The 288,358-nt window shown below is 40.0% G+C and overlaps 5 protein-coding genes and 1 long non-coding RNA gene across 10 annotated transcripts; 3 read left to right on the top strand and 3 right to left on the bottom strand.

Moving 5' to 3' along the window:
* The first annotated feature begins 3,154 nt into the window (after positions 1-3,154).
* LOC139470969 (uncharacterized) lies at positions 3,155-4,031 on the top strand. Its single transcript, XR_011653808.1, has 2 exons — positions 3,155-3,248; positions 3,762-4,031. It is a non-coding gene; the product is annotated as an uncharacterized lncRNA (long non-coding RNA).
* A 4,659-nt stretch (positions 4,032-8,690) lies between these two features.
* LOC139470875 (uncharacterized) lies at positions 8,691-22,314 on the bottom strand. 4 transcript variants are annotated; one of them, XM_071253194.1, is made up of 8 exons: positions 22,267-22,314; positions 18,178-18,372; positions 17,295-17,664; positions 15,577-15,738; positions 13,885-14,056; positions 12,501-12,676; positions 9,973-10,059; positions 8,691-9,477 (listed from the first exon to the last, which is right to left on the bottom strand). In XM_071253194.1, the coding sequence occupies exons 2-8, from the start codon at positions 18,355-18,357 to the stop codon at positions 9,224-9,226; spliced, it is 1,401 nt and encodes a 466-aa protein (XP_071109295.1). In that variant the 5' UTR covers positions 18,358-18,372; positions 22,267-22,314; the 3' UTR covers positions 8,691-9,223. The 4 variants fall into 4 exon arrangements, with proteins under 4 accessions (XP_071109295.1, XP_071109294.1, XP_071109296.1 ...); XM_071253193.1 differs by lacking the exon at positions 22,267-22,314 and adding an exon at positions 21,727-21,880; XM_071253195.1 differs by lacking the exon at positions 22,267-22,314 and adding an exon at positions 21,731-21,880.
* Positions 22,315-25,423: 3,109 nt separating this feature from the next.
* On the bottom strand, positions 25,424-35,174 carry LOC139470871 (tumor necrosis factor receptor superfamily member 5-like). 2 transcript variants are annotated; one of them, XR_011653801.1, is made up of 8 exons: positions 34,355-35,174; positions 33,225-33,585; positions 32,753-32,914; positions 32,175-32,364; positions 31,746-31,876; positions 31,257-31,340; positions 26,224-26,367; positions 25,424-25,482 (listed from the first exon to the last, which is right to left on the bottom strand). XR_011653801.1 is itself a non-coding variant. In XM_071253190.1 (7 exons), the coding sequence occupies exons 1-7, from the start codon at positions 34,439-34,441 to the stop codon at positions 30,603-30,605; spliced, it is 1,281 nt and encodes a 426-aa protein (XP_071109291.1). In that variant the 5' UTR covers positions 34,442-35,170; the 3' UTR covers positions 29,140-30,602. The 2 variants fall into 2 exon arrangements, 1 of the variants encoding a protein (XP_071109291.1); XM_071253190.1 differs by lacking the exons at positions 25,424-25,482; positions 26,224-26,367 and adding an exon at positions 29,140-30,875 and having other exon boundaries at positions 31,264-31,340; positions 34,355-35,170.
* Positions 35,175-49,265: 14,091 nt separating this feature from the next.
* On the top strand, positions 49,266-211,829 carry LOC139471009 (uncharacterized). The gene is made up of 12 exons (XM_071253313.1): positions 49,266-49,347; positions 57,326-57,522; positions 195,401-195,561; positions 196,211-196,591; positions 198,090-198,426; positions 199,122-199,444; positions 199,802-200,094; positions 203,527-203,664; positions 204,909-205,007; positions 207,302-207,393; positions 209,857-209,995; positions 211,714-211,829. Exons 1-12 carry the CDS (start codon positions 49,266-49,268, stop codon positions 211,827-211,829), a joined length of 2,358 nt encoding a protein of 785 aa, XP_071109414.1.
* A 10,530-nt stretch (positions 211,830-222,359) lies between these two features.
* On the bottom strand, positions 222,360-235,595 carry LOC139470989 (uncharacterized). Its single transcript, XM_071253300.1, has 8 exons — positions 235,583-235,595; positions 229,806-229,943; positions 228,693-228,847; positions 227,106-228,300; positions 226,048-226,185; positions 225,307-225,405; positions 224,046-224,137; positions 222,360-222,662 (listed from the first exon to the last, which is right to left on the bottom strand). The coding sequence occupies exons 1-8, from the start codon at positions 235,593-235,595 to the stop codon at positions 222,360-222,362; spliced, it is 2,133 nt and encodes a 710-aa protein (XP_071109401.1).
* A 2,078-nt stretch (positions 235,596-237,673) lies between these two features.
* Positions 237,674-257,029, top strand: LOC139471008 (uncharacterized). Its single transcript, XM_071253312.1, has 10 exons — positions 237,674-237,842; positions 239,260-239,456; positions 240,684-240,871; positions 245,775-246,111; positions 246,511-246,833; positions 249,517-249,809; positions 251,874-252,011; positions 253,597-253,695; positions 255,884-255,975; positions 256,868-257,029. The coding sequence occupies exons 1-10, from the start codon at positions 237,674-237,676 to the stop codon at positions 257,027-257,029; spliced, it is 1,998 nt and encodes a 665-aa protein (XP_071109413.1).
* Positions 257,030-288,358: the final 31,329 nt, after the last annotated feature.

The following is a 288,358-nucleotide window of genomic DNA, read 5'->3' as shown; positions in this document are numbered from 1 at the left end:
GGTCTCAGACGTTTACCACTTCGGTGAAACCCACGAGCACGGGTATGGTGCTGACAAACCTAGAAACATAATCGGGACGAACCGGGATTCGAACCCACAAGCATAGGTTTCTGGCGTGCCCAAGGGACGCAACTCTGCACAGCGAATCGCGGCGCTTTACACGACTGGCCCATCCGTGCCCCCAGTAGCTACAGGGATGGCGTAATTCCTGCTAGGGTACCATGCTGGTAGAACAGGTATTGAAGGTCCCATTGGTACTAGTATGGTGGTCTAATTATAACTTTCGTAGCTGGACATCTATAACCCTGTTTATGTTGATTCGTCGTGTTGGAGACGTCATATTTGTATTGGTCTGTTACTAGTTCTAAATATAGTTGTTATACTGTTTAGTCAACAGGGTTCATTGCAGGATTCATGTTTCAAAGTTTATTTCAGAAGAAAGGCCATTGGCCCACGTACAATAAATTACAAAAATCAATTTTGAGACAGATATTCGTTTTGTCTAACAAATAGAGAGTTGAAAATAAACTTTGCACAATAAATCAACATCAGTTGCGTATTGCATGACACTAGAGAGTACAATTTTCTTAAACATGGGTTATGAGAATAATGTTTTGGGAAATATCTGTTTCTTAAATGCTTATAATATGGACATACTAACAAGAAATGGAACTCATCTTCAACAGCTTGCATGTCACAATAATTAGTCTTTGAGAATATTCCACACCACAGCGTAGCTCACCAAATCGTAACAGAACAATAATATGGCTATAAATTTGTTAAATAGAATTCAACGTTCAAATGTTACTTTAATTCTTTATAGAATATTCATGTACAACCTGTGATTCACGATATGGCTGAAAACTCACTCACTACCTCTAATATGTAGTGTGAGGTGTGTTGGTATGGAGAGTCTCTTTGGTATGTGGAGAAGGCATCCTGTGTTTTGATCCCATTTAGAATTAATACCTCTTTAAGTAAATCTTGAACTTTCATTTGCAGGTATTATGTAACATACTATATGAATGAATGCTGTTTTACGCCTCAAAGAAAAAAAACATTCCAGCAGTACATGTACCACGGCGTCCTGTAGCTGATGAATCCAGGGCCAGGAAATCTGAGAGCATGAGCTGAATCCACGCCGTAGTGGGACATTGTGACCAAACAATACTCAATTGACCACAATTTTCCCTATGCGGAAACTCGATGTGAATTAAACAATCATACATGTCTTTCTCAATGTAGCCGATTATTCTAGAAAATTATATGATATGAAATCGACAAACATTCATCGTTTCCTAAAAGCCATGAAGTAAATAATTTAATCACCAGGTTGCATATATTTCATGGCAACATGAGCATGGATCTTTACCTCTGACGTCACAACGCAGTCATAATATTCCGGGTATACAAATGTATCACTTAAGTGAAATTCACGACAGTGTTTGTAGACCGAGGACCATACATAATCGGTGCGGATACTGGATTGGCTACGGGACGCAATCCTGCATAGCAACTTGCTTACATGATTATATAGCAAATGATGGCGTTTTAGCTTTTTGTGCGACACATATTACCTTAAATGAGTGATAATGAGTGAGTGAGTGAGTTTGGTTTTACGCCGCTTTTAGCAATATTCCAGCAATATCACGACGGGGGACATTGTACCCATGTCGGGATTCGAGCCCGGGTCTTCGGCGAGACGAGCGAACGTTTTAACCACTAGGCTACCCGACCTCCCCTACCTTAAATGACAGTTCTTCGGTAAGGCTATGATGTTAAATATCAGACAAAAAGTGAATTTGTTCCATTTGTACCATCTGTTTTGAAGCAGTATCCCTCCGTGAGCATTCTAGGATAGAACTCTTCTCCCAGCAACCTATGCAGGTCGCAGAGGGAACATAATGGGCCAGGGAGTCAGGCTCAGTGACCTGGTTGAACGGGTCATCATAACCCGGCGGTGTGGATCGATGTTCATAATATCAATCACTTGTTTGTCTTGTCTATGCTGGATTATTTACAGGCCGCCGTCACATAAATGGAATATTGTTGAGTGCTGGGTTAAAAACCATTCCAGCAAAACTAAAACTGGGTGGTGGGTAGCGTAGCGGTTAAAGCGTTCTCTCGTCAAACTAAAGACATGTGTTCGATCCTCCACCTTGTGTGAAGCCCATTTTTCGTGTTACCCGTCCTGATATTGTTGGACTATTGCTAAAACTATACGTGCTTATCGGATATAATATGCATGTTCTGTGCCGCTCTTTGCAGTCAAGCTCCTCGCAGCGATAGCCCGTTCGCGGAGCTCTCCATACTATCGCTGCGACCAGTCAAAACTCCCCACTGTGATAGGTGGCCCCAACCATGCTTGAACTAACAACCCAATGACCGTTATGTTTACAAACAAATGACGACTGTCGTGACGCCGAATACACTTACCCCTGCTAAATTACTTTCTTTGTTTGTCAATTTGAATGTCTATTTCATTAAAACTATCATGTTATTGATATAGTAGGAATGTAAGGGAGAAGTTGGTTGAGAGTCCGTTAGTCTGAAATCTCGAAACAATCTGATTATTAAAACAACAAAGGAAATTAATCTGGAAAACATGGTCAGTAGTAAACCTTTTCAAAATAAAATATGATGGTATCCCCAAAGACATAAACAAAAGCATGAACGTTACGACATTTGGGGTTAGAGGCCAAATTTCAAGATTCTTGTAATGGCCGCGCCCACACTGATGGCAGCCAAGTTGCCGAGTGTGTAACGAAGGTGTCACGGCTGGGAAGGAACTTGTTTTATAGTAAATTGTGTGGACGAAGCTACATTCTAGCCTACTGTTCCAGATAAAAATGGACCAAATAACACCTTTCAAAGTACAGGGCTTCTTATCATGCTTATCTGGGACACTCCTTTACACGAGGGACCCTTCATAAACACTTACCTTCATATTACCTATTTCCTTTACATGAGAATATTAATAATCATATCTTCGGTCATTGATAAAGGGAAATGACAGTGGAGAGTAAACCATATTTTTGAATTTAGCCTATTTAGCCAATACTCTATACACATTCATGAACAGTTTGTAATGCGCAAATATGTTATTTTATTCTTGACACGACCCCTTGAAGGACTGAGACTATATTCTGGGAATACGTTCACATTAATGTGTCAACGGTCCCTGACAATGAAGGCTGTATTAGGACTTGTGGTCGTGTTGGTGCTGTGTGAGGCTTGTAACGGATCGGGTAAGCACTTCAAGGATTGTTGCGTGTTTCTGATAACTCACTGAACTCTTTTACTTAAGTTTTTGTTTGTCTGTTATTTAACGCCCCACTCAGCAATATCCCTGCAATTTGACGCTGGCCTGTCGAGGCTCGCTGACACGCTATCACCCAGGGAAACAAGCACGTGATCCAGGGGACCGAAGGGCCGGTCGGGTAGCCTAGTGGTTAAAGCGTTCGCTCGTCACGCCGAAAACCCGGGTTCGAATCCCGACATGGGTACAATGTGTGAAGCCCATTCCTGGTGTCCCCCGCCGTGATATTGCTGGAATATTGCTAAAAGCGGCGTAAAACCATTCTCACTCACTCAACTCTAAACCGGATGTCCCTGTGTAGTTTCACTGATGTTGCGCGCTAGACCACCACTTCAAGCTGACACGACGTCATATAATTGAAATACTGTTTAAACTCGGCGTCACATATCAACCAAGCCCCCAGTCAATCAATCACCATGTTGAACTTGTGTCTCATTCACAGTGATCCGTGAGACAACCTGCAGCGGGTTTGGCGGCTTCTGCGCTGATGCAACAAGGACTCTGTGCCGCTTCCTTGGCCCCCAGGGATCCTGCGCGGGGGATCTGATGGTCTGCTGCCTGAACCACCCAATTGACGTGGTCGGGCCCCTAGGAAAGTGAACATAAAAACAGTAACGGCTGAGTTTGTGTCAAAGCGTGTATTTCCAGCGTTTTCCTCAAATATGTTTTAATTTGATATAACAGCTATTAAAATATGTGTCTGTTTACCAAACTACAGTATACTGGTATATCATTTGTGATAATTTGTGTTTACACGTACGTGAATGTTGTAGTGAGGTGAGGTGAGGTGAGGTGAGGTTAGGTGAAATTGGGTTTAACGTCGCGTCCAAGATTATTACATTTATATAGCGACGTGCATGTGTGTGTGGCTGCTTGTACTAATACGGACTGATACCGATTTATAGTGCTAGCTCACCTAGATACCATGCCGCAGTTTAACATGGAACTCAGACACAGTATACTGACTCCGAGCCGACCAGTCCTTGTTTTAGCCCCTTAATGCCGAGCGCCGGACAGGGTAACAACAAGTACAATCTTTTAACGTCTTTTGGTATGACGCGGCTGGGGATCGAACCCCGGACCTTCCGCTATCCGGGTGGACGCTCTACCACTGGACCACGGAGGCGGTGAATGTTGTAGTTATAGTGAAACATTTTCAAATTGTACTCCTTCAATGATCATAATCGTCATCGTCTAATTGTAGCACACATGTAACGAACAACCGATACTTCGATGCAATTTCAATGATATGAGAACTTCGAGTTAACAAAGTCTCCATGTATAAGGTAATAAACACACGTATGGTTTTAAATGTGTGATTCACACAATACTCGGCTTCTCTGTCAGTCGAAAGAACCCTCACATGACCGCAAAACAGACGTTCATACGTTTAGAGATGGCTAGAAATGGCGTAACAGCTGTCTCTGCAGCAACGTCGTCGGGCAAACACACCATGGGTCCGACCGCCTCCGTGGTCTAGTGGTAGACAATCGGCTTCTCTCTCAGTCGAGAGAACCACGACTGACGTTCAAACATTTTTGCGTTTACATATCTTTCGAGAGAGACTGCTAGAAATGACGTAAAAGATGTCTGTAGAGCGACCTCGTCGGGCAAATCCTGGCGTATAACGTACGATGGGTCCACCACCCCGTTCCACAAAGCGATCTTAGCGCTACGATTGTAGTAAGTCAGTGTTAAAGAATCGGAGTTACGATCGACTTAGCGCTAAGATCACTTTGTTGAACGGGGTCGAGGGCATTCACCACAATAGGATGACGACAATACCCTGGTTAATCGAGGATGCTGAGTGTGTGGTTTTCACGATCAGTCTAGATACCACTGGAACCAAGATGACGAAAGCTACATCAACATGTTTGCATTGTACCCGTCATTCAATTTAAATTACATGTGAAATGTGTTTTCTGGAATGTGTATTTGCCGTTTTAAAAAGTGCATTGAACACCCAAGACACGATTAATGGAAGGAAGTGTCACTGCGGTTGTATTGATTTCCGATAGCATTCTCGGGGACTAAATATCCCTTCCAGAAACCTTTAATTGTGGATTCGAATCGCAGATTCGCCCATATTATGTTCCTAGGTTGGTCAGCACCATACCCATGCTCTGGGGGTAAACCAAATTGATAAACGTCAAAATACAGCAACACTGCGCGTTCATCCCACATAAAGCTGACACGCCAGAATACCGTTCAAAGTGGTGTTAAGCCAAGCTCACTCGCTCACTCGTGGGGAGACTTAATACAAACTGTGTATTATTTTCCACGCGCCGACATGTTGGGAGGGTCTGGATCGGCCTTCAGTATAATAATAATATAAGATGCGGTCCTAAAATCTCAAACTGTGGCATGTTTCTGTGTATCATCACGAAACATCACATGTCGTGATGGTAAAGCTACACATGCCGTAAGTATATCTGGGTTGTCCAGATCACTCAGCCGCAAAAGAAACGCAAGTTGTATATACAATGTGCACAATATTAAGAGCATAAAAGATATGTAGATAATATTAAGAAAATGATAACGGAGAAAACATTTGATAACAAATGGGTGTCGATTGTTTGATGACAACCAGCCGTGTTTTTTTTAAAATTCCTACGAATACAGGGTTCCCCCCCCCCCCCCCCCCCCCCCCCACACACACACACACAAACAGAAAAATGACAAGTGTTAGTCCAATCTCATTAAAATCAGATCTTAGTTCTCGCTATCGCTAAACAAAGATCTGAGGACATCCCATTACGGGTCACGTCAGACCGAATTTTGACCGACCAATGGAAGGACTGACAAGAAGTCGACATTAGCCAATCAGAAGGCAGCTTTCTCATGCTTTCCGGCACTAATTTCAAATTGGCGACTACGCTTCGAAACATATTTTGACAAATTCTCGATTAAAAATTTAAAACCTGAACAAAAGAACATTCTGGGATGGCAAATATATGGTCAAGATTGTATGGATTCAGTCGTTAAATCCATAGCTATCGTTCGGAATACCCAATGTTAAAGTTTTCGAGGTTGCATGTTTAGAAATCACATTCCGACTGTCACTTTCATGATCTGGTAAGCGACGTTCTGATTGGTCGGATGAAAGGTCGTTCTGACGTGACCCCTAATGGGATGTCCTCAGATCTTTTTTTAGCGGTAGCGAGAACTAAGATCTGATTTTAATGAGATTGGTGTCATAATCTATAGCGTGTGTGGCCACCGTTAGCTTGCGGACAGGCCGCACATTGCCGTCTCATTGAGTCGAGGAGTCGTTGGAGGAAAGCTTTAGGGATCCCGTTTCATTCCCGCACCTAAAAAGCTTCCAATTCCTGAAGAGTATGTGGCTGCCTTGCAGTCTGGAGACGTCGCTCAATTTCGTCCCGGACATGCTCAGTTGGTGCCATGTCCGGTGACAAAGACGGCCAGGGCATAAGAGAATGTTATTCACTCGGAGGAAGTGCATAGAGAACCGTGCTGTATGGGGACAAGCGTTGTCCTGCTGAATGACCTGTGGAGTTGAGGTTGACCCATGAAGAGAGGTCTGACGTGATTACGAAGAACATCATCCCTGTGCACAGCAGTCATACGCTGTCGAATCACATGTACAGGGTTCCTGTGATGGTAACTGAAGCCTCCCCACATCATGATGCTTCCTCCTCCCCACCGGTCGGCCTGTAAGACACAGCAGTCACACAGCGTAACACGCATTACGTTGACTCCACACTCGGCCATCGGCGTGAAACGTTTATAATTGATTCGTCTGTGAAGACTGTCACTTTTAACGTTGCCAACGCAGGTGCTGTTGGGCCCACTGCGGACGTTATCGGTGACGTTGAGTCAGTATGGCCCCGGCGTATGGACAACATTAGATTCCCGCCGCTCTTAGACGACGACGAACTTTGTCGGCTGACACGGGATGACGTGGATCTTAAATGGTTGCAGCTGTCGGTGTTGCTCGTCGCTGTCGGTCAGGCAGATGTGTCACCAGGATGTGGCGGTCATGCGCTGAAGTAGTGACCCTCGGTCGCCCAGAACAAGGCTGGTCTTGGACACTGCATGTCTGTTGATGCCTTGCGACCAATCTGGACGTGACAACCAAAGTGCCTCGCCACTGCAGTTGACGTTGATCAGGGACCCGTTTCACAAAGCTATCGTAGCGCTACGACTACCGTGACTCCTATACTTTAACATAGACTTACGACCGTCTTAGCGCTACAATCGCTTTGTGAAACGGGCCCCTGTAGCATCCCAATGCAATACCTCTCCGGGGTTCAGTTAATCGAACCATGTTTCCTGTCCTTTTTCAAAGCCGAGTGTGAAATGCCTGGTGTTTGCTTTATAAGGTAGGGGCGATCGGGTAGCCTAGTGGTTAAAGCGTTCGCTCGTCACGCCGAACACCCGGGTTCAATTCCCGACATGGGTACAATGTGTGAAGCCCATTTCTGGTGTCCCCCGCCGTGATATTGCTGGAATATTGCTAAAAGCGGCGCAAAACCATACTCACTCACTCTTTATAAGGTGGCTTATAAAGGATAAGACAATGGAAAAATGCACGCATTTTTGCATGTGATTTTCTCTGCACGTTCAAACAACGTCAAACAAGACGAAACGACTGCGTTCCTGCGACGTGCTCTAAATGAATGATGTAAATAGTGAACAGTGTTTCTTCAATGTGTCTCTTTACGTTTGTATACATTTCTTCTCACAAATTACTATTTTGTGCATTTCACAAATAAAACTTTACTTGCTTTTCTTTTGCGGTTAAGTGTATAAAAGCATAACATCTCAAATAAAGACAAACTGTGCGTTTTAAATAAATCGAACACAGAACATATAAGAACTTTAATTTATTCCACTGAATGCTTCGAGTTGAATTTAACAGAGTTAAACGTTCTTTGATGAAGACGGAGAACAACGATGCTACCGAATGTTATGAGACAGGAAACCGATAAAGTATCAGGGATGGTACAACCAGTGTGATTTGTCTCCGTGATGTCCTGAAGTTAGATCATCCGAAGATGGCAAACCTGCACATGGCATTCAGTCTTGAGTGAGTGAGTGAGTTGGCTTTTACGCCGCTTTTAACATTATTCCAGTTATATCGCGGCGTGTCAGCTTAATGTGGGAGGAAAGCCCGAAGCAGGTCTCAGACGTTTACCACTTCGGTGAAACCCATGAGCACAGGTATGGTGCTGACAAACCTAGAAACATAATCAGGGCGAACCGGGATTCGAACCCACAATCATAGGTTTCTGGCGTGCCCAAGGGACGCAACTCTACACAGCGAATCGCGGCGCCTTAGACGACTGGGCCACCCGTGTCCCCCATGCAGTCTTGAAATAATGACAGTGAAACGATGTCAAAATAATAGTAAGCGACTTGCATACGAAGAACAATGTACCAGCTCCACTTAAACATTAAGTATCGTTACATCCAAAGACGATTGAAAAAGGAGATGAAACGTTTGAAATATTTATCTTGGTTACGAAACGAGGGCTGAATCCTCAGCTTCCCTCGCTGTGTAACCACGTCTGGTTATTGGGTAGTGCATAACTATAGAGAAGAAGTGAAGAATGATATACTAAGCTTAATTATTGATTCAGCATCCAGACATGAGGTATTTTATGATGAATTTTTTTTTTTATCAATACATATTGAAGCGTCAATGACAGTGCATAACCAGCCTCGATCGTGCAACGAAACTGACTTTGGGCGTACAGGCAAGATTGCTATGCAAATTATGTCAATGGATCACTGAAAAGCAGTGGGGACACTGAATGTTCGCAAAAAGGATAACAATGATTTGTCCTACCTAAGCACACCGGTAGCATTAACCATACGTAAACGCACAATGCATGTGTACGTAACGAACGTAACAGATATGTACTGAATGGGTATCCAATGTCAATTATTCGGGGTTTTTTCGGAGTTTGTTTGGTCCAGCTTGAGTCCCCTGTCAAAGATTTTCTTCTGCATCACCTCGCATCCACCAATGGTCTGCAAGGAGCACAAAATACTCTCCACTGACATGATGGGCCAGTCATGGGCTTGTTTCCACTCCCGGAGAGCCGTATAGATCTGCTCCTGTACGTCATTCCTGATGTCGTCACAGATCTGATCACAGCGAGCGTCGATACATGATGCGTACTCCTCGTCACCTGAGTGTCACATGAACAAGACATAAAACCTATATTCACGAAAGGTAACAACATGTTTTCTGTAAACCAAAAACTTGGAGATGACAGTTGTGTGTTTACATGTACATGTACACTGTTTGAAGAAAACTTTATTGAAGTTAACATTAAAATGTTTCAGTCAGATGCGAAAGTTGACTGTTTGTTTGCTGCTTAACCGTCACGATATGGCTGGACTGTTGTCGATGTGACGTTAATTATTAACTCACTCACTTAAAGCTTAAAGCCGCCCTCGCCATTATTCCAGCTCCCTGAAGGCGGCCTGTAAATAATCGAATCATGACCAGACAATCCAGTGATCTACGCATTTGGGATAAGATAACATGCATCACCCAAATCAGCGAGCCTGACCACCCAATCCCGTCAGTCGCCTCTTACGACAAGCATGGTTGCTGAAGATAAAATCTACCTCGGATCCTCATAGTGTTAGGGTTATTTGAGCCGATGTTCTTTAATTACCTGGTAAGTTTCGCATGAACATTTTCCAGTTTCCTGTTAGATGTTTACACAGAACTGGGAAGATGTGTCCAGTCCATGAATCAGGGTCTGCAATTATGGAACATAGATCGATAAGTAAACTCAATCATGAACTTGAAACAGCGTCAAAGGTGAGCTCGAAGCAAAGATATTAATATTGTTTATTGCACGGAAGACCATTTTTCCAGAGACACGGTTACAATTCATAAGTATATATTAAAATACCGTTACTTCAATTTCTAATACAGAATAAACAGCAAGAAAGAAACAGTCAGGTGGGATAAATTGCACAATTTTCTGTCCTACTTCATTGTATATCGGGGGCGGTCGGGTAGCCTAGTGGTTAAAGCGTTCGCTCATCACGCCGAAGACCCGGGTTCGATTCCCGACATGGGTACAATGTGTGAAGCCCATTTCTTGTGTCCCCCGCCGTGATATCGCTGGAATATTGCTAAAAGCGGCGTAAAACATACTCACTCACTCACTCACTCATTGTTTATCGGTTAGGTATTTTATAGGCACTTATGTCCTAATATGACCACAGATACCGTCAGTAAGAACAAAATTATATAGGTCAACATTTTTGTTACATTGGCAGTAAAGACAAATACCTTTCATGTTACTTGTAAATTCTAACGCAATCGTTTCCATCTCATATGGAGGTTAGCCTTACTATGAAAGCGTTCGCTTGTCAGGCCGAAGACCCAGGTTCGATTCCCGACATGGGTACACTGTGTGAAGCCCATTTTTTTGTGTTCCGCCGTGATATTGCTGGAATATTGCTAAAAGCTGCGTAAAACCAAACTCACTCACACACGCCAACTTACATGCGGGCAAAGTCGAATGGTAATTATTGCGTACAAAGTGACGAGTCTGTCAAATAGGTATAAACGTCGCGCGCTACTGTTGCAGTATGTATGGATGGAGAAATATACCTATATATGCTTTAGGGCGACCTATATGTTTTAGGGCGACCTACACCTGGACAAATAGCACACGGACGAGTTAAATGAAGAAAAACACAGTGGTGTCAGATGCGGATTGTTCTTTGTTTAAAGACGTTGGATACCATTGTTCATACGCAAACCGAACGCGCATGTAACGGCGAGTATTTGTAATGCGGTTACGTCCCTTTGACTCGTGGCTAATTGTACTCATAGAAATGTATATTTGGGCAAGAGTTACCTCCCCTGATTCATTATTTTAGGGGTATGATGTGTTGATTGAAAATAATTTGAATATCCTCTGGTAACATGTTGTTTTTATTTTATACTTTTATTTTTCAATGAATAAACATTAGAAATAAGCCACAAATAAGTGAAAAATATCTTGATTTTGTAAAATGCTTTTTTGACTGATGAATCATTTTTGGGGGAAAATGTACTTTTTTTAAAGTCAAATGATGTGTGAAATTAAAAATGTTTTGACTTGAATTTTCATTTTTCTGTTTTGTGTCATATCAATACTGTAATATGTCTTTTTGTAAACACTCATTTAATAATCAAACTTTAAAATTGATTGGCAAAATGATTTTATTATCCGGTGCCTCTAGATGGCGCCACTCATTCAAAAAATGCCGTGGTGACTTGTTTTTTTTTATTGCGTAATTTGATTCAGGATATATTTTCCTACGAAATGATACCAAATATACCCATTTCTTGATTTTTTTTTGTTTTTTGTATGCAACCTCTTTAAGGACCAACTCTGCATTATCCAGCAATATGACGACGGTCTGTAAATAATCGAGTCTGGACCAGATAATCCAGTGGTTGACATCATGAGCATCTACATACGCAATTGCCATAAGATGACATGCATCAACCAAATCAGCGAGCCTGACCACCCAATCCCGTCAGTCGCCTCTAACGACTATCATGGCTTTTTGAAACCCAATTCTAACGGGACCTTTCTTGTGCGGGTCTATTATCTATATTCCGATAAGACTAGTTAGCTAAAGAAATAGTCTGGTATCTAATGACGCACGATCAACCAGATCACATATTGTAAAAATCGGATCCTAGTCGACCTGTACAAACGTTGGGATACTCTGACCCGATGTAGTGTGGGAGGAAGGCCCGAACTGAGCCAGGTCTTGATCCCTATATAGCTACCACTTTAGAGAAACCCAGGGCATATGGACATGTTTCTGACAACCCTAGACAAATTATCACAGCGAGTTTTGAATCGAACCCACGGTCATAGGTTCCTGTCACGCCAAAGGGACACAACAGCGACGACCTTGACGAGTGGGTTATGGAAGCCCTATATTCAGGCTTGAAGGGGACACAACTGCGGCGACCTTGACGAGTGGGTAATGGAAGCCCTATATTCAGGCTTGAACGGGACACAAAGGGACACAAGTGCGGCGACCTTGACGAGTGGGTAATGGAAGCCCTATATTCAGGCTTGAACGGGACACAAAAGGACACAACTGCGGCGACCTTGACGAGTGGGTAATGGAAGCCCTATATTCAGGCTTGAACGGGCGTCCAGATCATTGGCGGTGTTACCTTGAAGAGAGGTGAAGTAGATCTGTGTGCTGGCACTGACGACGCTGCTGTCACTGAGCGTCCTGGATCGCTGTCGTTTCACTAACGCCTTCTTCGCCTCCTCAGCCGTCACTGGCGGGGTGGACTGGGACGTCGCAGTCGCTGCCGGTGTCTTTACTACTAGCAGTGGAACGTTACTGAAAGCAAATAACAAGCATTGTAATTCTGATATCCCCACGTGTGTTTGTCGTATATTGCGTTATATTTGTAACTGTAAACACCGATCCATCCAGACCCATGACGTACCCATCACAAGCAGTCGGCAACTCTCATTTTTTCGATGCTACGTCTTTTTTGCAATTTGTGTGAGCTATATGACGGCGGTCTGTAAATAATCGAGTCTGGACCAGACAATCCAGTGATTAATATCATGAGCATCGAGCCACGCAATTGGGATACGTTGACATGCCCCAAACAGGTCACCGAGCCTGACGACCCGATCTCACAAGCGTAGTGGTTGGTAGACTAACATATAGTCTCTAAAATGAACATATCATACAGAAAATAAAAATCTAATAAAAAGGGAGCCCAGTGATTCTCTTCTGCAGTAATCTAGACTTGCCAAACATTATAGACTTGCATGGGCTGTAGTTGATATAAATGTATCAGGGTCTGTAAGACAGACTAGTTGGTTGGTTGGTTTCTTGTTTAACGCCGCACTCAGAAATATTCCAGCTATAGGACGGCGGTCTGAAAATAATCGAGTCTGGACCAGACAATCCAGTGATTGACATCATAAGCATAGATCTACGCAATTGGGATACGATGACATGCACCAAACAGGTCACCGAGACTGACTATCAGATCTTACAAGCGTAGTCGCCTTTAGGGCATTTATGGGTTGCTTAAGGCCTATTCTGACCCCGACCTTTAAGGGTGTAGGATACATGACACCCGTGAAGATCCGGGGTAGAATAGGTCTTCAGCAACCCATGCTTGCTGTAAAAGGTGACTATGCTTGTTGTAAGAGGCGACTAACGGGATCGGGTGGTCAGGCTCGCTGACTTGGTTGATGCATGTCATCGATCCCAATTGCGTGGATCGATGCTCATGATGTCAATCACTGGATTGTCTGGTCTAGACTCGATTATTTACAGACCGCCGTAAAAAAGCTGGAATATTGCTGAATACAGCGTTAAACAACAAACAAACAAACAAACGCTTCATTAACTTGGCCATGGAGAGATTATCATTTACTCATTAAAACATAACGGTGCTGAGGATTCTGATGTCATATAAACTGAAAAAAAACTGTGAATCCATTCTGCCGGCGCGGTATTCAGGGTGAGTGAGTATATTATGCAGCCTTTATCAATGTGCAGATATGCAAATGAAAGTGATTTACCTTTTGTCGGTCTGTACAATGGAGTCATCATTCTGTACGCGACATTTTCGTTTGAAGATCATGACCGCAATGAGTATGACGGAAGCGCCACACCCGAAGATACCAATCGCAAAGCTAAACAGTATCACATTGGTCGTGTCATCAGTTTCGTCTGGTAGGTCAACGCCGGTCTCTAAACAGAACACACAGCCTTTAAAGTCCCCGTTAGTCATATACTGTAGAGGAGGCAAGGGATGGCTAGGTCGTATTAGGCTCCGCGATTAACTATGCAGAGTTACGTCCCTTGGGTACGCCACAAATTTATTATCATGGGTTCGAATCCCGGCTCACCTATATTATGTTTCTAGGTTTGTGGGTTTCACCGAAGTGGTAAACGTCTAAGACCTGCATCACTTCGGGCTTTCCTCCCAAATTGAGCTGACACGCCGTAATAGAACTGGGGTACTGTTAAAAGCGGCGTTAAACCCAACTCACTGTACATTGTAAAGAAATGTTAGGGTCCTAACACATGAAATGGGCTAACATCACTACAAACCAAAAATATTCCTAAATTCTTTTCAGTGAGAGGTATAAACGTGGTTGGCAATCAATATAAGCCATAACAAGCAGTTTATGAAATATCAAACGCTAAACATATATTAAATAATATATCTATATTTAGAGACTTGCGTACAATAAATAACTTTATTAAGAAAATGCTGAAACCGAGATTACTTCAGCTACTACTGAACATTACAAATACGGCAATGGTTTCGCAGGGGAAATGTTCTATTCACGTATATTACCCTGTGTCTAACACTTTGTGTTGTTCTTGTGACGGTCTACGCGATATCGACCCTATTTTCAGGGAGCAGTTCAGACGTTTATGAAGCGTCGGATTTAAAACAAATATCCTAACATAATTAAGACGTCTTCAAACATTCATTGTAACCCATCTATCCATTTTCAGGGTAGAGATTTGACGATTCAAACTGGTATGTGTTGAAAGAAATGATGTCAGATGAAAGCAGGCAGAACTGATGATTCCCCCTACAAAAAGATTCAGGAATTATTTTTTTTACCTCACATCGAACTTATCCTCATTTATCCAGGGCAATCTCCATTCCATTATAATATACCCTGGCGAGGTGAGGTGAAATGGGGTTTAACGTCGCGTCCAAGATTATTGCACGTATATAGCATGTGTGTGTGTGTGTGTGTGTGTGTGTGTGTGTGTGTGGCTGCTTGTACTTGTCCTGACTGATGCCGATCTACAGTGTTAGCCCAATGAGATACCATGCCGCAGTTTAACATGAATAGCCCACTCAGACACAGTATACTGACTCCGAAGCGGCCAGTCCTTGTTTTAGCCCCTTAATGACGATCGCCAGGCAGGGCAACAACAAGTACCATCTTTTAACGTCTTTTGGTATGACGCGGCCGGGGATCGAACCCCGGTCTACCACTACCCCACGAAGGCGGTCAATATTCGCCACGTAACCATCTCAATCTGTCTTATCTCTGATAATTTCTCTCTTATTGTAATTTGATGGGAAGGCCTTGTAAAGCGTCATTTATTTTGAGTCGGGCTCAAATCAAGGTTAATGCAGCTTATATGGATGTCCGCTCTGCGGTACAGGGATCTATTTTGGACTGAGAATGCCGTGATCATAGCGTCAAGAAATTGTAACTACAAATTCCCTTTGTACATACCGTTTACTTGTTGAATTGTCGAGCAAACGACATCAGCCGTGACGTCACATGGCCGTAGAACTGTGGTGTTGCCACTGCACGAGCTACACGTGACACAGTTGTCTCCCTTGGCAAAGTGACCGGATCCACAGAAGCCGCACACCTGGTCGGCGAAGTCTGTACCTGGAGGTCAGAAAATAACAATTGATATGACGTCACTGTAGTGCATATGTTATCATTTTATCAATTAAAATTGCTTGGCTTGAACGACTGAATCTTCGGTCATTGTTCCATGTTCGTGTCCATAAGTGTGTGTTTTTCAATTTTATTCGTCCTTCGTTAAACTGAGCGAGTGAGTGAGTATGGTTTAACGCTGCTTACAACAGCTATAAGAAGCTGTGAACACTAGGTGAGGTGAGGTGAGGTGAAATTTGGTTTAACGTCGCGTCCAAGATTATTGCACTTATATAGCGACGTGCATGTACGTATGTATGTTTGTGTGGTAGCTTCTACTAGTCCGGACTGATGCCGATTTATAGTGCTAGCTCTCTGAGATACCATGCCGCAGTTTAACATGAATACCCCACTCAGACACAGTATACTGACTCCGAGCCGACCAGTCCTTATTTTAGCCCTTTAATGCCGAGCGCCAGACAGGGTAACAACAAGTACCATATCTTTTAACGTCTTTTGGATTGACGCGGTCGGGGATCGAAGCCCGAACCTTCCGCTCTCCGTGCAACGCTCTACCACTAGACCACGGAGGCGGTACGTGAACGCTTGGTGTGGGAAGAAATCTCGGAAAGTGACACAGGTTTACCGCTTTGGTGAAACCCACGAGCACACGGAATGGTGCTATCAAACCTAGAAACATCACCAGGGCGAATCTGACATACGAACGTAAGATGGAAGGTTTCTGGCACGTTGGTTGGTTGGTTTATTGTTTAGAGCCGCAGTCAGCAATATTCCAGCTTTTATGACTTCGGTCAGTAAATAATCGATTCTGGACCAGACAATCCAATGATTGATATCACGAGCATCGATCAACGCAATTGGGATCGATGACATGCTCAACCAAGTCAGCGAGTCTGACCTCCCGATCCCGTTAGTCGCCTCTAACAACAAACATAGTCGCCTTTTACGGCAAGAATGGACTTCTTAAGACATATTCTTGCGACAAGCCGAGTCGCCTTTTACGGAGGCGCACTCTACCCCGGATCTTCACGGGTTGTCTCTGGCATGTCCGAGAATCAACTTCCTAGGAGAGGAGGCTCAGTGTCAACATGTTCAGAATAAGGTACCATAAGGTACCATAAGGTACCTTCTAAGATACACGGGGATACTGTTAATCCGGGCAATAGTCGGATCAACGAGTGTCCCGATACACGAAGCATAGCTCTGGAGTAATAGCCTAATGTCCAGAAGTAATCGTCCCGAATACGGAGAGTCCAGATTAAGGAGGTCCGAACTGACGCGGTTTCACGTTATCAGAACAATTACCATTATACACCGGAAAAGGAAAATATACGACACAATACCGAAGATTTAATAATGTAACGTAAGTTCAAAAAAAAGATCTGGTTACGACTCCGAATTATACAAAAGACAAAATAAAGAGTATTACTGGTGCCCCAAACAAATGGAAAGTTAAAAAGTTTAGAAATTTAAAAAAAATGAAAATGGAAAATGGTATCTCTCATGTTTTAGATTTACTTGAATATGAATTAATTTATACAAACCATTCTTCACTACTATTTGACCGGGCGCACAAGGCGTGTAGGGGACACAGGTGCGAATCAGTAAATGGCCATACGCCAATCTCTCTTCATAGTACCCCTCCTTGCACTTGCAGGCTAGATCTTCAGTGGCCGAGCACCCCTTGACTTCAATCATATTGTCGTCGTGGAGACAGTGGGTGTGGCAGGGCTGACACCACCTGGCCCGGGTGTAGTGCGACTGGAAGTGGTCGGGTGGGCAGGACGCGCACTCTGAGAACTTGTCGTTACTTGTGCAGTGGTCAGTAAGAAAGGTTCCTGGCTTACACTTGAAACACGCGTGTCCATTGTGAAGATATGTTGTCGGGTGATCGCTGTCGTTGTCGGGAATTGGCTGGAATTTATGAATTTTAGAGTGAGTGAGTGAGTTAAGTTTAACGCTGCTCTTAACAGTATTCCAGTTATGTCACGGCGTGTACACTTAATGTGGGAGGAAAGCCCGAAGTGATACAGGTCTCAGACGTTTACCACTTCGGTGAAACCCACGAGCACAGGTATGGGGCTGATAAACCTAGCAACATAATCGGGGCGAACCGGGATTCGAACCCACAATCGTTGGCGTACCTAAGGGACGCAACACTGCACAGCGAATCGCGGCGCCTTAGACGACTGGGCCACCCGTGCCCCCGTGTCATCGATCCCAATTGCGTGAATCGATGCTCATGCTGTCAATCACTGGATTGTCTTGTCCAGACTCGATTATTTACAGAACGCCGTCATATAGCTTGAATATTATTGAATGCGGCGTTAAACAACAAACAAACAAACAAAAGGAACTGCTTACGTCCTTATTGAATTTTTGTGCATGTCATTTTGCAAATGAAATATAAACCGCGGCAGTACTCACAGGGGCCGAGGTCGTTGGGGTCTGACCCAGCACTATCAATAGCGCGTAGATCATGATAAAACCAACACGAGAGCTAGGGCACAGCGCCGACCATACTGCCGTGCCGTGCCCCGTGTGCTGTGTTGTGAGGAGCCCTGTGAACCTGACTGCCGCCGTTGTTAGTCCAGGGTCATACCACATCCATAGAGGGTTATGCTGAAATAGAACTTGTATACTTCAGCCTGTTGAATTGTTAGTAACTGAAACAGAACTAAATTTTATAAATGTTTCTGTGTATGTGTACGCGTGTCTTTGTGTTTGTGTGTGTGTGTGTGTGTGTTTGTGTGTGTGTGTGTGTGCCCGTGTGTGTGTGTGTGCCCGTGTACCTTTGAGTGTGTACGTGTGTGACTTTGTGTATGTCTGTGATTGTGTGTACATGTATGTGTGTCTTCGTGAGTGTTTTTGCGTGTGTCTTTGTATGTGTGTGTCTTTGCATATATGTGTGTCTATTGGTGTCTCTGCGTGTTTGTATGTATCGTTTGTGTGTGTGTGTGTGTGTGTGTATTTCAATGTGTGTTTGTGTTTGCCATTGTGTGTTTCTGTGTGTCTCTGCGTGTGTGTCTATTGTGTGAGTATACTTTTTTGTTTATCTTTCAATGTGAAAGAAAACATGCCACACAACTTCGCAGTATATCGTGAGAATGTGTGTCTTATAACATGGATAATACTGACATGAATCCATCTGCATGGTAATCCTGCTAAGTGGGTGAATTTTGGCGGCATCACTTTTGCAGCTATGGACGTGGGAATCAAATATATAAGCTGTATTTTGTATCCTCCCATCGATCCTTAATTACCGTCCCGATCAAATACTTTAAACAGATACGCAAACTGTTCCACTGCAAATAAAGCTCAATCACGATATCTTTGTCATATCTGAAATAACAGACAACATGTCAGTTCTAAATCAGTCTTCTAAATCAAAGGCATTTTAATAATATTTCTTATTTATTTTCTAAGACCCGTTATCTGAAAATGGGGATTCCAAAAACACATTAAAATACTATGGACGTGCTCAAAAACATACACACCAGATTTCGAAGACCAAATCAAGTTTCAGACCAACGGCATTGACACGTCTTATTGTAATCATCCTAGATATAATCTAACGTGTCTGTCCACAGTTGCAGCTCTAGAATCAGTTATCTACTAGCTGTGTGTTATCTAAGCCTGATGTCTCGACCGCCCGTACACGATAACATGTGAGTGACCTGATGTTTGTTTGTTTGTTTGTTTCTTTGTTGTTTAACGCCGCACCCAGCAATAACCCAGCTATATGACGGTGGTCTGTAATTAATCGAGTCTGGGCCAGACAAATCAGTGATTGACATCATGAGCATCGATCCACGCATTTGGGATACGATGACATGCATCAACCAAGTCAGCGAGCCTGACCACCCGATCCCCTTAGTCGCCTCCTACGACAAGCATAGTCACCTTTAACGGCAAGCATGGGTTACTGAAGACCTATTCTACCCCGGATCTTCACGGGTCGAGTGTCCTGGTGTCCAAACGTACGGACCGAGCGTTATTCATACATCTCCACTATCAGTGTATCACTTCAAACATGAGTAACAGATAATTTCAGCGCTGATAGACGCGTGACATCAGCTGTATGAGGATATTAAAAGAAATAAGGTGCGCTTGGTGGGGACAAAATACATCACACACACACACACCGCCCCCCACCCCCCCCCCGTCACTTGTGTCTTCAATAGAAAAAAAAAAATTATCCTACCTCTCTTCGCCTTTGACAAATTTTGTTTGTTGGTTTATTGTTTAACAACACACCGAGCAATATTCCAGCTATATGACGGCAGTCTCTAAATAATCGAGTCTTGACCAGACATTCCAGTGATTAACATCATGAGCATCGATCTACGCAATTGGGATACGATGACATGCATCAACCAACTCAGCAAGCCTGACCACCCGATCCCGTTTGTTGCCTTTTACGACTAGCATACCTCTGACAAATATGTGTCCGAGAAATATATATTTCGCCTAACATTTATATATTAAAAAATATATGAATCGCAGGTTTGAGACTTGCCACACAAACTTCAAGGGATAGCGGCGATATCACATAGATGTATAGATATTCATAAATATGACGTGCGGACGTGACATGGGTACAATTTGTGATCCCATATCGGGTGTTCTCTGTCTCCCGTCGTCAGTGCTGAAAGCAGCGTTATCAATACTCACTCTTACGTGTTCCCTGCAGGTAGAATAGGTCTTCAGCAACCCATGCTTGCCGTAAAAGGCGACTATGCTTGTCGTGGGAGGCGACTAACGGGATCGGGTGGTCAGGCTCGCTGACTTGGTTTGATGCATGTGATCGATCCCAATTGCGTGGATCGATGCTCATGATATTAATCACTGGATTGTCTGGTCCAGACTCGTTTATTTACAGACCGCCGTCATATAGCTGGAATATTGTGGAGTGCGTCGTTTAACAACAAACCAACCAACCAATCCCTGCAGAGCGCAGAGAAGGAAACTGAATGTCAGCTTGAATAATGTGCTGTGCGAACACCTGGTATCATCCCTAATTGATAGTGATTCATAAACACCTGTTCATGATACAGTCGGTATCGTAAATTGACTATGCTTTAGCAGAGATTTCGTAGCATTATTGAAATGCTTTCGTCATGTTTTCATTGTGATGAATTATTCATCTGTTTTAATGTTTAACTACAAAAGGCTATTCTTCATGTGCAACTGCTTGTTAGGAAACTCATTTGGCACATTGCCACCTACATCATCTAAAATGCGACATACAGTAAAATACGGTAATAACGAACATGCTTATAACGAACTGACGGATATAACGAACTAACTTTTTTGGTCCCGACTATTTGCTGTACGTATGCTGCATATATGCTTATAACGAACTACGGTTATAACGAACTAAAATTAGTAGTCCCTTTGAGTTCGTTATAACCGTACTTTACTGTATTGATAAATGAATTCAGGTCTCCTAATTATTTGTCAGTTTTTCTACTTATTTTTATTTCTTAAACTTCTAAAATGAAAATAAAACCGCATATTATAAGATATGATCAGTTGGGTTTTAATAATGCTACCTCCTTTCCCACATCATTTATTTTCAATATGACCACATACTTCTAGAAGAGAAACGGTCTATTTTAATTATCATTTAGTTGCACAGTGGCGACTGTGCTTGTTGTAAGAGGCGACTAGTGGAATCGGGTGGTCAGGCTCGCTGACTTGGTTGATGCATGTCATCGTATCCCAATCGCGTGGATCGATGCTCATAATGTCAATCACAGGATTGTCTGGTCCAGGCACAATTATTTACAGACTGCCGTCATATAAGTGGAATATTGCTGAGTGTGGCGTTAAACAACAAAGACAGAAGATGGACGGATGTAAATTTCGGTTTGGCGGATTCATAGAAGTAATAAACAAATACAAAGAAACCACAGACAGATTTCTACAAAGAATACATTCCTCTGAATAATTAAAACTAAAATAAAATCCTACCTACGCGCACCTGTAATCAGTAGACCGTCAGCGTTCATGTGTCCCGAATAAAAGTGCAGGCGGAAACTGATTCTGAAGCCGCGCCAGACTACAAGTTACAAAACATGTCTACACATGCCTTGTGTTCATTCGCCGGTGACACATATATAGCAGAGTCATCAGTCGAAATGGGCCACTTATATACATAACAGTTTAACGATGCTAATTATAAGTCAAATTCAACATCATTCTGAACTATGTCAAATGTACTGACGGTGTGAAACTGACCCTTCAGGTTTCAGGGGTGACAGCGATGCCACACCCACTTACCCGGGTGAAAGTGAAAGAGCAACGCCACTCCCTCACCTACCCGACAGACGTGTTACGAGACGACGGTATACATGTATATACATATATATAGCACTACTGAATTGAAATAACATCTTTATAAGCGTTAAACAACGGGGATGATGAAAAAATATCAACCTGGTATCCTATAATACAACATACAGCCATAATATATCAAATGATTTGGGTGGAGTATATCAACAGTACACTCACCTTAAAAGCTTGCCGGTGTGATAATACTATCCGCACAACTGCTTCTAATGAAACTATATATACATGCGTCGTGTCACGGACAATGAAGTATTGTGGAGTGTGGCACCTGTATAGTTTATTTATTTTTTGCTATCACATAACAATGTTCGAATAATGTTGATTGCAACTACATCTAACAATAATTCACATATTCACTTTCTTCAATATAAACAATAACAGATTGTTGTTACGGGATTGTTTATCTTTCATCAGCTCTATTTCTATGCGGGTGGCGTGAGCGAGATCTCATGCGCTTTTTCAGAACCGTTGCTAACGTGTTATTCTCAAACAAAAAGGCGAGGATGTGAATGAATGAGTGCGCTTTATAATGTATTATTTGTGTAACGTTATATTGATTCAGAGAGTTGTATTTACGTCGGTGAGAATAAACAATTTATCTATCGCCACATCAGGCTTTATATTTGTACATTGAACATTAATATCAAAGGGATATTCTGAGATTAATATTACGATTAATTAGGCCTAAGTTATCCAAAACTTTGTTTGAGAAATGATTTTGGGAATTGTATGATTGAATACCAGACATGAATGTGGCATGAATTCTGATTCACGATAACGTAGATAAATGGAATATAAAGCTTTGCAATATTGTCGACTAATGTCGGGGTAAAACTGCTTTTTTTAATAAATATATAATTGTCCAAATCGTGAAGTGTATCATGAATTGTTTTTGACATCAACAGTGTACTAAATATAGACACATGACAGGTATTCAGTAAATCATAATTGTTTTATACATACAATGAGTGAGTGAGTAAGTGAGTTGGTTTTAACGCCGCTTTTAACAGTATTACAGTTATATAAAGGCTTGTCAGCTTATTAGGGGAGGACAGCCCGAAGTGATGCAGGTCTCAGACGTTTACCACTTCGGGGAAACCCACGAGCACGGGTGGGGTGCTAACAAACCTAGAAAGAAAATCGGGGCGAACCGGGATTCGAACCCACAATCCTTTAGCTGTGTGACACAGGAACAGTACTAACAAAAGCAGGCTTATTATTTTATCATTTAATATTCCAAATATTCATCAAGTACATGGAAAATAATTTCTTTTATGGGCGCAAACACTCGCGCGCAAACGACACCTGCCACTGTCGGTGGGTGACCAAACACGCCTGTCACCATAGTAAAGCTACAATGGGATTAAGTCATGTCACTATGCCATCGATTTATCTTCAAGTCAAAGTGTAAACACAGTTTCTGTTTAACAGAATATGTGCCGTCTTTTCAGAACTATTGCCAACCATGTGCGGAAAAACTTCGTATCTTTGAAAATGCATTTCATGTTAATAGCAGTAGACCGAAACATGTATGTATGCCTGATTGTTTGTTGGCATTGTTAACAACGATCTGCTTTGGATAAAGTTCTGCAATGACGTTATTATTGTCGATCCACTCTCTGTTATGTCGTCATTAGTGTCCCACTTTCTGCTATGACGTCAAAATTGTCCATTTTTCTGTTATGGTGACATTATTGTCGACCCACTCTTTGCTATGACGTCATTAGTGTCCCATTTTCTGCTATGACGTCATTATTGCCCCTTTTCTGCCACGGTGTTATTATTGTCGAGCCACTGTCTGCTATGACGTCATTATTGTCCCACTTTCTACCATGACGTCATTATTGTCGATATTACCTCTTGGGTTTACTTCTAGCGAGTTTTGAACATTTATGTCTGATTTCCTTCTGTATATCCTCACAGTCGCCAATTTAGTGAAGTGTATAGAGGATGCTGTCCACTGAAACTGCTGGTCCATATTGGGACTCCGACCACCACTGTAGGACCTGATATACCTGCTCAGGGAAACCTTGGACATCCAGTTCCACCTGCTCGCACTTGTAGTGAACACTAGCATTGAAGTCAGTATCTCCTGAAACCATTTCAGAGGTAATTATACAAATGACCAAAAGACAGAACGTAATGCATTTGGGATCCCACGTGTCTGAGATTTCAAAATACACGTCTTGTCGTTCCACAAATGCTGGTAAAAAACTTCTGAATCAGGGTTTACTGTTAAATTAAATGTTCGGACGACATATTTTGAAGCACTGACCCAAAACATATCCGGTAATTAACTGAATTCCCAGATCCCAGTTTCATTGTACCTGGTTAATTCCGCATAAATGCTTTCCAGATGTGTGTCAGTGTTCGGGATAATATCAGAAATACTTCTTTTGTCGATGTGTTAGGATCTGAAAAGATGGAAATGATGAACATTAGATCAGGTTTCACTTTAGTGAGATGTCAGTTTAGATATTTGTATCTATATTCGCATGTTTCACAAGTTATGTGCTAGTTTGAACATGTTGAGGTTGTCACACATCACACTGTAACGGGGATCAGCATGTCGGGGAATTGTAATCAAGGTTCCCCCTGATCTGAACACTTGGGTGAGTGAGTGAATTAAGATCAGAATACATATTGGCATTTAAGCCATACTGTGACAAGTATATGAGGCTGTAAGCCATTTACAGTCAACCACACACACACACACACACACACACACACACACACACACACACACACACACACACACACACACACACACACACACACACACATATACATTCATAATAACGGCGTGTCAGCTTAGGGAGGAGGGAAAGCCCTAAGTGATGCAGGTCCTAGACACACAGGTACATGTACATACATTCATAATAACGGCGTGTCAGCTTAGGGAGGAGGGAAAGCCCTAAGTGATGCAGGTCCTAGACACACACACGTACATGTACATACATTCATAATAACAACGGCGTTTCAGCTTAGTGAGGTAGGAAGGCCCGAAGTGATGCAGGTCCTAGACGTTTACACCTTTGGCGAATCCCACGGGCACGGGTATGATGCTGATAGCGTTCGGGTTAACGCGTGTCCAGATAAACGAAGCTGGAATTCGAAAGCTCGATCACAGGTTTCTGGCACGCCCTTGGGACGCAACTCTGCACACGCTTTGTCGCGCCCCAGGCAAATAGACCACCCATGTCCCCGTAAATTATAGAGATAGTGTGTACAGAAAGATGAATGATGACGGGAGGCACACCTGCAAGTTCCGGGAACTGTGCATGATGACTTGTTGACGTGGAAGAAGATAACGATACTGGTCGAGGAGGAAGAAGCGGGAAAGATGTCGATGTGGCATCATGCTTGCCAGGGTCAGGGCTGAAGCATCAAGAATAAAACTGATTATTATTCTATTCATATTTCCAACAGTCAACAAACATCTAACCGAATAAATATATATGGTCTCTACAGTTAACTATTATTAAATCTGTCATAAGGATTTAGTAATTGTTACTTCATGATATCTGAACTTGTCGTCACCTTTCTGCATTGTGCCATAAAGTGATGGCGTGCTTCCTTCTCTTAAGGTAGGATACAAGAGACAACCCTGTCAGAACTATCACCATGACGACCCCCAATTAGCTGATAAACCCAACTCACTCGCTCACTCACTTGTTCTGAAACCGCATTACCGGGGTGTTCCAGAAGGGAGCTAACTCTGCTAGCCTAATCGAAAGTGCAAGGGGCCCACTTTCGAAACTAAAGACTCTTGCACTCGTGACCAACTCGTGTCATTCCGGGGCAAGCCGAATGACAGTTTACGAATGTAGGCTCTTGTAGAGAATATGTACTGTATGTACTAGGGTTGATTTGTAAGTTCTGAGCGTCACATAGGAGAAATAGCATAATAGTGAAATCTTTTGTTGTGAACATCACTTGATGTGGAGGTATATCAACAAAATCTTGTGTCAATTGTGTAACTTGTGTCACCGTAACAAGTCAATGAAATACGCAGGGGTCCTTTGAAAGAAAGACACACCTGTGGATTGTGCAGTGACATGAATCACTGATAATGCGGTGTCGCCTGTACGTAACTCGTGGGCGTTAGCAAATACTTACATTACAACAGGTAACATTGTCCCACACAATAAACAGCGCAACCAACACAGCATCAGCCTTTAAAAAGCTGATACTGAATATTTGAACAGGCTTCGTCATCCGTATTTTGTATTTGTTCAATGAGAGCATCAAGATCAACAGGGCCTGAAATCAGAGATACATACACGTCAGTATATTGAGTATGTTACAAGTGTGGAGCATGTCATGTATGTGTCCTTTCTTTCTTCAATAACTGTCGTCACCTGGTCACTAATCCTGTGTACATGAAGATAACATCAATCCTGACCATGCAGTGCTGAGTCACCATGTCATCGTGACCCGTGTTTGCTGACGTTTATTCTAACGTATACCGTCGTTGTCGTTATTATTAAACATGTCATGTATGTATCCCTTCTTTTTTCAATAACTGTTGTTGTTTCTCGTCACCTGGTCACTAATCCTGTATACATGAACATAACATCAACCCTGACCATGCAGTGGTGAGTCACCAGGTCATCGTGACCAATGTTTTCGGACGTATATTCTGACATACACCGTCGTTGTCGTTATTCTTAAACATGTCATGTCTGAAAGGAGAATGCGATTGTGCAAGAGTACGAAGAAATATGAAATATGAGAATACACATATGAAACATGATTACTGTATTGAATTCTATATAGTGCTTTGCTGGTTTGTTTATGAATACACAATGTCATTTAGGCTGCAGTCAGATGTTACAAATTTTATATTTTATAAGAAAGTGTTTTCCCAAATATAACATTTCTTATATTTGACCGCTTTCTAAATGGCGTTGTGTATTCATAGCTTTCGGCTATGGGATCAGTGCCAATTTACACTTGCCAGAGGGGTACACAAAGTTCGTGATCTAGACTACCAGTTGTCGGACTTTCATTTTGTTGAAGCCTATGTGGCTGGGGGGTTAGATTGCTGACTTTGTGTGCTGGTGATTAGGTGCCTCACTCTGGGAGTGTGGGTTCGAATCCAGGATGGGACTCAACCAAGAAAAGAACTAAAATCTGTACTAAGACAGTGTTATCCTAAATATAACATTTGTTTAAGTTTGGTTAATTACGCTTCTTTCAGTAGTATTTCACTGTAAATAATCGAGTCTGGACCAGACAAACCAGTGGTTGATACTATGAGCATCATCCGTCGGGATATGATGACGCGCGATCAACCAAGTCACTGAGTCTACCCTCCTAATCCAATCCCATTGAAAGTTTAAGCAAAGAACCGCCTATATATTGTAGTACTTGTACACATTGTCGCGTGATACGATGGCCTACTTTGATGTTTAAGGGAATAGATATAAAGGTTACACCTATCACAAGGTATGAGCTGGTCTATGCGTCAGTGGCTGAAAATACCCCATGTTAAAACGATTGTATGTATTTCAGCTGATCATGAGATATACAGGTGAAATCGTCCTGATACGCTGATGACCAAATTAACGAATCATTCCTATACTGTGACATAACAGAACTAAAAACGACATTCCCAGTAGTTATAGTTCAGAAGTCTGAGATTCCGGAATAAACGGTTCCGGACAATCGGTGTTTCACTGTACAAAAGATTAATACATATATCGACAGCTGTTCCATCATAGTTTATATTATTTTGTTATATTTCAGCGGTTTTGCAACGAGGCCATTACTAGATGCAATGTGAAATCTGAACGTGCACATTATATCGTTGTTTTAAAACTAGCATGTTATAAAATTAACACAAACATCCAATCTGATCAATCTATGGGTTAATACCCAAACTCTCACACATGTAATAACACGCTAAAAGCCCCACAATGAGTGCTTGAGTAAGTGTGGTTTTACGCCGCTTTTAGCAATATTCCAGCAATATCACGCCGGGGGACTCCAGAAATGGGCTTCACACATTGTATCCATGTCGGGAATCGAACCCGGTTCTTCGGCGTGACGAGCGAACGCTTTAACCACTAGGCTACCCGACCGCCCCCCTCCTACCCCACCCCACAATGAAATACTCTTTGATCACAGTACGACGCCTTCCATTAACTGCCTGACGAAGGAGGGCAGTTGGAAATATAGGGGCGTCTGCAAATCATAATGCCCTGAAAAGTAGCGTAACCGTTATTTTAGCTAACATGGATGTAATTTGTTATCAAATAAAAATAAACAACGTCATGTGACGTCACCTTTCCCTATTCCCATGACGTCACCTAACAACGGATGTGATAATGGCTTGTCATCAAGCAATATGAGGGCATTATCCAGTTACAGTGGCCCGCTCATTTCTGATACATGCGGGCGGTTTAATGATAATTCTATCCATTTTAGCCACAATTCACGATAACACGTGACAAGTCATAATACAGGAGGCACTTATTGTATCAGGGCTCCGTCAGGGGCACTTTACACGCTACACATCGCCACAATGAAATGTTCGACACAGTGTGATCACATGGGACATCACAAGGTCATATCTTCACACCATTACTGTTAGCGTCTTCCGTCAATGTCAGTTCACAGGTGTCATGTAAATGTATGTAGGTGAGATTCTTCTCCCCCCCCCCCTCCCCCCTCCACACACACTCTTCTTGACGTCATTGTTAAGTTGTTGACACATACTTTCTATAAATGATTATTACTTATGTGTACTTATGCGTAAGCAGTCTTCAATGGTTGGGTGTGCCTCTATCTATGGTCTGATAGCACTTATATTATTGTCCGCTGAATATATAGTGGTTAACGATTCAGGTTTCTTACAGATCCTTTGGTCCTGTAACTTTCGTTTAAAACCACACCTCAGCAATAGTTCAACTCTATGGACCAGACAAACCATTATTTGATATTTATCCTATTTGACGCACTAACACAAGTAGTTATATGTGGTATACAGCGTTGATGGATGGAACAACGTCAAACCATTACCATTTCTGTTCAATTGTTTATTAAAACACAAAATTGTGCAGAGGGTAAAACTGACAAAAAAGGTCCTATGATATGATATATGCATGGACATGGAGTGAATACGTACATAGTATAGTAGACCGCATTAATACGGACAGTTGACTTCCCGTGCAATAAACCAATGTTCGGATTAACGAATCATTGGTGCGAAGAAAAGCCACTTTAAATGTTTCCAGCATTAATCACATGGAAGACGAACACATTATGTACCTGTATAATGACTTGAACTGTGTAAAAAAGACCACAGTGTACACATAAAATGCCGCAAGTCGCACTGGAACCGCAAATATTAATAATATCTAAAATAACATCTTTGGTCATTTCTTGTAAATATATATATGAGTTACTGTGCAATAAACACAGACTCGCAGATTCAGGAACTGGTGAAGTTCTTATTACATATATATGTCCAGTTGGTAAAAACAAAGAACAAAGCTGAATCATAAATAGTCCATTCCTTTCACTGAAATGTGCTGAGATCCATGTATTCCTGTTGAGTCTGTGACTACATTATGAAGAACAGTTATGTTCAACATATGTCAATAAATATATAAATAAGCTATTGGTTGTCCTTTGGCTTTCCCAATAGGGCTGACATGTCACATGAAATAACATTAATATTATCCATGGCAACTGGTACCCTCATAACCATTCTGACATTGTGACAGCTACACATTCCACCGTAGTACCAGTCAAGAAACGGTTCTCTATATACTGAACACGAGTCACAGTTCTTTATCACAGAACTTAGGAATATATTGGATGTATCTCATTAAATAGCATTGTCCATGAGCACTCAGTCCCTGAGAGTCATTCTGGTATCGAAACATCCAAATATTCCATCACGGCACCAAACCACCAAGCGTTTATGAAGGCAGGAAATGGTTATCCAAATAATGAGCACAGGTCACTGTTTTTGATAACAGGAACTTTGGATATATTAGATGCGCCTCACAAAATAGTATTGTCCATTAGCACTCGTTCCGGCAAGTAACCACCATGTTCTCCATGTAATAAGTACTGAATTTTGGGACCTCCGTGGTGTAGAGGTAGAGCGCCCACCCGGAGAGCGGAAGGCCTGGGGTTTGATCTACGGCCGCTTCATACTAAAAGACGTTAAAGGATGGTACTTGTTGTTACCCTGTCTGGCGCTCGGCATCAAGAGGCTAAACAAGTAATCTCCAGTTCATCAAACGGTGACTTATGATAGAGCTCTCTGTTTCTGTTTTTTTGGCCAGTTCACAACACAGGGCTAAAACAAGGACTGGTCGGCTCGGAGTCAGTATACTGTGTCTGAGTGGGGTATTCATGTTCAACTGTGGCATGGTATCTCAGTGTGCTAGCGCTATAAATCAGCATCAGAAGGAACAGTGAATTTTGAGTCGTAATCCATACACTGCCGTATTTCACTGTTGGTAGTATTCTCCTGTACATCAAACGGTGACTTGTGATATAGCTCCCTGTTTCTGTTCTTTGGCCAGTTCACAACATAGGTCCCAAACATCCTTGTAGAGTTTGTCATCATGCTCAGTCACTTGTTCTATAGTATCAAGTATGCTGTCAATCTTAACATATTCTTCTTCATTGCACCGTGACCATTCTTCCAGAGCCTTGTGGATCTGTTCTCTTACATCTCCCTGTTCCTCCCACTGAATCTGCTCACATCGACTGGTTACATTCGATCTATACTCAGCATCCCCTGGAAGGTAATAAATAAGTACATAAAATATCTTATAACTGCCACGACAGGTGTTAAATAACATATTGGGGAACACAACACGGTATTAAACTACATACCTTATGAAAACCTCAAAGAAGCACATTGGCGGTCACAGTGGATGAGTTTCAAATGTCACCAGTGCTGTTCAGAATGGCCGTCTAGTTCTAACAAAGGCTCTACTCACTCACGGAAAATGTCTCTCCAATATGACCTTAATGCAAAACGGAAATGGTAACAGACTCCTGGCCGTGGAATACACAGCCCCTTTAATTGTACCGTCTACTTCATAGAGGAATGTTGCTGCCCACGGCGTTTATCAACCTTGAAACCTAAATCTATTTGTAGTGCAGGTTTAACGTTACTGTACCTGGAAGGTGCCTCATGAATCGTTTCCAATTCGTGAGTCTGCTGCACAGGAGGTCGAATACCCTCAGCTTCCACATGTCTGGATCTGCATTTGATAAAAGGATGGAATTATACATATGACAAAAACCTTATGTTTTATTCACATTATACTCCCAGGAGTACAAAACAGAATACATTTTGATTCACTAGTCTCTTTGAAATAGTTACAATATACACTACAGCTCACAGCCTCCGCCCTCATGATCGTGGTGGAGTTCCGGAACTGTACCGCGGAGTTTACGGTGTACGTTTTTGTTATAAGGGGGGTACGATTTGTGGAATAAACGCGGTACGGTTGCGGAATTAACGTATTGTTGAGCTGTGGTATTGCTAAAACATTACGGGTTAGTACTTGCGAGTAGTAATGTACATATACTTGATGCCCATGTTAACATCTACTTGTATACCTAATATATGCTCACTAAGAAAATAGAATGAGGTTTATCAATACCACTGAGATCGGGAAATGATGACACTGTTCTTGCGCTGATGGCACTGCTACCACTGAATGTTCTTTGTTTTTTCCTTGGTGGTTGAGTTGAACACGTGGAGTTGGATCTTTCAATTAGGGATTCAGTGACTCTAAAACCAAACAAATAAAAAACACTTATATATCCAGTCATACTGAAAGTCACACATATTCATCGAAACAAATCAGGCACATGTTCGTTTGTCAATGGAAAGTGAGTGAATGAATATTGTTATACAGGGCTCCAAAGCCGTACAGTTCTATGGCGACGACCCAAGAGCACATGCATTGATGGAAAACTGTTGCATCATCACGATAATGGTAAGCCTATTTGTTACATACAAATGTTTTACAATCAAAGCTACTGTTAAACATGTTGGTCCTAACTGGAAAGTGTATTTGATGTATTACCTTTCATTCAGTTCAATGCTGTAGATCCCCTTTTGACCTTTTCTTGCCATGACGTAACGTACTGCTAGAAGCACTGCCGCAGCAATGAGGGACAACAGAACGACTGGAACAACCACGACTACCACGCCTATATTGCCATCCTTCTTGTGGGTCGTTATTTCTGGGATTCCTGTAACTAATTCGGTCGTATCTGCAAACAAATGGAAAATAATCATATTTCATATCCTAAACAAATTATTTATGTAGTTCGATCTTCAAGTTGGGTGCAATACAACGTATGTGAAGCCAAGCACTTGTGTCCACCGACGGAATATTGCTAAAAGCGTCATGAAAAACACCTCGCTATTACTGAGTGTTTGTGTGTGTGTCTATGTGTGTGTGCGTGTCTGTGTGTGTGTCTGTCTGTGTGTGTGTGTGTGTGTGTCTGTGTGTGTGTGTGTGTGTGTGTGTGTGTGTGTGTGTGTGTGTGTGTGTGTGTGTGTGTGTGTGTGTGTGTGTGTGTGTGTGTGTGTGTGTGTTCTTAAGTTACATTACATGTGTACCAGTGTGTAAGAAAGAGAGTGTGTACCAGTTCCTACCATTTGTGTGATGATGATGACACAGGACATCAGAAGTTGCATTACAGGGTGTGAGCTGCGTTTTGTTCTCCCCACTACAGGAGCTGCATGTCCGACACTGTCCATCCCTGGAGAACTGACCCTCTGGACAATAACCACATTCAGTATCTGATGTTGATGTCCCTGGAACAGTAGAACATGAGAGAGAGGATTATTACTCTTGTCAATGAATATTGCGTTTCTCAAACAACTTTCATAAATCGCAATGTAACGTTCAAGAAATGTGTCAATCCTTATAAACGTTACATGTATAGTTACTTTTTTCATGTAGTATTATCAAACTTTCTTTCTCCTATTTTTGTCTTATTGTCCTGTGAAACAGAAAATAATACTTTAACTGTTACTCTATAATTAATAATTAATATATTGTTACTTATAAATCTCCATCATCTTTTTGTCATTGGTTGTAAACATTCAAGATAAATATTCTTACCGTTTTTTATGGTAACTTGTCCCTCGCGGCAGGAACTGTATTTTTTACATTTTTTTATATCGGAGAACACATTCACCACCTTTAAATAATACCCTTGTTTACACCGACACTTCAAATTATGGATGGAAGTACAACTCTCAAACACCTCCAATTTGTCGTCATGGAGACAGAATGTCTGGCAAGGGGAGCACGTTTCTGCCTGGCCGTAGTGAGACTGGAAGGTGCCAACAGGGCAGTCATTACACACAGAATATGTGAAGTCCCCAGTACAGTGCTTGTCCACGTATGTTCCAGGTGGACACTTGAAACAGGTAACTCCATCATGGGTGTAGGTTCCCAGGGTAGGGGTGTCTCTTATAACCTGTAATCAGAAGCATGTGCCTATATTACATGGTAGTTCTCTGTTTTTTGCACAACATATATTTCAGGACACCGTAAATAAGGAAACAATTGGTATTTTGCGTATACTTAGTTCAGAAATATCAAATGGTCGGCATTTTGAAAATTATAGTTTTGTGAGTGAGTTGGGTTAAACGCCAGTTTTAACAATATTCCAGTTATATATAGCTTAATGTGGGAGGAAAGCCCGAAGTGATGCAGGTCTCAGACGTTTACCACTTCGGTGAACCCACAAGCACGGGTATGGTGCTGACAAACCTAGAAACATAATCGGGGCAAACCGGGATTCGAACCCACAATCATAGGTTTCTGGCGTGTACAAGGGACGCAACTCTGCAAAGCGAATCGCGGCGCCTTAGACGACTGGGCCACCCGTGCCCCCTTTAGTTTTGTATGACAGAAGACTAGCAGTATATTCGACGTCACTTTTAACTGTTGTGTTTTCATTACTTATCCAAATGTATGACCAGAGAGCATATACATTAACATCTACACGAGGCAACCGTGTCCACTGGCCTATATAAAGTTTTCTTGGATCTTCTGCGTGACAAGCGAGCGCTTTAAACACTAAACTACCCGACCGCCCCTTAAATAATTATAATTAGGAACACTGTTTCTGATTCAAGTACAAAGTTTTCTGATATTACCCTACTCTATCAGGAAGTCAGAATTAAAGATAATGTTAAACATTATTGATTTAATGATTATTTCAATATATTTAACATACTTACTGCGGAGAAAGATGTTGTTGGCAAAACCGTCATCAAACAGAGGGCCGCTAGTAATCTCATTTCAAGGTAAAAATATGTCAACGTCATTGTCGCTGCTGTATCCCGAAGGAAATGAAATAGGTCTGTGTATACGTATTCTCCGTACAGAATCCCAAGTTACAACAGAATCACAGAATCCAAAGTTACAACAGAATCACAAATCCCAAGTTACAACAGAATCACAGAATCCCAAGTTACAACAAAATCACAGAATCCCAAGTTACAACAGAAGTTGTAATCACAGAAGTTGTAATCGCAGAAACATCATGTGTGTGATCAATCGATCACAGAAACACAACCTATATTAACAGTCATTCACAGAGACACAGAGACAAGGGCGATCACGTCCACGGCAGGTGAAGGTCGCAACATGAATCATACTCTATTTTCGTATCTCTCGAGTGATCCGTTCATGTAACTTTCCATTTCTGGTGTCCCCCGCGGTGATGTTGCTGGAACGTTGCTAAAGGCGGCGTAAAACCATACTCACTCACTCACACATGTAACTTTCACCACCATTTTGCCTTTTCCCTCTATGTGGAATCTGTTTAGGCTGTTAATCCAGTCTGATTATTCTCTAGCGATGACGCGTCACAGTTAACCTGCACGAACCATGTCCTTGTACAGATACTACCAACGTCTCAATACTTTAGAGTGTAAGCAATGTTGAGGGGGTAGACTTTTATCGGCAGGTACGTCGCTCGAATGACTGCGCAGTTCATGTTAAGAGCTATTCACAAGCGTGAAAGTCACGTGACGTATCCTTCGTACCCTCACGTGACACAAAGAAAATTCGCCATGACACGACTGTTTACCTGTCTGCGTTCAGTACATGTGTACAGCGTAACTTTTCTCGCTATCTATGTAGGCCATGTCGTCATTGTTATTTCACGTTCAGTGGCCATGGGTGCGCCGCATACCTTAACAAGTAACGATATCATTTACTGGCAATATAAAATCGGCATTAACCCGGAATAGTACGTACACATTAGCCACATTACACAGTGCAATAATTAGTGATTGGGAATGTCATGTGCAATTCACACCTAATGTATGAAAAATGGCTCATAAACAATTCTGTAAGTGACTTCACGCGCTCTTGTTTTCTTACCTTCGACACAAAGTTTCCGTTGACTGGCAAATCACAATGACGCGCCGCTTTGCCGCCATATTTTGTTTACACAACAGAAGGCCTACTCATTCATACAAAATCGTTCGTTTTTTTATTCCTTCCGAAACGTTCCGATTATGTCTGATTTCTACTGGTTACGTCATACACTGGCTCAGCGCTATTCTAACGATGGAGGGGGCACGGATGGCCCAGTCGTCTAAGGCGCCGCGATTCGCTGTGCAGAGTTGCGTCCCCTGGACACGCCAGAAACCTATGATTTTGGGTTCGAATCCCGGTTCGCCCCGATTATGTTTCTAGGTTTGTCAGCACTATACCCGTGCTTGTGGGTTTCACCGAAGTGGTAAACGTCTAAGACCCGCATCACTTCGGGCTTTCCTCCCGCATTAAGCTGACACGCTTATAACTGTAGTACTGTTAAAAGAGGCGTTAAACCCAACTCACTCACTCACTCTCACGATGGAATGTAGGTCGGGAGATACCGTATGTCCCTGTGTGTGAGTATAATTGCCATTTCGTGTGTTGTGCGCAGTCACAAATTACATATATCGCTTCAGGTGAACGATCAACAGATAACAAACTTGGTCAATGAAAATGTGAAATTTGCCTCAAAACATTACTAGACATGATGATTTACAAATGCAGTTATGTCTTGTTATGCTTCGAGTTGATTATTGTTTGAAGAGATTAAGATTACCAGGTGTTTTTGTCGTGGAATAAAACTAAGACGAAAATAATTCTTCTGGTGTTTCAGTGACATATTGACCAATAATATAAGTTATACAAATTCTGATGCAATGAAAGGACGAAATAGAATTATATAAAACTATTATTTTACCTGGAATAATATATTCTAATATCGTGTTAATTTTTTTGCAGCTTTTGCTATGTAAAACATGATATATGTCTGATAACACTTTCTCAGTAAAGTACAGATTCTCGTACTTTAGGGGTTGGACCCCGTCGAACCCACACTGCCAGATTCGAACCCACACTGCCAGAGTGAGGAACCTGATCGGCACCAACCAAAGTCAGCGGTGACTGGAGAAAGGTTCCTTAATATATGGCGGCGGTCTGTAAAAAAATCGAGTCTGGACAATACAATCCAGTGATTGACATCATGAGCATCGATCTAAGCAATTGGGATCGATGACATGTATCAACCAAGTCTGCGAGCCTGACCACCCGATCCCGTTAGTCGCCTTTTACGACAAGCATAGTCGCCCTATACGGCATGTGTGGGTTGCTGAAGACCTATTCTACCCCGGAATCTTCACGGGTATGTATGTGTGTGTATTTGTGTGTGTATGCACGTGAATGTATGTATGTATGTATGTATGTATGTATGTATGTATGTATGTATGTATGTATGTATGTGTGTTTTTGTGTATGTATGTGTGCGTGCGCGTCGCGTGTTTGTCTATCTATCATGTGTATGTATGTATTTGTGTGCGTATGCACTTGAGTGTTTGTATGTGTATGTGTGTATGTGTGTGTATTTGTGTGTATGTATGTGTGTGTGTGTGTATTTATAATGTGTGCGTAACGCGCGTGTGTGTGTGCACGTTGCGTGTTTGTGTATTTATGATGTGTGTGTGTGTGTGTGTGTGTGTGTGTGTGTGTGTGTGTGTGTGTGTGTGTGTGTGTGTGTGTGTGACGTGTGTAACGTGTGTGTAATGAATGAATGGGTTGAATTATGCAGGAGCAGAAATGAACCAGAGAGTTTTTTCCCATAATGTTTGTGGTGTTCTTGGTATAACACGTAGTGTGAGCAATCGACAGCAAGTAGGTCGGGTTGTCTGCCACTGTATGTTGGTGAACTGCGATATGAACATATGTCTAGATCTACATAGTGATTAAAATAAATGATAGGGTGTCTTGTCCCAGTTGGAAGGTAAGTAGGTAGGCATGTGTGTGCGAGGGGGATATTAATGTACGTTTTTTTAGAGGAACCATGTGTGTGTATTCATAGATTTTAACATATTTGACATTTGTATTAATTTTTAAATCCTAGAGAATACCCTTCGCGCTACAAGGAATTAAGGATTATCTGCCCCGAGTAAAATACCGGTACAGCTGCTTCAAATACAATGAATACAATGGAAGAATTGGCGTGGAAAATAAGTAGCCAATCAGAATTGAGCAAAATTATGTAATGCGGTGAAAATAACTTCAGTGATATCCATACCCCCATGTGTAATGTCACTTGTTATCTGACAAAAAGTCATTTAATTCATCGTCACCATCTTACAGATGATGTTGACTTTGAGGCGTAATAGGTGAGGGAGCAATTTTATAATCATTTTGGGATGGGGGTGTTGTGTTTGTTACAGGGGCCGAATATTGTTCTGCCATATCTTTAAGGCATTTATCTCAATCAAACAGCGGAAATACTTCTGGATCCGCCGCACAATCAAAATATTACTTTTTTCTCTTGGAACAGACATCTGTGTTATCAATACTTATGGGGCGACAGGTCTCAGTGTACAGTTTGTAAATCTGTAAGTATATTTTATCCGATTGAAAACATGCAGAATCTGATATCACCCCAATGCACACACTCACGCGCGCGTGCACACACACACACACATTACTGACCCGCCCTCTCTATAGATCAATATGATACAACGATTCATGTGTTCAGTGTCATGTGGCTAAACGTTTATACAATATTTGTTATGTGTATGTCATCGTAAATGGGAATGCATATATAAGTGTACATACAATAACTAACGTATCATATGTTATAAAGTACATACGCTATGTGGCTGTTTAAACGAGAAAGTCGATTAATTTCCATTGCCAGTCATATTTATGTACTCAACAACAAACATGAAAGAAGCATTGTTGATAATGGCTTGAAATCTAGGTGAATTTCGGATCCACACAGTTTCGGACCAGACCAGAGTCTACTTTCGGATCCAATGTAAATTACGGATACGTAACGGTCACTTGCCATCAACTTCTGTCGAAATCTCTAACGTGGAGGTGAAATCCGAGAAATGTAGTCTGTGGTTAAGAAAGCGTAGATTTCACCGTGACCAGTGTTAGACACCGAAATTAGACAAAACTCGAGGCCTTTCTCTCAACGCAAGGCGTGTACTGAGCCTGGTTCACAGCACATTCAATGTGAGATACATTTGTCGCGCTAAGGCAGCCATATCAGTAGTGCGACGCAAAGCAATCGGAAACTATTTGGAATCCAAGTCTGGCTAATCAATAAGTGTCAATAAAAGATTGTGAAGTACCGATACATCTAATATAACAATATTATTATTTAAAACAAAGTTACTTGAACAATGACAGCTGGATGGATGCAATCATTTTGCTGACACTCCAATAGTCCCATAGTTTTCCTTGAAAGGTTTAAGGGCATTCTGCTGGTAAGACCCGAGCATTCTGCCGGTATCGTGGGAACGATAGCGGAGTTTACCTCCGCAAAGAAGAGACTGTCTGAACAATGAGGTGACGTCATCAAAGGTTTATAAGGGCGAATCTGCGATGCGAATCGACAACAATCAAAGGTTTCTGGGAGGCATATGTAGTTTCCGAGAATGCTATCGGAAATCAATACAACCGCTGCGATACTTCCTTACATTATTCGTGGATCACACTGGGTGTACAATACACTTTTAAAAACGGCAAAGACACATTTCACTGAACACATTTCACATGTAATTTAAATTGATCGTGAACCCCACACACTCAGCATCCTCGATTAACCAGGGTATTGTCGTCATTCTATTGTGGTAAATGTCCTGGACCCATCGTACGTTATACGCCAGGATTTGCCCGACTAGGTCGCTCTACAGACATCTTTTACGTCATTTCTATCACTCTCTCGCGAGAGATGTGAAAACGCAAAAATGTTAGAACGTCAGTCGTGGTTCTCTCGACTGAGAGAGAAGCCGATTGTCTACCACTAGACCACGGAGGCGGTCAGACCCATGGTGTGTTTGCCCGACGAAGCTGCTGCAGAGACAGCTGTTACGCCATTTCTAGCCATCTCTAAACGTATAAACGTCTGTTTTGCGGTCATGTGACGGTTCTCTCGACTGACAGAGAAGCCTATTATTGTGTGAATCACACATTTAAAACCGTACGTGTGTTCATTACCTTATACATGGAGACTTTGTTAAGTTGAAGTTCTCATATCATTGAAAATGCATCGAGGTATCGGTTGTTCGATACATGTGTGCTACCAATAGACAATGACAAGTTTTACCATTGAAGGAGTTCGATTTGAAACTACTTCATTATTGCACGTGAAAAACAAAATATTACAAATTATCGAGATTAATTTTGATAAACACTCAATACACAGTATAGATTGAAGTTTAGTAAACAGACATATTTTTATAGCTGTTATACTTAATTAAAACATATTCGAGAAAAAACTTTGAAATTACACGGTTTGACACAAATTCAGCCGTTACTGTGTTTATGTTCACTTTCCTAGTGGCCCGACCACGTCAATTGGGTGGTTCAGGCAGCAGACCATCAGATCCCCCGCGCAGGATCCCTGGGGGCCAAGGAAGCGGCACAGAGTCCTTGTTGCATCAGCGCAGAAGCCGCCAAACCCGCTGCAGGTTGTCTCACGGATCACTGTGAATGAGACACAAGTTCAACATGGTGATTGACTGGGGGCTTGGTTGATATGTGACGCCGATTTTAAACAGTATTTCAATGATATGACGTCGTGTCAGCTTGAAGTGATGCAGATCTTAGACTTCGGTGAACACACGGTGTTGACAAACCTAGAAGCCTGAGTAGGAAACAACTAAGATTCGAACCAACAACTATAGGCTCTGGCACGCATCTTACGACCAAGACCAACCCAGTTTCTCCACGGGGCTCGATTACATCATTAGTGTAGCCTCGCAGGGACTCCTTTTTGGAGTTAGTCCCCAGCAACACATGCTTGTCTCCGTGGATCGGGTGGCCAGACTGCGTGATTTAAGGGATATCGTGTCAGCGAGCCCAGACTGCGTGAATGGTTGCTTACAATATCAATGACTGACTGGTTTGTCTGTCTTAGACAGTTTGTCTGTTTTACGTACAGGCCAGCGGCACATTGCTGAGTTCGGCGTTAAACAGCAAGCAAACAAAAACATCATTGAAAATTAGTTCAATGACACGTAACAATCTTTGAAATATAACCCAACCCTCGCCTTGCCCCTTGTCCTAATACAGCCTTCATTGTCAGGGACCGTTGACACATTAATGTGAAAGTATTCCCAGAATATAGTCTCAGTCCGGCCAGGGGTCGTGTCAAGGATGGTACGTAGCTGCAATAAAATAACACATTTGCACATTACAAACTGTTCATGAATGTGTACACGAGTATTTGCTAAATAGGCTAAACTCAAAAACATGGTTTACTCTCCACTGTCATTTCCCATTTTCTATGACCGAAGATATGATGATTAATATTGAATTTCTCAATAATTAATATTGAATTTCTCATTACGTCAAGGAAATAGGTAAGTATTTATAAAGGGTCCCTCGTGTAAAGAAGTGTCCCTGATATGCCTGATAAGAAGCCCTGTACTTTGAAAGGTGTGTTTTGGTCCTTTTATGGCGATTTTAATCTGGTTGGTTCTTGGTTGGTTTGTTGTTTAACGCCCAACTCAGCAATATTCCAGCTATATGACGGCGGTCTGTAAATAATCGAGTCTGGACCAGAAAATCCAGTGATTAATATCATGAGCAATTGGGATCGATGACATGCATCAACCAAGTCAGCGAGCCTGACCACCCGATCCCGTTAGTCACCTTTTACGACAAGCATAGTCGTCTTTTACGGAAAGCATGGGTTGCTGAAGACCTATTCTACCCCGGATCTTCACGGGTCTTTAATCTGGAACAATTAGCTAGAATGCAACTTCATCCAAACAATATATTAAACAGAAAGGTCGGCTAGGACAGAACATGCATGTTATTTCAGATAATTGTGTATGGTGTAATGCAGTTAGCGATAGTCCAAGTTGTCACGGCGGAGGACAGGAAAAATGGTCTTCACACAAGGTACTCAGGTGGAGGATCGAACCCACCGCCCACTTTTAGTTGTGCTTGTTTGTTGTTTTACCCAGCGACCGCCTCCGTGGTCTAGTGGTAGAGCGTCCGCCCGGATAACGGAAGGTCCGGGGTTCGATCCCCGGCTGCGTCATACCAAAAGACGTTAAAAGATGGTACTTGTTGTTACCCTGTTAAGGTGCTAAAACAAGGACTGGTCGGCTCGGAGTCAGTATACTGAGTCTGGGTGTGGTATTGATGTTAAACTGCGGCGTGGTATCTCAGTGAGCTAGCACTATAAATCGGCATCAGTCCGGACTAGTACAAGCAGCCACACAAACACACACACGTACAGGCAGGTCGCTATATAAGTGCAATAATCTTGGACGCGACGTTAAACCCCATTTCACCTCACCTCACCTCACCTCACCTCACCTCACCTCAGCTGTTTAACCCAGAACACAGCACTATTTCAGTTCTGTGACTGCGGTCTGTTAATAATCGAGCCTAGACGAGACAAACCAGTGATTGATATGATGAGCATCGATCCACACCGCCGAGTTATAATGACCCGTTCAACCAGGTCACTGAGTCTGACCCCCTGACCCATTACGTTCCCTCTGCGACCTGCATAGGTTGCTGGGAGACGAGTTCTATCCTGGAATGGTCACGGAGGGTCACTGCTTCAAAGGATATCGTAAAAGGGAAATAATTCACTTTTTGTCTGATATTTAACATTATATTCCTTGCCAAAGGTTCGTTCCAAATCAGTTGCAGAAATAACTCAGTCCTTTTGGCTAAGCAAGTGTATCGAATAATTGTAAAGATTCAATACCAGTATACCACAGTATTATTAATAATTGCGTTGCACTAATATTCGATCTACCTTATACGTATTATCAAACATAGTAATTATAAAAACGAGAATTTGTAAAATTTTATATCTATCTATCATCATATATCCGCAACCAAAATCTGGCAGTTAGCTCACTGCATCATTTGCAACTGTAATACTATTACACAAATAATATCAAACAAGTAAAGATTTCTGTACGTACATATGTATAATTATGCATGTTGTATATGTAATCCGTTTTGAACATTATCTTTTCAAAACTGTCGGGTTGGATGGGACACCGTCCTCAAAATCACGTCGCCACCGCCAATCAGTGGAAAGCCAATGGAGTCAGAAGTGAGACATCACCCAAAAGTTATAAATTATTTAGTTGCTTTTTAACCCTGTGCATGTATGTCAGCTCCGGGGACCAACAAAGAATCCTTGCGCCAGGACTGCCGTAAATCTATGTTAAACTATTGAGTTACGAGTGAGTGAGTGAGTATGGTTTTACGCCGCTTTTAGCAATATTCCAGCAATATCACGGCGGGGGACACCAGAAATGGGCTTCACACATTGTACCCATGTCGGGAATCGAACCCGGGGCTTTGGCGTGACGAGCGAACGCTTTAACCAGTAGACTACCCGACCGCCCCCTTGAGTCACGAACGTCCTGGTATGGAGCTTAGATCGCTTTGTGGAGCAGAACCTACGAGGTGAGATTCAGCTTACGTTTTGTGTCGTTGAGGACAGAACCAAAATTACTCACTGGTCTGATGCCGACCACTATCTCGTTTTACTATTCAGTGTTGATGAATGGAGAACATGACGGTAGAGTGTATAGTTTATTTATAAGTACAGGCATCATCATCATTATAAGATCGCTTTGTGGAGCAGAACCTACGAGGTGAGATTCAGCTTTAGTTCTGTATCGATGAGGACAGAACCAAAATTACTCATTGGTCAGATGCCGATTAATATCTCTTTTACTATTCAGTGTTGATGAATGGAGAACATGACGGCAGAGTGTATATTTTATTTATAGTACAGGCATCATCATCATTATTATAAACATGGCCTTCATGTTGATGAGAACTCGGCGGATGATGCGGATGATGCTTCTGAGATAAGCGGCTAGCCAATCATTATTCCAGGGCAGCAAGCAGCAAACGGTTCAGACCCACATATCTTGAAGTCCAGACCGGCACATCTGACCAGTCGACTGTCCACACAGTTCCCATTGAGTGCCTTACACGCATCTGTGTTCACGTCTGAAACATTATGGGATGTGAACATAAACTTCAGTTCCTTGGGTAATATTACTGAATGTGTCAGTACTTGTAGATTATTAACAATGTGATATGATTTAATAGTACAAAAGAAATATAATGAAATCGTATTTGAAAACACTGCCAAAAGTTCCAGTAAAATATTGCTCTGCAATGTTATATTTGACCTTTTTTAGAATTATACTCAAATGTCAAATCGCCAACCTGGATCTTTAATTTCTGGTCTTCTTACAGGAATGGCGTCCTTGTGAATCCGATTCTTTGGGATAAATTGTTAAATATAGTTTTCCATACATGACAGCGAATATCAAATTACTTACATGGGGTGGAAGTTGCAACCAGGCAAAAATACAGCGTCATACACATATACACAAGAACAGCTGCATGTGTGCTTGAAAACGCCATGCTTGTGTGAGTGTTATCTGAACTCTTATCTCACGATACACTCCCACATAAATCAGGTAATGTGCGACAATACAATGTATTTCAGTGTGATATAGTGTGAGAAGTATGTCACGTGTGCCATGATACATAGTGTAGAAGCGATAAATGTCCGATAAAGATGAAACTGTGCTATTGTCACCCGGTGAGATCCCGGTTAGAATAGATTTTCAGCAACCCATGAACCTTTGTCACACTTGGGATATGACATCTCATATACTCAGAAAGGGACATCTTGGTATGTAGGGTGTCAAATACCAACAAGGTATGCCAACAAGATCACCACTTCAAACGGTAATACGTCAAATTGTATGTATCTGTTAAACAAGACAAAGTCAATATTTCCCGAAGACATGTTTAATGCCAAATGTCCGTTGGCATATGCCACACAATGCCACCAAACAACATGTGACCATTATCAGTCAGATCACCCGTCACAATGACAGTGTCTGACCAAAACTCGAAAGTTAAACAAAATCACGAAAGAAATTTATTGTAATAAAATAAATCATGATCACACCCGCATTAGCGCGTGTGTGATCCACGTGATGCGATTACACCCTTGTACCGTTGTCTCATGCTCGAAGTGAGTGGATGGTTGCCGTTGCCAGATGGACGGGATGTCGTAAGAGGGCGATCTGCAGCTCGTTCTACACGTGTTCGATAAGGTTGTGGTCTGGTGACCGTGGTGGCCACTTCATGTGGATAATGGTCTCCTGCTCTATACAGTAGGCAGCAACGACCCTGGCACGAAGGGTTCGTGGTTATCGTTTATGAGGATGAAGTCCGATTGTACGAGCATACGGTCTCACGTACATAGCCTCCTCCTTAGAGGTCTTTTTCGGTTATGTTGGAATCCTGAATCTTTCTCCTTGTCTACGCCACATTCGGGCATGGCGATGTGTGAAGTCTAGACAGTATCTCGATTCATCAGTGAAGAGTACTTGGGCCCATTCCTGGTCTGTCCAATTGATGTCATCTTCAGCCCAGTCTAAAATCCCCTGTCTGTAATGTCAGGTCTGTAGGATGTGAATGCAGCCCTGCGTGAACATTGACCAGCCTTACGGAGACGATTTCCTGAGTAGAAGCTTTAACGCCACTGTCGTTCCGAAGGTCATTTCTGTGTGTGGTGGCAGTCACGAAGTAATTACGTCTTGCTGCCTTTAGGAGAAACCTGTCTTACCACAGTGTGTTGTAACGCTGCCGACCACAAGATCTCTGCGTTGGATGGTTATTGTATGTCATCAAAACTTGATCCGTAGTGTTATATGGCGGCTTTTTATTTTTTAACAGTGATCGTGTTGCATTGTTTCCGTTGAGATTCGATAGTCGCTCATTGTATTGTGTTTGTAAATTGATCAGTCGTCAGGAAGTTAATGTTTTAAGATGCTAGAGTGGGGTGTAAACTTCCGGTTCGGTATATCGCGGAAGGTGATAGTATGTTATGGAAACCTTTTTAATGTTCGTGTGCCGATGGACTAGCGAGGGAACAATCTGGAACTTCCCAGCTGCTTGGTAGGTTGTATATAAAGGTTCAATAGCATGTTTAAAGATCTCTCACGCATTTCATCACGCAAGACCAGCTTTTATGTCAGGATAGCTCATGATCCCCGATTCCCTGTCTTGCCCATCACGGAAGCCACTGTCGCCGCTGGGTTAATATATATAATTATCATTGACTTTTGCTAACACCACAGTATTTGCTACTGACCACTGCCATCATATTATTATACTGTCATTAAAAATGTACCACCACTCTATTGTGTACTGCCATTGTAATTGCTGTGCAGTAATCTGTGTTGATTTGTAAACCTAGTAAATTTTGTAATACATTTGTTGATTGTAAACCACTTGTTGGTAGTTTGTTGGTTTCACACTAAGTTTGTTTACGTTCAGATTTCTTGGTTAACATATTGTTTCAATTTGGGAATCGACACCTAACATTAGTAAACTGTGAGTAGTATACTATCCTGTGTAATTATACATGAATATACATAAACTCAACATGTATCAGTCCAGTTATTGATCTGTACGCATATCCAGGAAACGTTTTCACCATCTCGACAATGTTGTCACGTAGTATAGTTTGACTTTGGAAAACGTCACATTGTCTCTCTTTGCTGAAGAATTGGTCGAAATGTAACAATGTCGCCACTTTTTTGTGTGTGTGAAGACGAAACAATGCCCGTTCTAGGATTCAATGATGTGCCACGTGGTTTGGTGATTATAAACCCTCACTATTCCTAGCCTTGATCTTTAAAGAAGCTCATGAATTAAGTACATGGAATGATCAAATAATTTAACGTTACGGTATATTGCAGCGATCCACCCGACTGGTCATGATGGCATCAGCCAGGTCAAACACAGTAACCTAAGGTCCTCGTAGCTCGCCTCTAGGAGTGGACCAAGGTATTCTAGCAGTGGCTTTGGCAATTCCGGAAGTTATGGTGCGGGTGGTGGTAACTACGGAAGCAATGATAACAACTTCGGAGGAGGAGGCGGCGGAGGTGTTTGTCAAGGCAACGTCCTAAAATATGATATTCTGATTGATGTGAATACAGCATAACTGCACAACTTGTTCAGTCAATACATCAGCTTGTTTCTCCCAATACTGATCAGTCCTCTGGTGCGCCCTCAGAGTTGAATATAATCATCTAAACCTCTAACCTCTCGAACAAGAAAAAGGGGTATCCTGACAATCAACAGAAAATGTTCTCTGTATATTGTAAGGGATGTAAATGTGGTGTTCATAATAGATGTAGTTATTTTCATTTTCCCCTACTTTATTTTGAGAGTATACAAATAGGACCGTCGGTGACATGTTGTCTGCGATATTGCATCGGGATCCAAATTAATGAAAGTAGTGTATTGATCAATATTTCCTATCCTTTTCACTTTCACAAAAATGGTGGTGGTGCAGATGGTCCAGTAACATATGTCGCCGTAATTCACTGTTTACAGTAAACTACGGTTATAACGAACACGCTTATAACGAACTGACGGATATAACGAACTTACTTTTTAGTCCCGACTATTTGCTGTAGTTATGCTGTATATGTGCTTATAACGAACTACGGTTATAACGAAATAAAATAAGTAGTCCCTATGAGTTCGTTATAACCGTAGTTTACTGTATATCTATGTACGTGAGTTATAATCTCGGCTCGACCTTGTTAAGTCTTTGGGTTTGTCAGCTCCAATGTCTGTGCTAATGGATTTCACCACAGAGGTAAAAGCCTACAAACTATATGAAGCTATTATGTAAATTAAGATTGAAATAATATAACTGATGAACTGAAGGCGTGATAGTGCCTTGGTTACTTTATAAAGACAAAACATGAGCCACTAAGATAGTTCACTCTGTTTATTAATGTGTACGTGTGCCTTCATCCGAAGTATATGGAGAGTTATCATTTCACGAGGATCTGAAACAAAACAATAATGATCTCTTTGAAATCATGACAAATAGCAAAATATATAAAGTATTGATCATTATATGATCAATAGATTTCCAGTATATAGAGATGTTCCATTGGGAGCTTGATATCAATTGTCATAATTATCTTTCTATTAAACACATTTCAGTTATTGTTAGCCCAAGTAGGTATTTTGTATAAAGAAAAGAAACTAAAACCTTTTATTCATTAATCGCATCGAAGGATGAAAATAAGTGAGTGAGTGAGTTGGATTTAACGCCGCTTTTTACTGTATTTCAATTATATCGCGGCGTGTCGGCTTCATGTGGGAGGAAAGCTTGAAGTGATGCAGGTCTTAGACGTTTACCATTTGGTGAAACCCACAAGCACGGGCTTGGTGCTGACATACCTAGAAACATAATCGGGGCGAACCGTGATTCGAACCCACAATCATAGGTTTCTGGTGTGCCCAAGGGACGCAACTCTGCACAGCGATTCGCGGCACCTTAGATGATTGGGGAAAAATAAAACTGTAAATTTTATCATTGAAAGCCTTCAGGAATTATCATAAGTGAGGCTGTTACAGATAGATTATGCACCTATAGGTTAACCATGGTGTCCATGACGACGGTGACGTCTATGGCGATGGCGACGACATCGGCGATGACGATGAGCGCCCGTCATGTCAAATGCTAGCAAAGACCCTGGAAGAAAACGAAGCCAAAAATGAAAGAAATATCTGCGTGAGTAAAACTATTTCGTGAATTACTTATTTGCAATAAAAGTTAGTGATTGAGCAGGGTTTAAGCCGCTTTTAGCAATATTCCAGCAATATCACAGCGAGGGATACCAGAAATGGGCTTCACACATTGTACCCATGTCGGGAATCGATGCAATAAAAGAAGCAGATAAAGAGATCAAGATGTATGAACTGAGAGAAGCAAAAACTTCCACTTTTAATCTACCTTGAAAACTTACTCACCCAACAAAAGCACAACTAGCAGACAAGAGATCTTCATGATCGAAAGAGTAACCTGTGTTTGTTTGACTGAATGATAAGGTTGTGTTCTTTTGGCTGGAACGATGTATTATATACAAGTGAACTCGGAAGTTCATCAGGAAAATACTTGAATTGATTCCATTTTGGTTTTGCTAGTGATGGACTACTTGCTGTTTGTTGACACTAGCAACCACGTCAATGTTCACAGACGTGTCTCCCTTCTACCAGCAGCTAAAGGCGGCTGTTGCCTTGAGCGGTGTCGGTGTCGGTGTGATGATGTAGAGAGGTCACAGGACGCCGTCGGAGGCACTGATGCACAGCGTAGTGGTGTTCACATGGCGAGTACATGCTCAATAAACGTGGTTTGCAACATCAACAGTCGGCAGGCGTTATGAAAGGTATACACACGTTTACTTCCAGGCAGTTTTGTATATATATAAAGTGTTTGTGTGTATACCTTCACAACCTCGTCTTTTGTTCTATTAACGTTCAGGCAGCAGAATAGTTTCACAAGTACAGGATGAAGATATCTTACCTGATGGTACTTCTACTGCTGGGTGAGATTAACCGTAGTTATATCTGTATATCTGAAAAGACTGTAATCAACTTAAACCAAACGATGCAAGTCTTATCAACATCAAACAATGCAGCCATGAACTGTGAACTTAAGAAATCATGACTTTGTGTTCTTGATCTTTAAGGTTCCCTCTTAGCATTTGACATGACTGGGGCACATCGTCACCGGAGATGTCGTCGTCATCGCCACAGACGTCATCGTCGTCGTCACCACGGATGATCATCAATGGTGGTTCACTGAGCTCGTGTAGAGGTAGAGTACCCAAGGCATTGCCTGTGTTCTTAAGAGGAAGTTCTTCCTTTTATTTCTGTTAGATCAAACATCTTTAATCCTAAAGGGTGTATCATATACCCCACCTTGTCCACTGGTAGCGATGCTTCAAAGACATGTGGATGTTCATTGCCACACAATATTCCAGTTATATCACGGTGTGCCATCTTAATGTGGGAGGAAAGCCCGATGTGACGCAGGTCTTAGACGTTTACCTTTGGTGAAACCCACGAGCACGGGTGCGGTGCTGATAAACCTAGACACATAATCTAGACGAATCGGGATTCGAACCCACGATCAAGGGTTTCTGGCCTACCCAAGGGACGCAACTCTGTACAGTGATTTTCGACAACTTAGACGACTGGGCCCCAAACAATATGGGTGTCCTATTGTACTTATTCTCACAGTGATGTGTCCAGCTGGTAGGGCAATTTCATGGTTTATCATATGATTAATTCATATAATTATTATACAGTAACAAACATTGTAGGATGTGGTGTTTTATGAGCTATTCGTATTTGTCCATATGTGGCAGTAGGGTAGCCTAATGGTCAAAGCGTTAGCACACCACACTGGAGAACCGAGATCGATTCCCGACACTGGTACAATGTATAAAGCTCATTTCTGGTAAAACAAGACCAGAATACTCCAATATGATTCCACTCACTCACCGATATATCCTATATCTATATTTCTGTTTCAGAGCAATGATCTACACAGGAGCATACGAACATGTTCATGACCAAAAGGTTCTAATAAAACATCTGTACCAAACTTTATCTTGTCTCGATTTTTGCTAGTATTTTGGTATTGTCACGTCATTATTGAATCAAATCAAAATGAGAGAGTGAATAGAGGTTTTGTTGTGCCTTTAATATTAGAGTTGTATCTGAAGTGTGCCCGGGTACATCTTTCTTATGTAGAACAGGCAAAGGTTGAAGTCGCTGGGGAACGATGACACTGACATAAGCCAGGCCACATATACTCAATCAACTCATGCGGGATAAAGTCTACATGTACATGTCTTTCGCGGCAGTCAGCCATATGTAAATAATAGAGTTGGAGCAGGCAAACCAGTGGTTGATGTTATGCCAAAGGAGTACGATGGGACACAATGATCCAGCTCACACAACAAGGAAGAATGTGAGAGAGCTGGATTCTAAGCCCAATGGTTCAACTGTACTGTTAAACATGTGTTTAGATCCTAAAAACAAACCTAAGTGCCTTCCTTGTCCCACAACGTTCATGCGTTATGGGACCGCCTCCGTGGTCTAATGGTAGAGCGTCCGCCCGGAGAGCGGAAGGTCCGGGGTTCGATACCCAGCCGCGTCATACCAAAAGACGTTAAAAGATTGTTCTTGTTGTTACCATGTCTGGCGCTCGGCATTAAGGGGCTGAAACTGGTCGGCTCGGAGTCAGTATACTGTGTCTGAGTGTCCTAATTCATGTTAAACTGTGGCATGGTATCTCGGTGGGCTAGCACTATAAATCGGCATCAGTCCGGACAAGTACACGCAGCCACACACACAAACACACGTACATGCACGTCGCTATATAAGTGCAATAATCTTGGACGCGACGTTGAACCCCATTTCACCTCACCTGATGCATTATGGGTCATGTTTAGAGTTGTGTCTAACAATTAAGCCTGAAAACCCGTACCCCACCACGACCTTGATATTCACTGCAGGTAAGAGGGCGGTTTCTGTATGTACTTTTTATCAGCTGTAAATGGGAACAGAGAAGTTTAGGGGTAACCTTAAGAAAATGGGGGCATATCGTAGTATTGAAATACAGTAAACTAGGGCTATAACGAACACGCTTATAACTGACTGATATAACGAACTTACTTTTTGTCCATAAAATGTGCTGTTGTTATGCTGTATATATGCTTATAACGAACTACGGTTATAACAGACACAAATTACTTGTTCCTTTGAGTTCGTTTTAACCGTAGTTTACTGTATACATTCATTGTCAGGTTCAGTTATGACAGAAATGTTGTTAGTCGTACAGCAACAGCACATTTATGAACAAAACAATTTTTAAACCTTTCTCGTGATACGAACCTGCAACCTCTTGAGTTGAAGTTCTTCACTCTACCATCAGTGCAGCGGTGATTGTTGACGTCTCAAATGTCGCCACTATCTTAGCTTGGTCTATTTGTAAATAATTATGTTAATACTGTACCAGGTTCATTTTAATTACTGGTGGTATTTGTGATTGCAGTGCCTGCGAATCGTATTGCACATCTAATTTCAATATATCTTATTAATATTACACTCAATGCCCAATAATATGCAATTTATTTTTATTTAAATTCTAAACATATATATGGGGATGTGTCGTTAAGATCGTGTTCAGACTGTGGTAAGATAAGTTTATTAAATGTGTTTAAGACCCGTGAAGATGCGGGGTAGAATAGGTCCTCAGCGACCCATGCTTGCCGTAAAAGGCGACTAACGGGATCGGGTGGTCAGGCTCGCTGACTTGGTTGATGAATGTCATCGATTCCAATTGTGTGGATCGATACTCATGATATTAATCTCTGGATTATTTACAGACCGCCATCATATAGCTGGAATATTGCTGAGTGCGGCGTTAAATAACAAATCCACCAACCAACATGTGTTTAAACCCTGAGCGTGTTCAGATAGATACACTAAATGCGTATGCCGTATAGGATTTAAACCCATTCCTAACCAGGTTTAGATTACAACACGTGTTGTATGTGTTTAAATTCTAAAAACATGCTTTTCAGCGTGAATCACAACGTGTCAAATAATCTCAATGCACAAACAGTTATGTATATTAGGTAGTTGTAATTGTTTGGCGATGCTAATCCCCTATCATTGGTTAGTAAACGTCATGATTAATGTGAGCGGCAAAAATCGGGATGAAATGGAGCATTGGTTTAACTGTTTAACTGCTGACATCAAATCATTTATTGTTATTTAGACAGAGCACGCAGACATTAAACTTGTATGGATAGCAGTTTCTTTATTGTTTCTAACGACATTTCAGGACTAGTTGACCTTCATTAGGTGTAGACCGCCTCCGTGGTCTAGCGGTAGAGTGTCCGCCCGGAGTGCGGAAGATCCGGGGTTCGATCCCCGGCCGCGTCATACCAAAAGACGTTAAAAGATGGTACTTGTTGTTACCCTGTCTGGCGCTCGGCATTAAATGGCTAAAACAAGGACTTGTCGGCTCGGAGTCAGTACACTGTGTCTGAGTGGGGTATTCATGTTAAACTGCGGCATGGTATCTCAGTGTGCCAGCACTATAAATCGGCATCAGTCCGGACTAGTACAAGCAGCCACACATACACGTGCATGCACGTTGCTATATAAGTGCAATAATCTTGGACGCGACGTTAAACCCAATTTCACCTCACCTCATCATGATCAGGTGTAAGCGGGACCATTAGTCCGCTTTATGACTCCAGGCCCATCTCCATCTCTAAGCCTTGATAGACGCCCCTCGTTAATCCTCGTGTGTTTCCTATTAATAATCGTCCCACCAAGATAGGAAAATGGGACTTTTTTGCCCACTGGAAATGTCAAAGTTTAAAGATATAAAAAACATTGAAAAAAAATTATCAATTACAGTTAACTACGGTTATAACGAACCCTAAGTTTAGTTAGTTATAACCGTACCTCGTTATAAGCAACACATACAGCCTATTTACAGCAAATGTCTGGGACCCCCCAAAATTGGTAATATCCGTCAGTTCGTTATTATACTTTATGTCCAATTGGGGGCGGTCAGGTAGCCTAATGGTTAAAGCGTTCGCTCGTCACGCCGAAGAGCCGGATTCGATTCCCGACATGGGTACAATGTGTGAAGCCCATTTCTGGTGTCCCCCGCCGTGATATTGCTTGAATATTGCTAATGTTTTATTAACGATTAATTAAAGCCAAAATCAAAAAGTTAAAAACTGATTCAAGTAAGCAATGTTTATCGTAAAAGGCGATTGCAATGGACGGGTTGGTGAGGTTATAGATGTTTGCTTATGATTTCAGTGAATAGCTTCCCCGGTCCAGATTCGATTATTTTCCGACACATAGCTGCGATGTTTACAGTGTTGCTGGAATATTGCGTTTAGTGAGTGAGTGTGGTTTTACGCCGCTTTTAGCAATATTCCAGCAATATCATGGCGGGGGACACCAGAAATGGGCTTCACACATTGTACCCATGTCGGCAATCGAACCCGGGTTTTCGGCGTGACGAACGAACGCTTTAACCACTAGGCTACCCGACCGCCCAATATTGCGTTTAACAACATTCACTCACTTAAGCTTCTTTAGCTTCAGGCATGTTGATGATCTGATATCTTTTAAAAACCATCAAATAGCAAATTTCCTTGTACTGATTTGTCCGCCTGAACTAGAAATAAAGGGGACCGGTGAGACTTCCTCGTTTGTTTCACATATTTGATATAGATTAAGAAAACAAAATACTCCCTACAAGACAGTATGAAAAGGGGGATGATGTCAACTTTCGAATAGTCACCTTTCCCTTCATGTCGAGCAATATTTCAGCAGCTCTAGCCTGTGGTGTCTATATCTCACAACGTTTAAGGTACAATCGTGCATGCTCGGATCTGTCTACCAAGGCTTCAAAGAGCCTCATACGATTCTTCTTTAAAAGCTGTTTGATCAAGGTTACAAGATTCAAGTAAAACAAAGCTTTCAAAAAGTTTTAGCAAGTCATGTGGAGGGAATTACCAAGTTTAACGCATCAATAACAACACGATGTCCAATACAATACTCTATATTGACTTGTACCATATGTTACCGTTTTTTTGCAGGTGAACAATTGACTTGCCTTGCATGTGTTTGTGACGGTAACACTGGAGGGGCAGGATACGTTTTTCTCTTGAAGTTCGAAAATAGTGAAAGCCAATTGGACATAGTGAGTGAGTATTGTTTTACGACGCTTTTAGCAATATTCCAGCAATATCACGGCGGGGGTCACCAGAAATGGTCTTCACACATTGTATCCATGTCGGGAATCGAACCCGGGTCTTCGGCGTGACGAGCGAACGCTTTAACCACTAGGCTACCCCACCGCCCCTGGTGACACTAGTACCAACTGTGACAGGACATTGCTTCCTTAAACAACAACCACGCCACGAAGATAAAACACGAGGTACATTGACATTGAATTAAATAGATTTATTGAATGGCGTGTTCATCATACAGACGTAACATTATTTTCCTTCACAGATCTGAAACAAAATACAAAGTAATTTCTTATCTTAAGGATTTGTAAAAATATGGTCAAAGAACGCCTACTCATGTCTCGATTTTAAAAATTGATTGTGTCTTCACACTTCCCAACTAAAATATCCTCTTTGTTTTATCGCTGAATGGATACTAATATACGTTTTTAGGAAGGCTTCAACCCTAACAAAAACTCGTTGTAAGGATACACCTACATGTACTACTGTATTAATTACCGAAGAAAGATAAATTAACTGTAAATAAAAATTAGACGTACATATAAAATGTACCATAGCATATCTGTACACTATACACAACTATAGGTCAACCATGATGTCGATAACGACTGTGACGTCTGTGACGATGGCGACGACATCGGCGATGACGATGAGCATCAGTCAAGTCAAATGCCAACAATGATCCTGAAAGAAAAACAAAGTACATAATTTGTAGTTAGATCTGCAGGGTAGCGGTGTGCATTTAGGTAAAACGGTGAAAACAGCAATCTAGAGTGAAAATGGTTTTACGCCGCTTTTAGCAGCGGAGGACAATAGAAATGGGCTTCACACATTGTACCCATGTCGGGAATCGAACCCTGGTCTTCGGCGTGTCGAGCGAACGCTTTAACCACTAGGCTACCCGACCGCCCTATTTGGAGTTAGATCTCCAGGGTAGCGGTGTGCATCTTTTACGTAAAACGATGAAAACAACAATCAACTTGGTGTACTCACCCAACAAAAGCACCACTAACAGGGAAGATATCTTCATGTTGAGCAGAATAAAGCGTTGTTTGACTCAAGCTTCAGATTGGTGTGTTTAAGTTACCACCAAATACCATATATACCAGTGAACTCGGAAGTTTCTTAGAATATTATTTTTTGTGTCTTTTTATATCTTTTATTTGGGGATTCCTTGCTGTTTGTTGATACAAACGATCATGTTAATTTAGTCGGCATGTCTTTCGGAAACAAGCTGATCAGTGACAGTTGACGATGTCGGTGTGATGATGAAGATCAGGCACTGGGACGCTGTCGGTGTCGCTGATTCACAGCAGAGGTCACACCGCGGAGGTCACGTGTAGAGGATGTTAAAACAGCGTGGTTGCCAGCGTTAACAGGTAGTAAGTAGCCTTGGAAGGTATAGACACGAAAACGTTGGAAACAGCAGATGAACGCCGAATTGTATGGTTCGAACTCTTTATTTGATCCTGGTAAATCTATCAATTGCAATATGTTTTACCTGTGACAAGTCGAATTCAACGTATCAACCCGTGGCTTGTTTTAAAATTATTTTGTAGTCGCAAATGGCAAATGAAGTACAGATTTGTCATGTGGGAACCTATCCGATGTCAAAATCTAAATGCAAAGTTCCAACTGTCGAACATAACGGTGCTTACTAGCTTGGTCGCACGGTGCCGGGATAATGATAGTCAGACAAGTACTCCGTCATCTAGCTCAAGACAGAATATATACATAGTTGTGTCCCTTGGGCCTGCAAGGAACTGATGATGGCGGGTTCGAGTCAGATTTGCCATGACCATGTTTCTAGGTTTATCAAAACCATGCCTGTGCTCGGGGATTGCACCAAAGTGGTAAAAGTCTAAGACCTGCATCACTTCGGACATTCCTTCCACATGATTAAGCTGACACGCCGTGATATAACTGGAATACTGTTCCGAGCAGCTATAACACCCAACAAAAACATTCAAAACAGAATACTCACATATTTATAAAAAAAAAGAAACATGAAGTCATCCTCCCTGATAATACGAGTGAGCGGCTACTTTCCATAAATCTTTTGTTGTTATCTCACGATACAAACATTTTAACAATTGAGGAAACCAATAGCGGCCCCATAATACTGAAAACAACAGTGTTAATCAACCTCCTCAAGTCAAGCCATACACATATTAGATGTTATATGTTCACTATTGCCATTTCACCAGACGCCTGGAGCTCATCATCACCGAAGTAGTCGTCGCCATCATTACAAGCGTCTACGTCGTCATCGTCACCATTTGTAAATGAAGGATGACAAAAGCAACAACTGGAAAGGTACTGTACAGTCAGACGTCCGTGTGCAGCGATTGTTACATTCGAGTTCTGGTCAATTTCTAAGCCTGACTAACTTTCAACTATGGGCCATAACAAAGTGAACTAGTCAAAGTGGTACATTTTTGTATTAGTTCAGTGCAAGTGTATTTGGTCTGTAAAGGCCGTTTGTATATTACTGACAGCCAGTTGAACGTGATAGGGGTCCAAATGGACACATAAATGGAAAAGAACGAGTACCGAGCAATCAGCAAGTTCTTTACTTCAGAGAAAAGTACTCACCAAGCAATTGATGACCACATGTCACAACTGTCGCAAACATTGTGATAGGCAAAATACTATTAACGGTGCCTACTATGCTGATTTGCTGCTTGAGGGGGCACGGGTGGCCCAGTCGTCTAAGGTGCCGTGATTCGCTGTGCAAAGTTGCGTCCCTTGGGCACGTCAGAAACCTTTAATTGTGGGTTCGAATCCCGGTTCGCCCCAGTTATGTTTCTAGGTTTGTCAGCACCATACCCGTGCTCGTGGGTTTTACCGAAGTGGTAAATGTCTGAGACCTGCATCACTTCGGGCTTTCCCCCAAACCCAACTCACTCACTCACTCACTCACTCATCGCCTGAGAGATGCTATCAAAAAGATTCGACGTGGAATGCTGATTACTGGAGTTCTATTCTTCTTGACAGTGCCTCTTCTCACACCTCTCCACCCACAGAGGATGCTGAGCGACAATATTGGCTCGAAAAAGCACCCTCACCCTCCTTACTTCTCACCAAGTAATTTCCATCTGTTTCCTAAACTGAAGGAACACCTTCATGAAAAGCACTATAACGACAACGATGACATCAAAGCTGCCGTCAAGTGGTATTCCAGGTCGGCCTCAGTAAAATGCCTCCTGACTGGAATTGAAAAGTGTATTGAAAAGCAGGGAGATCATGTTGAAAAATAAAAGTTAAAAACGCTTCCACAATTGTTGGTTTTATTTGTTAGGCTTAGAACGTTTTGACCGGCCCTCGTACTTTGCACCCCGTGGCAAATCTGGGTTAGGAGATATCCCCATCAGGTTATGCTGATCGTAAGAGGCGGCCAAATGGATCGGGTGGTCATCTTCAGTGACTTGGTACCCCGACGGCTTGTATTTTTGGTGACATTATCAAATACTGGATTCTCTTGACCAAACTTGGTTATTTACAGGCCGCTGTTTGATAGCTGGAATATTGAGTACAACGTAAAACAACAAACAAACAAAACTAAAACAGGTTTCAAGTCAATCGGATAGGATGCTGTGGGAAATTATGTCACATAGAATTTGGCTTAAGACTCTGATGATGACATAAGCAGAAAACGATGTCGATGGTGTGCCGTGGTCGATCTCTTGCAGCTGCAGCTGCTCCTTCAAAGGCAACTTCTCTACACATTTTACACACCATCTACCACAATGTATCCAATTTCAATAACCCCTTTCTGAAGTTTGATGATGATGGTAATATTTGGAGATAATATCGCTTCCGGTTGACCAGATTTCGCATTCGGCGCATACCAAGTGGTGAGGTGAAATTGGGTTTAACGTCGCGTCCAAGATTATTGCACTTACGAGTTACGACGTGCATGCACGTCTGTGTGTGTGTGTGTTTGTGTGTGTGTGTGCGTGTGTGTGTGTGTACCAGTCCGGACTGATGCCGATTTATAGTGCTAGCTCACTGAGAAACCATGCCGCAGTTTAACATGAATACCCCACTCAGACACAGTATACTGACTCCGAGCCGACCAGACCTTGTTTTAGCCCCTTAATGCCGAGCGCCAGACAGGGTAACAACAGGAACCATCTTTTAACGTCTTTTGGTATGACGCGGCCGGGGATCGAACCCCGGACCTTCCACTCTCCGGGCGGACGCTGCGCATACCAAGAAACATTTAAATGAAATGATGAAACGTAAGTTCACTTGTATGGACAAATATAACTACAGAGAAGGTGTTTAGGGAAGTAAATGACGTAAACTAATAACACAAGAGTAATGGGGGAAATAGTGAAACAGGGACCTACGACGTTTACGCTGCCCCACCGTCCCGTAATAACTATGTAATGTCATTAGGTCAACCATTGGTCAGGGTGGCCTCACCCTGTTAGGATGCATGCATGGTTGATGGGTTTATCTGAATCCGAAATCCACGTTGATTAGGATCGTGATATATCCTCTGGGTACAAACCTTCCGTTATTTCCCTTCCATGTATCTAGTGGTAGAACGTCCGCCTGGGAAGCGAAAGGTCCTGGGTTCGATACCCCGTCGCGCCTTGCCAAAAGACGTTCACATATGGTTCTTGTTGTTACCCTGCCTGGCGCTCGGCAATCGGGGGGTAAAACAAGGGCTGGTCGGCTTGGGGTATACTCTGTCTGAGTGGGGTATTCATTTTAAACTGAGGCATGGTATTTTAGTTTGGATAGCTCTATAAATTTGGAATTAGTTCGGACTAGTACAAGCAGCCACACACACACACACACACACACACACACACACACACACACACACACTTCCAGGAACGTAACTATAAACGTGCAATAATCGTGGACGCGACGTTAAACCCCATTTCACCTCACCTCACCCTGCCATGTAAAGCTGAAATGGCTAAGACTGACAGACATGGAGAAAAATGAAGAGATTAAGTGAAACTGTGACAGTACCTAGTTTACTTAACATGAACCAATATGATCAAGACAAAACAGGATACGCTTAGATATGTTTTATTGAATATGTACATGTACATTAATCCGAAGTATATTTAGAGTTGTTTTCGGACGAAGACCTGAAACAAACAAAAAGAAATCTCTTATCTTTGAAATGATGTCAAAATCTGTCAATATTGAAAAAACAATATGAAAAATATGACTACCTTTTGTAATCCAATTAAAGATCTGCACAACTGGAAGTTAATAATAAAATGCCATGACTGGCATAGCTGACTTTCTGTTATACCCTTCTCAGTAATATACATTCGAATTAAACGCCAATGTAGATATTTTGTATTATGCTTTTAACTCTTCATGATAAATCGCATCGAAGGCGTGAACCAAACTGTAACGTTTATCTTCCAAAGTACTTACTGACATGTGAGGTGTTACACATGGAGTATGCACCTATAAGTCAACCATGGTGTCGATGACGACGGTGACGTCTGTGACGATGGCGACGACATCGGCGATGACGATGAGCGCCTGTCATGTCAAATGCCAACAAAGATCCTGGAAGAAAAATAACCCAATAGAAGAATTATTTTCCGAAGTAAAATGTATGTTGTTTTTTGAATGTACATTAATTACTTACAACAAAGGAGGGTTTATAACTCCACGAATCAGACATGTATTTTGCCTTGACAAATAAATTGAAGGACCAGATGAACCAGCACAATCTACTCGGACTACTCGCCCATCAAAAGTAGGAAACAATGTCACTTCAAGAAGATAAGAGATCCTCAAGTTTCAAGGGATTCAAATTTTAATTGTATTGTTTTTAATGTAACTACTAACTTCACTGGAACTACTCACCCAACAAAAGTACCACGAGCAGATACGAGATCTTCATGATGGAAAGAAAGAAGCGTCCAGGTTTGACTGAAGAGGGACTGACTGCAGACTTGCCCCTGAAGACCCTGATGGTGTTTCGCCTACCTTCTGGTCTTTTATATGCAAGTAAACTCGGAAGTTCATCAAGAAAAAAGATGTATGGATGCCCTCTTGGTTGTTATCTTGGGACTACTTGCTGTTTGTTGACACTAGCAACCACGTCAATGTTCACAGACGTGTCTCCCTTCTACCAGCAGCTAAAGGCGGCTGTTGCCGGTGTGGGTGTGATGATGTAGAGAGTCCACGGGACGCTGTCGGGGGCACTGATGCACAGCGTGCTGGTGAACACATAGAGAGTACCTGGTCAATAAACGTGGTTGTCAACATCAACAGTCGGCAGGTGTTATGAAAGGTATACACACGTATACTTCCAGGCAGTTTTGTATATATATATAAAGTGTTTGTGAGGACATAGTATACCTTCACAACCTCGTCATCTTATTTTATCAACGTTCAGGTAGCAGGCTAGTTTTAGAAGTAAAGGATGAAGATATCTTTCCTGATGGTACTTCTGCTGCTGGGTGAGTTAAGTCGGGAGTTAAATCTCGCATATTTGAACAGTCTGTAATTAACTCACTTCAGTCAAACGATGCAAGCATTATTAACAGCAAAGAATGTAACCATGAATTGTAATCTTAAGAAATCATGACTTTGTTTCTTAATATTTAAGGTTCCCTCTTAGCATTTGACATGACAGGAGCACATCGTCACCGGAGATGTCGTCGTCATCGTCATAGGCGTCGTCGTCACCACGGATGATTATCAATGATGGAAAACTGCCCTCGAGGTAGAGCACCAGAGGCATTTCTTATGCTTCGTATAATTTCTGTTACATATACCTCACTATTCTGAAATCCTAAAGGGCCATCATTTACGGAACCTTGTCCACTAGTATTAATGTATGAAATAAAAACGGATGTTCAAATCCACACAATATCGAGTTGTTACATGGGTCCCAGTAGTTGACCCCATGTGTCCTATTGTACTTAACCTCAATGATAACCTCCAGCTTGTAGGGCGATTACATGTCCAAATGTTCATCATGAATGGCTGATGATAGTTATTAGTTCAAATACGCACTTATTAAACATTATAGGACGTGCTGTTTAACGGTGATATTTTTGCATTTGTCCATGTAACTTATAGGTCGGTGGGGTAGCCTAATAGTCAGAGCATCAGTACACCACACTGGAGATCAGAGTTCGAGCCATTCCACTGGTACAATGCATAAAGCCCATCCTCGGTATCATATAGCCGGAGTTCGCGAATAAAATTCTGCGCACACACTAATGTATCCTATGTTTCTGTTTCAGAGGAATGATCTACACCAGAGCACCAATATGGAAATGAGAGAATGCTTTTAATAAATCATCTATAACAAATCCTATTGTGTGTTGATTTAACCAAGAGGCTGGTAAGGTCAGGTCGATATTGAATCAGTGAGTGAATAGAGTTTAATTTTAGGTATTTCAGAGAACAGGCAACAGCTGAAGACTTTGGGCATCGATATCACTCACATAAGCAACGTCACACCTTGTAACCACACGATTCCAATGCCAAAATATAAGTAAAAAAACGCTTCCACAATTGTTGGTTTTATTTGTTATGCTTCGGACTTTTTGACCGGCCCTCGTACATTGCACCCCGTGGCAAGTCTTGGTTAGGATATATCCCCATGAGGCCATGCTGATCGTAAGAGGCGGCCAAGTGGATCGGGTGGTCAGCTTCAGTGACTTGGTACCCCGACGGCTTGTGTTGTAGGTGACAATATCAACCACTGGATTGTCTTGACCAAACTCGGTTATTTACAGGCCTCTGTTTGATAGCTGGAATATTGTTTACAACGTAAAACAAGAAACAAACAAATCTAAATCTATCTGGGATATTGTAAGAAATTATGTCACATGGAATTAGGCTTAAGACTCAGATGATGACATGAGCAGAAAACAAAGTCGGCGATGGTGTGCCGTGGTCGATCACTTGCGACTGCAGCTGCTCCTTTAGAGGCAACCTCTACAAACATTCTATGCACCATCGACCCATCATCTACAATAATCTATCCAATTTCAATCACCCCTTTCTGAAGCTTTATGATGATGGTAATATTTGGAGATTTTACGATCGCTTCCGGTTGACCAGATTTCGCATTCGGCGCATACCAAGAGTGAGTGAGTGAGTGAGTTGGGTTTAACGCCGCTTTTAACAGTATTATAGTTATATCACGGCGTGTCAGCTTAATGTGGGAGAGAAGTGATGCAGGTCTCAGACGTTTACCACTTCGGTGAAACCCACGAGCACGGGTATGGTGCTGACAAACCTAGAAACATAATCGGGGCTAACCGGGATTCGAACCCACAATCATAGGTTTCTGGCGTGCCCAAGGGACGCAACCCTGCACAGCGAATCGCGGCGCCTTAGACGACTGGGCCACCCGTGCCCCCTCGCGCATACCAAGAAACATATAAATGAAATGATGAAACGTAAGTTCACTTGTATGGACAAATACAACTACAGAGAAGGTGTTTAGTGGAGTAAATGACGTAAACTAATAACACAAGAGTAATGAGGGAAATCGTGAAATAGGGACCTACGACGTTTACGCTGAGGTGACGTATCTGCATTGTTTTATTGTCTGGGGATGGTGTTGTGTTAGTTTTGTTAAATTCCACCATATAATTTGGATCTGATAAGGAAATCGGCTTGGTGGTAGTAGTTGGGTGATTCCGTGAGTAGTTGCGGAATTATAGTAGTAAATTGTCTCAGTTTACGAAGGAGATAGTTACGGTGTAGTATTTACTTACCTGCCATCTTGAAGCTCCTGTCACTATAGTCACAACACTCCGCTCAAAGCTACGGACATGAAGGAGGATCAATCCGTAAACAGAGGTACAGAAGTTTAATTTTATGTGGGGGCACGGGTGGCCCAGTCATCAAAGGCGCCGCGATTCGCTGTGCAGAGTTGCGTCCCTTGGGCACGCCAGAAACCAATGATTGTTGGTTCGAGTTCCGGTTCGCCCCGATTATGTTTCTAGGTTTGTCAGTACCATATCCGTGCACTTGGGTTTCACCGAAGTGGTAAACGTCTAAGATCTGCATCACTTGGGGCTTTCCTCCCACATTAAGCTGACACGCCCTGATATGACTGTAATACTGTTAAAAGCGGCGTCAACTCACTCACTCACTTAATTTGATGTATTCATGCAATACTGGTGAATAATTTGTTAAATGAAGGTCGTGCAGAAATTATTGTGAAAGATTGACTTAAATACAATATTTCTTTATAGCGTAGCATTAATATTGGCTGTTCTAATGTTGTTATTGGCAGCTCGAATGCATCTAAGATTTGCATCATTTAAGAAAAGTTTGTTACAATGACAAATAAATGTACAAAGGTTCAGTATAATATCATACAGAGCTTACATTAGTTAATAATGTTTCAATTCAATCACCAGGTTAGAAGAGGCTGACAACGGTAAACAATCATGTGAGTCACAAATCCGGGAAGTATGAAGATCAGATTGTTTGTTTCGGTTTGTTTGTTTGTTTGTTGTTTAGCGCCGCACTCAGCAATAGTCCAGCTATATGAGGGCGGTCTGTAAATAATCGAGTCTGGACCAGACAACCCAGTGATTGATATCACGAGTATCGATCCACGCAATTGGGATCGATGACATGCATCAACCAAGTCAGCGAGCCAGACCACCCGATCCCGTTAGTCGCCTTTTACCACAAGCACAGTCACCTTTTACGGCAAGCATGCGTTGCTGAAAACCTATTCTACTCCGGATATGAACAAAGATGAGTGGCTTGAGAAAGTCGTTATTCACTCAGCGTATCGCCATATTGATATAGATTTTCATCTTCAATTTCTCGAATTATTTTGGGGTACAGATAAGGAAATGAGACATTACATTTTTTTTACATTTGGTCTTACGTCGGTTTCATATGCTTTTATTGTGGTGACTAGGTAGTTTTTAAAGAATTGTTGGTACAAGGGTTTTTATAGTTGTTGCTTTCCTAGTTAATGGAATTTTGTCAAATACGATGTATGTGATGGTTAGGTTGTGATAACCTGCACGAAGTGTGTTTCAATACGCCACCTTCATGTACAATGTACCACTGCTTCTTCTCAATGTGCCAATTTACGCGAGCAATAAATGTTTCCGTACAATAGCCTTCTGTTACACATAGATACTGTTTTGATTATAACTGGTGTACATGTATCTAAAGAGTATCTTACTCGCGTTGTCTCCATTAGGGACTATAAATGCACACGTATATCACAACAAAGGGTTCTAAACTTTTCTTTCTATTGACGGCACTCATAGATACTTGCGATGCAATAACTGTCACATTATTATTATTCAAACAGAGAAAAATACAAATTAAGTATTCTCTTAAATGCAACTTTTAATATGTCACTCTTTTATCCATGTATTTGTATTTGTAGAAGGAAATTTCCGCCTTCTTGCTCTTTCAAAGATCAGCAAACGACGACAGAATTAACCAAAGCGTATAATATTGAATTTCCAAATACACTTTGGTGTGTTAATCAGTGCCAATAATCCTAGATAATTTCCTTTCAAGGTGGCCAGGTCGGTTTAAGTGACCAGATTTGCTGTGCACACCAATGATCGTGTGTTCGAATCCCGGTTCGATCGTATATATTATGCTTCTAACCCCCAAACCTCTGCTCATGGGTTTCAGCAAAGCCATTGACTTTTAAGCCCACTACAAGATGACACGTTGTTGTATAGCTGAAACACTGTTCAAAGCAGCCCTTACCCAAACGCAGTCATTCACATCAAAGTGACATTTCTGTCCCAGTCCCATGTGCCGCACTTCACATATTGCCTACATAGGAGTCTTCTTTGCATCACATCCGTGCAAATGGGTACTGCTTCGAGCTCAGCTCCAACACTCACCTGAAGCGCCTCGGTATAACTCAAATACCCCACTCAGTCACACACTCACTCTTTTTTCACATCAAATTGTATGTATATGTATATTTTACATCTAGGGGAATAATTGTGTAATGTGAGTGAGTGTGGTTTTACGCCGCCTTTAGCAATATCACGACGGGGGACACCGGGATGGGTTTCACACATTGCACCCATGTGGGTAATCAAACCTGATTCTTCGGCGTGACGAGCGAACGCTTTAACCACTAGGCTACCCCACCGTCCCGTAATAACTATGTAATATCATTAGGTCAACCATTGGTCAGGGTAGCCTCACCCTGTGAGGATGCATGCATGGTTGATAGGTTTATCTGAATCCGAAATCCACGTTGATTAGGAGCCTTGATTGTAATATATCCTCTCTGGGTACAAACTTTCCGATATTTCCCTTCCATGTATCTAGTGGTAGAACGTCCGCCTGGGAAGCGAAAGGTCCTGGGTTCGATACCCCATCGCGCCTTGCCAAAAGACGTTCACATATGGTTCTTGTTGTTACCCTGCCTGGCGCTCGGCAATCAAGGGGTAAAACAAGGGCTGGTCGGCTTGGAGTATACTCTGTCTGAGTGGGGTATTCATTTTAAACTGAGGCATGGTATTTTAGTTTGGATAGCTCTATAAAATTGGCATTAGTTCGGACTAGTACAAGCAGCCACACACACACACACACACACACACACACACACACACACACACACACACACACACACACTTCCAGGAACGTAACTATAAACGTGCAATAATCGTGGACGCGACGTTAAACCCCATTTCACCTCACCTCACCCTGCCATGTAAAGCTGAAATGGCTAAGACTGACAGACATGGAGAAAAATGAAGAGATTAAGTGAAACTGTGACAGTACCTAGTTTACTTAACATGAACCAATATGATCAAGACAAAACAGGATACGCTTAGATATGTTTTATTGAATATGTACATGTACATTAATCCGAAGTATATTTAGAGTTGTTTTCGGACGAAGACCTGAAACAAACAAAAAGAAATCTCTTATCTTTGAAATGATGTCAAAATCTGTCAATATTGAAAAAACAATATGAAAAATATGACTACCTTTTGTAATCCAATTAAAGATCTGCACAACTGGAAGTTAATAATAAAATGCCATGACTGGCATAGCGGTCTTTCTTTTATACCCTTCTCAGTAATATACATTCGAATTAAACGCCAATGTAGATATTTTGTATTATGCTTTTAACTCTTTATGATTAATCGCATCGAAGGCGTGAACCAAACTGTAACGTTTATCTTCCAAAGTACTTACTGACATGTGAGGTGTTACACATGGAGTATGCACCTATAAGTCAACCATGGTGTCGATGACGACGGTGACGTCTGTGACGATGGCGACGACATCGGCGATGACGATGAGCGCCTGTCATGTCAAATGCCAACAAAGATCCTGGAAGAAAAATAACCCAATAGAAGAAATATTTTCCGAAGTAAAATGTATGTTGTTTTTTGAATGTACATTAATTACTTACAACAAAGGAGGGTTTATAACTCCACGAATCAGACATGTATTTTGCCTTGACAAATAAATTGAAGGACCAGATGAACCAGCACAAACTACTCGGACTACTCGCCCATCAAAAGTAGGAAACAATGTCACTTCAAGCAAATAAGAGATCTTCAAGTTGGATCTATGAGGATTCAAATTTAAATTTTATTGTTTTTAATGTACTGGAAGTACTCACCCAACAAAAGTACCACGAGCAGATACGAGATCTTCATGATGGAAAGAAAGAAGCGTCCAGGTTTGACTGAAGAGGGACTGACTGCAGACTTGCCCCTGAAGACCCTGATGGTGTTTCGCATACCTTCTGGTCTTTTATATGCAAGTAAACTCGGAAGTTCATCAGGAAAAAGATGTATGGATGCCCTCTTGGTTGTTATCTTGGGACTACTTGCTGTTTGTTGACACTAGCAACCACGTCAATGTTCACAGACGTGTCTCCCTACTACCAGCAGCTAAAGGCGGCTGTTGCCGGTGTCGGTGTGATGATGTAGAGAGTTCACGGGACGCTGTCGGGGGCACTGATGCACAGCGTGCTGGTGAACACATGGAGAGTACCTGGTCAATAAACGTGGTTGTCAACATCAACAGTCGGCAGGTGTTATGAAAGGTATACACACGTATACTTCCAGGCAGTTTTGTATATATATATAAAGTGTTTGTGAGGACATAGTATACCTTCACAACCTCGTCATCTTATTTTATCAACGTTCAGGTAGCAGGCTAGTTTTAGAAGTAAAGGATGAAGATATCTTTCCTGATGGTACTTCTGCTGCTGGGTGAGTTAAGTCGGGAGTTAAATCTCGCATATTTGAACAGTCTGTAATTAACTCACTTCAGTCAAATGATGCAAGCATTATTAACAGCAAAGAATGTAGCCATGAATTGCAAACTTAAGAAATCATGAATTTATTTTCTTAATATTTAAGGTTCCCTCTTAGCATTTGACATGACAGGAGCACATCGTCACCGGAGATGTCGTCGTCATCGTCATAGGCGTCGTCGTCACCACGGATGATTATCAATGATGGAAAACTGCCCTCGAGGTAGAGCACCAGAGGCATTTCTTATGCTTCGTATAATTTCTGTTACATATACCTCACTATTCTGAAATCCTAAAAGGCCATCATTTACGGAACCTTGTCCACAAGTATTAATGTATGAAATAAAAACGGATGTTCAATGACCCCATGTGTCCTATTGTACTTAACCTCAATGATAACCTCCAGCTTGTAGGGCGATTACATGAATGTCCAAATGTTCATCATGAATGGTTGATGATAATTATTAATTCAAATAAGCAGTTATCAAGCATTATAGGACGTGATGTTTAACGGTGATATTCTTATATTTGTCCATGTAACTTATAGGTCGGTGGGGTAGCCTAATAGTCAGAGCATCAGTACACCACACTGGAGATCAGAGTTCGAGCCATTCCACTGGTACAATGCATAAAGCCCATTCCCCGTATCATATAGCCGGAGTTCGCGAATAAAATTCTGCGCACACACTAATGTATCCTATGTTTCTGTTTCAGAGGAATCATCTGCACCAGAGCACCAACATGGAAATGAGAGAATGCTTTTAATAAATCTTCTATAACAAATCCTATTGTGTGTTGATTTAACCAAGAGGCTGGTAAGGTCAGGTCGATATTGAATCATGTATATTTTAGGTATGTCTTTCATAGAATAGTCAACGGCTGAAGACTTTGGGCAGCGATAACACTGACAAGCAAGGTCACACATTGTAACCACACGATACCAATGGCACGGGTTGCCCAAGCGTCTAAGGCACCGCGATTCGCTGTGGAGAGTTGCGTCCCTTGGGCACGCCAGAAACCTATGATTGTGGGTTTGAAGTGGTAAATGTCTGAGACCTGTATCACTTGGGAGCTTTCTTCACACATTAAGCTGACACGCTTGGATATAACTGGAATACTGTTAAAAGCGACGTTAAACCTAACTCACTCACTCACTCATATGTGATGAGGACTACACGGACATGTCTTTTGCGGCAGTCAGCACCAATCTAGCCATGTCACGACGATTTGTAAACAGTGGAGGGGGACCAGACAAAACCGCCACAGCAGCCACACACACACGTGCATGCACGTCTTTGGCGCGACGTTGAACCCAATTTCACCTCAACTCACCTATCCCGTGTTAATATTTTTACGGAATATTACAGGTACTCTAATTTACTATAAAGTGTTCCGAGTGAATTAATGTTCACCTTGCCCGAGTAAACATGCAGGCCAAACTGAAAATTATTTCTCGAAGGACATAAAAGTTGATATTTACTTGCAGTTCGTGGGAATGTTCTATTTATTATCAGAGATGTCATTTCAAGAGGAATTAACAAAACAGTTTCAGTACCGTCTGTACAGTAACTGAAAGAAAGGCCGACGTTTGTTGACCAAACCACGGCGAAAGTCAGTGATGTCATTGAACTGTAGGGGCGGTCGGGTAGCCTAATGGTTAAAGCGTTCGCTCGTCACGCCGAAGACCCGGGTTCGATTCCCGACATGGGCACAATGTGTGAAGCCCATTTCTGGTGTCCCCCGCCGTGATATTGCTGGAATATTGCTAAAAGCGGCGTAAAACCATACTCACTCGCCTCTCCTCAAATGTCCTGTCCAGCTGCGTACACCTGAGAAAATAAATGTCTTCAACGGGTTTCCGAAAGCAACAATGTTTATATTGCCTATCAATCGATGATGTATGATAAATCGCAAGGAACAACGAAGAACAAAGCAGTGGTGAACATTTTTGGTGATTCTAATATGCGCTCGCAACATGATGACGTTATATATTGGACGACGTTATTTTTGAGAGGGAAGCGTCTGGTAGGTTGTCCCCCATATTTATAGCAGTGGCCGAACGATCGCGTCCAAGAGTGGGAGAGATATGACAATCGGCATGAGGAGAAAAGATACAGATTATAGACATGATGATTGTGAGAACATCAGGGAAATATCAAACTTAACCAACCATCTTAAAATGGACTTTTAAAATTTCCCAGGTCGGATTCTATTCAGGGATTCATCATTAATACAATTTGGGTAAATATTGCTTAAAGCTTGTACATTTTATAAACACCTTTAAATAGTTTCATAAGTATTATTGTTGCTACCTGATAATAAAACACTGCAGGGAGAATATACCACTCGGGGCTGGGCCCCTTATGGTTAGTTCTCCCTGCGACCGCCTCCGTGGTCTAATGGCAGAAGAGCGGAAGGTCCGGGGTTCGATCCCCAACCGCCTCATACCAAAAGACGTTTAAAGATGGTACTTGTTGTTACCCTGTCTGGTGCTCGGCATTAATAGGCTAAAACAAGGACTGGTCGGCTCGAAGTCAGTATACTGTGTCTGAGTGGGGTATTCATGTTAAACTGCGGCATGATATCTCAGTGTGCTAGCACAATAAATCGGCATCAGTCCGGACTAGTACAAGCAGCCACACATACACGTCGCATGCACGTCGCTACATAAGTGCAATAATCTTGGACGCGACGTTAAACCGCATTTCACCTCACCTAGTTCTCCCTGCAGTGTTTTATTGTACGATAAACAACGACCACAAGTCGATTATTTCTTAAGTAGGAAATATGAATATTAATTCACTGTAACGGCTGCCATTCTGGAGGTGAAAAGATATTTATATTGTTTGTACTCGACAACCCAGTGACACAGAAAGCATAAAAAATAAGGATATATATGGATCTTAGGTATATCAGGTAGCAACAAAAATACTTGAAAAAACCCTGAATAATATTCATCGTTTTGAATGAAGAAAAAATCGAATTGACTGACAGACGATTCCGATTGTATCATGATCATGTGTAAATGAATCATTATCAAATGGTGATAATACAATCTGTTCGCGAAAAGGTGAGCGTGTCCACGGTATTTTGTTATCCTCTTCATACTTCATAGAGAGAGCATGCTCGTTTGTAACTCAAAGGTTGTGAAATGTAGTGGCCATGTGCTGGAATTGCATGAACACAGGGAAAGTTGACTATTGGAATGTTCAGCCTTGTGAAGAATTGTTTGTCACTTTGAATGAGTGAGTGATTGAGTTTATGCTTCACGTCACATCGGCAATATTTCAGCCATATCTTGACGAGGTTGTCACTCTGAATCTCTCTTCTGTGGTCTACATATAACGTTCGTTTAACCCCAGTGGACATGAGATGTCTACCCTTTCCAGCTAATCATTTTTTATATTTTACGTAAAACTGTGGTAAAAGTTATATTTTCCAGTATTTTCGGGAACGATTATCGATATAAAAATCCAGGCCATAGTATTGCCTGAAGAATTGGGTAAATGTTTCTTTAACGTAGAGAATGATGACAATGAAATTATTAAAAGAATTTGTATTGCCTTTAGGTCTCATTATTGATCATGAATTCAACCGTGGCGACGATGACGGCGGTGACATCTACATCTTCCGTGACGATGTGCTCCAGTCATGACAAATGCCAATGAGGAACCTATAATATCGAAGTCCAAAGTTTTGTAAATTCATGACTGTGTACGTAAACTTTAATGTTCATAATACTTGCATCGTTTGAATGAAATTTGATTAATATTGTTTCTGAGTATATATAGATACAAGTATTTTAATCGCAGTTACAATTTACGCAGCAGCAGAAAATAACATTAGATAAGATATCTTCATCCCGTCTAATATTCACTCACTTGGTAGCGAACGTCTGCTAAGCGTTCACAGTAAGTTAATACATGTTCAAAATAATGAAAATGAAATATAAAATATATATATAACACCGCCAGTTACAACGAGTGTATCGCTCCTATTGCGCCTGCGGACTGTTGATGTTGACAACCACGTTTATTGACCACGTACTCTCCGAGTGGCCACCTCCTCGCTGTGCATCAGTGTCCCCGACGCGCACCGCTTCCTGCTGACACCGAGAACCATCAACAAACGCCGCTAGTTCGCTGGTTGAAGGGAGACACGTCTACGAAGTTAGACGTGGTTGTCAGGATCAACAAACAGCAAGTAGTCCAAACTTAACACAACCAATATGGCATCGATTGAAGTAATTTCCTGAGGAACTTCCGAGTTCACGCGTATATAAAGGACATCGTGCACAATCACAACACAATCTGATCTTTCAAACAAACATAAACGGATCCCTCAGTCCATCATGAAGATCTCTTATCTACTGGTGATGCTTTTGTTGGGTGAGTCGTTCCAGATGATTTCTGTTAATTCTAAATTCTTGCAGATTAAACTTCTAGATCTCTTATAAGCTGATTGTGCCTTTGTTTGGCGAATAGTCCCAGTAGATAGTATTCGCTCAGTCTGGATCGCGCTTTTCTTTCACGAAACAACTTTCAATTTATATATGTTCCATTGATTAAACGTCTTATGCTGCAAGTAAGTAATTCACGAAATGACTCAAGTTTTACACCCGAATATAGTTCTTCATGTGGGTTATTTTTCTTTCAGGATCTTTGTTGGCATTTGACATGACTGGAGCTCATCGACATCGCCGATGTCGTCGCCATCGTCACAGACGTCACCGTCGCCATTGACATCACGGTTGACATATATATGCATACTCTATGTGTATATGTATATGTAACATGCCAAGGTAATCTTGAATCCTCCTTCCTCGCGAGTAATGGTTGAACGCTTTCAGTATATTTTCCAGAAATGAAATACCTACATTGGTTATGAAATGGGAAAACAAGAACTGAAATGTGTATTAAAGAAACATATTGAAGACACTTCTTATAATGTTCCCTGCGAACATATCTATATATGGGAAATTTAATGATCAATATATTTGATATTTGATATGATTTCCAATTTATTCATGATTTCAAAGGGGGCACGGATGACCCAGTCGTCTAAGGCGCCGCGATTCGCTGTGCAGAGTTGCGTCCCTTGGGCACACCAGATACCTATTTTTGTGGGTTGGAATACCGGTTCGCCCCGATTATGTTTCTAGGTTTGTCAGCACCATATCCGTGCTTGTGGGTTTCACCGACGTAAACGTCTGAGACCTGCATCACTTCAGGCTTTCCTCCCACATTAAGCTGACACGCCGTGATAAAACTGGAATACTGTTAAAAGCGGCGTTAAACCCAACTCACTCATTCATTCTTGATTTCAAAGAGAATATTTTTTTATTGTTTCAGGACTTCGGAAGAAAGCAATTCTCCATATACTTCGGATTCATGTACATGTACATATTATTCAAAAAAAAGATTGAACTATCTAAGTGCCTCATGTTTTGTCGAGATAATGTGGACATTCCAAAGTAAACAAGAAACTGTCACAGTTTCGTTTTTCGGCAATACTCATTTCATTCTCATTTGACATCATAGCTTTATATAGTTACAGGTTAATATGGTAGGGAAGTAACGCTAGAAGGCGTTAACCTTGAGCACAGGTATTGGTGCTGACGTGCCTAGAAACGTAATCGGGTGGAACCGGGGTTCGAACCCACGATCATAGGTTTACACGGTGTAAATACGGCAGCCTAGACGGGCGCAAGCTAAAACGGCAGCTCAGCAAAACGTCACCGATTTCTCAGGCGAAATCGGGAACTCATTTGGCGAAAACGGCACCTCTATTTTAAATAACGATTAGAACGATTTATGTAGTAGCATATATGCATTATTGACATGCTTTATTTTGTTATGTTGTTATATATGATTTATTTATATTACCATTGTCTTGTCTTATATGAGTGTATGAAGCAAATTCTGGTGGCCCCCGCCGTGAATTTACTGGAATATTGCTTTGGGCGGCGTAAAACCATACTCACTCACTCACTCACTCACTCACACACTCACTCACTCACTCACTCACTCACTCACTCACTCACTCACTGGGTATATATTTATTGTGAGCATCTGTGCCCCAACCTTGATGTGAAAGCATAAAGGATTAGAAACACTGTTTAATACACTAAAGCGAATTTGGGATTTGAACCACATGCAATAACAACATGTTACTGACGGTTATATTTTTATGGAGCCGACAGTCGTTTATCCAGCTAGAATAATACAAGTAGGACCACATGTACAGTATCCCAGAGATGGTGATGGGGACCTTAGGTTACGATGCGTGACTTCTGGGAAGCCATCATGACCCGTCGGGTGGATCTCTTGAAATTTCTTGACTGTGAACACAAAATGTCATTTAGAAAGTCGTCAAATGTAACACATGTTATATTTGGGATAACACTTTATTTGTAAAGTATAGATTACAAATAGTACTTTATAGATTTAGTCCCATATGGATTCGAACCCACACTGCAAGAGTGAGGCACCTAATCGACAGCACACAAAGTCAGAAATCTAACCCTATCCGCCTCCTGGGCTTGAACAAAAAAAATGAAAGTCCGACAACTGGTAGTCTAGATCACGTACTTTGTGTACCCCTCTGAAAACTGAAAATTGATATGGCTCCCATGGCCGAAAGCTATGAACACACAATGCCATTTAGAAGTTTTATGAAATGTAACAAATGTTATATTTGGTGGATTCAACCAAAAAAAAGTACTAGAATCAGAAAGTGTTATCCTAAATATAACATTTGTTATATCTTACTGTTATGTAAATAACATTGATTTCGCTTTAATTAATTCATCTTGAGCTTCATAAAATAACAACCAGAAGTGACACAACTAACCAAATTGCGACATTTGCGACCAATTGTTCACCAAAGGGAGACAATGCCTGAACATCAGGTTTGGAGGTCAAAACATACCGCTTGACAAAATTGTCGAGATGGTGAAAAACATCACACGCATGAACAGACGAATGACTGACCTAATGCATGTTCAGTTAATATCCATGCATTTATTACCAATGGCGCAAAACATATCGGTGCACATATCTCTCATTGTGAACCCCGACCTTTATGTACATGTACGAGATATTACGATCAATTTAAATTTGTTAAAAAAAACGCTTTCACAGTTATGATAAGGCCTTACTGCATTTAAAAAACATAAATAGGGCCTTTTAATTTGACAATAACACATCATGTGGGAAACTATTTTTTACAGCGCAATGAGTGAGTGAGTGAGTGAGTGAGTGAGTGAGTGAGTATGGTTTTACCCCGCTTTTAGCAATATTCCAGCAATATTACGGCGGGGTACACCAGAAATGGCTTCACACGAGGTACCCATGTCAGGAATCGAACCCGTGTCTTCGGCGTGACGAGCGAACGCTTTAACCACTAGGCTACCCGACCGCCCTCCAAGTGTGACGAAGGTTCATGGGTTGCTGAAAATCAGTTCTAACCCGGTTCTCCACGGATGACACCATGGATCATGGCACACGTGACATACTTCTACACCTTGTATCATGACCGTCCCTCGGGGTGATTGAGATGGGTGCGATATAAAGAGCTGACTAATGGTCAAGATTCCACCGGATGAAGGGCAAGAAATAGCCTTGAAAAGTCGTCACAAACATTAAAGAACTTGTTATTCCTAAACGTTTCAAGCCTGCGTCCTCTACTTAGTACTAAATCAAAATATAAGACTTGATTTCAACAGTTAAACACTTAAACCAATTCCAGAGGCCCACCTTATTCCCTTCCAGTTGTTAAACGACGTTTGTTTACTAATGCTAGGGGATTTGCATTGACAAGCAATTATATCGTCGATATATCACCACACCGTACATATGGGTTTTTTTATGTATGAATCTGAATTTCTGTTCGGATTGGCAAAGTCATGATCAAAAGGGAGGTAATTTGGCCATGAAGGTCAACTTAAGCTTTAGGTATATCAATATCATATCGCTCAAAAACCATTAAATAGCCAATTCCCTTCCACTGATTTACTTACCTGAACTAGAAATAAAGGAGACCATTGAGACCGCCTCATCAGTGTCACATTTAATTTGCATCTGTGCATGAAGATTCAGAGTGACAGAACACTCTCCGCAATACTGTATGACAAGAGGGATAACTTCAACTTTCTAATTTTCAACTTTTAACTTATGACGAGCAATATTCCTGCAGCTTCAGCATTTGTTGTCTACATTTCCAAACTTTCGAGGTACATTCGAGAATGCTCTTTCTATGAGGATTTCAAAGGGCGTCTTTAGACTCTTGCTCCGTAGCTACACTACTGCCTAGAATCGAAGTTCATTCCCCTTACACGCATGGGCAACGCGTTACGCAACCCGTGTGCACCCCGTTGGTCATCGTGTGGAACCCGTACGCCACGCGTGTGATACCCGTGTGCAACGCGTGTCACACTCATTAGAGGGGAACAAACTTTTGAACAAAGGAGGACCCATGGGCTTGTCTAGCTGAACCTGGAGGTGGTAACAAGGATATAACTTTTTGATTTCCTGACGAAAAATGTTAATACACACTTTATTAAATGTACTTGCTGATGTTTCATTTTTAGATGTGATTACATGGTGTCTTGCGATTGTGTGAAGAGAATACATGATCCTGTTACATGTTATTGCTTTTCAATTGCTTTTTTTTGTGATATGACATTAAACGTCTGTAGTACGACTTTCAGTAATCATGTTTATGAGGTTTGGTGGAGCATTGTTTTTTTTGGACCCTAATTACTTTATGATGGTTGGGCCTCTTCGTCTCAGCTCCATAGCCGTGACGCTCGGAAAGGGCAGCATGTAATTAATGAGAGTAGAATATATCCTGGAGGATACACTTGAGGGAGAGGGCTATACTAATTACCGTACTACAGGAAGAGACCTGTAGACGTGAGCACGGGGTTGTGTGTAAGATGGCCGTCGCATAATGGGTGCCAGAGGTGGTAAACATTGAGCTAAAGCAGTGTTGTTTTCACGGGCCTGTTGCATAAATTCCCAGCGCTGCTGTCCATATATCTTCTACTTGATCCTGGATACATCATTTTGGCATTTGCATTATAATATTTTTCAACCTACATTAATGGTTTACTAGTCATATATTAGAGTATTTGTCAATTGTGTTTAACGTACAAGCAATAATTGTAATTTGTGGTGACATCTAAATTTAAACGTCTCATTTAAAACAATAAGTAAGTACGATAGTAAATAATAATATTCAAATCGCATTAAAATACAATGATAACAAGATTCATATGTAACCCTAAAGCCTGTGTTCCACATTCATAGCCAGGAGGACAGCTACTGACTAAACAAAGCGAAGAAGCTTGCCCTTACATATATGTAGAGACATCATCTGAATATGATTATATATGCAAATGTTACTAAACTGTAGCTATCTTCACGAATTTTAAAAAAAATGGGCATAAAGTTCACGGAGACGAAGGCTGTAGATACAATACCATATTTTATTTTTTTCAGATGATAAAGTACATCATTTGATAATACATTCAGTTATTAATATCTAAAAACCGATTTTCCATATTAATAAACATTTCATGTCAATCAAATGTGTGATATAAATTCATTCTTTAGTATCCATAAATGAATTATTGATATCATATAACGAATAAATAGTAAAAAGGCGCCCTGTATATTGTTCTTTGTGGACTGTATTAAGTAACGCATTTTCATCACGGTTATAAAGTTAATTGCTAGTCTTTTTTCTGCACCATCATTTCTTTCATCTTATGAAAAACTGTTTAAAAAATGGCAACTTATAATTAACCAAGGTAATACTACTTACCCGACCTGCGTTTATTTATCTCTCTGTCATTATTATCGTTAACATGTTTCTACCTTTAAGTGTTTATACTTATGCCATACATCGTACTGATTAAGAAATGACACATCATCGCGAGATATTTGTATTTGATAATACATTCAGTTATTAATATCTAAAAACCGATTTTCCATATTAATAAACATTTCATGTTAAAACACAATCAAATGTGTGATATAAATTCATTCTTTAGTATCCATAAATGAATTATTGATATCATATAACGAATAAATAGTAAAAAGGCGCCCTGTATATTGTTCTTTGTGGACTGTATTAAGTAACGCATTTTCATCACGGTTATAAAGTTAATTGCTAGTCTTTTTTCTGCACCATCATTTCTTTCATCTTATGAAAAACTGTTTAAAAAATGGTGTTGCATATGCCAGATGTCTTTGCTGAAACTCTCAGGTTTGCAGATGGTTATTGCTTGTTGAGGTGAGGGTGCTGAATGTCCCCTTGCCAATACTTATACAGTATTTATGCTGGTACAGGAAAGTAGATGACACGTTCACCACCCTCGACAAAGAGCAGGATCCTGAAACCCTACTGGATCACCTCAACATTCAACAACAAAGTATCAAGATCGCAATGGAGACATAAAGCCACCACCAATTACCCTTTCTCCAGTATATGTATTCCAGTATGTCCATTTATTTGTATATTTACTGCGATTGTATTGTCCCTTCTCATACGAGTACATTTCAAAAGTTGAAATCAATTTCTTTTAACCTGTGTGCCACTGAAGTAAGACAAGTTCTATGGATGAACAACTTCTTTATTACAATTAGTGCAACGTTTCGGTGTAGATCCTAACACCTTTATCATCATCATTACTTGCTTGATAAAGGTGTTAGGATCTACACCGAAACGTCGCACTAATTGTGATAAATAAGTTGTTCATCCATAGAACTTGTCTTACTTCATCACACCAACTTCTAAATGCCACTTAAAGAAGTTATGGGTGCCACTGCCCTCCATTATTTCGATGGTCATAATTGGTGACCGTATGTGGTGTATCCAGGACAATCAGTGCCTGTTGATAGCTGGACGTTCTGCCATTCCGTCAGCAGAGTTTCCAAAGTCTTGGTTGTATCTGAAATGAAGCTGCGGTTTATCAAAAAGGCTACCCGACCGCCCCACCAATTAAAGAAATTCTGTACATAACTAACACTGTAAAATTAAAATTGCAACCAAATTAAGAGTTAAACCATGTATGGAATTATGATTCTGAGTTACAGTATGTATTCACTACACTTGCGGATCAAAGAGATACATATACAAAATGACAGGTGTTGTCAGGAAACTTGCATCCACTTTTTGATGTTGTCAGTGTTGCCAATTTCCATGGATAGCTTAAACACAACGTATTACGCACCTACGACCAAGCAAGGCAGAACCGTTCAAACATTCATGAATCACATGTACAGCTTGTGCGTTAGATGAACGTATGCTTTTTGATAAAAATAATGCAAGGTATTGTCGTGTGCATTTCATAAAATGTTTGTACCTCTGGTTTGTTTTGAGGCACACTGGAATTAAAAGTCTGTTCATATTGACTAAGTGTCTTCCTGACCACAGAGTTCCATCTCATTTTGTCCATAAACGTGCCACATTTTAGATCAGCAAGCAGTGTTGGTATTTTTTAAACAGCGAAACTGTCTCTTGTAGAAAACTGCTGTTAATATTGAAACAGTTGCCTTATAGCCATGACAAAAGTTTCTTCGATATGACGGAATTGTTCTGTTTTCATAGTCGGATATCAAAGGATAGCAGGATAACAGTTTACATGTGTATATATGTGTGTACATTGACCACAGTCAAACTGCTGTTATGATTGACTCGCATGCTAATCTGGGAGGGAAGCCTTGAGTGAACTTTCTCTGGGTGGTTTCCAGTCTTCTTTGCATAGAACATCAGAGATGATGGTAAACAGCTCACGCCGAGTAGAAAGCATTTGGCAAGATTACAGTTTGCCATATCTTTGCACTTATGATATGATTAAACCCATGAACATTAATCTGGATGTATATAGAAGGTTTAGAGCTTTCAATGCTTTGTGACATACAGCTTAAATTCGTAGCTTGGACATAACTGCTTTGTGAGAACATAACTCCTGCATGTTTCGTCTGCGCCACTGTATTAATTGTTTCTTCACCAATGGTGAGGTTGTATGACAGTGGCCTTTTAATGGTTGTGTTTAAAACATTGAGAAAGCTTTTGGATGGGTTGTCGGTAAGAAAAACAAGGGAGCATGTGGTACAAGTCAAAATAGGAAAATGAATCGGACAACATTTTCGTCAATGATGCGTCACAAATTTTAAAATGCCCTTCACATGATCACCATACAACTTATTGAAAGCCTTACTGAAATATAGATACCAAGGGCCAACTACGTGTGTAATAACTGCTAGAAAACCTTTAATGGTAATTATTCATAAAATATATTTTAATACATTAAGTATTAAAATATGGTATCATTTCAATGTTCTAAATACCTAAATATTTAACCATAAAAGCTTCGTCATATAAACAAAAACATTCAATAATTATCTCTATTGAAACTATGTTTTATTTAAGGGCCATGTAAGCTATGACTTAATTTGGGGGTTCTTAATATTAATGTAAACAAATCGTAATCCCCATAATCAAACTATAATAACATTACCCCAAAATAACATTGACGACACCCCTTAATTACCTCTGTCCAGACAGCACCCCGATTACCTAGTGGCACCATCTAAAAAGAATTCAAAGGGTTAAGGTTTCAAATAATTCAAAATCTTTTACTACCATTTACATAAATGTTAATCCCTAATATGGTTGGTTCACACAACCTAACTTTGTTGAGATTGGTCAACGTACCAAAACCAATGGTATAGTACATACGGATCATGTCTTTGAATGGCATTTAGAAGTGATGAACATAAGGAAGAAAATGTTTGGATGTCAACTTCTTTATCATGAGGAACACGTGCTGTAGGGTGGGTGATTTAACCGTACAGCCCAGACTTAGCCCCCAGTGACTATTTCTTGTTCCGGCAAATCAAATCTGCTCTACGCCCCGCCCTGCCCTGGAATACGCTTCCAGGATGACGAGGGCATAAAGGCTGCCACAGAGGCGTGGTTAGAGGTCCAATCTGCGGATTTCTATAAAAGTGGTATTAAAAGCTTGTAGGACAAATGGAATAAGTGTTTTGAGGTGAATGGATATTATATTGAAAAATAAAAGTGCAAAAGATATTCTGCGACTTGGTCTTATATTAAAGTTGCAATACTTATTGAACGCCCCTCGTATATCCATCAAATGTTCTACTTTGGGATATAACATTTCTTCTATGTACCCCATAACCAGAGTGGCGTATGTGGGTGCTACTCTTGTTCCCATGGTTTTTCCGGTTATGTGCTGATAAAACTTGTTGTTGAAACAGAACGTGTTGTTCTTCAGTATACATTTCAAAGATTCCATGATGAACGTATGCGTGAAATTGCAGTCAATGGCATCTGGATGCTTATTCAACCAATATTGCAAAATCTCACCTCAGCAATTTTTGGCGCATCTGGAAATTCGGGAATTGCCACAATACCGGCACAAACTCTGGTACCATAGGGGCACAGGGTGTAAGAAAGAAAGCCCTTAACTGGGTCAAATTAGATAAATCAGCCTTCGCCCATGTCCGAGTAGACAAGTCAAAAGTAAGACACCTCAAAGACGATTCCAAAAAAGAGTCAATGGCTCACCTTCTGCAAATCTCTTAATGAAGAGAGGCATTCATTAAAGCCACAATGCAAACATCTAGTCTACGATATAATATTTATCACAGCACCTGGTCTTGACACACCCAGTTACGGGATATTGAAAAACCTACCTGATCAAAGCAAAAGCTAACTCACTGAGTTGTACAACACGATATGGTCCAAAGAAGAACTCACCAAAGCATGGAAACATGCTGCAGTTATCCCGTGTCTAAAACAAAGGAAAGACAAAACCTACCAAACTCTCATCGACCTTTATCTCACTCAGTTCAAACGTGCAAAGCTATGGAAGCCATGGTTACAAAAAGGCGCATGCATCATCCTGAAACTGGCAACCACATCAAACCTGATCCAAGTGGCGGGACTAGGCGTAATCCTAGATCTACGCCTCACTTGGAGCAAACATATAAAATATATGGTGAGACAGATGTCACAATGTCATGCACATTCTAAGGGTATTTCTTGGGACCTTTAGCTGGACCTCAACAAATTACGATTCAGATTAAAAAAATAGACTATGGTTGTAAGGCCTTTCACTGAGCATCAAACGCTGTCTTGGAATATCTCGACAGAATACACTACAAAGCCTTTATGCTAGCAACAGGTACTGCAACAGGTACTTCAAATAGAATCACTGCTCACACACGTGTCCCAAAGAGGGACAGGCCAGCCGAAAGGTTAGGTAAGGCAAACGTAATAGTTGTGATGTTTAGCGAGCCGATAGGCGCTAACTTTATGTGTGTACTTGGATGCACGTCGATATATGTTCGGTTGAACAGAGAGAGGCAATACTTGGGCTGTGCCCTTTATTTTCTGATCCAAGGGAGATAACTCCTTCATACATAGTCACAATGTTAAAGTGCAATGTATCGCCTATTTAAGCCTACTTCGGCGATTTTTCAACTTTGAATTATCATTGGCAGAACCCCCCAAACCAACTGTTACCAGTTATGTTAAATCACCAGTTATGAACCCCACTCACACCAGATATATGACACGAAAATGTATCGCCTATCTATGACATTATTTTACCGCCTGGGTAAGACGTATGCTTTTTGATAAAAATAATGCAAGGTATTGTCGAGTGCATTTCATAAAATGTTTGTACCTCTGGTTTGTTTTGAGGCACACTGGAATTAAAAGTCTGTTCATATTGACTAAGTGTCTTCCTGACCACAGAGTTCCATCTCATTTTGTCCATAAACGTGCCACATTTTAGATCAGCAAGCAGTGTTGGTATTTTTTAAACAGCGAAACTGTCTCTTGTAGAAAACTGCTGTTAATATTGAAACAGTTGCCTTATAGCCATGACAAAAGTTTCTTCGATATGACGGAATAGTTCTGTTTTCATAGTCGGATATCAAAGGATAGCAGGATAACAGTTTACATGTGTATATATGTGTGTACATTGACCACAGTCAAACTGCTGTTATGATTGACTCGCATGCTAATCTGGGAGGGAAGCCTTGAGTGAACTTTCTCTGGGTGGTTTCCAGTCTTCTTTGCATAGAACATCAGAGATGATGGTAAACAGCTCACGCCGAGTAGAAAGCATTTGGCAAGATTACAGTTTGCCATATCTTTGCACTTATGATATGATTAAACCCATGAACATTAATCTGGATGTATATAGAAGGTTTAGAGCTTTCAATGCTTTGTGACATACAGCTTAAATTCGTAGCTTGGACATAACTGCTTTGTGAGAACATAACTCCTGCATGTTTCGTCTGCGCCACTGTATTAATTGTTTCTTCACCAATGGTGAGGTTGTATGACAGTGGCCTTTTAATGGTTGTGTTGAAAACATTGAGAAAGCTTTTGGATGGGTTGCCGGTAAGAAAAACAAGGGAGCATGTGGTACAAGTCAAAATAGGAAAATGAATCGGACAACATTTTCGTCAATGATGCGTCACACATTTTAAAATGCCCTTCACATGTCCACCATACAACTTATTGAAAGCCTTACTGAAATATAGATACCAAGGGCCAACTACGTGTGTAATAACTGCTAGAAAACCTTTAATGGTAATTATTCATAAAATATATTTTAATACATTAAGTATTAAAATATGGTATCATTTCAATGTTCTAAATACCTAAATATTTAACCATAAAAGCTTCGTCATATAAACAAAAACATTCAATAATTATCTCTATTGAAACTATGTTTTATTTAAGGGCCATGTAAGCTATGACTTAATTTGGGGGTTCTTAATATTAATGTAAACAAATCGTAATCCCCATAATCAAACTATAATAACATTACCCCAAAATAACATTGACGACACCCCTTAATTACCTCTGTCCAGACAGCACCCCGATTACCTAGTGGCACCATCTAAAAAGAATTCAAAGGGTTAAGGTTTCAAATAATTCAAAATCTTTTACTACCATTTACATAAATGTTAATCCCTAATATGGTTGGTTCACACAACCTAACTTTGTTGAGATTGGTCAACGTACCAAAACCAATGGTATAGTACATACGGATCATGTCTTTGAATGGCATTTAGAAGTGATGAACATAAGGAAGAAAATGTTTGGATGTCAACTTCTTTATCATGAGGAACACGTGCTGTAGGGTGGGTGATTTAACCGTACAGCCCAGACTTAGCCCCCAGTGACTATTTCTTGTTCCGGCAAATCAAATCTGCTCTACGCCCCGCCCTGCCCTGGAATACGCTTCCAGGATGACGAGGGCATAAAGGCTGCCACAGAGGCGTGGTTAGAGGTCCAATCTGCGGATTTCTATAAAAGTGGTATTAAAAGCTTGTAGGACAAATGGAATAAGTGTTTTGAGGTGAATGGATATTATATTGAAAAATAAAAGTGCAAAAGATATTCTGCGACTTGGTCTTATATTAAAGTTGCAATACTTATTGAACGCCCCTCGTATATCCATCAAATGTTCTACTTTGGGATATAACATTTCTTCTATGTACCCCATAACCAGAGTGGCGTATGTGGGTGCTACTCTTGTTCCCATGGTTTTTCCGGTTATGTGCTGATAAAACTTGTTGTTGAAACAGAACGTGTTGTTCTTCAGTATACATTTCAAAGATTCCATGATGAACGTATGCGTGAAATTGCAGTCAATGGCATCTGGATGCTTATTCAACCAATATTGCAAAATCTCACCTCAGCAATTTTTGGCGCATCTGGAAATTCGGGAATTGCCACAATACCGGCACAAACTCTGGTACCATAGGGGCACAGGGTGTAAGAAAGAAAGCCCTTAACTGGGTCAAATTAGATAAATCAGCCTTCGCCCATGTCCGAGTAGACAAGTCAAAAGTAAGACACCTCAAAGACGATTCCAAAAAAGAGTCAATGGCTCACCTTCTGCAAATCTCTTAATGAAGAGAGGCATTCATTAAAGCCACAATGCAAACATCTAGTCTACGATATAATATTTATCACAGCACCTGGTCTTGACACACCCAGTTACGGGATATTGAAAAACCTACCTGATCAAAGCAAAAGCTAACTCACTGAGTTGTACAACACGATATGGTCCAAAGAAGAACTCACCAAAGCATGGAAACATGCTGCAGTTATCCCGTGTCTAAAACAAAGGAAAGACAAAACCTACCAAACTCTCATCGACCTTTATCTCACTCAGTTCAAACGTGCAAAGCTATGGAAGCCATGGTTACAAAAAGGCGCATGCATCATCCTGAAACTGGCAACCACATCAAACCTGATCCAAGTGGCGGGACTAGGCGTAATCCTAGATCTACGCCTCACTTGGAGCAAACATATAAAATATATGGTGAGACAGATGTCACAATGTCATGCACATTCTAAGGGTATTTCTTGGGACCTTTAGCTGGACCTCAACAAATTACGATTCAGATTAAAAAAATAGACTATGGTTGTAAGGCCTTTCACTGAGCATCAAACGCTGTCTTGGAATATCTCGACAGAATACACTACAAAGCCTTTATGCTAGCAACAGGTACTGCAACAGGTACTTCAAATAGAATCACTGCTCACACACGTGTCCCAAAGAGGGACAGGCCAGCCGAAAGGTTAGGTAAGGCAAACGTAATAGTTGTGATGTTTAGCGAGCCGATAGGCGCTAACTTTATGTGTGTACTTGGATGCACGTCGATATATGTTCGGTTGAACAGAGAGAGGCAATACTTGGGCTGTGCCCTTTATTTTCTGATCCAAGGGAGATAACTCCTTCATACATAGTCACAATGTTAAAGTGCAATGTATCGCCTATTTAAGCCTACTTCGGCGATTTTTCAACTTTGAATTATCATTGGCAGAACCCCCCAAACCAACTGTTACCAGTTATGTTAAATCACCAGTTATGAACCCCACTCACACCAGATATATGACACGAAAATGTATCGCCTATCTATGACATTATTTTACCGCCTGGGTAAGACGTATGCTTTTTGATAAAAATAATGCAAGGTATTGTCGAGTGCATTTCATAAAATGTTTGTACCTCTGGTTTGTTTTGAGGCACACTGGAATTAAAAGTCTGTTCATATTGACTAAGTGTCTTCCTGACCACAGAGTTCCATCTCATTTTGTCCATAAACGTGCCACATTTTAGATCAGCAAGCAGTGTTGGTATTTTTTAAACAGCGAAACTGTCTCTTGTAGAAAACTGCTGTTAATATTGAAACAGTTGCCTTATAGCCATGACAAAAGTTTCTTCGATATGACGGAATAGTTCTGTTTTCATAGTCGGATATCAAAGGATAGCAGGATAACAGTTTACATGTGTATATATGTGTGTACATTGACCACAGTCAAACTGCTGTTATGATTGACTCGCATGCTAATCTGGGAGGGAAGCCTTGAGTGAACTTTCTCTGGGTGGTTTCCAGTCTTCTTTGCATAGAACATCAGAGATGATGGTAAACAGCTCACGCCGAGTAGAAAGCATTTGGCAAGATTACAGTTTGCCATATCTTTGCACTTATGATATGATTAAACCCATGAACATTAATCTGGATGTATATAGAAGGTTTAGAGCTTTCAATGCTTTGTGACATACAGCTTAAATTCGTAGCTTGGACATAACTGCTTTGTGAGAACATAACTCCTGCATGTTTCGTCTGCGCCACTGTATTAATTGTTTCTTCACCAATGGTGAGGTTGTATGACAGTGGCCTTTTAATGGTTGTGTTGAAAACATTGAGAAAGCTTTTGGATGGGTTGCCGGTAAGAAAAACAAGGGAGCATGTGGTACAAGTCAAAATAGGAAAATGAATCGGACAACATTTTCGTCAATGATGCGTCACACATTTTAAAATGCCCTTCACATGTCCACCATACAACTTATTGAAAGCCTTACTGAAATATAGATACCAAGGGCCAACTACGTGTGTAATAACTGCTAGAAAACCTTTAATGGTAATTATTCATAAAATATATTTTAATACATTAAGTATTAAAATATAGTATCATTTCAATGTTCTAAATACCTAAATATTTAACCATAAAAGCTTCGTCATATAAACAAAAACATTCAATAATTATCTCTATTGAAACTATGTTTTATTTAAGGGCCATGTAAGCTATGACTTAATTTGGGGGTTCTTAATATTAATGTAAACAAATCGTAATCCCCATAATCAAACTATAATAACATTACCCCAAAATAACATTGACGACACCACTAAATTACCTCTGTCCAGACAGCACCCCGATTACCTAGTGGCACCATCTAAAAAAATTCAAAGGGTTAAGGTTTCAAATAATTCAAAATCTTTTACTACCATTTACATAAATGTTAATCCCTAATATGGTTGGTTCACACAACCTAACTTTGTTGAGATTGGTCAACGTACCAAAACCAATGGTATAGTACATACGGATCATGTCTTTGAATGGCATTTAGAAGGGATGAACATAAGGAAGAAAATGTTTGGATGTCAACTTCTTTATCATGAGGAACACGTGCTGTAGGGTGGGTGATTTAACCGCACAGCCCAGACTTAGCCCCCAGTGACTATTTCTTGTTCCGGCAAATCAAATCTGCTCTACGCCCCGCCCTGCCCTGGAATACGCTTCCAGGATGACGAGGGCATAAAGGCTGCCACGGAGGCGTGGTTAGAGGACCAATCTGCGGATTTCTATAAAAGTGGTATTAAAATCTTGTAGGACAAATGGAATAAGTGTATTGAGGTGAATGGATATTATATTGAAAAATAAAAGTGCAAAAGATATTCTGCGACTTGGTCTTATATTAAAGTTGCAATACTTATTGAACGCCCCTCGTATATCCATCAAATGTTCTACTTTGGGATATAACATTTCTTCTATGTACCCCATAACCAGAGTGGCGTATGTGGGTGCTACTCTTGTTTCCATGGTTATTCCGGTTATGTGCTGATAAAACTTGTTGTTGAAACAGAACGTGTTGTTCTTCAGTATACATTTCAAAGATTCCATGATGAACGTATGCGTGAAATTGCAGTCAATGGCATCTGGATGCTTATTCAACCAATATTGCAAAATCTCACCTCAGCAATTTTTGGCGCATCTGGAAATTCGGGAATTGCCACAATACCGGCACAAACTCTGGTACCATAGGGGCACAGGGTGTAAGAAAGAAAGCCCTTAACTGGGTCAAATTAGATAAATCAGCCTTCGCCCATGTCCGAGTAGACAAGTCAAAAGTAAGACACCTCAAAGACGATTCCAAAAAAGAGTCAATGGCTCACCTTCTGCAAATCTCTTAATGAGGAGAGGCATTCATTAAAGCCACAATGCAAACATCTAGTCTACGATATAATATTTATCACAGCACCTGGTCTTGACACACCCAGTTACGGGATATTGAAAAACCTACCTGATCAAAGCAAAAGCTAACTCACTGAGTTGTACAACACGATATGGTCCAAAGGAGAACTCACCAAAGCATGGAAACATGCTGCAGTTATCCCGTGTCTAAAACAAAGGAAAGACAAAACCCTACCAAACTCTCATCGACCTTTATCTCACTCAGTTCAAACGTGCAAAGCTATGGAAGCCATGGTTACAAAAAGGCGCATGCATCATCCTGAAACTGGCAACCACATCAAACCTGATCCAAGTGGCGGAACTAGGCGTAATCCTAGATCTACGCCTCACTTGGAGCAAACATAGACAATAAATGGTGAGACAGATGTCACAATGTCATGCACATTCTAAGGGTATTTCTTGGGACCTTTAGCTGGACCTCAACAAATTACGATTCAGATTAAAAAAATAGACTATGGTTGTAAGGCCTTTCACTGAGCATCAAACGCTGTCTTGGAATATCTCGACAGAATACACTACAAAGCCTTTATGCTAGCAACAGGTACTGCAACAGGTACTTCAAATAGAATCACTGCTCACACACGTGTCCCAAAGAGGGACAGGCCAGCCGAAAGGTTAGGTAAGGCAAACGTAATAGTTGTGATGTTTAGCGAGCCGATAGGCGCTAACTTTATGTGTGTACTTGGATGCACGTCGATATATGTTCGGTTGAACAGAGAGAGGCAATACTTGGGCTGTGCCCTTTATTTTCTGATCCAAGGGAGATAACTCCTTCATACATAGTCACAATGTTAAAGTGCAATGTATCGCCTATTTAAGCCTACTTAAACTTTTTCAACTTTGAATTATCATTGGCAGAACCCCCCAAACCAACTGTTAACAGTTATGTTAAATCACCAGTTATGATCCCCACTCACACCAGATATATGACACGAAAATGTATCGCCTATCTATGACATTATTTTACCGCCTGGGTAGGAGATTTCTCAACGTTGAATTAGCACTGGCAGAACCCAACAAACCAACTGTTACCAGTAATGCTAAATCACCAGTTAAGATCATCACCCCGACCAGATCCATATGCAGTGCCCAACGGAAAAAATTGTGCCCATGTCATATATTTTCGCGTCCCCAATTCGATTAAGGAAAAGACAATTTAGAAGGGTGATTAGAATATGAATGATAGGCATTTAGTAGTTGGGAGAACATGAATACATGACACTTCTTTGGACTACGTTTCAGCATTCACCAGATGAAGGGGCAAGAGGTAGCTCTGAAACGTTGTAAAAAGAATAAAAAAGAAGTTAATTTTCATAAAAATTGTCATGTATTCAAGTATTCCCCTGTTAAGAGAGCTACAGCTTCTAATCTATAGATATAATGTATAATCCTAGGTCATATGAGATTGTCAAATTCAATTTTATTTTATTTTAAAAATGTTTTTTGTTGAAAGGTAATTCTTCTTTGTTGTTAAATGTGATAGGTTTGAGCCATATTCAGTTTATTTGAATGTCAAATGCAAACAAGCATTGACCTGTTTGGCCATCCAAATGTAATTGAATGATGTCTTGAATAATTCAATTTTAGTTTTAGATGCAATGTTGGTTGGTTTCTTGTTTCAATATGAGTTTCATCCCTTACCCACTAATGAGACTTAATTTAGTTGACAAACTATATATTAATATCGACATTTAATCTTTGTGAAGGAATGGATTTAGACATTAATCAGATATTTTGTATGATTGATCCAAGTTGTGTCTAAACATGGCAACCGCACTGAAAATGTCATTTTTGCCCATTACTCCGTCATTTCTGCATGTATCATATTTTTTGTGTCTATATGTTGCAATTTAAGTATAGGAAATGTCTGTCAATATATGTGATTATTGACTTTAACATACCCCTGTTTTTCTAATGTTACTGCATTGGTGAAATCAACCATAAGAGCTAAGGAGCTAAATACTCACTTCATGTGTCCAAATAGATAGATGGATGGATGGATGGGTGGATGGATGGATAGGTAGATCCTATTTGGCACATAAGCACGTTACATCAGGGCACAGATGTTGCACACCAAACGTAAAGCAAATAGGACACTGTTACGACGACACCATAAGATGATCCACATGATATCTGGTCTTGATCTTGTATGGAGACTTCCCTTGTGTGAACTTTGGCTGCTGGCAATCTATAGCACTTTTTATATTGTGCCGTTAATTGATAGTTTATTCTTTCACATTCTCGCAAACTAGTATTAATACAACCTGTGATACTCTAGTTACTGAACTGTCGTTCAATGACAGGATTTATACACTCTGAATCTATTTGTTGTTAATGTATAATTTTGTCTCGTCACGATGTAGCCCACTCTCTGTATGGAGACGAGATATTTTTGCCAACTACATGTACAATATATCATATACAGTACTAAATATCCCCAGGCTTTATATGTAATGCTTGGCTGAGTAAGCAAATAACTATATATAGTGCACACCGTTACCTGTACATTAAGATGGTCGACCAGGGGAATTCACTCATTCTATGTAGTTGGAAATGATGTGCATATGCCTTGATTCCTGCCTGCGATAGAATTTCAAGCTTCAACTTAAAGTAAGACTCATTCAATTTTCAACAGGTCACTACGAAGGCACGCGAGACTTTGAAGCAAGTATGTGCATGGCCTTGCATAACATGTATCACACGTGTCTTAATGTGAGAAAACTCACATTCGGTAGATATCCCTTTTGCCTTGGGGCGGTGGGATAGCCTAGTGGTTAAAGCGTTCGCACGTCACACCGAAGACCCGGGTTCGAATTCCCGACATGGGTATAATGTGTGAAGCCCATTTCTGGTGTCACCCGCCGTGATATTGCTGGAATATTGCTGACAGCGGTGAAAAACCACACTCACTCACTCCTCTGTATAGTTAATGTGAGTACACTCAGACTGTTCTGGATAAAATGTACTAAACATTCAGTCACTGCAATGACACGGGCACGTCATGTTTATTGCTCTCTCACAGAGGCAGTGGCATTATTTACCACTTTAAACACTGAAAAACTGTTTTTTTCTACAATGTTCTACAACTTATCATAGTTTACAAGCATAATAAGATTTGAGTGTTATAAAACCCTTTATACTGAATAATGGATATGGCTGGACGATACGTAATTGATTGTTATATTTCATTAAAAGTAAAAATGTCCAGTAGACATCTTGGGACATATTTTCAATGGATTTCAAAATTGAAAGCGTTTATCTCCACTGCAGAATAGCCTAACTGCAGTGGCTATTTTTTGTATTGCTCCTATACCTTTCCAATATCCTCGTGGTCTATAGTAAATTTTATTCATTATTAATTAATATTGATGATTCTTTTAATACGACTAATGACGATCGTTGAATCGCATCATCGTTTACACATAAAAAATTCCCCTGTAGTGGTGGTATAGGTATATAAATCTGGCTCCAGTGGGGTTGCGGCAGAACCATCATTACCTATACTACTATTTCAGTAGCATATTGTTTCTGAACTCACTACTGAATGTGTTAGAGATGTAAACTTAACTTTATACAGTACGTAATTAACAAAGGAGTAAGTATCTTGTGACCACCAGTATCAAAGTAAACGTTATTTATTATTCAAAACATTCCGAGCGCTGAAGCAGAACCTTAAGATGAGCTCGTAAAATAAAAATAAAAATAGTATCACCTCCAACCCAAATTGCATCGATGTTCAGGCTATTATACGATCAAACAAAACATGCTAGAAAGAAATATTTCAGCGAAAGATGACTGCGTTGGTACAGCAGACAAGATCTATTAGAAACGCATAAAGAAGACTGCAGAGGTGTTGGACATACTGCTATCAGGATCCATATGCCTAAAGAGGGAAAAAATATATTAACATTTGAACATTATTGTAATCAAATGCCAGTACCGCACGTAATTTACGCTGACTTCGAAGCGCTTATCAAACCTAGAGAAAATACCGAACACAATACTGTATGTAGTTTTACATACAAAACTCAAGAACATATTCCTTGTGGGCTTGGATATATAGTTGTAAGGTATGACGGGAAAACAAACCCGCCCGTGATTTACAGAGGTCCCAAATTGCATCGATGTTCATCGTAATTATCGTTTTCACGCAAAACCGTAATTGCGGGTGACTAAAATAAGAATAAGTGTAAATGCGACTGTACAGACTCAGGTACTAATACAAGTGGTGGGACCTGAACCCGGCTGGTCAGGAACTCTTACACTGGATGATGACAAGTATAGCAGTTCGAATACATCGTAGCTGGTTATTCCACAACACTTTACGTTAAATCCAGTTGTCATAAAATGTTCAGTACTGAATGGCCGATTATGCCCCAGTTTACTAACCGTTGTATTATGTCCCTGCACAGTTGATTGATTGGTTTGTTGTTTAACGCCGCACTCAGCAATATTCCAGCTATATGACGGCGGTCTGTGAATAATTGAGTCTGGACCAGACAATCCAGTGATTAATATCATGAGCATCGATCCACTCAATTGGGATCGATGACATGCATCAACCAAGTCAGCGAGCCTGACGACCCGATCCCGTTAGTCGCCTTTTACGACAAGCATAGTCGCCTTTTACGGCAAGCATGGGTTGTTGAAGACCTATTCTACCCCGAAATCTTCACGGGACCTCCTATACAGGATTGCCGTGGTTGCACCTTCATGTTGACCTGTGTTGTCCAATTTTAGTTCGTTATAAGAATATGTAAGCCTATACACAGCAAATGAACAGGTCACAAAAACAGTTCGTTTTTAACGTGTTCGTTCTAAACGTAGTTCACTGTATATCATAAACATCTGTTATGTTTTTGCTGGGTTTTTTTGTTGTTTAACGCCGCACCCTCAATATTCCAGCTATATGACGGCGGTCTGTAAATATTCAATCTGGCCTCGACAATCCAGTGATTGATATCATGAGCATCGATCCACGCAATTGGGATCGATAACATACAAGTCAGCAAGCCTGACCACCAGATCCCAAAAGTCGCCTCTTACGACAAGCATAGTCGCCTTTTACGGCAAGCATGGGTTGCTGAAGACCTATTCTACCCCTGATCTTCACAGGTCAACATCTGTTGTCAATTAGTGATGATATCAAGCGTTGCCCTACTTGTGGCAACCGCAACAATCACATGCAAAGGCAAGTCGTGTGTTTACCTGAAAATAAAATACGGGAACATATGGTACAACTCAAATAATGGAATTGTATCCGCTACAATTTGTCACTTTTGCCGAAACTTCCATAGATGTCCACGATAAAACGTTTGAAAGTTTTAACTGATCCCTTAGATACTGTAACCCTGATAAAGCAGCTTTTGAGCAAGAGTATGAAGGCTGGAAGCGCTGCAATGTTGCTCGACATGAAGGAATAATTCTTGCCATTCAGCCTTGTGGATATTGTGTATTGTCACTCTGCTTTTTAATGCATTGAACTATAAATGAATCCGATGAGGCGATTTCAATGGTATATTTTATTTCTAGCTCAGGTGGGTAATTCATATACCTTCGATATACCTATGCTTAAGTTAAACTTCTTTCCATGGTTTTGATTTTGCTATCAAGGAAAGAGTCGTGTGCATAAAGAAACAGATCAGCCAGGAGGGTAGCACAATCGGTGCCTGAGAGGATTTCACTTTGAGGATTTGCCTTGGATTCGCGTCATTTTTCAAATTAAGCAAAGATGCTGTCGTAAACCTGCAACCTTGATTAAAGCAGAGCTCAACTGATCTAAGAAACATGCCCAGTGCACCTTCAATAGGCCACAATACATTCAGCACTACGTTATTTCTTCTGAGTACTCTATTTATAGCAAAGCCCCAATGTCTCCAAGTGGAGTAGTATATGTTGTATGTAGCTAGTTCAGCAGACTTTCACACCTCTAATGTCTTCACCACTGCCACAGGTAATCTGTACCCGAGGTATTCTGGTCTTACTTTACAGTCATTGAACCATTTAGAATGAAAGAATGAACAAATATTTTGTTTCTGTGTTGGGAACTTTTGCCATCATATGGAGAAAGGGCCTATGTAATGATCTACTTGCTTGATTAGTTGCTGCAAATATGGCTAAGGACCCTGTTGACGTGACTAGTGTCGATTATTGTACCGCATTGTATCCTTAAAGTGTTATGATAGAATGGTGTCAACAATCTATAGAGTGAGTGAGTTGGGTTTAACAGTATTCCAGTCATATCGCGGTGTGTCAGCTTAATGTGGGAGGAAAGCCAGAAGTGATGCGAGTCTGAGACGTTTACCATTTCGGTGAAACCCACGAGCACGGGTATGGTGCTGACAAACCTAGAAACACAATCGGAGCGAACCGGGATTCGAACCCACAATCATAGGTTTCTGGCCTGCCCAAGGGACGCAACTCTGCACAGCGAATCGCGGCGCCTTAGACGACTGGGCCACCCGTGCCCCCGACAATCCATAGATCGTCACATGGGTGAATCGGGATTTCGAACCCAGGACCACATCCTGACACGGCTAATGGATGCATCAGCCATTTGCGGTACCTCAAACCACCAATATTCCCAATTTTCCTTGTTACGTTGATAACATAACACAATATTGTTCATTTAAAACTTTTATTTAAGATATTTTCCAATAAGTATGAACAAAGACAACATCAACTCATCTTGACACAGCCGTGTTTTTTTAAACATCGTTCTCAATCAGGTTTGTACTAGCAGGGTGAGTATACAAACATCAAGGTGAGATCGAGGCACTGTACAGAAAAAATATACATCTGGGGGTGTAAGGCCGCTTTTAGCAGTATAAAAATCCATCTGAACATCAAGCAGGTCGTCATGAATGTGGGAATGGAACCCTGGTCTTAGGCTTGGTGGAGAAAACACTTTAACCACGAGGTCATACTACCACCGCACGATTTTGTGAGCTTAAACGTTAGTATTGTAAAGTACACTGGGAATACACAAAACATGTGTAAATTGCTATAGATATGATTGGTTGGTTGGTTGTTTAACGCCAGACGACCCGATCCGGTTAGTCGCCTTTTACGACAAGCATAGTCGCCTTTTACGGCAAGCATGGGTTGCTGAAGACCTATTCTACCCAGGAATCTTCACAGGTCGCTATAGATATGAAATACAATCACCACTTTAATCAATATTAGTATCACTTGTATTGGTATTTACACTGACACCGATAGAATATGACCCGGATCTGTAAAGGACTGCTTGTCTATAAAGTTGGCTAAGGCAGGGTATCCCAGTGTGTACCGATACTATGGAGAACCCCTGGGCTTGTTAGGAAGGTTGTCAAATGAATACATCCAGAGCAGCATGGCTCAACCACATCTGTATATATCCATTCTTGTGACAGACCGAAATAGAGTTTCAAAATTAATATGACAAATGCAGACTGAATTTGAAACATGGCCGAAATCTATGTGTACCCTCACAGCTATAAACACTAAATATTTATCAGTGAGGCTTTGAATTCCCAAATTATACTAAAATTCCAAATCGTTAACGTTTGATCTATGTATGCTTTTTATATTTGTAATAAATTTCATACGTTTATTGGGGAGGCAACACTGATCATAAATACATGAGAAATATCGGAGTGTATATATAAGTTCCCCTAATGTTTGAAAATCATAGTTATAAAAAACATTTTCAATATACAAGAGATAACAAACATCAAGTCAATACATGGTATGAGTGTACCATTGGTTTGTTTGTTTGTTGTTTAACGCTGCACTCTGCAATATTTCAGCTATATGACGATTGTCTGTATATAATCGAGTCTGGACCAGACAATCCAGTGATTGACATCATGAGCATCAATCTATGCAATTGGGATACGATGACATGGATCAACAAAGTCAGCGAGCCTCACCACCCAATCCCGTTAGTCGCCTCTTACAACAAGCATAGTCACCTTTTCCGGCAAGCATGGGTGCTGAAGACCTATTCTACCCTGGAGAGTGTGCCATTAGATCACAAGAGAATGAAATAGTTGGGTCACTAATTCTCTAACACAGAATACAATGACACTGAACGACGACAACTGGTGTCGGAAATATAGCCGGGGAGCAGTGCAGTCACTAGACCTTTACAAGGGTAGATTTTATGAGCCTGTGACAAATGTTGTATACCATCACTCAGACAATGAAGGCAATATTTGACACATGACAAGAACTATTAAAATATTTATCATGGGCTTGTGGATTTTGACTGCTTTCAGCACTTTTCAAGAATATCAGGTCAGCAGACATTGTGACATGTGAGAAGGTGAGATGGAATGGGGTATAATGTCGTTCAAGCTTATTGCCGAGCTCCAGGCACAGTAACAACAAGTGTTATCTTTTAACATCATTTGGAATTGAACCCTGACCATCCGCTCTCCGGATAGACTATCCACTAGACCACAAAGGCAGTGACACGTGACCAATGGAACCCAACCCAGCAAACCCTTTAGCCACATTGCTAGGCTGTTACCTCAAGTTAAAACTGTTAAACTTATTGAATATTTAATGTATGTGTGAATGTATTGCTATGGATATGAAATACATTAGTATTGTCATTAATGTCACTGGAATTTGCAATGACAGAGGCAAAATGTGACCCAGATTTGTTGAACGATTGAAACTCGGTGTAAGTGTCTATACTCATACTTTTCAAGAATGCTAGGCTTGTTTATAAGGTATCAAATGAATACATCCAGAGCCGCATGGCTCAACCACATCTGTATATATCCATTCTTGTGACAGGCCAAAATAGAGTTTCAAAATTAATATGACAAATGCAGACTGAATTTGAAACATGGCAGAAACCGATGTGTACCCTCACAGCTATAAACACTAAATATTTATCAGTGGGGCTTTAAATTCCCAAACTATACACTAAAATTCCAAAACATTAACATTGCCATTAACTATTCCTGTATCTATCAATCCTGAGAGAGGCTGTAATAAATTTCATATGCTGGTTTAGAAGTAGTAAGTGAGTTGTAATTTACGTCACTTTTTAGCAATTTTCAGCAATATGCGGGGGACACAAGAAATACGCTTCACACGTTGTACCCATTTGGGGAATGGAACCCTCATCTTCAGCGTGACGAGCGAACACTTTAACCAGTAAGCTACCCCACCGGCCCCTCGGTTTTGGAGTAGACCGTAACACAACATGGAAGTCCCATTTAACCCACTCCTATACTAACACAGTGATACAGTTAAGTACAACATGCTGACTATGATTATACTGATTGTCGTGTTGGAGTCTTCAGTGTGACAATCACACAGAGTTGAGAGCAGCATGGCTGTTGGACACACTCCAGTCCATCATGGATGAAAGAAGCAAAAAAGAGTCCAAAACTAGTCCATTGATATTCGGAGGAAATACCTGTTGGAGAGAAAGATACATTTATTCTATATAATTCCAGAGATGGGACGGTTAAACGTGCATGTATATAGTCATGTCTTAATTATCTTCGCCAAAACATTTTACAGATTATTGGAACAGGACTGAATACACATTTTTCAATATTGTCTGTGAAAAATGACAAATAGCACATAGGAGAACCTACGTGTCATAAACAATGGATAACGACATTAATCATATGCAAACAATGTGTTGATATGACGTGGCATTGCTATGGGATGCTTCGCAAATAATAAAAACAATGGGATAATGGAATTACAAAACAGTATCGTTGCTAATCCATGCTGACTGGCTCAGTGAGAATTAATGAAAATGTTTGTACCAATATCCTTGCCCCAATGGATAATTTGCTATATAACTATGTTGTTATAAATACTTGCCTACTGATATATGATGGTGCAGTGCACCATAGCAGCATCCTCGAGGTCTGTAATCTTCATCTTGTATGCTACTGCAGTGACTGAGCGTGCAGACAACTCCCCCCTGGCAAGAGCGAGACAGGTACAGTGTGCAGACACCTCCCCCTGGCAAGAGCGAGACAGGTACAGTGTGCAGACAACTCCCCCCTGGCAAGAGCGAGACAGGTACAGTGTGCAGCCGCGGCAAAGCTACCTGTAAACATACACATGGCATTGCATGCACACAGGAACAATTAACTAGGTGAGGTGAAATGGGGTTTAATGTCGCGTTCAAGACTTTTGCACTTATATAGCGATGTACATGCACGTGTGTGTGCCCGTGTGGGCCTGCTTCTTCAAGTCCGGAATAATTGCCGATTTTCAAAGTGCTAGCCCACTGAGCTACCATGCCGCAGGTTTTTAACATGAATACCCCACTCTCAGACACAGTATGCTGACTCCGAGCCCACCAGTTCTTATTTTAGTCCCTTAATGATGAGCGACAGGCAGGGTACCATCTTTTAACGTCTTTTGGTATGACATAGCTGGGGTTCGAATCCCCAACCATCCGCTCTCCAGGCAGACGCTCTATCCACTAGACCATGGAGGCGGTTGAACAAATAAGTAGAATAGAATTGACGAAAGGAGTGTTCTGAAAAGAAAAAGACAGGTAGGAGGTCTTGTAGTTCTTAAGACAGTTGTTAGGAAGAGTCTGTCTGCAACTGCACTTCTTCGAAGATTAAAAGGTATGAGTGAGTGAGTGAGTGAGTTGGGTTTAACGCCGCTTTAACATTATTCCAGTTATATCATGGCGTGTCAGCTTAATGTGGGAGGAAAGCCCGAAGTGATGCAGGTCTCAGACGTTTACCACTTCGGTGAAACCCACGAACACGGGTATGGTGCTGACAAACCTAGAAATATAATTGGGGCGAACCGGGATTTGAACCCACAATCATAGGTTTCTGGCGTGCCCAAGGGACGCAACTCTGCACAGCGAATCGCGGCGCCTTAGACGACTGGGCCACCCGTGTCCCCTGTAGTTCTTAAGACAGTTGTTAGGAAGAGTCTGTCTGCAACTGCACTTCTTCGAAGGTTAAAAGGTATAAGACTCAGTCTGAAACCCACCTTGTCACGTAGTTCTGTTCAACATCTATCTAAGTGGTGGCCTGATAATGCCAACATCCTACCAGAGCACTGCACAAGATTAGGTAAATCCGTCTTTACCTCTGTGTCAAATCTCACTTGTATGTCGGAAGAAATATCATGTTACATTTGGTTGAATGGTCAAAATATTTCAGTTACTATTCTTGATACTCACTCATTTCAATGAGTGAGAATTTCCTGTTTCAAAAGCATTCAATCAATTCCTGACAAAAGATGTTCTCCAAACACAAAAAGCAAGAACAACAGCCTTAACGTGTCTGACTCGGTTATCAAAGTCGTCCGAACTCATCAAGTCAAGTCTCAGTTACCAGTTCACACACAGTCAACAGGCCATTGGTCTTGAAGTCAACAGGCCATTGGTCTCACCGTCAATAGTGCAGCAGAGAAAGAGAACTTCCTCCTTCAATGTCGGGGACCACGTCAACCTGGTGTTACCTCTCCACATGCAGGAAGTATAACTAAGATATAAACGAATCATTAATACTATAGGAATTAATTTTAATGTATAATATGTACAGTTTCTGCTTTATATCTCACTTGAACAACTGTCATGTTGGTGCCTACATTTCATTGGTATTCACTATCCAACAAAAAAGTTGGTCACACACACATGTGAATTGATCGGCATGTTATGGAAGTTATTGAATAAATTATTACATGAACAAAATACTGTTTCCTCTTCAGGTGTGATGACAGTTTACCTTCTCCATCATTTCTGCCAGTTACACTGCTTCATGTGCAGGAATTGACACCCTCTGATATACTCACCATATCCGTGATCAAGTAATCTGAGTAAGTGTCGATATAAACAGTTTCATGTTAACTTGGACCAAATACATTGTATCTTCCCAAAGAAAGTGAGTTAACTGACATTATAAACCTATTCATTGGGATCACTATTACGTAAGAGACTTCTTTCTATAGGCATTAAAACCTATTGTGAGGTTTTACTTTCCAGTTGGGTTAAATCTCATAAAGAGGGACGTTGTAATGTCCCTGGGATTTTATATAATATCCCCGGGATTTTATAGGATATTCAAGTCATATTTGCTATAATATCCCAGGGATTTTATATAATGTCCTGGGTATTTTATTAATATAACTTCCGTTCAGATTGTAACATGTAATGAAATGTAAAATCAAATGACAAATGTTTTCTTTATATTCCCGAGGATCGAATTCTCAACCTTCATATCTGTAGCCCAGTGAGTGTACCACGAGGCTACAGAAGTGTTGATAAGCCTCACTGGTTTTTAGAATGTCCCTTTCAAGATCCGTACACCAGCAACAGATATTTACGCACGATTCCTAAGGTTCATGGAAAGTATGTTCGAAACATAAAAATGTTGATAAATGTTGTTTTAAGTTTCTTTTTTCGGTTTATAAGTATGGAAAAACACTTTCCCTCGGTTTTGGTAGACAGAGCATCCCTGGGGGTCGGGAAAAACCGCGGGGGCTTCGCCCCCTAGGTTATTCCCTCTCCCCAGGGCATGCTCTGTCTACCAAAACCTCGTGAGCGTGTTTTCTCCAATACATAAAAGTCAAGTTTCCACCCTTGCCAAACTAGCCTGTAAATTCGTGCCCCGATCGTGGTGCCACCAGTGGCAGTTATGAGTTATGTCCCTCCTATGACTCTCCCATTGATCAATCAGATTCCACCTCTCCTTTCACTTGCCACTTCTTGAAACAAAATGATGGCGACCAGTCCAGACAATCTGATTGATAATCAAGATCTTTATTGTAATAAAATGGGTCTTACCTAGTAAAGTACATCAAATCACTTGAACACCCTGATTAAAAAGCCTGAAAACATTTAGAAAACATCTGCCAGGGCCCAGTTGAAAGTACACGTACTCTGCAAATCCTTCAATCGACTAAAATCTGCACGGCAGTTGCCATGTTGTTTATTATCCCAATATTGATTTCATTCCACGATTTTGATTGGACAATGCATAGACTCGTTAGTCCGGCCAGAATACAACTCCATAATTCCAGTCTAGTTCTGCAAAGGTGGAAACTGGACTTTTAAATTCACTGAACTCCCTTGCCTCAGAAGATGCCGAGAAGATGTTTTCGAATACAACTGAGTCGTCGTTCAACTAGAAGGTGTTAGCGGGTGTTTTTATAGTAGGAGTATGAGCCATGAAATATAAAACACCCCTCAACACCTTAAAGCTGCCGAGTCATCAGGAGGTACACATGGACACCATCAGGGACTTGGAAGTGGATGTTCGTTACACACAAAACCAGATCCTGAAAACACCAGCATGTTCAGTTGTAATCTTTTCCTTTTGTGGGAGATGCGCAGATTTACAAAATACTTTGTTCACTTTGGACTTTTAAATTCGGGAAGATGGATACATTGTCCTATCACCAGTTTCCACCCTTGCCAATCTAGGCTGGAATTGTGGAGTTGTATTTTGGCTGGACTCACGAGACTAAGCATGGTCCAATCATAATCGTGGAACAAAATCAACATTTGGTTCATAAACAACATGGCGGTTGCCTTGCAGATTTCCACAGACTGCAGAATTTGCAGAGCATATGTACTTTCAACTGGGAATCAGTAGATGTTTTCCAAATGTTTTCATGTTTTTAATCAAGGTGCTCAAGTGATTTGATGAACTCTGAGAGGTAAGACCCATTTTATTACAAGAAAGATCTTGATTATGGATCAGATTGTTTGGACTGGGCGCATTCATTTTGTTTGAAGAAAATGGAAGTGAAGGGAGAGGTGGAATCTGATTGGTCAATAGGAGGGACATAACTCGTAACTGCAATGGGCGGTGGCACGATCGAGCCACTTGACGTTTATATTCAGTTAACTCCCTTTCCTCGGGAAGATGCAATGTATCTGGTCCAAATTAACATGACATTGTTTATATCTACACTTACTCGGATTACTTGATCACGGATATGGTGAGTATATCAGAGGGTGTCAATTCCTGCACATGAAGCAGTGTTACTGGCAGAAATGATGGAGAAGGTAACCTGTCATCACACCTGAAGAGGAAACAGTATTTTGTTCATGTAATAATTTATTCAATAACTTCCATAACATGCCGATCAATTCACATGTGTGTGTGACCAACTTTGAAGTTTTGTTGGATAGTGGATGGACAATACCAATGTAATGCAGGCACCAACATGACAGTTATTCAAGTGAGATATAGAGCAGAAACTATAATGTTTTACAACAAAAGAAATTCCTATAGTATAAATGATTTGTTTTTATTTTTAGTTTATTTTTAGCCTGGAGGCTGGCTGCAACTGAGGCAGGTGGTAACTGAGGCTGATGACAACTGAGGCTGGCACCAACTGAGGCTCTCGGGCGGAAACTAAGGCCTCTGAGGTCATTCAGGTCGTTGTCAACACCCCTTTATGGGACTCCCTCCACGGTCGAAATTATAACGTGGAGGGACCCTGAGGTGATGTCAAGTCATCAACACACCTTCATGGAACTCCCTCCACAGTCAAGTTAGAATGTGGAGGGACCCTGATGTGTTGATGACTTGAATGTAAATAACAGCGACACAGTCCATTCCATAATCATGAGAAATCTCTGAGGATGGTGGCAACTGAGGCTGGTGGCAACTGAGGCCAACGACAACTGAGGCTGGTGGCAACTGAGGCCGATGGCAACTGAGGAAGGTGGTAACTGAGGCTCTTGGCAACTTAGGCCACTGAGGTCATTCAGGTCTTTTTCAACACCCCTTTATGGGACTCCCTCCACGGGCGAAATTACAACGTGGAGGCACCCTGAGGTGATGTCAAGTCATCAACACACCTTCATGGAACTCCCTCTACCATCAAATTAGAATGTGGAGGGACCCTGATGTGTTGATGACTTGAATGTAAATAACAGCGACAAAATCGATTCCAAAATCATAAGGGGGCAACTGAGGCTGGTGGCAACTGAGGCTGGTGGCAACTGAGAAGGGATGAAAACCGAGGCAGATGGGAACTAAGGCAGTGTCTGGCAACATCTGAGTCTGGCTGCAACTGAGGCAGGTTACTTGTGGCAACTTAGGCTGGTGGCAATTGAGGCAGGTGGCAATTGGCTTGTGGCTCGTGGCAACTGCACCTGGAGGCTGGCTGCAACTGAGGCAGGTGGTAACTGAGGCTGATGACAACTGTGGCTGGCACCAACTGAGGCTCTCGGAAACTAAGGCCTCTGAGGTCATTCAGGTCGTTGTCAACACCCCTTTATGGGACTCCCTCCACGGTCGAAATTATAACGTGGAGGGACCCTGAGGTGATGTCAAGTCATCAACACACCTTCATGGAACTCCCTCCACAGTCAAGTTAGAATGTGGAGGGACCCTGATGTGTTGATGACTTGAATGTAAATAACAGCGACACAGTCCATTCCATAATCATGAGAAATCTCTGAGGATGGTGGCAACTGAGGCTGGTGGCAACTGAGGCCAACGACAACTGAGGCTGGTGGCAACTGAGGCCGATGGCAACTGAGGAAGGTGGTAACTGAGGCTCTTGGCAACTTAGGCCACTGAGGTCATTCAGGTCTTTTTCAACACCCCTTTATGGGACTCCCTCCACGGGCGAAATTACAACGTGGAGGCACCCTGAGGTGATGTCAAGTCATCAACACACCTTCATGGAACTCCCTCTACCATCAAATTAGAATGTGGAGGGACCCTGATGTGTTGATGACTTGAATGTAAATAACAGCGACAAAATCGATTCCAAAATCATAAGGGGGCAACTGAGGCTGGTGGCAACTGAGGCTGGTGGCAACTGAGAAGGGATGAAAACCGAGGCAGATGGGAACTAAGGCAGTGTCTGGCAACATCTGAGTCTGGCTGCAACTGAGGCAGGTTACTTGTGGCAACTTAGGCTGGTGGCAATTGAGGCAGGTGGCAATTGGCTTGTGGCTCGTGGCAACTGCACCTGGAGGCTGGCTGCAACTGAGGCAGGTGGTAACTGAGGCTGATGACAACTGAGGCCAACGACAACTGAGGCTGGTGGCAACTGAGGCCGATGGCAACTGAGGAAGGTGGTAACTGAGGCTCTTGGCAACTTAGGCCACTGAGGTCATTCAGGTCTTTTTCAACACCCCTTTATGGGACTCCCTCCACGGGCGAAATTACAACGTGGAGGCACCCTGAGGTGATGTCAAGTCATCAACACACCTTCATGGAACTCCCTCTACCATCAAATTAGAATGTGGAGGGACCCTGATGTGTTGATGACTTGAATGTAAATAACAGCGACAAAATCGATTCCAAAATCATAAGGGGGCAACTGAGGCTGGTGGCAACTGAGGCTGGTGGCAACTGAGAAGGGATGAAAACCGAGGCAGATGGGAACTAAGGCAGTGTCTGGCAACATCTGAGTCTGGCTGCAACTGAGGCAGGTTACTTGTGGCAACTTAGGCTGGTGGCAATTGAGGCAGGTGGCAATTGGCTTGTGGCTCGTGGCAACTGCACCTGGAGGCTGGCTGCAACTGAGGCAGGTGGTAACTGAGGCTGATGACAACTGAGGCTGGCACCAACTGAGGCTCTCGGAAACTAAGGCCTCTGAGGTCATTCAGGTCGTTGTCAACACCCCTTTATGGGACTCCCTCCACGGTCGAAATTATAACGTGGAGGGACCCTGAGGTGATGTCAAGTCATCAACACACCTTCATGGAGCTCCCTCCACAGTCAAGTTAGAATGTGGAGGGACCCTGATGTGTTGATGACTTGAATGTAAATAACAGCGACACAATCCATTCCATAATCATGAGAAATCTCTGAGGCTGGGGGCAACTGAGGCCAACGACAACTGAGACTGGTGGCAACTGAGGCCGACGGCAACTGAGGAAGCTGGTAACTGAGGCTCTTGGCAACTAAGGCCTCTGAGGTCATTTAGGTCGTTGTCAACACCCCTTTATGGGACTCCCTCCACGGTCGAAATTATAACGTGGAGGGACCCTGAGGTGATGTCAAGTCATCAACACACCTTCATGGAACTCCCTCCACAGTCAAGTTAGAATGTGGAGGGACCCTGATGTGTTGATGACTTGAATGTAAATAACAGCGACACAGTCCATTCCATAATCATGAGAAATCTCTGAGGATGGTGGCAACTGAGGCAGGTGGCAACTGAGGCCAACGACAACTGAGGCTGGTGGCAACTGAGGCCGATGGCAACTGAGGAAGGTGGTAACTGAGGCTCTTGGCAACTTAGGCTACTGAGGTCATTCAGGTCGTTGTCAACACCCCTTTATGGGACTCCCTCCACGGGCGAAATTACAACGTGGAGGGACCCTGAGGTGATGTCAAGTCATCAACACACCTTCATGGAACTCCCTCTACCATCAAATTAGAATGTGGAGGGGCCCTGATGTGTTGATGACTTGAATGTAAATAACAGCGACAAAATCGATTCCAAAAGGGGGCAATCCTGATGAAACTCTTCTGCATCTAGGGTGTCTTTGTGATAGCGAAGTGCCACTCAATATATTCTTAGCAATCAATGCCTCGAAATATCCTCTTGGAACTCTTTTGCCTCCAGGGAGTCTTCATGACAGAGAAATGCCACTCAATATATTCTTGGCAATCATTGCCTCGAGATGTCCTCATGGAATTCTTTTGCCTCCAGGGAGTCTTCGTGACTTTGATGTGTCACTGAAAATCTCCTTGGCATGACCGTCCTAATGGAATTCGTCTGCCCCAAGTGTGTCTTTGCGACAGTGAAGTGTCATTAAGTATATTCGTAGTAATCATTGCCTCGAAATGACCTCTAAGAAAACTTCTGCCTCCAGGATGCCTTCGTGACAGTGACGAGTCACTGAATATCATTTTAGCAATCAATGCCTCGAAATGTCCTCTTAGATCTCTTCTGGGGTGTATTCGTGCCAGTGAGGGGACACGTGTCACTGAATGTCCTCTTAGAATTCTTCTGCCTCCAGGGTGTCTTCGTGCCAGAGAAGTGTTACTAAATATATTCTTGGCAATCAATGCCTCGAGTTATCCCCCGTTGAAACTTTTCTGCCTGTAGCTTTCTAAGTATCAACACTTTAATGAGCTTATTTATAATCTGAACTTATTTACATAGTAACAAACGGTTTAATAGCAACATAATGCAGATTATGTAAAATAATTAAACTATTTTCAATTTTATGACTCCTTGCTGAAATCAGATGCACATACAACATCGTACATATCGAAATCTAAGTTTTGAAGCCGAAAACGGAAATAGTCATGGATTCTACGCTCGATGATTTTCGAATTATTTTCTGAAACAGGGCGGCAGGAAAGATATATAACATATTGATGTGACATAATTGAAGCCAAATAATGGTGTTATTGGTCTATCATTGCAAGAAGGACAATTTAGAATGTCTTTAAAAACTTTTTTTGAGAATCTCCCGTTCTCAGAACGGATGGGTGGGTGAGTGAATATGGTTTTACGCCGCTTTATTCAATATTAAAGCAATATCACGGTGAAGAACACCAGAAATTGGCTTCACACATTGTACCCATGTCGGGAATCTACCCCGGGTCTTCGGCGTGACGAGCTAACACTTTAACCACTATGCTATCCAAAAAGCCCCTCTCAGAACGGATGAAACAAGATACACATGATGTTTGTGATCTACCGTAAAATATTTTCTACCCAAAATGCTACATGATTTTGTACCCATGAATATATAACAATCGATCTATATAATTATATTTCTTTTTACATGTATATTGCAAACAATAGTAAATGAGAAGAACATGTAAAAAAACATATTATCAATTTCATGATATGACTCTATGGTTATGACTGACTGTGATCCTTGAGTGAGGGCAATCAAATTGGCCAAACTCAAACTTGGTGTTTGGTTCTGATAGGACAGTGAAATTGATTATAGCTTAGTTGATTGTAATGTTTTGATAGGAAAATGATTGTGAATTAACAAGTATAATACTAATATTAACGTATATCTTTAAAACTAATGCAAACTTATCCTGGGTATACAATCAACAGAAATTATGGGTACAAAATCACTACATTTCAAGTGGATTTCGTGGAGTTATGGGATAGTAAAAAGGAGATATATCGCCTGTAGGTTTCCTTTTCACATTTTAAAACAAGAATGTTGTTTTTGTTCCATGTTTGTGCTACCTTTTAATTGAGAGCTGCAACATGGATTCTTTCCAAATGTAAGAAACACATTCTTTTCTAATAAAAAAGGTGCAGTCCAAATGTTGATTTTGATATGTGTATTTAATGAAACAATATTATTTTCTACAAGTTTTGAATGCTTTTTTTTTATTCAAGATTGTGCGACCTTTAACGTGTAAACTCCTACATGGGTTCTCTTCAAATTTAAGGAACACTTTTTTATATTAATTGGAGGGATGCAGTGCAAAGGTTGACAGATATATGTAGTTTATGAAACAATATGAAATTTTCCATGTTTTGAATTTAGAATGTTTTGTTTGTGCTACCTTCTACTTGAGAACTGCTGCATGGATTTTTTCCAAATGGGAGAAACACTTTCTATACAAATAGCAGAGGTGCAGTGCAGATGTTGTTTTTGATATGTGTATTTGTTATGAAACAATATGATTTTTTTCATGAAGTGAGAATGTTTTTGTTGTTCTCTTCATGTATTTTTTTTGCGAATTATGATTAATTGTATATTTGTGATGTGCCATGTGCCATGTGCCATGTGCCATATGTGGCATGTACCCTTTGATCTGTGTTATGTAATGATTTTTGCGATGTGTGATGTGATTGAGTGTTAATGTGTGATGTGCCCTGCAATAAGATGTACAAACATCTTTATTAATGTAAAATGAGATGTTTCTTATCTAATGATACCCCAATCTAAAAGGGCGGGTTTATAAAGCCATACCAAGGATATCCCTCTCTCCGTCCTTCCAAAGACATGTTTTGTGTGAGTGCAGTGGAAAGGTTGATTTTAATATGTATATTTTATGAAACAATAGGATTCTATATATGTTTCGAAAAGAGAATGTTTTTTTTATAATTTGACATTTTGCGACCTTTAACTTAAGAACTACGTCGTTGATTCTTTCCAAATTTGAGGAACACTTTTTATACAAATATCAGTGGTGTGCAAAGATTGTGACCATGGATAAGGTTGAAGATCATCCCTGTGATACGTTCGTCTGATTCCTCATTTGAGGACTAAAAAGGCTCTTCAACCACTCAGCCCAAGTTCTGACTTGTCATTTAACAAATAAATAAAGGTCAACTAAACGATCATTCGATTGTCATTTCGTTGCTGTCATATTTTTAATGGATCAAGCCAATCAATCATAGGATTGCTCTCAATGCTGAATGTATTGGGTAAGGGCAAGGAAAATTAAATGTTTCAATTTGATCCGGGCTTATTGTCTGATGGCTGTTAATTTGCAAAGTCGTGGAAAACCATATATCTTTTAATAGTGTTGAAACATTTGTGACAAATTTGCACATAGTTTTGAAAATTGTTTTGGAAAGAAAATATTATATCACGATATTGTGCATGTAATTAAAAACATTTTTATTATTGTGTTGGCCGAGGTAAAGCACATTTCATTGACATGCTCTTTCATGGATAGAGTTCAGAGTGAATTCAGCATGCAGAATTTACTGCTTGTTACTTGATATTTTAATAAGATTGGTACACATATTTAAAGCTGCCTGTGAGGTATTGAGGAATAAGACAGGCGTAATCTAACGTGGGGTCAATGTTGTCTATCAACGTTGGGCCAACGTTGTTTTGACCGACGACACATCGTCTGACTTCTTTCTGGGATGTATCATGTACCCTGTGATATGTATTGTGTAATATGTTTTGTTAATTTTTGATGTGATTAATTGCATATTAGTGATGTGTGATGTGCCATGTTCCATATGTGTCATGTATCATGTGATATGTATCATGGAATGTCTGTTTTATATGCAATGTGATTAATTTTATATGTGCGATGTGCCGTGCACCATATGTGTCATGTATCCAGTGATCTGTGTCATGTTATGTTTTTGTGATATGTGATGTGATTATTTGTATATGCATGATGTGTCATGTGCCATATATGTCATGTATTCTGTGATCTGTATCATCTAATGTTGTTGGGTTTTTTATATGCAATGTGATTAATTGTATATGTGTGATGTGTCATGTCTCATTTGCCATATTTGTCATGAAATGTTTTTTTCGTGATATTGTGATTAATTTTTCATTTATGATGTGCCATGTGCCATATGTGTCATGTACCCTTTGATCTGTGTCATGTAATGGTTCTTTTTTTGCGATATGTGATGTGATAAAGTGTTAATGTGTGATGTGCCCTGCAAACATATACACAAACATATTTAATAATAAAAAATTTAGATGTTTCTTATTTAATGATACCCTCAATCTAAAAGGTCGGGTTGATAAAGCCATACCAAGGATATCCGTCTGTCCGTCCTTCCGAAGACATTTCTTTTGTGTGAGTGCACTTCATAGTTAGATTTTGATATGTATATTTTATGAAACAATATGATTTTTTACATGTTTTGAACTTAGAATGTTTTTTTTTTAATTCAACATTGTGCGACCTTTAACTTAAAAACTATTACATGGATTCTTTCCAAATTTGAGGAACACTTTCTATACAAATAGGAGAGATGCAGTGCAAAGGTTGATTTTGATATGTGTATTGTATGTAACAATATGATTTTTAACATGTTTTGAACTTAGAATGTGTTTTTTAACTCAACATTATTCGACCTTTAACTTGAGATATTAATTTGAGAGATGGTTGATTTTGATATGATTATTTCATGAAGCAATATGAATTTTTTACATGTTTTGAACATAGAATATTTTTTTATATGTACATATTCTATGTTTGTGATAACTTTTACTTGAGAGTTGCTTCATGCAATCTTTCCAAATGTAAGGAAAACTAACAGAAGAGGTGCAGTGCAAGTGTTGACTTTGATATATGTATTTTATATTATGAAACTATATGAAATTTGTGCATGTTTTGAACAGAGAATGATTTTTTTAATTCAACATTGTGAAACTTTTCACTTAAGAACTACTTCATGGATTCTTTCCAACTTGAAGGAACACTTTTAATGCAAGTAGGAGTGGTGGAGTGCAAAGGTTGATTTTGATATGTACATTTTATGAAACAATATGATTTTTTACGTGTTTTGAAGTGAGAATGGGTTTTTTTATTCAACATTGTGCGACCTTTAACTTAAGAACTACTTCATGGATTCTTTCCAAATTCGAGGAACACTTTCTATACAAATAGGAGAGGTGCTGAGCAAAGGTTGTTTTTCACATGTGTATTTTATGAAACGATATGATTTTGTACATGTTTTGAACTCAGAATGTTTTCGTTTTAATTCAACATTGTGCGACCTTTAACTTAAGATATTTATTGGAGAGATGCAGTGCAAAGGTTGATTTTGATATGTTTAATTTATAAAACTATACGATTTGTACATGTACATGTTTTGAACTTAGAATGTGTTTTTAATTCAAAATTGTGCTACCTTTAACCGGAGAACTGCTACATGGATTCTTTACAAATTTGAGGAAGACTTTCTATACAAATAGGAGAGGTGCAGTGTAAAGATTGATTTCGAAATCTTTATTTTATGAAACAAGATTGTTTTTTGCATGTTTTGAACAGAGAATGTTTTTGTTTTAATTTAACATTTTGCGACCTTTAACTTGAGATATTAATTGGAGAGATGTAGGGCAAAGGTTGATTTTGATGTTTTTATTTTATGAAACAATATGAAATTTGTACTTGTTTTGAACTTAGATTGTGTATTTTTATTCTATGTTTGTGCTACCTTTTACTTGAGAACAGCTACATGGATTCTTTCCAAATGTGAGAAACATTTGCTATACAAATGGGAGAGGTGCGGTGCAAATCTTGATTTTGATGTGTTTATTTTCGAAACAAATAAAATTTGTTTCATGTTTTGAACTGAGAATTATTTTCTTTAACATTTTGTGTAACCTATAACTTGAAAACAAATACATGGATTAGTTTCCAATTTGGAGTAGTTTCTTTACCAATAGGAGAAGTGCAGTGCAAAGTTTGATTTTGATAAGTGTATTTTCTGAGAAAACTATGCTTTTTTATGTTTTGAACTTTGTACATGTTTTGAACATAGAATGTTATGAACTTTGAAAAATGAATGGGTCGAAGTAACCCTTGTTCATTTTAGTGTTAAAAGCTTTTCTGCCAATGTATGATGCAAGAGCATCATGGTAATACTGGCCATGCCACCTTCCCAGTTTTAACAGTTTTGAACAGTTTAATGACTTTGACGGGTGGAGGTAGCACTGCTGAGACTTTTTTCAGACATCAAATTATTATTTGGGGGAAGGCAACTATTTTTATGTCAAAATAATGTCCCTTACCTTGTAATTTTATCATATTTGTGTCATTGTTTTATTCATTTACCAAGGCAAAATGAGTGACCATGGATAAGCTTGAAGATCATCCCTGTGATCAGTTCGTCTGATGCTTCATTTCAAGACTGAAAGGCTCCTCAACCACTCAGCCCAAGTTCTGACTTGTCATTTAACAAATAAATAAAGGTCATGTAACCAGAATTCTATTCTCAGTTTGTTGCTTTCATCATATTTGTATCGGATCAAAGCAACGAATCATAGGACATCCGATGCATGGACTATTTTGCCTGTCTCAGTGTTGTTCTCAATGCTGAATGTATGGGGTAAGGCCAAGAAAAATTAAAAGTTTCAATTTTTGCGAGGCTTATTGTCTGATGGTTTTTAATTTGCAAACTCGTGGAAAACCATATATCTTTTAATAGTGTTGAAACATTTGTGACAAATTTGCACATAGTCTTGAAAACTGTTTTGGAAAGTAAATATTATATCACGATATTGTGCATGTAATTAAAAACATTTTGAATTTTGTCTTGGCCGTATTTGAAACTATGTATGCTGAGGTACAGCGCATTTCATTGACATGCTCTTTCATGGATACAGTTCAGAGTAAATTCAGCATGCAGAATGTACTGCTTGTTACTTGATATTTTAACCAGATTGGTACAAATATTTAAAGCTGCCTGGGAGCCGTTGAGGAATAAAACAGGGGTAATCTAACGTGGGGTCAACGTTGTCTATCAACGTTGGGACAACGTTGTTTGGACGACACAACGTCTGACTTCTTTCTGAGATGTGTTATGTACCCTGTGATCTTTGTCGCGTAATATCTTTTGTGATTTTTGACGTGATTAATTGTATATTAATGATGTGTGATGTGCATTGTACCATATGTGTAATGTATCCTGTGATCTGTGTCATGTAATCATTTTTTTGGTGATATGTGATGTGTATATGTGTGATGTGCCCTGTGACATATGTGTCATGCATCCAGTGGTCTGTGTCATGCAATGCTGATGTGATTATTTGTATATGCATGATGTGCCATGTGTCATATGTGTCATGTATCATGTGATCTGTCTCATGTTTTGTTTTGGGTTTTTTACATGCAAAGTGATTAATTGCATATGTGAGATGTGCCATGGGCCAACGTTGTTTTGACCGACGGCACATCGTCTGAATTATTTCTGGGATGTGTCATGTACCCTGTGATAAGTGTCGTGTACTATTGTTTGTGGTATATGATGTGATTAATTGCATATTTGTCATGTGTGATGTGCCATGTACCATATGTGTCATGTATCATGTGATATGTGTCATGTTATGTTTTGTTTTTTACATGCGAAGTGATTAATTGCATATGTGTGATGAGTGATGTGCCATGTGCCATATGTGTCATGAAATGGTTTTTTTTTTGCGATATATGATTAATTGTATATTTGTGATGTGTCATTTACCACATGTGGCATGTACCCTTTGATCTGTGTTATGTAATGACTTTTGCGATATGTGATGTGATTAAGTGTTAATGTGTGATGTGCCCTTCAATAATATGTACAAACATCTTTATTAATATAGAATTAGATGTTTCTTATTTAATGATACCCTCAATCTAAAAGGTCGGGTTGATAAAGCCATATCGAGGATATCCCTCTATCCTTCCTTCCAAAGACATTTTGTGTGTGAGTGCAGTGGAAAGGTTGATTTTGATATGTATATTTTATGAAACAATATGATTTTATACATGTTTTGAACAGAGAATGTTGTTGTTTTTTTAATTCAACATTGTGCGATCTTTAACTTAAGAACTACTCCATGGATTATTTCCAAACTGAACTTAATACAAATAGCAGTGGTGGAGTGCAAAGGTGGCTTGTGATATGTATATTGTTTTAAACAATATGATTTTTTACATGTTTTGAACTTTGAATGTTTTTTCTGGTAATTCAACATTGTGCGACCTCTAACTTGAGATATTAATTGGAGAGATGTAGTGCACGATTGAGTTTGATATGTTTAATTTATGAAACAATATGATTATTTTGCATATTTTGAACATAGAAGGTTTTGGTTTCTTTTATTCTATGTTTGAGCTACCTTTCACATAAGAGCTGCTTCATGGACTCTTTTCAAATGTTAGAAACACTTTCTCTACTAATAGAAGAGGTGCAGTGCAAATGTTGATTTTGATGTGTGTATTTTCGGAACAAATATTATTTGTTTCATGTTTTGAACTTGGAATTGTTTTCTTCAGTATTTGTGTGACCTATAACTTGAAAACAAACACATGGATTAGTTTCCAATTTGGAGTAGTTTCTATACAGATAGGAGAAGTGCAGTGCAAAGTTTGATTTTGATAAGTGTATTTTCTGAGAAAATTATGCTTTTTCATGGTTTGAACTTTGAAAACTGAATGAGTCGAGGTTACCCTTGTTCATTTCGGTGTCTAACGTTTCTCTGCCTTTGTATGATCCAAAAGCATCACGATGTTTCTGTCCATGCCACCTTCCCAGTCTTAGCAGTTTTGAACAGTTTAATGACTTTGACGGGTGGAGGTAGCACTGCTTAGATTTTTTTCAGGCATCAAATTATTATTTGGGGGAAGGCAACTATTTTTATGTAAAAAATATGTCCCTTACCTTGTAATTTTATTATATTTGTGTCATTGTTTTACTCAGTTACCAAGACAAAAGAAGTGACCATGTGATCAGTTCGTCTGATGCGTCATTTGAGGACTGAAAAGGCTCCTCAACCTTTCAGCCCAATTTCTGACTTGTCATTTAACAAATAAATAAAGGTCACCTAAACCAGAATTCAGTTGACATTGTGTTGCTGTCATCATATTTGTGAATGGATCAAGGCAACGGATCATAGGACATCCGATACATGGACTATTTTGCCTGTCTCAGTGTTGCTCAATGCTGAATGTATGGGGTAAGGCTAAGGAAAATTATTTGTTTCAATTTGTGCCAGGCTTATGGTCTGGTGGTATTTAATTTGCAAACTCGTGGGAAAATCATATATCTTTTAATAGTGTTGAAACATTTGTGAACAATTTGCACATAATCTTGAAAGTTGTTTTGGAAAGTAAATATTATATCACGGAATTGTGCAGGTAATTAAAAACATTTTGAATTTTGTCTTGGCCGTATTTGAAACTATGTATTCCGAGGTACCCTGCCAGAAGATAGAGTTCAGAGTGAATTTGGCTTGCAGAATTTACTGCTTGTTACCTGATATTTTAACCAGATTGGTACAAACATTTCAAGCTGCCTGGGATGAATTGATGAATAAAACAGGTGTAATCTAACGTTGGGCCTACATTGTTTTGACCGATGGCCCAAATCCTCTGCCTCCAGGGTGTCTTCGTGAAGGAGAAGTACGACTTAATACATTTTTGGCAATCAATTCCTCGAAATGAGCACTTTGATCTTTTCTTCCTCCAGAAAGTCTTTGTGACAGTGAAGTGTCACTTAATACATTCTTCGCAACCAATGCCTCGAAATGTCCTCTTGGAACAACCCTTTCTCCGGGTTTTCTTCGTGACAGCAAAGTGTCACATGATATGTTCTCGGCAATAAATGCCTTGGGATGTTTTTTTCAGAAATCATCTGCCTCCAGGGTGTCTTCATGACAGAGAAGTGCCACTAAATACAGTCCCCTCAATCAATTACTTGAAATGTGCACTTTCATTTCTTCCGCCTCCAGGGTGTCTTCGAGACAATGAAATGTCACTTGAAATATTCTTGGCAATCAATGCCTCGAAATGTCCTCTAAGAAATCTTTCACCCAAAGGTGTCTTCGTGACAGTGAAATGTCATTGAATATATTCTTAGCAGTCAATGCCTCGAAATGTCCTCTAAGAATTCTTCTGCCTTCAGGATGTCTTCGTGACAACCCTGATGAAACTCTTCTGCCTCTAGGGTGTCTTTGTGATAGTGAAGTGTCATCGAATATATTCTTAGCAATCAATGCCTCGAAATATCCTCATGGAATTCTTTTGCTTCCAGGGAGTCTTCGTGACTGTGATGTGTCACTGAAAATCTTCTTGGCATTCATTGCCTCAAGATGCTTCATGTCACTGTTTTCCCTCCAGGGTGTTTTCGTGCCAGAGAAGTGCCACTTAATAATTTTGACAATCAATGCCTCGAAATGTGCACTTCTACCTCCATAGTGCCTTCGTGACAGTCAATTTCCTTTGAATGTCTTTAGCAGCATCACTGCATTCATAAATCTTCTTGACCCCCTTTTCCCTCCAGTGTGTGACCGTCGTTATCCAGTGGTCAGGCATGCTTCAGGCGGATACAAAGAGGCTGACACTGCCTCTGACAACCAAACAATCCCCGATTTTGAACCTACATCTAAAGAATTTGGAAGTGTCTTTCTATAAAGTAATGCGCCTACATGAGGGTTGTTAGTGCGGGTTAGTGCGGGTTAGTGCAGATTAGTGCAGTGTTAAGTCTCTGAACCTAACGTGCCTCAGAAGCATACCCGACCCTTAGATCGAGGTCTCCAGAGGTCTTTTTGGGGTCCCAGTGACCATGGGAGGTGGGAAACCTGGTCCTGGAGAGTCTCCTTGTGATGCCTTTTGCCTCAAGGATGTTTTATTGGCAGACATATTCCTATAGAGGTCTTGAAACGTTTCTGCTTCCAGTGTGTCTTCGTGACAGTGAAGTGTCATTGAATATATTCTTAGAAATCAATGCCTCGAAATGGCCTATTAGATCTCTTCTTCGGTGTCTTCATGACAGAGAAGTGTCACTTGGTATATTCTTGGCAATCAATGCCTCGAGATGTCTTCTTGGATCTCTTGTGCCTCCAGAGCGTCTTCATGTCAGTGAAATGTCAGTGACTGTTTTCTTAGCAATCAATGACTCAAAATGTCCTCCACTGCCTGTAAAGTGTCTTCGTGACAGTGAAGTGTCATTGAATGTATTCTTAGCAATCAACGCCTCGAAATGTCCTATTAGATCTCTTCTGCTGTCTCTTCGTGATGTCATGGATCTCTTCTCATCCAAGGTGTCTTCGTGACAGTTCGGTGTCATGCCTCGAAATATCCTCTTCAAACACTTCTGTCTTAAGGGTGTCTTTGTGACAGTGAAGTGCCACTCAATATAATCGTGGCAATCAATGCCTCGAGATGTCATAGAATTCTTCTGCATCCAAGCAGTCTTTGTGACTGAGAAGTATCACTGAATGAATTCTTAGCAATGAATGCCTCAAAATGCCTTCATGTAATTTTTCCTGCCCCTAGGGTGTCTTTGTCACAGTGAAATGTCACTTGATAAGTTCATGACAATCAATGCCTCGAGATATCTTCATGGCAATATTCTACCTCCAGGATGTCTTCGTGACCGTCCTAACGGAATGCGTCTGCCTCCAGGGTGTCTTTGTAACAGTGGTTGGTTGGTTTGTTGTTTAACGCCGCACTCAGCAATATTACAGTTATATGACGGCTGTCTGTGAATAATTGATTATGGACCAGACAATCCAGTGATTAATATCTTGACATCGCATTGATACACGCAATTGGGATCGATGACATGCATCAACCAAGTCAGCGAGCCTGACCACCCGATACCGATACCTTTTATGGCAAGCATGGGTTGCTGAAGACTTATACCATCCCGGAATCACGGGGTATTTTGTGACAGTGAAGTATCATTGAATATATTTTCAGCAATCATTGCCTCGAAGTGTCCTATTAGATCTCTTCTACAGTGTCTTCGTGACAGAGAAGTGTCACTTGGTATATTCTTGTCAATCAATGCCTTGAGATGTCTTCCTGGATCTCTTGTGCCTCCAGAGTGAATTCGTGGCAGTGAACTATCACTGACTATCTTCTTAGCAATCAATGCCTGGAAATGTCTTCTCAGAAACCTACTGCCTGTAGGGTGTCCTCGTGACAGTGAAGTATCATTGAATATATTCTTCGCAATCATTGCCTCTAAATGTCCTCTTAGAAGTCTTATGCTTCCAGAGTGTATTCGTGTCAGAAAAGTGCCACTTAGTACATTCTGAGCAATCAATGCCTCGAGATGTGCCTAGTGACATTGAAGTGTCATTGAACATATTTTTAGCAATCAATGCATCGACATGTCCTCTTGGATTCTTTCTGCCTCTAAAGTGTCTTAGTAACAGTGAAGTGTCACTGAATATCTTCTTAGCAACCAATGCCTCGAAATGTTCTCTTGTAACATTTCTGCCTCCCGAGTGCCTCCTGATGTAATCGTGACAGTGAAGTGTCACTGAATAGCTTCTTAAAAATCAATGCCTCGAAATGTCCTCTTGGAAATCTTCTACCTCCAAGATGACTTCGTGACCGTCCTAATGGAATTCGTCTGCCCCAAGTGTGTCTTTGCGACAGTGAAGTGTCATTACGTATATTCGTAGTAATCATTGCCTCGAAATGTCCTCTAAGAAAACTTATGCCCCCAGGATGCCTTCGTGACAGTGACGAGTCACTGAATATCATTTTAGCAATCAATGCCTCGAAATGTCCTCTTAGATCTCTTCTCAGCTGTCAATGCCTCGAAATGTTATCTGAGAAATCGTCTGCCTTCAAGGTGTCTTAGTGACAGTCCTATTGGAACTCTTCAACCCCCAGGGTGTCTTCGTGACAGAGAAGTGCCACTGAATACATTCTTTGCAATCATTGCTTTGAAATGTCCTCTTAGATCTCTTCTGTGCATTCTACTTCCCAGTGAGGTGTCACTGAATATCTTCTCAGCAGTCAATGCCTCGAAATTTTCTCTTAGAAATCTTCTGCTTTCAGGATGTCTTCGTTACAGTCCTAATGGAACTCGTCTGCCTCTAGGGTGTCTTCGTGACAGTAAAATGTCATTGAATATATTCTTAGCAATCAATGCCACGAAATGTCCTCTCAGCAATTTTCTGCTTCCAGAGTGTCTTCGTGACAGTTAAGAGTCATTGAACATATTCTCAGTAATCATTGCCTCGAAATGCCTCCAGGGTGTCTTCGTGCCAGAGAGGTGTCACTAAATATATTCTTGGCAATCAATGCCTCAAGTTATCCCGTTGAAACTTTTCTGCCTGTAGCTTTATAAGTATCAAAACTTTAATGAGCTTATTTATAATCTGAACTTATTTACATAGTAAGAAACGGTTTAATAGCAACATAATGCAGATTTTGTAAAATAATTAAACTATTTTCAATTTTATGACTCCTTGCTGAAATCAGATGCACATACAACATCGTACATATCGAAATCTAAGTTTTGAAGCCGAAATCGGAAATAGTCATGGATTCTACGCTCAATGATTTTTTAAAATTATTTTCTAAAACAGGGCGGCAGGGAGAGATATATGCCAAATTGATGTGACATAATTGTAGCCAAATAATGGTGTTATTGGTCTACCATTGCAAGAAGGACAATTTAGAATGTCTTTTAAAACTTTATTTTGAGAATCTTCCGTTCTCAGAACGGATGGGTGGTTGAGTGAGTATGGCTTTACGCCGCTTTATTCAATATTAAAGCAATATCACGGTGGAGAACACCAGAAATTGGCTTCACACATTGTACCCATGTCAGGAATCTACCCCGGGTCTTCGGCGTGACGAGCTAACATTTTAACCACTATGCTATCCGACAGCCCCCCTTAGAACGGATGAAACAAGATACACGTGATGTTTGTGATGTACCGTAAAATATTTTCTACCCCAAATGCTACATGATTTTGTACCCATGAATATATAACAATCGATCTTATTTCTTTTTACATGTATATTGCAAACAATAGTAAATGAGAAGAACATGTAAAAAAAACATATTATCAATTACATGATATGACTCTATGGTTATGACTGACTGTGATCCTTGAGTGAGGGCAATCAAATTGGCCAAACTCAAACTTGGTGTTTGGTTCTGATAGGACAGTGAAATTGATTATAGCTTAGTTGATTGTAATGTTTTGATAGGAAAATGATTGTAAATTAACAAGTATAATACTAATATTAACGTATATCTTTAAAACTAATGCAAACTTATCCTGGGTATACAATCAACAGACATTATGGGTACAAAATCACTACATTTCAAGTGGATTTCGTGGAGTTATGGGATAGTATAAAGGAGATATATCGCCTGTAGGTTTCCTTTTCACATTTAAAAACAAGATTGTTGTTTTTATTCCATGTTTGTGCTACCTTTTAATTGAGAGCTGCAACATGGACCCTTTCCAAATGTAAGAAACACATTCTATTAAAAATGGTGCAGTCCAAATGTTGATTTTGATATGTGTATTTAATGAAACAATGTTATTTTCTACAAGTTTTGAATGTGTTTTTTTATTCAATATTGTGCGACCTTTAACGTGTGAACTCCTACATGAGCTCTCTTCAAATTTAAGGAACACTTTTTTATATTAATTGGAGAGATGCAGTGCAAAGGTTGATATATATATGTAGTTTATGAAACAATATGAAATTTTCCATATTTTGAACTTAGAATGTTTTGTTTGTGCTACCTTCTACTTGAGAACTGCTGCATGGATTTTTTCCAAATGGTAGAAACACGTTCTATACAAATAGAAGAGGTGCAGTGCAGATGTTGCTTTTGATATGTGTATTTTATGAAACAATATGATTTTTTTACATGTTTTGAAGTGAGAATGTTTTTGATGTTCTCTTCATGTAACATATTTTGCGATATATGATTAATTATATATTTGTGATGTGCCGTTAGCCATATGTGGGATGTACCCTTTGATCTGTGTTATGTAATGACTTTTTGCAATACTTGATGTGATTAAGTGTTAATGTGTGATGTGCCCTTCAATAAGATGTACAAACATCTTTATTAATATGTTTCTTATTTAATGATACCCCAATTAAAAAGGGCGGGTTGATAAAGCCATACAAAGGATATCCCTCTGTCCGTCCTTCCAAAGACATTTGTTTTGACAGACGACACAACGTCTGACTTCTTTTTGGGATGTATCATGTACCTTGTGATATGTATCGTTTAATATTTTTTTGTGATTTTTGATGTGATTAATTGCATATTAGTGATGTGTGATGAGCCTTGTTCCATATGTGTCATGTATCATATCATATGTATCATGGAAAGTCTGTTTTATATACAATGTGATTAATTTTATATGTGTGATGTGCCGTGTACCATATGTGTCATGTATCTAGTGATCTGTGTCATGTTATGTTTTTGTGATATGTGATGTGATTATTTGTATATGCATGATGTGTCATGTGCCATGTGCCATATATGTCATGTATCCTCTGATCTGTGTCATCTAATGTTGTTGGGTTTTTTATATGCAATTTGATTAATTGCATATGTGTGATGTGTGATGTGCCATGTGCCATATGCGTCATGAAATGTTTTTTTCGTGATACGTGATTAATTATACATTTATGATGTGCCATGTGCCATATGTGTCATGCAGCTTGTGATCTGTGTCCTGTAAAATTTTATGCAATATATGATTAATTGTATATTTGTGATGTGTCATGTGCCATATGTGGCATGTACCCTTTGATCTGTGTCATGTAATGGTTCTTTTTTTGCGATATGTGATGTGATTAAGTGTTAATGTGTGATGTGCCCTGCAAACATATACACAAACATATTTAATAATAAAAATTTAGATGTTTCTTATTTAATGATACCCCAATCTAAAAGGTCGGGTTGATAAAGCCAGACCAAGGATATCCGTCTCTGCGTCCTTCCGAAGACATTTCTATTGTGTAAGTGCACTTCATAGTTAGATTTTGATATGTGTATTTTATGAAACAATATGATTTTTTACTTGTTTTGAACTTAGAATGTTTTTGGGGTTTTTTAATTCAACATTGTGCGACCTTTAACTTGAGATATTAATTGGAGAGATGGCTGATTTTGATATGTTTATTTTATGAAACAATATGAAACTTTTACATGTTTTGAACTTAGAATGGGTTTTTTTATTCAACATTGTGCGACCTTTAACTTAAGAACTACTTCATGGATTCTTTCCAACTTGAAGGAACACTTATTATGCAAGTAGGAGTGGTGGAGTGCAAAGGTTGATTTTGATATGTACATTTTATGAAACAATATGATTTTTTTTACGTGTTTTGAAGTGAGAATGGGATTTTTTATTCAACATTGTGCGACCTTTAACTTAAAAACTACTTCATGGATTCTTTCCAAATTCGAGGAACACTTTCTAATCAAATAGGAGAGGTGCTGAGCAAAGGTTGTTTTTCACATGTGTATTTTATGAAACGATATGATTTTGTACATGTTTTGAACTTAGAATGTGTTTTTAATTCAAAATTGTGCCATCTTTAACCGGAAAACTGCTACATGGATTCTTTCCAAATTTGAGGAAGACTTTCTATACAAATAGGAGAGGTGCAGTGTAAAGATTGATTTCGAAATCTTTATTTTATGAAACAAGATTGTTTTTTGCATGTTTTGAACAGAGAATGTTTTTGTTTTAATTTAACATTTTGCGACCTTTAACTTGAGATATTAATTGGAGAGATGTAGTGCAAAGGTTGATCTTGATATGTTTATTTTATGAAACAATATGAAATTTGTACTTGTTTTGAACTTAGATTGTTTTTTTTTATTCTATGTTTGTGCTACCTTTTACTTGAGAACAGCTACATGGATTCTTTCCAAATGTGAGAAACATTTTCTATACAAATGGGAGAGGTGCGGTGCAAATCTTGATTTTGATGTGTTTATTTTCGAAACAAATATTATTTGTTTCATGTTTTGAACTGAGAATTATTTTCTTTAACATTTTGTGTGACCTATAACTTGAAAACAAATACATGGATTAGTTTCCAATTTGGAGTAGTTTCTTTACCAATAGGAGAAGTGCAGTGCAAAGTTTGATTTTGATAAATATATTTTCTGAGAAAACTATGCTTTTTTATGTTTTGAACTTTGTACATGTTTTGAACATAGAATGTTATGAACTTTGAAAAATGAATGGGTCGAGGTAACCCTTGTTCATTTTAGTGTTAAAAGCTTTTCGCCAAAGTATGATCCAAGAGCATCATGGTAATACTGTCCATGCCACCTTCACAGTTTTAACAGTTTTGAACAGTTTAATGACTTGTACGGGTGGAGGTAGCAGTGCTAAGACTTTTTTCAGACATCAAATTATTATTTGTGGGAAGGCAACTATTTTCATGTCAAAATAATGTCCCTTACCTTGTAATTTTATCATATTTGTGTCATTGTTTTACTCAGTTACCAAGGCAAAAGGAGTGACCATGGATAAGGTTGAAGATCATCCCTGTGATCGTTCGTCTGATGCTTCATTTGAGGACTGAAAATGCTCCTCAACCACTCAGCCCAAGTTCTGACTTTTCATTTAACAAATAAATAAAGGTCATCTAAACCCGAATTCTATTGTCATTTTGTTGCTGTCATCATATTTGTAATAGATCAAGGCAATGAATCATAGGACATCCAATGCATGGACTATTGTGCCTGTCTCAGTGTTGTTCTCAATGCTGAATGTATGGGGTAAGGCCAAGAAAAATTATTTGTTTCAATTTGTGCCAGGCTTATTGTCTGATGGATTTTAATTTGCAAACTCGTGGGAAAACCATATATCTTTTAATAGTGTTGACACATTTGTGATAAATTTGCACATAGTCTTGAAAACTGTTTTGGAAAGTAAATATTATATCAAGATATTGTGCATGTAATTAAAAACATTTTGAATTTTGTCTTGGCCGTATTTGAAACTCTGTATGCCGAGGTACATTGCATTTCATTGACATGCTCTTTCATGGATACAGTTCAGAGTAAATTCAGCATGCAGAATGTACTGCTTGTTACTTGATATTTTAACCAGATTGGTACACATATTTAAAGCTGCCTGGGAGCCATTGAGGAATAAAACAGGGGTAATCTAACGTGGGTTCAACGTTGTCTATCAACGTTGGGACAACGTTGTTTTGACCGACGATACAACGTCTGATCATGACTTCTTTCTGGGATGTATCATGTACCCTGTGATCTTTGTCGCGTAATATCTTTTGTGATTTTTGATGTGATTAATTGCATATTAGTGATGTGTGATGTGCCATGTACCATATGTGTCATGCATCCAGTGATCTGTGTCATGTAAGGCTTTTTCTGTGATATGTGATGTGATCATTTGTATATGCGAGGTGTGCCATGTTCCATATGTGTCATGTATCCTGTGATATGTGTCAGGGAATGTCTTTTTTTGTATATCCAATGTGATTAATTTTATATGTGTGGTGTGCCATGTACCATATGTGTCATGTATCCAGTGATCTGTGTCATGTAATGTTTTTGTGATATGTGATGTGATTATTTGTATATGCATGATGTGTCATGTGTCATATGTGTCACGTATCCCGTGGTGTGTGTCATGTTATGTTTTGTTTTTTTATATGCTAAGTGATTAATTGCAAATGTGTAATGTGAGATGTGTGATGTGTGATGTACCATGTGGCATATGTGTCATAAAATGTTTTTTTCGTGATATGTGATTAATTGTACGTTTATGATGTTGCATGTGTCATATGTGTCATGCATTTTTTTATCTGTGTCATGTAATTTATTTTGGCGATATATGATTAATTGTATATTTGTGATGTGCCATGTGCCATATGTGGCATGTACCCTTTGATCTGTGTTATGGTAATGATTTTTTGCGATATTTGATGCGATTAAGTGTTAATGTGTGGTGTGCCCTGCAATGATATGTACAAGCATCTATATTAATACAATATTAGATGTTTCTCGTTTAATAAAACACCAAACTAAACTGGCGGGTTATTAAAGCCATACCAAGGATATCCCTCTCTCCGTCCTTCCAAAGACATGTTTTGTGTGAGTGCAGTAGAAAGGTTGATTTTGTTATGTATATTTTATGAAACAATATGATTTTATACATGTTTTGAAGTGCGATTTTTTTTTTTTAATTAAACATCGGCGACCTTCAACTTAAGAACTACTCCATGGAATCTCTCCAAATTGAAGGAACACTTTTTATACGAATAGGAGTGGTGTAGTGCAAAGGTGGCTTCTGATATGTATATTTTTTAAACAATATGATTTTTTACATATTTGAACATTGAATGTTTTTTTCATTTAATTCAACATTGTGCGACCTCTAACTTGAGATATTATTTGGAGAGATGTAGTTCAAAGGTCGAGTTTGATATGTTTATTTTATGAAACAATATGAATTTTTTGCATATTTTAAACATTGAAGGTGTTGGGATTTTTATTCTATGTTTGTGCTACCTTTCACTTAAGAGCTGCTTCATGGATTCTTTCCAAATGTGAGAAACGCTTTCTCTCTAGAGGTGCAGATCAAATGTTGATTTTGAAATGTGTATTTTCTGAAAAAATATATTTTGTTTCATGTTTTGAACTTGGAATTGTTTTCTTCAACATTTGTGTGACCTATAACTTGAAAACAAATACATGGATTAGTTTCCAATTTGGAGTAGTTTCTCTACAGATAGGAGAAGTGCAGTGCAAAGTTTGATTTTGATGAGTGTATTTTCTGAGAAAATTATGCTTTTTCATGGTTTGAACTTAGAAAACTGAAATAGTCGAGGTTACCCTTGTTCATTTCGGTGCTCAACGTTGTTTCTGCCTTTGTATGATCCAAGAGCATTATGATATTTTTGTCCATGTCACCTTCCCATTTGTGGGATTGTGTGGGGTTAGGCCAAGAAAAATTAAATGTTTCAATGTGTGCAGGGCTTATTGTCTGATGGTTTTTTAATTTGCAAACTCGTGGGAAAGGTAATAATCTTTTAATAGTGTTGAAACACTTGTGAACAACTTGCACATAGTCTTGAAAATTGTTTGGAAAAATAGATATATCAGAAAATTGTACACGCAATCAAAAACATTTTGAATTTTGTCTCGGCCGTATTTGAAACTATGTATGCTGAGGTACCCTGCCAGACACTGACATGCTCTTTCATGGATAGAGTTCAGAGTGAATTCAGCATGCAAAATGTACTGCTTGTTACCTGATATTTTGATAAGATTGGTACAAACATTTCAAGCTGCCTGGGAGGTATTGAGGAATTAAAAAGGCGAAATCTAGCGTTGGACCAACGTTGTTTTGATTAACGGCACATCGTCTGACTTCTTTCTGGGATGTGTCATGTACCCTGTGATCTTTGTCATGTACTATTTTTTTGTGATAAATGATTTTATGTGCCATGTACCATATGTGTCATGTATCCTGTGATATGTGTCATAGGATGTTTATATATATATATACAATGCGATTACTTTTATATGTGTGATGTGTGATGTGTGATGTTTTATGTGCCATGTACCATATGTGTCATGTGTCATGTGTCCAGTGATCTGTGTCATGAAATGTTTTTTTGTGATATGTGATGTGATTTTTTGTATATGCATGATGTGCCATGTGTCATGTGTCATGTGTCATGAATCATGTGATCTGTATCATGTTATGTTTTGTTTTTTATATACGAAGTGATTAATTGCATATGTGTGATGTGTGATGTGCTATGTGCCATATGGTCATGAAATGTATTTTTCGTGATATGTGATTAATTATACATTTATGATGTTCAATATGTGTCATGCATCTTGTGATCTGTGTCATGTAATTTTTTATGCGATATATGATTAATTGTATATTTGTGATGTGCCATTTGTCATATGTGGCATGTACCCACTGATCTGTGTTATGTTATGATTTTTTGCGATATGTGATGTGATTAAGTGTTAATGTGTGATGTGCCCTGCAATAATACTTACAAACATCTTTATTAATATGAAATTAGATGTTTCTTATTTAATGATACCCCAATCTAAAAGGGCGGGTTGATAAAGCCATATCAAGGATATCCCTCTGTCCTTCCTTCCAAAGACATTTTTTCATGTAAGTGCTGTGGAAAGGTTGATTTTGATATGTATATTTTATGAAACAATATGATTTTATTCATGTTTTGAACAGAGAATGTTGTTGTTTTTTAATTCAACATTGTGCGACCTTGAACTTAAGAAGTACTCCATGGATTCTTTCCAAATTGAAGGAACACTTTTTATAAAAATAGCAGTGGTGTAGTGCAAAGGTGGCTTTTGATATGTATATTTTTATGAAACAATATGATTTTTTTACATGTTTTGAACTTTGAATGTTTTTTTCTTTTAATTCAACATTGTGCGACCTCTAACTTGAGATATTAATTGGAGAGATGTAGTGCAAAGGTTGAGTTTGATATGTTTATTTTATGAAGCAATATGATTATTTTCCTTTTTTGAACATAGAATGTTTTGGGTTCTTTTTAATCTATGTTTGAGCTACCTTTCTCTTAAGAGCTGCTTCATGGATTCTTTTCAAATGTGAGAAACACTTTCTCTACTAATAGAAGAGGTGCAGTGCAAATGTTGATTTTGAAATGTGTATTTTCGGAACAAATATTATTTGTTTCATGTTTTGAACTTGGAATTGTTTTCTTCAACATTTGTGTGACCTATAACTTGAATACAAACACATGGATTATTTTCCAATTTGGAGTAGTTTCTATACAGATAGGAGAAGTGCAGGGCTAAGTGTATTTTCAGAGAAAATGATGCTTTTTCATGGTTTGAACTTAGAAAGCTGAATGAGTCGAGGTTACCCTTGTTCATTTCGGTGCTCAAAGTTTTTCTGCCTATGTATGATCCAAGAGCATCATGATATTATTATATGGGGGAAGGCAACTATTTTTATGTAAAAACTATGTCCCTTACCTTGTAAGCTTATTATATTTGTCTCATTGTTTTACTCAGTTACCAAGGCAAAAGAAGTGACCATGTGATCAGTCTGATGCTTCATTTGAGGACTGAAAAGGCTCCTCAACCACTCAGCCCAAGTTCTGACTTGTCATTTAACAAATAAATAAAAGTGACCTAGACCAGAATTCTATTGTCATTGTGTTTCTGTCATCATATTTGTGAATGGATCAAGACAACGGATCATAAGACATGCGATGCATGGACTATTTTGACTGTCTCAGTGTTGCTCTCAATGCTGAATGTGGGATTGTGTGGGGTTAGGCCAAGAAAAATTATTTGTTTCAATTTGTGCCGGGCTTATTGTCTGGTGGTATTTAATTTGCAAACTCGTGGGAAAATCATATATCTTTTAATAGTGTTGAAACATTTGTGAACAATTTGCACATAGTCTTGAAAGTTGTTTTGGAAAGTAAATATTGTATCCCGAAATTTTGCATGTAATTAAAAACATTTTGCATTTTGTCTTGGCCGTATTTGAAACTATGTATGCCGTGGTACCCTACAAGAAGACAGTGCATTTTATTAAAATGCTCTTCCTCGGATAGAGTTCAGAGTGAATTCAGCTTGAAGAATTTACTTCTTGTTACCTGATATTTTAACCAGATTGGTACAAACATTTTAAGCTTCCTTGGATGTATTGATAAATAAAACAGGCGTAATCTAACGTTGAGCCCACGTTGTTTTGACCGAGGGCCAAATCCTCTGCCTCCATGGTGTCTTTGTGACAGAGAAGTGCCACTAAATACAGTTCTCTCAATCATTTACTTGAAATGTGCACTTTCATTTCTTCCGCCTCCAGGGTGTCTTCGAGACAGTGAAATGTCACTTGAAATATTCTTGGAAATCAATGCCTCGACATGTCCTCTGGAAACGTTTCTTCTTCCAGGGTGTCTTCGTGACAGTGAAGTGTCACTTGAAATATTCTTGGAAATCAATGCCTCGAAATGTCCTCTTGAAACGTTTCTGCTTCCAGGGTGTCTTCGTGACAGTGAAATGTCCTCATGGAATTCTTCTGCCTTCAGGATGTCTCCGTTACAATGCTAATGAAACACTTCTGCCGCTAGGGTGTCTTTGTGATAGTGAAGTGTCATTGAATATATTCTTAGCAATCAATGCCTCGAAATATCCTCATGGAATTCTTCTGCCTCCAGGGAGTCTTCGTGACTGTGATGTGTCACTGAAAATCTTCTTGGCATTCATTGCCTCAAGATGCTTCATGTCACTGTTTTCCTTCCAGGGTGTCTTCGTGCCAGAGAAGTGCCACTTAATATTTTTGACAATCAATGCCTCGAAATGTGCACTTCTACCTCCATAGTGCCTTTGACTGTCTTTAGCAGCATCACTGCATTCATAAATCTTCTTGACCCCCTTTTGCCTCCAGTGTGTGACCGTCGTTATCCAGTGGTCAGGCATGCTTCAGGCGGATACAAAGAGGCTGACACTGCCTCTGACAACCAAACAATCCCCGATTTTGAACCTAAATCTAAAGAATTTGGAAGTGTCTTTCTATAAAGTAATGCGCCTACATGAAGGTTGTTAGTGCGGGTTAGTGCGGGTTAGTGCAGTGTTAAGTCTCTGAACCTAACGTGCCTCAGAAGCATACCCGACCCTTAGATCGAGGTCTCCAGAGGTCTTATTTGGGTCCCAGTGACCATGGGAGGTGGGAAACCTGGTCCTGGAGAGTCTCCTTGTCATGCCTTTGGCCTCAAGGATGTCTTATTGGCAGACATATTTCTATAGAGGTCTTCTTGGTTATTCTCTGCCCCCAGAAGTCTTGTTGGCACTCTAATGCTTCCAGTGTTTCTTCATGACAGTTAATTGCCACTGTACAGCTTCTTGGCCAACATTGCCTCCAGACGTCTCCTTGCAACTCGTCTGTGTATCTTCTGTGATTTGTTACAGACTATCCTCTTGGACATCAGTGAGACACCTTTCAGCCTCAATGGTGTCGTCGTGACAGTGAAGTGAAATGCCACTGAATATCTCTTGGCAATCATTGGTTCAAGAGTTCTAGGATGTTTTCTTGACAGTGAATTGTAACCGAATATCTTCTAGAAATAATTGCTTTATGAGCTGCAGGACATCGTCGTGAAAGTGAATTTTCACTGAAAATCTTCTTAGCAATCATAACTCATAGATGACTTATTGGCCCTGTCCTGCCTCCAGGATGTCTTCGTGACAGTGAAGTGTCACTGACTATCTTCTCAGCAATCAATGCCTCGAAATGTCCTCTTAGCACACGTCTGTCTTCAGTTTGTCTTCGTGAAAGTGAATTACCACTGAATTTCTTCTTAGCAATCAACGCCTCGACATGTCCTCTTGAAACGTTTCTGCTTCCAGGGTGTCTTCGTGAGAGTGAAGTGTCATTGAATATATTCTTCGCAATCAATGCCTCAAAATGTCCTCTTAGAAGTCTTATGCTTCCAGAGTGTATTCGTGTCAGAAAAGTGCCACTTAGTACATTCTGAGCAATCAATGCCTCGAGATGTGCAGTTTCATCTCTTCTGCCTCAAGGATGTCTTCGTGACAGGGAAGTGTCAATGAATATCTTTTTAGCAATCAATACATCTAATGTCCTATCAGAAAACTTCTGCCCCCCAGGATGTAAAAGTGACAGTGAAGTGTCACTGAATAGCTTCTTAAAAATCAATGCCTCGAAATATCCTCTTGGGAATCTTCTACCTCCAGGATGACTTCGTGACCGTCCTAATGGAATTCGTCTGCCCCAAATTTGTCTTTGCGACTGTGAAGTGTCATTAAGTATATTCGAAGCAATCCTTACCTCGAAATGTCCTCTAAGAAAACTTATGCCCCCAGGATGCCTTCGTGACAGTGACGAGTCACTGAATATCTTTTTAGCAATCAATGCCTCGAAATGTCCTCTTAGATCTCTTCTGGGGTGTATTCGTGCCAGTGAGGTGACACGTGTCACTGAATATCATCTCAGCTGTCAATGCCTCGAAATGTTATCTGAGAAATCGTCTGCCTTGAGGGTTTCTTCGTGACAGTCCTATTGGAGCTCTTCAACCCCCAGGGTGTCTTCGTGACAGAGAAGTGCCACTGAATACATTCTTTGCAATCATTGCTTCGAAATGTCTTCTTAGATCTCTTCTGGGCATTCTACTTCCCAGTGAGGTGTCACTGAATATCTTCTCAGCAGTCAATGCCTCGAAATGTTCTCTTAGAAATCTTCTGCCTTCAGGATGTCTTCGTTACAGTCCTAATGGAACTCTTCTGCCTCTAGGGTGTCTTCGTGACAGTGAAATGACATTGAATATATTCTTAGCAATCATTGCCTCGAAATGCCTCTTGTACGGTATCTTCGTGGCTGAGAAGTGTCACTTGGTATACTCTTGGCAATCAATGCTTCTAAATGTCCTCTTCGAATTCTTCTGCCTCCAGGGCGTCTTCGTGCCAGAGAAGTGTCACTAAATATATTCTTGGCAATCAATGCCTCGATTTATCCCGTTGAAACTTTTCTGCCTGTAGCTTTCTAAGTATCAAAACTTTAATGAGCTTATTTATAATCTGAACTTATTTATATAGTAAGAAACGGTTTAATAGCAACATAATGCAGATTATGTAAAATAATTAAACTGTTTTCAATTGTATGACTCCTTGCTGAAATCAGATGCACATACAGCATCGTACATATCGAAATCTAAGTTTTGAAGCCGAACTCGGAAATAGTCATGGATTCTACGCTCGATGATTTTCGAATTATTTTCTGAAACAGGGCGGCAGGGAAAGATATATAACATATTGATGTGACATAATTGAAGCCAAATAATGGTGTTATTGGTCTATCATTGCAAGAAGGACAATTTAGAATGTCTTTAAAAGTTTTTTTGGATAATCTCCCGTTCTCAGAACGGATGGGTGGGTGAGTGAGTATGGTTTTACGCCGCTTTATTCAATATTAAAGCAATATCACGGTGGAGAACACCAGAAATTGGCTTCACACATGTCGGGAATCTACCCCGGGTCTTCGGCGTGACGAGCTAACACTTTAACCACTATGCTGTCCGACAGCCCCTCTCAGAACGGATGAAACAAGATACACATGATGTTTGTGATGTACCGTAAAATATTTTCTACCCAAAATGCTACATGATGTTGTACCCATGAATATATAACAATCGATCTATAGAATTATATTTCTTTTTACATGTATATTGCAAACAATAGTAAATGAGAAGAACAAGTAAAAAACATATTATTAATTTCATGATATGACTCTATGGTTATGACTGACTGTGATCCTTGAGTGAGGGCAGTCAAATTGGCCAAACTCAAACTGGGTGTTTGGTTCTGATAGGACAGTGAAATTGATTATAGCTTAGTTGATTGTAATGTTTTGATAGGAAAATGATTGTTAATTAACAGGTATAATACTAATATTAACGTATATCTTTAAAACTAATGCAAACTTATCCTGGGTATACAATCAACAGAAATTATGGGTACAAAATCACTACATTTCAAGTGGATTTCGTGGAGTTATGGGATAGTAAAAAGGAGATATATCGCCTGTAGGTTTCCATTTCACATTTTAAAACAAGAATGTTGTTTTTATTCCATGTTTGTGCTACCTTTTAATTGAGAGCTGCAACATGGATTCTCACCAAATGTAAGAAACACATTCTATTCTAATAAAAAAGGTGCAGTCCAAATGTTGATATTGATATGTGTATTTAATGAAACAATATTATTTTCTACAAGTTTTGAATGCTTTTTTTAATCAAGATTGTGCGACCTTTAACGTGTAAACTCCTACATGGGTTCTCTTCAAATTTAAGGAACCCTTTTTTATATATTAATTGGAGAGATGCAGTGCAAAGGTTGATAGATATATGTAGTTTATTAAACAATATGAAATTTTCCATGTTTTGAACTTAGAATGTTTTGTTTGTGCTACCATCTACTTGAGAACTGCTGCATGGATTTTTTCCAAATGGGAGAAACACTTCCTATACAAATAGAAGATGTGTATTTTATGAAACAATATGATTTTTACATGTTTTGAAGTGAGAATGTTTTTGATGTTTTCTTCATGTAATTTTTTTTTGCGATATATGATTAATTGTATATTTGTAATGTGCCATGTGCCATATGTGGCATGTACCCTTTGATCTGTGTAATGATTTTTGCGATATGTGATGTGATTAAGTGTTAATGTGTGATGTGCCCTGCAATAAGATGTACAAACATCTTTATTAATATAAAATTAGATGTTTCTTATTTAATGGTACCCCAATCTGAAAGGGCGGGTTGATAAAGTCATACCAAGGATATCCCTCCAAAGACATTTTTTGTGTGAGTGCAGTGGAAAGGTTGATTTTGATATGTATATTTTATGAAACAATTTATACATGTTTTAAAAAGAGAATGTTATTTTTTCTAATTTAACGTTGTGCGACCTTTAACTTCAGAACTACTTCGTTGATTCTTTCCAAATTTGAGGAACACTTTTTATACAAATAGCAGTGGTGTAGTGCAAAGGTTGTTTTTTGACATGTGTATTTTATGAAACAATATGTTTTTGTGCATGTTTTGAAAATAGAATGTTACCCTTGTTCATTTTAGTGTTAAAAGCTCTTCTGCCAATGTACGATCCAAGAGCATCATGGTATTATTGTCCATGCCACCTTCCCAGTTTTAGCAGTTTTGAACAGTTTAATGACTTGGACGGGTGGAGGTAGCACTGCTGAGACTTTTTTCAGACATCAAATTATTATTTGGGGGAAGGCAACTTTTTGATGTCAAAATATGTCCCTTACCTTGTAAGATTATAATATTTGTGTCATTGTTTTATTCATTTACCAAGGCAAAATGAGTGACCATGGATAAGGTTGGATTTCATTCCTGTGATAAGTTCGTCTGATTCCTCATTTGAGGACTGAAAATGCTCCTCAACCACTCAGCCCAAGTTCTGACTTGTCATTTAACAAATAAATAAAGGTCACCTAAACCAGAATTCGATTGTCATTTCGTTGCTGTCATCATATTTTTAATGGATCAAGACAGGCGTAATCTAACGTGGGGTCAACGTTGTCTATCAACGTTGGGCCAACGTTGTTTTGACAGACGGCACATAGTCAGAATTCTTTCTGGGATGTATCATGTACCCTGTGATATGTATCGTGTAATATTTTTGTGAGATTTTTGATGTGATTAATTGCATATTAGTGATGTGTGATGTGCCATGTTCGTATGTGTCATGTATCATGTGATATGTATCATGGAATGTCTGTTTTATATGCAATGGGATTAATTTTATATGTGCGATGTGCCGTGCACCATTTGTGTCATGTATCCAGTGATCTGTGTCATGTTATGTTTTTGTGATATGTGATGTGATTATTTGTATATGCATGATGTGTCATGTGCCATATATGTCATGTATCCTCTGATCTGTATCATCTAATGTTGTTGGTTTTTTTTTATGCAATGTGATTAATTGTATATGTGTGATGTGTCATGTGTCATTGGCCATATGTGTCATGAAATGTTTTTTTCGTGATGTTGTGATTAATTTTTCATTTATGATGTGCCATGTGCCATGTGCCATATGTGTCATGTACCCTTTGATCTGTGTCATGTAATGGTTCTTTTTTTGCGATATGTGATGTGATTAAGTGTTAACGTGTGTTGTGCCCTGCAAACATATACACAAACATATTTAATAATAAAAATTTAGATGTTTCTTATTTAATGATACCCCAATCTATAAGGTCGGGTTGATAAAGCCAGACCAAGGATATCCGTCTGTCCGTCCTTCCGAAGACATTTCTTTTGTGTGAGTGCACTTCATAGTTAGATTTTGACATGTGTATTTTATGAAACAATATGATTTTTTACTTGTTTTGAACTTAGAATGTTTGTTTTTTTAATTCAACATTGTGCGACCTTGAGATATTAATTGGAGAGATGTAGTGCAAAGGTTGATCTTGATATGTTTATTTTATGAAACAATATGAAATTTGTACTTGTTTTGAAATTAGATTTTTTTTTCTATTTTTGTTTGTGCTACCTTTTACTTGAGAACAGCTACATGGATTCTTTCCAAATGTGAGAAACATTTTCTATACAAATGGGAGAGGTGCAGTGCAAATCTTGATTTTGATGTGTCTATTTTCGAAACAAATATTATTTGTTTCATGTTTTGAACTGAGAAATATTTTCTTTAACATTTTGTGTGACCTATAACTTGAAAACAAATGCATGGATTAGTTTCCAATTTGGAGTAGTTTCTTTACCAATAGGAGAAGTGCAGTGCAGAGTTTGATTTTGATAAATATATTTTCTGAGAAAACTATGCTTTTTTATGTTTTGAACTTTGTACATGTTTTGAACATAGAATGTTATGAACTTTGAAAAATGAATGGGTCTAGGTAACCCTTGTTCATTTTAGTGTTAAAAGCTTTTCTGCCAAAGTATGATCCAAGAGCATCATGGTAATACTGGCCATGCCACCTTCCCAGTTTTAGCAGTTTTGAACAGTTTAATGACTTTGACGGGTGGAGGTAGCACTGCTGAGACTTTTTTCAGACATCAAATTATTATTTGGGGGAAGGCAACTATTTTTATGTCAAAATAATGTCCCTTACCTTGTAATTTTATCATATTTGTGTCATTGTTTTATTCAGTTACCAAGGCAAAAGGAGTGACCATGGATAAGGTTGAAGAAGTGACCATGTGATGAGTTCGTCTGATGCTTCATTTGAGGACTGAAAGCCAAATAAATAAAGGTCATCTAAACCCGTATTCTATTCTCATTTTGTTGCTGTCATCATATTTGTAATGGATCAAGGCAATCAATCATAGGACATCCGACGCATTGACTGTTTTGCCTGTCTCAGTGTTGCTCTCAATGCTGAATGTATGGGGTAAGGCCAAGAAAAATTAAAGTTTCAATTTGTGCCAGGCTTATTGTCTGATGGTTTTTAATTTGCAAACTCGTGGGAAAACCATATATCTTTTAATAGTGTTGAAACATTTTTTGACAAATTTGCACATAGTCTTGAAAGTTGTTTTGGAAAGTAAATATTATATCACGAAATTGTGCATGTAATTAAAAACATTTTGAATTTTGTGTCTTGGCCGTATTTGAAACTATGTATGCTGAGGTACCCTGCCAGACACTGACATGCTCTTTCATGGATAGAGTTCAGAGTGAATTCAGCATGCAGAATTTACTGCTTGTTACCTGATATTTTAATAAGATTGGTACAAACATTTCAAGCTGCCTGGGAGGTATTGAGGAATACAAAGGCGTAATCTAGCGTTGGACCAACGTTGTCTATCAACGTTGGGCCAACGTTGTTTTGACCAACGGCACATCATCTGACTTCTTTCTGGGATGTGTCATGTACCCTGTGATCTGTGTCGTGTACTATTTTTGTGTGATAAATAATGTGATTAATTGCATATTAGTGATGTGTGATGTCCCATGTACCATATGTGTCACGTATCCTTTGATATGTGTCATAGAATACTTTTTTATACATGCAATGCGATTACTTTTATATGTGTGATGTGTAATGTTTCATGTGCCATGTACCATATGTGTCATGTGTCCAGTGATCTGTTTCATGCAATGTTTTTTGTGATATGTGATATGATTATTTGTATATGCATCATGTGCCATGTGACATATGTCATGTATCATGTGATCTGTGTCATGTTATGTTTTGTTTTTTATATGCGAAAAGATTAATTGCATATGTGTGATGTGTGATGTTCCATTGCCATATGTGTCATGAAATGTATTTAATGATTAATTATACATTTATGATTTACCATATGTGTCATGAATCTTGTGATCTGTGTCATGTAAATTATTCTTATGCGATATATGATTAATTGTATATTTGTGATGTGTCATGTGCCATATGTGGCATGTACCCTTTGATCTTTTTTATGTAATGATTTTTGCGATATGTGATGTGATTAAGTGTTAATGTGTGATGTGCCCTGCAATAATACTTACAAACATCTTTATTGATATGAAATTAGATGTTTCTTTTTTAATGATACCCCAATCTAAAAGGGCGGGTTGATAAAGCCATATCAAGGATATCCCTCTGTCCGTCCTTCCAAAGACATTTTTTATGTGAGTGCAGTGGAAAGGTTGATTTTGATATGTATATTTTATGAAACAATATGATTTTGTACATGTTTTGAACAGAGAATGTTATTTTTTTAATTCAACATCGGCGTTCTCTAACGTTAGAACTACTCCATGGAATCTTCCCAAATTGAAGAAACACTTTTTATACAAATAGGAGAAGTTTAGTGGAAAGGTGGTTTGTGATATGTATATTGTTTTAAACAATATGATTTTTTACATGTTTTTTTCTTTTAATTCAACATTGTGCGACCTCTAACTTGAGATATTAATTGAAGAGATGTAGTGCAAGGTTGAGTTTGATATGTTTATTTTTTGAAATAATATGATTTTTTTGCATATTTTGAACATAGAAGGTTTTGGTTTGTTTAATCTATGTTTGTGCTACCTCTCTCTTAAGAGCTGCTTCATTGACTCTTTTCAAATGTGAGAAACACTTTCTCTACTAATAGAAGAGGTGCAGTGCAAATGTTGATTTTGATGTGTGTATTTTCGGAACAAATATTATTTGTTTCATATTTTGAACTTGGAATTGTTTTCTTCAACATTTGTGTGAGCTATAACTTGAAAACAAATACATGGATTAGTTTCCAATTTGGAGTAGTTTCTCTACAGATAGGAGAAGTGCAGTGCAAAGTTTGATTTTGATAAGTGTATTTTCTGAGAAAACTATGCTTTTTCATGGTTTGAACTTTGAAAACTGAATGAGTCGAGGTTACCCTTGTTTATTTCGGTGTTCAAAGTTTTTTCTGCCTATATATGATCCAAGAGCATCATGGTAATACTGGCCATGCCACCTTCCCAGTTTTAGCAGTTTTGAACAGTTTAATGACTTTGACGGGTGGAGGTAGCACTGCTGAGACTTTTTTCAGACATCAAATTATTATTTGGGGGAAGGCAACTATTTTTATGTCAAAATAATGTCCCTTACCTTGTAATTTTATCATATTTGTGTCATTGTTTTATTCAGTTACCAAGGCAAAAGGAGTGACCATGGATAAGGTTGAAGAAGTGACCATGTGATGAGTTCGTCTGATGCTTCATTTGAGGACTGAAAGCCAAATAAATAAAGGTCATCTAAACCCGTATTCTATTCTCATTTTGTTGCTGTCATCATATTTGTAATGGATCACGGCAATCAATCATAGGACATCCGACGCATTGACTGTTTTGCCTGTCTCAGTGTTGCTCTCAATGCTGAATGTATGGGGTAAGGCCAAGAAAAATTAAAGTTTCAATTTGTGCCAGGCTTATTGTCTGATGGTTTTTAATTTGCAAACTCGTGGGAAAACCATATATCTTTTAATAGTGTTGAAACATTTTTTGACAAATTTGCACATAGTCTTGAAAGTTGTTTTGGAAAGTAAATATTATATCACGAAATTGTGCATGTAATTAAAAACATTTTGAATTTTGTCTTGGCCGTATTTGAAACTATGTATGCTGAGGTACCCTGCCAGACACTGACATGCTCTTTCATGGATAGAGTTCAGAGTGAATTCAGCATGCAGAATTTACTGCTTGTTACCTGATATTTTAATAAGATTGGTACAAACATTTCAAGCTGCCTGGGAGGTATTGAGGAATACAAAGGCGTAATCTAGCGTTGGACCAACGTTGTCTATCAACGTTGGGCCAACGTTGTTTTGACCAACGGCACATCATCTGACTTCTTTCTGGGATGTGTCATGTACCCTGTGATCTGTGTCGTGTACTATTTTTGTGTGATAAATAATGTGATTAATTGCATATTAGTGATGTGTGATGTCCCATGTACCATATGTGTCACGTATCCTTTGATATGTGTCATAGAATACTTTTTTATACATGCAATGCGATTACTTTTATATGTGTGATGTGTAATGTTTCATGTGCCATGTACCATATGTGTCATGTGTCCAGTGATCTGTTTCATGCAATGTTTTTTGTGATATGTGATATGATTATTTGTATATGCATCATGTGCCATGTGACATATGTCATGTATCATGTGATCTGTGCCATGTTATGTTTTGTTTTTTATATGCGAAAAGATTAATTGCATATGTGTGATGTGTGATGTTCCATTGCCATATGTGTCATGAAATGTATTTAATGATTAATTATACATTTATGATTTACCATATGTGTCATGAATCTTGTGATCTGTGTCATGTAAATTATTCTTATGCGATATATGATTAATTGTATATTTGTGATGTGTCATGTGCCATATGTGGCATGTACCCTTTGATCTGTTTTATGTAATGATTTTTGCGATATGTGATGTGATTAAGTGTTAATGTGTGATGTGCCCTGCAATAATACTTACAAACATCTTTATTGATATGAAATTAGATGTTTCTTTTTTAATGATACCCCAATCTAAAAGGGCGGGTTGATAAAGCCATATCAAGGATATCCCTCTGTCCGTCCTTCCAAAGACATTTTTTATGTGAGTGCAGTGGAAAGGTTGATTTTGATATGTATATTTTATGAAACAATATGATTTTGTACATGTTTTGAACAGAGAATGTTATTTTTTTAATTCAACATCGGCGTTCTCTAACGTTAGAACTACTCCATGGAATCTTCCCAAATTGAAGAAACACTTTTTATACAAATAGGAGAAGTTTAGTGGAAAGGTGGTTTGTGATATGTATATTGTTTTAAACAATATGATTTTTTACATGTTTTTTTCTTTTAATTCAACATTGTGCGACCTCTAACTTGAGATATTAATTGAAGAGATGTAGTGCAAGGTTGAGTTTGATATGTTTATTTTTTGAAATAATATGATTTTTTTGCATATTTTGAACATAGAAGGTTTTGGTTTGTTTAATCTATGTTTGTGCTACCTCTCTCTTAAGAGCTGCTTCATTGACTCTTTTCAAATGTGAGAAACACTTTCTCTACTAATAGAAGAGGTGCAGTGCAAATGTTGATTTTGATGTGTGTATTTTCGGAACAAATATTATTTGTTTCATATTTTGAACTTGGAATTGTTTTCTTCAACATTTGTGTGAGCTATAACTTGAAAACAAATACATGGATTAGTTTCCAATTTGGAGTAGTTTCTCTACAGATAGGAGAAGTGCAGTGCAAAGTTTGATTTTGATAAGTGTATTTTCTGAGAAAACTATGCTTTTTCATGGTTTGAACTTTGAAAACTGAATGAGTCGAGGTTACCCTTGTTTATTTCGGTGTTCAAAGTTTTTTCTGCCTATATATGATCCAAGAGCATCATGGTAATACTGGCCATGCCACCTTCCCAGTTTTAGCAGTTTTGAACAGTTTAATGACTTTGACGGGTGGAGGTAGCACTGCTGAGACTTTTTTCAGACATCAAATTATTATTTGGGGGAAGGCAACTATTTTTATGTCAAAATAATGTCCCTTACCTTGTAATTTTATCATATTTGTGTCATTGTTTTATTCAGTTACCAAGGCAAAAGGAGTGACCATGGATAAGGTTGAAGAAGTGACCATGTGATGAGTTCGTCTGATGCTTCATTTGAGGACTGAAAGCCAAATAAATAAAGGTCATCTAAACCCGTATTCTATTCTCATTTTGTTGCTGTCATCATATTTGTAATGGATCACGGCAATCAATCATAGGACATCCGACGCATTGACTGTTTTGCCTGTCTCAGTGTTGCTCTCAATGCTGAATGTATGGGGTAAGGCCAAGAAAAATTAAAGTTTCAATTTGTGCCAGGCTTATTGTCTGATGGTTTTTAATTTGCAAACTCGTGGGAAAACCATATATCTTTTAATAGTGTTGAAACATTTTTTGACAAATTTGCACATAGTCTTGAAAGTTGTTTTGGAAAGTAAATATTATATCACGAAATTGTGCATGTAATTAAAAACATTTTGAATTTTGTCTTGGCCGTATTTGAAACTATGTATGCTGAGGTACCCTGCCAGACACTGACATGCTCTTTCATGGATAGAGTTCAGAGTGAATTCAGCATGCAGAATTTACTGCTTGTTACCTGATATTTTAATAAGATTGGTACAAACATTTCAAGCTGCCTGGGAGGTATTGAGGAATACAAAGGCGTAATCTAGCGTTGGACCAACGTTGTCTATCAACGTTGGGCCAACGTTGTTTTGACCAACGGCACATCATCTGACTTCTTTCTGGGATGTGTCATGTACCCTGTGATCTGTGTCGTGTACTATTTTTGTGTGATAAATAATGTGATTAATTGCATATTAGTGATGTGTGATGTCCCATGTACCATATGTGTCACGTATCCTTTGATATGTGTCATAGAATACTTTTTTATACATGCAATGCGATTACTTTTATATGTGTGATGTGTAATGTTTCATGTGCCATGTACCATATGTGTCATGTGTCCAGTGATCTGTTTCATGCAATGTTTTTTGTGATATGTGATATGATTATTTGTATATGCATCATGTGCCATGTGACATATGTCATGTATCATGTGATCTGTGTCATGTTATGTTTTGTTTTTTATATGCGAAAAGATTAATTGCATATGTGTGATGTGTGATGTTCCATTGCCATATGTGTCATGAAATGTATTTAATGATTAATTATACATTTATGATTTACCATATGTGTCATGAATCTTGTGATCTGTGTCATGTAAATTATTCTTATGCGATATATGATTAATTGTATATTTGTGATGTGTCATGTGCCATATGTGGCATGTACCCTTTGATCTGTTTTATGTAATGATTTTTGCGATATGTGATGTGATTAAGTGTTAATGTGTGATGTGCCCTGCAATAATACTTACAAACATCTTTATTGATATGAAATTAGATGTTTCTTTTTTAATGATACCCCAATCTAAAAGGGCGGGTTGATAAAGCCATATCAAGGATATCCCTCTGTCCGTCCTTCCAAAGACATTTTTTATGTGAGTGCAGTGGAAAGGTTGATTTTGATATGTATATTTTATGAAACAATATGATTTTGTACATGTTTTGAACAGAGAATGTTATTTTTTTAATTCAACATCGGCGTTCTCTAACGTTAGAACTACTCCATGGAATCTTCCCAAATTGAAGAAACACTTTTTATACAAATAGGAGAAGTTTAGTGGAAAGGTGGTTTGTGATATGTATATTGTTTTAAACAATATGATTTTTTACATGTTTTTTTCTTTTAATTCAACATTGTGCGACCTCTAACTTGAGATATTAATTGAAGAGATGTAGTGCAAGGTTGAGTTTGATATGTTTATTTTTTGAAATAATATGATTTTTTTGCATATTTTGAACATAGAAGGTTTTGGTTTGTTTAATCTATGTTTGTGCTACCTCTCTCTTAAGAGCTGCTTCATTGACTCTTTTCAAATGTGAGAAACACTTTCTCTACTAATAGAAGAGGTGCAGTGCAAATGTTGATTTTGATGTGTGTATTTTCGGAACAAATATTATTTGTTTCATATTTTGAACTTGGAATTGTTTTCTTCAACATTTGTGTGAGCTATAACTTGAAAACAAATACATGGATTAGTTTCCAATTTGGAGTAGTTTCTCTACAGATAGGAGAAGTGCAGTGCAAAGTTTGATTTTGATAAGTGTATTTTCTGAGAAAACTATGCTTTTTCATGGTTTGAACTTTGAAAACTGAATGAGTCGAGGTTACCCTTGTTTATTTCGGTGTTCAAAGTTTTTTCTGCCTATATATGATCCAAGAGCATCATGGTAATACTGGCCATGCCACCTTCCCAGTTTTAGCAGTTTTGAACAGTTTAATGACTTTGACGGGTGGAGGTAGCACTGCTGAGACTTTTTTCAGACATCAAATTATTATTTGGGGGAAGGCAACTATTTTTATGTCAAAATAATGTCCCTTACCTTGTAATTTTATCATATTTGTGTCATTGTTTTATTCAGTTACCAAGGCAAAAGGAGTGACCATGGATAAGGTTGAAGAAGTGACCATGTGATGAGTTCGTCTGATGCTTCATTTGAGGACTGAAAGCCAAATAAATAAAGGTCATCTAAACCCGTATTCTATTCTCATTTTGTTGCTGTCATCATATTTGTAATGGATCAAGGCAATCAATCATAGGACATCCGACGCATTGACTGTTTTGCCTGTCTCAGTGTTGCTCTCAATGCTGAATGTATGGGGTAAGGCCAAGAAAAATTAAAGTTTCAATTTGTGCCAGGCTTATTGTCTGATGGTTTTTAATTTGCAAACTCGTGGGAAAACCATATATCTTTTAATAGTGTTGAAACATTTTTTGACAAATTTGCACATAGTCTTGAAAGTTGTTTTGGAAAGTAAATATTATATCACGAAATTGTGCATGTAATTAAAAACATTTTGAATTTTGTCTTGGCCGTATTTGAAACTATGTATGCTGAGGTACCCTGCCAGACACTGACATGCTCTTTCATGGATAGAGTTCAGAGTGAATTCAGCATGCAGAATTTACTGCTTGTTACCTGATATTTTAATAAGATTGGTACAAACATTTCAAGCTGCCTGGGAGGTATTGAGGAATACAAAGGCGTAATCTAGCGTTGGACCAACGTTGTCTATCAACGTTTGGCCAACGTTGTTTTGACCAACGGCACATCATCTGACTTCTTTCTGGGATGTGTCATGTACCCTGTGATCTGTGTCGTGTACTATTTTTGTGTGATAAATAATGTGATTAATTGCATATTAGTGATGTGTGATGTCCCATGTACCATATGTGTCACGTATCCTTTGATATGTGTCATAGAATACTTTTTTATACATGCAATGCGATTACTTTTATATGTGTGATGTGTAATGTTTCATGTGCCATGTACCATATGTGTCATGTGTCCAGTGATCTGTTTCATGCAATGTTTTTTTTGTGATATGTGATATGATTATTTGTATATGCATCATGTGCCATGTGACATATGTCATGTATCATGTGATCTGTGTCATGTTATGTTTTGTTTTTTATATGCGAAAAGATTAATTGCATATGTGTGATGTGTGATGTTCCATTGCCATATGTGTCATGAAATGTATTTAATGATTAATTATACATTTATGATTTACCATATGTGTCATGAATCTTGTGATCTGTGTCATGTAAATTATTCTTATGCGATATATGATTAATTGTATATTTGTGATGTGTCATATGCCATATGTGGCATGTACCCTTTGATCTGTTTTATGTAATGATTTTTGCGATATGTGATGTGATTAAGTGTTAATGTGTGATGTGCCCTGCAATAATACTTACAAACATCTTTATTGATATGAAATTAGATGTTTCTTTTTTAATGATACCCCAATCTAAAAGGGCGGGTTGATAAAGCCATATCAAGGATATCCCTCTGTCCGTCCTTCCAAAGACATTTTTTATGTGAGTGCAGTGAAAAGGTTGATTTTGATATGTATATTTTATGAAACAATATGATTTTGTACATGTTTTGAACAGAGAATGTTATTTTTTTAATTCAACATCGGCGTTCTCTAACGTTAGAACTACTCCATGGAATCTTCCCAAATTGAAGAAACACTTTTTATACAAATAGGAGAAGTTTAGTGGAAAGGTGGTTTGTGATATGTATATTGTTTTAAACAATATGATTTTTTACATGTTTTTTTCTTTTAATTCAACATTGTGCGACCTCTAACTTGAGATATTAATTGAAGAGATGTAGTGCAAGGTTGAGTTTGATATGTTTATTTTTTGAAATAATATGATTTTTTTGCATATTTTGAACATAGAAGGTTTTGGTTTGTTTAATCTATGTTTGTGCTACCTCTCTCTTAAGAGCTGCTTCATTGACTCTTTTCAAATGTGAGAAACACTTTCTCTACTAATAGAAGAGGTGCAGTGCAAATGTTGATTTTGATGTGTGTATTTTCGGAACAAATATTATTTGTTTCATATTTTGAACTTGGAATTGTTTTCTTCAACATTTGTGTGAGCTATAACTTGAAAACAAATACATGGATTAGTTTCCAATTTGGAGTAGTTTCTCTACAGATAGGAGAAGTGCAGTGCAAAGTTTGATTTTGATAAGTGTATTTTCTGAGAAAACTATGCTTTTTCATGGTTTGAACTTTGAAAACTGAATGAGTCGAGGTTACCCTTGTTTATTTCGGTGTTCAAAGTTTTTTCTGCCTATATATGATCCAAGAGCATCATGGTAATACTGGCCATGCCACCTTCCCAGTTTTAGCAGTTTTGAACAGTTTAATGACTTTGACGGGTGGAGGTAGCACTGCTGAGACTTTTTTCAGACATCAAATTATTATTTGGGGGAAGGCAACTATTTTTATGTCAAAATAATGTCCCTTACCTTGTAATTTTATCATATTTGTGTCATTGTTTTATTCAGTTACCAAGGCAAAAGGAGTGACCATGGATAAGGTTGAAGAAGTGACCATGTGATGAGTTCGTCTGATGCTTCATTTGAGGACTGAAAGCCAAATAAATAAAGGTCATCTAAACCCGTATTCTATTCTCATTTTGTTGCTGTCATCATATTTGTAATGGATCACGGCAATCAATCATAGGACATCCGACGCATTGACTGTTTTGCCTGTCTCAGTGTTGCTCTCAATGCTGAATGTATGGGGTAAGGCCAAGAAAAATTAAAGTTTCAATTTGTGCCAGGCTTATTGTCTGATGGTTTTTAATTTGCAAACTCGTGGGAAAACCATATATCTTTTAATAGTGTTGAAACATTTTTTGACAAATTTGCACATAGTCTTGAAAGTTGTTTTGGAAAGTAAATATTATATCACGAAATTGTGCATGTAATTAAAAACATTTTGAATTTTGTCTTGGCCGTATTTGAAACTATGTATGCTGAGGTACCCTGCCAGACACTGACATGCTCTTTCATGGATAGAGTTCAGAGTGAATTCAGCATGCAGAATTTACTGCTTGTTACCTGATATTTTAATAAGATTGGTACAAACATTTCAAGCTGCCTGGGAGGTATTGAGGAATACAAAGGCGTAATCTAGCGTTGGACCAACGTTGTCTATCAACGTTGGGCCAACGTTGTTTTGACCAACGGCACATCATCTGACTTCTTTCTGGGATGTGTCATGTACCCTGTGATCTGTGTCGTGTACTATTTTTGTGTGATAAATAATGTGATTAATTGCATATTAGTGATGTGTGATGTCCCATGTACCATATGTGTCACGTATCCTTTGATATGTGTCATAGAATACTTTTTTATACATGCAATGCGATTACTTTTATATGTGTGATGTGTAATGTTTCATGTGCCATGTACCATATGTGTCATGTGTCCAGTGATCTGTTTCATGCAATGTTTTTTGTGATATGTGATATGATTATTTGTATATGCATCATGTGCCATGTGACATATGTCATGTATCATGTGATCTGTGCCATGTTATGTTTTGTTTTTTATATGCGAAAAGATTAATTGCATATGTGTGATGTGTGATGTTCCATTGCCATATGTGTCATGAAATGTATTTAATGATTAATTATACATTTATGATTTACCATATGTGTCATGAATCTTGTGATCTGTGTCATGTAAATTATTCTTATGCGATATATGATTAATTGTATATTTGTGATGTGTCATGTGCCATATGTGGCATGTACCCTTTGATCTGTTTTATGTAATGATTTTTGCGATATGTGATGTGATTAAGTGTTAATGTGTGATGTGCCCTGCAATAATACTTACAAACATCTTTATTGATATGAAATTAGATGTTTCTTTTTTAATGATACCCCAATCTAAAAGGGCGGGTTGATAAAGCCATATCAAGGATATCCCTCTGTCCGTCCTTCCAAAGACATTTTTTATGTGAGTGCAGTGGAAAGGTTGATTTTGATATGTATATTTTATGAAACAATATGATTTTGTACATGTTTTGAACAGAGAATGTTATTTTTTTAATTCAACATCGGCGTTCTCTAACGTTAGAACTACTCCATGGAATCTTCCCAAATTGAAGAAACACTTTTTATACAAATAGGAGAAGTTTAGTGGAAAGGTGGTTTGTGATATGTATATTGTTTTAAACAATATGATTTTTTACATGTTTTTTTCTTTTAATTCAACATTGTGCGACCTCTAACTTGAGATATTAATTGAAGAGATGTAGTGCAAGGTTGAGTTTGATATGTTTATTTTTTGAAATAATATGATTTTTTTGCATATTTTGAACATAGAAGGTTTTGGTTTGTTTAATCTATGTTTGTGCTACCTCTCTCTTAAGAGCTGCTTCATTGACTCTTTTCAAATGTGAGAAACACTTTCTCTACTAATAGAAGAGGTGCAGTGCAAATGTTGATTTTGATGTGTGTATTTTCGGAACAAATATTATTTGTTTCATATTTTGAACTTGGAATTGTTTTCTTCAACATTTGTGTGAGCTATAACTTGAAAACAAATACATGGATTAGTTTCCAATTTGGAGTAGTTTCTCTACAGATAGGAGAAGTGCAGTGCAAAGTTTGATTTTGATAAGTGTATTTTCTGAGAAAACTATGCTTTTTCATGGTTTGAACTTTGAAAACTGAATGAGTCGAGGTTACCCTTGTTTATTTCGGTGTTCAAAGTTTTTTCTGCCTATATATGATCCAAGAGCATCATGGTAATACTGGCCATGCCACCTTCCCAGTTTTAGCAGTTTTGAACAGTTTAATGACTTTGACGGGTGGAGGTAGCACTGCTGAGACTTTTTTCAGACATCAAATTATTATTTGGGGGAAGGCAACTATTTTTATGTCAAAATAATGTCCCTTACCTTGTAATTTTATCATATTTGTGTCATTGTTTTATTCAGTTACCAAGGCAAAAGGAGTGACCATGGATAAGGTTGAAGAAGTGACCATGTGATGAGTTCGTCTGATGCTTCATTTGAGGACTGAAAGCCAAATAAATAAAGGTCATCTAAACCCGTATTCTATTCTCATTTTGTTGCTGTCATCATATTTGTAATGGATCAAGGCAATCAATCATAGGACATCCGACGCATTGACTGTTTTGCCTGTCTCAGTGTTGCTCTCAATGCTGAATGTATGGGGTAAGGCCAAGAAAAATTAAAGTTTCAATTTGTGCCAGGCTTATTGTCTGATGGTTTTTAATTTGCAAACTCGTGGGAAAACCATATATCTTTTAATAGTGTTGAAACATTTTTTGACAAATTTGCACATAGTCTTGAAAGTTGTTTTGGAAAGTAAATATTATATCACGAAATTGTGCATGTAATTAAAAACATTTTGAATTTTGTCTTGGCCGTATTTGAAACTATGTATGCTGAGGTACCCTGCCAGACACTGACATGCTCTTTCATGGATAGAGTTCAGAGTGAATTCAGCATGCAGAATTTACTGCTTGTTACCTGATATTTTAATAAGATTGGTACAAACATTTCAAGCTGCCTGGGAGGTATTGAGGAATACAAAGGCGTAATCTAGCGTTGGACCAACGTTGTCTATCAACGTTGGGCCAACGTTGTTTTGACCAACGGCACATCATCTGACTTCTTTCTGGGATGTGTCATGTACCCTGTGATCTGTGTCGTGTACTATTTTTGTGTGATAAATAATGTGATTAATTGCATATTAGTGATGTGTGATGTCCCATGTACCATATGTGTCACGTATCCTTTGATATGTGTCATAGAATACTTTTTTATACATGCAATGCGATTACTTTTATATGTGTGATGTGTAATGTTTCATGTGCCATGTACCATATGTGTCATGTGTCCAGTGATCAGTTTCATGCAATGTTTTTTGTGATATGTGATATGATTATTTGTATATGCATCATGTGCCATGTGACATATGTCATGTATCATGTGATCTGTGTCATGTTATGTTTTGTTTTTTATATGCGAAAAGATTAATTGCATATGTGTGATGTGTGATGTTCCATTGCCATATGTGTCATGAAATGTATTTAATGATTAATTATACATTTATGATTTACCATATGTGTCATGAATCTTGTGATCTGTGTCATGTAAATTATTCTTATGCGATATATGATTAATTGTATATTTGTGATGTGTCATGTGCCATATGTGGCATGTACCCTTTGATCTGTTTTATGTAATGATTTTTGCGATATGTGATGTGATTAAGTGTTAATGTGTGATGTGCCCTGCAATAATACTTACAAACATCTTTATTGATATGAAATTAGATGTTTCTTTTTTAATGATACCCCAATCTAAAAGGGCGGGTTGATAAAGCCATATCAAGGATATCCCTCTGTCCGTCCTTCCAAAGACCTTTTTTATGTGAGTGCAGTGAAAAGGTTGATTTTGATATGTATATTTTATGAAACAATATGATTTTGTACATGTTTTGAACAGAGAATGTTATTTTTTTAATTCAACATCGGCGTTCTCTAACGTTAGAACTACTCCATGGAATCTTCCCAAATTGAAGAAACACTTTTTATACAAATAGGAGAAGTTTAGTGGAAAGGTGGTTTGTGATATGTATATTGTTTTAAACAATATGATTTTTTACATGTTTTTTTCTTTTAATTCAACATTGTGCGACCTCTAACTTGAGATATTAATTGAAGAGATGTAGTGCAAGGTTGAGTTTGATATGTTTATTTTTTGAAATAATATGATTTTTTTGCATATTTTGAACATAGAAGGTTTTGGTTTGTTTAATCTATGTTTGTGCTACCTCTCTCTTAAGAGCTGCTTCATTGACTCTTTTCAAATGTGAGAAACACTTTCTCTACTAATAGAAGAGGTGCAGTGCAAATGTTGATTTTGATGTGTGTATTTTCGGAACAAATATTATTTGTTTCATATTTTGAACTTGGAATTGTTTTCTTCAACATTTGTGTGAGCTATAACTTGAAAACAAATACATGGATTAGTTTCCAATTTGGAGTAGTTTCTCTACAGATAGGAGAAGTGCAGTGCAAAGTTTGATTTTGATAAGTGTATTTTCTGAGAAAACTATGCTTTTTCATGGTTTGAACTTTGAAAACTGAATGAGTCGAGGTTACCCTTGTTTATTTCGGTGTTCAAAGTTTTTTCTGCCTATATATGATCCAAGAGCATCATGGTAATACTGGCCATGCCACCTTCCCAGTTTTAGCAGTTTTGAACAGTTTAATGACTTTGACGGGTGGAGGTAGCACTGCTGAGACTTTTTTCAGACATCAAATTATTATTTGGGGGAAGGCAACTATTTTTATGTCAAAATAATGTCCCTTACCTTGTAATTTTATCATATTTGTGTCATTGTTTTATTCAGTTACCAAGGCAAAAGGAGTGACCATGGATAAGGTTGAAGAAGTGACCATGTGATGAGTTCGTCTGATGCTTCATTTGAGGACTGAAAGCCAAATAAATAAAGGTCATCTAAACCCGTATTCTATTCTCATTTTGTTGCTGTCATCATATTTGTAATGGATCACGGCAATCAATCATAGGACATCCGACGCATTGACTGTTTTGCCTGTCTCAGTGTTGCTCTCAATGCTGAATGTATGGGGTAAGGCCAAGAAAAATTAAAGTTTCAATTTGTGCCAGGCTTATTGTCTGATGGTTTTTAATTTGCAAACTCGTGGGAAAACCATATATCTTTTAATAGTGTTGAAACATTTTTTGACAAATTTGCACATAGTCTTGAAAGTTGTTTTGGAAAGTAAATATTATATCACGAAATTGTGCATGTAATTAAAAACATTTTGAATTTTGTCTTGGCCGTATTTGAAACTATGTATGCTGAGGTACCCTGCCAGACACTGACATGCTCTTTCATGGATAGAGTTCAGAGTGAATTCAGCATGCAGAATTTACTGCTTGTTACCTGATATTTTAATAAGATTGGTACAAACATTTCAAGCTGCCTGGGAGGTATTGAGGAATACAAAGGCGTAATCTAGCGTTGGACCAACGTTGTCTTTCAACGTTGGGCCAACGTTGTTTTGACCAACGGCACATCATCTGACTTCTTTCTGGGATGTGTCATGTACCCTGTGATCTGTGTCGTGTACTATTTTTGTGTGATAAATAATGTGATTAATTGCATATTAGTGATGTGTGATGTCCCATGTACCATATGTGTCACGTATCCTTTGATATGTGTCATAGAATACTTTTTTATACATGCAATGCGATTACTTTTATATGTGTGATGTGTAATGTTTCATGTGCCATGTACCATATGTGTCATGTGTCCAGTGATCTGTTTCATGCAATGTTTTTTGTGATATGTGATATGATTATTTGTATATGCATCATGTGCCATGTGACATATGTCATGTATCATGTGATCTGTGCCATGTTATGTTTTGTTTTTTATATGCGAAAAGATTAATTGCATATGTGTGATGTGTGATGTTCCATTGCCATATGTGTCATGAAATGTATTTAATGATTAATTATACATTTATGATTTACCATATGTGTCATGAATCTTGTGATCTGTGTCATGTAAATTATTCTTATGCGATATATGATTAATTGTATATTTGTGATGTGTCATGTGCCATATGTGGCATGTACCCTTTGATCTGTTTTATGTAATGATTTTTGCGATATGTGATGTGATTAAGTGTTAATGTGTGATGTGCCCTGCAATAATACTTACAAACATCTTTATTGATATGAAATTAGATGTTTCTTTTTTAATGATACCCCAATCTAAAAGGGCGGGTTGATAAAGCCATATCAAGGATATCCCTCTGTCCGTCCTTCCAAAGACATTTTTTATGTGAGTGCAGTGGAAAGGTTGATTTTGATATGTATATTTTATGAAACAATATGATTTTGTACATGTTTTGAACAGAGAATGTTATTTTTTTAATTCAACATCGGCGTTCTCTAACGTTAGAACTACTCCATGGAATCTTCCCAAATTGAAGAAACACTTTTTATACAAATAGGAGAAGTTTAGTGGAAAGGTGGTTTGTGATATGTATATTGTTTTAAACAATATGATTTTTTACATGTTTTTTTCTTTTAATTCAACATTGTGCGACCTCTAACTTGAGATATTAATTGAAGAGATGTAGTGCAAGGTTGAGTTTGATATGTTTATTTTTTGAAATAATATGATTTTTTTGCATATTTTGAACATAGAAGGTTTTGGTTTGTTTAATCTATGTTTGTGCTACCTCTCTCTTAAGAGCTGCTTCATTGACTCTTTTCAAATGTGAGAAACACTTTCTCTACTAATAGAAGAGGTGCAGTGCAAATGTTGATTTTGATGTGTGTATTTTCGGAACAAATATTATTTGTTTCATATTTTGAACTTGGAATTGTTTTCTTCAACATTTGTGTGAGCTATAACTTGAAAACAAATACATGGATTAGTTTCCAATTTGGAGTAGTTTCTCTACAGATAGGAGAAGTGCAGTGCAAAGTTTGATTTTGATAAGTGTATTTTCTGAGAAAACTATGCTTTTTCATGGTTTGAACTTTGAAAACTGAATGAGTCGAGGTTACCCTTGTTTATTTCGGTGTTCAAAGTTTTTTCTGCCTATATATGATCCAAGAGCATCATGGTAATACTGGCCATGCCACCTTCCCAGTTTTAGCAGTTTTGAACAGTTTAATGACTTTGACGGGTGGAGGTAGCACTGCTGAGACTTTTTTCAGACATCAAATTATTATTTGGGGGAAGGCAACTATTTTTATGTCAAAATAATGTCCCTTACCTTGTAATTTTATCATATTTGTGTCATTGTTTTATTCAGTTACCAAGGCAAAAGGAGTGACCATGGATAAGGTTGAAGAAGTGACCATGTGATGAGTTCGTCTGATGCTTCATTTGAGGACTGAAAGCCAAATAAATAAAGGTCATCTTAACCCGTATTCTATTCTCATTTTGTTGCTGTCATCATATTTGTAATGGATCAAGGCAATCAATCATAGGACATCCGACGCATTGACTGTTTTGCCTGTCTCAGTGTTGCTCTCAATGCTGAATGTATGGGGTAAGGCCAAGAAAAATTAAAGTTTCAATTTGTGCCAGGCTTATTGTCTGATGGTTTTTAATTTGCAAACTCGTGGGAAAACCATATATCTTTTAATAGTGTTGAAACATTTTTTGACAAATTTGCACATAGTCTTGAAAGTTGTTTTGGAAAGTAAATATTATATCACGAAATTGTGCATGTAATTAAAAACATTTTGAATTTTGTCTTGGCCGTATTTGAAACTATGTATGCTGAGGTACCCTGCCAGACACTGACATGCTCTTTCATGGATAGAGTTCAGAGTGAATTCAGCATGCAGAATTTACTGCTTGTTACCTGATATTTTAATAAGATTGGTACAAACATTTCAAGCTGCCTGGGAGGTATTGAGGAATACAAAGGCGTAATCTAGCGTTGGACCAACGTTGTCTATCAACGTTGGGCCAACGTTGTTTTGACCAACGGCACATCATCTGACTTCTTTCTGGGATGTGTCATGTACCCTGTGATCTGTGTCGTGTACTATTTTTGTGTGATAAATAATGTGATTAATTGCATATTAGTGATGTGTGATGTCCCATGTACCATATGTGTCACGTATCCTTTGATATGTGTCATAGAATACTTTTTTATACATGCAATGCGATTACTTTTATATGTGTGATGTGTAATGTTTCATGTGCCATGTACCATATGTGTCATGTGTCCAGTGATCTGTTTCATGCAATGTTTTTTGTGATATGTGATATGATTATTTGTATATGCATCATGTGCCATGTGACATATGTCATGTATCATGTGATCTGTGTCATGTTATGTTTTGTTTTTTATATGCGAAAAGATTAATTGCATATGTGTGATGTGTGATGTTCCATTGCCATATGTGTCATGAAATGTATTTAATGATTAATTATACATTTATGATTTACCATATGTGTCATGAATCTTGTGATCTGTGTCATGTAAATTATTCTTATGCGATATATGATTAATTGTATATTTGTGATGTGTCATGTGCCATATGTGGCATGTACCCTTTGATCTGTTTTATGTAATGATTTTTGCGATATGTGATGTGATTAAGTGTTAATGTGTGATGTGCCCTGCAATAATACTTACAAACATCTTTATTGATATGAAATTAGATGTTTCTTTTTTAATGATACCCCAATCTAAAAGGGCGGGTTGATAAAGCCATATCAAGGATATCCCTCTGTCCGTCCTTCCAAAGACATTTTTTATGTGAGTGCAGTGGAAAGGTTGATTTTGATATGTATATTTTATGAAACAATATGATTTTGTACATGTTTTGAACAGAGAATGTTATTTTTTTAATTCAACATCGGCGTTCTCTAACGTTAGAACTACTCCATGGAATCTTCCCAAATTGAAGAAACACTTTTTATACAAATAGGAGAAGTTTAGTGGAAAGGTGGTTTGTGATATGTATATTGTTTTAAACAATATGATCTTTTACATGTTTTTTTCTTTTAATTCAACATTGTGCGACCTCTAACTTGAGATATTAATTGAAGAGATGTAGTGCAAGGTTGAGTTTGATATGTTTATTTTTTGAAATAATATGATTTTTTTGCATATTTTGAACATAGAAGGTTTTGGTTTGTTTAATCTATGTTTGTGCTACCTCTCTCTTAAGAGCTGCTTCATTGACTCTTTTCAAATGTGAGAAACACTTTCTCTACTAATAGAAGAGGTGCAGTGCAAATGTTGATTTTGATGTGTGTATTTTCGGAACAAATATTATTTGTTTCATATTTTGAACTTGGAATTGTTTTCTTCAACATTTGTGTGAGCTATAACTTGAAAACAAATACATGGATTAGTTTCCAATTTGGAGTAGTTTCTCTACAGATAGGAGAAGTGCAGTGCAAAGTTTGATTTTGATAAGTGTATTTTCTGAGAAAACTATGCTTTTTCATGGTTTGAACTTTGAAAACTGAATGAGTCGAGGTTACCCTTGTTTATTTCGGTGTTCAAAGTTTTTTCTGCCTATATATGATCCAAGAGCATCATGATATTTCTGTCCATGCCACCTTCCCATTTGTGGGATTGTGTCGGGTTAGGCCAAGAAAAATGAAATGTTTCAATATGTGCTGGGCTTATTGTCTGATGGTTTTTTAATTTGCAAACTCGTGGGAAAGTCATATATCTTTTAATAGTGTTGAAACACTTGTGAACATTTTGCACATAGTCTTGAAAATTGTTTGGAAAATTGAATATTATATCACGAAATTGTGCACGCAATCAAAAACATTTTGAATTTTGTCTTGGCCGTATTTGAAACTATGTATGCTGAGGTACCCTGCCAGACACTGACATGCTCTTTCATGGATAGAGTTCAGAGTGAATTCAGCATGCAGAATTTACTGCTTGTTACCTGATATTTTAATAAGATTGGTACAAACATTTCAAGCTGCCTGGGAGGTACTGAGGAATAAAAAGGCGTAATCTGGCGTTGGACCAACGTTGTCTATCAACGTTGGGCCAACGTTGTTTTGACCAACGGCACATCATCTGAATTCTTTCTGGGATGTGTCATGTACCCTGTGATCTGTGTCATGTACTATTTTTTGTGATATATGATGTGATTAATTGCATATTTGTGATTTTTGATGTGGCATGTACCATATGTGTCATGCGTCCTGTGATATGTGTCATAGAACGTTTTTTTATACATGCAATGCGATTACTTTTATATGGGTGATGTGTGATGTTTGATGTGCCATGTACCACAAGTGTCATGTGTCCAGTGATCTGTGTCATGCATTTTTTTGGGTGATATGTGATGTGATTATTTGTATATGCATGATGTGCCATGTGTCATGTATCATGTGATCTGTGTCATGTTATGTTTCGGTTTTTTTATATGCGAAGTGATTAATTGCATATGTGTGATGTGTGATGTGCCATGTGCCATATGCGTCATGAAATGTTTTTTTCGTGATACGTGATTAATTATACATTTATGATGTGCCATGTGCCATATGTGTCATGCAGCTTGTGATCTGTGTCATGTAAAATTTTATGCGATATATGATTAATTGTATATTTGTGATGTGTCATGTGCCATATGTGGCATGTACCCTTTGATCTGTGTTATGTAATGATTTTTGCGATATGATATGTGATTAAGTATTAATGTGTGATGTGCCCTGCAATAAGATGTACAAACATCTTTATTAATATGAAATTAGATGTTTCTTATTTAATGATACCCCAATCTAAAAGGGCGGGTTGATAAAGCCATACCAAGGATATCCCTCTGCCCGTCCTTCCAAAGACATTTTTTGTGTGAGTGCAGTGGAAAGGTTGATTTTGATATGTATATTTTATGAAACAATATGATTTTATACATGTTTTGAACTGAGAATGTTATTTTCTTAATTCAACATCGGCGACCTTTAACTTAAGAACTACTCCATGGATTCTTTCCAAATTGAAGGAAAACTTCTTATACAAATAGCAGTGGTGTATTGCAAAGGTGGCTTTTGATATGTATATTTTATGAAACAATATGTTTTGAACTTTGAATGTTTTTTTCTTTTAATTCAACATTGTGCGACCTCTAACTTGAGATATTATTTGGAGAGATGTAGTGCAAAGGTTGAGTTTGATGTGTTTATTTTATGAAACAATATGATTATTTTGCATATTTTGAACATAGAAGGTTTTGGTTTGTTTATTCTATGTTTGTGCTACCTTTCACTTAAGAGCTTCTTCATGGACTCTTTTCAAATGTGAGAAACACTTTCTCTACCAATAGAAGAGGTGCAGTGCAAATGTTGTTTTTGAAATTTGTATTTTCATGTTTTGAACTTGGAAAGTTTTTTTTCATCATTTGTGTGACCTGTAACTTGAAAACAAATACATGGATTAGTTTCCAATTTGGAGTAGTTTCTATACAGATAGGAGAAGTGCAGTGCAAAGTTTGATTTTGATAAGTGTATTTTCTGAGAAAATGATGCTTTTTCGTGGTTTGAACTTTGAAAACTGAATGAGTCGAGGTTACCCTTGTTCATTTCGGTGCTTAAAGTTTTTTCTGCCTATGTATGAGCCAAGAGCATCATGATGTATCTGTCCATGCCACCTTCCCAGTGTTAACAGTTTTGAACAGTTTAATGACTTTGACGGGTCGGGGTTGCACTGCTGAGATTTATTTTAGACATCAAATTATTATTTGGGGGAAGGCAACTATTTTTATGTAAAAAATATGTCCCTTACCTTGTAATTGTATCATATTTGTGTCATTGTTTTACTCAGTTACCAAGGCAAAAGAAGTGACCATGTGATAAGTTTGTCTGATTCCTCATTTGAGGACTGAAAAGGCTCCTCAACCACTCAGCCCAAGTTCTGACTTGTCATTTAACAAATAAATAAAGGTCACCTAAACCAGAATTCTATTGTCATTGTGTTGCTGTCATCATATTTGTGAATGGATCAAGGCAACGGGCCATAGGACATCCGATGCATGGACTATTTTGCCTGTCTCAGTGTTGCTCTCAATGCTGAATGTATGGGGTAAGGCTAAGGAAAATTATTTGTTTCAATTTGTGCCAGGCTTATTGTCTGGTGGTATTTAATTTGCAAACTCGTGGGAAAATCATATATCTTTTAATAGTGTTGAAACATTTGTGAACAATTTGCACATAATCTTGAAAGTTGTTTTGGAAAGTAAATATTTATCACGAAATTGTGCATGTAATTAAAAACATTTTGAATTTTGTCTTGGTCGTATTTGAAACTATGTATGCCGAGGTACCAGAAGATAGGGTTTAGAGTGAATTTGGCTTGCAGAATTTACTTCTTGTTTTTATGACATTTTAACCAGATTGGTACAAACATTTCAAGCTGCCTGGGATGTATTGATGAATAAAACAGGCGTAATCTAACGTTGGGCCAACGTTGTTTTGACCGACGGCCCAAATCCTCTGTCTCCAGAGTGTCTTCGTGAAGGAGAAGTACGACCTAATACATTTTTGGCAATCAATTCCTCGAAATGAGCACTTTGATCTTTTCTTCCTCCAGAAAGTCTTTGTGACAGTGAAGTGTCACTCAATACATTCTTCACAACCAATTCCTCGAAATGTCCTCTTGGAACAACCTTTTCTCCGGCTGGTCTTCGTGACAGCAAAGTGTCACTTGATATATTCTCGGCAATAAATGCCTTGGGATGTTTTTTTCAGAAATCATCTGCCTCCAGGGTGTCTTCGTGACAGAGAAGTGCCACTAAATACAGTCCCCTCAATCAATTACTTGAAATGTGCACTTTCATTTCTTCCGCCTCCAGGGTGTCTTCGAGACAGTGAAATGTCACTTGAAATATTCTTGGCAATCAATGCCTCGAACTGTCCTCTTGAAATCTTTCACCCAAGGGTGTCTTCGTGACAGTGAAATGTCATGGAATATATTCTTAGCAGTCAATGCCTCGAAATGTCCTCTAAGAAATCTTCTGCCTTCAGGATGTCTTCGTGACAATCCTAATGAAACTCGTCTGCCTCTAGGGGGTCTTTGTGATAGTGAAGTGTCATTGAATATATTCTTAGCAATCAATTCCTCGAAATATCCTCTTGGAACTCTTTTGCCTCCAGGGAGTCTTCGTGACAGAGAAATGCCACTCATTATATTCTTGGCAATCATTGCCTCGAGATGTCCTCATGGAATTCTTCTGCCTCCAGGGAGTCTTCGTGACTGTGATGTGCCACTGAAAATCTTCTTGGCATTCATTGCCTCAAGATGCTTCATGTCACTGTTTTCCCTCAGGGTGTCTTCGTGCCAGAGAAGTGCCACTTAATAATTCTTAACAATCAATGCCTCGAAATGTGCACTTCTACCTCCATAGTGCCTTCGTGACAGTCAATTTCCTTTGAATGTCTTTAGCAGCATCACTGCATTCATAAATCTTCTTGACCCCCTTTGCCTCCAGTGTGTGACCGTCGTTATCCAGTGGTCAGGCATGCTTCAGGCGGCTACAAAGAGGCTGACACTGCCTCTGACAATCAAACAATCCCCGATTTTGAACCTAAATCTAAAGAATTTGGAAGTGTCTTTCTATAAAGTAATGCGCCTACATGAAGGTTGTTAGTGCGGGTTAGTGCGGGTTAGTGCAGGTTAGTGCAGTGTTAAGTCTCTGAACCTAACGTGCCTCAGAAGCATACCCGACCCTTAGATCGAGGTCTCCAGAGGTCTTTTTTGGGTCCCAGTGACCACGGGAGGTGGGAAACCTGGTCCTGGAGAGTCTCCTTTTGATGCCTTTTGCCTCAAGGATGTCTTATTGGCAGACATATTCCTATAGAGCTCTTCTTGGTCATTCTCTGCCCCCAGAAATCTTGTTGGCACTCTAATGCTTCCAGTGTTTCTTCGTGACAGTGAAGTGTCACTGACTATCTTCTCAGCAATCAATGCCTCGAAATGTCTTCTTAGCACACTTCTGCCTTCAGTTAGTCTTCGTGAAAGTGAATTACCACTGAATTTCTTCTTAGCAATCAACGCCTCGACATGTCCTCTTGAAACGTTTCTGCTTCCAGGGTGTCTTCGTAACAGTGAAGTGTCATTGAATATATTCTTAGAAATCAATGCCTCGAAATGGCCTATTAGATCTCTTCTTCGGTGTCTTCATGACAGAGAAGTGTCACTTGGTATATCTTAGCAATCAATGCCTCAAAATGTCCTCCACTGCCTGTAAAGTGTCAGCGTCACAGTGAAGTGTCATTGAATGTATTATTAGCAATCTACGCTTTGAAATGTCCTATTAGATCTCTTCTGCTGTCTCTTCATGATGTCATAGAACACTTCTCATCCAAGGTGTCTTCGTGACAGTTAAGTGTCATGCCTCGAAGTATCCTCTTCAAACTCATCTGTCTTAAGGGTGTCTTTGTGACAGTGAAGTGTCACTCAATATAATCGTGGCAATCAATGCCTCGAGATGTCATAGAATTCTTCTGCATCCAAGGTGTCTTTGTGACTGAGAAGTATCACTGAATGTATTCTTAGCAATTAATGTCTCAAAATGCCCTCATGTAATTTTTCTGCCCCTAGTGAAATGTCACTTGATAAGTTCATGACAATCAATGCCTAGAGATGTCCTCATGGCAGTATTCTACCTCCAGGATGTCTTCGTGACCGTCCTAATTGAATTCGTCTGCCTCCAGGGTGTCTTTGTGACAGTGGTTGGTTGGTTTGTTGTTTAACGCCGCACTAAGCAATATTACAGTTATATGACGGATGTCTGTAAATAATTGATTCTGGACCAGACAATCCAGTGATTAATATCATGAGCATCGATACACGCAATTGGGATGGATGACATGCATCAACCAAGTCAGCGAGCCTGACCACCCGATATCGTTTGTCGCCTTTTACGGCAAGCATGGGTTGCTGAAGATCTATTCTACCCCAGATCTTCACGGGTATTTTGTGACAGTGAAGTATCATTGAATATGTTCTCAGCAATCATTGCCTCGAAGTGTCCTATTAGATCTCTTCTACAGTGTCTTCGTAACAGAGAAGTGTCACTTGGTATATTCTTGTCAATCAATGCCTTGAGATGTCTTCCTGGATCTCTTGTGCCTCCAGAGTGACTTCGTGGCAGTGAACTATCACTGACTATCTTCTTAGCAATCAATGCCTGGAAATGTCTTCTCAGAAACCTACTGCCTGTAGGGTGTCTTCGTGACAGTGAAGTATCATTGAATATATTCTTCGCAATCATTGCCTCGAAATGTCCTCTTAGAAGTCTTATGCTTCCAGAGTGTATTCGTGTCAGAAAAGTGCCACTTAGTACATTCTGAGCAATCAATACCTCGAGATGTGCCTCGTGACATTGAAGTGTCATTGAACATATTTTTAGCAATCAATGCATCGACATGTCCTCTTGGATGCTTTCTGCCTCTAAAGTGTCTTCGTGACAGTAAAGTGTCAATGAATATCTTTTTAGCAATCAATACATCGAAATGTCCTATCAGAAAACTTCTGCCTCCAGGATGTAATCGTGACAGTGAAGTGTCACTGAATATCTTCTTAGCAACCAATGCCTCGAAATGTTCTCTTGGAACCGTTCTGCCTCCCGAGTGTCTTCGTGACAGTGAAGTGTCACTGAATAGCTTCTTAAAAATCAATGCCTCGAAATGTCCTCTTGGGAATCTTCTACCTCCAGGATTACTTCGTGACCGTCCTAATGGAATTCGTCTGCCCCAGGTGTGTCTTTGCGACAGTGAAGTGTCATTAAGTAAATTCCTTCTTGCCTCGAAATGTCCTCCAAGAAAACTTATGCCCCCAGGATGCCTTCGTGACAGTGACGAGTCACTGAATATCTTTTTAGCAATCAATGCCTCGAAATGTCCTCTTAGATCTCTTCTGGGGTGTATTCGTGCCAGTGAGGTGACACGTGTCACTGAATATCATCTCAGCTGTCAATGCCTCGAAATGTTATCTGAGAAATCGTCTGCCTTGAGGGTTTCTTCGTGACAGTCCTATTGGAACTCTTCAACACCCAGGGTGTCTTCGTGACAGAGAAGTGCCACTGAATACATTCTTTGCAATCATTGCCTCGAGTTATCATCTTGAAACTTTTCTGCCTGTAGCTTTCTAAGTATCAAAACTTTAATGAGCTTATTTATAATCTGAACTTATTTACATCGTAACAAAACGGTTTGATAGCAAAATAATTAAACTATTTTTAATTTTATGACTCCTTGCTGAAATCAGATGCACATACAGTATCGTTCATATCGAAATCAAAGTTTTGAAGCCAAAATCGGAAATATTCATGGATTCTACGTTTGATGATTTTCGAATTATTTTCTGAAACAGGGCGGCAGGGAGAGATATATAACATATTGATGTGACATAATTGTAGCCAAATGATAGTGTTATTGGTCTACCATTGCAAGAAGGACAATTTAGAATGTCTTTTAAAACTTTTTTTGAGAATCTCCCGTTCTCAGAACGGATGGGTGGGTGAGTGAGTATTGTTTTACACCGCTTTAGTCAATATTAAAGCAATATCACGGTGAAGAACACCAGAAATTGGCTTCACACATTGTACCCATGTCGGGAATCTACCCCGGGTCTTCGGCGTGACGAGCTAACGCTTATACCCATGAATATATAACAATCGATCTATATAATTATATTTCTTTTTACATGAATTTTGCAAACAATAGCAAATGAGAAGAACATGTACAAAAACATATTATCTATTACATGATATGATTATGGTTATGACTGACTGTGATCCTTGAGTGAGGGCAATCAAATTGGCCAAACTCAAACTGGGTGTTTGGTTCTGATAGGATAGTGAAATTGATTATGTATAGCTTAGTTGATTGTAATGTTTTGATAGGAAAATGATTGTAAATTAACAAGTATAATACTAATATTAACGTATATCTTTGAAACTGATGCAAACTTATCCTGGGTATACAATCAACAGAAATTATGGGTACAAAATCACTACATTTCAAGTGAATTTCGTGGAGTTATGGGATAGTAAAAAGGCGATACATCGCCTGTAGGTTTCCTTTTCACATTTTAAAACAAGAATGCTGTTTTAATTCCATGTTTGTGCTACCTTTTAATTGAGAGCTGCAACATGGATTCTTTCCAAATGTAAGAAACACATTCTATTCTAATAAAAAAGGTGCAGTCCAAATGTTGATTTTGATATCTGTATTTAATGAAACAATACTATTTTCTACAAGTTTTGAATGCTTTTTTTCCAATATTGTGCGACCTTTAACGTGTGAACTCCTACATGGGTTCTCTTCAAATTTAAGGAATACTTTTTTATATTAATTGGAGAGATGCAGTGCAAAGGTTGATAGATATATTTAGTTTATGAAACAATATGAGATTTTCCATGTTTTGAACTTAGAATGTTTTGTTTGTGCTACTGGAGAACTGGAGAACTGCTGCATGGATTCATTCCAAATGGGAAAAACACTTTCTATACAAATAGAATAGGTGCAGTGCAGATGTTGCTTTTGATATGTGTATTTTATGAAACAATATGATTTTTTAAATGTTTTGAAGTGAGAATGTTCTGTGTTATGTAATGATTTTTGCGATATGTGATGTGATTAAGTGTTAATATGTGATGTGCCCTGCAATAATATGTACAAACATCTTTATTAATATAAAATTAGATGATTCTTATTTAATGATACCCCAATCTAAAAGCGTGGGTTGATAAAGCCATACCAAGGATATCCCTCTCTCCGTCCTTCCAAAGACATTTTTTGTGTGAGTGCACTGGAAAGGTTGATTTTGATATGTATATTTTATGAAACAATATGATTTTATACATGTTTTGAACTGAGAATGTTTTTTTTCCAATTCAACATTGTGCAACCTTTAACTTCTTCGTTGATTCTTTCCAAATTTGAGGCGACTTTTTGATGTCAAAATATGTCCCTTACCTTGTAATATTATAATATTTGTGTCATTGTTTTATTCAGTTACCAAGGCAAAATGAGTGACCATGGATAAGGTTGGATTTCATTCCTGTGATAAGTTCGTCTGATTCCTCATTTGAGGACTGAAAAGGCTCCTCAACCACTCAGCCCAAGTTCTGACTTGTCATTTAACAAATAAATAAAGGTCACCTAAACCAGATTTCTATTGTCATTGTGTTGCTGTCATCATATTTGTGAATGGATCAAGGCAACGGATCATAGGACATCCGATGCATGGACTATTTTGCCTGTCTCAGTGTTGCTCTCAATGCTGAATATATGGGGTAAGGCTAAGGAAAATTATTTGTTTCAATTTGTGCCGGACTCATTGTCTGGTGGTATTTAATTTGCAAACTCGTGGGAAAGTCATAATCTTTTAATAGTGTTGAAACACTTGTGAACAATTTGCACATAGTCTTGAAAATTGTTTTGGAAATTAAATATTATATCACGAAATTGTGCTCGCAATCAAAAATATTTTGAATTTTGTCTTGGCCGTATTTGAAACTATGTATGCTGAGGTACCCTGCCAGACACTGACATGCTCTTTCATGGATAGAGTACAGAGTTAATTCAGCATGCAGAATGTAGTGCTTGTTACCTGATATTTAACCAGATTGGTACAAACATTTCAGGCTGCCTGGGATGTATTGAGGAATAAAACAAGCGTAATCCAACGTTGGGCCAACGTTGTTTTGACCGGCGGCCCAACGTCTGAGTTCTATGTGTCATGTATCCTGTGATACGTGTCATGGAATGTTTTTTTATGCGATGTGATTACTTTTATATGTGTGATGTGTCATGTGCCATGTACCATATGTGTCATGTATTCAGTGATCTGTGTCGTGTAACGTTTTTTTGGTGATATGAAATGTCATGATTTGTATATGCGTGATGTGCCATGTGATATATGTGTCATGTATCCTGTCATATGTGTCATGGAATGTTGTTGTTTTTCTTTATGCAATGTGATTAATTTTATGTGTCATGTGTCATGTGCCATGCACCATATGTGTTATGTATCCAGTGATCTGTGTCATGTAATGTTTTTGTTGGGTGATATGTGATGTGATTATTTGTACATGCGTGATGTGCCATGTGCCATATGTGGTATGTACCCTGTGATCTGTGTCATATAATGTTTTTTTCCGCTATGTGATGTGATTAATGTGTGATTTGCCCTGCATCTTCAAAAATAGAAAATTAGATGTTTTAATCATACCCCCAATCTTAAAAGGCGGGTTTATAAAGTCATACCAAGTATATCCGTCTGTCCTTTCTGCCAATGTCATTTTTTTCTGTGAGTTCAGTGCAAAGTTTGATTATGATGTGTATATTTTCGGAAGAAATATGATTCTTTACATGTTTTTAACTTCGAATATTTCTTTTTATTTCAACTCTTTCACGGATAGAGTTCTAAGTGAATTCATCTTGCAGAATGTAGTGCTTGTTACATCATGTCTCAAATAGATTGGTACAAACATTTCAGGCTGACTGGGCGGTATTGAGAAATAAGACAGGCGTTATCTAACGTTGGACCAACGTTAGGAATCAATGTTGGGACAACTTTATTTTGATCGGTGGTCCTACATTGGGCCAACGTTGGTGCAAAGTTTGATTATGATGTGTATATTTTCGGAAGAAATATGATTCTTTACATGTTTCTAACTTCGAATATTTCTTTTTATTTCAACTCTTTCACGGATAGAGTTCTAAGTGAATTCATCTTGCAGAATGAAGCGCGTGTTACCTGATGTGTTAACTAGATTGGTTCAAACATTTCAGGGTGCCTGAGAGGTATTTATGAATAAAACAGGCGTAATCTTACGGTGGACCAACGTTGGCTATCAACGTTGGGCCAACGTTATTTTTGATCTGCGATTCTACGTTGGGCAAAGGTTGGTGCAATGTTTGATTTTGATATGTATACTTTTTGAAAATATTATGATTCTTTACATGTTTTTAATTTCGAATATTTCTTTTTATTTCAATTCTTTCATGGTCAGAGTTCAAAGTGAATTCATCTGGCAGAATGTAGTGCTTGTTACCTGATGTCTGAACTTGATTGGTAAAAACATTTCAGGCAAACTGGGAGGTATTTATGAATAAAACAGGCGTTATCTAACTTTGGGCCAACGTTATCTATCAACGTTGGGCCAACTTTATTTTGATCGGCGGTACTACGTGGGGCTGGCCAACGTTGGTGCAAAGTTTTATTATGATGTGTATATTTTCGGAAAAAAAAATATGATTCTTTACATGTTTTTAACTTCGAATATTTCTTTGTTTTCAAGTCTTCCATGGTCAGAGTTCAAAGGGAATTCATCTTGCAGAATTAAGTGTTTGTTACCTGATATCTTAACTAGATTGGTACAAACTTTTCAGGCTGACTGGGCGGTATTGAGAAATATAACGGGCGTTATCTAACGTTGGGCCAACGTTGGCTATCAACGTTGGGCCAACGATATTTTGATCGGCAGTCCTATGTTGGGCCAACGTTGGTGCAATGTTTGATTTTGATATCCATATTTTCGGAAAAAAGATGTGAGTCTTTACATGTTTTTAACTTTGAATATTTCTTTCCATTTTATTTATTTCACGGCTAGAGTTCAAAGTGAATTCAGCTTGCAGAAAGTAGGGCTTATTACCTTATTTTAACCAGATTGGTACAAACATTTCTGGCTGCCAGGGAGGTATTAAGGAATAAAACAGGCGCAATCTAACGTTGGGCCCAGTGATCTGTGTCATGGAATGTTGCTTATGATATATGATAGGAGTAATTGTATATGTGTGATATGCCATATGCGTCATGTATCCTGTGATATATGTCATGTAATGTTGTTTTTTGTGACATGTTATGTGTGTAACTTTATATATGTGATGTGTTATATATGTCATGCATCATGTGATCTGTCATGCAATGTTGTTTTTGATATGTCATATTAGTCATTGTATATGTGTGATGTGTCATGTGCCACATCTGTTTTTGTATGTGTTTTGTGAGTAATTGTATAAGTGTGATGTACCATGTGCAATATGTGTCATGTATCCTGTGATCTGTAGCATGCAATGTTTTTTGTTGTAATAGGTGATGTGATCAATTGATATTTGTGATGTGCCATATATGTCAGGTATGCGTGCCATAAGCGTCATATCATAGGTGGTATATTTCGTTTCATATATCATTTGTCATTTTATATGCAAGGTGAGATATGTGTGTAATGCGATGTTATATGCAATGTGTCCTGTGTCTTGCGATATATATCAGGAGATATGTTTCATGTGACGTTTGTCATGAGTTCGTTTATATGTGTCCTGTATAGTGCGTCATGTATTAAGAAGTGTGCCATATATATCATGTACCCTGTGTTCTGTAATGTGTTATATGATATGTGATTAACTTTTTATGCGTGATGTGTTTTGTTTCATGTGATATGCGATATGTTTATGATATGTATCATTTTACCTCTGATATGTATCATGTATTCTGTGGTATGAGCCCCGAAAGGTTTTTTGTAATATGGGGCGTCGGGTATTTGTCATGTGGCATATGATATGCGTAGTGTCATTCCTGTTTTGTCATGTGTCATGTCCTAGGTGATATATACGTCTCAATGTCGTGTGTCGTATCATGTGAAATGTAATTTGTGTGTTTTATCATGTGTTGTGTCACGCGAAATATGTCATGGCATACATTGAATGTTATGTAATATGTTATAGTGAGTGGGTGGGTGAGTATAGTTTTACGCACCTTTTAGCATTATTCCAGCAATATCACATTGTGTCCATGGGGGGAATCGTGCTCGGGTCTGAAGCGTGTCGAGCGAACGCTTTAACCACAAGGCTACTCCATCGGCCCTTATGTTATATGTTTCATGTGATATTTGATATTTGTCATTCCTCGTGGATACATGTGATATGCGTTATGTGTCATGTCATGTGTGTCATGCGATAGATGACGGGGAGTTTGTATGAAATGTAATATGTGATGTGTGATAAACAACGTTACTCAATCATCTTACTCAGTATTCGCATGATAGAGTAACCCTGAAACAACGCTACAAACATTAAAGTTGCTATCCATAACCGTTTTATGTCCCCATGTTCCAACAACTTCTAAATGGCTAACAAAGAGTATTTTACAATTGAATGAGCATTAGACCGGTGTATACAAAGTAGTATCTTGCTGTTTAAAAGAGGAATACTGGCTTGACAGTCAACTCATCTCAGTCAAATGTTATATAACAAACGGACACCGAGTTATGTTCGGGGTAGTGAGTGAAATGTGTCGACCATATCCGACACTACTCGTGAGAGTCATAGAGTTCACAGAGTAATAGTTCATTACTTTCTGTTCACGAGGTCATGGCAAGACCTTTTTGTCTCCAGCATTAAGACTTTAAATTACGTATAAATTACTTTGGCATTAAAACTTTAATTACGTACATACTTTTTTAACAAAGATTTTCAATAGGCGCTCATTCCATCTGTTTCGCTATGTTATTTTGTAAGCATTGTATGCTAATCGGTAAACACACGGAAGTAACAGCTGTAAATACGAAAACTATGCCATTTCATTTCAAAATATTGTTTAATGCAATTTAATTAGGTTTACACGTTTGAAGTAGTCGAAGCTTTTGGAAGCACGTGAATAAAGATGAATATCGTCAAAGAAACATCTGTGATACACTTGTCAGTAACAATGAATGTTGACAAACTGCAGCAATTACTTGTAAATGAATTTACAGGGTTTCTGTCGCGAAATCGTACTATGACAGCTTCTTTTATCAGTAAACATTCAATATTTGTAGAGATATCGTATTTAGAAACTGCAGACATGTTACATTGCGGCGCATGCGCATGTTGTAAAGTGTATCTGGTGTTGCGGTAATGTCCGAAGTCCCTACCCTTATTCTGGTGTAGAAATATTGAAATTTCCTGATTATGTAGGATATATGGTAGCATTTACGTGGTGGTTAATAGCTCCTTACCGATATGTACTTCGCTTTTGGACAGCACGTTTCAGATCTTGCCCCACGTGCGAGCACGTGCGTTTGTCGGTTGCATGCCGATTTAGTGTTTTCAATCGTGGGTCGTATGGTAAGAGCGCCCCGATTGGTTGGTGACATACTGGATTAGCCAGTGGCTGCACCGTTTAGACGTGTTGACACAGAAGTTACGTGTCCTTGCGAGTATGTAAGTGATGGGCGCGAATGCTCTCATTGTCTGACATTATCGGGAAGATCACTACAGGTGAGGGAGACCACACCAAATTACCTGTTATGAGGTCAAACAATTCCCCAATCCCTAGTGATTTTCGGCTATAAAGATCTAAGTTATGTGGCAACTTAAGAATTCATGCGTAAACTGTTATAAAGGTGGGTTGGACGGGTGGATTTAATTGGGAAATAACGTAAGCTATGTGATGGAGCTACATTGACCGATTGTGTCAGGAGGTTTGGAAGGGTGGTTTGTTTGTCCTCGTAGACTGTGTTAAGGATGCTGTAGTGATTATTTATTAAAGTGGCTTAGTTAGGGGTTTGTTCGTCTGCTTTAGGCTGCTTCTGGGTTTTATTCTTAAGGTATAAGTAAGTAGGATGTTTGGCTTAATCATGTAAATTTTAGTTAGGAATAGTATTGACTAATTATTAATTGTTGTTTTATATTTTGTTGTGTTTTTTTATTTTCTGTAATAAACTGTTGAAACTTGATTATATTTTGTCGTGAATCACCTCCCTACATCCAACGAACTGAGGTCGTAAAGGACAGACGTAGGGACCGTAGACACATTCTTTAGTATTTTCGGCATCAAATCTCCTTGATAAAAGAATCACAACGCAAAGTCATGAAAATATTACGTGTCTAAATGTGCCCAAAGCCTGTCCTGTTACAAGTGACAAACCAAGCTATCACTAACAGGTGAGGTGACCCTCCTAACACAATTATCCCACCCCTACCCTCATTGTTTTTACCAATCACCACATCTGACTGATCATAAATATCCAACGGTAGGTATTGACAAGGGCGCAGGTTTTATCACACGGTTGTTTTACAACATGTGTTTTTTTGTGAAATCACAGTGTCTATCATATTATATTTAATAAAAGCATAACTTACTTTTGGTGATATTTATATTTACACGGTTGTGTTTCTTCAAAACAAAGAAATGAGTTTTGTGTGAAGGAACACGCGCTGGTTCATGAGACAAATGTTTATAGGACGCTAAGCATTGAATTATATAAGGCATCGGTTGAGTTATATGTCTTGACTGCAAAAATATCAGTCTTGTTCAAAGGAAAATTGGTCACCACGTGGTTTTTCGACAGCATATTGCTGCGCTTTTCACACCTTAGGATGTCTCCATGGAAACAACACGATCAACTGTGTAAAACCGGCCACAATGCTTAGAGTTTCTGGACAACAGATTTTCAAAGAATGAAAAATGGACGTGGTATAGATAAGGATAGAAAAATCTTTACCTCGTTGTTTGTCCATTGAACTGTCTCCATGTGGGTCTGGCGGGGTTCGGGCTTCCAATTGCTGAGTGCTTGTTTTTTTCCAGTATGTGGGAGGGGGTTGTGTTTGTAAAAAAGTCATATAGGCAATATATACCAGACACACATTTCTCAATCACCGACTTCCTGGAATGCTCTCTGTGAACACATTTTCGTAGACGTCCATTTTGGGGGATCACGTCGACTATTCTTGTCTACTCTTCCTCTCTTCGTTCCGTTTTCTTTATCATCAGTGTATGTTTCAAACAGTTCATTTTCAAAATAAATTCCATCACGTTGTCCAAGCCGTCTGTGTATTGCTTTGAAAATGTCAATGCGTGTATCCTCCACACTTTTGATATCGTAGGCCATCTTCCTTGCTGTGAGAACTGGTCAATGCTTCAATGACCCTGCTCGGGCTGCCCGGGCTGCCCAGTGTTTGTTGATTGCTTGGACGCTGGGTCAGTCAGCCGTGACAATACTTGTGTAAATTCGCCTTCACATTTGTTTACATTTTGGACGCTTGATTTTAAGCAAAACGCTCAATAATGTTCATAATTCACTCGCATATACCCCTTCCGGGTTGCTTCAAGGTCACATTACAGTATTTTTGCACAACATTATCTCATTATTATTGTGACGGAGCATTCTTTTCAGCAACATGCTATTAGGCGCATGCGCATCCTGCTATGATCTACACTAACATCCAATGTGAATGCGTACCAATGTACATGTTGCACTCAATGTGTTAAATCTAATTAATTTAGGCAATTTCTAAAATGTCTAAATATTTTAGTCATTTTACAAATTAAGTGCCAAATCTGTTCATTGTCCATTGACACGCTGACTGATTATACACATTGTCTGACAAATAATGTTCTGTGTTGACAACCGGGCTGTACACATGTAGCACTTTATATAGCTACGATGCATACTGGCATCCAGGGTGTACAATTGTCACTATATATAGCTACGTACGTTGTATACTGACATCCTGGGTGTACATGTGCCACCGTATAAAGATCCGTTGTATACCGATATCCTGGATGTAACTGTAACACTAAACATAGCTATGATGTATACTGACATCCAGGGTGTACATGTGTCACTATATATAGCTACGTTGTATACTGACATCCTGGGTGTACATGTGTCACTATTTATAGCTACTTTGTATACTAACATCCTGGTTGTGCAGGTGTCAACGGGTAAACCTATTTCATACACTGACATACTTGGCGTGCACGTGTCACTACATATAGCTACGTTGTATACTGACATCCTGGGTGTACATGTGTCACTATATATAGCTACGTTGTATACGGACATCCAGGGTCTACACGTGTCACTATATATACCCACATTGTATACTGACATCCTGTGTGTACATGTGTACGTCTACCATTACATATAGCTATGTTATATACTGAATTTCCCTGTATATTTGTACCACTATATACAGCTAAGTTGTATAATGACATCCTGGGTCAACATGTGTCACTATATATAGCTACGTTGTATACTGACATCCTGGGCGCACATGTGTCACTATGTATAGCTACGTTGTATACTGACATCCTGGGCGCACATGTGTCACTATGTATAGCTACGATGTATACTGACATCCTGTGTGTACATGTGTCACTATGTATAAATCTGTTGTATACTGACATCCTGTGTATACATATGTACGTCTACCACTACATATAGCTACGTTGTATACTGAATTTCTCTGTACATTTGTACCACTATATACAGCTAAGTTGTATAATGACATCCTGGGCCAACATGTGTCACTATGTATAGCTACGATGTATACTGACATCCCGTGTGGGCATGTGTCTCTATGTATAGCTACGATGTATACTGACATCCTGTGTGTACATGTGTCACTATGTATAAATCTGTTGTATACTGACATCCTGTGTATACATATGTACGTCTACCACTACATATAGCTACGTTGTATACTGAATTTCCCTGTATATTTGTACCACTATATATAGCTAGGTTGTATAATGACATCCTGGGTCAACATGTGTCACTATATATAGCTACGTTGCATACTGACATCCTGTGTGTAAATGTGTCACTATATATAGCTACGATATATACTGACATCCTGGGTGTACATGTGTCACTATATATAGCTACCTTGTATACTGACATCCTTTGTGTACATGTTTCACTATGTATACCTACGATGTATACTAACAAACTGGGTGTGCATGAATCAATATGTATAGCTACGTGGTATACTGACATCCTGCGTGTACATGTGCCACTATATAAAGCTACATTTGATACTGACATCCTGTGCGTACATGTGTCACTATGTATAGCTACGTTGTATACTAATCAACTGGGTGTGTATGTATCACTATGTATAGCTACGTTGTAAACTGACATCCTGCGTGTACATGTGCAACTATATATAGCTACGTTGTTTACTGATATCCTGTGTGTACATGTCTGTCTATATATCGCTACGTTGTATACTGACATCCTGGGCGCACATGTGTCACTATGTATAGCTACGATGTATACTGACATCCTGTGTGTACATGTGTCACTATGTATAAATCTGTTGTATACTGACATCCTGTGTATACATATGTACGTCTACCACTACATATAGCTACGTTGTATACTGAATTTCCCTGTACATCTGTACCACTATATACAGCTAAGTTGTATACTGACATCCTGTGTGTACATGTGTCACTATATATAGCTACGTTGTATACTGACATCCTGCGTGTACATGTGTCACTATGTATAGCTACGTTATATACTAACAAATTGGGTGTGAATGTATCACTATATATAGCTACGATGTATACTTACATCCTTTGTGTACATGTATCACTATATATAGGTACGTTGTATACTGACATCCTGCGTGTATATGTGTCACTATATATACCTACATTGCAAACTGACATCCTGTGTGTAAATGTATCACTATATATAGCTACGATGTATACTGACATCCCGTGTGTGCATGTGTCTCTATGTATAGCTACGTTATATACTGACATCCTGTGTATACATATGTACGTCTACCACTACATATAGCTACGTTGTATACTGAATTTCCCTGTATATTTGTACCACTATATATAGCTAGGTTGTATAATGACATCCTGGGTCAACATGTGTCACTATGTATAGCTACGATGTATACTAACAAACTGGGTGTGCATGAATCACTATGTATAGCTACGTTGTATACTGACATCCTGCGTGTACATGTGCCACTATATAAAGCTACATTTGATACTGACATCCTGTGTGTACATGTGTCACTATGTATAGCTACGTTGTATACTAATCAACTGGGTGTGTATGTATCACTATGTATAGCTACGTTGTAAACTGACATCCTGCGTGTACATGTGCCACTATATATAGCTACGTTGTATACTGATATCCTGTGTGTACATGTGCCACTATATATAGCTACGTTGTATACTGACATCCTGCGTGTACATGTGCCACTATATATCGCTACATTATATATTAACATCCTGGGTGTATATGTGTCAATATTTATAGCTACGTTGTATACTAACATCTTCGATGTGCATGTATCACTATATATAACTACGTTGTATACTAACAACCTGGTTGTACATGTGTCGCTATATATAGCTACGTTTTATACTGACATTCTCGGTCTACATGTGCCACCATATAAAGCTACATTGGATACAGACATCCTCTGTGAACATGTGTCACTATATATAGTTGCGTTGCATATTTATATATTGGATGTACATGTACCATTATGTATAGCTACCTTCTATAGTAACATCCTAGGCTTGCATGTGTCACTGTATATAGCTACGTTGTATACTGATATCCTAGGTGTACATGTGTCTCTATATATCGCTACATTATATACTGATATCCTGTGTGTGCATATGTCACTATTTATAGCTACGTTGTAAACTAACAACCTGGGTGTGCATGTATCACTATAGATAGCAACGTTGTATACTGACATCCTGGGTGTACCTGTGTCACTATATATAGCTACGTTCTATACTAACATCTTCGGTATGCCTGTATCACTATACATGTATTTGATCAAGGTTACAACATTGAAGGCCTATTTCGATTTGTGCCATATGTTCCCGTGTTTTTACAGGTGAACAATTGACTTGTCGTTGCATGTGTTTGTGACGAGCGCCAGCGGTGGGGCAGGATACGCTCACATTTTCGTGAACACCTAGTATCATCACTATTTAATAGTGTTTCATAAACACATTATGATGTAGTCGGAATCGTACACTCGACTCTTTTGACAGAGATTTCCTTATGAATATGAAAAGGGTTATATCTGCCTTATTTATGTACACCTGACTTACTAACACCACGTTGCTATACAAGTGCAATAAGCTTAAACGCGACGTCACCTCACATCACCTAACACACAGAACTGTTTGTGCGCCAAGATTATTGGCCCACGCTGTTATTCAGTTGAACTGTGGTCCCCGGCAATATTGCAAGTCGTCATGTTGAGATGTGTCTAAAGTGCGTAAGAGGTGAACTGATTGTTGCGTCTCATCGTACTCCCTGGGCATGATATCAACCACTGGTTTTGTCTGGTCCCACTCTACTGTTTACATAGCTAGATTGGTGCTGACTGTCGCAAAAGATATGTCCGTGTAGTCTCTCATCACATATGAGTGAGTGAGTGAGTGAGTCGGGTTTAACGCCGCTTTTAACAGTATTCCAGTTATATCGCGGCGTATCAGCTTAATGTGGGAGAAAAGTCCGAAGTGATGCAGGTCTCAGACATTTACCACTTCGAACCCACAATCATAGGTTTCTGACGTGCCCAAGGGACGCAACTCTCCACAGCGAATCGCGGCGCCTTTGACGACTGGGCCACTCGTGCCCCCTCATCACATATGAATTGAGTGGCATTGGAATCATGTGGTTGCAATGTATGATCTTGCTAATGTCAGTGTTATCGCTGCCCAAAGTCTCCAGCCGTTGACTTTTCTATGAAAGACATACCTAAAATATAACGCTATTCACTCACTCATATTTACATGATTCAATATCGACCTGACCTTACCAGTCTCTTGGTTAAATCAACACACAATAGGATTTGTTATAGATGATTTATTACAACCATTCTCTCATTTCCATGTTGGTGCTCTGGTGTAGATGATTCCTCTGAAACAGAAACATAGGATACATTAGTGTGTGCGCAGAATTTTATTGGAGAACTCCGGCCATATGATACCGAGAATGGGCTTTATGCATTGTACCAGTGGAATGGCTCGAACTCTGATCTCCAGTGTAGTGTACTGATGCTCTGACTATTAGGCTACCCCACCGCCCTATAAGTTATATAGACAAATGTAAGAATATCACCGTTAAACAGCACGTCCTATAATGTTTGATAAGTGCTTATTTGAACTAATAACTATCATCAACCATTCATGAGGAACATTTGGACATGTAATCGCCCTACAAGCTGGAGGTTATCATTGAGGTTAAGTACAAAAGGACACATGGGGTCAACTACTGGGACCCATGTAACAACTCGGTATTGTGTGGATTTGAACATCCGTATTTATTTCATACATTAATACTAGTGGACAAGGTTCTGTAAATGATGTCCCTTTAGGATTTCAGAATAGTGAGGTATGTGTAACAGAAATCATACGAAGCATAAGAAATGCCTCTGGTGCTTTACCTCGAGGGCAGTAATCCATCATTGATAATCATCCGTGGTGACGACGACGCCTATGACGATGACGACGACATCTCCGGTGACGATGTGCTCCTGTCATGTCAAATGCTAAGAGGGAACCTTAAATATAAAGAAAACAAAGTCATGATTTCTTAAGTTTACAATTCATGGCTACATTCTTTGCTGTTAATAATGCTTGCATCGTTTGACTGACGTGAGTTAATTACAGTCTTTTCAGATATACAGATATAACTACAGTTAATCTCACCCAGCAGTAGAAGTACCATCAGGAAAGATATCTTCATCCTGTACTTGTGAAACTATTCTGCTGCCTGAACGTTAATAGAACAATATCACGAGGTTGGGAAGGTATACTATGTCCTCACAAACACTTAATATATATACAAAACTGCCTGGAAGTAAACGTGTGTATACCTTTCATAACACCCGCCGACTGTTGATGTTGACAACCACGTTTATTGAGCATGTACTCTCCATGTAACCACCACCACGCTGTGCATCAGTGCCCCCGACGGCGTCCCGTGACTTCTCTACATCATCACACCGACACCGGCAACGGCCGCCTTCAGCTGCTGGTAGAAGGGAGACACGTTTGTGAACATTAACGTGGTTGCTAGTGTCAACAAACAGCAAGTAGTCCCAAGATAACAACCAAGAGGGTATCCATACATCTTTTCTTCTGATGAACTTCCGAGTTTACTTGCATATAAAAGTCCAGTAGGTAGCCAACACACCATCAGGGTCTTCAGGGGCAAGTCTGCAGTCAGTCCGTCTTCAGTCAAACCTGGACGCTTCTTTCTTTCCATCATGAAGATCTCGTATCTGCTCGTGGTACTTTTGTTGGGTGAGTAGTTTCAGTACATCAAAAACAATACAATTAAAATTTGAATCCCAATAGAACAAACTTGAAGATCTCTTATCTGCTTGAAGTGACATTGTTTCGTAGTATTGATGGGCGAGTAGTCCAAGTGGATTGTCCTGGTTCATCTGGTCCTTCAGTTTATTTGTCAAGGCAAAATACATGCCTGATTCGTGTAGTTATAAACCCTCCTTTGTTGTAAGTAATAAATGTACATTCACAAAACAACAAAAATTTAATTCAGAAAATATTTCTTCTATGTGGTTATTTTTCTTCCAGGATCTTTGCTGGCATTTGACATGACAGGCGCTCATCGTCATCGCCGATGTCGTCGCCATCGTCACAGACGTCACCGTCGTCATCGACACCATGGTTGACTTATAGGTGCATACTCCATATGTAACACCTCACATATCAGTAAGTACTTTGGAAGATACTCGTTACAGTTTGGTTCACGCCTTCGATGCGATTAATCATGAAGAGTTAAAAGCATAATACAAAATATCTACATTGGCGTTTATTTAGGACGTATATTACTGAGGAGGATATAAAAGAAAGTCCGCTATGCTAGTCATGGCATTTTATTATCAACTCCCAGTTGTGCAGATCTTTATATTTGATTACAAAAGGTAGTCATATTTCATATTGTTTTTCTCAATATTGACAGATTTTGACATCATTTCAAAGATAAGAGATTTATTTTTGCTTGTTTCAGGTCTTCGTCCGAAAACAACTCTAAATATACTTCGGATTAATGTACAAGTACATATTCAATAAAATATATCTACGCGTATCATGTTTTGCCTGATTATGTGTTTTCCTTCGAATATTGTAGCAACCGCATCTGTGCATTTTGTAACCTGTAATTGTAGATATTGTTATTTATATATGCCTACCGACAATGACTGAAAATAGTACTATTCTATGAATATTAGCTTCCGCGGTGATGCGGCCGTCAAACCAGCTGTTTCAATCAGAGGGGGTTTATTGTGATTGACCAATCAGAGTCGAGTAAATTCCAAATTCATGGTAGAATGTAATTTGATAAATATTAATATTGTTTCTGAGTATTTTTAGATAGCGTTGTACTAATTATAATCGCAGTTACAATTTACGCAGCAGCAGAAAAAAAAATTGGATAAGATATCTTCACCCTGTACCAATATCCTGGAGCCAAACTTACGGTGTAGCGAACGTCTACCAATTGTTCACAATAATAATTTGTATATTTAAAAATACAATCTCCAGTCAAGACATATGTCTAGCTCCAATAACGCCAGCCGACTGTTGACAACCACGTTTAATGACCCTGTCTCCGTGTGGCCACCACCTCGCTGTGCATCAGTGTCCCCGATGACGCACTGCTTCCTGCTCACATGAACATCATGAACAACCGCCGCTCGTCCGCTAGTTGAAGAGAGACACGTCTACGGAGTATGTCCGGATCAGCAAACAGCAAGTAGTCCCGACATAACACATGTCAACCAAAGTGGCATCAACTGAAGTACTTTCCTGATGAACTTCCGAGATTAGTTGCATATAAAGGACATCGTGCTAGCCAGAACAACACAATTTGATCTTTCAAACAAACATAAACGGGCTACTCAGTCCATCATGAAGATCTCTTATCTACTGGTGATGCTTTTGTTGGGTGGGTAGTTCCTGAAGATTGGGGGGCACGGGTGGCCCAGTCGTCTAAGGCACCGGAATTCGCTGTGCAGAGTTGCGTCCCTTGGGTACGCCAGAAACCTATGATTGTGGGTTTTTGAATCTCAGTTCGCCCCAATTATGTATCTAGGTTTATCAGCACCATACCTGTGCTCGTGGGTTTCACCGAAGTGGTAAACGTCTGAGACCTGCATCACTTTCCTCTCACATTAAGCTGACACGCCGTGATATAACTGGAACATTGTTAAAAGCGGCGTTAACCCCAACTCACTCACTCACTCACTGAAGATTGTATTCACTCAGTCTGGGTCTCACTATTTCCTTCACAGAGAAAATCAATTTTTGATGTCATGGATAAACCATTTTAGCTGCAGGTAGGTAAACAACACAAGTTTTACTCCCGAACATATTTCTCGTTTTATTATTATATTTCGTTGCAGGATCTTTGCTGGCATTTGACATGACAGGCGCTCATCGCCACCGCCGATGTCGTCGCCATTGCCATAGACGTCACCGTCGTCATCGACACCATGGTTGATATATATGTGCATACCCTATATGTATATGTAACAAGCCAAGGTAATCTTGAATCCCTGCTTCGTTGCAATTAAAGGAGAACATAAATATTTTGGTTTTGCTCATTCAATTATTGGTAAAGAGGTTTTTAGTTTATTTTCTTAATGCAAAATACTTAAGTGTGAAGTAGGAAAACACGAACTGAAATGTGTTTTCAAAGAAAGATAATTATGACATTTTATATTTTCTATTGAGCTCCCAGTGGAGCATATCTCTAAAAATAAAATGATCAATACATTTGATATTTGATATATTTTCTAATTTGTTCATGATTTCAAAGAGTTTCGTTTTGTTTTGTTTCAGGTCTTCGAAAAAAACAACCTCTACATATAACTCGGATTAATGAACACATTTTTCAATAAATAGAGTGAACTATCTAAGTGGTCGTTATAATGTGGACCAAGGGTCGTTATAAACTAACCAAAGCACCGCCATGGTTTCAGTTATTCAGGGGGGCACGGGTGGCCCAGTCGTCTAAGGCGCCGCGATTCGCTGTGCAGAGTTGCGTCCCTTGGGCACGCCAGAAACCTGATTGTGGGTTCGAATCCCGGTTCGCCCCAATAATGTTTCTAGGTTTGTCAGCACCATACCCGTGCTCGTGGGTTTCAACGTCTGAGACCTGCATCACTTAAGGCTTTCCTCCCACATTAAGCTGACACGCCGCGATATAACTGGAATACTGTTAAAAGCGGCGTTAAACCCAACTCACTCACTCACTCAGTTATTCAGACGTTTTCAGACGTTTTGCCATAGAAGCTTAATGCAGTTCCAGCTTAATATGGTAGGAACGCAAGTGGACATTAACCTCCGGTGAAACCCACAAGCACGGTTACTGGAGCTGACGAACCAAGAAACATAATCAGGTCGAACGTGGATTCGAACCCACGACCAAAGGTTTACGTAGAGAATTACAATTACATGTTTTAGACTTGTAGCGCTGAATACATAGATAAGGCCAACAAGTGCAAATAAGGCTGAGTTTAGAGGTTTTCAAGAACTTCCCCAAAAAAATCGAATATATGAGCACGAGAAAATCTTAGATAATAACAGTTCGACCTTATGACAAAGATATCACCTTTGGTCACGACCTTATTCATATATTGCTTTGTTGTTGAAGTACAAAAATAGGACTTTTCACTCAGTTTAGCCATATTAATGAATTGATAATCTTGATAATTTCAAAAGTAAAAACTCGCATGTATAAAAAAGTGAAAAGGCTAGTTGAAAACCATCTGAACATAACTGATAAAAGTTAGATTCTTACAACTCAAACATTTGACACTTCCAGTCAGTCAAACATGTCCAACCTCGTTCTTAACAATGATAAGACGATAATCAATTGGAAACACACCAGGATTAACGGGGGGAGCCTATGAAGACGTATTACAAACAGAGTGATGTAATTGGGTGTGATATTATAGGACTGAGAAAGGGTCAGTAAACTCCAAAACCTCTTTGGATGCAGTTGGATTTGAAATATTGTAAGGTTTCAGTAGAGAATATCACAAATGTACGCTATGCGTCAACAGCCTTGATGTACTGCGGAGTTTTGATTGATTTATTGACCAAACGTAATTCGCCAGTAATTCGCTATGCCGAGTCACGTCCCTTGGCCAGGCCAGGATCCTGTGATCGTTAGTTCCTTATGATTCTAGATTTGTCAGGACCATATCTGTGCTTGTAAGTTACATCAAACTCATAACGTCAAAGACCTGCATCACTTAGAACCTTCCTCCCCATTTAGTTGACGCATGCGAAAATGGATGGGTTCCATAGCATTGTATTACTACACTTGACAATAGGGCGTTGTCTCGGTACCTCATGCTTGTTGTAAGAGTCGTAGGGGCAACAGGCGGTCCAGTCGTCTAAGGTGTCGAAGTTAGCTGTGCAAAGTTGCACAGGTTCGGCATAGGTTACAAAGGATCTATTTGTTTACCCGGAAGCCCCGCTGGTTGTACGTTTGTGGAAGTCATGTGGATTTTTCTGTTGATGTGTACATGCAAGTCTACGAAAGACTCAGAACAAATGTCAGTGTAACATTGCCTTGACATGGTATTGAAAAGATCACATATATATGTATAATATAACTTTCGTAAAGTGGATAAGATTCACACTAAAGAGCGAAAATAGCACAGTGATATGGACGTGGGCCTTTAATATCCGGGGTCACGGGTGGCAGAGTTAGTAGCTGGAATTCGCTGTGCAGAGTTGTGTCCCTTGGGCACGCAAGAAACCTATGATTGTGAGTCCCAGCTCACCCCGATTATGGCTGTTGGTCTTTCAGCACCATACCCGTGTTCTTGGGTTTCACGAGGATGGTAAACGTCCGAGACATCCATCACATCGAGCTTTCCTCCCACATGAAGCTGACGTTAAATTAAACTCTCACTCACTCACTCACTCACTCACTCACTCACTCACTCACTCAGAAAATATGGATCAGGTCATCCACAACATGAAAAGTCAGGAACACGTCTCGATAACTGGATAATTTTCAGTGGCGTCGTTTCTTTCTCTGATGTTGCGTTTGAGATTATTTAATGCCCTCACCATGACCGGTAAACCTAGTGATGTTTCTAATCCGCCTCTATCTGTTACGTATTCTATCTACATGCATGTGGCGACTATATACTGACGACACAAAGCAGTCACGATTCGGTGTTACTCTTTAACTCACTTACATAAATAAGACAGATGCCCCAATGTTAAATTGTCGCGCTTAACAACATGTGTCGTCGTTGTTGTTGTTGTTGTTGCTGTTGTTGTTGTTGTTGTTGAGCGCGACTACACAACATAACTTACACGTAACTAGAGCGAGCGACCATAATAATTTTTATGCACTGTATCTACTAATGTATGAAAATTCCGCGTTGCCAATGTATGGATGTGTGAGCTTAAATAAAAACTAATATTTACTGTTACAATATATTCAGATAAGACAAATTGAATGCAACCTTGAAAGATACATTTGATTGAATTTAAGGTAACAACAATGTAATAATGTCATAATTAAAAGAATATACTTTTCAAATTTAGTATATTTTGATTACTGTTTCGTATTTCGTAATCTATCTATCTATCTACCTACCTACCTACCTACCTACCTACCTACCTACCTACCTACCTACCTACCTACCTACCTACCTATCTATCTATCTATCTATCTCGCACAAACATTACTTAAACATTGCAATGCTTCCTTGAATGTGCGCATTAATATATATTACGTCAGAAGGTACGTGATGTGTCAGTCGGACAGTGACAGTAGCCAATATAGTTCCCACAGAAACCTGTTTCTTATACAGTGGCGTAACTACATATATGCAAAATAACAATTGCCTACACAAATTGTTTTACTTGCCTTTCGTGGCAATACATCGGTCTGTCCGATAGAGTAACTGTCCTTTATCAAAGAGAAGCTACTCTAACCCTAGTCTATGAGACGTCACGGCCACAGTCTGACGTTGTTGACTGTCGGCCTGTCCTGTCATAACGTTACCAAGTGCAGTCAGATGTACACACAGCGATAAATCGAAACAAGGTAACAAATTGAACATATTTCGGCCAAATCCAACTGATTTAATTTGTGGGAAAGGTTCCAAACCGCAGTGGTCTACAAACACAGATATGGATCCCGGAAAGTGATCCCGCTTTGCTTGTGCCCTCGCTAAATTGTTTCGCAATTTAAATCTCCAAAGTTGCCAAAACTTGTAAAATACCTTAGTTACGTCACAGTTAGACACTATTTTTCAGTATATTAGACTATTCTTTTCATAATGATAGCAATTATCCCAGCGGTTCTCCGAACCCTGGCATCCGGCGTGACGAGCTCAGGCTACCCCACGCCCCTCATTTAGGGAAGGTACAGATGTTCACTTGAATCAAATAGCTATACCATGCGTTATGAATCACTCCAAAAAATCGTGATACCAGGTGTTCGCTCAACCCGACCCACGTGTTTCCATCCGTTACAAACACATGCAAAGGCAAGATAAGCAAAGGGAGATATGGCACAAATCGCAACTCGCTGTATAAAAACACATTGACTAGCTGAGGAATTCCTTTCTCCTATTATTGCGGTCGGCGGGTAGCCTTGTGGTTAAGACGTTCGCTCGTCACGCCGAACATCCAGGTTCGATTCCCGACATGGGTACAATGTGTGAAGCCCGTTTCTGGTGTTCCGTGATATAGTTTGAATATTGCTAAATGTGGTGTAAAACCACACTTACTCATTATTAATGCACATGGTTGTGGATAGCAACCGTCAAAGAATTAATACATAATATCTAAATGGATGAAATTTAAGTCATTTGTGGGGAAGAAGTGTTGATTATATCACCTTATTATCAATTATTATTTTTTAAATATGCCTCTCATACAGGCTTCCCTTTCATTTTGAATTATATGACCAACATTGAGTACACGGTTATTTGACCAGATCATATCCTAAGTGGATTACGAATCAGAATGGCAAGCACAGGGAAAAATAGTTGGGTTCCCGAGGGTCTGGTATCCGCAAACACACGATACCAGTCGGGTATTCTGCATTTCGGGTAACTGTCCGGTAGTGTCCGCCCAGTGACCAGCTGACGGAAATCACCCATTTCCGTGCCGTGTAGGTTCCCAGTGCCCCAAGCCTGTCGGAAGAGCCGACTAAAGTCGGAATGAGGTGGTCAGGCTTTGCGATTTGGCTTGGTCATCTCATCTCCATTGCGTGTTCTCATCCACTGCTGGTGCTAAAGCAAGAGCACAAGTATTTACAAGTATAATGGTATGGGATGGTGCTGAGAAACCAACCTTTAGGCTGAATATTGGATTCAAACCCATGATCATTTGATGCTTGCCCGCCTAAGAAATTCAACTCTTCACAGCGAGGTCCGAGCATTCATGGCAACCAGTGTTATTTCCTTCACACGTATACACAAATGGTAAAATAATCAAGACAAGATGAGATTTGTAATAGATTATTTATTTCAACACTATCATAATACGCCCCTGGAGATATCAAGAGTGACTAATTGCATGCTGCTCGTCGTTATCTCTGCTCTGAAAAATGAAACAACAAAAGATGAATCAAAGTCATCATGTCATATACTCACAAAGTTTCAATAGGGACAGCCGATACATGTGTGTTCATGTTTATTCTTGCTCCGAGATCTCACTAAGGAGCCTGTACATCCACAGAGCCTGTAGGGCAGTTTCATGGGGAAAGTCTTGATAAAGTTTATGCAATAATGTTGTAGCATGAACTATAAAATTGGTTGGATACTTAAATGCTAACGGCAACAAACAGCGTTAATTACACTAAATACTTCAAGCAAGGTAATCTACCTTGACTATGCTGCAACAGACACATTTCACTGATATTTCAGCCGTGGTGACGATGACGACGATGACGTCTGTGGCGATGACGACGACATCTTCGGTGACGATGTGCTCCAGACATGTCAAATGCCAATAAGGAACCTAGAAGATCAAGAATTCCATTCATTTTAACGAGTTGCCTCCTCATGCTTGCCAGAAATCTAACAGTATAATCTTGGGTTCGAATCACAGTTCGACCTTATGTTTCCAGGCTTGTCAACACCACACGTGTTCGTAGGATTCACCAAAGACCTGCTTCCCTCCTACATCAAGCTGTGATATACCTTATCGTGACTTCCCGTATTTAGCCCACGCGGAAATACGCTCGTGGTCTTAAAAACGGAAAATATTTTCTTCTTAAAGCCCATGGGCTTCAAATCGGCAATTAATTTGGAGTTATAAAGTTATACCTTACCCCCTTCGAAAGTTAATACGTCGCGATGCACTACACATGGCAAAACTCAACGTACATTCAACAATACGTTTTGCATTCTATGAAGTAACTTCCTGTTCAAATGTAAAATCCATGCATTATTTTTTCTCCTTTAAAACAACTTTCTTTTAACAAAGGTCGTCCCCTATTTAGGTAAGAAAGTGTAAGCTTCCGAAATTGAGCCCTCGGCTTAATTTCGAATAAAATATTTTTCAAGTGAGAAAGTGCTATTTTCCGTATTTAGGCACGGTAAATAGTGTTCAAAGCGCAATTAATCCCAACTCGCTCACCCAGCAGCAGCAGAACCATCAAATAAGAAATCTTCATCCTCTTTCTGTAGAAACAATCTGCAAGGTGTATGATGCACAGATAGAATGTGTCAGTTTCAGGGCCTATAATAACTAGATATCATATATATACCAAAGTGCTCGGAGGTAAACGTGCTTATACCGTCCATAACGCCTGCCGATAGTTGATGTTGACAACCACGTTTATTGAGGATGTACTCTCCATGTGACCACCACCACGCTGTGCACCAATGCCCCCAACGGCGTCTAGTGCCTGCTCTACACCATTACATCGACAGCAGCATCAACAACCGTCACTATTGTGAGGGACACACGTCTGTGAAACTTGACGTGATCGTGAGTATCAACAATCAGCAAGAAGTCCGAATTAACAGAATTAAAATGGCATCAATTGAAATATTTTAATGTTGACTTCCGAGTTCACTTGGATATAAAAGAACTTTTGTCAGTCTACAGTCAAACATAAACAGGTCTGTCTGAAGTCCGTTAGTCTTCAATCAAAACTCCACGCTTCTTTCTGCCAGTCATGAAGATCTCTTATCTGCTGGTGGTGCTTTTGTTGGGTGAGTATAGTTTAAGAAAATTGCTGATTTCGATGTAATCTAGTTTTGTTTCATAAATTATCATTTTTAATTTCAATTCCTCTTTTTATGTGGTATTTTTCCGTAGGCTCTTTGCTGGCATTCGATTTGGGTGATGCTCATCGTCATCGCCGATGTCGTCGTCATCGTCACAGACGTCACCGTCGTCATCGACATCATGGTTGAGCTCTGCATAAAGGTCAATTTTCAATTCATGTTTTCACTGTCTCTTTCCACGAAAACTGGGTTCCAATCCGCAATTCCTTGTTTTCTCAGCTCCATACCCTCGACGTTGATTTCACGAAAGCAATAATGTTTTACAGGTTCCATCACTTTGCGATTTCGGCCAATATGAAACGGACACGAAATACACTCACTCACCCCTCCCCCCCACTCACCCACCCACTCACCCACCCACTCACCCACTCACTCACTCACTCACTCACTCACTCACTCACTCACTCACTCACTCACTTACTCACTCACTCACAGAGAACAGTTACAAACGATAAATTTACATTTTGACTTTTGGCCGTGGATACGAAATCAATGTAAACTGGTTAAAGACCTTTTATGTCTATGTGTAATAGGTACAAAAGCATGTCAAATAAATCTTACAAGTTTTCATGATATTAGTCAAGACAAAGTGACTTTGTTTTTTTTCAGGTTGACGAGAAAACGTCACTGCTTCGGCTCGATGTGTATTTGATTCAATAAACTCTGTTAGTTCAACGGCTACGTGTCTTGTGTTTTGCCTGTATTTGAACTGAACAAGGGGTAGGGGCTAGTCATACATCACACACCTACAAGTGACGTTATGATTTATCGCATACCTTTCTATAATAATCGCATACCTTTCCTTAATGATAAATTCCCATTACGATAATAATAAGTACATCTATGCACGGATGCATGTGGGACGTTCATACATTATTTTGGCAGATGTTAACATTTCATCAACTTAATTATTGATTACAAATGATTACATATTACTATTTTACATGTTAGAATTTGTCACCTTAGTTTCGCTATTGCCGTACATCCACAAACATCTGGAATATATCAGTGACTGGTCTCGTAGGTGTGACACATCTCACTGTATGACTAATGTGTCTAAAATGTCTTTATCCGTATGGCTAGCGAGCCGTTTCACGGACATCTTGACAGCTAGCGACGACGTTAACACATCCAGAGTTATCCCCCTTACATTACAATCGGCTATGATCGGTTAAGTTCGCTGAACTATATTTGACATGTGTTCAATTTCGAGAGTAGAGTATCCATGTAAACATTGCGGTGTGGTATCTGTCTGGCCGAGCACTATATAATCGGTAATAAGCACCCCAGATTATAAGTAAAATAATCTTGAACGAGACGTTAAACACCAATTACCCGACCTGTAGAATAAGTATAAAGAAACCACGCTCATTTACATGGTCGATGTGGCGCGGTCGGGTAGCCTAGTGGTTAAAACTTTCGCTCGTCACCCAGACGACCCGGGTTTGATTCCCGACATGGGTACAATGTGTGAAGCCCATTTCTGGTGTCCCTCGTCGTGATATTGCTGGAATATTGCTTAAAGCGGCGTATAACCATACTCACTCACTCACTCACTACATGGGCGATGTCATAGAATGAAGCGCTTATAAAATATTAAAGTTGACATAAATATGCATCTCATTTAACAACGCCGCTTGTTATTAATTGTTGCTTAGTAGGCTTTTCTGTCTGTTCCTAGCTGATGGAAGACAGCTTGTTTACCGCCGAAGGGGAAACGAACTGCGGCTAGAGAGAGCACCACTGAACATCGTTAACGGAATTTTGAGAGCTGAGCGTTGCATGCATGACAGTCTTAGTCCGATTGGGGGCGGTCGGGTAGCCTAGTGGTTAAAGCGTTCGATCGTCACACCGAAAACCCGGGTTCGATTCCCGACATGGGTACAATGTGTGAAGCCCATTTCTGGTGTCCTCCGCCGTGATATTGCTGGAATATTGCTAAAAGCGGCGTAACACCATACTCACACACTCACTCACTTAGTCCGATTGTCGAACTATTTCAACAACAGCTGTCACGTACACAAGACCAAATAGCGTCCATTCCAATTTGGAATGAACGTTGGAATACTTTGGAAAGATCGCTCATTCCAAACATTCCAAAGCTTGGAAAGATCGATCTTTCCAAAAAATCCAAAATTGGAATGGCAACATTTCCAAACATATTTCCAACACTGGAAATGTTTGGAATGACTTGGAATGGTTTGGAATGGTTTGGAATGGTTTGGAATGGTTTGGAAATATGGTTAGAAGGAACAAGTTAAAATATGTTTTATCAGTAATTTGAACAATAAAAAGACTATGAATTAGGGGCTTTAGGGGTTGCTTATATAGTAATTTTGAAATTTTGAGATTTGGAAAGAATGCCAAGAGTGGGTGGGGGACGAACTAAGGGAGCTGTGTGTGTTGGGTGGTTGTTAGATAAGGTAGTTTTGGTTTTATTATTTTATTTGGGGTTTAAATGCGACTAATTAGTCCTGTTTTAATTAGGTATAAACCTAAGGCTTTGAATTTTTCTAATTTATTTTATGGATTTAGGATTGATTCTAGTGTAAGTCCGGTTTTAAGATTTAGGGTGGTCTGTAGTGTTGTTCGGTGTGTTTGGTAGTGTGTGCAGTGAATGAGTACGTGTTCTGGTGTTTCTTGTTTGCAATGTGGGCAGTTTCCTGTTGTGTGTAGATTAGCTATTTTACGGTGATTATTTAGTTTGGTGCGGCCTGTTTGTAGTTTAGTAATTATTCTGTCGATTTTTTTGGATGGGTGTAGTATTTTTGGTTTATTTAGGTTTTTTTGGAGTACTTTCCTGATTTGGCTATTTAAGTTTCGGTATATATTTTGCCATTTTTTGTTGATTTTTTGTTTAGTGAGACTTTTGATTTCTGATTTTGAGCTGGGTAAGTTTAAGCTTATTTCCGGGAGTTAAAGGGATAACTTTGCTGCTTTATCTGCCTTTTCATTTCCAAAGATTCCTACGTGGGGAGGGGGGGTCCAAATGAACTCTATTTGTTTACCTGCCCTAGTTAAGTTGTTTGAGCTATTGAGTATTTGATTTATTAGTTTGGGGTGCTTTTTAGTGTTTTTATTTTTGAGGGCTTGTAGTCCACTGAGGGAGTCGGTTAGGATGAGGATTTTTGTTTTGTTTTTTAGATTGCTGATTGTGTAGTTCTGAGACAACTACTGACTGATATAGAAGATTTAACGTGCGCTTTTCGACTGCAGCGTATTTCGCCACGGGCCTGGCCGGACCATTTAGTGTATTCCGAAAAGGGTGAAAGTGGTGTGTGCAACCCAAGAGGGGGCTTTTAGGGGTTGCTTATATTGAATTTTTTAGATTTTTAAATTTGGAATAAATGCCGAGGTGGGTGGAGGAGGGAACTAAGGGAGCCGGGTGAGGTGGGCGTTTGTATGTTTATTGGATTTTGGATTGGTAGATTAATTAGTTTTTAGATGCGCTTAATTAGGTCTGTTTTGATTAGGAATACGCCTAGGGCCTTGAAGTTTTCTAGTTTATTTTGAGGGTTTAGTATTTCATCTAGAGTAGGAAGCTTATTTAGATTGAGGGTGGTTTGTAGAGTGGTTCTGTGTGTTTGGTAGTGGGTGAAGTGGATGAGTGCGTGTTCTGTGGTTTCGGGTTGTTTGCAGTGGGGGCAGTTGCCTGTGGTGTGTCTTTTAAGTTTTTTTTAGGTGGTTATTTAGGTTCGCGTGTCCTGTTTGGAGTTTTGTAAATAATCTGTCAATTTTTTTAGAGGGGTGTAGGATTTTAGGTATGGCTTGTGGTTTTCTGAGCACTGTTTTTATTTGGCTATTTGAGTTTTGATATTGATTATGCAATTTTTTGGTTATTTTCTGTTTGTTTACACTTTTAATTTCTGATTTTGAGATGGGTAGGTTTAGACTTAATTGTGGTATTTTAAGAGATAATTTAGCTGCTTTATCGGCGCTTTCGTTGCTGTAAATTCCTACGTGGGCGGGGATCTACAAGAAGGTTATTTGTTTGCCTGCTTTTGTTAGGTCGTTGGACCTTTTAAGTATTTGGTTTATTAATTTAGGTCGGTTTTTGGTATTTTTGTTTTGGAGGGCTTGTAGTCCACTAAGGGAGTCGGTGAGAATTAGGATGTTATTGTTGTTTTTAGATTGTTGGTTATGCAGGGCTGAGGCCATGCCCATAAGTTCGGCCGTGAATATAGATTGGTTGTTAGGGAGTCGGTTAGATTGTGTGGATATAACTGGTTGTGTGGTATGGACTCCGAAGCCTGTGTGGTTGGAGATCGGGTCTGAAGATCCGTCAGTGTATATGTGACACCCATTTGGCCAATTTTCGTGTATGTATGCAAGTGTGGTGGTTTTAGCTATGTTTGGGTCGGTTTGTTTATTTATTTGGTTAGCTAGCGTTGTGTCTATTTTGGGTATTTTGAGTTTAGGGGTGAAGATATTTGATTTTTTGCTGTTTTGTTTCAGATTTTGAGTTTGGTGTTCATTGAGGTAGTTAGTTATTCTTTGGGATATTGGGGTGAGTAAGGGGTGTTTGCGAGCTAGAGTTTGGTTTCTTGGGCTTATGTTTTGGTTAATTATGAGACAACTAATAGGTCTCAAGATTAAGTATTCGGCTGGATGGCAGCTGCCATTTAATTACAAAACAGACAGTCGTCCATACGGCTCACGTGTAAGTGCGCCGACATGTACCTAAGATCATAGAATGGACAATCTTTGGTAACATCTAATTTATTGTTGTCTCACGCCAGAGCTGTGAATAATTCTGTTCATTGAACAATTGGAATTCAGGAAGTTATCAATAATTGTTTTACTTAACATAAGATAAGATAAGTTGTTTACAACATGATATTATGATGTCAGGACGTACTACAGTCAAAACCATATATTTTAAAATCAATTTAATGACAGACTATGATTTCCAAGTCCCGATTAGCAAATCAATGAGGTATCAGTTTCACCACATGTGCACAGACCGCCTATACTTATATATATATATTTTTCATAACTATTCTCCAGTTAAAGTCCTATCCTCTTATCAAAAAATCTGTGAGAGTGATCATCATTAACGAAACTCATTCTCGTCAAAGAATACAGAACAAATGAAGAATCAGATGCATACATTTATTGCCATGCTTCATTCATCACGAAGTAGATTTACATACATTTGTGAATAGCACTTAAACTGTGATAATGAATTTTACCATTGTCCATATTATATTATAAATATTAACCATAATATGGTTTTCCGAATATATAAACGACTCCAAACGTTGATATTTCAGACAAAAACAAAGTCAGCTGTCTTTTAACGTTCAGGGGAAAAGGGCTTGCTTTCACAATTGAACATTTGTTTTCACCAAAGGACAATCAAATCAGGCCCAAAACAGTAAAAATACACAAATATGGTTAGCGACCGCCTTTATACAGCGAGGGGGGAAATTCGTCTGCTCTAACTGCCTTTACAAAAACATTCCAGCCCTTAATTACCGAGGCAGCTGTGACGTAGTAGCATCACATTCGCTGCGTTTGCAGCATATAAGATGTGTAATCTGTGGAGTGACTAAAGTAATATTACGGCTGAAATCTTACTTGCATGGTTGTTATAATAGAAAACTTACGGTTTAAAAACACAATTGTTCTTATATAATGTTTTTAGGTTTGGTTTATAAATACAAGGGAAGATTTTTTTATACATATAAAACTGGTCGAAAATACAGCTGAACAATAGAAAAATAAAAATAGGAGTTGTGAATAGTGACAAATTTTAATTACATCACCGTGTCAATAATTATTGATTGATTCCGTCAAACAACTATCAAACCATTTATTGCCATGTACCATACGTACATGTACACAGGAAGTCGGCGCTGTCGGAGGCTCCAGGTAGATAAACATCGTGGTTTTATGACGGGAGATCAGACGAACCGTGAACCAGGGGCATGCGACGTAATTACACCTAAAGGTGGTAAAACCAGGGTATTGTCTCTTGGACTGGCTAATTGACCGTACGTATAATTGGTAAATATATTCGTTTTGACACCTGTGTTTCATGCGCACCCCGGCTCATAAGCAGAATACAGACAAATGAGGCCCCGTGATCAGCGGAGCGTGAACAACATGGATGCCGCCTTTCGGCCGTACCGAACAGTGTGATCTCGGAACTGAATCCAATTGCAAGCGGAGACAAGATTACTTCCCTTACCCAAACATGATCGTTGCTCAGAAATGTTCAAATCTATCTTCAGTAAATCATGAAATTAATGCGAGCATGACATTTATGCGAAAAGGCGATCGTCAGTCCCGCTGATTATTTTAATATGTTTCATTTCATCATGATAAAAAAGTTAGTCACTTATAAGGTTACCACGTTGAAAATGGAAACGATCGTTAACAAAAACAACAAAATGTATTCTCTCATCACTCAGCCTAACAGTGATATAACTGCAAATTAAACAATCAAGTACGCTAAAGTATTACACATGGTGGGTGGAGGACCAGGGGCACTTTGAGTTTGACAGGTGTCATCAACTGGTCAAGTAACATCACGGTTTGTATATTCACGTTGATTGGACAGTCTAGACTGGCGCCAACTAATCATGACGGCGTCTTCAGAACAGAACAGAACTTTATTTCTCCCAGGTTTAGGCGTACGTGGATAACGGAAAATTTTGTTTAAGTGATAGCACATTTGTAATTCAATCTAATATACTTTCCTTGATTGATTATATGGCTGCGGTCGTAGATCCGGATGTATCTAAATATGCTCAGTATATACACAGGGTTTATTGTTATACTATAAGGATTAATAGATACAATTGAGAATTTATACCCTGGATCATAAAGTTAGTCACTACTTTCACACTTTGATTTGTATGATTTGGGTTATGATTAAATCGACAAAATAAGAAATCATTCCGTGTATATGTGTATTATATATTGTACCCCAATACGTAATTAAATTGTGTATAAATAAGGACACTAGGTTAATTACTGTAATTGATTATTTGATAAACATATTCACATTTAGTTGTGTGATATGTCACAGAGGTAAAGCTAATTCATAACAACTAATTGTCCCATTTATTTGGTTTCTATCTTTTATATGAAACAAATGCTATAACATGGGGTGATAAACTTCATTGGAAATGGACGTAGCATATAATTGTCCACATGAACAGTCTACTTTGTTCCAGATATGTTTATTCATTTTGTCAGCATTTAAATCGTTGCATTCCTGGCTAGATGATTCATTTGACGAAATCTTGTTCCCTGTTTTGAATTACCGTCAGATAGTTCCAGAACAATTATAAAATTTTCAGCCCTATGTGTTACGCATAATTCCGAGATAATTCGAAGTTCATATTTCACTTATCAAAATTCATTTATACCTAGTACTATTATGTACATATGTATATTAGTTCAAATTATAATAATGAGGCCCTCTATTCTCGAAACGGTCTTTGTTCTACGACAACCGTAAGTCGGTATGGGAAAACCAAATATTTGTTTAATTGTTCAAAGTTCAAAGTCAATGTCATATGATTATAGACAAGGAAGATAAGAAATTAAATATAAAGAGTAGCCACATCTAAATGACAGAATTTCTTTTAGTTAAATTTGCTCATGATTTGGTCTTTTCGTGGTACGTAGTGCCAAAATACTCTTAATTATTTACTTTCATGTCATTACTAATCTCACATAAGGTCAAAAGTTGTACAACTTTTAATAGATATGATTATGACATGTTGCATCCAAACATTTCCAAACAAATCCAAACAAATCCAAGCTTGGAAATATGACCTTTCAAAAAATTGGAATGGTCATATTTCCAATTGGAATGGTGGTATTTCCAAGTTTTGGATTTACACACACCCATACAAGAAGACTCCCGCACACACATACACACACATTCACATAAACACACGCACACACGCACGAACACACATTCACACAAACACACACGCACACATACACACACCCATAGAAGAAGACTCCCGCACACACATACACACACACACATTCACATAAACACACGCACACACGCACGAACACACATGCATACAAACCAAACACACACGCACACATACACACACCCATATAAGAAGACTCCCACACACATACACACACACATTCACATAAACACACGCACACACGCGCGAACACACATGCACACAAACACACACGCACACATACACACACCGATACAAGAAGACTCCCGCACACACATACACACACACATTCACATAAACACACGCACGGACACACATGCACACAAACACACACGCACACATTCACATAAAACACACGCACGAACACACATGCACACAAACACACACCCACACATACACAAACCCATACAAGAATACTCCCGCACACACATGCACACACACATGCACACACACATTCACATAAACACACGCACACACGCACGAACACACATGCACACAAACACACACGCACACATACACACACCGATACAAGAAGACTACCGCACACACATACACACACACATTCACATAAACACACGCACGGACACACATGCACACAAACACACATACACACATTCACATAAATCACACGCACACACGCACGAACACACATGCACACAAACACACACCCACACATACACAAACCCATACAAGAATACTCCCGCACACACATGCACACACACATTCACATAAACACACGCACGAACACACATGCTCACAAACCCACACGCACTTACAGACACGCGCTTACACACACGCGCACGTTTTCAAACCAATTCTCCATATGTGTACGTTCAATGTGTACCGGTTAATGAAATTGCTTTTTATTTCATATTTTACATATTTTTTTACATTTGAATATTGTAACGAAATTGTATGTTTGTAATTGTAAACATTGAATAAGGATGACTAAATGAAAACACACAAATCACCCCCCTACAGTTATTCCCCCTTAATCCATGTTCCAAAATGACCAAAAACGTGAAAGAAAAATAATTCAAGCAAATATTCAAAATGTTTGGGCATTGGCCAAAAACGTTTAATCAATAAGTTCAACTTTCGTGCTTTCTATTAATACCCTTTGCACAAGACACTACGTATGGGCGTCAACTGATGACGCCGCTGTTTTGTGGATGTGTGAAACCTGCGAGAGTTGCCATGAGAAACCTATAATGTTGTATTTATCACACGATAGTTGCTATGGAGACCACACATTTTGTCAACGGAGTTGTCTCAACGGTAAAAATATTTCTGTAGAAATAAACAACCAAAGGACCATCAAGCTGGCAACAGCCACGGATATCGCAAAGGTAGGTGCGGGAGTAGTGTGCATAAAGGAATGTGAATCTTAAGAGGATATTCATCAATATCAAGTGATTTCTTAGTATTCGAAACTGTACTGTAATAATATTCTACAGTGGTCGGTTCTCTCAATTTTCTTTTCACCTCGTCAAAGTTTGCATTGTCTTCCTTTTTATAAAATCTCACAAGAGGTAAGTTGAAATGGGGTTTAACGTCGCATTCAAGATTGTTGCACTTACATAGCGACGGGCTTATACGTGTCTGTGTTACTGTTTGTCCAAGTTCACTGAAATACAACTTCGCTGTTTAACATAAATACCCTACTCAGAGACATTGTACTCACTCGGTCGGTTTGTTGTTTAACGCCGCACTCAGCAATATTCCAGCTATATGACGGCGGTCTGTAAATAATCGAGTCTAGACCAGACAATCCAGTGATTAATATCATGAGCATCGATCCACGCAATTGGGATCGATGACATGCTTCAATCAAGTCAGCGAGCCTGACCACTCGATCCCGTTAGTCGCCTTTTACGACAAGCATACTCGCCTTTTACGGCAAGCATGGGTTGCTGAAGCCCTATTCTACCCCGGAATCTTCACGGGTCGTACCTCACTCGGAGCCGACCAGTCCTTGTTTTATTCCCTTATGCCGAGCCCAAGAGACATGGAATGATTGGTTTGGGATTAACGTCTCTGATCAAAACAGTAAATTTGTGCCTATAATTTACATGTTATTTAGTACGTAAGTCGCGTACGTACTTTGTATGTGAATGACAGTAAACACGAGAGGCTAATGGGAATTAATACAATGTATTCCTCTTTTTGGTAACAGATATTACGTGTCTTATTTAATCATAGGCGGCTAGGAGTGGGCATGTCTTTAGTCTCGCTACAAAGATGAGGGGAAAACCACCTAGATTGGGAAGAGCAACTTTAAGTTTCTTCATAGTCATATATGTACAACTGATTCAGAACCAGACCTTAAACACTGAGTGAGTAAGTATAACTTTTATGCCGCTTTTAGCAATATTCCAGCAATATCCCGGCGGGGGACACCAGAAATGGGCTTCACACATTGTACCCATGTCGGGAATCGAACCCCGGTCTTCGGCGTGACGAGCGAACGCTTTAACCACTAGGCTACCCGACCACCCGTAATCATTAAAGCAGACCATGTTCTGATACCGCTTTGTCCTGATCATGTTCATAAGAGTGAATGGATAATACTGTACGCGGCTGTTAGCGATATTCCAGTGATATCAGGCGGGGGATTCACGCATTGTCCTGTGAGGGGCATCGAACCCTGGCTGTCGGCGTGACGAGCGAATGCATTCACCACAAGGCCTTACACTGTTTTAACTGTGTTCTATATTTGTGAATGACTTTGATACCATTCAGAGGATGCCATGGACGGCCAAATGGGGAGCGAGAGTAGGAGCGACCGACAACACGGAGGGCGACACGGGCTCTCTAAACTCATCCCAGCTCAATCTGGCAATACGGGACATGCTGCAGATGTACCCGGCGCGAAACCAGTGCGAACAGTTTTGTCGAGGTAAGCCTAAAGATGTTTTCAAGAAAAAGACTGACCTGTACGGGTCATTTAGAAAAATGTAGTGTTAACGCTTTTTTTTCAAAGCCATCACTATTTTTGGAACACTGTTTTAATATAACACTATAGAGAGCGTCGGGATTCAAAGGAAGAAGAGTTATCTTTTCTTGTTGCCATGATAACGAAATATTTTTATATTTTTTTGTTTGTCGTCTCTTGCTTACCTTGTCTCTTGATAAAATGAGTTTTCTGCTTTTTGTCATATATTTCAAATCAAATGAAAATCGAGTGAGTGAGTGAGTGAGTCACGCCACATTTAGTAACATATGTTTCCATGCGGAGAATCAAACCCATGCCTTCAGCGTGGCAAACCTAATGCTTAAACCACCAGCCTACCTCATCGTGCCCATTTGGAAGAGAATTCGTCATGTCAAAACATATGCTATGCAACCGTGGACTTTAATCGCTGTTTATCAATATTTCTGAATTAATTAGTAACAAAACTATTTCGATATTTGTTTCGGTAATATTTCTTACACGTCTACAGATATAATTGATTAATTCAGTTATAATAGTATTACTAAATCAAGACGACAAAACAACGTTTGTTTCAATTGACTTACACTAACAATCGTTATCATTTTTTCAACAGACAGCCAAGCCCGGATCGCCGGCAAACCCCGACAACTGCTCAAGACAATTTCAATCGTCATCATCCCCGTTGCTGTTCTGACAGCCCTCATTGGCAACACCTTCTTCCACACGTTCACAAGGTACGTGCAGTCGTTCGGTATTCGCGCCACTTTGCTGTACAGTGTCGAACTGGGGACGGTGATCCATTCCCTTCAGGAAGAGCGGGACATTAGCGCTCTGTACCTCAGTTCCATCGAGGAAAAGACAAAGAGTCTACTTCTTCGTCGGTATCCAGAGACTGACAAGTCACTCGAGAAGCTGACCTTCTGGACAACTGGTCCTACCCTCGTCCTTCCAGAGTTCCAGTCTAAGGACAAGTTCTTATCCTACCTCAACAGACACAGGTATGTCTAACTGCTCAGATAGAGAGAGACATAGAGAGTGAAAGGGAGAAAGAGAAAGAGAGAGAGAGAAAGAAGAAGAGTGAGTGAGTAGTTTTACGCCGATTTAAGCAATATCCCAGCAATATCACGGCGGGGGACACCAGAAATTGGCTTCACACATCGTACCCATTTCGGGAATCGAACCCGAGTCTTCGGCGTGACGAGCGAACGCTTTAAACACTAGACTACCCGACCGCCCCGAAAGAGGTAGAGCGTAACAGAGCGAGAGAAAAGAGAGAGAGAATCAGAAAAAGAAAGAGTCACACAGAGAGAAAGAGAGAGTCACAGAGAGAGAGATTAAGAGAGAGACAAAGAGAGAAAGAGAGAGGAGAGAAAGAGGGGAAGAAAAAGATAGGTTTAAGGCGCCATTGCGTGAGTCAGTATAGTTTTACGCTTCTTTCCGAAATATTTTAACATCGCGAAGAAGACCAGAATGGGTTTCACACATTGTACCCATGTTGGGAGTGGAACCCCGACCTTTTGCGTGAGGAGCGACCGCTTTAACCACAAGGCAACGCCCAAATGTAACGTTGAAAGTACTGTCTCCCGCGTCGTAGACCTTTATCACTATGGTGAAGCACATGGGTATGTCGTAGACTGGCCGAGGTTCATAATCGGATGAGGGGGCAGTGGGATAGCCTAGTGGTTTAAGCCTTCGCTCGTCACGCCGAAGAACCGTGTTCGATTATCCACATGGGTACAATGTGTGAAGCCCACTTCTGGTGTCCTCCCCTGGAATATTGCTAAAAGCGGCGCAAAACCATACTCATTCGTTTTGAATAGACGTTTTGTCCGAGCCATAAGGAGTAGCCCCGTGGGGATTCCGGGTTAAAATTAGTCGAAATCAGCCTATGCTTGTACGAGCCGACTAGATTGATCGGATGGTCAGACTCGCTGAGGCTGCTCATGCTATCAACCACTTGTTTGTGTGACTCAGACTCGACTAGTTTCAGGCAGCCGCCATATAGAGTGCGGAGTGTCGGTCTGGACATGAACATTTACATATAGTGCGACCTAAATTAAGAATTGAATAACGCTGTCTCAATGTGATTTCGAAATGATATATTAATACAAATATGAATCAGATCTATATTCATTATACATGATTCCAAATATAACTAGGCACTTGTTGCCCAGTCCCTGTGTAGAGTTGCGCCTCTGGTCACGCCAGAAACCTATGATTGTGGGTTCGAATCCCATTTCGCCCCGATGATGTTTCTGGGTTTGTTAGCACCATATTTGCGTTCGGGTGTTTCACCAAAGTGGTGAAAGTCTGAAACTGCATCACTTCGGCTTTCCTCCCACATTAAGCGGATACGCCGTGACATAACTGAAATAATGTTAAATGCATCGTTAAACACGACTCACACACTCCCAAAATAACATATATACCACGACCACGATTCGGAAAAGAACAAAGATGACCATTTGCTGGGGCTTTCTTTTTTTATTACCAAAGGTACGAGCTAGATACACTCAATCAGACAGTGACGATGGAGCTGGAGATGTATACCTCGTTGATCAGCGTGTTCATCTCGTGGTTGTACGACGCCGTCACTGAGGACCACTCAGGTGCAATCTGGAGAAGCTTGGTGGCCTACCAAGAAGTCATTGTAGCCAAGGAGTACATGGGGCTGGAGCGAGCCCTGGGCACAGTCTTCTACGCCACAGGCAGGTTCCCGTCCAGGGAAGCGCATCTGTGGTTCTCGGAGAGCCAGGATGTCACAAATGCTACTTTCCTGTCGGCTAGGCGATACTCTGGATTAGTTCATGCTTTGTACGAGAAGAATATCCATGTGAGTGGTTCATGATTCTAATACACAGTCATGGTATTTTTAACAAACTAAAGGTTGACTATCATAAATGCCCCTTTTGCCCAATTCCAAACAGCAAAGTTACAGAAAACTTTCACATTTATGATAAAATTATCTTTGAAATGACTGGCAACTGAGAATGTATTTTACCTCTTTGAAGTCTGGGACTTTGGAGCAATTCTTACAATAAGCAAAGATATGACCAAGGGGAAATCTGAATGAAAATGAAAGTGAATATGAAAATATCTGATCAACAATGAACCAAAGGGGATCATTTAATGTGATAAGCTGGAATCATATGTCAGTGTACAATCTCTGAACATATTTTGCGACATTGTCTACTTCTGTAGAATCATACATCAATCATGACTGCAAATGTTAGAAGCTAAACGGATATTTACATACCCTCTGGCCATGGCAACTAGCATAGTAATTCCAGTCTAACAGAGACCTACATCTTTTACTGAGAAGATTGCTCAATCATACACTTCACTGTCATGTGCTTCCACTGTGAACCGTAGCATTTCACAACACATTAATCTTTATGAAGCATGTCCAATGAACGAGATTTTGTATGCCAACTCTGAGGACCTTTGAAAAGAAATCCAAACCCTCACCCTCAAGATCAAAGTTTCAGCCCATGAAGATGTTTAACCATCAGGTATTCTTCATCACAGGGTAATGAGATGCTTCTGGACGTCTTGGGCAGGATGAGGGCCGAGATTCGCCGGAACGATCTGATGGGTAAGGGTTCGGTGAAGATGGCCCAGTGGTGGTTCAACAACATGACGATGTACATGGACCTTCTCCTGACGACCCAGACGGACTTGTCGGAGGAGATCACGCAGATCATGGACGAAGGACAGATCTACACCCTCAACAGAGTCATGGGGATTTCCTTCGTCCTTGCCTGTGTCTTCATCCTCTGCCCTGTGATCATCTACACTATGTATTCCCTGACGAACGAGATACAACAGTACTCCACGGCCCTAACTAAGAGGTAGGGCCAGAGTTTGATTGATGTTTTAGATTAAACAAATGTTTTAGATTTAAACTTTTAATGTGAAGTTTACACAACATATAGGTTTACCATTGGACGAGAAGGCGGTAATATGACTGCGAAACGATACTGCTGCGATTGTTATCCGTGCCACGATCAGCTCTTATGTTCGAATCCAAAAGTCGCCAAATTAGGATCGATGGTCTGCCTGCACCAAATCCGTTCTTGTGAGTTCCTTTGAATTGGCAACGTCTACGACGTGCGTAACTCCAATCCTTCCTAAAACAATAAGCTGACAATATAGATATAACCGACATACTGTTACGAGTAAATTCATCCACCCACTCTTCTCTTCAGAGCAAGAGCCCTGGATAAAGAACAGAAGCGAACCGAGATGCTGTTTTATCAAATGATCCCGAAATCCGTGGCCGAGAAAATGAAACATAATGAAATAGTTGGAGCAGAGCATTACAGCGAGGCCACCATCCTGTTCTCTGACATCCAGGGTTTCACACTCATCACAGCCAGGAGTTCCCCTCTGCAAGTCGTGAACATGCTCAACAGCCTATATCTGTGTTTTAATGAACGCATAGCCAACTATGATGTCTACACAGTGGAAACTATTGGAGATGCATACATGATTGTCTCGGGTTTGTTAATAGTCCAAAATATCCAAACTGGAACAAGAAGTTACTGTTGTATGTTACAAGTGAGGTTACAGTAGCGGATAAAGAAACGGAATGTGGCATTTGGGATCGCAATCTACAAACCGATATAATCAAATTTTCGTTTTGTTCATTGAAATTCCTGCATTCTGATTAGCTGAATTGGTCACGTGTTATTGCATTCATTTTCCCAAATGAATGTACAAAATTAAGCCACGCCCAACGAAGCGGACTACTTTTATTACTACTGAATGTCGGGAAATCCAATCTTACAGTCGAGGGAATTCCCTCTCTGCTCACGTGTATCGTCATTCACAGGACATTTAGTGAAATCCTGCATATTAATTGTCCAAACAACCCTTCCGAGGCCGAGAAGGAATGAAACAGCTAACGTGCAGACTCGGTCGACTGGGTTTTTCTTGCCTCGGTTCCACAACTTTCATGTCTTCGGGTTTCATTTCTAACTAGCATTTTTCGTACTGTATCTCCCCGTTCTCATGGAACTAATGTTCGAATCTGGCGGCGGAATCATGCAGTTTGCACATCGGTTTTTCGATTCATACCTCAATGAACCGAACAAAATACACAGTCAATCTTAAATTGCATTTACCTGGTCACATATAAGTTACCTGTTTACAGGAAAATGTTAAGAATCTTTATAAAGGTATTGTGCACCCCTGCACCCCTCTCTGGGTCTATATATGCTTTATTGGTCACTCGAGAAATATTTCATTATTCGTCATTCGCGTTTGAGTTACTAAATGAATAATGTCAAACTATACTGAACCGCAACAGAAACGTCACCCCAAGTTACATTGCATAAAAGTTGTCATTTAAATATGGGGGTAATTTTTGTCAAAGTTTCTCAAATTTAACATTATTTTGACGGAAAAATGAAATTTGATGATACAAAACAAAGCAGATGACAATAAAACCGATCGCCCAAACGTATATTCGTTATTGAATTGCTACCACATGCCAAGATTTACAAGAAATCAGCGACACCAAGCCCTTGGACGATTGAAAGCTGGACACACCGCCCGGCAAGAGCCAATGCATTTCAAGTCCACGTAAGGACCATATACGGGCTCCAGCAACGGTACCCGACCACCAACACTACAGATGACCGACCTCGTAGTGGAAGACCAAGGGTCACAACCGGACGTCAGGATCGTCAGATTGTGCGACAACATCTTCAGGATCGCTTTGTTACCGCTGCGGAAACTGCTCGACAGACCATTGGGACACACCAGCGACACATTAGTGCGGACACCATGCGTCGACGATTGACGCGCAGACACCTCCACAGTCACAGGCCACACCGAGGACCCATTCTGACACCACGTCATCGCCGGGACCGTCTTCAGTGGGCAAAACAGCACCAGCATTGGCGCCTCCAGCAGTGGAGATGAGTCCTCTTCTCAGACGAGAGCCGTTACTGTATCTCAAAAGCAGATGGCAGAAAGAGAGAGGGAGAGAGTCTGGCGACGCCGTGGGGAACGTTATTCGGACGCTTTTGTTGTTGGGAGAGACTCGTTGGGTGGTCTGAAAATCATGGCGTGGGATGTAATTGGCCTTGAACAGAGGTTCGGACTTGTGATCTTCCAGAACATCGGTCCAGGGAGAGGCAATGGTGTCCCATCAGCTCCGTACATTGATCAAGCCTTGAGACCACACGCTATACCTCATTTGGCACGTCGCCGCAACCACAAGTTTCAGCATGAAAATGCCCATGCCCACACTGCGAGAGAAGCAAGAGACTTCCTCCAGCAGAATGGCATCAGAACCATGCAGTGGCCTGCCCTCAGTCCCGATTCAAATCCCATTGAGCACCTGTGGGACGATATTCAAAGACTTAATGACGGCCGACCAAGGCCGACAACTGCAGCTGAACAGCGTCAGGCGTTCCCCAGAGTGTGGGCTAAAGTGCCTACGGCATTCATCAACCGCTTCATCCATTTCATGTATCGACGTTGCACACGGCGGACACACGAGTTACTGACTTGTGATGCCATTTTCTCAGAGATTAGTGTTGTGTTTCACTTTAAGGAAATTTGTCACTTTAATTTCAACCTTGATGATCAGTTTTGCCAAGTTTAATCTTTTCAATATATCTCGAAGTATGTTAACAGTGTTTGGACAAATAAGGTTTCTCATATATCTATCCATGGTGACGTTTCTTTTGCGGTTCAGTATATTTTATCGACATAATGCAACTTTCTCTCGTCCTCCACTATTCACTTTTACTACAGACAGTGACCCGAATGTGCATTTCACAAAAACCATCCTCTAGTATCTCGTCTCAAGACTGAGACGGTAACACCAGATATCCCTGACCTTAAGTATATACCTACTAGGGGCGTTCGGGGAGCCTAGTGGTTAAAGCGTTCGCCCGTCCAGTCGAAGACCGGGTTCGTTTCCCGACAAGGGTACAAAGTGTGAGGCCCATTTCTGGTGTCCCCCGCCGTGATATTGCTGGAATATTGCTAAAAGCGGCGTAAAACCATAATCACTCACTCACTCATATCCCAACTGGTAAACGTTAAAAAGACGAACACCGATATTACCGAGTGGCAAAGGAAACTATACTTTTAATGCTTTTAATGCAATTGAAAATTTAAAGACCTGTTGTTAAATTTGAGTAAGTTTATTTAACCATCACTCATTCCTGCGATTCGCTTTGCAGAGTTGCACACCTTGGTCACGCCAGAAACCTATGATTGTGGGTTCGAATCCAGGTTCGCCCCAATTATGTTTCTAGGTTTGTCATCACCATACACGTGCTCGTGGGTTTCACCGAAGTGGTAAACGTCTGAGACCTGCATCACTTCGGGCTTTCCTCCCACATTAAGCTGACACGCCGTGATATAACTGCAATAATGTTCAAAGCGGCGTTAAACCCAACTCACTCACTCACTCACTAACGTGTTAAAGGAAGTGATTTATCAAGAGGGAGGTGAACATGGCGTATGACAAGAAATGTAGGAACATGTAAAATTACCATACTTGTATGCAAATATGCATTATTCTACCATGACTTTAACATACTTAATTCAAATTTGTCCATCAGAGGTTTCAAATCAACACCTCTGATTGAAACAGCTGATTTGAAACCTACAGTTTAGCTTCAGTCCTTGGTGTTTCGGTAATTACAATAGTCAAAGTAAGTGTTGCATAAAATCGGTTTCAGCTGAAATCACTCGTTTTCGTGGATTAATTTTCCGTCCGTACTTCTGAAAACTTCCAGATACTAAAGTAGAAGCAAAATTAGTGTGTGTTTTTGAGATCCACAACTCATTTGGTACCTTTGCATCTAATGAACTTGATATATCTATTTTCCTAGTATGCGCCACGAATATCAAATAGTCCGCGTTTTCTCATGATAATGAAAGACGGTTTATATTTCTTGGTTGCCAGGGATACCGAACCGGAACGATCACAGTCACGCGGCTGAGATTGGCAAGATGGCGCTGGACATCATGGGTAATGTCGGACAACTTGAAATCCCTCACTTGCCGGGCACAAAGTTTAAACTGCGAGTGGGATGTCATACTGGTAAGCTATTATTTCATTCAGTTTAAATGCGCAAGTCAAAGGTACAGTAAGACACTGACGCGACACCGAAACATCATAAAATGCAATGGAGGAGGCCAATGTATCGTGATGTATGAAAGCCTCGCCCCGCGCTAACCGACTGCAGTAAATCTAGATTATCCAATGCAATACGTGCTTCGAAACATTCGCTGTGGTGGGGGTGGGGGCGTAACTCGAAATTGATTTAATAATTAATTGAAGTCCATGGGCTAAAAACGAAAATAAGTCTTTTTGTACAATGTTTTAAGCCGGTAGTTAATACCCTTTCACATAGCTTTAAATTGTCGTAGCGCCAAGAAAACCATGTGACTTGTGAGAGAGGGTTTCATAGAGATCACGGCGTGCCAGTTCAATATGAAAGGACACCTTTAAATGGCAATGGTGGTTAACGCTTCCTTTAAATCCACGAGCACGGGCACAGTGTTTACACTGACGTAAATAGCCTGTAAGATTTACTAACTTAGTTCGTGAATTTCACTGTCCATTCAGTCTTTGCTAACCAGTTAGTAAATGTTTACTCCTTAAACCAGTAGGTAGCCTTGTGTAGATTAGTAAATTTCACTACTCAGCGAATTACTAGATATTACTATCCAGCTTTCAAAGAAATACCGGCTTATGTAGTGAATTCTAATAATATTGTATTTACTAATCTTCTCATAATTTACCAACTGCCTTTTGACAGCTTTTGAATACAAAATAAAAAACAACAACAAAAAAATAACAAATACAATAAACAAAACATGGGAAAGATAACATAAATGATTTTCAGTTTATTTTTAGTTTGCTTACACAATACTACAAAAAGTAAGGGACAGGTAGAATAATATACAAATCTTGTTTTAGAGTGGCAAACTTAACTAAACTCTCTTTTTCACTGAGTATGCGTGAATATGTCTCCTTCAAACAACAGGTGGGACAGTGGGGTAGCCTAGTGGTTAAAGCGTTCGCTCGTCTCGCCAAAGACCCGGGTCCGATTCCCCACATGGGTAAAATGCGTGAAGCCCATTTCTGGTGTCCCCTGCCGTGATATTGCTGGAATATTGCTAAAAACGGCGTAAAACCAAACTCACTCACTCACTCACACAAGTGGAATTCCAATAGATAGATCCCCAATAATGCCTGTTTTATCATGTTGTCAAAAATGTTACTGGAATATTACTGCGGTGTGAAACAGCATTTACTCACTCACTCACCCCACATTGCAGGTCCATGTCTAGCTGCAGTGGTGGGCCCGACCATGCCGAGATACTGTCTCTTTGGAAAGACTATCAGCATAGGAGCCAAGATGGAGTCGCTCGGGAAACGTGAGTTGAGGACGCCGCTGGTGTGTAATAAGATCATTTAACTTTTTCTCAGAAAGGTCTTTTTCTAAAAGCTTTTATTAAATCAGCTGTCCAACTATAGAACGACGGTAGTACGTGTGCATTGTTTTGCAAGGCGACTGAGTGCTCTCTTCTTTGCTGGTTGTACGAGGTGACTAACGGGATCGGGTGGTCAGGCTCACTGACTTGGTTGATGCATGTCATCGTATCCTAATTGCGTGGATCGATACTCATGATGTCAATCACTGGATTGCCTGGTCCAGACTCTATTATTTCACACAGCTGTCACATAGCTGGAATATTGCTGAGTGCGGCGTTAAACAACAAACAAACATAAACAGAAAGACAATCTCCACTATCGTTTCCTATTTAGTGCCGTGCTAAATCTCCATGATGCAGCAGATGAAAATATGCAATACTTGAAAAGAAAATAAACTTTCGTTTTGGACTACGAACATCAATAGTCTTAAGCCAATAACTGTACAGTGAGGAAAAGTAACTTTGTGACCAGATTTCTTTTCAAATTTGCTGCAGAAACAGAAAAAGTGGAGAAGCGTTGTAAGCACTTTACTAATCTCACCATATTTCGCATTCCGAAGCACTGTATAAAATATGGGTTACGCGATACTGAAGCTGAGATGATAGGGGTGATGAAGGATAAAACGTTGATCTTGCGCACTCATCTTTGACATCTTAATTCAGGGTCGAAAAGGAACATTTTCTCAGAACCATATATGGTCCCGTTGCCCGAAAAGGGGTGAATAGTGAGGGACCATATACACTCTTCAAAAAAAGAAACGCACAGGTAGTATATAGTTCATTGAACCTGACTACACAAAAAATCTGGTATATAAATTATATTGGAAAATGCTGGTGGCCTGATATTTGACAAACGGTGCGTCAAAACGCAGCCATTGGCGATTTGCAAAGTCTTAAACGGCATTGTTTTCACACTTGTTCAAAATGCCATGGAGGAAAACAGTAAAGCAAAATGCAGGAGCACGTTATGGCATTCATAGCTCGTGGTAGTTGCTATAAAAAAGCAAGCATAAGCATATAATTTGTCATTCAATTGTCAACATTTTTCATTTTGAAAATGCCGAGAGTCAGCGCTGCCAATCGGAACATCGCCATGGGTCGTATCCAGAGAGGGGAATCGCAGTCTTCTGTTGCGCGCCACTTCAACGTACAACACAGCACCATTTGCCGCCTTTGGGACTGATGCACACAGTTCAATTCCACTGCATACGGTATTACAGCCTTGGAATTTCAGAAGCTGGAGACGAGTGTGGTTTTGAGATGAATCACGATTTCTTATTCACCGGCGAGATGGCAGACAACGTGTTTATCGTCTTCGAAATGAGCGTTTTGTCCCACATTGTGTACGTGAATTCGGCAATTTATGTGGCGGTAGCGTCATGGTGTGTGTTTGTGTGTGTGTGTTGGGGGGGGGAAGGGGGGGGGGGGGTTAATGGCGTATCCTGCACCTCGAGAGCTGACTTGATTGTGGTTCTAGGAAATTTGACAGCGAATTGCTACATGTGTCAAATTCTTCAAACTCACCTCCAGAGGGAGCAACAGGACAACGATCCACCGAACACAGCTCGTGTCATGGTAGACTACCATCATAATGCCCACATCAACGTCATGCCCTGGCCGTCGAGATCTCCAGATCTCAACCCAAAAGAACACATCTGGGATGAATCCGATCGACGTGTGCGTCAACGTGAGAACACGCCGCAGACACTCACATAACTGGCAAACGCGTTTCAAGCAGAATGGCGCAGAATTACGCAGGACAGATTCGTTCAAGTATCCAGTTAGTCCCGAGGAGATGTAGAGCCGTGGTTGCTGCCCGGGGCGGTCACACGAGATACTGAGTTCAGCGCAATCTTGTGTCCTTATGTGACATGACAATGAACAGTTTTTAATGCATTTGTACAACCACAACATGTGACTATCGAGCCCCAAAATTTCACATTTGTATCAATGATATTAAATAAAATATATCGACATTAGTAGGTACAATATATTTACTAAAACTCGACCTGTACGTTTCTTTTTTTTGAAGAGTGTATGTGGGGGACAAAGAGTGTTAACCCTCTTTGTGTCACCGAAAAATGTATGGTCACTTACTAAGTGCACTGTTCAAGACACAACGCCAAGGTTCCACCAATCATAACATGGTTTTGAATGTATATGTTTATAATTATTAATATGTATTGATTTGTTCAGGGTCAATGAATTAAAAAAACGTTCACTGGCCTATATTGTAGGGTCGATGATTCACATAAGTCCAACCACACACGATGCGCTGCACCTCACTGGAGGTTTTGTGACTGTGGAGCGAGAGGACCGAGTTGCTAAGGTGAGTTGCTGCTTGTTAAAATTAATTTATTGTTTCTCACCGTGAATTTTTTTTTTTTCAGGACTGTTAAACATTTTAACTCAAATCTAATTATTTCAACATACAGTACACTACGGTTATAACGAACTCAAAGGGACTACAATCTTTAGTTCGTTATAACCGTAGTTCGTTATAAGCATATATACAGCATAACTACAGCAAATAGTCGTGACTAAAAAGTAAGTTCGTTATATACGTCAGTTCGTTATAAGCGTGTTCGTTATAACCGTAGTTTACTGTATTGCGATATTGTGGACACTTTCATAATATGTCAGTAGTCTGTATCACTGACCCTGAATCCTATCATTTTCCGTCCCGCCTGCTGTATATTATAGCTCTATATGAAGCAAGTCTAGATCTGAAACTCCCATCTCAGGAGGGGGGGGGGGGTTCATTTTAAATTTAAATGTAGTTGCTTATTTCCATGAATAGTATATATTTTCAGAGGCTAAGCGTTAGTTTAAGTGTGTCAGATTGGTGTGTGTGTGTGGGGGGGGGGGGGGGGGGGTAACCCAGCTATGGTCGTATGGCCTAGGTCCCGCCCCTTCACAGCTGGAGTGAGTGAGTGAGTATGGTTTTACGGTTTTACGGTGAGTATGGTGAGTATGGTTTTACGCCGCTTTTAGCACTATTCCAGCAATATCATGGCGGGGGAAACCAGAAATGGGCTTCACACATTGTACCCATGTCGGGAACCCTGGTCTTCGGCGTGGCGAGCGAACGCCTTAACCTATAGGCTACCCGACCACCCCCTTCACAGCTGGAGCCGCAATGGGTGTGGCCAAAGGTGGTCACGCGGTACGTTATGGTTGTACAAGAATCACGTTTAGTTACATGCACAAAAGACATAAAGTGAGATAAGAATCTCCACCCGTACCCAGACAGTTTTGGAAAAATAGTAATTAGAAACAGCAAAACATGAATGACAATTAAGTATTTGTTATGTATATAGATAATTAAGCGTACTTCCCAATTAGCATTTATGAGGGCTAATTTTTCACTATACCATACGTTTAGTTTTCTCGAAACTCAAATAATGAAGAATGAAGCAAGGGCCACTTAACATATGCTATCCGGCCCGTGGACTGTTAATGCATAATATACGGTATTCTCACGACAAGTTTTCCGACATCTTATCTGCATTTCATCCTTTGTTTCGGAAAGCATGATCTAGATCATAGATATTGCTATATTGGCGTTTTATTGGTGTATTGGTGTTTTTTATTACTTTCCCGTGAAGAGATCACCCGTTTAATAAACATACAGCTGTATTACATATTGTGTAATACCAAAATGCGGGCTTATGTACTCTCGGAACAAGTTTCACGAACAAATATTGAAAGCTCTCAACATACCTTGGCTTATTCAACCACGTTGTGTGTGGAAATGATAGATCACTGAGAGGAGCTAATGCACACTCGATGACCCCAGCAACCTTGTTGCTAAGCTGACGTCACATGGCATTGTTTCGCCGAAGGATCTTGCAACAAAATTCCACAAATTACGTCATCGGGTATTGTGACGTGATTGTAAACTTTTAGGTGCAAGGCCCCGTTCCACAAGGCGATCGTACTGTAGCGCAACGACAGTCGTTGGTCTAAGTTAAAGTGAGTTGCGATAACCTTAACGCTACGATAATTTTGTGGAACGGACGCCTGAATTCTAAAGGTGGACGTTGTATTGTTTGAACGTGTTTGAAGTATTACTCAACTCAATCCAACTCAATTGGATTATGCCGTGGATCGTGTAGGTGTCAGTCTATTCACACTCGACAGTATAATTCTAAGAACGTTATAAATGGCAAGTAATAAATAAAATACTAAACTCGCTCCCGTGTAAAACCAATTTTATGAAACTCGTGAATACTTGTGGTATCTGACGAGCGAAAGCTCGTCAGATACCACAACTATTCACTCGTTTCATAAAATTGGTATTCCACGGAAGCTCGTTTAGTATTCTATATATATCTCATTATATATATAATAACAGCATGGGTAAATCCCCAAATGAAGCTTTTTCAACATGCGTACAATGGAGCTAATTTCCGAAACACAATTACGATCTAATTCACTTTCCGAATCAAGCCTGTAGGAAGAAGCCTTATATACGTCTAAAACATCATTAAAATTTATTATTATTTTGAAATCTCAAAATGTTTACTTATTTTGGACAAACCCCAATAGAGTGATGAAGAGATGAGTGAAAAAATATTGGTGACCCTATGAAAAATGTAATAACCCAATCTACATAGCTACCATTGAGTAAAAACTTAATTGCTCAAAAAGTTATCTGGAACTCTGGCAACTGTCATGACCAGTAACAGGATTCCAAAGCTTCAATCCTAGGCGATAAAACGTTGCACCTGCCATGACCAATAATCGAAGTTATTATTATTATTATCATTATATTATCAATATCGCACAGGATGACTGGGAGTTGACGACAGTGTTCGGCGGTCGCATCAAGACCTACTGGCTCACCGGCCATGAAGACATACAACCGATGAACAGCAGATCAGACTCGCTCAGTGACCTATCGGATAAAGAATGTCACAATGATGACGGTAAGGTATTACTAAAGTGCCGGGGCAAAAGAAAGCATACACTTCAAGATACCTGCTTCACTCTGCTCAATACTGTGTACCGTGAAATAAGTATTTTTCAAGTTTTTTCTATGATCGGAACAACCAGTTACGATTGCAATTTTCGCGTACACCTGGTACACTAATTTTCAGTGATTTCTGCATAATATTTTCACCGTCATTTGGCTTTCTAGCCCAAAGGAATCTGTTTCGGCATGTAATCAAACCTGATTAGTCTCTGGCATTGACGTTATATATAAATATAGATCCTAAATATTATTCCTTTGTGCATAATTACACAATATCCGCTGATATTGGTCTTTTTTGTAAAAATTGTAATCTTTAAATAGTATCATGGCGAATCAAGGCGTTCATGTCATTAACCCATACCTGTCCCTCAAGCATACACATACCTTCCCTTAAGCAAACACATACCTGTCCCTTAAGCATACACATACCTGTCCTTAAGCATACACATACCTGTCCCTTAAGCATACACACACCTGTCCCTTAAGCATAGAAATACCTGTCCCTTAAGCATACACACACCTGTCCCTCAAGCATACACATACCTGTCCCTTACGCATACACACACCTGTCCCTCAAGCATACACATACCTCTCCCTTAAGCATACACATACCTGTCCCTTAAGCATACACATACCTGTCCCTTAAGGATACATATACATGCCCCTTAAGCATGCACATACCTGTCCCTTACGCATACAAATAAACCTCTCTCTTAAGCATACACATACCTGTCCCTTAAGGATACATATACATGCCTCTTAAACATACACATACCTGTCCCTTACGCATACAAATAAACCTCTCTCTTAAGCATACACATACCTGTCCCTTCCGCATACATATACCTGTCCCTTAAGCATACACATACCTGTCCCTGAAGCATACACATACCTGTCGTCTACGCATGCACAAACCTGTCCCCTACGCATACACATACCTGTCCCTTAAGCATACATATACCTGTCCCTTAAGCATACACTTACCTCTCCCTTAAGCATACACATACATGCCCCTTAAACATACACATACCTGTCCCTTATGCATACAAATAAACCTGTCTCTTAAGCATACACATACCTGTCCCTTAAGCATACACATATCTGTCCCTGAAGCGTGCAACAACCATATGATTGTTGGTTCTAATAACAGATTCAAAAGCCTTGACGATACGGAGTAGTATAGGTCTTCAGCAACCCATGCTAGCCGCAAAAGGCGACTATGCTTGTCGTAAGAGGGTGGACACACGTGGATGCACGTTGCTATATAAGTTATAATCTTGGACACGACGTTAAACACCATTTGACCTCACCGTAAGAGGGTGGTCGGGTTCGCTGACTTGGTTGATGTATGTCATCGTGTCCCAATTGCATGGATCAAGACTCATGATGTCAATCACTGGATTGTCTGGTCCAGACACGATTATTTACAGACAGCCGTCATATAGATGGAAAATCGCTGAGTGCGACGTTAGACAGCAAACAAACAAAACAGATTAGACCTGATTCGGCATCGGTCTCTTAGCAAAGGTTTCACCAAAGATGTAAAACACACCTGCACCTGTTCGAGCTTCGTCTCACATGTAGCTAATTAACGCTCCGTGATGTAACTGAAATATTGTTCAGAGTGACGTCAGACCCGACAGGCAGTCACGGAGTTCTTGTTGTTTGCAGGTGATGAAGTGGCGAGAGGGAAAACTGCCGATATCCTAGGCGGGCCGTCCATCAGTTCTGCCAATATGTTCTGGCTCAAGCAAGAATATGCTGATGGTAATGCGGGTCACGAGTGATGAAGTGCGATTTCTTACATCTTACCTATTTCTTGGCGTAGATGAAGATTATATGTGATAGCTTTGCTGAGTATTTCGCTGTGGTTGGTGCCATGTATGTACAAAAGCACTTAAGAAGCATGTTGTTTGCAAATTGCAAGCGATTGTAAATAAGAACCACGTTATTCTTCTTTGACCATTTTATCGTGGAGTTTTTCATGGTTGCAGTCAAACATTATCGACTGGTATTTGTCATTTGCACAATTGCAATGTTTAAATGGCGAATCAAGGCGTTCATGCCATATACACGTACCTGTTCAAATTGTACAAGTCTTTATATTTGCTTTTCTCAAGCTAAAACATTCCCTAATGACAATTACCTTAAAAATCGAGAAAAGTGTTTTCAAAGCATGCCCTGGTATGACAGTAATATTGAAATTTTTATTCCAGACGTCCTTATTAAATACTTTTGGTGACTAAGTACACCAGAGAGTGTTTATTGAAAAGTGAGTGACTGAGTTAAAATTTAACGTCGACTCGGCATTATTTCAGCCATATAGCGATTGTTGAAATGTATATTTCGTTTATCAAACAATATGTTTTGCATCGTAGTTTTATTGTTCTATGAATTTGAGGTAACATTGTCTTAAATGATATTTCAGTTTGAAATGTACACCTGGTGATAACAAAAAAAAAGCATGATGTGAATAAAACATGTCCACTTTATTGTACATATGTGACAAAAATATGTTATTTCTTTTTCACATTGTATTTGTAAAGAGCTCGTATATATGATTATTGTGTTTTAAAATTGTAATTTCTGTAATCCATCTATCATTATGTTTAAGGAACGTTTTTACAGAAGCTATGCCTATCGTTCAAGCTCGAATTCCAAAGAGATATGAATTGGGACACGCCATAGATTGGTTTGTCTCCACATTCCATGCCAACAGGAACTATTATCGCCTCCACTCCTCCCACTCTTTGCTTTGGGCTGTGATGTATTTTAAGGCCAGGATATTTGTTTGGTCACTGCTTCAAAACACGCACAAAAATTGTTGGTTTTTTTTCACAACACATTTCTTTTCATGACATCCCACATATCCAGAAAACATTCCATTTTGGCCAATTCCAATGATTTTTATTAAAACGACAAAAAGATTTGTCAAACCCAAAACGTCATATATTCAGTGTTTCTACAAGCTATGATAAGTGGTTGATACGAATGGACAGTGTCCATTAAGTACTTCAAGTGCTAAGGCACTGATATCAACTATCGATATTTCAATCTTTCATCCATATATTACCAGTTGACATTACATCGATCCAATAGTACATCCGTACCGTGTGTAGAAGTGAAATATCGGTATATCGAACATGTCGGCATTTAAACACCCGAAACTATTAGCTGCGATTTGCAATTTAATTAATATCGGAAACACGAAGTGAAGCATGCTGGTCGAATTTGTACCGAGTTATATAGATTTGTTAAACACGACTGTCCTGTTTGCAGTAGGTTGTTATGTGATGTTTCAATTACCCTTCTGTGCGTACTGCTTATCATTAGGCGGGGGAGGGGGATTGGGGGGGGGGGGGGGGTGTATAGTAGTTTGCAAGGGGGGGGGGGGGGGTTGCGGTGCGGAAAGGAGCATCCAACTGATCCAGATTCTTTTATAAATGAATAGTTTGTTCTGGTATATGGCCAAAATTAATATTTTGTTGACAGTTGTGTTAAATATGAATGGTTTGTGGGAAATGGAAACATGAAGAAAGGTTGGTTAATAATGAAAATGAATAGATTGTTTGATGGTGCTCAAAAACATTTAAAAATTAGTTTGCTGGATATAGCTGGGGGTGGGGGTGGGGCTGGGGGTGGGTGTGGGGGTGGCGGGAGTGCGGGTAGATTGTTATGACACCCAATAATACAAATGAAATGGATCCATCCTTAGGCCTGCCAGATTTCTATATCGATGAGTTCAAATCTCAAATTCGCCTGGATTATGTTTCTAGGTTTGTCAGCATTGTTGAGGAGTTTCAGATTCCCTGATCTAGTTTTGATTGCTCGTCTTCATTGGTAACGCTTCCAGTTTCTAATGTGTTTGGCCCAGACTCGGTTATATACGGGTCACCGTGCTGAAGCTTGAATATTGCTCACAGATGCGTTAAACATTATACACTCACTCATTCATTAATGTGTAAGTCGAATTGTTTAATATGTGGGGAAAACATTTTCAGTGAGAAAAAATATTTTTGATTGTCATCATGTTTGCCAAACAAGTAAATCTGTTGAAACGCATGTGATATCTATTTGGGGTGACAGATGTGACAAACTACTGTTGTTTGTATGTTTGTAACAATGCAATATTTTTTCTTTGGAAATAAAAAGTATGTCATTCGTTTCTGAGTTTAATCTAGTTGTCTATTTTTCGTTCCGTTGAAGGCTGTGGTTTGGCTCTCAGAAACAGGTACAAGCCACGCTCTGTTCATTATCATTAAAAGAGTTGGAACCTCAATATCAAATTGAAAGTTACAGCGATTGACATGTACTACATCTGTATTGGAGTACTGTCCAGGGCCCACTTGCACAAAGCGATCTTAGCGCTAAGACTAACGTAAGGCTATGTTAAAGTATGGGAGTTACGATCATCTTAACGCTAAGATACCTGATCCCCCACCCCACCCCACCCCTCCCCTGCCACACTAGCCCCCTAGCTATTGTTATAAGGCATAATTGCGAACCAGAAGCCCCAATGTTATGCTCTTACATAATTTCATCGACAGTTTTCTCTGAAGCCGTCTCCTAAATCAATCAAGCAACATGACTGACCAATCAGAACGTCCGATGTCGTACAGAACAAGCCATTTGAACCGACAACATTATTTTAATCTGTCCAACTTTTATCAAATTGATATATGTTTCAAACATATTTTCGGCATTGTCACTCAGAAACATCAGCAATGTAACATGATTCATTGTTCGAAGTATGCAGATGTTTCATTCTTAAATACTTATATATACTAATTCATCCATATCGGCAGGGGTGATGTTATCTACGCTCTGGTGATGGGTTAATAAAAACGCCTCTGTGAGTTCCATTGTCAGATCCCCTGTTGTTAAGAGTGCATTAAGAACAGCGAGGGTCTAACGAGCAGAGGGGTGGTCCCATGGAACAGCACAGCCTGACGTCGTGCCACTGGCACTCTATAATGTCTTCTAACGACACGGGGATACTGGCACTCTATAATGTCTTCTAACAACACGGGGATACTGGCATTCCATAATGTATTCTAACAACACGGGGATACCGGCACTCTATAATGTATTCTAACAACAGGGGGATACTGGCACTCTATAACGCATTCTAACAACAGGGGGATACTGGCACTCTATAATGCATTCTAACAACACGGGGATACTGGCACTCTATAATGTCTTCTAACAACAGGGGGATACTGGCATTCCATAATGTATTCTAACAACACGGGGATACCGGCACTCTATAATGTCTTCTAACAACAGGGGGATACTGGCATTCTATAATGTCTTCTAACGACACGGGGATACTGGCACTCTATAATGTCTTCTAACAACAGGGGGATACTGGCTCACTTTAATGTCTTCTAACAACAAGGGGGATACTGGCACTCTATAATGTCTTCTAACAGCAGAAGGATACTGGCACACTATGATATGTATTCTAACAACAGGGGGATACTGGCACTCTAAAATGTCTTCTAACAACAAGGGGGATACTGGCACACTTTAATGTCTTCTAACAACAAGGGGGATACTGGCACTCTATAATGTCTTCTAAAAACGGGGGGATACTGGCACTCTATAATGTCTTCTAACAACAGGGAGATACTGGCTCACTTTAATGTCTTCTAACAACAAGGGGGATACTGGCACTCTATAATGTCTTCTAACAGCAGGGGGATACTGGCACACTATAATGTATTCTAACAACAAGGGGGATACTGGCACTCTATAATGTCATTCTCACAACAGGGAGATACTTGCTCACTTTAATGTCTTCTAACAACAAGGGGGATACTGGCACTCTATAATGTCTTCTAACAGCAGGGGGATACTGGCACTCTATAATGTATTCTAACAACAAGGGGGATACTGGCACTCTATAATGTCTTCTAACAACAAGGGGGATACTGGCACTCTATAATGTCATCTAACAACACGGGGATACTGGCACTCTATAATGTCTTCTAACAACAGGGGGATACTGGAACTCTATAATGTCTTCTAACAACAGGGGGATACTGGCGCTCTATAATGTCTTCTAACAACAGGGGGATACTGGCACTCTATAATGTCTTCTAACAACAAGGGGATACTGGCACTCTATAATGTCTTATAACAACAGGGGGATACTGGCACTCTATAATGTCTTCTAACAATACGGGCGTACTGGCACTCTATAATGTCTTCTAACAACAGGGGTCTACTAGCACTATATTTATATCTTGTAACAACAAGGGTCTACTGGCACGATATTTATGTCTTGTAACAACGCGGGGTGCAACTGGCACTATATTTATGTCTTGTAACAACAAGGAGCTATTGGCACTATATTTATGTCTTGTAACAACAGGGGGTTACTGGCACTATATTCATGTCTTGTAACAACAGATGGCTGCAGGCACTTTATTCATGTCTTGTAACAACAGGGGCCTACTGGCACTATATTTATGTCTTGTAACAACAGAGGCCTACTGGCACTATATTTATGTCTTGTAACAACATGGACCTACTGGTACTATATTCATGTCTTGTAACAACATGGACCTACTGGCACTATATTCATGTCTTGTAACAACATGGACCTACTGGCACTATATTCGTGTCTTGTAACAACAGAGGCCTACTGGCACTATATTCATGTCTTGTAACAACATGGACCTACTGACACTATATTCATGCCTTGTAACACCATGGACCTACTGGCACTATATTCATGTCTTGTAACAACATGGACCTACTGGCACTATTTTCATGTCTTGTGACAACATGGACCTACTGGCACTTTATTCATGTCTTGTAACAACATGGACCTACTGGCACTATCTTCATGTCTTGTAACAACATGGACCTACTGACACTATATTCATGTCTTGTAACACCATGGACCTACTGGCACTATCTTCATGTCTTGTAACAACAAGGGGGTAGTGGACAGTGGCTACAGGGATGATGCCTCTCCGGAATGAGGATGACAACATGCCTAGTCATAGTCTATCTAGTTTCATTGCATTTGTGTTATATATTGTCAACAATCAGATGCGAACAAGTAGGGGTGATTGTAATATAGCGGTGAACAAGTGTACGTAAGATATCAAATAAATTTGCTATGGCAGTGTAGATCGCCCTGTGGTTGAAAATCAGTGTATATTTAATTCTTAGCTGTTTAATCTGTCGTACAGAAAGATTTAATATTTTGTAATAACTGTAATACGTCAGTTATAAAAATAAATAGTCTATGCATTTACAGGTGAAGGCATTGAAAGGGGCTTTAACGTGGCATTTTAGATGCTTGCACTTATATAGCGACGTGAATGCGCGAGGGCTTGCTTGCTAGCGTGCGTGAGCGCCCTTGTGTGTACTTGTACAAGTCTGGACTTATGCCGATTTTAAAGTGCTAGCACACTGAGATACCACGCCGCAGTTTAACATGAATACCCCCCTCAGATACATCATACTGACTCCGAGCCGTTCAGTCATGTTGAATTTAGCCCCTTCACGCCGAGCGCCTTGGTTTGATGCGGCCGGGGGTCCAACCACCAACCGTCAGCTCTCCGGGACGACGCTCTAGATCACCGAGTCCATCAAAGGAGATAAAATACGAAAGCAAATATCCTTGGTGGCTTCTCTGTGAGCCCACGGACCGAGCATTAAAACCTCTGGGCAGAGGGGCCCTCGGAATTCTGTTTGAGACGGAATATGTTTATCGATTCACCTCAGGGTTTCTAACAACCGGATTTTGTTGTTGTTTTTTGTTGTTTGGCTTTTTGTTTTTTTATTGTTGTTGTTGTTTGTTTTGTTTTGTTTTGTTTTGTTTTGTTTTTTGTTTTGTTTTTTGGGGGGTCTAGGGAGGGGTTTTGTTGTCAACGCCGCATTCAACAATGTTCCAGCTATATGAGGGCAATATGTGTCAATCATGTCACAGAGCCTGACCACACGATAAATTAATCGCCTCTTACAACCAACATAGGTTGCTGAAGTCCGATTCTAACATGATGTGGGAGAAGAGCCCACAATCACAGGTATGGTTCTAACAAACCAACATTCCTAAAGGCAACCGAGCAGGTTGCAACCATAACCCCAGCCACAGCCACGGCCAAGAGTGAGTGAGTATGTTTTCACCCCGCATTTTATCAATATTCCAGTAATATGAGTAACACCAGAAATGGCTTCACACACTGTACGCAAACATGGACTCAAACTCGGGCCTTCGACGTGACAATAGACCGCTTTAACTTCTAGTATAGCCTACCCCACCGCCCCGGTAACCACATCTTCCCGAGGCAAGAGAGTTAACTGACTTTAAAAGTCCAGTTTCCACCCTTGCCGAACTAGGCTGCAGTCATGGAGTTACATTTTGGCTGGACTAACGAGTCTATGCATAGTCCAATCAAAATCGCGCACCGAAATCGAAATCCGGTTCGTAAAGAGTCATGCAGATTTCGGTCGACTGCAGGATTTGCAAAGCATGTGTACCGCTAACTCGTTGTCAATAGATATTTTCTAAATCTTTTCATGTTTTTAAAAAGGTGCTCATGTGATTTGATGTACTTCGCGATGTAAGAATCGTTTTATCACAATATAGATCTTGATTATCAACCAGATCGTCTTGACTGGGCGCCACCGTGTTGTTTGAATCAAATGCAAGTGATACGAGAGGTTGAATCTGATTGGTCAATAGGAGAGGCATAGAAAGGACATAACTCGTAATAGCCACTGGTGGCGCTACGATCGAGCCCAGGAATTCCAGCCTAGTTCGGCAAGGGTGGAAACTGGACTTTTATAGTCAGTTAACTAACTTGCCTCGGGAAGATGCGGTAACCAAGAGGGGATGCAACTTGTCAGTGTTTGTTTGAAGCTAGCACGGTGGTGGGTGCGATTGTTGATCACACTGGGTTCTACACCAGTCATGAGGCTGCTGTATGATTGGAGGGAAATCAAAGGCCCAAATTCCCACTAAATTCATTTGTTGACAAGAGCTATTTAACACAGAAACGATATCAATAAATTTATTCTTTGTAAATGTACACAAAAACACATTCAGAGACAGCGAGAAAGAAAAATCTTATAAATAAACACATCAAGACGTGATGAATTCTGGTGCGGTGAATGACAGCACAGAAATCACGGAGCCTTGGAGCATGGATCACCCGTTCTGTCCGCGAGAAATGGATAATAAGTTTCAGTCTTCGTGACAGGGTGCTTCAACTCATTAATATACCAGATTACACCCTGTATATAACACGATTATCGTACTTGGGTGCCGTTGTATAAAGAGATCTTAGCGCTAAGGCGAACGTAACTCCTATATCTTAACACAGCCTTACGACAGTCGGGGTGCTAAAGTTGTTTTGTACAACGGCACGCCGTGCGCACTTCTCTCAATATATTCCTTGCTGTATTGAGACCACTTAACGTTGTTTGACAATATTTAACAAAAAGGTACATAACCGTTAGTAAATAAATGCAATCTATGTAAGAACTATTATAAACATGGTGAAAGATATGTACTATTGTATTTAAGATAACACAGTGCCATTAAAGAAAGACATCAAGCTAAAACTAAAATCTGGACGATCTACTACAACACGTGACCAAAATAAATCAGAATGGAATTGCACAGGACACTAGTGTTGTTACTACCAGGGCGGTGCAGAGTTGCGTCCCTTGGCCACGCCAGAAACCTATGATTGTGGGTTCGAATCCTGGTTCGCCCCGATTATGTGTCTAGGTTTTTCAGCACCATATCCGTGCTCGTGGGTTTCACGGAAGTGGTAAACCTCTGAGACCTGCATCACTTCGGGCTTTCTTCCCACATTAAGCTGACACGCCGTGATATAACTGGAATAATGTTAAAAGTGGCGTTGAACACAACTCACTAAACTTTTAAGATTTGAAAAATACCCCTGCGCCCAAAATAGCATGATATTATAGCTCGCCTTGGGATAAGCAGCGACTAGGATGAGCGTTCGATGACTACCTATTACATCTAGTGTTTTTTTTTGTTATATTGACCTGATAGTATTAGTCGATACAAGATAACCAATTGGCAGTCTCGTTCACGTTTTTTCACATGTTATTTAAAAAAATGTAGAAGCTTTACAGTTAACGTTTTATGTTTGAGTGAATGAGCGAGCTGGGTCTAACCCCGTTGACCGGTATTCCAGTTATATCACGGGGTGTCACCTTAATAAGGGGAGGGGGCAAGCCCGAAGTGAAAACAAACCGGGATAAACCTAGAAACCGGGATTCTGCCGTACTCAAGGGACGCAACTCTTCACAGCAAATTGCGGCGTCTCATCGACTTGCCTACCCGTGCCCCGATATATGTTTGAAGGTCTAGCGTAAAACGAACTCCCAATAAAACACATTTGCCTTGTTTGAATTATGAGCATATGTTCATGCTGTCTTTAAGAAATGGTCCCACTATACTTAAGGACTAAACGTACCCAAGGACCAGGAAACAAGAAACTGTTCCAATAAAATGTTAGACTTGTAGTGAGACAGTTACGCTTAACACTGCTTTGAACACATTCGTGACCAACTCGTATTATTCCGGGACAAGCCGAATAGCGACTCGTGCCCATCTCGTGGCCATTTTAGCGACCGAGCTCCGTCTTATCGCAAACGGGCATACCTAAAACAATTGTCAACTCGTTGCATAATGGTTCACATATATTTCCCCATATATGATATATATTTCCGATGCAACTTAAAGCACATCGGGACCTGCGGAATTATACAGTATGATTAAACACATTTAACTGTGTCTTTGGTATATTTTTAGATGCAAGACAAATGTAAAATCAAAAATTATTTCTGAGGGATTCTTTGACGAATAACTTGAAATCATACGCGCATTCTGATTGGTTTGTCGTATTTTCGCACATAACATTCATCGATTGGGGGACGAGTCTTCTTGCAGGTAACGGAAAGGGGCGAGTGGTGAAGAATGCTTTGAACTGTCTTGTGGTGCATCGTCATATCGTGACTGGAAAACCAAAGGTGGGAGATTGCAGATATTTACTGCTTTGGTGAAACAACTCGAGGTCGCACAATGACTAAGATGGCTTAGCTACCTGTGTCCTGTTGCAAAGGGTTTCTGATGCACTGGTTCCCATGCATTGTTTCGTGATAACAGATCAAACGCGTGATGCCTTTAGTGAAACTCGCGGGTATGGTGCTGACAATCAAGAAAATCACAGCGGATTTGGGTTTAAGTCCTTCCTGGAACTCTAAGGGACGCAACTTTGCACAACGAATAACGGACCCGTATCCCCGACAAAGGAGTGATCAATGCAAGGCAAAAGGACCCGAACCCTTCGACGGTCCGACCTGCGGCCTCGGTCATGTCCGACCACCTCAGGGGTTGGGTCCTCGGGTCCTTGTTTTCATTGGGTCCTCCGGGTCATTGATCTCGTCTGGAGTAATTATTTGTACAATGCTGTTCTACTCTCTACTCAATATATATATATATATATATATGTCCAGGTTGGCATGGTCATTCATGTACACAGTCTGTACATTTGTCAAATAGGTATTCAACAAGATCAATTTTAATATAAATTATTTAAATGTACAGACACCACACTACACTACATCAAGTTATTTTTTCATGTATTTATACCAGGAAGATATGACATTTTCAACAAACAGATACGTGACGTGTACACCATGAAACATCTCTTCCAAAAAATGATGTGTAATTACTTCTCCTTCAATCAAAGATCTGATTGCAATTTTAAAAAAATTATGTTCAGATACGATGAAATATGTTGATGTCAATTTAATCCATGTCCGTCTTTTAAAACATTGTCCGTGGCGTCTTCAGACAGTTAAAGGCGAAAGATGCTCCTGGGTCAAATAATAGTCATTACAAGATGGATAAAATGTCATTCAAACTTTCAACTGTAATTATTATTATCGAAGCGACACTTCGGAGTTTGACACATACCACTGACTTTGGCCTCATAAGTACCATGGATAAAGTTTGATTGACTACAGCTACAGGTCTGATGTTATTGGGCAGGTCCCCCTAGAATGATCACATGTATCATGACAGCCTTGTCTTAAATACCACTCCTCATATAACATTCAGTGTGTGCATACCTGTTCCAACATCTAAGACTTGCCTGATAACACACACGCACACACACGCATACACACGCGCACGCACACACACGCACGCACACACGCACACACGCGAGCGCACGCGCACACACATACACACACGCGCACACACCGTCTGTATTTAAGTCATCAATAAATATCAAGGGTCATCGGCTACTAAACTGTTACTGATCAACATGCTGAGCCGGCGTTGTCTGATTCTGGGTCGGGAGTTGACCTCCAGAGCATTCAGAACCGTCCTTGAAGCCCAGCTGGTCAGCCAGCTTCTCCTGCAGGTGACCCATTGAGAACATCTCCAGCTTGCCCGCCTGGACCTGGGAGGGATAATACTGCTGTATCTCGCCCGGAAGCTCCTCGTTAGCCTCGCGTGCGTACGTGTTCTCGTCGTTCGCGGGGAGTTCGTCAGAGATCTTGCTGTCTCCGTCACAAGTGCCGACAAGCCAGAATGTCTTCATTGTTCCTTTGCCCTGCAATTATCACAAGTAACGTTACGTATCGTTGGCATCTATGTTAGTACATACGGACGGTGGGGTAGCCTGCTGGTTAAAGCGTTCGCTCGTCACGCCGAAGACCCGGTTCAATTCCCGACATGGGTACAATGTGTGAAGCCCATTTGTGGTGTCCCCCGCCCTCATATTGCTGAAATATTGCTAAAAGCGGCGTAAAACCTCACTCACTCACTCACATAGCGGCGGGTGTGTTTGTGTGTGTGTGTGTGTTTGTAGCTGTGTGTGTGTGGTTCCTTGGACAAGGGGGTGGGGGTGTGCGTGCGTGTGTGCGCGCGCGCGCGTGTGTGTGTGGCCGATTGTACTAGTTCGGATTAATACTGATTTAAAAGTGCTAGCCCTCTAAGACACCATGCCACAATTTAGCATGGATACAACACTCATACACGGTATACTAACTCAGAGCCGACCAGTCCTTGTTTTAGCGCCAGGCAGGGTATCAACAAGTACCATCTATAAACGTTTTGGTATGACACGGCCTGGGATCGAACCACCGACAGTCCGTTCCCCGGGCATACCAGATAAGTGGTCATATGGACCCAGAAGGTGACGATTACGGTTTTCACGCAGAGCTTGTGTCTAATATTCCACATGCCACGAATTGCAACGTAAAGGTAATGCTTGTAATTGGCACTCGACAGTTGTTTGTTTGTTTGTTTGTTGTTTAACGCCGCACTCAGCAATATTCCAGCTATATGACGGCGGTCTGTAAATAATTGAGTCTGGAGCAGACAATCCAGTGATTGACATCACGAGCATCGATCCATGCAGTTGGGATACGATGACATGCATCAACCAAGTCAGCGAGCCTGACCATCCGTTCCCGTTAGTCGCCTCTTACGACAAGCATGGGTTGCTGAAGACCTATTCTACCCTGGATCTACACGGGTCCACTCGACAGTGGAGCACAGCTGCCCTTTAAGGAAAGACAATGTTTTTGCAAAATAACGGCATATGGTACCCTTAACAACGACAGGGTGGTTGAATGACCAACATATTGATTCCAATCGTTATTGACCATCCGTACTATCTTGTCATTCGTTGCATACTCAACCTCCTAGCGAAGATCCGGGTTAGAATTAGTCTTCATCAACCCCTACGTGTTCCCCGTGAAGATCCGGGTTAGAATTAGTCTTCATCAACCCATGCTTGTCGCAAGGTGACTAACGGGATCGGATGGTCAGACTCGCTGATGTCAGTCACTTGATTGTCCGGTCTAAACACGATTACATACAGACCGCCGTCATACAGCAGGTATATTGCTGAGTGCGGCGTTGAACAACAAACAAACAAACAAACAAACAAACAAAACATATCCAACTCAAAAATTCTTCAAGATCGTACCTTGACTTGTATGTTTCCGCGATGTCTCATGACGAATGTTCCGTGTTTCTTCAAGGAACTGTGCGTGCTGGAGCTGATGTGAATCTTGTTGGCTGAAAGTGTACGTATTCAAATATGAAGTCACCATGCTACAAATAGTTTGTTGTTTAACGCCGCACTCAGCAATATTCCAGCTATATGACGGCTGTCTGGAAATAATCGAGTTTGGACCAGACAATCCAGTGATTGACATCATGAGCATCGATCCACGCAGTTGGGATACGATGACATGCATCAACCAAGTCAGCGAGCCTGACCACCCTATCCGGTTAGTTGCCTCTTACGACAAGCATGGTCGCCTTTTACGGCAGGCATTTGTTGCTGAACAAAGCTGTCATATTGCGCGCTACACAATATATGCACATATTATTTCAACTATTGCGGTTATACATGGAATTTCATCTGCACGTCCTTTACGCTAAAAAAGTTGGGTCGTTGACGATATGTAATCGTACGTTAATACTTGTACATGAGTGAGTGAGTGAGTTGGGTTTAACGCCGCTTTTAACAGTATTCCAGTTATATCGCGGCTTGTCAGCTTAATGTGGGAGGAAACCCCGAAGTGATGCAGGTCTCAGACGTTTACCACTTCGGTGAAACCCACAAGCACGGGTATGGTGCTGACAAATCTAGAAACATAATCGGGGCGAACCGAGATTCGAACCCACAATCATAGGTTTCTGGCGTGTCCAAGGGACGCAACTCTGCACAGCGAATCGCGGCGCCTTAGACGACTGGTTTTCTACATGAACAAAAGGGTATAGAGATCTTTGCCTATGTGTCTTTCACAGTGGTAATTGGGTGCTGATGACATTTAGTCGTACACAAAAGCGAAAAACACTTTCAATATTCAGAAGAAATATATGCTAAAAGCAGAGTCCATTGTACTATTCCGACAATGTCATGATGATGTGTTTATAAATTACTATCAAATAGTGATGACACCGAGTGTTCACGAAAAGATCATTAAGGTGGTAATAAGTTAATAATGGTGCACTTTGTACATGAATAAGAAGAATGAGATGAATGAATATAAATGAGAGAGAGAGAGAGAGAGAGAGAGAGAGAGAGAGAGAGAGAGAGAGAGAGAGAGAGAGAGAGAGAAATTATAACCAACACATACCACCCACAATCATTATTCACAATTTCCGATGCATGGACATGTGAATTTTGGCGTTTTTCATGATTGCCGTCGTTCATCGTAGATTGTATAGATACTTACGCAGTCCGTAACTTTTCATACGCGAGGCGGTGTTAACTGTGTCGCCGAACAAACAATAGCGGGGCATGATTGTCCCGACAATACCAGCCATACAGGGACCTGCAATAGACAAACTGTGTGTGAGTGAGGGAGTTGGGGTTAAGGCCGCATTGGTTAGTGTCACAGTTATATCTCGGCGTGTCAGCTTGATGTTGGAGAAAGCCCCATGTGTTGCAAAGATTTCATTGACACACATTGAGTTAGGGACCCTCAGTTTGATATTCGTGGTGAGAACTCGTCCCTCCTCCTCACCTGTGTTGATGCCCCAGAACTCGTCCCTCCTCCTCACCTGTGTTGATGCCCCAGAACTCGTCCCTCCTCCTCACCTGTGTTGACGTCCCCACAAATCGTCCCTCCGCCTCACCTCACCATTGTTGATTCCCCCACAAATCGTATCTCCTCCTCACCTGTGTTGATGCCCCAGAAGTCGCCCCTCCTCCTCTACCCGCGAAGATCCGGGGTAGAATAGGTCTTCAGCAACCCATGCTGGCCGTAACAGGCGACAATGCTTGTCGACTAACAGGATCGTGTGGTCAGGCTCGCTGACTTGTTTGATGCATGTCATCGTATTCTAATTGTGATGCTCATGATATCAATCACTGGATTGTCTGGTCCAGATACGAGTATTTCCAGACCGCCATCACATAGCTGGAATATTGCTCATTGCGGCGTTAAACATCAAACAACAGCAAACCTTCTCACCTGTGTTGATGCCGATACGAAGTTGAATGAGTCTCTCGCCGGGCGTCGAGAAGCGCCTCTGGGCCATCATGTGCAGTAAGTCCAGGGCCAGTGCAGCGACTTCAGCAGAGTGGCGGTTACCAATGCGGTTCGGCAGGCCTGGAGATTATATCAGGGACAACGTCAGATTGATGTGATCAATGACTGAGAGCTGTCGGCTTTTAACAATATTCCAGTTGGGGACATCATCAATTAAATTCTTGTTTTTACCAATATGGACCATATCTACTTCAACTTGTCGAGACAACGCGAGCCACTTAAAACCTTATATCACCCGAACAGTGAGTGAGTGAGTATGGTTTTACGCCGCTTTTAGCAATATTCCAGCAATATCGCGGCGGGGGACGCCAGAATTGGGCTTCACACATTGTACCCATGTCGGGAATCGAACCCGGGTCTTCTGCGTGACGAGCGAACGCTTTAACAACTAGGCTACCCGACCGCCCCTCACCCGAACAGTGCTAGTATTATAAAATTATCGGCGTAGTGCGAATTATGAGAGAGTTTGTCGGTAAATGCCTCGTTTAGAAATCGCAGCCATATATAACCGCTTTCCAAGTCCCGCGTAGGTCTTCGCTCTTTAGCAAGTCTTTCATATATTGTACTATGGTAATTCTCAAGTAACAATCAGCTGTACAGCCACGTCAAAGTCAAAACGCGCTTTTGTTTGTTTATTTATTTATTTGATCAGATTGCTTGGACGTTACAGACTAATGGAAACTTCAAGCTCCCCCTTAAATTCGCGCCATACTAATTACAGAATGGTTCAACTGAAATAATGATTCAAATTGGCAAACAATTTACACAACGGACTGTTGATTGCGAGTTCAACTCCACGCATGACTGTAGTCCGCCTACCACAATGGTGAGTTGATACTGACGGCGGAGATAGTATAGAGAGCTCAGCGAACGAGATATCGCCGTGAGAAGATTTACAAACTTTACGAAAGGGAGCTAACTCAGTGTTCACACGTACAGACCACTAGAAAATATTACGTGAGACCTGTAAAGAAAGTTACCTGATGCGACCATGTAGGAATCGTTGATGGTCTCCACCTTGTACACCTCGTGGTTGTCGAGGCGTTCATCGATGGCCGTGTACAGATGGTTCAAGAGGCTGACGATCTCAAGAGGGGAACACTCTGTTGATATTCGAGTGAAGCCGAAAATATCCGAGAACATTATAGTCACTGATTTATAGTACTCAGCGTCAACGTCCTCTGCCATTTTCAGCTTGTCCGCAACCGGCCTGGGAACCATCTGATATAGCAAGCTGTCCGTCTTCTTTTTCTCTCTCGAAAGCTCCTTGGTCTTGTGGACAAGGGTGATGGCATACTTCTGGATGTCGCTTGTCAGAGCTTCAACAGAGTAGATGACGAGTGGACACATGAGTATGACCACAACGAGGAACGTTGCGCTGATGATCAGGTTCTTTTCTTCTCCTTTAATAATCTCTTCCAGCTGTCCGTTAATCAGCATGGCCAAATCCATCTGGATCACCAACAGTGTGTCGAGGTACAGCGTCATGTTGTCAAACCACCACTGGCCCTTGGTAATGGACGGTGCGATCTCCAATGTATGCTGGATCTCGAACCGGAAGCGTTCAATGACGGCGGTGAGGTTGGTGCCGCTGCTGGTGACTCCCTCCTGGAAGATGGGGTCAATGATCTTGGAGTAGAGCACCGCAGATCTGTAGTTGGCTTTGAAGACGTGGACTTTGTTGTTGTAGTTTTCGTAATCGCTCTTTGTAGGGAAACCTCCGCTGACATAGTACACAGCACCCAAAGCCCTCTCAATGCCAATCTGTTCCATACCTGTGACGATCTTCTGATAGGACACAAGGATCTTCCAAATGGACGCCATCTTGGATTCTCTAATGGCGTCGTACATCCACTCTACGAAACGTTCGATGAGGAAACTGTAGAACTCCATTTCGACGTAGATGTCGAAGTTGCTGGGATCGAGGCTCTTTCGGTGTTCTTTGAGGAAGTTGTGGAAGGCTTGCTTAGAGTGGAACATGGAGTTGACATCGTTCCTGACAGGCCAATCAGAGAGCTGGTCCAAAGCCTGGTCAGTTAAGAGATACTCGTTCATCAGAAAGGTCTTGGTTTCCGGTCCCAGGATACTCAGATACAGAACAGACATGTCTCGCTCGCGCTGGATCCTGTCTAAGAACTTCCCAATCTCCACACTGAACTTTACAGCATATTGCGTCTGAAAAACAAAGGCTATTGTACGTTTGTCTGTTCAGAGAAGAAATGTTTCGAAAATAATTTTGTCCAGAGTTAGTTTGTGAATATAAATTATGTAACAGTGAGTGAGTGAGTATTGTTTTGTGCCGCTTTTAGCAATGTTCCAGCAATATCACGCCGGGGGACACAAGAAATGGGCTTCACACATTGTACCCATGTCGGGAATCAAACCCGGGTCTTCTGCGTGACGAGCGAACGCTTTAACCACTAGGCTACCCGACCGCCCTGTTACAAACAGAAACATTTAAACTGAAAATAACGTTCTAACGTTTCATATGATTGAATTGAAAATGTGTTCGATGGGTATTATCTAAATACAAACTAGAAAGCTGAAGGTAGATTGTTTTCACCCACTTGTTCTATGTCAGCTTTGCCCTGGATGCTGTCTGACAAGCTGTACACGGTGAAGGCCCAGAGTCCGAGGATGGGCAGGAGGGTCAGCGCCAGAATCTTCAACAGCTGAAGTCGTTTACCTGAATCTGTCAGTGGCTCGCCTCGACATATCCCAACTATAAACAGGGCACACAACGATAAGTCAATGACAGTATTACGAATGACACTAGTATGAAGACTCGCGGATTAAAACAAAACCCTCATCCCCCGACACACACATACACATCAAAATACACACAAATTAATAATAATAATAATTATTATTATCATCATCATCATCATCATCATTATTATCATTATTATTATTATTATTATTATTATTATTATTATTATTATTATTATTATTATTATTATTATTGTTATTATAACAACATTTTTTATTTTTTTTATCTGAACATATATCGCTAAATATTCAATTGGTAATGGAAAAATTGGCAATCATCTAATGCCTTAAGTTTTATCTTCTCTAGAATACCGATACAATTGTTAGTCGATACTTACGGTTTAGTCGGTTTAAAGCTGTTTTGGGCAGTATTTAAGTTGTATCAAAGCGTGTCAACTTAACGTGGAGAAATGTCAACGTGGTGCAGGTCGTTGACGTTTACCGCTTTGGTGAAAACCACGGCTATGGGTATATGTGGGTATTCGACCATAGATCATAATCATGTCGAATCGAGTGTCCGAGTGAATTCAAATATATTTTGCAAACAGTCGGATGTACAGAAAGTTATACGCCAAGACTCTATTCCTGGCATTAAATAATCCCTATTCTTATTAATTCAAAAAAAATGTTCATTTCAGATAAAGAGAATGTATTTTATTGATATACCCTATTGCTGACGTTTTGCTATTTTCCGCGAAATTTGTGTGATACAACAGATGACCATACATTAATTCCGCTACAGTCTGCAACAGTTCCGCGGAAATCCCGTATGCGTACTGGGTTCATTCTACAAAAGTACCGCTGTAATTCAGCAAATGTTCCGCAATTCCTCTGGTATTTCCGGAATTGTTCCTTGATAAAGGTGGAAGTAGTTGTGGGCAGTAGTGTTTGAGTTTTAATCTCTTACTTACGTAATATCTCAGTTTTCCCAGTCTGTGGGTGCATGACGTCAATGATCTCCTGGCTGTTGAGGCTCTCGGCCGTCGACATGGATCGGGGTGAAGCCGTGCTCATCTTCTTGTCGAGGAAGGAATTGTCTTGTAAAAAGTCTGCAAACAGATAATGTCATGCTATACCTTCGTTAAATCTTTTTTCAACATGGAAGAATTGTTTTTTGAAAAATAACTGTTCCACTCCCTTCAGAGTAAAAAGTGTTTGTCGTGTAGCAGTGAAAATATTTAGAAATATTTACGTATGAATTTTGTAATTATTATCCATACGGTTAGAAATAATCGAGTTCATAAAACTCGTATGTGCACAAGTGCAAATAGCATTTCAAGCACACCAGTGTAATGTTTATGTCATCTGGACGGCATTGTTGACGTCATTCAAATCTTATTGTGACGTAATGTCTGAATGACTAGAAACGACGTCATAGATGAAGATTGTTGTTTTCTATGACGGCTGTCGTGATCTTGCGACAAGCATAAGATGACGAAGACCATTTCTAAAATGATGAGAGAGAGGAGACTAAAGTGATGCAGGCAAACCTAATGAGGACGTATCTGGTCATAGGTTTCTGGCACGCCTAAGGTACGCAACTCTGCATAAGGTAGTATTCAGTGTCAACACTGATCGTCTAAATAAGAAATTGCAGAATGAGCAAATGTCTCTAGTTTATTTTGTACAAGTGCTGAAACCACCTCCGGAAAGACTGTCTGATTAAAAGATGGTACTTGTTGTTACCCTGTCTGGCGCTCTGCATTAAGGGGCTTAAACAAGGACTGGTCGGCTCGGAGTCAGTATAGTGTGTCTGCGTGCGATATCATTCGCATTCTGTGAACATTGCGTTTATCAGAGGTGGCCATATTGTTTGAAACACCTTCCTGATAAGACAAACTGTTATGTTGGTTTCCATGACAACAACATAAAAAAACGTGACGATAATATTTGCCGTCTTACGTCTTTCTTGTGCAAGAAAAGTGGTTTGAACTTTTATAGTACATAAACATGTTTTTCTGTGATTCGTAAGGTCTTGACCAAAATACGTTAAAATATGGTACTTGTTGTTTCCCTGCCTGGCGCTTGACATTGATGAGATAAAACAAAGACAGGTCGGCTCGGAGTCAGAATACTGTGTCTGAGTAGGGTACCCAAGGCATTGACTAAAACAAGCAGCCACACATACATACATACATACATACACGTCGCTCTATACGCGCCATAAACTTGCACACGACGTTAAAGACCATGGGCGGATACAGCTTTTTTTAAAAGGGGGGGGGGGGGGGGGGGGGGGGGGGGGTGCACAATTAAGATATATTTATTGTCTCTGGTGGTAATTTATACAAAAATAAAGATTTTTTCGAAATAAAAAGGGGGGTGTGCGCACCCCCCTCTGTATCCGCCCATCATGAAGATCATTTCACCTCACCTTGCATATGTTGCCGGAAGTCCGGACTAGGGAGACTTCATATCATGAACATTTTTGTTTTTTTAAGATTGAAAGCTAAATGGCGTCTTTAAATGCTCTAAACTATATATAAATCCCAATGCGTCTAATTCTGCGAATGAAATGATATAATTTTTTAAAGAAAAAATTAATTTAATTATTTCGATCATAGAGGATTCCATTGAGCTGTCAGTTCAATTCCAACTGGTATCGGGAGACATTACAAAGCGAAATGGCACAGGATTTCCGTTAAAGAAATCTAGTCATCAGTTATATCAACACGATACAAAAACATAACCGTTTGCGAAATAACTCACTATATTAACCAACTAGCAAGTAAAGATTTAAAGTTTGAGATTCTAAATGATAGTTATTACCGCCTAGAAGTACGGATTTATTATCATAAGAATCGACATATGTATATTTCAAACCAAACGTGATTGAAAATTCTTTTAAACAGATGACACTCTCATGACACTCTCGTTCAGTTATCGGATTTTCAAAATCGACAAATTAGCAACATAGTAGCATTGCCTAAGAAACGGAAAAATAAGGGTTTATAAAAAAACACTTACGTAAAATTATTTACCTAGAATATGTTTAAGAAAAATATAAAGATGGCATAAAAATGGCGTACTACCTTCGTGACACAGGTCGCTCAGAATCGTACAGCGTCTCCGTCCTAAGTGCGAGCCATCAAGAGGCAGATGACATACTGGTGTGGAAGGACTGTTTGGCCGCCCATGGCAACCGTTCTCTGTTTATGGCGGTGCGATGAGACACATCCATTTGAGACGGGTTTGTATTTTACACCTTTGTTATTGTTGCCAGGCAACATGTCATATGTGCAATCATCACATTATTCATATATTAAACATTTAGATGCGCATGTCTAGGTGGTACGGCAGTAGTGAGTGAGTGGATTTAACGCCCGTTTAGCAGTAGTCTAGAAATATCACGTCGGGTGACGCTAGAAGTGGGCTTCATACATTGTACCCATTTGGGCAACGAACCCGGGTCTTAGGCGTGACGAGCGGTGGCTTTAAACACCGTACCAGTAGTAGTAGTAGTAGTAGTGGCAGCAGAAGAAGTAGTAGTAGTGGTAGTGGTAGTAGAAGTGAAAGTCGCATTACGAGTAGTACTAAAAGCAGTGGTAGTAGAAGTAGTAGTAGTAGTAGTAGTAGTAGTAGTAGTAGTAGCAGCAGCAGCAGCAGCAGCAGCAGCAGTAGTAGTAGTAGTAGTAGTAGTAGTAGTAGTAGTAGTAGTAGTAGTAGTAGTAAAGATGGGATTCAAGTTAACGGATTAACAAAACACTTGTCAGCTCGGAGTAATCTTTATATACACATATTAAGTTACTATGAAGTATCAGTTTGATGAAATTATTCAATATGATACGTGTGTTCTTCTATATATAGCATACGACTAGAACTTGAATTCGCATTGACTTATAATTTGGATTTATACTGCCAGTCATGAAACATAAGTTTAAAACATTTAACCAAAAAAATCAATCATAAATTAGGACGATGCTTAAAACCCAAATATTGAAAGAAATCGCTACATTGTGAGGTTAGGTGATGTGACGCTTAACATGGCGTTCAAAATTGTTGCACTTATATAGCGACGCGCGTGTGTGTTTGTGTGTGTGCGTGAATGTGTGCGTGTATGTTTGTGTGTGAATGGCTGCTTGTACTAGGTCTGACTCATGTTACAATGCCGATTCTCCATTCAGACACAGTATACTGACTCTGAGCTGACCAGCCCTTGAACAAGTTTATGTCATTAATGCATAGCGACGAGCAGGGTAACAAACAAATATCATATTTTTGTGTATTTTAGTCAACACACAATACAAGAAACATACAATACATGTGTACATGATTTACGTTTACTTCTTGTACTGTAAAGATCAAACCTAGTTTGACAGACGTCCATTGTTAACGTCAAGTGTTTATATCTTGTTGTTATGGAAACCAACAGTTTGTTCTTTTTAGGAAGGTGTTGATTCAAACAAAATGACAAAACAAAGAAGAATTGCCCGGCGAGGAGAAGCTGAAGTAACATTCAAGGCGGAGAAGAATATTGCAAGGTACATGTAACATTCTAATTCTTGTTGTTGATTATAAACGTATATAAATTGAAAGTCGAGATCTAATGAGGAAAATATTTTACATGGAAAAATCGAGGATTAGTTCAACAAAAGTCGGAGATGATATTTCTAGTAAGAGTCCATGCATGGCTAAACTAAAATGGTGGTTGATGTTTTAGTATTCTTTGTAATTGTTGGTTCGTTTTAGTGTTGGTATGTGTATTTTTTAATTTATCACCGCTATTTGTTTACGCTCGTGGGGCTGGATTCTGACATGACCATTGTTAGACATGTCAAATTTATTACTGTAAAACGTGAAATTAACGCGAGCGTGAATTCAATGCGAAAAATGCGAGTGGTCTTTGCTCGCATTATTAAACATCGCATTTATATCAACAATAAGACATTTTGGATAGCAGAAATACCAACTTAGACATACGCTGAAAACAAACAACTATGTATTCCACATCAATGTTTATTGAGCAGCACTTGTAACAAGTACATAAACAATGTCATTCAAACACTAATTACATCCTGTGAATTGATACTGCTGGGGTGAAGACAAGCGTTCTACTCACTCATGTCATCACTGATCACACCTGCAAGTCCAGACACACGCCACCCAACACGGTGTCTTTGCTCTTTGCGACTGCATCAAAGGCCGACACGAGCCAGCGCGCACGTATTGTTTTAGCTGAAGTACTCTACCCAGCGCTACTAAGCGGTGCTATTTGGTGTGTGATTGGATTAATGTAAGGTTGGATCAAGGTGAGGATTCTCATGTAAACCTGACAGAGGACATTTTGTTTAGATATAAATCAACTGATGCTTGAGAGGAGGGGGTTTCGCATTCATATTGAGTCGCATTTTTGGCTAGGGGCAAGCGGTCGCATTCTTTTGGAGACGCATTAATTTCACGTTTTACTGTAACTTCTAATAGAGCATATATATATATAACATCCCTATCATCCATCCCATTTATGCAATAGCTTGATGCATCCGTTATTTTTAGATTGTGAAGAAGCCTCTTTCAACTTGCATGTACAGAGACACACGTCTTACCCGGACTGCCCTGTTCTCTAGAGATGGGGTGAAACAGGGTTTAACGTCACCTTCAGGATTATTGCATTTATATAGCGACGTACATTGTGTGTGTCGCTGCTTTACTATTCCGGACTAATGGCGGCTTTATAGTGCCGAGATACCATGCCGCAATTTAACATGAATTCCCCACTCGTCCTTGCTTTCCCTTGCTTCCCTTGAATTCCCCGGCCAGTCCTTGCTTTCGCCCCTTTAATGCCCAGCGCCAGGTAGGGTAACAAGTAACATCTTTAAAACCCCGACCTTCCACTCTTCGAGCAGACGCTCCACCACTAGACCACGGGGGCGGTCAGTAGTAGTATTAGTACTAGTAGCAGCAGAATTAGCAGTAGCAGTAGCAGTAGAAGTAGTAGTAGCCGTAGCAGTAGTTGCAGTTCGTCTGGGTGTTCCAGATTAACAGGGTCCGTACAGAGGAAGTTTTATTTTATTGTTACGTATCGTCACCAAATCAAGTCAACGACCTACTATTTGATATTATGGAAAGAAGCGCGAGGTTGGGGGATGGGGGAAGGTGACTATGTCCAATGTTCAAGCTCAGTGAACAATTAAAGTGTTTTTAATATTTGTTTAAATATTTTACCTGAGGACAAATTAATTTTTCCCTATTTTCCTTGGAACAAATGACACTTGTACGCGAATCCTAGCCAATGCCAGTCCTCTGAATATGAGGTGAGGTGAAATGGGGTTTAACGTCGCGTCCAAGATTATTGCACTTATATAGCGACGTGCATGTACGTGTGTGTGTTTGTGTTGCTGCTTGTACTAGTCAGGACTGATGCCGATTTATAGTGCTAGGTCACTGAGATACCATGCCGCAATTTAACATGAATACCCCACTCACAGTATACTAACTCCGAACCGACCAGTCCTTGTTTTAGCCCCTTAATGTCGAGCGCCAGACAGGGTAACAACAACGGGTAACGCGGTCGGGGATCGAACCCCGGACCTTCCGCTCTCCGGGCGGACGATCTACCACTAGACCACGGAGGCGGTCCCCTGAATATGAAATTGTTGCTCGTGTAGTTAAAGAAATGCCAACATCTAACAAAAGACTCAAATAAAATGACATTTCGAATGAATGAACACGTGTACAGATTAGTACTTACTGCAGCAAACCATTCTGTCTGGGCGATGTAAATGTCTTTTCAATGGTGTTGCCGACTTCTGGCCCGCGTCCTGTTTTCGTTCAATGGACAATTATCTGCATAGCGTCCTCCTTCAACTCTGCTCGGTACGGAATGGCAGGGTTTCTTTCACAAACTACCTCTAATCCAATACATACACGAAACCGACTTACTGTCTGCATGGCTGTGTCTATCGAACAGTTTTGTATTCCCAAACCACGGTTTGCCCGTTATCATGATTAAGACATCATGTTCCAGTGTACGGTTTAATGGTCGTGCTGCCATCTTTATACATATAAGATTAAGTCGTCAGTCATTCTCCGTCGCCTCTAGGACGATCTGGAATTTGTTTTCAGATTAAGCTTTTGGAGTAGTTTTTATCTCTTTTATTTTGTCTCTTCTTAAGACGTTTATATTGTTCCTTCGGTATTTTCATGAGCAATGATGGCACTTCGAAAATATTGGATGCATATAATGCTTTTGTAAAGACAGATAACTGAGACAAAGGGATTAGATGGGGTGGGGCTGTGGCGAGTAGCTACTCACTCACTCACACACACTAACTCACTCACTCACTCACTCACTCACTCACTCACTCACTCACTCACTCACCCACCCACCCACCCACTCACTCAATCACTCACTCACCCACCCACCCACCCGCTCGCTCGCTCACTCACTCACTCACCCACCCACCCACTCACTCACTCACTCACTAGCCGGGAAACTTCATACTGTTCTAATGCGTACTAGAGCTGGGAGTTACTCAAATATTCTTTACGCTATACATTTTTAATTATAATAATAATCAGACGTTTTAACGTAACACACAAGGAGAACAAAACTAACGCAAACACACACAAACAGATCCATGTTTCTGTCTTCAAATAAACATGTTCAGGTATGAGTTCTTCACTACATAAATATCGAATTAGAATGACACGACGATGATACACAATACCCTTTGTTTTGTATTTGAGTATACTCACGCACACTAGCAGCAAGATACAGTCACACACCATCAATATGTCCACTGATGGATTAGTGTCGGTAGCAAGACTTCACGATCTAGTTAATTTAATCACACTGCTGTGCTTATTAAGGAGATACTTTCTCTGGGACATTAGTTGTTTAATCAGATCGTGACGTCAGTAACTACAACAGATATGTTGTTTTCCGAGCAATTCTCCGCATGGCAGCACGTCATTCGCCTGTTAGACATTGAGTGTGTTGTGCACAGACAAAACTTGCGCGGTAGAAACGGTAGGTTGAAACACTTGTCTTTAACATGTTTTTTGGTATGCATATGTCGCAACTTAATGCAAATATGCAAAAATGTAAAAGCAAAATATGTTTTTGAAATATGTTCTCAGTTTGTATATCCTTACTAGAACTATGAATGTTTATCTTTTTCTGGGGTCACGGGTGGCCCAGTCGTCTAAGGCGCCGCGATTCGCTGCGCAGAGTTGCGTCCCTTGGGCACGCCAAAAACCTATGATTGTGGGTTCCAAATATGTTTCTAGGTTTGTCAGCACCATACCTGTGCTCGTGGGTTTCACCGAAGTGGTAAACGTCTGAGACCTGCATCACCTCGGACTTTCCTCCCACATTAAGCTGACACGCCATGATATAACAGGAATACTGTTAAAAGCGGCTTTAAACCCAACTCACTCCATCTGAAACTAATGTGTTCGAAACACAGAAGAGAACCAACTAAGATGAATAAGTGAGTATGGTTTTGCGCCGCTTTTAGAGCAATATTCCAGCAATATCACGGCGGGGGACACCAGAAATGGGCTTCACATATTGTACCCATGTGGGGAATAGAGCCCGGGTCTTCGGCGTGACGAGCGAACGCTTTAACCACCAGGCTACCCGACCGCCCCTGAGATGAATAAACTTTTAATAGTTAGTAACAACGTGTAATATCTTGAAATAACATGTATCACGTCATTCATCATTCGCGGGGCGTAAACAAACAAACAAACAAAGAAAGAAAGAAAAGTAAAATGGGCTTTCCAAAGTGACACAAGTGTATATTAGTAATCATCTTTGTCGTTGCAGACAGTCGAGATGTCGTGGTTGCTCAACAAGAAGAAGGGCCAGATTGAGCCGATACGACGTAGTCAGACGTCAATGCAGTCGACCACCGGGTCCATGACGCCATCACAGTTGGATCTAGCCATCAGGGACATGCTGCAGACCAACCCTCCTCGCTATGCATGGGAGAATTTCTGTCGAGGTGGGATATTAACAGAGTCTGAAACCTTGTCATTCTCTTCCATACAAGGCCATGGAAGTTACAAATATTGTTTATATTGTGTCGTCATTCTCTTCCCTACAAGGCCATGGAAGTTACAAATATTGTTTATATTGTGTCGTCATTCTCTTCCATACAAGGCCATGGAAGTTACAAATATTGTTTATATTGTGTCGTCATTCTCTTCCCTACAATGGCCATAAATGTTTAAAATATTGTTTATATCGTGTCGTCATTCTCTTCCCTACAATGGCCATAAATGTTTAAAATATTGTTTATATTGTGTCGCTATTCTTATCCGTACAACGGCCATAAGAGTTTAAAATATTGTTTATATTGTGTCGTCATTCTCTTCCCTACAATGGCCATGAAAGTTAAAAATATTGTTTATATTGTGTTGTCATTCTCATCCCTACAACGGCCATAAAAGTTAAAAATATTGTTTATATTGTGTCGTCATTCTCTTCCCTACAACGGCCATAAAAGTTTAAATTATTGTTTATATTGTGTCGTCATTCTCTTCCGTCCGACGGCCATAAAAGTTAAAAAATATTGTTTATATTGTGTCGTCATTCTCTTCCGCACAACGGCCATAAAAGTTTGAAATATTGTTTATATTATGTTGGTCATTAAAGTCTGTCGTGTGAAAACATTCGACCTTTTGGTTTTGACCAGTGGGCAAAAGCTATGTGGATATTGGTTTGATCAGATTTTGATAGACGAGTTATCTTTTCTTGATCCAGTTCGACAAAACCATTTTAGCTGAACGTCTGTCGGAAATATCTAATTTAATTAATCTTAGCTAAACAACTATCGTCACTATTAAATTAAAGGAATTACTATCTGCATAGCTCTAAGATCGCTTTATGGAGCTGCTCTTATCTAGATTATATATTGTGTTGAGGGAGCATAACTTGCCTCGTTCCAATCCGCTGTGCAGAGTTGCACCTCTTTAGATGGTGCGTGTTTGTACTTTCAAATCACATAATCGCCCTGATTATATTTCAAGGTTTGTCAGCACCATATCCGTGCTCGTGGGTTTTGCCAGAGTGGTAAAGGTCTCATGACTCATACAAATTTTGCCATGGTTTCTGAGGAGTTTGAATTAATTTTCTGCCAGCCCCCAAAAAGCTGGGAAATAGACATGTTTTAATAACTCCCCATTACCCAAAGCTTCTCGTTAGCGCCGATTAATGAGGGTGGACAGGTAACAATACATGACAACCCGAGGATCATAATCTGGGCATAGAGATTGGAACCAAAGATCATGTGATCCTGTCCTATCCAAAGGAAGTAACTTCTTCTGGATCTCCAATGCCCACCATCCCATACTCACTCACTCACTCACACCTACTGTGTAGAGAAGTAAGTATCCAAATATCTAACCCTTTCCTTCCAGGGAACCCGATCACTTCTTCTGGCAAGAGGAAGCAGCTCTTTAAGATGGTGTCCATCGTGATGATCCCCGTGGCTGTGTTGACGGGGCTGACAGGGAACACCTTCTTCGCCACTTTCACCAACTACGTCCAGTCGTCCAAGATCAGAGCAACTCTTTTGTACAGTGTCGAGTTGGGAGCAGTTATCCATTATCTGCAGGTTGTTGCAACATTACTCCGAAGCAAAGTTGTCCTGCAATGATATGAAGTGAAACCTCGTAAAACCTTGTGAAACCTCGTAAAATCTTGTGAAACCTCGTCAATCCGGGTGGAATCGTTTCAAATGTGTTCGTCTGAAGAAATATAAATAGATTCCAGATTTGTGAATAATTGGAACTATATTGTAAGGGAGGCGGGGATTTTAGATCAACTGGGTTCGTTTCAACGAGGTTTCACTTTATTGCCATTTGATCACGTGGTATACATACACATCCTATTAATTTATCACTCGTTGATCCAATTTGTGACATTAAATAAATTATGTCTTATAATAGCCACACATACAAATGATATTGGTGTGTGAATAGCCCGAATTGATGCAGGCCTCAGATGTAACTATACAAGCCCGGGTAGTGTTGACGATAGATTTCACTCTGTGTGAGTATGAACATTCAAAAAGTGGAGGCAAAGTATAGTCAATCAAGCTTCGTTGACTTACTTGTTTTTTTCTTCTTTGAGAGGCATTTAGTTTGAGTATTAAGTCAGGACAAGATATATGGATGAACACGTCATCACTTCCTTGGTAACGGTGTTAGAACCTACACTGTAACGTCATCACGTGCTTGATAACGATATTGGAACCTACACTGAAACGTCATCACTTGCTAGATAACGGTATTAAAACCTACACTGAAACGTCATCACTTGCCTGATAACGGTATTAGAACCTACACTGAAACATCATCACTTGCCTGATAACGGTATTAGAACCTACTGAAACGTCATCATTTGCTAGATAACGGTATTAGAACCTACACTGAAACATCATCACTTGCCTGATAACGGCATTAGCACCTACTGAAACGTCATCATTTGCTAGATAACGGTATTAGAACCTACACTGAAACATCATCACTTGCCTGATAACGGTATTAGAACCTACTGAAACGTCATCACTTGCTAGATAACGGTATTAGAACCTACACTGAAACGTCATCATTTGCTAGACAACGGTACTAGAACCTACACTGAAACGGCATCACTTGCCTGATAACGGCATTAGAACCTACACTGAAACGTCATCACTTGCTTGATTAGGGTGTTTAGAACCTACACAGAAACGTCGCTCCTAATTGTAATAAAGAAGTTGTTCATCCATATTTCTTTTCCTTACTTGTTGTTTGCTGTAAGTGTCTGCTTCATGGTGTTTTCGATGGTGTGCATGCAGGAGGAACGGGACATGAGTGCCCTGTACCTGAGCTCCATAGAGGAGAAGACAAAGACCTTGCTGTTACAACGGTACCCCGAGACTGACCGGTCCTTGGAGAAGCTGACCTTCTGGACCACAGGACCGACGCTCACCAGGACGGAGTTCCAGTCCAAGGACAAGTTTCTCTCCTACCTCAACAGGCACAGGTAGTTCATAAGTTCACTTATTTATCAAGTGTGTGAGTGAGATAAAATTTAACGTCACATCGGCAGTTTCACCCATTGATAATAAATACATTTAGACTATATAAAAAAGGTTTCGACAAAGGTTTTGGTTTGTTTTGGTTTTGCACTCAGCAATACTAAAGCTATATGATAGTCAGTTGGCCACCAAAGGAAAAGAGGCTTAGTTAAGATTTTCGTTCCCACCTTTTCCTGTATATCTAAAACTTGTTCTATTGCATGAAGGATGTATCTGCATACAATTTCCAATTGATAGTAAGCTGGCAAGTGTGCGCGTAAATTTTCAGGGGGTCAAAATTGAAATGTAGGGGAAATAGTATTTGTTTAAATTAGGTATAATATTTAAATTTAGTCATCAAACTATCCAAATTATGTTTTAAGTTAGAGGTAATATGTTAGATTATCTGTTAAACATTTTGTTTCATTTAGCTGGTATTCTGACTCATATCGAAAACATTGACAAAAAAAATCAAGATAATATAATTGAGAGCTAAATCAAAATCACTACAACAGTATGTTAAAATTTGCCTAAATCACTGTGCTATCCTATACAGAAAACAAAATGAAAATATTTTCAATAGCGGATGAGATATTGGAGAAAATGTTAACCCACACCACCAAAAATCAAATTTTACAAAAAGGCTGTAAACTTTGAAATCAAACAGCAGCTGGTTGACTGTTTCAGCTTTTGGTGTTTTCACATGGGTACATTGTATGAAGCCCCTTTCTAGTGTACCCCGCCGTGATATTGCTGGAATGTTACTAAGTGCGGCGTAAAAGCATACTCACTCACACACACACTCCTATCATCGATTTCTAACTATTCAATCCAGTAATTGATATCATGAGTATCGATCCACGCAATTAGGATCGATGACATTCTTCAACCAAGTCAGCGAGCCTGACCACCAGATCCCGTTAGTCGCCTCTTACGACAAGCATATTCGCCTTTTTTACGGCAATAATGGGTTGACCTATTCTACCCCGGATCTTCACGGGTCTGTCGACAAAGGACAGTACAATACCTAGACAACCACAAATTTTAGTTAAAACTAGTTTGAAAGTATGTAAAGGAATACTTCCTTTGCATGATATATCTGATCGAACATCTAAAGACAACGTATTAATCACTGTATGGGGTTAGCATTTATGTAACAGATTTGTAGAGTGCTACTTTAGCCGCAGCAGTCAATGTGTTACCAACAATGACAACACAACAAAAGACGATGTCGTATTGGCCAGAAGCAAGATAATTATGTAGTTCAATGAATTCAAGTAAAATTGGATGCTAACACGAATTATTTTATTTTGCCCGAAGACATGACAACGAGTCTGAAAAAATAATTAAATCCTTGTTTAGATTGATCATATATATTCTAGAGCAGTTAAATTGGTTTTTGATTCGGTTGCAAAGATATAAGCATTATCTGGTAATTTAGTTGAAAAAAGTTCTGGATCCAATGATACTTGAGCTGGCGTCACCATCCTTGGATCCATCAGTAAATATAGATTTGTAAATATAATATTCTCTTCTTATCTGATTATATTCTTGTTGATATTGTAGTTGATTTGTTTCAGATTTCTTAAGTTTAGATAAGGTAAGATCCACCTGTGGTTTTAGCAGTTGCCAAGGAGGAGGAGAAAGTAGACACAAGTAAGATAGTGCATTTAGGCGTTGTTTAAGAGAGAAGACTCATCGGCTTCAACGTACAGACTGTCAATGGGAAATTTCGGAAAGATCCAAGACAAAGTCTGAAACCTTATTGGTGGATAGAATCTAACAGTTTGAGGTTACTTTTGCAGGCACCACCATACATGTTAGGTGCCATAGTCGAGTTTTGAACTGATAAGTGATCTTTACAAGTGAAAGAGGGTCGACTGATCACTTCCTCACTTGGAATTAGAAACAATTGTTAATACATTTAATATGTTTCAAAAATGTAAGATGCTGATAAAAAAATCGATAAAAATGAATGCAATATAGTTTTAGATTTAGAAAACTTAAAGCCGTTCCGTTGCGACCATTCATATATTTTATTGAGACAAAGCTGCAACTGTAGCTTAATCATGTGCATAGCTTTTATATAAGCTGTTATATAATATATTAAAATCATCTTCAAATTATGACCCATGACCAGAGTGATTCAAAACCTGAGATACATTATTCATCTTTATGCTGAACAAAGTTACTGATAATATTTTACCTTGTAGGACACCCTGATCTTGATCGTAAAAATCAGACAGTCTTTAGACATGACCATTCGATTTCGTTGAGTAGGTGCCAGTTGCAGGATGCAGATAAGTGTTCGTGTCGCCATTACATAGGTCATTATTAGATATAAAATCCTCAAGTATCTACACTTTAGTGTGTGTGTTTGTACCATCCTAGAGAGGGTTATGGCCATTTAAATCACCCATGGCTTTGGGAGTTGATCACAGAGAACTTGAAAACCAGACTGCTGGAGAGATGAAGAAGGTGGACTATACAGAGAGCACACTGAAAATGCAACGTGCAAATTTAGCCGCACTGTAACCTCCTGTAGAGTAGTTTTAATAATAACAGGGCTATTCTGCCTCACAATGATTGACGATCATCCAGTAGCCTTATCGCCCAGTAGCCTTCACACATTGTACCCATGTCGGGAATCGAACCCGGGTCTGGCTGCCAGATTAGTTGACACAGACAGGGGTTTTGTCACATAGATTACTGTCTTCACATGTTCCAGCACATCGATGACACGCAGATGGATCATGGACTGACTTTGATCCATGACCTTACTTTTAGCAAGTGTAGCATGTCAAAGGATGAGGGACAAATGTATCCACCCTAAACTTGCAATAGGGGGCACGGGTGGCCCAGTCGTCTAAGGCGCCGCGATTCTCTGTGCAGAGTTGCGTCCCTTGGACACGCCAGAAACCTATGATTGTGGGTTCGATTACCGCTTCGCCCCGATTATGTTTCTAGGTTTGTCAGCACCATACCCGCGCTCGTGGGTTCCACCGAAGTGGTAAACGTCTGAGACCTGCATTACTTGGGGCTTTCTTCCTACATTAAGCTGACACGCCGCGATATAACTGGAATACTGTTAAAAGCGGCGTTAAACCCAAATCACTCACAATTGACTTGCAATAGCCAGCTTTAAGGGATTCTGGACCCATTGGACGACAAAATGTGTATAGATATGAGTTCTCATCCTTTTAGCTGTGACAGCAGTAACTCCTTGGAACTGTCACAATGTCAGCCTCAGTCAAGTCTAAAAGAAAAAGTCTAATATCTAGTAAAATGCATTTACTACTATTCAATGTCCTGTGGGGAGAAACCTCAACACTAACATTAGCTAGTGATTTGACTGATAGGAGAATTTGAGACTGTTTTGGTTTTCTGCATTGGATCAGTAGAGAACCAGATCGAAGTTTTTTTAACTTCCTTTACGTGCCAGCCAAACTGTCAATGCCATTTGTTTTGGCAAACGGATTCAGTTCGTGAGGACCACCATCTCGAACAGGCATAGCAAGAAATCGATGCAGAAGAATCCTCATCCTACGATGAGAACGAATCATCAGTTTCATATGAACGCTTTTTGAGTGGGGGTGCCATGGTAGTATCGATTATGATTCACCCTCCTAGCTACCCACCCACCAGAGAGTGTCTACATGGATGAGGCCTCAAGTCTGTGGATCTCCAAGGATCCAAGGAGGGTTTATTCAAGCAGTAACATCTTGGAAATATATGTCATACCAGATTGGCCAATGTAACGTCCATTTTGCTGGGGTAACATTTCTTCTAGCCAATAACTCGTAAACTCGTCAGTTTCATAACCCGCTTGATTCATACTGTTCTTGTACTGTCCGGTTTAACAAGGTTTTGCTGCAGATCAGTTGTAAGTGGTTTATCATGTGAACTATCAAAACAATTACGAGTATCATTGTTGATGTATTCTGTGTAGCAATACTCTTAGTTATGGTGTCTGTTAGCCGTATACGGTGTCAACAATATCGTCAATATTTTCATGCTTACCTAATACCTAATAAACGGCACCAAAACGAATTTATTATGCTGATTAGTTTACACTATCTGGTGTCAAAATGGAAAGTTGACACTTAGAACCGTTGACGTTAGGGGACAAAGGGAGACTACTCTTCAAACCTTAGAGGCCAAATCTTGTTGAATTTTTTAACTGTAATTTTAATTTATAAATTCACGATACAATGACAAAACACTGTCGAATAACGTATTTCTGTAAAATAATTTTCATGGGAAATATGTAAGGTGCGTGTTGGAAAATCCAAGATGGCCGTTACTGACGGTATATGGTCTCATATTAGGTCAGTAACAACCATCTTGGAATTTTACTGACGGTATACGGGCTGATATGGGATTAGCTCACATGGGGTGTTTGCCCGTCCCGCCAAAGCCCAGGGTTCGATTTCCCACATGGGTACAATGTGTGAAAGACATATCTGGTGTCCCATGCCGTGAAATGTATGGAATATTTTACAAAGCGGTATAAAACCTCACTCACTCACTTCCTTCCTCCCTTACTCGCTCACTCACTCCCACACTCACTAACCCATTATACCCGTGAAGCTTCCGGGGTTGAATAGGTCTTCAGCAACCCATGCTTACCGTAAAAGGTGACTATGCTTGTCGTAAAAGGCGACTAACGGGATCGGGTGGTCAGGCTCGCTGACTTGGTTGATGCACGTCATCGATCCCAGTTGCGTGGATCGATGCTCATGATATCGATCCCTTGATTGTCTGGTCCCGACTCGATTATTTACAGACCGCCGTCATATAGCTTGAATATTGCTGAGTGCGGCGTTAAACAACAAACCAACCACTAACCCATTACGTGTCCCTTTGCAGATACGAGCTGGACACTTTGAACCAGACCGTTACGATGGAGTTACAGATGTACACGACTCTGATCCGGGTTTTCATCACCTGGCTGTACGATGCCGTGACAGAGGACCAGTCAGGCTCCATATGGCGCAGTCTGGTAGCATACCAGGAAATCATCATTGCCAAAGAGTACATGGGTCTTGAGCGAGCTTTGGGAACCATCTTCTATGCCTCGGGGAAGTTTCCGTCACGTGACGTGTACCTGTGGTTTTCCGAGAGCCAGGACGTGACAAATGCTACCTTCCTGTCTGCTAGGCGGTATTCGGATCTGGTGCATGCGTTGTACGAACGAAATATAAACGTAAGTATTAATCGGTGGGAACAACATCTTACCCGTCTCTTGTAATATCGAGACAGTGATATTTACTGCTGAACAAACTTAAGTGAGTGAGTGAGTTGGGTTTAACGCCGCTTTTAACAGTATTCCAGTTATATCGCGGCGTGTCAGCTTAATGTGGGAGGAAAGCCCGAAGTGATGCAGGTCTCAGACGTTTACCACTTCGGTGAAACCCACGAGCACGGGTATGGTGCTGACAAACCTAGAAACATAATCGGGGCGAACCGGGATTCGAACCCACAATCATAGGTTTCTGGCGTGGCCAAGGGACGCAACTCTGCGGCGCCTTAGACGACTGGGCTACCCGTGCCCCCCGAAACGGCGTAGAACCTCACTCACTCACTCTCGCATTTCTCTTTCAAGGGTAACCGAATGTTGCTGGGTGTGCTGGGACGAATGAGAGCGGAGATCAGACGAAATGACCTGGCTGGTCGCGGGTCAGTCAAGATGGCGCAGCTGTGGTTCGGCAACATGACTCGCTACATGGACCTGCTGTTGGAGACCCAGAAGGAGCTCGCTGACGAGATCACACAGATGCTGGACGAAAGACAGGCCACGAACTTACAGAAGATGGTGGCGATCTCCATCGTGTTTGTCTGCGTCTTCATACTGTGTCCTGTCATAATATACGCAGTGTACTCTTTGACCAATGAGATACAAAAGTATTCTATAACACTGGCGGAGAGGTAAGTTCCCATGTGTTTGTTTGCTTGTTTGTTTGTTTGTTTGTTGTTTAACGCAGCACTCAGCAATATTCCAGCTATAAGAAGGCCGTCTTTAAAATAATCGAGTATGGTCCAGACAATCCAGCAGTGATTGACATCATGAGCATCGATCCACGCGATTGGATCGATGACTTCTAGTTCTTACTCAATATTAAAAGCATACTAGTAGTTTGTTAACAGAAACTCAATGTGAACAAAGACGACTATGCTTGTCGTAAGAGGCGTCTAACGGGATCGGGTGGTCAGGCTCGGTGATTTGGCTGATGCATGTCGGCGTGTCCAAATTGCTTGGATCGATGTTCATGATGTCAATCTCTGGATTGTCTGGTCCAGATTCTTACGACAGTATAGTCGCCTTTTACGGCAGGCATGGGTTGCTGAAGATCAATTCTACCCCATCTTCACGGGTCGCAACTAAGATGTGTATCATGGAACATTGAGGTTGTATTATTACTATTTAGGAACTGAAAAATGGAAATGAGAAACTGCTTCATGGGTTGGGTAAGTTGAGTAATTTAAGTTGATTAATTCATTATTTCGTCGACGAATTGCTCATTCCACGCAAGAATTTACAGCATTGGTAGCGCACTCTCTAATTATATAATGAACTATTTTGGGAATAATGTAAAATTAGACATCGTACCATTGCACCTAAAAATGACAGTAAAATGAAATGATGGTAGAATGTATTAGAAAGCGTACGATTTAGTGATGAGTGGATTACGCCGCTTTGAACAATATTGCGTTCCAAAACTACACCTTACGCCCAATTTGTATTAGATTAATTTCGAAACCTTTAATATGTAATCTGTGCAGAGTTGCGTCCCTTGGGCACGCCAGAAACCTATGATTGTGGGTTCGAATCCCGGTTCGCCCCAATTATGTTTCTAGGTTTGCCGTGCTCGTGGGTTTCACCGAAGTGGTAGACGTCTGAGACCTGCATCACTTCGGGCTTTCCTCCCACATTAGGCTTACACGTCGTGATATGACTGGAATACTGTTAAAAGCGGCGTTAAACCCAACTCACTCATTACCATTAAAATTACGGTCGGTAGAGTCAGAGAAACATGAAAAGAATTGTTTTTGTCACTTGACTATGCAAGCGCAGCACTAGTGTTGTTTGTAATCGTCGGGTCCTGACGCATACACCGGTATATATGGAGCCGGATAAAGTGCCTCCATCTGACGGACTTCGCGGTGTAGTGGATAGAGCATCTGGAAGATCGAAAAGATTATCCTGTTTCCTTGGGCTCGGGATTAAGGGGCTAAAACAAGGACTGTTGGGCTCGGAGTCAGTATAATGTGTCTGAGTGGGGTATCCATGTTAAACTGCGACATGGTATCTTACCGGACTGGCACTATATAACCGCCCAGGAGTGTGAGTGAGTTTGGTTTTACGCCGCTTTTAGCAATATTCCAGCAATATCACAGCGGGAGACACCAGAAATGGGCTTCACACATTGTACCCATGTCGGGAATCGAACCCGGGTCTTCGGCGTGACGAGCGAACGCTTTAACCAATAGGCTACCCGACCGCCCCTTAACCGTCCAGGAACAGTAACAACAAGTTCAAACGCGCGTAAAACCAACATATTAAGACACACTTGAAATGTGACACATACTCATTAGTATGGAAACGCTAACAGGAACATTTTCGCGTAGGTGCCCTTATAAATAAAAGCGACAAAACCCTTTCCCAAATCATAAGAAAAGCAGATCTAGAGTCGATTGCACGATTCAGACTACACTATTATGAGCAAATGTTCAAATAGAGATTATACCAGGTGTTCGCGAGAAGGCGTGCGCACCTGCTCACCTGTGGCACCTGTGGCACAGTCACAGACACAAACAACAGCAATTCAATTGTTAACCTGAGGTGAGGTCAGGTGAGGTGAGGTGAAATGGGGTTTAACGTCGCGTCCAAGATTATTGCACTTATATAGCGACGTGCATGCACTTGTGTGTGTGTGGCTGCTTGTACTAGTCCGGACTGATGCCGATTTATAGTGCTAGCACACTGAGATACCATGCTTTTACTATTCCGGACTTATGTAGATTTTATAGTGCTGAGAAACCATGCCGCAGTTTAACATGCATACCCCACTTAGACACACTATACTGACTTCGAGCCGACCAGTCCTTGTTTTAGCCCCTTAATGCCGAGCGCCAGACAGGGTAACAACAAGTACCTCCGTGGTCTAATGGTAGAGCGTCCGCCCGGAGAGCGAAAGGTCCGGGGTTCGATCCCCAGCCGCGGTATACCAAAAGACGTTAAAAGATGGTACTTGTTGTTACCCTGTCTGGCGCTCGGCATTAAGGGGCTAAAACAAGGACCGGTTGGCTCGGAGTCAGTATAGTGTGTCTGAGTGGGGTATTCATGTTAAATGCGGCATGGTATCTCAGTGAGCTAGCACTATAAATCGGCATCAGTCCGGACTAGTACAAGCAGCCACACACACATACACGTGCATGCACGTCGCTATATAAGTGCAATAATCTTGGACGCGACGTTAAACCATATTTCACCTCACCACCTAATTTTACAAAGGTTATCCAAAACATAACAAACTTAATCAAATCGATATGGCGACAATATTCCTTTCTAGGACCCCATACATAAGCCCCCCTATCACTTTCATTCCAGGACGAAAGCTCTGAATAAAGAGAAACGAAGGACGGACACGTTGCTGTATCAGATGTTACCGAAGTCGGTGGCTGACATCCTCAAAAGTGACGAGGAGTTTCATGCCGAAAACTACAGCGAGGCCACCATCTTCTTCTCCGACATCCAGGGCTTCACTCAGATCTCGGCTCGCAGCTCCCCCGTACAGGTGGTGCAGATGCTCAACAGCCTCTACTCCTGCTTCGACGACAGGATCGCCCAGTACGAGGTCTACAAGGTGGAGACAATCGGGGATGCCTACATGGTGGTGTCAGGTATGTGTTTTTCTTTGTTTTTTGTTTAACGCCACACTCAGCAATATTCCAGCTATATGACGGCGGTCTGTAAATAATCGAGTCTGGACCAGCCAATCTAGTGGTTGACATCATGAGCATCGACCAACCCCATTTGGATATGATGACATGCATCAACCAAGTCAGCGAGTCTGGCCACCCGACCTCGTTAGTTGCAACCTACATGTACACCAAGCATAGTCGCTTTTTCGGCAAGCATGGGTCGCTGAAGACCTATACTACCCCGGATCTTCACAGGTCCAGGTATGTGAGATGCTTGTTTACCCTGTGGCAGGTGTTTGTTGCCAACGTGGTGCTCTCAGGTGTGTGAGATGGTCACATGATGTTACATGTGGTGGTAATATGGTGGTGTCAGGTGTGTTGTGTGTTTACATGAAGGTATGAGTCACGTGTGGTGATTATATGTTGGTGCCATGTATGTTGTACGCTTACATGAAGTTATGAGGCACGTGTGATGGTTATATATTAGTGTCAGGTTTGTGATGTGCTTGCATGAAGTTATGAGGCACATGTGCGTGTTATATTTAGGTGTCAGGTTTGTTGTATGCTAACATGAAGGTATGAGTCACGTGTGATGGTTATATGGTGGTGTCAGGTATGTTGTATGCTTAAATGAAGGTATGAGGCACGTGTGAAGGTTATATGTTGGTGCCAGGCATGTTGTGTGCTTACATGAAGGTATGAGTCTCGTGTAATGGTTATAGGGTGGTGCCATGTATGTTGTACGCTTACATGATGGTATGAGTCACGTGTGATGGTTATATGGTGGTGTCAGGTGTATGATATGCTTACATGAATTTATGAGGCACGTGTGATGGTTATATGGTGGTGTCAGGTGTGTTGTATGCTTACATGAAGGTATGAGGCACACGTGGTGGTTATGTGTTGGTGTCAGGTAAGCTGTATGCTTCCGTGAAGGTATGAGTCACGTGTGATGGTTATATGTCGGTGTCAGGTATGTTGTGTGCTTACATGAAGGTATGAGTCACGTGTGATGGTTATATGTCGGTGTCAGGTATCTTGTGTGCTTACATGAAGGTATGAGGCACGTGTGATGGTTATATGTTGGTGTCAGATAAGCTGTATGCTTACATGAAGGTATGAGGCACGTGTGATGGTTATATGTTGGTGTCAGGTATGCTGTATGCTTACATGAAGGTATGAGTCACGTGTGATGGTTATATGTTGGTGTCAGGTATGCTGTATGCTTACATGAAGGTATGAGACACACGTGGTGGTTATATGTTGGTGTCAGGTAAGCTGTATGCTTCCATGAAGGTATGAGTCACGTGTGATGGTTATATGTTAGTGTCAGGTTTGTGATATGCTTGCATGAAGGTATGAGTCACGTGTGGTGGTTATATGTTGGTATCAGGCATGTTGTGTGCTTACATGAAGGTATGAGTCACGTGTGATGATTATATGTTAGTGTCAGGTTTATGATATGCTTACATGAAGGTATGGGGCACGTGTGGTGGTTATATGTTGGTATCAGGCATGTTGTGTGCTTACATGAAGGTATGAATCACGTGTGATGATTATATGTTAGTGTCAGGTTTATGATATGCTTGCATGAAGGTATGAGGCACGTGTGATGATTAAATGTTAGTGTCAGGTTTATGATATGCTAACATGAAGGTATGAGGCACGTGTGATCGTTGTGTGGTGGTGTCAGGTTGGTGATATGCTAACAAGAAGGTATGAGGCACGTGTGATGGTTATATGTTGGTTTCAGGTATGTGATATGCTAACATGAAGGTATGAGGCACGTGTGATGGTTACATGGTGGTGTCAGGATTGTGATATGCTTGCAAAAAAAAGGGTCGTGTTTTCGGCACGTGTAATGGTTATATGTTGGTAACAGGTATGTTGTATGCTTACATGAAGGTATATAGGCAGATGTGTTATTACATGGTGGTGTTAGGTTTGTGATACGCTTGCATAAAAATGTCATGTTTTAGTCATGTGATGGTAAAACACAATGCCACATTTATGAGGGATAACAAGTAAAGGAGGTATTTCCAGGAATACCCAGGAGAAACGGACAGCGTCACGCGGCTGAGATCTGCACGATGGCCCTGGACTTGCTGCACCACATCAGTCGACTGGAGATTCCACATCTTCCAGGCACGAAATTTAAACTACGGATCGGTTGCCATTCAGGTCGGTGTAAATGTCGCCATGTTTGTTTCTTATTTTTTTATTTTTGAACAATCACTGCACACACTCTGCCCGTCTGTCGTGTACTTCAATCTATTTAACATGTACCTCCACCCCCATAGTTTGTATCTCCATCTCCTAAAACCAGCCTAGCCCAGGGGTTAAAGCGTTCGCTCGTCACGCCGTAGACCCGTGTTCGATTTTCCACATATCTTCGGTAGATAGATATGAATGTTTAGAAAGAATTCACCTACTGGCATGTAAAAAAATTCTTCGCGTTGGAATAGCAACACCAAATAATATATATGGAGAATGTGGAAGATACCCACTTAACATTAATTCGCAAATAAAGTGTTTAAAATATTGGTTTAATATCATCCGTATGCCAGAACATCGGCTTCCGAAAAAAGCTTACAACATGCTCTTTCATTTAGATAGTATCGGTAAGGTTACATGGGTATCGCATATTAGGACACTATTATTCTCACATGTGTATGGGTATATATGGCTTAACCAATCTGTTGGTGATCAACATTTATTTCTAAATGATTTTCGTAAAATAGCAATAAATATGTTCTATCAAGGGTGGCAATGCAACTTGGAAAACAGTTCACGTTATGATTTGTACAGAACATTTAAGGCTTTACTAGAGCCAGAAAATATCTATCAGTTTTAACAAATAGTCACCTAAGAAATGTATATATTAAATACAGACTTGGCTTGTCAAAACTTATGATTAATTATGGACGGAATATATCACTTGAAAGAATACAAAGAATGTGTCCATTCTGTAACTCTGCTATAGAAGACGAAATACATTTTACCTTTGAATGTCCTTATTATGCAGAATTACGTACTAAATATATACCAGAATGTTTCTTATCTAAGACGAGTAGAATAGCGTTTGTTTCTATTTTGTCATCGAATAATGCCAATGTTATTTTTAAACCGTCTTTATTTGTAAAACATGGGATGGAACTACGAAATAACATGTTGAGTGGAAATTCAGAATTATAATTACCTTACCCTAGAAAGTCCTCATGATTATCACCGATTGTTAAATGAATGTTATATTTTTATAATTTTTGTTGTATCTCCCAATCTTTAAATTCTCACCCACTGTATTTATCTGAACTTGTATATGGGCCGATGGCCTTTGATACAATAAACGTCTTTGACTTGATTTCCCACATGGGTATAATGTGTGAATCCCATTTCTGGTGTACCCCTCGTAAAATTGCTGGAATATTGCTAAAAACGGCGTTAAATTATATTCACCCACTCATTCCGAAACATTTAGTTCCATTCCTGTAATATATATGTAGCTCCAACCCTTTGACATGACAAGTCATCGGATACCCATATACAGTAAACTACGGTTATAACGAACACGCTTATAACGAACTGACGGATATAACGAACTTACTTTTTAGTCCCAACTATTTGCAGTAGTTATGCTGTATATATGCTTATAACGAACTACGGTTATTACGAACTAAAATAAGTTGTTCCTATGAGTCCGTTATAACCGTAGTTTACTGTACATAACGTTAAGTGGGAATATACTTGAACTGTGTGTATTCCCCAGGTTCGGTGGTAGCTGGCGTCGTGGGAACTAAGATGCCGCGGTACTGTCTGTTTGGTGAAACCGTCAGCGTTGCCGCCAAAATGGAAGCTCTAGGGAAGCGTAAGTTCAACATTATCTCTTCATCCCTATCGAAGTGAGTGATGTAAGATTCTGAATTATGTTTAAGGTATAAATAAAAGCGACATCACCCTTTCCATACTCATAAGACATCTCTGCTCTAAGCAGACGATTTGTATGATTCTGATTCTGATGAAATAGCGATGACACCAGGTGTTCGCGAAAAAGTGAGCGTATCCTGCTCCGCCGGTGGCGCCCGTCACAAACACATGCAATGGCAAGGCAAATTGTAGATTTACAAATGCTGCTATGTGGTGGAAACTATGTTCATGTTGATTCTATGTCACGGGGTGTTAGCTATTGGTTTAAGCTTCTGGAGAGACACCTCCATGTTATATTATGTTGAATAGTCTAGGCCTTGGTGATAAAAAACATTGGTGCACTTTGTTTAAAATATTGAGTTAATGATCATTTGTGGATTTGGTTTTGTGTGGGATGGTGACAAAGTAATGTTTTAAATGAATTTAATATCAGGGACGGCCATAAACAATCAATATGTTCAGATATTCAAATAGTGTCCATCTTTAGATGAAAATTCAGTTATAAAACAGACCTTATTGAACCATATTTGATAAATGTGAATTTATCTAAAGATAATGGCCTTATTAAGGATTGGTGCATTACCCTTGTATAAAGTACTGGTAGATATGATGGAGTTCACACGCAATATCAACTTTCAACTTTAAGTTCGATTGAAGATGAATTTCACCTACAATTTGAAGGCCCAGTCTATTATGACTTCATAAAATATTTCAAACTTGTCCTCTGATTATTGATAAATATTTTTTATTAGTACACCGCTTTGCAAAATTGTGTCTGTCACAACAAATTGTTCAAACTATGTAAGAGATGTTTATATATTACATGTATTATTGCCGCTCTGCTTCATCATGTTTCGACGGCCTCCGTGGTCTAGTGGTAGAGCTGCCGCCCGGAGAGCGGAAGGTCCGGGGATCGATTCCCGGCCGCGTCATATCAAAAGACGTTAAAAGATGGTTCTTCTTATGACCCTGTCTGGAGCTCGGCTTTAAGGGGCTAAAACAAGTCCTGGTCGGCTCGGAGTCGGTATACTGTGTCTGGGTGGGGTATTCATGTTAAACTGCGGCATGGTATCTCAGTGAGCTAGCACTATAAATCGGCATCAGTCCGCACACACACGTACATGCACGTCGCTATGTAAGTGCAATAATCTTGGACGCGACGTTAAACCCCATTTCACCTCACCTCATCATGTTTCAAACTTCATTATACTTTATTCGTGGGCCCTTGTAATTACACAAAATAATATGATTGATTGAGTACACCGCTTTTAGCAATATTCCAGCACTATCACGGCGAGGGACACCACACATGGGATTATACATATTGTATAAATATATCTAAGCGTTCCCGACCGCCCCTGGACTCAAAATGAGCTAAATAGGTAGTTATATCAGTAAGGTACGATGGCCAAGTTGGCTATTCTCTTTGCAGATTTAGCTCACTTTATCGTCAAAATATACTGGTCATGGGTTCGAATCCAAGATTAGTCTTGATTTCAGAGTCTTGGCTTGTCATCGCCACACTCGTGATTGTAATTTTCCCAACATAGTTTCAATCGACCTGACAGTACTCGTAGCCTAAATACAGTAAACTACGGTTATAACGAACACGCTTATAACGAACTGACGGATATAACGAACTTACTTTTTTGGTCCCGACTATTTGCTGTAGTTATGCTGTATATATGCTTATAACGAACTACGGTTATAACGAACTAAAATTAGTAGTCCCTTTGAGTTCGTTATAACCGTACTTTACTGTACCAGACTATCTAGTAGCCAAGTGCTTATAGTGTTCGCCCTCACGGATAAAATTTGTGAAGCCAATTTATTGTGTCCCCAGCCGTGATATTGCTAGAATATTTCGAAAAGTGGCGTAAAACAATACTCACTCACTACTCTAACAGTCCTTAACCATATTAGTTTCCCTTTCGCCCAACCCTTTTTTGTTATGCGATAGCAGTAGATAAAACGGCCGTCAATCTAAGCGAACTATATGCGGCGGCAGTACATGGTTTACAATGAACTGCAAAATCACTACTCTTCCCTAGGTGTTAGGTAGACAGCGGAACAAGCCGAGTTTACCCAAGTTTACCCGAGTTTTGTTAATGGAGTATTGGGTGTTTCAGCCGGTCGGATCCATCTGAGTCAAACTTCTCAAGATGCCCTGTTGGCATTTGGAGACTTCTATGTCGAAGAACGAGAAGACATGCTTGCTAAGGTTTGAAAACAACAGACACAACTCGAATACTCTCACCTCAACACATCGTCCCAGATGACTCACATAATGTTTACGAAAATTCGTTGTTGTCCTCGCTTTAAGTTTGTGTTCGTCGCTCAAGGACGTCATCACACTACATCAAACTACTAAAGCTTTTGTTAAATATAGTATTACTTCTAATGTAAAGGAACCCTTTACTCTCGTTTTTGCTTGATGTTTGTTTGTTTGTTGTTTAACGCCGCACTCAGCAATATCCCAGCTATCTATATGACGGCGGTCTGTAAATAATCGAGTCTGGGCCAGACAATCCAGTGATTGACATCATGAAAATCGATCCTCGCAATTGGATCAACCAAGTCAGTGTGTCTGACCACCCTATCCCGTCAGACACCTCTTATGACAAGCATAAGTTGGAAGAACTTTTACTGTTTTTTGGCTTGAAGTAAAGTCGATGGAGAACTTCAGTTTTACTATAGAATGTGTACGTTCCTTGCAGAGGTATACGTGTGTGTAGCGGGTATGATAAGGCGTCACAATAAGCTGTACATAGTCCCTTACGGGAACGCTGCTCGTGCACATGTATTGTGTCAGCACATCAGTACCATACCAGCACCATGCCAGCACCAGTGGGCTTCAACATGATGTCTATGGCCTCACTTACTCACTCACTTGTCGTAAGAGGCGACTAACGGGATCGGGTGGTCAGAATCGCTGACTTTGTTGATGCATGTCCCAATTGCGTAGATCGATGCTCATAATGTCAATCACTAGATTGTCTGGTCCAGACTCGATTATTTACAGACCGCCGTCATATAGCTGAAATATTGCTGAGTGCGGCGTTAAACTCACTCACTCACTCACTCACTCACTCACTCACTAACTCTGTTGTCAGGAGGACCGAGAGCTCCAGATGTTCCTCAAGGGAGATGTACACACCTACTGGCTGACTGGGAAGTCTGGGATGACTCCCGCTAGTCCAAGTTCCAGATCCGGACAAAAATACTCCTCGGCGGAATCCACGGACAGTCAGGAAAAACTGCACCAGGATGGTTAGTATAGAGTAAATGAGAGACTGAGTTTGGTTTAACGCCGCTTTTAACAGTGTTCCAGTTATATCACGGCGTGTCAGCTTAATGTGGGAGGAGCGCCCAAAGTGATGCAGGTCTCAGACGTTAGCCACTTCGGTGAAACCCACGTGCACGGGTATGGTGCTGACAAACCTAGAAACATAATCGGGGCGAACCGGGATTCGAACCCACCATCATAGGTTTCTGACGTGCATTGCAGTGTTAATTTAGTCATGAAAGATTATATGAATCTGTCACTTAGAAACATCAATTACTTTTTTTCTCGTGTTTCAAAATATGCTATAGTTGATAAAAGTGGAAACATTCCGAGGCTTGCCGAGGATTTTTGTCACTTTTATCAACGAGTGTTGATATATTTGATATCAAAAGACACGAGGGTGAGATTCTGTTTATCATCCAACATCATTCTTCCAACTTTTTCAATTTGTAGACAGTAATTAGCAGTGTCTTCAGTGTAAAAAGTACTGCTAACAGCTTCAGTCGCAGACCCATTAGTGATGTCATTTGATTGTGACGTCATTGTAACAGTGACGTCACAATGGTCTGCAAAGCATTGTGATGTAATTTCATTTGCCAGTTTTGGATGGTAAATGCGTATATAATATACGTGATCAACCTTTAAAGTAATACTAAGTAGGGTGATGACCTATCTCTACACTCACTAACTCAACAAACGAGCAAGATGGCATTCTACATTGTGTGTGTAAATTCTCATAGGTAATGCATTGTCATTGTCCGCGATGTTTTCAGCGAATTTTGGATTTCACCGATAGGTGGTAAAGTATATATTTATTTAAAAGCATTCTAATTCACAAGTAGTTTGTATTTTTGTTATAGTCTAGGAAGCTTATTACATTTATTTATATTTCAGTTCATATATATGACAGGTTAGACCTCACCACGTGCTTGCAATAGTTATAAGCTGAACACTTTCAAGAATACTTGTTTTTCTCTCGTGAAACGTGCAGGGTTGTGAAAGAAGGGTGTCAGCTGGTTTGCCTAAGACTATGTGCATAAATATCGAAACGTGTCAAAAAGCGAAAGAATATCTGTTTGGAGACATGAAGACAAACATGCAGGGAAACCTTTTTAACTCGAAAAAATGTGGACAATGCAAAATATATCGGGGAATCCGAAGTTCGAGACAAGAGATGAACATTTGCCCAAACTAGATATCTATGCCTATCACGGAAAAGTACTGGGTTAAAACGGCCAGGTGTGTCTTTTATATGAATTAAGTTTGACAACCAATATATCACACATATCTTGAAACCATGGAAGTGTACGGAACAAGCGAACATGTTTACGAAATTTGAGACAAGTAAAAAGACCAGAGTGAGTGAGTGAGTGAGTTTGAATTTACGCCACTTTAGCAATATTCCAGCAATATCACGGCGGGAGACACCAGAAATGGACTTCACACATTATACCCATATCGGAAATCGAACCCGGGTCTTCAGCGTGATGAGCGAACGCTTTAACCACCAGGCTACCCGACCGCCCTATAAAGACCAGAGGGCTAAGCAGGACTTTCATTGGACCATACAGTTACCTTATTTGAAACAGATTTGAGATTTCAAGCACTGTAACCTTTAACAACTGATATATTTTCTGAAGCCAACCGCCTCGGTGGTCTTGCTGATAGGGCTTCTGTCCGGAAAACGGAAGCCGGTCGGCTCAGAGTCAGAACACAGTGTCTTGGGGTATTCATGTAAAACTGCGACATGGTATCTCATTCACAGTAGGCTATCTCTACAAAAACGGGTATTCGTCCAGACTAGTATAAGCACACACACACACACACACACACACACACACACACACACACACACACACACACACACACACACACACACACACACACAGACGCACAGACGCACAGACGCACACAAACACAGACGCACACATACACACACAGACACACAGACTCACGCACAAACACCCACATGCACACACACGCGTGCGCGCGCACACAGACGCACACACAGACGCACACACACGTGCGCGTCGCTATATAAGTACGTTCATCTTGAACGCGATGTCAAACATAAAACAAATAATGATAAGTGTGGGTTGTCTACCGATACCCATTGGGCGTAGAAGGCAAAAAATCGTGAAAGTTATATGAATAGATCACTATAAATCACCTCACCTCTGAAGCCACACCTTTGCTGTCATCCTTCCTTGAAATTAGTTGGTTTCCATTATCAATCAAGACCGAATACAATGTGTATAGAATATCAAATATGTTAATATGACACTGGCGAATGTTTCATACCAATCGATACAAAACAATTCAATATGCATTTTCACATTCAACCGTGCGCATGACAACACCGATCTAGACTTAAACATGCTTATGTAATTATTTCAGTTTTTCGATATAATTTCTGATCAATTGAAAGTACACATGTATGCTGAAATATGTTTTAAAATAATTTTTTATTACATTACGATCTAACGAGAGAAAAAATTGATATTGTTGTACAGTACGCACACATGGCGAATTTTACGGAAGTAATTTGACGTCAAACGTTTTTCTTTATGACGTCACAGCACAATTGTATCCCAGCACCCGTAAGGTTCTTTTGTTCTGGTGGCTCACAATTCTCGAAAATATCTGCAGTTCATGCCAGTTACATACTTCGAGTTTAACGAGTTCGTTATATCCGAAGTTCAGTGTGTTTCTTACCTTTGTTTAATTTATCAATTTACACTCGTTGCACATTGCATGTATTTGTATAAATCGTATGTTTATGCAATGTCAATAAGGCCCAAGCTCTCTAAATTGTCTTAAAGATTCGTCTGTATGAGTATTTCCTTAACCGATTTATTTGCCCTGAGCTATAAGGAAATATATTTTCTAAAACAACTGACTTTACACACTTCACCAAGCTAATAAATTTAATAAAGTGTGTTAAGCCAACATGAATAACTTATGCAGTACTTTATTAACTTCATTGCTTATATTTCAGGCAAGGAACACGTATGGGGCCACCATTAGGAAGAACTGCCTATTGAAACAGCGGATAACGAAATCCTTGCATGACTAGATCCAAGTGAACATATTTTGTGACTATTGTATTCTTTACGTCGTTTACAAAATGACAAGGTAGGATAGGGGTTGTTTTTTTGTCTACGCAATCTTCATAATTTCAATATAAAACGTCAATGCCAGAAAATGGCCAGTCTTGATTATCCAACGAAACAGATTCAAAGGGCGTAAAAGGAAAAATATCGAAGAAAATTAAATGAGTGGATAACAGAAAATCATCGATTAATTGACACTGGTGAATAATCAGTGACGTATGTGATGAAACTTGCCAGTACAAGAGTGAGTGAGTGAGTTGGGTTTAACGCCGCTTTTAACAGTATTCCAGTTATATCACGGCGTGTCAGCTTAATGTGGGAGGAAAGCCCGAAGTGATGCAGGTCTCAGACGATTACCACTTTGGTGAAACCATCGTGCACGGGTATGGTGCTGACAAACCTAGAAACATAATCGGGGCGAACCGGGATTCGAACCCACAATCATAGGTTTCTGGCGTGCCCAAGGGACGCAACTCTGCATAGCGAATTGCTGCGCCTTAGACGACTGGGCCAACCGTGCCCCCGCTAGCACAAGAACGAACACAGTGTAGTTATCGGCAATGAGAACATGAACACAATTTTCATGTCACTATTTCAAACTTTATAATGATTTCTATAGGACCAAAAACAACCCTTATACTACCTTATCCATAATCGTCAAAGCAAATCGCACCTTAATGCCGCAAGAAAAATATTAATTATGGAGTCGCACATAAGCCACAACACATATAATTATGATTAATGGTTATAGAAAAATAATGTATGCAGAATATATACCAAGTATCGCAAGCTTGCCGCAAAAGACGACTGACACGAGGACTTGTGGTCACGTTGAGGAGTCTGCAGTGCCGTAGCCAGCCGCGGAGGGGGAGGGGCAGTTTTTACAGAAAACCTTGTGATAGTGAACTTGAATAAAAAATGAATAATCTTATTTGGCCCCCGTCAAATAAAGTTAACTACGGCCTAGGTCTGGATGGTAGTGGGTGCACGAACACCACAGCTTCAAAATTTGCTTATGCTATCAATCATTGGTTGACCTGACCAAGAGTCAATATCATGAAGGCTGCCGTGGTATTGCTGGAAGGTTGGTAACAATATTCACCCCCTCGCTTACCCCCTCGTCTACGTACATGTCGTGAATGTATGTGTGTTGTATTGTGTTTCAAAATAGCTCATCGAAGCCAGCTGTGATTTCACGTTCTCCCAAAGAGGAGATCGTATTAGTCTTAGTGCAAATGTAACGTCCCATTTAAATTCTTTAAATAATTTCAAATACGTTGTCATACGTTTGTGTACGAGTCCGACTGTATCATGAGCTAGTGTTCATGAATCACTATTGTGTATTGATGATACCAGGTATTCACGAAAACGTGAAACCGAAACGAACTTGAATGTATTCGAGGTAAATAAGTTCGAGAGATGCGTTTACCCTTATTGTATGAAATAACTGTTTGATTCTCGCTTACGTACATTGTACCTACCATTATTTTTCTGTCTCTTACTTCAAAGGCGTTTTCCAGATTTTGTGAACTTTAGTGGCTGAAACGAAAGGTAGTGTTTGAAAAAAAGGCATCCAGTTTCAAAGTGAGTCAAAGCCAAACATCGGTTGTAGCAAAGAACTGTTATCCTGTTCGAGTGGATGCTTGTCGCTAGAACCTACTGATGGTGTTCGGATTGACGTGGGTCGTTGTTCATGCTTTTAATCACTGGATTGCCTGGTCCAGATTTGACTTTATACAGGCCGCTGTGGTGTAACTGAAATAATGCAGACTGTGATGTATTCACCTGATCACTTACACAGAGGGATGCTGAGAGGAATTTTGCAAACCCCGAATCTTGAGAGTTATTCCGTAATTAAAAGTTTTAAGTAGGTTATCGTATGTATTACTCATTGTCACTATCAGAAAGACAACGAAGAAACAATAGGACATGTCATGATGAGTCCTGCAGAGATACTTCAATGAAGTCAACCTATTGTTCAGGTGACGTAATGCAATCACTTTGTGACGTCATGAACAATAGATGACGTCATGTAACAAAGTATGTGACGTCATGTTGCAGATTGAGCTCAAGCGTTTCTGTAACAATGGCGTTATGGACACTATATATCAACGATGCTACGTCACATTAGTTACCACTTGTTGCCAGTAGTTACCAGTTACTGATGCCCACGAACACGGTCATGGTGTTATAAATAAATGGCCATTATCAGAGCGAATCGGATATTCGAACTTTGATCCTGAGACACCTCAGGGACGTAACTCTGCAAATACTTACACTTATTTTTTTCTCAGATGGATGCCATCTGTACAGTTCTTCAGACTCAGCAATATCGTACAGCATGTTGATCCATCATTGTACACAGTCAGGTATATGAAGTCACTGACGGCTTCCCATTTTTTTCTGAAATCTTCTCGAGTGGATCCTTCTGGATTGTTTTCCCCAAAATAGGTGGTAAGGTGAGATGAAATGGGGTTTAGCGTCGCGTCCAAGATCATCGCACTTTTATAGCGACGTCCATGCACGTATGTGTGTGTGTGGCTGCTTGTACTAGTCCGGGCTGATATACCATGCGGCAGTTTAACAAGACTACACTCAGACAGCATACCGTGCCGACCAGTTCTTGTTTTAGCCTATTAATGCCGACCGCCAGACAGGGTAACAACAAGTACCATCCTTCTTTTGGTATGACGCTGCGGGTGATCAAACCCCGGACCTTCCTCTCTCCGGGCGGATGCTCTACCTCTAGTACGCGGTCATCCCAAAATAGGAAACCTTTGGTGGTCCATCATGTTCAGTTACTTGTGAAAGACATTAAATATAAGCGACCAAACCCTTTCCATTGTCGATTGTATGATTCCGACTATATAATGACCATGTGTTTATGAATCACTATTTAATGGTCATGGCACCAGGTGTTTGCGAACATTCGAGCGTATCCTGTCCCACTGGTACCACCGGTCACAAACACAAGCAAATAGAAATCTGGAATTAACCCAAACGTTCAAGGTTGGTTATGCTTTTGAAGACGGAAATCTGATTTTTTATGCTGTTGTACCAATACTAGATATCACATAATACGTCAGGAGACAGTTATAGGTATGGCACGTCCCTTAACAGAGGTTTCAAGTTTCTAAGTTGCAATGATGTTGTATTCCGTCATGTTGTACTGTTGTATTTTGGTGATGTTCTTTCAGCACGATGTGCCACGGTACAGTATGAATATCAACACACGAGTCAGCACGTGGTAGTGAATGTATTTGTTTTATTTGATATTGATGTTAAATATTAAGTATATGAATAAACCCCACCTGTAAGTATATAGAGTTGTGTTTTGTTTTCGTTTAACAACCATTTTCCTATTTGACCCCGACTTTGTCTTCTGTATTGTCATTTCCAATTACGTATATAACTGTCGAAATGAAAATCAGCTTTTTTCCTCTCACTATTATTACTCCTCGCTTTATGGCTGAAATATTGTGATATGTTTAATTGAGCAAATGTGGGCTTTATCAAAAGTACCCCAAAATATCGAAAAGTACCCAAAAGTATCAAAAAGTACACAATACGCACTATAACTTAAAATCTAGTCGAACAGGCGTTAACCCCAACTCACGCATTCAACACTAACCCTAAACTGAGACATACTATCAATCTATTCGCCTAAACTTAATCCATTCATTTTCCAAACAACGTGTACGAAAAATAAGACATCAACGCCACAGAACAGTCATCCCGAGTATACACCGTAACATACTCCACATATCGCAAAGGCCAAATAGTTTTGTTTCTTTCTTTTTCAACGCCGTACTCAGCAATATCTCATCTATATGACGGCGGTCTGTAGATAATCGGGTCTGGACCCGACAATCCAGTGATTGACATCATGAGCATCGATCCACGCAGTTGGAATTGGGTAACATTTTCTGGAAAGCGAAGTAAAGTGTGACTTCATCTAGCTGTGATGTACAGTATATTGCCCTTGATATGCTGTATACTGCATGTGATGTACAGTATATTGCCCTTGATATACTGTATACTGCATGTGATGTACAGTATATTGCCCTTGATATACTGTATACTGCATGTGATGTACAGTATATCGCCCTTGATAAACTGTGTACTGCATGTGATGTAAAGTATATTTCCTTTGATATACTGTATACTGCAGGTGATGTACAGTATATTGCCCTTGATATACTGTATACTGCATGTGATGTACAGTATATTGCCCTTGATAAACTGTATACAGCATGTGATGTACAGTATATTGCCCTTGATATACTGTATACTGCATGTGATGTACAGTATATTGCCCTTGATAAACTGTGTACTGCATGTGATGTAAAGTATATTTCCTTTGATATACTGTATACTGCAGGTGATGTACAGTATATTGCCCTTGATATACTGTATACTGCATGTGATGTACAGTATATTGCCCTTGATAAACTGTATACAGCATGTGATGTACAGTATATTGCCCTTGATATACTGTATACTGCATGTGATGTACAGTATATTGCCCTTGATAAACTGTGTACTGCATGTGATGTACAGTATATTTCCTTTGATATACTGTATACTGCATGTGATGTACAGTATATTGCCCTTGATATACTGTATACTGCATGTGATGTAAAGTATATTGCCTTTGATATACTGTAAACTGTGTGTGATGTGCAGTATATTGCCCTTGATAAACTGTATACTGCATGTGATGTAAAGTATATTTCCTTTGATATACTGTATACTGCATGTGATGTACAGTATATTGCCCTTGATATACTGTATACTGCATGTGATGTACAGTATATTGCCCTTGATATACTGTATACTGCATGTGATGTACAGTATATTGCCCTGCATATACTGTATACTGCATGTGATGTATACGTACAGTATATTGCCATGCATATACTGTATACTGCGTGTGATGTACAGTATATTGCCCTGCATATACTGTACACTGGGTGTGATGTACAGTATATTGCCCTTGATATACTGTATTCTGCATGTGATGTACAGTATATTGCCCTGCATATACTGTATACTGCATGTGATGTACAGTATATTGCGATGCATATACTGTATACTGCATGTGATGTACAGTATATTGCCCTTGATATACTGTATACTGCATGTGATGTACAGTATATTGCCCTTGATAAACAGTGTACTGCATGTGATGTAAAGTATATTGCCTTTGATATACTGTATACTGCATGTGATGTACAGTATATTGCCCTTGATATACTGTATACTGCATGTGATGTACAGTATATTGCCCTTGATAAACTGTATACAGCATGTGATGTACAGTATATTGCCCTTGATATACTGTATACTGCATGTGATGTACAGTATATTGCCCTTGATAAACTGTGTACTGCATGTGATGTAAAGTATATTTCCTTTGATATACTGTATACTGCATGTGATGTACAGTATATTGCCCTTGATAAACTGTGTACTGCATGTGATGTAAAGTATATTGCCCTTGATATACTGTATACTGCATGTGATGTACAGTATATTTCCTTTGATATACTGTATACTGCATGTGATGTACAGTATATTGCCCTTGATATACTGTATACTGCATGTGATGTACAGTATATTGCCCTTGATAAACTGTGTACTGCATGTGATGTAAAGTATATTTCCTTTGATATACTGTATACTGCATGTGATGTACAGTATATTGCCCTGCATATACTGTATACTGCATGTGATGTACAGTATATTGCCATGCATATACTGTATACTGCGTGTGATGTACAGTATATTGCCCTGCATATACTGTACACTGGGTGTGATGTACAGTATAGAGCCCTTGATATACTGTATTCTGCATGTGATGTACAGTATATTGCCCTGTATATACTGTATACTGCATGTGATGTACAGAATATTGCCCTTGATATACTGTAAACTGCACGTGATGTACAGTATATTTCCTTCGATATACTGGATACTGCATGTGATGTACAGAATATTGCCCTTGACAAACTGTATACTGCGTGTGATGTAAAGTATATTTCCTTTGATATACTGTATACTACGTGTGATATACAGTATATTGCCCTTGATAACTGTATACTGCGTGTGATGTAAAGTATATTGCGCTTGATATACTGTGTACTGCATGTGATGTACAGTATATTGCCTTTGATATACTGTATACTGCGTGTGATGTGCAGTATATTATCCTTGACATACTGTATACTGCATGTGATGTACAGTATATTACCTTTGATATACTGTATACTGCATGTGATGTACAGAATATTGCCCTTGACAAACTGTATACTGCGTGTGATGTAAAGTATATTTCCTTTGATATACTGTATACTGCACGTGAGGAACAGTATATTGCCTTTGATATACTGTATACTGCATGTGATGTACAGTATATTACCCTTGATATACTTTAAACTGCATGTGATGTACAGTATATTGCCCTTGATATACTGTATACTGCATGTCAAATTAAGTTAGTCAGTGGGTATGCTTTTGCGCCGCTCCAAGCAATATTCCAGCAATATCACGGCGGGGGACACCAGAAATAGGCTTCACTTATTGTACCCATGTCGGGAATCGAACCCGGGTCTTCAGCTTGACGAGTAAACGCGTTAACCACTAAGCTACCAGACCGCCAGAGTGGATATTAAAAGTCATAAAGTTAAAACACACTGTTGCATTTTGTGACTTAATAGCACTTCAGAAGAAGATTGTCAATAATGGTGAGTTCAAATATATGCTGATAGGAGAGTCTAAACGTTCTGATAAACAATAATTTTCTGAATCAATACATTTTGCCAAATGTTTGACATATATTACGTGTAGGCATTGGAACACATTACATTGTACCCTTCCATGCGTTTGACTTATAAACTCATGCTAGGCAGTATAGTTTTGATGACTGTCAACATTGTGTTTGTACCATGTTTCCGTGGTTCGTTTAGGAGAGTAGTTAACTTGACTTTGCATGTGTTTGTGACGGGTTCCTCCGGTGTGGAAGGATATCCTCACCTTTTTGCGAAAACATGGTTCACTTCGAGCTTTCATCCCACATCAGTTAGACACGCCGCGATATTACTGAAATACTGTTCAAAGTGGTGCTTAACTGCCTCACTGTATTGTGTGCAACTGTCAAGGCGATGTGTAGTGATTTTATGTGATATTGACGAGAAAGCATATTCACTTATCCAGTTAAAAGGATTAAAATATTATTGCATCAGTGTGTATTATATCAAGGCCCCCAAACCATATTTTAAACACATTTATACAAGATCATGACAAGCATGGCACTAATTACTTTATCCTCCAGTGGTCGGAACTTGCTTGGATCTGAGCAGCTACAGTACGTCCCAATCACAGGCCCTTGCTGACTCTTATGCAGGCCCTTGCTGGCCCTTATACTGGCCCTTGCTGACTCTTATGCTGACCCTTGCTGACTCTTATGCTGGCCCTTGTTGACCATTATGCTAGCCCTTGCTGACTCTTATGCTGGCCCATGCTGACTCTTATGCTGGCCCTTACTGACTCTTATGCTGGCCCTTGCTGACTCTTATGCTGGCCCTTGCTGACTCATACTGGCCCTTGCTGACTCTTATGCTGGCCCTTACTGACTCTTATGCTGGCCCTTGCTGACTCTTATGCTGGCCCTTGCTGGCTCTTATGCTGGCCCTTGCTGACTCATACTGGCCCTTGCTGACTCTTATGCTGGCCCTTACTGACTCTTATGCTGGCCCTTGCTGACTCTTAAGCTGGCCCTTGCTGACTCTTATGCTGGCCCTTGCTGACTCTTATGCTGGCCCTTGCTGACTCTTATGGTGACACATGGGGACAGCTGGTGTTTAATGCCCATACGATGACATGCAAGCGACGCATTTATAATTCCAAAATAGAGAAAATAAAAACATTAACTCGAATAAATTTACTCAACTTTTAGTTGTAAGAGTTTAAAAGGTAACATCAAGATTTCAAATCACATTTAAGCCTATCAATTTAAACCTAAAGGTTTCCTTTCACCGGACGAGACATCTTCACGAGGCAAGGGAGTTAACTGACTATAACAGTCCCTTGCCGAATTAGGCTGGAATTTATGGAGTTATATTTTGACTGGACTTCATGTACTTAATCAAGGTGCTCAAGTGATTTGTTGGATTTTGCGAAGTAGGTCCCGTTTGTCACAATAGAAGAGACATAACTCTTAAAAGCCATTGGTGGCGCTACGATCGAGCCCTGAAATTGCAGATTCGGCAAGGGTGAAACTTGACTTTTACAGTCCGTTCCCTTTCCCAATTTCACCTCACCTCACCTTTTACGGTAAGCATGGGTTGGCGAAGACCTATTCCCTACCCCGGATCTTCATGGGTATTGCTTTAAACAAATCCAAGGCAACTAAAAATATCAGTGTTAAAAATACATGATGTGTAATATTTTGAAATACTGATAAAATAAGTAGTTAACTTTTTTCTATTTCAACATATCCCTCGTATTTTCTTAATTAAACTATTTTTGTTCATATTTCAAATGATATTACTGGAACAATGCAAAATAATATGTAAACTATTCTTAGTCACTGTATCTGACACCCTGCTACTATCTATTTAAAAAAACTAACATTAACTGGTTAAAGTTTGTTTGTTGTTTAACGCCGCACTCAGCACTATTCCACCTATATGATGGCGGTTTGTAAATAATCGTGTTTGGACAAGACAATCCAGTGATGGACATCATGAGCATAGATCCACGCAATTGTGATAGTCGCCTCTAACGACAAGCATAGTCGCCTTTTACGGCAAGCATGGGTTGCTGAAGACCTATTCTACCCCGAATCTTCACGGGTCCCTTTTACGAGAAGCATAGTCGCCTTTGACGGCAAGCATGGGCTGCTGAAACCTATTCTACCCCGGATCTTCACGGGTCAACTGGTTAACGTATCCATATCAAAATATTAAATTATCAAAATTCAGCGGAAAACTTTTTCCCCGTCAAAACTTAATCCAAACTCACTTTTCGAAAACTCGAATCCAAATACGGAACAGGATAATTCCACAAACTAAAAACAGTTATCATTGGATAACACCTATAATTATGCAAAAGTATACGCACCGTGACACTGATATTTATTTATGGTTAGATGTAAACATAGTTTTGTAGTTATCTCAGTTCTGGTCTTCCTACCACAGATTTTTCAATCCTAGCAAAGAATACTAGTATGATATGATATTTTATGATTGTTTATATTTGCAAAAGGTTTTGAAAGTTTGATGTAAAGGGATTGGTTTTTGAATAATGTATAATTGATGAAATGTAACTTATTGTATTTCATTTGAAATGTGAATAAAGATTTTTTAAAAACAAAAAACAAATGATTCCAAAAGAACGTTTGAAAGTTAGAGTTTTTTATTTCAAAATTATTTTTTTCTGTACGATTCATATTTTGTGTGTTTGAACTGCTTGTTACATATCCGGCACAACTCGATAGAAAAGCTTGAAAACAAGCAAACAAAGTGATTTATAAAAAGGGCAAATTCCGCGATTTCTCTGCAATACTGCAGTAAGTTATATTTACTGCAAATCTTCCTACGATCGCGGAATCGCAGAATTCGTCTAGGACTGTTATGCAAGAATATGCAATGTAACACGTTTTATATTTGAGAAAAAGTCGACACATACCAAAATATTCATATTTCATTTATTTCAACAGCGATCACCTGTAACCAAATACATAGCAGACATTTCAGATACCCAATTTAAGAAACGTATTATCGTTAAAATCATGTAACACTTGACCGTTTGACGAAACATGTGAATTACCCAAACAATCAACATGCAGTTAAGTTTTGTTTGTTTGTTTGCTTGTTTGTTTAACACCACTCTCAGCAAAATTCAAGCTATATGACGGAGTTCTGTAAATAATCGAGTCTGGACCAGACAATCCAGTGATTGACATCATGAGCATCGATCAACGCAATTGGGATACGCTTACATGCACCAACTAAGTTAGTCGCCTTTTACGGCAAGCATGGGTTGCTGAAGACCTATTCTACCCATAGTGATCGTTGGTAGATTCACATTAGACAAAAATGAACAATGATCGACTTCATACCTACAGAAGTATCTATTTAGCAACGGAATTGTAAAGGATAAAGTGAGTGAGTGAGTGAGTTGGGTTTAACGCCGCTTTTAAGTCTTAAAGTTATATCGCGGCGTGTCAGCTTAATGTGGGAGGAAAGCCCGAAGTGATGCGGGTCTCAGACGTTTACCACTTCGGTGAAACCCACGAGCACGGGTAAGGTGTTGACAAACCTAGAAACGTAATCGGGGCGAACCGGGATTCGAACCCACAATCATAGGTTTCTGGCGTGCCCAAGGGCACGCGGCGCCTTAGACGACTGGGCCACCCGCGCCCCCGGAAAGGATGAAGGCATAGATGACACTGGATCATTTCAATGTTGAGCGAGTGAGTTCGGTTCAACGCAGGTTTAAACAATATTTCAGTCTTATCCCAATGTGTTGGCGCAATGTCATCGAGCTTGAAAGGTGTGTGTGTGACGTTTGACGCCGACCCATCTATATCACAGCGGCTGGGTCAGTAATCGGGTCTAGGCCATGCTTTCGGGTACAATCAGTCGAAGAAAGATCATTTTGGAGGCAAAGACAAGACAATACCAGGAATCTATTCTGACATTGATTCCCAACAGACAAACCTTTTTTTCATAAATCCACGAGTTTAGTTCTTACAAATCTGTTTTCAAAATCAGGGCTATTCGAACCAACAATCACCGGTTCCTGACATAACTAAGGGGCGCAACTGACCACAACTTGAAGCACAGAAATAATATTCAACTTTGAGAGTTCCGGTCGCTGTTATTAGAAGATCCGGACGTAGACGGTACAACTTTACGATATGCATGATTCACATGGCTAACTCTTCCTGCAGCTGCACCAACTGCAGCTGCATCATCAGCTGCTGTTAGGCGTCCTCTGTAGCCAGCAGGGAGTGAGATGCTAACGTCCGGCATGCTTGCCCGCTTCCGGTGATTTATGTGTCTCAGTGGCCTTGCTGTGGGACCGATAGCCCTTGCCGTGGGCCCTCTAGTGCCCCGATTGATGTAGCAGGTGATTTGGGGCGATCTGGGGACATATATGTTTTCCTCGGAATCATACCGGTACAAGGGATTGATAACCATGTCTATGTGTTCCTTCACAGACTGGGTGCTGAATGTGCTGCCTCGCTTGTCTGATTGTTCTAGGGATGAAACGCGCCTGCCCATCAACCAGTAACTTTCACACGTATAGCCATTCTGGAAACAAAACATAGAATACGAATGAATGCTTCTATGAACAGTTCCCAAAGAAAAATCAATCGTCAGCAGTCGTCCTGCTACATCACGACGGGTTGTTAATAATCAAGTCTGGCTGGTCACACAATGGTCGATATTATTTTGGAACACCTACGGAGTGAAAAATCAACACTGCATTTAAGAATGAACTTTAGTAGTCCTGTCCAAGGACTAAAGAAGGTCTGGTGGGCAGAATCTGTGGCCTTGCTGATATAGCGCCTTAGCGCTTTGATGTATCATGATATAACCCACTGGTGTCCTGAATAACAGTGACAGAACTATTTCCATAATTATACGAAATCTCTGCTAAAAGCAGAGTCTGTATCATGATATAACCCACTGGTGCCCGAATAACAGTGACAGAACTTTTCCATAATTATACGAAATCTCTGCTAAAAGCAGAGTCTGTATCATGATATAACCCACTGGTGCCCGAATAACAGTGACAGAACTATTTCCATAATTATAAGAAATCTCTGCTAAAAGCAGAGTCTGTATCATGATATAACCCACTGGTGACCCGAATAACAGTGACAGAACTTTTCCATAATTATACGAAATCTCTGCTAAAAGCAGAGTCTGTATCATGATATAACCCACTGGTGCCCGAATAACAGTGACAGAACTATTTCCATAATTATACGAAATCTCTGCTAAAAGTAGAGTCTGTATCATGATATAACCCACTGGTGTCCTGAATAACAGCGACAGAACTTTTCCATTATTATACGAAATCTCTGCTAAAAGTAGAGTCTGTATCATGATATAACCCACTGGTGTCCTGAATAACAGCGACAGAACTTTTCCATTATTATACGAAATCTCTGCTACAAGCAGAGTCTGTATCATGATATAACCCACTGGTGCCCGAATAACAGTGACAGAACTATTTCCATAATTATAAGAAATCTGCTAAAAGCAGAGTCTGTATCATGATATAACCCACTGGTGTCCTGAATAACTGTGACAGAACTATTTCCATAATTATAAGAAATCTGCTAAAAGCAGAGTCTGTATCATGATATAACCCACTGGTGTCCTGAATAACTGTGACAGAACTATTTCCATAATTATAAGAAATCTCTGCTGAACGCAGAGTCTGTTGTACAATTCCGACTATATCACACCAGGTGTTCGCTCTTACCACTAGCACCAGTGACAAACACACGCAAAGGCATGTCAACTGTCAAAATGGGCAATGCATCAGACACCATTTTGGTCACTGATGAACGTGTCCTCCACATGTCTGCCATAAGACATTTTGAAGCCTTACTTCGGCCTTGAATGGTGTAAACCTGATCAAATAACTTTTAAGCAATATTTGTGTCACCCTCTTTCTAATCGGAAAGAAATAACAGGCTCGGTTGAACCTCAAAAGATGTGAAATGTAGACAATAAGGCTGAAGCTGTTGGAATATTGCTGACATAAAGGGCAAAATGATTATTTAAAAGTTGAATTCCAGATATAATTATTTACAGGTAGGTGTTAAATTGGAAACTTACTGACAGCGGGGTAAAACAGAAAAACAGCAAATGATAAGCTAACGAAGCCACGTAGTTAACTCAACTATAGTCGTTGGTTGGTTTTACGTTTGTATTTCAATTTTATCACGGCGTGTCATACACATCTTAAACATTAATACCGTGGTGAAACCCACCAGAAAGTGCTGCCAAATCACGAAAAATCAAGGATTCGACCCTGAGTTTCAGGCACGACTTTTGGAAGGCAACTCTGCAACTGTGTCCTCTCCTATAACTTAACGTCCCTATTTGTTGCAAGGACATTACATTGACCGTTCAATTGACGATTGACCTTTATGTGTTGGTTACTACCTGCGTTATAACGTGACCTGTTTTCGCCAATCTGTAGAAGCCATGAGCTTCCAGTAGCTCCGCCGTAGTTTCACTGAGGTGGATAGCATTTACTGAAACATAACGACATGTAATAAATGTACAAGAAATAATTTCACAGGGACGATCACTGCCAATGCTTATTCTATCATGATACTGAAGAATGCCTGATTCTGATAGATCAAAATAAGATTAAAATCAGGTATCTAATTCCATTCGATACCTCCAAATTGACATGCCGTTTCACACAAAAAACTTGCGCATGAAAACATCGATATTTCGAAAGACTTGCATCGATGGATGTAACAATTGATGCAGATAACATAATTGCATACGATCGATATCAGAACAACAGCTTATCGAATCTATTTCACACTCACACTAACCACTGTGTCACAAACATAAGCTATCTCTCGGATTTCCTCATGTCGTACAATGCTCAATTCTCAATTCTAAACGTTCTTGTGGTATAATGACTACGTAACTATGTGAACATCTAACCATGAATAAATCTCACTGACACTATGTATTTGCATAATATCCACTGATAACTGTTTATAATGACAGTTTGTGGAATTCTTCGTTTCAGATTTGGATTCGAGTTTTCGAAATTGAGTTTGTATTCATTATGAGGGGTAAATGGTTAACGTCTTTGTAAACACACACACACACGCACACGCACACGCGCACACAAACACACACACACACACACACACACACACACACACACACACGCACACGTCAGTTACTTGTTTGATAAAAACCGGAAGTGACGCAGGCCGGAGACCTTTAATAATTTGGTCCAATCTCATTAAAATCAGATCAGAGTTCTCGCTGCCGCTAACACAAAGATCTGATGACATCCCATTACGGGTCATGTCAGAACGACCTTTCATCCAACCAATCAAAGCGTCGCTTATCAGATCACGAAAGTGTGTCGTTTCATCATGCAACCTCGAAAACTTTTACACGGGGTATTCCGAACGACAGTTACGGCCTGTACGACTGATTCCGTCAATACCATCGTCTGTCCCTCGCTTCCGTGGGACAAACATTTGAACAGAGGAGGCGTTGCACAATACGTATGAAGCACTGCCATACAATCGCAACCATATATTAGACATTCCGGAATGTCCGTTTGTTCGGTTTTTCAAAATTTGAATCAAGAACTGTGTCAACATACTTTAGTCTGAAATTGAAGTCGACAGTTTGAAACGAGTGCCGTAAAGCTCGAGAAAGCTGCTTCCTAATTGGCTGATGTCGACTTCTTGTTGGTCATTTCAGTGGTCGGTCAAAGTCGCGAGAGGTCGTTCTGGCGTGACTCTTAATGGGATGTCCTCAGATCGTTGTTTAGCGATAGCGAGAACTAAGATTTGATTTTTATGAGATTGTAATTTGGTCGAACGATAAAGCCAGGTGGAAAAATTATAAAAAAAACATCCAAACATCCAAACATCATGATGAGGGTAAGGCTGGTATTCAAACCCAAGAGCAGCATGACCTGCCAGGCTTTCAGGACGGAACTCCGCATATACTTACGCTGAGATGTTTTCTCTAGTTTCGCCGCCATCTGTACAGTTCTTCCAACCAGGCAATATCGTATGGGACGTTGGTCAGGTATTGTACCTATACACGGCCCTGAAAATTTGGAAACCATGTCAGTTGTTATATTAAACATATTCGAACACATTTTAAGTCCATATTTTGTAAAAAATGATTATAAGGGAGGGGGGGGGGGGGGGGGGGGGGAGTAGACTAAATAACCAAAAACGTCTGGCTAATATCTATTTCCTATATACCCGTGAAGAACCGGGCTAGGAATATTTTTCAGCAACCCATGCTTGCCTTCAAAGAGACGACTCTGCTTGTCGTAAGAGGCGACTAACGGGATCGGGAGGTCAGGCTCGCTGACTTGGTCGATGTATGTTATCGTTATCGATGCTCATGATGTCAATCACTGGATTGTCTGGCGCAGACTTGATTATTTACAGACCGACGTCATATAGCCGGTGTCAAACAACAAACAAACAAAATTTTATATACTCATTGCAAAAAGGGTCCATGCTTTAACAAAGAACATGACAAGGAGGCTTATGCCAAATACACTACCGGTAGAGCAAAACAAATGCAAATTCCTGGGGTTTTTCAGGAATCAATTCAAATACTTTTTAGCACTACTTTGCCTGTAACGTCCCATGGGATATTCTTTGGCGTTGACGTTTTAAATGTCAATGAATGGAAAGACACAACAGACTTTGAGTTTGATGTGGCATTAGAGACTGTTGTAAGTCTATGTGTAGTGATTGTCAATGGCAGCAAAAGATTGAAGCATTCGTAAAATGTCGATTTCAGATTTCAGCTATTCGCAGCAGCGAGAGTAATTACCCCCCTGTTTGTTGTTTACTAATGACAGGCTCGATCGCTCGAGACGTTTCGGGAGGGGACAGGTTGTACGTATGTAAGAGCTACGCGCGGGCGACTCCATGTCCTTTCCGATCTGACTTGCGTCTTATCTACTTGCCAAATGCGGGAGGCTTATTTTACCTATCTGCAAACACCGAATTCTTGACAGCTTTCAACACAATTCCGGATTCTAGAACAGTGAGTGAGGATTTACGCTGCTTTTAGCAATATTCCAGCAATATCGCGGCGGGGGACACCAGCTACCCGACCGCCCCTTCAAGAACAGAGACAGGCTTGTTTCTTAAAATTCTGAACATTCGTGAGAGCGCTTGCACATTATGTAGAGTCTGTCACGCATTGCGGTTGTCACTCATTTGTCCCAATGCGTTTTCTTTTGTGATTTTAAACCTAAAACTGCGTGTTTCTATTTATTTGTTAATTACTCCTTGACCGTCTCTGTTCATTCACTGATGTCACAATTTAGTTCTTTACTTACCGATTGCTGGCTTTACATTTGCGTTTCAGTTTTGAAACCTCGTAACACTTTGTTTACGGATCCGCCGACCCTAAAAATTTCACCACCGAGCCTGATTATGACCCTTAATGAGCTACAACAACCCATAAACGAATCAGCAACCCATAAATGTACTCGAAATGACCCTGAAGCAGATACAATGGAGACTATTCATACCTTTACCAGTACTGTTAGTAGTTGTGTACGGTTCTGTTCCAGTGTAAACACTACGCTAACTATTCAAAATAGAAAGGTATTGCTTTCAAAGAATACTTTGCCATTGTGGGGGGTGGGGGTGGGAGGGGGTGCTGGAGTAGATATTAATAATATGTTTTAAAGAAACAATTAAAACACCCAAGACCGAAGTTGAAAAGACTCACCTGTGCAGATTCCTATCTGCAACTGGACTCTAGAGTCTGGCACAATCTCTATCTCAAGGTCACTGCAGGAGTTGAGCAGGTCCAGGGCCATGTTTGCTATGTCCGTCACATGCCTCGCCCTACTGTGGACGTTCATTCCTGTAATGGACGATCTTCCTCTTCAAATTTCAAACACAAAAGACAGTCAAATAGAACTGTTTCTTTTAGTGATGGAGACAATCTCATTAAAATCAGATCTTAGTTTTCGCTATGCTAAACAAAGATCTGAGGACATCCCATTAAGGGTCACGTCAGAAAGACCTTTCATCCAACCAATCAGAGCGTCGCTTACCACATCATGAAAGTGACAGTCGAAATGTGTTTTCTAATCATGCAACCACGAAATATTTAACACGGGATATTCCGAAAGGCAGTTACAGGTTTTATGATTATATCCATACAATCTAGGCCATATATAAGGTATTCCAGAATGTTCTTCTTGTCAGTTTTAATTTTTTTAATCGAGAATACGCCAAAACAGTGTCGTAAAGCTCGAGAAAGCTGCCTTCTGATTGGCTAATGTCGATTTCGTGTCAGTCATTTCATTGGTCGGTGAAAATTCGCGAAAGATCGTCCTGAAGTGACTCGTAATGGGATGTCCTCAGATCTGTGTTTCGCGGCAGCGAAAACTAAAATCTGATATTAATGAGATTGGTGATGCAGTTTGATTTTGATTTTGCCTTGTATTCTACTTTCATTTGAATTATAACAGAATTGCTTGGAAAGTAATCACAAAAGTGCCATAAAGTACACTGAGTGGACTACATGTATCTTCCCACTCTAGTTGAGATGTTTTTAACAGTATAATTTGTCCCAGAAAGTACTGAGGCATCAGGTTTTACACAAAACTGTAATAGTCCACTGGATGTCCTGAATAAGGTATGACCTCACATTTCAGAGAAATCCATGTATACCCTGCAGCGTTAATCGAAACAACAGTTTGTCTCTAACAAACAAATACAGTAAACTACGGTTATAACGAACACGCTTATAACGAACTAACGGATATAACGAACTAACTTTTTAGTCCCGACTATATGCTGTAGTTATGCTGTATATATGCTTGTAACGAATTACGGTTATAACGAACTAAAATTAGTAGTCCCTTTGAGTTCGTTATAACCGTAGTTTACTATACATGATTCACGACAACCGCTTACCTGCAGCCACGGTATACGTGAAACTAGCCTTTTGTATGATATGTACATCATAGAGAGAAATCCTCTGTTCCACAAGTTTCAGGATGGAGGTCAGGATGTTGATTAGCAGTCCGGGTGTGCAAGCATTAGTCAACTTCTGAAGACTTGGAATCGATAAAGACAACACTGAAACACATTCATAGCTGTGTGTTCCGACTGAGGCCGACTGCTGGCCAATAAATGGGGCATATCTGGCAGGAACCAATTTGCATAGGACAGAGTTAGATCGGTCCTTTTCGTCCACTGTTCTGGCAGCCAATTCCCTGAGAACCTTGGTGAGCATTTGGATGTCGTTGGAAAACCTGACCATACAGAAGGGTAAGGGAAGAGTGCCTGCAAGGAAGCACAGAACTGCAACTGCGATGAAGACTGCCAGCTCCATTTGATGTTTCATGTGCTTGTTACCGAGTTCCGCCAAAGTGTTCTTGGTTTGTAGGACAGCAACGTCGTGCGTTTTCCTAATTATCTGGCTGCTATAGTTTTGGATTTCTCTGCAGAACTGCACATTGGAATCATTATCTGAAAGATGAAATAACAGGGAGTCCTCATGTGTCCACCACGTTTTCTCACCTTTGAAATACCTCGCCAGGTAGATATTGGACAGGAAAGTATCGGCAAGTCTCAAAGCTTCATCAGCATCAAATTCATCGTGTTCACAGTTAACAGGTAACCTGCCTGAGAGTTGGGACAGCTGAAGAATTGCGGAGATGAGATGCTGGTATCCCACGTGGTTAATCCAGTTTTCCTGAACATCAAGCTCCCTCAATAAGTCTGTTGTACATTTGAAAGGTTGAAACACCAGTTCACCATAAAACGCCACGATTTGAGATAATGTCTTTTTGCCATCTTGTCGAAATATATGCAGGTACTTCAACATTTCTGCTCCATTAGAAACAGGGAAACCATTATAGGCTAGACAATATTCCAAGTACTTCAAACCCTTAATTACCTCATCTGAACGTAAGAAAACGAAAAGTGTCTGGTTCCTGTCCGTTGGTTGAACAAAGTGCCACCGAGACTGAATCCATTCCTGTGTCAGAGCCTCACCAAGAAGAAGCATTTCATTCGCCACTTCATACGCGTTAATGGCCTGAGAACATAAGACATGGTCAACGTTCCAGGTCATGTTTAGTTGTCGTAAATAGAGGTTATCACGCTTGTGTGTTTGGGGATGGTAAATATCCTGCATTAGGAATAAACATTGTATTTAGCGAGCCTTGGCGAGCTAAATACATAGTGTTTATTCCTAATACAGGATATTTACCATCCCTAAACACACAAGCGTGATAACCTCTTTATCATATAATGTCATTCTTCAATTCTGTGCTTGAAAATCGCTTCCCCTCACTCACAAACATTACCTAAACATTGCGAGTTTTCCTGGAATGCGCGCATTAATATTTATTACGTCACAGGGTAGGTGATGTGTCAGTCGGACAGTGACAGTGGCCAATATAGTTCAAACTGAAAGCTGTTTCTTATACAGTGGTGAAGCAACATATACGCAAAACAACAATTGTTTTTACTTGCCTTTAGCGACAATCCATCGGTCTGTCCGCTAGAGTAACTGCCCTTTGTCAAAGGGAAGCTACTCTAACCCTAGTCTGTGAGACATCACGGCCAGTGATTGTTCACAGTCGGCCTGTTCTGTCATAACGTTAAGAAGTGTAGTCAGATGTTAAACAGCGCCCAAACGAAACAAGGTAACAATTCATACATGATATTTCGCCTAAACCCAACTATTTTTATTTGTGGAAAAGGTTTCAAGCCGCAGAGGTCTACAAGCACAGATATGGCTTCTGATCCCGCTTGGCTAGGCCTAGTGCCCTCGCAAAATTGTTTCGAAATTTATAACTCCAAAGTTGCCCAAACCTATAAAATGCCTTAGTTACGTCGCTGTTCGACACTTACTTTCAGTATATAAAACTGTTGTTTTTTTTAAATTGTATCAATTATCCCTGTAGTTTTACCAGATTCACGATGGTTAATTCTGACTCGATCGCCGAATGACAAGTGCGACGCCATGTTTGTTTATAAACACTGAAAGTAGTCCTACTTGACCTTTGATATTTGCATCTCTATCCGCATATGACCCCAACGGATATCGTTTTTATCCGTTGACTTTATCCTGCCGAGAAACCTACCCATTATATGATAAATGCATTTACATGTATTTCTCTTAGGTTTAACCAGAAAAAAATTCATTCCAGAGCTGTCCTATGACATTAAAACATCATGTTCAGTTGTCTTTAATGCATGTGACAAACTCTATTCAAAACTCCCATGTGTTGACTATTATACCCAATTCCAGGCTCTCGTTACAAGAGTCGTATGACATTAAAACTTCGAATTCCAAAACTATTTTCATATTTGAATTCCAAAATTGCACGTGCTTGTTTTGAACTGTCTGCAATTGGTATAGACATGGTCAGGGAGATTCTTGTACTGATAAATAAGCAACATTTGAACAAATGCAATTCAGTTATGTAATTCCTCATTTGATAGGTTGAAGGATTTTGTAAGGATTGTTTAATCCAATGATACGCCGACCTCAAGAGTCCCTATAGTCTTTCCAACTGCAAAAGGCTTCTGGTCAGAACTTCATATTTTGGATATTCCGATTATCCTAGCCTACGTGGTAGTTCGTTTGTTTGCTATATTCCAGCTATGTGACGGCGGTCTGTAAATAGTTGATTCTGGACCAGACAATCTAGTGATTGACATCATGAGCATCGATCCACGCAATTTGGATCGATCACATGCATCAACCAAGTCAGCGAGTCCGGCCACCTGATCACGTCAGTTGCCTCTTACGACAAGCATGGGTTGCTGAAGACCTATTTATTCTACCCCGGATCTTCACGGGTTCATGGTAGGTTGTGGTACCAGGCGACTAGATAGATCGGGCGGTCAGACTTGATAACTTGGTTTATTGTCTGTCATTGTACCCCGACGGCGTTGGACGTTGGTAATAAAATCAATGACTGTTTTGTCCCCGCAGATTATTTTCATGTACCGTCATATAGCGTCATAGAGTTCGGTGTGAATCAACCAAAAGCTTATCCAAAATGCTACTGAATCCCTCACACACAAGTGGTAAAGGAGATTCACCATGTCTTGGTAAGTTTGGTAAGTGTGTTTCAGACTGGACCATATACTATCGTACACTGATTGTCCATGAGCACGGGTGGTCAAGCCATCTAAGGCTCTGCAGTGTAGAGCTCATCTTCCCGAGTCAAGGGCGTTAACTGACTTAAAACAGCCAGTTTCCACCATTGCCGAACTTGGCTGGAATTTCCAGGCTCGATCGTTGCGCCACCAGTGATTACGTGTTAAGTCACTTGACGCCCAGTTGGTGGTACATATTCAAATCCTGCAATCAACCGAAATCTGCACTTGAAATCCACTTTGTTTACGAACCGGATGTCTTGTTCGTTAAGCGATTTTGATTGGACTATACATAAACTCGTTAGTCCAGCCAAAATGTAACTCCATGACTGCAGCCTAGTTCGGCAAGGGTGGAAACTGGACTTTTATAGTCAGTTAACTTCCTTGCCTCGGGAAGAAGTGTAGAGCTGTGCCTCTTTGGCATGCCAGACACCTAAGATCGTCGAGTCCGACCCTGGTTCGTACAGATTATGTTTCTCATTCGTGACCAACTCGTGTTATTCCGGGACAAGCCGAATAGCGACTCGTGCCCCTCACATGGCCATTTTTGCGACCGGGATCCGTCTTAGCGCAAACGGGCACACCAAAAACAATTGTCAACTAGTTGCATAATGGTTCATATGTATTTCCCCATATATTATATATATTTCAGATGCAATTTAAAGCACATCGGGACATGCGGACTTATACAGTATGATTGAACACATGAAACTGTGTCTTGGGTATATTTTTAGATGCAATACATATGTAAAATCAAAAATTATTTCTGAGGGATTCTTTGACGAAGAACTTGAAATCATACGCGCATTCTGATTGGTTTGTCGTATTTTTGCACATAACATTCATCGATAGGGGGACGAGTCATCTTGCAGGTTACAGAAAGGGGCGAGTGGTGACGAATGTATGTTTCTAGGTCTGTCAGCACCATACCAGTACTCAGAACCCGTTGCCATGGTTTCACCAAATTGGTAAATGTCTGGGACCTGCATCAGTTCGACCTTTCTTCACCATATAAAGCTGACATGCAGTGACATACCGTTCAAAGCGGCATTAAATGCAAGCGAACTCGCTCGTTTCTTTCCCTACTCACCGCCTGCAGGTTCTCAACCCGTTCCCGTTTTGGACCAACGAAGTACATTGACGATCCAAACAGCAGCCAGATAGGAAACAGCATGAGTAGGGAATTCGTAATCAGCATGAACCTCCTCCTCACATGAGTCATCAGCTTGCTTCCTGTTCAGCATAAAATGATTGTTTTGTTTGTTTATTTGTTTGTTTGTTATTTAACGCCGCTCTCCGCAATATTGCAGTTATATGACGGCGGTGGGCAGATAATTGAGTCTTGGACCAGACAATACAGTGATTGACATCATGAACATCAATCCACGCTATTGGGATACGATGACATGCATCAACCAAGTCAGCTAGCCTGACCATCTGATATCGTTAGGCGCCTCTTATGACAAGCATAGTCGCCTTTGACGGCAAGCCTGGGTTGGTGAAAATTGGATTTTTGTTAGAGGACTTTTCGCTCAGTGCTCTAAAAATATAGAATTAAACATGCATTCTTTCAGGTCACACTGCGTGTCCAGTAAGCAAAAGTTTTGTGGGTTTGGGGGTGGGGGTGGTGGGGGTGGGGGGGGGGGGGGGGGTAAAATTGGAAGCAAAATTATGTTTTCTAGGATTTGGGGGAAAAATAGTTTTTACAAAATTATAGATAGATAGATGGATAGATAGATAGATAGATAGATAGATACTATACAAATGTTTTCATGTTACTCATTCGAGTAGACCTACTCGTGAAGATTCGGGTTAGAATAGGTCGTCAGAAGCCCATGATTCTCGTAAAAGGCGACTATGCTTGTCCTAAGAGACGACTAATGGGTTCAGGTGGTCAGACTTGCTGACTTGGTTGATGCACGTCATCGTATCGGTCGGTGCTCATGATTGCAATCACAGTATTGTCTGGCCTATTTACACACCGACGTCATATAATGATCACTTAGGGGAGAACAGATCTTCAGCAACCCATGCTTGCCGTAAAAGGCGACTATGCTTGTCGTAATTAAGAGGCGACTGACTTAGTTGATGCATGTCATCCATCCAATTTGCGTGGATCGATGCTCATGATGTCAATCACTCGATTGTCTGGTCCAAACTCGATTATTTACAGATCTCCACCATATAGCTGTAATATTGCAGAGAGCGGTGTTAAACAACAAACAAACAAACTAACAAACAAACAAACAAAAATTCAGGTAGCTTATTATCTTTAAATTTCAAGATCATTATCTTTATATTTCGACTCATGTATCTTGAAATTTTAACATAACATCTTGAAATTCAATTAAGAATCGTAAAATTCAGAAACAAAATACCAGTTGGTCCATACTCTATTATTTACAGACCGCCGTCATATAGCTGGACTATTGCTGCGTGTGGCGTTAAACAACAAACAAACAAACAAATGAAACATACCTTTTCGTTCCCCCTTGCAGGATGATAATTCTTTCAAAACTCCCTCGAGTTCGTTCCGAATGCTCCCAGATCCAAGTTCTTCCTGTTCTGAGTATCCGGCCCAGTCCGGGTCTACCATCGTATGTGCTATGGCCGCTTGACGTAGTACCGACTGCCATACAAAGAATACGCGAATATTGTAGCACAATGGTGATCGTAGTAATACAAACTTTTTTCGTTTCTTTTTTATTCTCAAGATAGTTGCCACGGCTTTACAATTAACCCTTACAAACTCAACATGGCGAGAGTGAGTGAGTTTGGTTTAACGCCGCTTTTAACAGTATTCCAGTTATATCACGGTGAGTCAGCTTAATGTGGGAGGAAAGCCTGAAGTGATGCAGGTCTCGGACGTTTACTACTTCGGTGAAACCCACGAGCACGGGTATGGTACCAACATGGCGAGAGGTATATGGCTTGGTGTGATAATAACATTACTTAGAATAATAAGTTCCAAAATAATAGTTAATATATCACTTAACTTCATCTAAAAATAAGCATTTTTTTAATTAAATCTAAATTATCCTTAACTTTGTCGCATTATAGGAACAATATCCTTGAGTCCTTTTACAAAATTATCAAAAATACAGTTAACTGTTATTACTCTTGATCGATACACAAAAAATTGCTAAAAATGGTATAAAATATAACGATTGAGAATGAGAAGTTTTAGTAAAAGAATCTTTATATGGCATTTGACCCGTGAAGATCTGGGGTACAATAGGTCTTCAGCAACCCATTCTTCCCGTAAAAGGCGACTATGCTTGTCGTAAGACTAACGGGATCGGGGGGTCAGGCTCGCTTACTTGGTTGATGCATGTCATCGTATCCCAGTTGCGTGAAACGATGGAGTGTGTGAGTGAGTATGCTCATTTGGGATAAAATGACATTCATCAAACAGGTCAGCGAGCCTGACAACTCTTACGACAGTTAGTCACCCCGGCCCTTACGACAAGCATAGTGGCCTCGCACAGATGAAGATGAAGGTCAATTCTAACCCGGATCTTCACGGGTTCATTTCATAATGAGGGAAATACATGCACGTCGCTAAATAAGTGCAATAATCTTGGACGCGACGTAAAACTCCAATTCACCTCACCTCACCTAGATAATGATATAACGTTCTTGGTGAAAATGAATACTTTCATCGATCTTAAAAGATCTTTTGAATAAGTTTGTTTGATAATTTCACAATTCTTAATGAATAACTTTCAGCTCACAATAAATAACTTTCAGTTCGATGTTTGATGTACAACGGATGATAGAAAAAAATAAATTCGAACTATCCTATGAAGGGATGGTTGGTCCTTAATCATTTAATAATTATGTTGATTAACTATTTCACATTCAAGCCTACGTTTGACAAGAAAAGGAACATGATCACTATTATATTACATGAACGCGGTAAAGATCATACAAACGTTAACGATTACAACCTTCAATGAAATATTTGAATAATGAAATAATAAATAATAAATAATGAAACATAAAGAAAATACTTAACATCTAAGAACTAACCAAAACACTAACCTCCTTGATTGGGGCACAAACAGCATTCTGACCATTGAGACATTTCTGTGTGAAAACTTCTCTTATAAAGCGAACGTGTCTAAAGTTGCCATGGGACGTACTCAAACACGTCACGATTCCGTTGGTGTGGGTAACCATGGCAACGAAAGAGAAAGAAAGCGTGTTGATCACAGCATTTGCACAATTTGTGAAAACTACCCACGTGCTCTATTATGATTAGGCCTAAGGTGAATGTTTGAAAAGCTAACTTATGCAACTGTCGTGATAGCAATTTTCTCGTGTATCTGGTCATTTTCGCCAATAGCTGAAACATTGCCGATGCGACGTTGCATAGTACCTCTAACTCGCTGCAGTTTTCAGATGAAAATATTGTTTCCACATCTGTGACGACAGTCTGTAACGTTGAGACCCGTGAGGATCCGGGTTAGAATAGGTCTTCGGCTACCCATGTTTGTCGTAAGAGGCCACTAACGGGGCTACTAGATCGATCATAATGTCAATCACTGGATTGTCTGGTCCAGACTCGATTAATTTACAGACCGTCATCAAATAGCTGGAATATTGCTGAGTGCGGCGTTAAACAACAAACAAACTTTAACGAAGAATTACATTTCCCGAATGGACAGCAGGTTGTCATTTTTTTAATATTCACGCATCTTGAACAAACATTTCAGTTCAACTGACGGAACTAGTTTGTGTTTTGGTACACCAGTGAAAGATTCTACATTTTGTGGGAAACCCATTTTCCCGAAGCGGGAGTGTCCAGTGTTCATCCATGACCTTTCGAAACGACGTTTTGGCTAAAACAGGCTCGCTCAGGAGAGGATCATCACACATCTATATCTATAGTCCCATCAGAAAACGTTCTGCTAAATCAAACTTGCGCTGAAATTATTCTAACAATTAAGCGAAAACAAAAGTTTTCAATCAACTCAGTCAAGTACGTTTATGTATTTGCGTGCAAACTTCATTGTATGATAACTCGAACGACTGAACGCTTATCGCAGTGACTGGGGAGCAGTGCTATTTTTAGACGACCCAAGCTGGGCGTTTCATGTCACCGCGATGTCCAGTGTTACTTGATTCTGTGTGGTCTTTGAGCCTCTATTTATTTTAAAAGCGAAGTTAATATATATCTTTACTGTGGTAATTTGTGGTTATGTATGTGTGTCAGGGATGAAATCTCGAACCTTTTCTTTATCTGACCGACCAGGTCGTTTATGCGTGGTAGTAGCCATCTTCGAGAAGCCATCCGAATAAAAAAAACTACGATGTGATTGGATATCACGTTTTCCTAAAACCGTTTGGAGTTGTATTGAAATGTAGAAACAACAAAATCAGGTGTCAATTGATAAACTTGTCTCTCTAATTTCTCTAATTTCTGTTACAAGCCCCCAAGGAACAAACACGCTGGGGATTAAGGAGGAATGCAATGAAAAATAAATTGTTCGGCTCGACTGTTCAGAGAAACAAATTGTCAGACTTTAAGCAGTAGATGAAGAAATATTGTCTCTAATTAAAATCCCATGCACCCATCCCGTGCCACTGCCGTCAGAAAATTGTCCGAGGCCGGCGATCGTGCCCTACGAATTATGTTTGTTTGTTTGTTTGTTATTTAACGCCGCAACTCACCCGGCGAGAGACTCATTCAACTTCGTATCGGCATCAACACAGGTGAGAAGTAAGGTTTGCTGTTGTTTGTTGTTTAACGCCGCAATCAACAATATTCCAGCTATGTGATGGCGGTCTGTAAATAATCGAGTCTGGACCAGACAATCCAGTGATGGACATCATGAGCATCGATTCACGCAGTTGGAATACGATGACATGCATCAACCAAGTCAGCGAGCCTGACCACCCGATCCCGTTAGTCGCATGCACTTGTAGATTGTATCGAGTCTAGTGATAATTGAAGTGCAAGTCTCATGGGTGTATATATACAACTTTGCAGATTTGGAGAGATCGTAATATCGTTTATGCAAACATCGTATTCCAAACATCGAAAGCGGCGCGTAAATACGGCTTATATGCACTGTTGTCCTGTCTAACAATTTCAAGACCGCCTCCGTGGTCTAGTGGTAGAGCGTCCGCCCGGAGAGCGGATGGTCCGGGGTTCGATCCCCAGCCGCGTCATACCAAAAGACGTTAAAAGATGGTACTTGTTGTTACCCTGTCTGGCGCTCGGCATTAAGAGGCCAAATCAAGGACTGGCTCGGAGTCAGTATACTGTGTCTGAGTGGGGTATTCATGTTAAAACTGCGGCATGGTATCTCAGTGTGCTAGCACTATAAATCGGCATTAGTCCGGACTAGTACAAGCAGCCACACACACACACACACATAAGTGCAATGATCATGGACGCGACGTTAAACCCCATTTCACCTCACCTCACCTATCAATTTCAAAGGCTGAAACGAAAAAACAACGGAGGAGGAGCCATCTATATACATGTTTAAAGGTTCAATATATTGTTTTGTTGGAGGAAAGTACCTCCAAAATTACACTCTTGATCCCTCAAGCTACCTCCAGGGGACACGTTTTGCCCAGTCGTCTGAGGCGCCGCGAATCGCTGTGCAGAGTTGCGTCCCTTGGACACATCAGAAATCAATGATTTAGGGTTCGAATCCCGGTTCGCCCCGATTATGTTTCTAGGTTTGTCAGCACCATACCCGTGCTCCTGGGTTTCACCGATGTGGTAAACGTCTTAGACCTGCATCACTTCGGGCTTTCCTCCCACATGAAGCTGACACACCGCGATATAACTGTAATACTGTTAAAAGCGGCGTTAAACCCAACTCACTCTCTCACTTACTCAAAGCTACCTCCAAAATTACACGCTTGATCACACAAGCCCGACCCCCTCTAGTAGGCAAGTGAAATAAACTCGACGTGCAAAGCTTTTTATTTCTTCAGTTGCGTGTACCCATCTCATTTATTTGTGGTAAAACAAAATATTAGCTGATCTGCGTGTTCACTGAGTAATCATATAGTACTTACTTCGTTCCTTTCTGCGATATCGTGAGCTCAAATCGATCATAAATTTCCGATATGTCCGACCCTGACACAGACATTAGTTAGAATGTGATTGTTTCTCGAAGATCGAATTGCTGATTTCTGAGGAAGAAGTACAAGTGCGTGAGTGAGTGTGGTTTTACGCCGCTTTTAGCAATATTCCATTATACCCATGTCGGGAATCGAACCCATGTCGGGCATGACGAGCGAACACTTTAACCACTGGGCTACCCGA

Source organism: Haliotis cracherodii, unplaced genomic scaffold (genome assembly GCF_022045235.1).
Source record: "Haliotis cracherodii isolate W230 unplaced genomic scaffold, xgHalCrac1.p SCAF_21, whole genome shotgun sequence".
In the NCBI taxonomy this organism is placed as follows: domain Eukaryota; kingdom Metazoa; phylum Mollusca; class Gastropoda; order Lepetellida; family Haliotidae; genus Haliotis; species Haliotis cracherodii.
The sequence above is the reverse complement of the archived record's forward strand: the minus strand, read 5'-3'. Positions and strand labels throughout refer to the sequence as shown.

Coding starts and splice junctions, on each gene's coding strand:
- LOC139470875 (XM_071253194.1), bottom strand. CDS start 18,357: ATGTGGTATGACCCTGGACTAACAACGGCGGCAGTCAGGTTCACAGGG. Junction 17,665..18,177: donor CCCCAACGACCTCGGCCCCT/GTGAGTACTGCC, acceptor CATAAATTCCAG/CCAATTCCCGACAACGACAG. Junction 15,739..17,294: donor TCAAATAGTAGTGAAGAATG/GTTTGTATAAAT, acceptor TCTGACCTCCAG/GTACAGACTTCGCCGACCAG.
- LOC139470871 (XM_071253190.1), bottom strand. CDS start 34,441: ATGACGTTGACATATTTTTACCTTGAAATGAGATTACTAGCGGCCCTC. Junction 32,365..32,752: donor TCATCATCATCACACAAATG/GTAGGAACTGGT, acceptor ATTTGTTTGCAG/ATACGACCGAATTAGTTACA. Junction 31,341..31,745: donor ATCATTTCCCGATCTCAGTG/GTATTGATAAAC, acceptor TATCAAATGCAG/ATCCAGACATGTGGAAGCTG.
- LOC139471009 (XM_071253313.1), top strand. CDS start 49,266: ATGTCGTCGTCATCGCCACAGACGTCATCGTCGTCGTCACCACGGATG. Junction 195,562..196,210: donor GAACAGTTTTGTCGAGGTAA/GCCTAAAGATGT, acceptor TTCAACAGACAG/CCAAGCCCGGATCGCCGGCA. Junction 198,427..199,121: donor TGTACGAGAAGAATATCCAT/GTGAGTGGTTCA, acceptor TCTTCATCACAG/GGTAATGAGATGCTTCTGGA.
- LOC139470989 (XM_071253300.1), bottom strand. Junction 224,138..225,306: donor TATGAAAAGTTACGGACTGC/GTAAGTATCTAT, acceptor GTACACTTTCAG/CCAACAAGATTCACATCAGC. Junction 222,663..224,045: donor GCGGAAACATACAAGTCAAG/GTACGATCTTGA, acceptor TGATAATTGCAG/GGCAAAGGAACAATGAAGAC.
- LOC139471008 (XM_071253312.1), top strand. CDS start 237,674: ATGTCGTGGTTGCTCAACAAGAAGAAGGGCCAGATTGAGCCGATACGA. Junction 240,872..245,774: donor TCCTACCTCAACAGGCACAG/GTAGTTCATAAG, acceptor GTCCCTTTGCAG/ATACGAGCTGGACACTTTGA. Junction 246,112..246,510: donor TGTACGAACGAAATATAAAC/GTAAGTATTAAT, acceptor TTCTCTTTCAAG/GGTAACCGAATGTTGCTGGG.